The 285,921-nt window shown below is 41.3% G+C and overlaps 1 protein-coding gene across 5 annotated transcripts; it reads left to right on the forward strand.

The window, feature by feature from the left end:
- The first annotated feature begins 75,848 nt into the window (after window positions 1-75,848).
- Window positions 75,849-243,306, forward strand: USP6NL (USP6 N-terminal like). 5 transcript variants are annotated; one of them, XM_058282410.2, is made up of 15 exons: window positions 75,849-75,968; window positions 91,736-91,822; window positions 165,384-165,451; window positions 167,615-167,697; window positions 170,974-171,013; window positions 185,294-185,374; window positions 193,224-193,331; window positions 199,282-199,391; window positions 201,717-201,765; window positions 203,362-203,482; window positions 207,567-207,661; window positions 208,345-208,410; window positions 208,507-208,606; window positions 211,070-211,222; window positions 236,453-243,306. In XM_058282410.2, exons 2-15 carry the CDS (start codon window positions 91,819-91,821, stop codon window positions 237,874-237,876), a joined length of 2,502 nt encoding a protein of 833 aa, XP_058138393.1. In that variant the 5' UTR covers window positions 75,849-75,968; window positions 91,736-91,818; the 3' UTR covers window positions 237,877-243,306. The 5 variants fall into 5 exon arrangements, with proteins under 5 accessions (XP_058138393.1, XP_058138391.1, XP_058138394.1 ...); XM_058282408.2 differs by lacking the exon at window positions 75,849-75,968 and adding an exon at window positions 75,999-76,236; XM_058282409.2 differs by lacking the exon at window positions 75,849-75,968 and adding an exon at window positions 76,557-76,828.
- The last annotated feature ends 42,615 nt before the right edge of the window (window positions 243,307-285,921 follow it).

The raw sequence follows: 285,921 nt of genomic DNA on the forward strand, positions 1-285,921 counted from the left end.
AGTCTGCGCTCTGCGCCGGCCCCCGAGGCCGCACGGCCCCGACCTCCAGCCCGCCAGCCCGGTCGCGTACCCCTCGCCCCCGGTGCGCGCTCAAGGGGCCCCCAGGGCGCCGTTTCCCTTTCCGTGCCTCTTCCGCCGCTGCCCTTGTGAATCACACCCCCACCACACCCCCCCATCCAGCTCCTTGACCTGATGCAGCTTTTCCACGAAGCCTCCGCTGAAGGCTCAGCTCCTCCAGGAAGCCTTCCTTGCTCGGCCCCTCTGATGAACGAACGAGGGACTGGCATTCCCAGCATCCTCTCGCAAGCAAGCGCACCATCTAAATACGTTTTAGGGGGAGGTTCTCCCTGGGAAGGGTTTAAGTTCAGGTACGTCACCCGGGTACCCAGTCCTTCCTCCGCTGGGTAGTTAACGCAAAGTCGAAGAAGGTTAACCTAAACCCCAGGGCCCGTTTGAATGGAAGGAGGTGGCATACCTGCAGGAAGTTGTATGTGGAGCTTAGTAGGCGCTGGTCTTCTTTAAGGATTTATGGCTCTAATTTACAGACACCGTTCTGTGTGGACATCTATGTATCTAGACCCGGCTCTGAGTCTTCGGGCTCTCTCAGGAGCAACGACTGGCACGGCCTCTCCGATTTGCTCCCTGGAAGCCCAGGGTCCCCTAAATTGGGGGGCTAAGATGGGCTCTGTCCAAGGAACAGCGCTTGCTGATCTAGGTTGGGATTTACACGTTAATAACTCTGTTTCCTGCTGTCCTCAATCCTGTCGGTTAGATTTCCCCTGTGGGCTTCTTGTCCTACATGGGAGCACGTTTGTCCTTCTTTGCAGTTGTTGCAGGCGTTCCCACTCAGATGTTACCCTTTGCAGAAAATGTAAACAGTAGAGTGAGGAAGCAGAGTAGGACAGATTGTAGCTCGTACTGGTGCTTATACCCCTCAGGACTGCCACACAACGATTAGTGCCCCATGTATACTATATGCGGGATGCAGCAGTATCCTAGGCAGAGGGTGCTTCAAATGCAGCTACCCTGGTTTCCCAACAAGACCAATGCCATGTATGAGGGCCCACCCTGTGGCCAGGAAGCCAAGCTTATTGCGACATGGACAGGATCATTTACCCTTGGAGCCACGGGCAGTCTGTGTCTGTTGGAAACTCCTGTCTTTAGATTGTTTAGAAAATAAGTCGCGCAAAGCCCAGTGTGTGTGTGGACGGCAGAACTGCCATTCATTTTATGCCCTCCTGCTGAGGCCAGAGAAAGATGGCGCCCGCCCTGCCGTGGTTCTCTGCTGCGCCCTCGTTTTGTTTTCGGTCCCATCCTGGCTGGGATTCTCTTCCCAATGCATGCTGTCCCTTGACCGGTGGTATAAAGCCATGAAAGTACCTGAAAGTCATCCCCAGCCATTGTTGCCATGCCATTTCTTCCTCCACTCTTTATTCCACCCAGTCTGTGCCTTTAGGAAGTCCCCAGGCTTGTGGGAAGCCAGGCACATTGAGAGACAGTCCCAGGGCTTGAATGCAGGCCTCTGATGAAGTCGGGGGCCTAGGGAGGCAAATCCCAGGCAGCACTGAAGAGGAGGTGACTTAGAGGGGGCAGCAGGGAAAATTCTCCTTCTCGCCCCCTGTGTTTCCTTCCATGGGGAGGGAGCAGAGCTAACGTCCCACTTCCCCGAGGAAGAGGAATTACTTGTGTTGGAAAGAGAACCTGGGCTGGTCCAGGCCTGACAAGTCCTCTGCTCTTTTTTGAGAGCTGGGTCTGCCTGTCCCCTCCTTGCTGTACATATGCTAGCAGAGACCCCCAGATGGGCAGCGGCCCTGATAGCCCACAGCCTGTGACTGTGGAGGCAGGCTATTTGAACCCAGGGTAGTAGTAGCAAGCCACTCACCTGCATGTAGGATAAGCCACTTTCTCCAAGGCCGATGTTATCAGTAATAAAGGTGACACTGTTGTCTCATCTGTCTAGCTTCTTTGCCTTATTTCTCTGTTAGTTTGGAACTTAGACAAGGAAGAAGGGAGTTGTTTGGGGACTGTATCAGTCGGGGGTCTGCAGGGAAACAGAACTAGCACACCATGTGTACATAGGTATATAAATATTAAGAGACTGATTCTGGGAATTGGCTCACATGACTGTGGGGTTGGGTAAGTCCAAATTCTGTAGGGCAGGCTGCAAGCAGGGAACTCCAATGAAGGCTTCAGTGGATTCCCCAGGAGAAACTGGTTGGCTGAAGTAGAGATGGAAACTCTCCCTTTTGACTGCTGAAATCACCACTTCTTTTAAGGCCTTCAGTTGATTGGATGAGACTTGTTGATTGTAGATGCAATCAGACATAGATGCAATTAACGTACTGATGATTTAAGTCCACAAAATACTCTCACAGTAACAGGCAGGCCAGTACTTGCTTGACTGAGCAACTGGACACCATCTCCTGGCCAAGTTGACATGTGAACTTCACTATCACTTGGTCCCACTCAACTCCAATAGTGACATTTAGTTCAGCCCCAAACCATGGAAGTTAAAAGAAAAGGGGTGTTGGGCATATGCTCAGTATCCAAAGTGGCAGTCTGTGAAGTGTAGGGGAATGAAGTTTCAGCAAACACAGGGGTCAGAAGTGGGAAAGAACAAGACTGTTAAAAGGCACAAACACCAATGTTGCTGGAACATTGTGAGTGGAGAAGGGGGAAGAGGATGGGGAGGAGCTAGAAGAACAGCAAATCATGCATGTTGTGTAAGCTATGGGGAAGTTTAAATTTTATTCTAAGTGTAATAGGAAGTTGCTTGAGAAATTTCAGCAGGGGAGTGATAGGTTCTTTCTTTTCAAGAACTCATTCCTTTTACCTCCAGGGAGAATGATCTGGGAGTGGGCAATAAGAAGGAAGGAAGGAAGACTACTTAGGAGGCACTTGCAGCAGACCAGAAAGACCAGGACGAGACTAAGGTGGTTGCAATGAATATGGAAGGGAATCGTGGGCTGTGAGATGGGATTGGGCGATGGATTCCTAGAAAGTGCTGCTGGGTTGGGGTTGAGTGTGGAAGGGAGGGAAGAACTGGGGATGAATCCTAGTCCTGAGTCCTGAGTTCTGGACCTGGGTGCCATTTACAGAGAATTCTCCGTGGCCATGTCAAGTGAGCAGTTGGATACAGGTACTCAAGGATATTTGAGTACCCTAATACTCAGGGGTTAGTTAGAGAGGAACCCTAATCTTTAGGGGTTAGAGAGGACACCCACACAAAGGAGGCAAGTGAGGAAGTGAACGAACCCAGCTCTAGTCCATACCGCACTGCTGGACAGTCATATGACTAGAAAACATCCTGAACATCTTTTAACTTATTCAACAGGGTGAGGGGCCGAATGATACAAACAACTTCCTTTAGGAAATTCGATACAGAGAGCCTAGCGTTCCAGACAGTTATTACATGATTTTATTTGGGGGAGACTTTCATAACTTCCGGGATATTTTCTCTCCTCTCTGCAATGACTGGTTGTCAATTATTTTCCTGCTGAGGGCGAAGAACACAGAAGACTTTCTCTTCACTACAATTAATATCTTTTGAAAAGAAGGTTTCTGTCAAGTGAATAGCTTATTAAAGACACCCTTCCCTTCCTAACACATGCAGCTGTGTTTTAGAGCCTGCATTTTCACCCGGCCAAAAGACCCCACAGGGACCCACTATTCAGGCCAGTCCTGCTCCTCCACTCCTTTCAGAATGGAGCCACTTCCTCGCAGTGCTCCTGCCTGTTGAATCCCATTCATCCCCACCAAAGGGGTTGCTGGGATTTAAAGTTCATTTCAGGAAGGGCTCATAATAAGAATTGGAGAAAATAACATAATCTCATTTTAAAACATTTCCTTCCTCTGTTCTGCCGACAGAATCAAACAATTCCGAGTTCCATTTGTCCTGTAACAGATCCAGCTTGCAAAAAAGTGGTTTTGAAGTTGCTTCCTTTGTTTCAGGACACCTCTGTGGGATTCCCTTCCTTCGCTAATGTATTCAGACCATGCCATTTGATCCTTGGATTTGCAATTCCAGAGGCAAAATACAGAGCCAGCATTGCAGGGAAATGTCACTCTGCCCCAAAGATCAGTACCCGGGTCTGGGAAGGGAAACCAAGCTCTAATGGGCAGAGTGGATTTTTGCTTAAAGGAACTGTATTAGTCAACCAAAGGGGTGCAGATGCAAAATACCAGAAGTCTGCTGGGTGTTATAAAGGGTATTTTTTTGGGGTAGGAGCTTACAGATACCAGGCCATAAAGCATAAGTTAGCTCCCTCACAAAAGTCTATTTGGAGCAGGATGGCTGCTGAAGTCTGTGAGGGTCCAGGCTTCCTGGGTTCCTACGTTCCTGGGGCTTGCTTTTCTCTGGGTTCAAAGTTCCTTCCTTCCTGGCGCTGGCTTCTCTTTCCTCTGCAAGCTTACTTCCTGGAGCTCCAGCTTAAGTCTGCAGCATCAAACTCTAACATCAAAACTTCAACATCAGAAACCCTCAACTCTTCTTTGCCATGCCTTGTTTCTAGGTGGGGACTCAATGCCCTAATCATAACTCAATCATGCCCAGGTACAGATCAGATTACAAGCATAATCCAATATTTCTTTTTGGAATTCATCAATTATATCAAACTGCTACAGAAACAATTCAAAGTTAAAAATAACTACACTATCACAAATAAGAAAATACCCCAAACGTGAACCTAGATATAACATGCTGATGTGCTCCACAGTCTCTTATTCGTCTTTTATCCCCTTGGGTCTCTGAACAACACATGCCATTAAGATCCTCCATGCAACATGAAGAAACTGTTTCCCTTAAGCGAGCTCAGTCTCGGGTGCAAGTGGAAGGGGATTGCCTTCTCCAGGTCTCCCCAACTTTTCCTTTCTTGGGTTTCCCAGCCATCCCCTTCCCTCTAGCTTCTAGTTCAGAGGTCATCATGCAATGCTTTTTGTAAAGGACCAGATAGTAGCCATTGCAGCCTCCAGGACAAGAATCCTACTGCGTGGAGGACAGTGAAGAGATGCCAGCCCCTCCCACTCAGGTGTCGGGGTCACCAGCTAAAGCACGACTCACACAGGCGCTGACCAGAACGAGGTTTACTCACATGGAGAAGAGACAGAGCAAGGTCGGTTGCACCAGGGGGTATCAGTCCCCCAAAGCCTCAAACTGTGGCTGATGCAGGGATCTGGCTACCCACACCCCACTTGTGCTGTATGTGAAGGACCCTGCTCTCTCCCACCAGGAACAGACAGAGCAGCGTGAGTGAGCCAAGAGCCATAAAACACACACACCCAGCCAGGCTGCCTCCAGCGAAGGTTTATATAAGGTTGGGAAAAGAGGGGAAGGAATGTGCCAGCAGACCACTATCTGCTAAGGGATGAGTTTTCCCTCAAGGCACTCCCAAGAAGGACGCCAGCCTACATTTGTCATCTTTTCCTAGGAGCCAGGATAGCTGTGGCATATATGATTTTGCATTTTCTTCCCCAACCCTTCCAGTTCTTTCTCCTTCCAGTTGCAGCAACATTCCATTCCTAAATAGATAAAAGGCAAGCCTCAGGAACTGGTTGTGAACTCATGACTGATCAGTAAATCTTGTATCACTGAATTCTGTAAAAGTCACACTCCCTGATGCACCATCTCCATCTGCATGTAGATACATACTATAAAAGACCCCTCTAGTTTTGCAATGAGCGTAGATGATTGAGCTCAGAACTGTTTTCACTCCTCCTGCCACTGAGGACAAGAACCTCAGGATAGCCCCCTAATAAATATCCATTTACTTGCCAAGCTGGACTTGTCCAAGTCGTTCTTTGGTTTGACATATCCCTCAGTTTTTTCGTTCTGTACAGCTCCTCACTATACTCAGAGCAATTGGCATTTTGGCAGGATTCATCAGACCAAAGCATTAGCCAGGGTGGGGAAGCCACAGGAGAAACCCAGGGTGGCCTGCCACCTCCATGTGGAGTGGGGTCGCTGCTTGCTTGACTGTTGTGGACTTAACATGTGAGTACAGGGACACTCTGAAAAATGCTGGAGGGAATGGAGTAGGTATTACAGGAACAGAAAATTATGAAATTCAATAAAGATGGTAGGCACACTGCCACAGCAGTCAGCTGGTCATTACCATGGGCAGTGTGATGGGCAGCGTGGGTAGCTACAGCAAATTGTCTCGAGAAAGACAAAGAACTCTGCCAGCTAAGGGAGGAGTTACAACCAGAACAGGATTTTCAGACTTCCACCTCTGTTTCAGTGACAGATCTTTCTGGGTAGCTGGATGAAAAGAATGAGGCTGTGGGAACTTTAGCCTGTCACTTCTTATGCCTAGGGGGGATGCAAGAAAACCCAACCCTGGTACGAGCAGGGTGCTGAATGGTGGATCAATGAATGAAACCACAACTGTCTGTGAATATTCAGTTGGGAAATTAACTGAGATAGGGAAGACATTCTAGCAGCAATCTGTGAGCCCCTTGCCACCTAGATGGTGTGCTTTTGGGATAGTGGGGCTGATGGGATTTGTCTAACTGCTGGGGAAGCAGAAAAGTTGAGTAATACCATCACCAGTGCCCTCTTAAGGCAAAAATTACATAATTTACAGCAGGTACCTGGCACCTATTCTCTTATGAATGGCTTATCCTTGTGTGTTGAGATACATGGATGTCACCAGGGGAAATTCCCAAACTACCCATGACTGAGGGGCACCAAGCCATGTAAAGAGAATTGGACATGAGAGATTCTAGTTATGACCAAACTTTTACAGGACCAACTGTACAGTTCTTACCAGAGAAATGAGAAAGGAACTCGTAAATTTCAAACCCACAGAATGGTAAGGTGCCCTAGTGTCTCTCCAAAACCCCTTGGTTACACATGTGATATATGCTGTAGGGAGGTTATGGCTGAGCTCAGTGACCTTGATAGAAACAGAGAGTACGGAAAATATTAAAGTTGCAAAAAAGCAGGAGCAATGAAAGCAGAGCATCCTCCTGGAACCCCAGGGCCAACGGCCAAAAGCCCAACAGCTAAAGGCGCCATACATGTGACCTCCAAATAAATGTGGACCAACCTGGTGAGAGCAGGCATTGCCCAAGGGAGCATTAATACAAAAAACCAAATGTGGTATTAGTTGGCCTGTGGAAACCATTAAAATCTGAACAACAATTTGCCAAAATCCCTATGTTTGATGTTGAGATTAGCAGAGCACCAATGACTTTCCAAGAAAAGGATCTGGCTGGGTGGACTTCCCTGAGCCCCTCCTCTGATGGGAAGACCATGGTTGCCTACATGTCAGAGCTCTGCAGGGTGACCGGAGGCCACTTGTGGAACTAACAATTTATTGGACTTCCTGTAACAAAATCCATGAGCATTAGTAGATAGGGGAGCTGAATGTACCTTACTTTATGGCAATTCTGAAAAACATTAAGAGCAATTGGTCATGATAGACTGCTATGGCAACTCTGCCATAAGAATAAGAATCACATCTAATTTCGGGGTAGGCAACCCCCTCCCCCCGCCCCCCAGGGAACATGTAGTGCATATAGCTCCCCCACAAAAAAAATCCTTGGGGTGGCTATTTTGATGGGCCACACTTTGCATACCACTGTCAGCAAATTCTACCTAGGGGTGTGAGTGGTCAAAGCAGCCTTACCAGGTTGGGCTAAATGGAAACCAGTCATTTTACTTCCGCCATGGAGCATTGTGCATGTAAAGCAATACCACTTCCCAGGCAGACATCTGAAAATAACTGACACAGTTAAATGGTTAGAGCACAAACTATACAACCGGCCGAAAGTCTTTTCAATAGCCCTGCAGAACCAGTGAAAAAGCCAGATGGCTTTGGAGAAAGACAGTGAACTACTGAGAATTAAATAAAGGTGTCCCATCAATACATGCAGCAGTTCCCAATAGAGCCGACTTACTTGATCAGGTAATTTGCTAAATTGGGAACTGCTCATGTGATATTAGATCTTGCAAATGCTTTCCTTTAGACTTGCAGTCCCAAAATCAATTTGCTTTCATATGGGGAGGCCAACAATGAATCTTCACCGTTTTACCCCAAGGATGTTTGTATAATACCACTGTCTGCCATGGGGCAGTGGCCCGGGATCTTTCAACAACTGTGACTGTCAAATAGCCTATCCCATAAAAGGTTGGATAGAAGGGCTGTTGATATCTAGAGCCCAATCAGGAGTAGCTCAACTACAATCCTTACAAAAATTGCATGTTTACTTATAGCAAAGGGATGAATATTATCTGCTAGTGACTTCATCAAGCCTTGTAACAAATTCTGGGCCCTGCGTTATTTGAAGAACCAGAATGTTCACTGCAATTAGAAGCACCTATAGTCACCATGCCTATGGTGCAAGAAGGAGGTTGCCTTTATTCCTGATAATGCATGGTTCTAGCAAAGGAAGTACTCGGGACTGGGTGACCCTGGCTATACACCTACAAACTGACATTTATCTAGACTCTGGACTAGGACGAAGCAGTCAATAGGCTGAATTAAGAGCAGCCTGGATGGTAATTGTAAAGGAAGCCTGGCCTATAATTCTTTGTACAGATAGTCGGGCTGTCTATTGGGGCCTCACCTGGCGGGTAAATCAATGGCTGAAGGATAATTGGCAAATTATAGGTTGCCCATTATTGGGGTGCCATTATGTGGCAGGAGATATACAACTGTTTCCAAGCCCTAGAGGCATCCTTTACGGTCTACCATGTCCCTGGACTTCAAAAAACCTCTCCACCTTGGAACTAAGGCAGATGCTCTATAGCCTGTATCTGCATGGTCCGCTCCACCCCCATTAAAGAAGCAGCTTTATAGTTACACAAAAAGAGTGGCCAAAGAGGAGCTTCCGCGGGGTGGCACCTGGCTAAGGCTCTAGACATTTCCTTCAAATATCCTGACCTGGCTCATATCATATGAGATTGTGGGGCTGTACTTGGCTTTGGCCACAAATGATGCTTTTTAGCATTGGACATGTATACAGAGCCAACATACTCTTATGGGACTGGCAAATATACTGTAGAGGACCCTTGTCCATTAGCACTGGTAAACACTATGTGCTAACCTGTATGGATATGAACATGGCCTTCTATAAGCCTTTCCAGTAAAACAGTCTACCCAACAAAACACCATCAAAGGGTTAAAATGGCCTGGTAATCTATACTGAATACCCTGTTGCATAAATAGTGACCAAGAAATGCATTTTACTGGGCATGATGTACTGTAGTGGGCTAAAGAACAAAATATTGATTGGTGTTTTCACTTATCCCACAGGGGCAGGATTAATAGAGAGGGTAAATGACCTGCTAAAACAATAAGGCAACTCACAACAACTATATATTGTGGGTTTGGACCTCTGTGTTAACTGACTTGTGCATTTAACCCAGGCCCCAAATACCGCACATGGTGTCTCTCCATTTGAGGTATTGGCATGGCCAGTTAGTCTGGCCCCTAAAACAATACAGGTAGCTGCTATATCACCAGGCCGTGCCCTAGATGTGGATGGAAACACACTGCTGCGGCTCTACCAGCTGGTGATGGATCCGTCCCTTTAGCCCTGCAGTGGCTACAACTTCCAGACTGGCTTCCTGTTTTCATGAGGACTGATAGTACTACAATACATTAGCTGGAAGAAAGGCATACCAACAGGGGCAATAATTGACAGAGTGATGTGGGTAGAACCTGAAAAAACAACAACACATGGTTGGCATAATGGCGTGTTCCTATAGGGTCAACATGTGTGGCATTGTAAGCCTGGATCTCTCACAGTCTCCACAAATGCCCAAGGGCCTATAGGAGAAAGTTTCACTGTTATTTTACTCATGGATGAAGACCTACCCCTCTGGCTATCTACTAACCATTTGTGCTTGCACCCTTAGTCTTTGTTTGGTGGGAAGCTGTCATTCTATACAGATCCTCACTATACTCAGAACACTAACACATCTAGTCCTGTGCACAGGGTTCATTTGTGTGTCCCTGGGAAAGGCGGCGGAGGCATTCAGACCACCCCCTACCACAGTAGATATTTTAGATTTTATGGTCACATAGTCCTTTGGCAGTGACTCAACTCAGTCACTGTAGTATGAAAGCAGCTACTGAAATTACATAAATGACTAAGAGGTATGTGATCCATTAAATCTACTGATGGACACTGAAATTTGAATTTCATTAATTCCTACATCATAAAGTAGTATTCTTTTTTTAATCTTTTTTTAAAAGCCTTTTACAATTATCCAAAACATTCTTAACCTGAGGTCATACAAAAAAACAAAAACAAAACCAAAACAGACGGCAGGCAGCAGATTTGGCCCATAGGCTATAGTTTGCCCAGCGCTATTTGTGGCTTTCTTATAAACCATCCATCTGGCCACTAGGACAGCTTATTTCCTCTTTGCACCCTGATCAATATCTCCTCTCTACTAGAGCATGGATGAGAGTAAGACTTTCTATCAGACTGAAATTGAAAGTGGAGAAATCCTCCCTATTTCTACTTTTTGGCTTTCATTTTTTATTGATCTTTCCATGGCTGTTTCAGTCTCTCTGTCTACCTCCTCCCGTAAATGTTGAGTCCTAAGGTTCCATTTTCTTCCGTATTCTTTTCTTCCTTATAAGTGCTCGGTAGTCTTCCAAGACTTCTCATCAGATCTCACTGTTTTGGTTACCCCCACATCTTAAACCTGTGCTGACCACTGTGAACCAGATGGATCAGACACAGTTTTCACAGGTTCACAGCAATAGAGAGAGCTTTTCTTAAGGCTAAATTTACCTGATTTAAAGGATTCTCCTTTATTCTGAAATGATGGCCCTTATCCTTTTTTGGAGTCACAATATATAGAATGTGAAATGCTGGTGACCGTAGATGGTAATCTCTAACGAAAAGTTAGCCCTGCTAACTGCCTTTTTTTTTCAGAGAAATTTTTACCAAATTTCAAATCCAAAAGTTTGGGAACAATTACCCTTTATAATTATGATTCCAAAGTCTAAATTTCCAAGCCCAACTTCTTTCCTGGACCCATAAATCTTAATGTTTCCTTGGTCATCTTACCTAGATATGTTATAAGTATATCCCATTTGACATGCTTAATATAAAGTTGGTTTTTTTTCTTTCCTCTCCTCTTCTTTCCCATCCCTCCTTCCCAGCCCTAATGGAAACAAACCTAGATTTTCCCTCTTCTTCTGGAATTTCCCTATCATGGTCTAGGACATCATTCTTTTTTTTTTCTTTTTTTTTATTCATTTTAAAAAAATATTACATTTAAAAAATATAAGGTCCCATTCAACCCCACTGCCCCCACCCCACTACTCCCCCCACAGCAACACTGTCTCCCATCATCACAACACATCCATTGCATTTGGTAAGTATATCTCTGGGCATTGCTGCACCTCATGGTCAATGGTCCACATCATAGCCCATACTCTCCTACGTTCCATCCAGTGGGCCCTGGGAGGATCTACAATGTCCGGTAATTGTCCCTGAAGCACCAGGACAACTCCAAGTCCCAAAAACGCCTCCACATCTCATCTCTTCCTCCCATTCCCCGCACCCAGCAGCCACCATGGCCACTTTTCCCACACCAATGCCACATTTTCTCTGTGGACCTTGGATTGGTTGTGTCCATTGTAGGACATCATTTTTGACCTAATTATTCAACCTTAAGATTTTGAGTTCTATTTCACTCCTCCCCCTTCCTTATGCTCCACGTCTGATCAGTTGCTAGCTTTGGTTGATGTGACCTCTGACAAGCCTCCTGAATTTGATCCCTTCTCTCTGTCTCCACTGCCTCTTCCCCTGTACAGTTCTTGGGGATTTCTTGATTCCCTCCCACTTGCTCTCAGCTCGTTAGTCTTCTCTCCTGCTGCCAACCCACCCTTCTCTGTTGTCATAGGCCATCTTTCTAGAACAGGTTGGATGGTCTCACTCACCTACTCGAAGAGTCCAACAAGTTCTCTTCACCTGATCAAAATACAAACTAAAACTGGGGATTCCTTTCCCTGCTAATCAAGACTATATGAGCTGTGCCCCCAGCCACCTGCTAACCTTATTTAATATTATTTTTCCCCTTTACATTTCCTATTTTCTAGTCAATATTCCTTTCATCTGGAATGCCCTTTATTCTGCTCCAAGAAACAAAAACCAACTCAATTATCAAGACCTAATGTAATGTCACTTCTCCTACAAAGCTTCCTTGAATTTGCTCTCCCTTTTGTCTCTCCCACAAAGCAATCGAAGCATCTTTCCCCAATACTAGCCAGGGTATTTCTTTCCTCATCTTAAACCCCTTCGGTGGCTCCCCAGTGCTCTTAGAACAATATCAAGCTCTCAGCATTGCTCTCAAGGCTCCTACGCATTGGCTCATATGGAACTTTTTGGCCCTATCCCTCACCATCCCTCACCTCCCTGATTTACCTCCAGCAAGTCTGGCCTTCTAGTCCTTGTAAGTGCTAAGTGCCTTCCCTTCCTCCTAGTCCTGGCTAAAGCCAACTCTGCCCTCCAGTCTCAATTTAAGGGCAGCTTTCTTAAGAAAGCCAAGCCCCACTGCTAGGCCAGGCACCTCTGATTTTTCCAACACTTACCCAATAGCAATTTATTTGTTTATTATTCTTATTTTTTGACGTACTGGGGCCCGGTCTTGAACCCAGAACCTCGAATGTGGGAACCCACCTCTCAACCACAGAGCCACATCAGCACCCTATCTAATTGCAATATATTTTATTTTATTTTTTAAAGACTTATTTATTTATTTACCACCCCCCCGCCCCGCCCAGTTGTCTGCTCTCTGTGTCCATTCGCTGTGTGTTCTTCTGTGACTGCTTCTATCCTTATCAGTGGCACCGGGAATCTGTGTTTCTTTTTGTTGCCTCATCTTGTTGTGTCAGCTCTCCGTGTGTGCGGCGCCATTCCTGGGCAGACTGTATTTTCTTTTGTGCAGGGCAGCTGTCCTTACGGGGTGCACTCTTGCGCATGGGGCTCCCTGGCAGGGCACTCCTTGCGCACATCAGCACTGTGCATGGGCCAGCTCCACACGGGTCAAGGAGGCCCCTGGTTTGAACCGTGGACCTCCCATGTGGTAGGCAGACACCCTATCCATTGGGCCAAGTCTGTTTCCCTAATTGCAATTTAAATGTTCCTTTGTAAACTTTCATTATTTAATGTCTTTGTCCCTCCCTGGATTGTAAGCTTCCTGAGGGCAGGGACCAAGACTGTCTTGTGGTCCCAGTACAGAGCCAGGCCTGTGCCTGTGGTAGTATCACAGCCAAGGTGATGATGGTATGCAGAAGGTAGAAGGGGCAGAAATAAATAAGCTGTCTGCCTTAATCTGTGTCCAGAAACGTGGGTTCTGAAAAGAAAGGTGCTTTTTTCCTTCTAGTGAGAAAAATCACAATTTTCTCTACCACAGCTAAGATAAAATCCAAGGCAATTAAGGTGCCAAGGTGCTTTCCAGTGGGTAATCTTGCTTGTAGTTTTCAAAATGGGTTTATAGCTGGAAGATAATGAATGACTAAGCACCAGGGCAGACAAAATCCTAATTTTTGTTTCTTCACTTCCTTCTACCTCTCACTTTCCTTAATGACTTCCATATGGTGATAAACATGATTTAGAGTGTGTGTTTTTAAGTTAAAATGTATAAACTGCAGCTCCCTGGCATGCCTCATTGTTCTCGTTTTTCAGAGACTCCTTACTGGAAGTACGAAGCTGGCCTGCAGCTCTGAAGGCTCCCTGAAGAGCAGGCAGAGGGAAGCTGAGCGCTCAGAGGCCCCCCGAAGCTGGGTTCCCACCGGGGGGCCGCTCCGTTGCTTCTGAAAGGCCTCGCCGGCCCCTCCTTCTGGCTCTTGTGCCTTTTACCTCCCTTCTTTTTCCTTACTGTCTTGGCCTGTTTTCAAGTTCAGAGCTTTGAAACAGGGTATTTCTTTCATTCCCCTGTAGTGTTCTGAATGCCATTTGCAGTTTTCCAGAGATCAGTTTGAAATCAACTGATGGAAAGGGTTCCAGATTGACGCTGAATCCATCAGTCACTTGACCCATGTGTTTCGAGAGTCTTCCCTGATCTCCATGCTGGAGCAGGTCTTCAAGTGCTACCAAACCTTTGCATTCTCCATTTATTCCACACTTAGCTACTTAATGACTCTTTATTGAATCCTTGTCCTATGCAATGGAGGTAATAGTCCTGTTGGTGAAAAGTCAGAGCCGCAGAAGTTGGGGGGTATCAGGAACAAAGGAAGGAAGGAAGCCATTTAGGAAATGTGTTCTTAGGGTCTACGTACCCCACCAAAAGGCAGAGAGAGCCTGAGGATGCACGGCCAGCTGCTGCTCTGGTCCCCAGCACGAGGCTGTCTGGAAAGCCGTTGCCCCAGGTGTCTTCACAGCCACCTCCTTCACCCTCGTCCAGTCTTTCTTCAAGCATCACCTTCTCACAGAGGCCTCCCCCAACCACCCTATTGAAAATCACACCCCACACCCCACAGCCGTCCCCCTCTGCACTCTCAAATCCCCCTTAAACTTTCCACCTTTTTCTTCTTTTTATAACAGTTACCATCTCCTCCTTTACCTCTACAATATACTTATTTGTTTTGTATATTCATTATGGTCCCCTTCCCTCCACTAGAATTCCCTGACGGGTTATCTGGTTTCCTCGTTGGTGAACCTTATGTGTCTAGAATGCTGTGCACGTGGTAGATGCTCTCTCACTAAGTGTTGAATAAAGACATAGCACAGTCATGTGGTTTTTTTAGAAAAATCACTTTAGAAGCATCATTACTTTGAAACTGATAAATAATGCATTTGTCAGCATCTGTAAGTTGCTGCTTATTCCACTCGTTCCCTGGTTTTTACACAGCTAAGGGGGAATCACTGCAGTGGTATTTTTTGCTAACGGAGATGCTAAATTTACATCCAAGGGGCAGGATGTTTATGGCTCAGAATGAAGGTGCAAAACACTGGGAGGGAATGGGAAGAAGCCAGGCTTAGGGTGGGACTTGAGTAGGTCACGTTAAATAAGAGAAGGTCACAGGGAGGCATATCCCCAAGGAGGGCTCTGTGTGGGCAAAGACACAGAGAAAACAGCGCTGGCGAGAAGACCAGAGGAGCATCGGGGAAACAGGCAGAGTGGAGGCGAGGCTGGGCTGCCAGCCCATGAAGCTGGGCAAAGGAGGGTGGCCTTTCTTTTTTTGAAGATTTATTTTATTTATTTCTTCCCACCCACTCATTGTTTGTACTTGCTGTGTCTGTTCATCTTCCTTGTTTTTTAAGGAGGCACAGGGAGCCGAACCCAGGACCTCTGATGTGGGAGGGTGGCACCTAATCTCTTGAGCCACCTCCGTTTCCCGCTTTGTTGTGCTCTCGTTACATTTTTCTCCTTGTGTCTTTTGTTGCATCATCTTGTTGCGTCAGTTTGCCGTGCCTGCCCATCGAGTCAGCTTGCTGTCTTGCTCATCTTCTTTAGGAGGCACCAGGGACCTCCACTCCCTGCTTTGTTGTATCTTTCATTGTGTTTTTCTTCTTGTGTCTCTTCTTGCATCTGCTTGCCATCCCTGATCGTTGCACCAGCTTGCTGCCTTCTTTAGGAGACACCGGGAACCAAATCAGGGACCGCCCGTGTGTTAGACAGGAGCTCAATCACTTGAGCCACACCTGCTTCCCAGGAGGACTTTCATGAGGAGCCAAGAACCACCCTGGCTGGCAAGGGCCTGGTGCATGCTTTGCACGTGTCTCCTCTGTGGGGACAGCAACATGGGGCCACAGAGAGCAGCAGACCTTCCAGGTAGTGGTCACCCACAGGCAAGGGAAGGCCCGGTCAAGGTGACGGCAAAGGATAATCAGAAAGAGACTTAACAGAGACAACAGAATTCTTTCCAACTCTTTATTATGAAAATTTTCAAACATGCAGAAATAGGAAAAGAATATTATACACATACACACACACATATTCCACCTAGATTCAACAACTGGAACCATGGGATTTTAATTGGGTTTTATTTCATTTACCAAGAACCAAGAAATGGTGGATACATTATATATCTATATATTTACATGTAGAGGTATCTATACATATAAATCTTTTTCCAACTGCTACAATAATACCTTGGATTCAACATACGATCATATTTTCTCATTATAATTTGGACAGAGTCCAGGCTATAATAGCTATCTGTCTACTTGTTATTCTCCCTACCCCCCAAAAAAAGACTATAATAGCATTTTAAGTATATTTAGTCCTTGAACATGAGCCTCCATTTGAAGTCACTGTTCATTAAATTAATGAGGAAGGGACTGTTAGGCTATTTGGCTCAGTGCATCTGTGATTGTAATCTTTGCCAGCAAAATATTTTTAAAATGTTCATGCTTAAGACTGAGATGAAAAATATTGTTTTGTTCCTCTCTAAAGAAAATAAAAGCCTGCATGGTTAATATTTCATGCCAAGCATTCCCCGAGGAGGAAGAACTCATTCGTGCATCGCCACTTGAAACTTTTTTCTGAAAAGAAAAAGGGAAAAGGCTGAAGTATGAAGTGAAAATACTGAGGAAAATGATCCTTAGCAGCCGGCCGCGTGGAGGTTTTTGGTTCACCGGCTGCTTCTCTTCCCTGGCTCTCTCTCTGACGGCTTTCTAACTTTCCAGCCTGAGCCAGTGTTACTTCCTACGTCTGCCCATTTGTAGGTCTGGAGATGCCCACGTCTATCACCCTTGACACTCACAAATTTTCTCCTGGGCTACTAGTTAAAATGCCACGGCGTTAATTCAACCGGTCCCAGCGTCTCTGTTTTAAAACTGTAGGTAACACGGAGTCACCAAGGCTGAGCTGTATAATAATCAGATCGTCCGTATTTTTTTGTGTAATAAAACTCCCATGGAGGGGGCCAAGATGAAGAGCCTGACACTGAGCGTTTTCAAACTATAGATTGTGTTGCCGCCAGGTTCCCGGACTTTCCTTCCCGGAGTCGCCTTGGGGTTCTCATTGTGGGAGCTGAGGACAGTGCAAGGGGGATGGCACCCTGCTTTAGAATAGAGGGCTGGAGCCCCCCAGCTAACGAGGGGGTGGGGGGCCCTCTGGATGTAGAAGGGCATGAAGGAGAGGATGGGGCAAGTGCTGTGCCTCACGCCGGCTCTCTATTCATTTGTCTGGCTTGTGAAGACAGATGCTCTTGTTCCTTTTCCCAATCCTTTAAAATTCATTTTTAATTGCACAAGTAACACATGAATACATTCTCGCTGTAAAAAAAGTCCTGTGCAAAGGGGAAAAAAAACCCTTAATTTCCCCAACCCTGACTTACTCCTTTCCTCTGAGGTCATTGCTATTATCAGTCTGGTATAAATCTGTCCTTGTGGCATTTGCATGAGCATATTTACAGAGAGGAATAGATAGTTTTGTGTATAGTTTGCATGAATTGTGTCATGCTTTTTGTTCTGTTGGCCCCTTGCAGCTTTCAATGAGCAATGTCTCCGAGTTCTTTCCATAAGACCATGCATATGGTCTTTTCCATATAAATCTCTTCGTTCTTTTTTTTTAAACACAACATTGTATTCCATAGATGAGCATAGGTTAACCATGCGCCCTCTTGAGGGCTTTTAAAGTTGTTTCCATTTTCCCTCTCTTCTAAACAATACTGTAATCAACATTCTTTGCTTCTTTGTGCACACACTTAAGAGTTAATTCCTAGGACAAATGGAAACCAGGATGAACTCCTGGAAGTGGATGGCTGGTTGAAAGTTGTTTAAAAAAACACACACAACAAAAACCAGATACTGCCATATCACCATCCAAAAAAGCAGTATCAATATACCAGCAGTGACTAGGAGAGAACCTATTTCTCCACACCCTTGGATATGGACAATCTTGATTTTTTACCACTTTGTTTTGCAAAAACACAGTCTCTCACTGTCTATAACGACTTGTATTTCTTTGAGAATTTGCGGGGTTGAGCAACTTTGTAGCCATCTGTGGTTCCTCTTCTGTGTCTTGCCTGTTGATATTTTTAAAGTCTCTGTTGACTCTCAAAAACACATCCTCTCCATCTTTTGTTCCCACTAAGTTTGCCCTAGATGTTTATTTTTGTAGCTTTGGGCATGACCGGTTAGAGGAGTCGTGTGTGCTATTTGAGGGGTTTGAAGTGGAAGTGCTTTGCTCTGGGAGCTGGCGGCTCTCAGGTGGGCCCTGGGCCTTAAGGATGCTTCTTCCTTGGCGCCTCTTCCTGAGAGCAGCATCCACTGAGGCCGAGGATCACTGACCCCGGGGCCCACCTCCTGTGCTGAAGGCAGGTCTGGCTTAGGTCGGACGCCCCAGTGTTTGGGGCCTAAACAGTGGCATCCGGGGTCCTGATCTTTCTTTAAACCCCTCCCCTCGTTGTTTGTGCTCCCTGCTTTGCCCTCTGTGTCTGTTCATTGTGTGCTCTCTGACTTGCTCGTCTTCTTTTTAGGAAGCACCAGAACCAAACCCGGGACCTCCCATGTGGTAGGTGGGTGCCCAACGGCTTAAGCCACATCTGCTTCCCGTGATCTTTTTAAAAGGGTTTCGAAAGTTGCCAGTTATTCACTAGCCTATGATTTTTTTTTAAATGACAGAATTCTCTCTTCCCTTTGATGCCAAGGCGGTGTTTACTACTCCTTTTCCAGGGCCTGGTTCTGAAGCCTGCTGCTCCACAGAAACTTTATAGGCCCTGCCACCCCCCGTTTCCACGAGTCGGCGGGCACACCGAGAGCTTCGCCTTGGCCTTCCTGTCCCCACCGAGAGAGGGCCTCGGGATGTCCTTTTCCTGCCCTTTGCCAGCCCTGCCCTGGCCAGGACTGCCACCTCCGCCCTCGGCCTTCCAACCTGTGCGCTTAGGCCTCACCTGTCCGCCCCCCATCCCCATCTCTTCTAGAACGGGAGCATAGCCAGCACAGGAGAAAGCCCCAGGGCCTGGAGGCGTGGTGGGGCTGCCAGCGCAGCTGCTCTCCGCTTCGTTCCGCTCCCGCTCCCCGCTGTTTTCTGCCGTCCACACCCTGGCTGCCTGCCCCACGCCTCCTCCCTGCCCAGCGCGCCTGCTGAGCCCCGAGCTCCCTCCCTGCTGTCGGTGATCTGACCCCCTGCAGGCCCTCTCCACTGGCCAGGTGGGCTTGGCCCCTCCTGAGAGGCAGGGGGACCACCTGCCACCAACCTGGGAACGCCTGGGCCCCCGCCCCGGAAGCGCGCTGACGCGGCCAGGTGAATGCTTCGGGTGTCTAGTCACTGGGCCGATCTCCAGTTTCCATCTGCCGTCGCTGTGTCCTAAACCTGTTTGTCCAGGTGAGCGGTGTCTCCCTGACGTGACAAGGAGGTCATGGAAACCAGTGAGACAGAGAGAAGCTCTGCGCTCAGCCGGAACCCGGAGCCCCTGGGCGCCGAGAGCGCGTCCTGGGCCCCTCACACAACAGGGGGTTAGTTCTTTTTTTTTCTTTATTTTTTTTTAAATGCTACATTCAAAAAATGTGAGGTCCCCATATATCCCCCACCCCCCTCACCCCACTCCTCCCACATCAACAACCTCTTTCATCATCGTGGCACAGTCACTGCATTTGGTGGATACACCTTGGAGCACTGCTGCACCCCATGGCTAGGGTTTACACTGTAGTTCACGCTCTCCCCCAGGCCACCCATGGCAGGGCCATGGCAGGACATGCAAGGTCCAGCATCTGTCCCTGCAGCACCACCCAGGGCAACTCCAAGTCCCGAAAATGCCCCCACATCACATCTCTCCTTCCCTCTCCCTGCCCTCAGCAGCTAGGCTGGAGGAAGAGAGTATGGACTAGAGTGGACTTGCTGATATTCTACTATGGAACTATTGTGATTCTAATGGAAGAAATCGTAGCCTTGATGAGGAGGTTAGTTCTCTGTACACAGCTACGCATATGCTTGTCTCCTGGTCTTGGAGGAAGGAGGGTGGAGTAGGGGTGACCTGGTGGTGAGTATTTTGTAAAACTTTTTTCCAGAGGTAGAATTTCTCGTTTTCATACACGTGATTCCTCGGAGGGGTCCGATTGGACGCCTCGGTTTATGGTTCCTGAGAGGTAGGTCGTGTTCACCAAGTCCCCGCATGAGTCACCTTGGTACAGCGGGTGGAGCGAGCGAGGTTGTCCTGTTTTAGGCCCCGAGGATCGCAGCTCTGCTTCGGAGCCGTCCTCCCACACCTGCCAGGCTAGGGCGGAGCTTCCCGCCGCCCCCGGGCGCTCCCAGGCCTGCTCAGGTCTCCCTGGGGCCTGGGCACCTTGCTTGGCGCCAAGGTTTCCTTTCTCAACATCAGTGTATACAGTTTCGAGGTCTTTAACCAAAGGAGACCAGTGCGTTCCTTCTTGGGCCGCTCTAAGCCGCGGCGCCCGTTCCAGGCCTGGCGCGGCCCTCTGGCTCCTCTCGGGCCATGGCGGCTGGTTTCCTTGCTTCTGTTTCGGCGTTGTCTATTGGGAAGATGCTGGCAAGGCTCATCTGGGCCCCTGAGCTGACCAGAAGAAAGGGTTGGTGCACTGGGAAGGGGTAGAAAGGAGGCCCTGCTACGGCTTTGCCCCAGGCCACTTGTCAGAGCCAGAGAGAGAGACACAGAGAGAGACACAGAGACAGAGAAAGAGAGAGAGACAGAGAGAGAGAGAAAGAGAGAGACAGAAAGAGACAGAGAGGTGGATAGAGACAGAGAGAGACAGAGACAGAGAGGCAGAGAGAGACAGAGACAGAAACAGGGACAGGGAGAGACAGAGACAGGCACAGAGACAGAGACACAGAGAGTTGGGGAGAGACAGAGACAGAGAGGCGGAGAGAGAGACAGAGAGAGAGAAAGGCTGACGGTGGCCAGGGCGGAGCAGAGGAGGGCCGCGCCAACACCGGCGGCCCTGACCAGCGGCCGAGGGGCCTGGCGCCCGGGGCATGTCACGGCCACTTTGGGAGGGGGCTTCCCCTCGGCCACATCCAGGACGCCCTCGCCACGGCGCCCTGGCATCTCCCAGCCCATGGAGGAGCTCCCCGCGCCCAGGCCGCTGCCCCCGCTGTGCGGGTCCCTGGCTTGGCCTTTGGCGGGACTTCCTCAGGCCAGGCGGGGAGTGACCAGGAGGGACCCCAGGGGGGATGGGGGGTCAGGGCCAGCAGGAGCCGGCCGGCAGTGGACAGAGCAGGAGGAGGGACGACAATGGGGCTACAGGCAGACATAGGCAGACAGACTGACAGAAACCGACAGACAGACGAACACAGACAACAGAAACAGGCAGACAGAGACAGAGGCAGAGAGACATAAGAAACAGGCAGACAGATAGAAACAGGCAGACAGGGAGACAGACAGACAGAGACTGACAGAGACAGCTGTGTGGAGGGGCAAGCCAGAGCCAGAAGGATGAGCGGGGCTGCGGGCGGCGGGGTCCGTCCCGAGCTGCTGGGCCGCCTGCCGCGGCTGTCCTCGCCACCCCCCTGCCCCCAGCGCTGCCCCCTGAGTCCCTGGTCCTGCGCTCCACAGGGCCTGTCGCCAGCCGCCCGCCTGCGCAGCACCGATCCGGGCGTCTTCTGCCCTCCTGCTGGTTCCTGCATCTCAGGAGCGGTCTTAGGAGCCCCAGTCCCCTCAGGATGGGCAAAGGGCCCCATGTCTACAGGAACGTCCTGTTCCTTTCCTGTAAAGAAGCCCCTGATGTTTCTCTCTCACTGCTCCTGTCCTCCCAGCCCCCGGCGTCCTGACCAGCTCCTGTCCCCACTCTAGCCTCACCAGGTGGTGGGTTTTTTTTTCCCATCAGCTTTGCTAAGATATAATTCACATACCACACAATTCCCGTTTGAAGTGCACCTCTAGTAGTTTCTAGCACACTCACAGTGGTGCAGCCATTGCCGCTCCCTAGTTCCAGAATATTTTCATCACTCCAAAATGAAACCCTGTATTTTGCAGCAGTCATGTCCCACTGCCCTTCACCCCCAGCCCCCAATAATCACTAATCTACTTTCTATTTCTATGTGTTTGCCTGTTCTGGTTAGTGCATATAATGGAAACATATAACGGAGTCAGATAATATGTGGTGGCTTGTGACTGGTCTCTTTCGCTCAGTGTGATGTTCTCAAGGACCCCCCATGAAGTACAGGCAGCAGCACTTCATTCTGTTTTATTGCCAGTACCCAGTGTTTTTGTTATTCACGAGGCACAGGTAAGAGTAAGGGTAAGAATCGGATGTGATTATTAGAAGCACTTATTATGTGGAAAAGAATGCAAAGCAATAGATTATCAAAACACAATATGGGAAAGTGGACTTGGCTCAATGGATGGGGCGTCCGCCTACCACATGGGAGGTCCAGGGTTCAAACCCAGGGACTCCTGATGGATGCGCGCAAGGAGTGCTGCGCCACGCAGGGGTGTCCCCCGCGTAGGGGAGCCCCAAGTGCAAGGAGTGTGCCCTGTAAGGAGAGCCGCCCCGTGTGAAAAAGAGTGCAGCCTGCCCAGGAATGGCACTACACACATGGAGAGCTGATGCAGCAAGATGACACAACAAAAAGAAACAGATTCCCTGTGCTGCTGATAAGAATCCAAGCGGACACAGAAGAACACACAGTGAATGGACACAAGGGAGCAGACAACTGGGGGAGTGGGGGAAGGGAAGAGAAATAAATAAAACATAAATCTTAAAAAAATCTACTCTGAATGAGGTGGGGGAAGGAAAACACACACTATGGAGGGTTGAGTTCCTGTTCCCATGTTTGAGGTCCCAGGTTCAATCCCTGGTATCTCCTAAAAACAACACAAAAACACACTATGGAGTCTTTCCCGAAAGTAGTGTGGAAATCATATGGAGGAACCTTAACTATATCCTGGCAGCAGATTTCTCAAAATCTCCAGAATTCAGGAAGAGTTCAGTCCAGAAAACCCATTTTGTGCAAACCTCAGTGCCCCCAAATGGCATTATGATAGTTTGAAACTGTATATACACCAGAAAAGTGTGCTCTTCAGGTTACGCCATTCCTGTGGGCGTAGACCCATCTTAGGCTGGGTCTTTTGGTGAGTAGGAGATTAAGCTAAGATGTGACCCACTTCATTCGAGGTGGGTCTTAATCTTCCTACTGGAGTCCTTGATAAGAGAATGAAATTCAGACAGAGCGAGCGAGCCAGGAAGTAAGAAGCAGGAGGCAAGGACATCTGGAAGAAAAGAGAAAGAGCAGCAGACGCTGCCATGTGCCTTGCCATGTGACAGAGGAGTCCAGGATCAGCGGGACACCAGGATACCATCTTCAGGAAGAAGGTATTGTCTGGATGATGTCTTTTTTTTTTTTTAGGAAGTCCTGGGGAATGAATCCGGGACCTCGTGCATGGGGGGGCAGCAGGCGCTCAACCACCAAGCTACATCCACACCCTTGATGATGTCTTGATTTGGACGTTCACAGCCTCTGCACTGTAAGCTTGCAAGCTAATAAATCCCCATTGTAAAAGCCAACGCATTCATGTTATCTGCTTGAGCAGCTCAGCAAACTAGGACAGCCCTCCCCTTGTCCCTCTCTCCTTCCTCCCCTCTGGACTTCCCGTGGGGAGGCACAGCGTCACCCTGCTGGTAGTGTAGTCTTTAGATGGCACCCATCCCTGTGTATCACAGTTCCGGTCTTTGTCAAGGAGGAAAGCTATTTATTTCATTACTGGGAATTCAAAAGGGCCAAAATGAGAAAGCAAGAGGCAATAGCTAGAACCATTTGGCATTAAAAAAATAAAAGGTTTATTGAGTCAGTAAATGACAAGAGCCCTTGACATAGATTGGAGGTGGCTTCAAGTCTAGTCATCACTGAAGCCTGATGTGGTATCAGGACAGAATGAGAACAGTGTGCCTGGGGCTGGACTTACGTTTTGGTAGGGCATATGTGGGGAGGAAATTAAGGAAATGACCTCTTAGCTGTCCTTCCTTCTCCTCCCAGCTGTCAGAAATGTCCCCGAGAGTGAGCCTACAGCACAACACTCATTTTATAAACAGGTTAGGATATTACAACAGAGGCAGCTGACCACGTTTAAAGCAAGACCTACAAACCATTGGTGCACATATGAGCCCAAAGCAAAGAAAGGAATAGATGAGCAGAAGGGGAAAGTTCCCCTCTTGCATAAATACCCAAAGAATTATATTAATAGTTAGAAAATACATGGACATTAAATCTAATAAACTTGCTGAATGTGGCCCTGGAAAGTTTATACAGGAAAAGAAAGAATGGCCATTTTAAGCACCTGGTTGGCTGACGTTAGGGTATTTGAGGTGGTTGGAAAGACAGAGCGAAAGACAGGGCGTTGCTTACTGTGCTCCCCTGTCAGTTAGATGCAGCTGTGAATTCTGAAATTCATAAGAAACTCAAAGTTCTCCCGGAACAGGTCTCCTCTCTGGATTATCTTCTCTAAATGTCCTCAAGCGGTGTTGCTTATTCCCCTAGAGTTTTGCAGAGATCACAGTGACAGTTATTTTATTTCTAATCCTCTGCCACCCTAGGTGCCAGATGTGCATCCACGGAGCTGGGCAGGGACAGATGCTGCTGACAACCAACATGCAGGACTCAGAATTCGAATATTCATTCATTCACATATTTGATGAGCAGCTAAGGTGATCAAGCTGGGTGCTGGAACAAAGCAAGAGTGACATGGGCAAGGATTTGCCCGCGTAGTTTTCAGTGTTGGGGGTAAATTGACATAACTCAGGCATGTAGGTGCAGTTGACGGAAGTGCTTATGAGAACTTGCAAGGCGCTTTGAGGGTGTATTCCGGGGACCCTTCCTGAACTGGGAAGTTGCTCTTACCCTCCAGGGTCAGGCTCGCCATGCCTGGGGTTCTCTTCCTTTGAGATGAGTTCTCAGCCCTCTTCCAATTAACTACTCAGGCCACCCCACTGGTTTTCCAGACCTGCCGAGATAGGTCCAGTTGCCAGACAGGGTTGCAGACTGAACTCAAGATGAGATTCCTACTGTATCTGTGACAGGGATTAAAACTTTTTTTTTTTTTTTTTTAACAAAGTTTAAGCATTTTCCAGGTCCCTTCCCCACTGTACTGTGGGATTCCTACAGGAAACAGATGGTGCGCTCAACAGGAATACCGAGATCATGGAGGGACTATTTATCAAGGTGTGGCAGGGTTTAAGGAGCCACACAAGGGGCGGAGAAGCACCTCCAGGGCTTCAGTAGTGGGCGCTGTGACCACCCCCCTGAAGGGCAAGGGGATCAGGAGGGATTGCCAGAAGCTGGGAAGAACCAGAGCTGCCGATGGGGACTCCAGACAAGAGCTGGAGACTTTAGAAGAGGGACTCTGCTGCCACCAACCCATGGCCAGCAGTGGGGAGACAGACACCCCACCACCCGCTTCCCCAGCCCGCGGCTTCTGCTCTGCACTACCCAGCCCAGCTGGGACCCAGAGGACAAGGGCTGGCCTGCAGGGGCCCAGAGCAGGCCACCAAGGATGGAGAGTGGGTCTGGATACCCAGCACACCCACCCTCTAGAAAGAGCGAAGGGTGGTGTGAACAGGGATGCGAAATGGGGACACTGAGAAGAGGGGCAGGATGGATTACTCTAAATGAAAAAGGGTGTGGGAGAGACTTAGGAAGAAAAATCAGTCTGGAAGAAGATGGAGGGTGAGAGAGAGAGAGAGAGAGAGAGAGAGAGAGAGAGAGAGAGAGAGAGAGAGAGGAGATTTGACCAGCTCCTCTGAGGAATGCTGGCGAGAAAACTCAGGAAAAGGAGGTGTCTAAAGAGGATTTATTGCATGAAGAGCTGAAACTCCTTTTTCAATGTCCTCAAGGGACTGTAACAAGGATACACTTTATGTTCAAGGCTTTTGTAGAATCTTGACTATGACACTATGTTGAGAACAAGAAAGTCCTAGACTTATTTGGAATTACCTGGAATTACCTAGAATTACAATTCTTCCGTGTGGTTGGCAGAATAATTCCCTGCCCCCTCCCCCATCCCCGTGTGTCCACGTTGTAATCCTAATCCTGTGAATCTGCGAATATGTAGCAAAGTGTGGTTAATGTTGTGGATGGAATTAAGGTTGCTAATCAATTATCTGGGTGGGCCCAATGGGCCCTTAAACAGAGATGGTGGAGAAAAGAGTCAGGGTCAGAATGAAGTGATGTGAGAAAGACTCTGGTCATTGCTGCCTTTGAAGATGGAAGGGGGCACTAGCTAGCATATGTGGGAAACCTCTGGAAGCCAGTAAAGACAAGAAAATGGATCTTCCCTTGGAGTCTCCAGAAGGAACACAGCCCTGGTGACCCCTTGGCTGCAGCTCAGTAAGGCCCATTTTGGACTTCTAACCTCCAGAACTGTAAAATAATACATTTGTATTGTTTTAAGTCACTAAATTTGTGGCAATTTGTTATAGCAGCAATAGGAGACTAATACACTGAGCTTTATGAGTTATGGGCAAAATTAGCTAAGCTTGGGCCTATAACTATGTAGCTTTTTATAATCACCTTAAATGTTTTAATTTCTGAGACTGCTCTAGCAAATACCATGAACTGGATTGGCTTAAACACTGGGAAATTTATTAGCTTACAGTGTTGAGGTTGAGGTAATGTCCAAATCAAGGTGCCATTCAGGTGATGCTTTCTCCCTCCCTGAAGACCGGCTGCTGGCGATCCTGGGCTCCTCTGTCACATGGCAAGGCACATGGTGGCGTCTGCTGGTCTCTGCCTTCTCATCCAAGTTTCCTTGGTTTCAGCTCCTTGCTTCCGTGACTTTCTTCTCTCTCTTTCTTTCTCTCTCCCTCCCTCCTTCCCTCCCTCTATTCATCCATTTATAAAGGACTCCAGTAAGAATTTAAGATCCATCCTGAATGAGGTGGGTCACACCTCAACTGAAATAGCCTCTTCAAAAAGTCCTACTTACAATGGGTCTACACCCACAGGAATGGGTTAAGTTTAAGAGCATGTCTTTCTGGGGTACATACAGTTTCAAACCACCATGAATACTGTATTTGAAGTTAAACCTATCAACTTTACAGCTGAGGGCTTTGATTAAATTACCCAATTTCCTCACACTAGCCAAAAAGAGCACTAGCTAAGTTAGGAGGCTAGCCCCTTGCACCTGCTTTTAGTCTGTGGACTTTGTCATTGTCTTTTTTTTTCTTCTTTTTTTAATGACGTGAAATTCATGTAACATAAAAGTGATTGTCCTCTTCTTTTTGACTTAGTTCTCATCAGGAGGCCCTACCCCTGCTTCTGTGATGGGTGGTTTTTCTGTTGCCTGGTGTCTTCACTGGTCTCCTTTGAGACGGGGCTGGCAATCCATTCCTTTCCCTTCACAGGGTGTTTGTGGGGCTCTCCATTCAGGTAGTTTAATGTCCACTGTGCAGTGTTGTTGTTGTTTTGTCTTTGTCGCTTCTTTTTTGACCTGTGCGGACTCTGGTTCAGTCTTGTTGGACATACATCCACAGCAAACTCACGGTGGGAAGGGTTAAAAGACCGGCTTTCCACAATAGCAATAACCACAGGAAGTAAACCCTCTAATCTCGGTACTAGTCACAGGGAGAATTCTCCACTTCAAAGCGCCCACAACTGAAGGATGCATTTGCTCACCTGCTTCGGTGAGAGTACAAAGCAGGACAACTCCTACGGAGGAGAATTTGGCAATATTATAAAAACAACTCAGCATGGGTCTTCCTGGGCAAAATCAGGGTGTCAGCAGGTTTTTGTTCTCTTTGATCCAGCTGTCCAATTCCTATGGGTTTACTCTGAAGAAACACCTCCAAAATGCAAAACAGCATGCACAAAATGTTATTGATTGTGGCATTATTTGTAATAGCAAAATATTGGAAACACGACCAAAATTCCCATCTATATTAGACTAGCTGAATCAGCTATGCAACAACCAAACATTGGAGTATTATGCAGTCATAAAAAAGAATGAGGACAATCTCTGTGATCTGATACAGAGAGATTTCCAGGCTGTATTGTTAAGTGAAAAAAACAAGGTGGAAGAGAATATACAAAGTATGCTACTATTATGTAATGGGAAGGAGGAAATAAGACTATATAGGTATTTGCAAGAGTCACAGGAAGGATGAACCAGAAACAATATGCTGCCCACCTAGAGGGGTAGGTGTGAAAAGAGGAAGGAAGAGGGGTGAGTTTTATGATGACACTTCTGTGAGTAGATCTTTTTATGCAGCTTTGACTTTTGAACCATGTAAATGTTTTACATATTCCAAAAATTAAATCAAATGCAAGTGGATTAAAAAACAAGCAAATCTTAAAGTTGAATGCAAACAGAAACAAGGGAATATAAGTGGTTAGAGAATTGATAGCATCACAACACAGAAGACAGAATTACATTAAATAACTTTGAACACAGTACTCCGGTTAATAGGGTATATGCTAAGGAAATAAAGGACTGCCAAGGAGGCTTATGGGATAGGCTTGTATTTGGTAGTCATATTGGAGTCATAATGCTGAAATTATTTTGTGTGTATTGTAGGACACAGGCAATTAGTAAATATACCGATTTTGTGGGGGAATAAGAGTTCTCACTGTGGGAGGCAGGAGATAGTGTGGAGTAGAGAAACACTCTGCTTCTGGATTAGACTTGTAGATAGCATGAATCATGATTTCCCAGCTCTGTCCACTGAAAGAACCTTTCACAATGTCACATCAGAAGCAACGCACGCATCAAGTACTCAGATCTTGGTTTCTGTATTAGTCGGCCAAAGGGGTGCTGATGTGAAATACCAGAAATCTGTTGGTTTTTATAAAGGGTATTTATTTGGGGTAGAAGCTTACAGTTACCAGGGCCGTAAAGCGTAAGTTACTTCCCTTACAAAAGTCTGTTGCCATGCGTTGGGGCAAGATGGCTGCCAGGGTTCAGGCTTCCTGGGCTCCTCTCTCCCTGGGACTCCATTTCTCTCCAGGCTCAGGTGCTGCACTCTCTCCACAAGGCCAGCTGTAGACTCTCAGGCGACTGGCTGTGTCTCTCTCCCCCTGGGCTTCTGCTGTGTCTAAGGAGCCATCTCTATTCCTCTGTGTTCTCCTGTGTGTTCACTTCCTGGACTCCAGCTCAGAACTCCCAACTCTGTCCTTCGCCATGTCTTTTCTCTGTGAGTTGGTGGGTGGGGACTCAACGCTTTACTGATGTGGCCCAATCAAAGTCTTTTTTTTTAATTAAAAAAAAAATTCTCTCCCCTTCCCCCCTCCCTGCCCCCGTTGTCTGCTGTGTGTTCTTCTGTGTCCACTTGTATTCTTGTCAGTAGCACCAGGAATCTATGTCTCTTTTTGTTGCATCATCTTGCTGTGTCAGCTCTCTGTGTGTGTGGTGCCACTCTGGGCGGGCTGCGCTTTTTTCACGCTGGGTGGCTCTCCTTACGGGGTGCACTCCTTGTGCGTGGGGCTCCCCTACACGGGGGACACCCCTGCATGGCACGGCACTCCTTGCGCGCATCAGCACTGCACATGGGCCAGCTCCACACGGGTCAAGGAGGCCCTGGGTCTGAACCCTGGACCTCCCATGTGGTAGGCGGACGCTCTATCTGTAGAGCCAAATCTGCTTCCCCCAATCAAAGTCTTAATCATAATTTAATCCATTAAAAGTGATACCTCTGACAGACCAGTTTACAAACATAATCCAATAAGTACTTTTGGAATTCATAAACAATGCCAAACTGCTACAGATCATAAATGCTATTTCTCTCTAAAAGGAACATGATGCCTTGTATAAATTGGCTTAATTCCAGATTGGGGCAGGGAAAGTACGATGTGTTTGGAACATCTTGCTGTGCCAGAAAGCAAGAGAGTGCTCAAAGACCACAGGGTGGGACTGCCAAATAGTTTGTGGGACCAAGTGCAAGATGGAAGTGTAGGGCCCTTGGTTTAAAAAAGTATTAAGGACGTCCATTAAACCAGGCATCAAACAGCAGAGAATTAGCCCAAGGGACTCCCACTGACTAAGCGTGCCATAACTGGAGCACACAGAATAGTGATGATGATGGAGGATGACATGTTGGAAAAGAAAGGGTTCGTGAACTGATGGTGATACTAAATGCAGAATGATAGAAAGGGAAAATCACTATTTTGCAGCTACCAGTGTATTAATGATCCAATTAATAAACCATTTGAGCTAGTAAACCATTGGGTTAAGGGTGTTTGGGGAACAGGGTATTCTGAGAATTTAGAAAGTCTCACTGTAACACTCCATAGATTATTTCTTGATTACAAATGGGAAAAGGTATCCGGCTTACAATAGAGAGATTTGGAAGAAATCATCTTAACCAAGTGATCAAGCTTACCATTGCCAATACGGCAGAAACCTGCCCTCAATAGTGGGCCTCCATGAGATGCAATGGGAGGTACAGAGTATCACCCATGGAGTATTTTGCCCAAAATCTTCAACTGGAATTTAATCATGAGAAAACAATCAGACAATCTAGATTGTGGAACATTCCACAAGGCAATGGGCCTAAACTCTTAAAAAATGTCATGAAAGAGAGAGAGAGGGAGGTAAGGAGGAAGGCAGGGAGGGAGGGAAAGACTGCAGGCCTCTTCTAGAGAAAAGGCTAATAAAGCATGACAGCAAAATGCAACATGTGACCTTTGATTGGTCCTGGATTGAAAGAGAGCTGTGGAAGACGTTTAGAGGAAAACCAGGGACACTAGAATTTAGACCGTGCACTAGATAACGTTAGTGTATCAATGTTAGATTTCTTGAGTGTGATGATGGTATTGCGGTTATGTTGAAAATGTTTTTCTTCTTAGAAGAGACACGCAGGAGTTTTAATGGTGAAATGTCCTGGTGCTTTCCTCTTGGTTTCATATGAAAGAGAGGGAGCTAGAGAGAGAGGCAGACAGTTCAAAAGTTAACAGTTGGTTGAATCTGGATGAAAGGCATACAGCTGTTCTTGTACCGTTCACTCAACTTTTCTGTAGGAGAGAAATCTTTAAAAATAGAAAAGTTGAGGGAAACGGACTTTGGCCCAGTGGTTAGGGCGTCCGTCTACCACATGGGAGGTCCGCGGTTCAAACCCCGGGCCTCCTTGACCCGTGTGGAGCTGACCATGCGCAGTGCTGATGCGCGCAAGGAGTACCGTGCCACGCAGGGTGTCCCCCGCGTGGGGGAGCCCCACGCGCAAGGAGTGCGCCCGTGAGGAGAGCCGCCCAGCGTGAAAAGAAAGTGCAGCCTGCCCAGGAATGGCGACGCCCACACTTCCCAGTGCCGCTGACGACAACAGAAGCGGACAAAGAAACAAGACGCAGCAAATAGACACCAAGAACAGACAACCAGGGGAGGGGGGGGATATTAAATAAATAAATTAAAAAAAAAAAAAATAGAAAAGTTGAAGAAAAAGAGTTTTTCCTGCTAAAGTCACCAGGTAAGGAGGAACACCCCAGCACATCTATGGCCATTTGAGATTATTTGTGAATTCCAAAAAGAGATAATGATTATATCTGTTCCTTTGGGCATGATACCCTTTGATTGACTTAAATTCAAAGGCTGTGATTGAGACTAGGGCTTTGATTTGACCACATCACTGGAGCATGTAGGGTTGAGTCCCTGCCTCCTTGGTGGACTATGTAAATGGACACTTAATCAGGAACACAGAAGTGGATACACAGAGAAAGAGAGACAGCTCCATAGACACAGCAGAGAGAGAAGCCACTTGCCTGATAGTTTGCAGCATTGAGAAAGTTCCGGGAAGAGAGATGAGCTCTCCAGCCTAGAGCTGAGATTGGAAAGAGCTGGGACCACAGACTCAATGCTCCCATTATCTTTACTTCATTCAACTGCTTACAGAACACTGCCATACTGTGATTTCATATGACCTATAAATACGGAAGGGTATTATACAGAAAAGAACTAAAGAATATTAAATACAAAGATACAATATATACAATCAACTATATGTATATATATATACACAATCAACTGCAATAGGGTAGTGGAGGGAGGAGGTAGAGGAGATTGAAAGAAGAGATAGACTGTTTAAAATGAGTCCTAAGAACTATCTGAAGACTCTACTTACCAACCTTTTTCACATCAAAACCTTTCTTGGCCAGGGGGATGTGCTGTGTTTTGGAGTCAGATAACTCTGAATTTGATTGGCGCACTCACTAGCTTTGACACTGGAAAGCTATTTAATCAGAGCCTTGGTTTTCTCATCTGTAGAGAAATCTTACCATGACTAAATGAGATCATGTGGCTCAAGTGCCTAAAACGCGGCCTGGGACACAGTTGGGGTCCATGAACAGTAGGGATTATCAGTTCTAGACAGGCAGTAGGACCATAATAAAGGTGGAACTCAGAAACCTGGTGGACTCGGACAGTAAGGGCGGAGGCCGATGGTTTGTAAACAGAGGTGGGGCCATCCAACTGCGCCAACCAAGCATGGCGGCGGCTGGCAGTCTGGCCTGTTTTGTTTTTTAAAGATTTATTTTATTTATTTCTCCCTCTCCCCCCCCCAGTTGTCTGCTCTCTGTGTCCATTCACTGTGAGTTCTTCTGTGTCCACTTGCATTCTTATCAGTAGCACCGGGAATCTGTGTTTCTTTTTGTTGCATCATCTTGTTGTGTCAGCTCTCCGTGTGTGTGGCACCATTCCTGGGCTGCACTTTCTTTCGTGCTGGGCGGCTCTCCTTACGGGGCGCACTCCTTGCGCATGGGGCTCCCCTACACGGGGGACACCCCTGCGTGGCAGGGCACTCCTTGTGCGCATCAGCACTGCGCATGGGCCAGCTCCACACGGGTCAAGGAGGCCCGGGGTTTGAACCGCGGACCTCCCATATGGTAGACGGACGCCCTAACCACTGGGCCAAAGTCCGCTTCCCTGGCCTGTTATTTTATGGCTTCAGCAAACTGCTGGTTCTGACTGTTTGACACACAACATGCTGTTTCACCATGTTTGTGTTGAGATAATGCATCTGTCCCCAAACTGTCCACAAAAAGCCCAGTGTTGTTCATAATCTCATCTTGTAAGTTTCATTGTTGATTTGGAGAAAGGATAAATTTTTGGTCCACAGTCAATTTGGGGGGATTAAAACAATTATTCTTTCCATTTTTTAGGATTAGAAACCGTTTGGTCTCCTTTGGAGGGTCACCTTTCAGCCTTCCCTAAAGAACTACTTCCTATTCTTTCTGTTACTGTCGTTAGTGTGCAGATTTTATTCCTTAACCAGGAAGGGTTGCGGGAAGAAACATGTCCAGACAGGCCTGTTCTGCCACTTAGCTATTACTGGGCCTTTTGAACACTGGTTCCCTTGCCTGGTGTTATGGTTTAGATTGGGATGTTGAAGTCCTGCCCCAGTTCTTCAGAAAGCCACCTTACTTGGAAACAAGGTGATTGCAGGTGGATTTAGGCAAGATCAGACGAGGTCCTAGGGTGGTCGCTTGATCCAATAAGACAGGTGTCCTTGTGAGAAAGTGAAATTCAGGCACAGACAGACAGACGGAGAATAGCATGGACGACTGAGGCAGAGAACACCAGGAATTGCCAACAAGCCACTCCCAGACGCCAGGAGAGAAGCAAAGACCAAAGCCTTCCCTACCGAGCTTGGAGGACACACCTCCCGCGGACACCTTGAGTTCCAACATTTAGCCTCCAGAACAATGAGAGAACCATTTTCTGTTGTTTTAAGACACCCGGCTTGGGGACTTGGTTACAGCAGCCCTAGCTAAGACAGCTAGCAAATCACGCCCACCCCGCTGGCTGGCCATGAGAATGAAATGAGGTAGTGGTTTTAAAGTACTGATGGTGATGTCCACCATCCCAGGGATGGAGGAATAAAATGTGGATTAGAGTGGACTTACTGATATTCTTCTATAGAATTATTGTGACGAGTAATAGAAGAAACCGTAGCATTGATGTGGAAAAAGTGGCCACGGGAGTTGCTGAGGGCAGGGAGAGGGAAGAAGAGATGAGATGTGGGGGCATTTCTGGGACTTGGAATTGTCCTAAATGATATTACAGGGACAGAAGCTGGACAGTATATATCCTGCCATATCCCACTGAATGGACTGGGGGAGAGTGTAAACTATAATGTAAATTAGAATCCATGCAGTGCAGCAGTGCTCCAAAATTTATTCACCAAGTACAATGAAAGTGCCACAATGATGAGGGAGGTTGTTAATGTGGGAGGAGTGGGGCGTGGGGGTGTGGGGTTATATGGGAACCTCTTATATTTTTTAATGTAACAATTTTTTGTGATCTATGTATCTTCAAAAAAATACAATAAAGAAAATGATGGGGTGGGGGGTAGGGAGTGGTGTTTATGGGAACCTCTTATGTTTTTTAATGTAACGTTTTGTGTGATCTATTAACTTTAAAAAAAGATAATTAAAAAAATAAAATAAAAAAGTACCGAGCCCGTCATCACCATCCACAGCAGCAACATTGTCATCATTAGTATGAGTAACCTCGTTATCCTTATTCACATCCTCTCAACCCCTCCCACCCCAACATCCAAGAGCTTTTTGCAAGATTAACAGTTCTTTGGAAAAAAAAAAAAAAAATCACTTAATTAATGTTTGCAGAGTATTAAAAACTACAGTACCAGACTGAATCTTAGCCATATCCGAGAAACTTGGAGAGGCATTTTTAAATTACTTTAAATATTCTTTCCAATATGAAGAGATACTGAAATTCTCAGGCATGGAGAAAAAAAAATCTGCACTTAAGTATCTGATTATTGAGATTATTTTGAATTGGTCTAGTTTTATTCACTACCACTTCCTTGAACTCACACAATTTATGATGTTATTTTAGGGCTCCCGGATGAAAAGATGAACGGTACAGTCTGTACTGTTTAGAGGTTCACAAGCAATTTCATGATACACACCCACCAAGGACAACAGCAGTGGAAGAAACGGTAGTTAGTGCGGTTTTCTGAATTTGTGTCTTGGTGGGGTTGATAAGAAAGGCTGCTAAGACAATGATGATTGAAAAGGACTGGCCATGGAGTGTGACCTAAAAAAGAGGCATGGGAGATGAGAAAGCAATGGTTTACTACGAGACTAGAGAAGAGGTACTGAGCAGGTTAAATAAAAGTAAGAAGATGCCATGGGGCATGAAGGCTGAAGAGGGGAATTTTAAAAGAAACCTTTAAGGTATTAGGGTTCAGGTTTAAATCTGGTTAAGAAAATACAGTGGTTGCAAACACTGCAGGATCTCCACTGTACTATCTCAATCGGGAAACCAGCATGGCCTAAGAAATGCCTTTGAGGACAGCTTTTGGGCAATCACATTATGTGTGACAATAGTAGAAACAAAATAGAACATAGTCACAGATTTCTGCTATGATGTGACATGACAAGTGCAGATGGACCCAAAAATAGCTGCTTTGCTGCTTTGAATCTGAATTTGTTTTGTTGTTTTGAAATGTTAACTTCAAGTATATTATTTTTAAAAATCTACTGAGCAGTGACAGGATGTATTATAGAGCCAGAAAATGTTTTCAGAAACGATCAAGATATTACTGACAAAGCCAAAAGAGTTTTGAATCGGTTTTTGAAAAAGTTGACTTTCATTATGGTTCCTATATGAAGTATATATACAATTTTTGTTAAGTGGTTGAAGGAACGATATGACCAATCTGTGGTATCAAATTTTCATTGACGATAAAGAAGGTAAATTGCTGAGTAGCCATTTAGCTTGTGGACATGTATAGAGTTGAGAGTTGAGATATTTAATTATAGAATGTTAATACAAAAATGTATATAGCAGACAGGCACATGGATGGCTCAACTGTCAGTGCTCCTGGACATGTCTTGTACTTGTCACTTTCAGTACAGTTAGCATGATGGCACTGAAGGCATTTTGAACATGAATTTAATGTTGTAAACTGTGGTTTAGGGGTCACTTGGAGTTTCAAAACTCTTTTTTAAAAAATTATCTTTTTTATTTTAAAATAAATTTCAAACTTACAGGACAGTTGCAAAAATAACACAAACCCCATACATAGAAATCCGGCATAATACTCTCCCCTTCTATCCAGATCAACCATTTTAACATTTTGCTACCTTTGTCCTATCATTCTACATTCTATCTATCATCTCTCTCTCTACTCTGTCTAACCTATCTACCTATCTACCTATCTATATCTCTATAACTCAAATCTATCTATCTATCTATCTATCTATCTATCTATCTATCTATCTATCTATCTATCTATCTATCTATCTATCTATCTATCTTCCGAACATTTGAGAGCAGGTTGCACACGTCATACTCCTTGAACACATAATACTTCCAAACCAGGACATTTACTAATGGAATCACTGTAAAAATGCAGTTATCAAGTTCAAGAAATATAACATCTTTATAAAGCTTACATTCTACATTCCAATTTTTTTCTTATGTCCCAATAATGTTTTTTTCCTAAGTATATGATTATTGTTATCATTTCTTTTTTCCTTGAGGAGTACAACTAAAACACAAACCACTTCTCCCAATTCACCCTCAAATGCATGTCCAGGGACTGGACCCTCTGTGTTTCCGTTTCCTCACCATAAAATGAAGTGATTATTCGGAAATGGGTTGGGGAGAGAGCCTGGCTGGAACTGTGTGTGGCATATTTTTGCTGCCCTGATGATTTCGGGATAGGCAGCCAGCTTCCAGAATGGCCCCCATGGTCCTGCCTCCTGGCCTTCACTGGCGTGGGCCGTCTCCCCCTACGTTGTACCAGGATTGGTCTGTGCCATCCAGAGGCGGCAGCAGAAGTGAAGGCACGCCCTTCTGAGAGGTTCTAAAAGACACTGTCCCTCTCTGGATCTGGGGGGAGACTTGGTGTGAGCAGCCCTGTGGAGCAGCCCAAGTGGTGAGGAACTGAAGCCTCCTGCAAGCCGGCCACGTGAGTGAGCCTGGAGGCAGATCCTCCAGACCCAGGAAAGTCTCAAACAACTGCAGCCTCAGCTGCCTCGAGAGTGGGTTGGGGAGGAGCCCTGAGCCGGAACCACCAGCTAAGCTGTTCCCAGATTCCTGAGTCATAGAGACTGCAAGATAATAAATGCTTGCTGTTTTACTATGTTAAGTGGCGGGTGATTTGTTATGCAGCAAGAATAACTAATACAGGGTGCTACTGGCTTTTAATAAACAGGGATCTGGGAGGCTGTGAGCAGCAGTGCTACACGAGAACTTGACCCACCCCAAATGCCAAAGACCCCGTCCCAGCTCGAAATGTTTACGATTGTGTTTTGTGAGTCGAAAGCAAAAAAAAAAAAAAAGAAAAGGCAATCATACATTGCTATGTGAGAGTCTATCCAAATTAAAATGCACATATCCGATAACCTAATGATTCTTCTTTGAATATATCCAAGAGAAATCCTGGCAGGCATGTGCAAATTGTGTATAAGCATGTCCCTTGCTCCTTTCTTTGCTGTGTCAATGTACTGTAAATAACCTGTGTCTACCAATAGAGAAAAAGTAAAAAAAAACCTATGATACATTTGGAATATTATGCAGCTCTGCAAAGAATGAAGTTGAGCTATGTGTAATGACACAAAATGAGTTCTGAACTATATTGTCAATGAAAGTCTAAATCACAAAATGGTATAAATGGCATACCATTTAGGTTTTTAAAAAACAGTATACTGGTGAGTGGATGTGGCTTAAGCAGTTGAGCGCCCACCTCCCAAATGGAGGTTTGGTTCCTGGTGCCTCCTAAAGAAAATGAGGAAACAATGAGGGAATCAACACAGGGAAGCGGATGTGGCTCGGTGGTTGAGTGCCAGCCTCCTGCATATGAGGTCTTGGGTTCAATCCCCGGTGGAAAAAAATCCCAATACACTGTGTAGGTGTGTGTGTCTGTAAGTGCGTAGAAATAGATACAGAATGATTCACCACAAACTGTTAATAGTGGATTCCTAATGGGGAAGGCGCTATGCGAAGTGGACCTTTAACTGCTCATTCCCAATGCCATTGTATTGTTTGCATTTTTTTACATGAAGCATGACTTTTGTTATTACAAAATGTTCTGGATTATTGCAGTGGTATAGGTAAAGGCTCTGTGCTTTTTGTGCCACTCAGTTTGCTGCCATCTTACTTAACACTAAAAGGTGGGAATAAGTGGTGCACGGCTTATGTACTTGGCTTGAGTAAGATGAAGTTGGGAAGTTAAGCCAGGAAGTAGTGGTGGCAGAGAACAGGTGGGAAAACTGGGGAAATCAGTGGGGAGCCTGTTTCACACTTGATCTCAGCCCCCTCAGCCATTTGAGCTCTGCCTGCCTCCAGGACCCACCACTCACTGATCTGAGAACTTCAGAAGAGCTCTCAGCCTAGAGACGACTTGGGGGTAATTGAATCTCAAGGAGCCTGGAGATCAATTTTCCTTTCGTTCCCTTAAAATTGAAGCTGTACTTGTGCACCCTGCCAACCACGAAGTTCCAATTTAAAAGAGGTGTCAGAGATTTCCAATATGGAATGTGACTTTCACTTGGCTTGACTGGAATGCACTCAGACCCTGACTTAAAGCACCCGCCCCTGTTTACCAACTGGCTGCATTTTTCCAGATAAAACACGTGGAAATCAAGTAGGCTTTATTCATTAGCCACCAACAAAAACTTGGAGTTATATATCCAACATAAAAAAAATATACAAACAATGGAGACGGAATGTGAGAGTCAAAAATATGTCTAGGGAAGTGGACTTGGCCCAATGGATAGGGCATCCGCCTCCCACATGGGAGGTCCAAGGTTCAAACCCCGGGCCTCCTTGACCCGTGTGGAGCTGGCCCATGCGCAGTGCTGATGCGTGCAAGGAGTGCCCTGCCACGCAGGGGTGTCCCCCGCGTAGGGGAGCCCCACGTGCAAGGAGTGCGCCCCATAAGGAGAGCCACCCAGCGCGAAAGAAAGTGCAGCCTGCCCAGGAATGGTGCTGCACACATGGAGAGCTGACACAACAAGATGACGCAGCAAAAAGAAACACGGATTCCCATGCCGCTGACAACAACAGAAGCGGACAAAGAAGACGCAGCAAATAGACACAGAGAACAGACAACCAGGGTGTGGGGAAAGGGGAGAGAAATAAATAAATCTTAAAAAAAAAAAGTTACATAGCTTTAAAAAATATGTCTAAGTAAAATGAAAGTTTCGATTTACTTGTGAAAATAAAGGAAAATAGTACAGGCATGTCAGCAAGTGGCAAAAGTCAAAGACTAGAAGCAAAAAAAAAAAAAGAGGAAGGAAGGAAGTACATTTTTAAAGACTTGGTTGATCAGTGGCCCATCGTAGTTGGAAAAAAAACTTTTTATTTTTTGGGTTGTGTGGCAACTCAAATAATCCCAAGATGCCCTTTTGCCTTGTTCAAGATTTGTAGAGTCTACGAGATTGCTTTCCCACAATCCACTGACACCTCACTTAGGACAGGAAGTATACATTCATTGAATGACTATGCCAAAAACACAATTCATAAAGGAGTGGAAAAACTTTACTTTTATTCTTTTGAATAGAATTAAATCACTGGGAGGAAGCCAAGGAAGTTACACATCTAACCTCCTGTTTCTGCCTGAACAACCCTCTTAAATCATAGAAAGTTATTAATCAAATTGTTCTAATTTTAGACATTAAGATTTATTTCCCAGTCAACCAATTTCTTTTTCTTTTTCACATTTTCACATAGTCTTTGAATGAGATGCAAGACCTTTACCTCCTTCCTTGTCGGTCTATTCTACTTTTTATTAAAATCAGTGAGAAAATATCCTTTGCATTGTCTGCTTGAACATGAACTTGGCTCCTGTTATGCACAAGCTCATATGGATGTTTAAAAATCTTTATTTAAGTAATTTCTTGCCAACCAAGCCAAGACAGAGAATGCATCTTCTGCTTCCTTCATGCTTTTTGGAATGCTCTTGAATTTTCACTTTCCTTCTCTGAGACTGAGTTTCCTTATTTGTGAACTCTACACACTTCCTATAAGAGTGACGTGAAATAGTAGGTGAAAGTGCTTTGTGGTAGAAAAATGTTAGCTACTTTGTTCCCAGTTCAATTTATAGGCTTGAATATTTTCTCACAAATCTAGAATCGGTCAAGTTTGTATGTACAAGAAAGTATATCCAATCTAAATCAGAGTGGCAGAAAGTGGAGCTGTTGAGTGCCAAGTGAATGTACGGTGCTTAGACTCAGGGGAGAGATCTGAGCTGGAGAGAGGAGATTTGGGAGTTATAGGCTACCGTGGTGGAAGCCAAAGGTGAGGACTAGTTCACATCAGGTGAGTATGTCGACCTAGAAGAGGTGAACAAGGTGACCAGGGCTGAACCCAAAGTAGCACCAGCTACTTAAGGCAAAGGTCTTTAAACTGGGGTAAAGTTCTCCTAGGGCCATGTGAAGTCTCTCCAAGGGGTTGTATGAGATTGGATAGTTTAAGGGAATCCATTTCTAGATCCTCAGCTTCAGTTTATATTCTTTCCTTCCACGCCTCTGCCTGAGAACACGCCTGTGTGGAGGGAGGGACAAGGGCAGTGTCTCCTTTCTTACCCTTTTCCAATTGCCTTTCTTCCGGTTTCCAAAAGCAAGGCATAGCCTTTGCCACACCATGTTGCATTATCCTGGAGCTTCAAACCAAGGGCAGTTGGAAATCCTGGCATCGGTTCTGAGGAAGCGAATTACTCCAGTGACTCTGGAGCACACCTTCTACCAGCCAAGTGGTTTCCAGTGCTTTGCTGTCAACAACATTGCAGTAGGGCCTTGTGAGTTGTCAGCTTTTCAATCATTAAAAGTAGTTTGGGAGAGTCACTGTGGCTCAGGGTTTTGAGTGCTTGCTTCCTACCTATAAGGTCCTGGGTTTGATCTCCAGTACCTCCAAAAAGCAAACAAATAAACAAATGAAAAAATCCAACTCTCATTGAGGAGCACATATAGCTCAGTGGTTGAGCACCTGCTTCCCATGTATGAGGTCCTGGGTTCATTCCCTGCTAAAATAAACGAACAAACAACAAAACTAGCTATATATGACCTTGAGCAACTTTGCTTGTTATTAAAAAGTAGTTTGTGAGCATCATCATGTGATTTTTGGCATAACTCAAAAAGAGTTGAAGAATCAAAGGGCATTACTATATTAAAAAAAAAACAACAACCTTCTTTTCCCACCCACTTTATGTGAATAACATTCTCAGAGTTTATATCCACAAAAGTGAAAAATAGGGAGTGAACTGATGCTGAACCCTGCTTCGTTCTAGCCACACACAATATTTATTGACAAATGACTAAATTAGAGAAAAAATATATTCCTAGTCCCATCAATTAAGAGGTGCATTTCCAGTACAAAAATTATTTTTAAGGCAAAACTATATGATAGATCAGCAGTTGCCTGAGGCTGGGAATCAGGATTAGAGGTTGCCTGCAACGAGGCAAGAGGGAACTTTTGGGGTTGAAGAAATGTTTCATATCTTGATCTCAAATGTGGAGTAGTATTGACTTCAAAACTAAACCCAATTGCCCAAACCCATCAAACTGTAAACTTGAAATGGATGCCTGGGAAGCAGACGTGGCTCAACTGATAGAGCATCCGCCTACCATATGGGACATCCAGGGTTCAGTACCCAGGCCCATGTGGTGAGTTGGCCCAAGCACAGTGCTGCTGCGTGCAAGGAATGCCGTGCCACGCAGGGGTGCCTGCCGCGTACGGGTGCCCACATGCACAAGGAGTGTGCCCCACAAGGAAAGCCACCCCCACGCAAAAAATGCAGCCCGCCCAGGAGTGGCACCACACACATGGAGCTGATGCAACATGACATAACAAAAAAGAGACACAGAGTTCCAGTGCTGCCTGACAAGAATATAAGTGGACACAGAAGAACACACAATGAATGGACACAGAGAGCAGACAATGGGGGGTGGGGCAGGGAGGGAAGAGAAATAAATAAAATAGATCTTAAAAAAAAATGAAAATAAAAAATAAAACAGATGAAATTTTGGGGTATAAATTATACCTTAATAAAGCGAAGGGGGAGGTGAACTTTTATGTTTAGTAATTATTTCTCAAATTCATAATATTTATGTTGTTTTGATCAATTATGTACCAATAATCATTATAATGACTAACCCAATCCAGAGGAAATCTTTAACACTTCAGGGCTTATGAACATGGGAAACACAGCAAATTTTAAATTTATACTTTTTTTTTGGTGCAGAGAGGGGAGATAGTGATCAATAAAAGACTTTTAAATTATAAACTATATTACATTAGGATTAAGTTCTGTGAAAGGAAATATTATATCAGAGAAAAAGAAACCGTGTAAAAAGCTCTGTTAAAAGAGCTTTTCAAGTATTTTAAAATTTGGGTGATAGGGGTTGAACAAATTTCCATGTTTTTTAGATTCCTTTGGGTATATTTAAAAGAGTGATAAACAGTTTTATTTTTAAATGTCAGTATTTACAATATGCTGGAAAAGTCATTCTTTGCAATTATTTAAACTTAAGATTAAGCAAATTTTTAATGTCAGCTTAAAGATATAGAGTAAGAAAGCAAAAAAAGAAAAGGAAGGACCACTAATTTTGGAATAGGCAGAGGAAAGAAGACCAAGAAAGAATAACCAGAGGAAAAAACTAGAAAACTCAGACAGATTGTCTACAAAATCCAAGGGAGGAGAGACTTTAGAGAAGGGGAATTTGTTACACACCTCAGAGAGATCAAGAAAGGTAAATGCTGCAGGGTAATTTCTTGAGGCATTAAGTTATGCGTGGATGTGTTGCTGAGAGATAGTTTCACATTTCCCCTGCCCTAGCAGGGATTTTGGGTTTAGAGATCTCAAAAAGAACTGAATTGTTTGAATGCAAAGCAGGGCCTCCAAGAAGATTGTGGAATTGGGGGTGCCATAGTTAGAGAAGGGAGTCTCCTGAGGGAGAGGGAAGGAACAGAGGCCTGTGGATTCTCCCCGCAGTGGGAGCCCAAGACGTTTTCCCTCACAAGATCCTGGGTAGGTAGGGGTCCAGTGTCTATCCAGGAGGTCCTTGATTCCTACCCTGGACAGAGCCCCTTGGCCTGTGTCCTTGTTGACCACATGGCTACCGACGCAAAGTACCAGAAATGGGGTGGCTTTTATAACGGAGATTTTATTTAGGGTAAAAGCTTACAGTTCTAAGGTCATGAAATGTCTAAATTGATGCATCAGCAGAGATGCTTTCTCACCAAGGTCAGCTACTGGTGATCCTGGGGTTCTGCCATGTGGCAGATATAGAGATCACACAAGATGGCGGCCGGTCTCTGCTGAGGCCTCTGCCTTTCTCTCCATAATCTACTTGTCTCCCAGACTCAGCTGTGATAACCAGGCATAGGGATTTTCTCTTTCCAGGCCTCCTCTCTCAGCCCTGGCTGCTCCACTTTCTTCCCGAGTCCAGCTGTGAGTTATCAGGCATATGGTTCATCTCTTCAGTCTTGAGCTGGTCCATGGGCCCAGCCTCTTGGGGGCTTCGTGCTTCAGTTTCGCCATCCTTGAATCCTCTCTCATAAGGCAGCCTCAAAAATGGCAGCTTCCTTTTCCTCTGTCTCTCTCTCTGTGTCTCTGTTTATATAAGACACAGCAAGAGGGCAGAGACCTGACCCGAATCACATATCACTGATGTGTCCAATCAAAAGGGCCCCATGCCCACAGGAATGGATTAGTTCAAAAACACAATCTTTCTCTTTTTTGGGATTTGTAAAAGAACTTCAAACTGCCATAGGCAGCCTTGGAACAGAAGTAGTGGAGCCCACCTGCCCCAAAGGGAAGGCTATAGGCTGGACAAGGAGCATGGACATGGGCCTTTATGGACCAAAAACCCACCTGCAATGTTCTATGCTCTGTGAAACACTCTTGAACCTAGCATGGCCCAGGGCCTGGGCTGGGAGCCCTAATAATGGCTCAGGTTGAACTTCCTAACTGCCCTGTGGGAAAGAGAGCTCAGAAACAGATTAATTTTTTTATTTTAAATAAATATAACATTTCTTAAAGCCTATGTGTGACTGCACATTAAAACCAACTCCAGGGAAACAGATGTGGCTCAAGTGATTGGGCTCCTGTCTACCATATGGAAAGTCCTGGGTTTGATTCGTGGGGCCTCCTGGTGAAGGCGAGCTGGCCTGTGTGGAGAGCTGGTGCAACAAGAACAAAAAAAAGAGACATAGAGGAAAGACAGTGAGAGAGACAACAAACCAGGGAGCTGAGGTGGCTCAAGCGATTGAGTGCCTCTCTCCCACGTTGGAAGGTCCTGGAATCGGTTCCTGGTGAAGACAAGAAGAGAAGACAAGCAGACACAGAAGAACACACAGTGAATGGACACAGAGCAGACAGCAAGTGCAAGCTGCAAGGGGGGAGGGGTAAATAAAAAAAAAATAATAAAATAAAATAAAATGAAATTAACTCCATAAGGGCAGAAGAGTGTTTTGTGGGATTTAACAGCTAGGAGGTCATTGGGATGCAGATTTTATGGAATGAGGAATGAGTGGGAGGTGAGGAAACATGATTTCAAGACACTTGGGGCGGCCGACTTCACCCAGTGGTTAGGGCGTCCATCTACCACATGGGAGGTCCACGGTTCAAACCCTGGGCCTCCTTGTCCCGTGTGGAGCTGGCCCATGCGCAGTGCTGATGAGCGCAAGGAGTACCGTGCCACGCAGGGGTGTCCCCGCGTAGGGGAGCCCCACGCGCAAGGAGTGAGTCCCATAAGGAGAGCCGCCCAGCGCGAAAGAAAGTGCAGCCTGCCCAGGAATGGCACCGCACACACGGAGAGCTGACACAACGAGATGACGCAACAAAAGAGACACAGATTCCCGTGCCGCTGGCAACAACAGAAGCAGACAAAGAAGACACAGCAAATAGACACAGAACAGACAACTGGGGTGAGGCGCGGAGGGGAGAGAAATAAATAAATAAATCTTTAAAAAAAAAAAAAGACACTTGGGGTATGAAGGGAGAGAAAGGGTGGAGGCTAGAGAAGAACTTCCTAGAATGCCCTACTGCTGTCTGGGAGGTCCCTGGCAAAAACATGCCTTCTTGGGGACCGATGTTTTCTGTCCAGTTCTCTGGGTGCCTTTTTGTTGTTTCCTTGGTATTTATAAAGGTCATCATAAGGTAATGCTTGTTAGGTGAACTCCCAAATCTCAGCGACTTAATGCAATAAGGGTTTATTTCTCATGAAGGCAAAATGCAAATGGATATTCCTATTGCATGGGCAAATCCTCAGCAGAGATGCAGGAACTGGAGCTCCAGCCATCTGGTTCCACCATCTTCCACACGTGGCATTAAAATATGTTTTGTCTGATATATTTGGGTTTGTTAACATAGCTAGTCGCTGCCACATGATTCTACCCACAGGTGATCGTGACCCAATTAGCCTAGCGTTAGCCTCTAGGGACCCACCCTTAGTTTAGACTGATACCTTGGCTGTGTTGTCGTCAGTTATTTCCTGCCTGAGACAGTCACGTCTCAGACTTTCTTGTTGAGACTGTGTATGATTTTACTAGGGCTGCTGTAACAAATTATCACCAACTGAGTGGCTTGAGACAACAGAAATTCATTCTCTCTCCCATGTCTGGAGGCCAGAAGTCCAAAATCAAGGTGTCAGGAGGGCTGTCCTCTCTATGAAGCCTCTAGAAAAAGAATCCTTCTTTGCTTCTTTCCAGGTTCCTGGTGGTGGCGGGCAATCCTTGGCGCTCCTTGACTCGTAGCTGCCCAGTTCCAGTCTCTGCCTCACTCAGCCTTCTCCCTGTGGCTTCACATGGCCTTCTTATAAGGACACCAGCCATACTGGATTGGGTCCCACCCTAATGGAGACCTCAACCTTCAGACGGGATTAATCTCTGAAGTAATTCCGGGTGTGGAGTTCTTAACTTTATACAACATACAAAATTGTGTTCACTCTGAGAATTTAGCAAGTCCACCAGAGACCCAGAAACATGCAAAGAAGGCTATCTTTTTTTTTTAGCAAAAATTTTTTTATTGTCTTTTTTTAAAAGACAAAGAAAACTATCTTACTGGAAGGGATAGCTTGGTGCCTTGGTGTGGCAGTTGGAAGCTTTTCGTGGATCCCAGAAAAGGTCATCTTTTCAGAGCTAATCCATGTAAACCTATCGTAGGTGGGACCTCTTGGTTAAATTGCTTCTGTTAAGGGCCTTTGATTGAACTGCATGACTCAGGGTGGGTCTTAATCCTCTTAAAAGAGTTCTTTTATAAATGGAGGAATAAAGGGCTGAGACACCCAGATAACGACCTGCAGAGATGGAGAAACCCTGGAAGGCTGAGCGAGAGGTCCCGGAGGCTGGAGGCTAGAATCAATGGAGCTCAGAGCCACAGAAAGAGGCTCCCGGGAGCTGAAAGAGAGGAGGCCGGAGGAGAGGGGAGAGACGAGCCTATGCCTGATCACCCACAGCCGAGCTTGGGGAGAAAGTGAGCCTGCAGGGGAAGGCGGAGGTGGGCAGTGCTGCCGCCATTCTCCCCTGCCGTGTGACTGATCTCCCACAGCTGCAACTTGGTGAGATAGCACCACCTGATGTGGACACTTCCAGGGCCTCAGAACTGTAAGCTTTTAGCCTAATAAATTACAATTATAAAAGCCAAGCCGTTTCTGGTCTATGGCTCCCAGCAGCTTTTAGCCGACAGAAATGCTTGGTTCAAGGACAAGGGGCCAGCGGAGAGGTGATTCTGACTGTTGTCAAACTGCCTCTGACTCAGCTCCCTTGGGCCCTAGGGACAAGAGACTCTAATAAAAAGAGCAATTATAAAAGAAGAGTTGCTGTTGGACACATTTGAAGTGTGCAGTATCGCCTCCGCTGTTGGTTGATTTCAAAGTTGACCTTGTCAAACAAAACAAAACAAAAATGATCATAAGAGGAGCATTTTACTGTATGGGCTCTGCTAGGCCAGGGGACGTTCTAGAAGCAGGCATGGCCTGAGGGTGCAGGAGGAAGGCAGTGGGCCCCAGCGTGTAGTGGAAAGAAGGCGAGAAGACACGGAGGTTGTTTAAGCCAATCCATTGCATGGTATTTGCTTGTGCAGCCCAGGAAACTACAACAGCAACTGAGTTTGTGGTTTCTGTAACTCTCGCACATTTTAAATACTTCTGTCAAGTGTTAAGTGTAAAAATCAGAGACGACTCAATATTTTGGTCCTCTTGGTGACAAGGAAAACATTGCAAAATAAATTGATGTATTGCCTGTTGTATGCATATTTAAAAAAAGATGAAGATATGGAGGTGAGAAGATACGGAGGGGTAAAACTAGGGGTGGGGGCTAGTGTTTCCATAATTCTGAGTGATGTGGTTTGTGGAAACACAGGGTGCCCGTATATTGGTACTCTCTTGCTCACACGCATTTATACATGCAGAAGTGTTTTTTCAGAACTCGGCATTAGGATGCTATTCTAGAAGCTTTTCCTTTGCATGACCCAAGCCAGAACAGTGTTCTGAAATGCCACCAAGAAGATTTCATATTAGTTTCAGTAAGCTGATGATCTTAACAGTAAACAGACAACCAGGGCTTGAATTTGGTAAGAACGTGATCACGGTGTGAGGTTTTCTTGCAGAAATACTTTTTTATTTTATGAAAAATTTCAATAAGTAATCTAAATGTGCATAGCTCTTAATCGGTGAATACAAAAAAAAGTAATATTTCCATTTAAAAGTCCTCCAGCTACATTTAAAAAATTAACATAATGCTTGCATGGGTTTTAAAATAAATCAATTGCCCATAAAAGCATATAGCGACAAGAAACATCCTCTCTCTTCTTTAGTATTGCTCCCTGAAGGCAACTATCTTTGACTATTTCTGGTGCTTTTTCCCCCATAGCTCTAAATAATACAGCCATTTCTTGGTTTATAAACTTTAGTCTGTCTGTTGGCTTCCTTATGTAAAAGCCAAGGATTTAACTTAAAAATTGCACCCTCTCCCATTGCTTTCTCTAGTACAGTCATAGAAAAATTCTCAGTTCCTCCCTTGATTTCATTACCAACCTTTTAAAATGAAAAGGTGCTCAGACCTCCCTATTTTATTCCATAGACAGTATTTTTTAATTCTTCACGCTGGCAGATGAAAATATCATGTCTCTTATTCTTTTCTTTATAACTCATCACCCCTTTCTTCTTCCAGCCTCTGTCAGTTGCATCTTTATTTTTAGATGGTAAAGGCTAATATGGAAATTCTGGTGATGTCAGCCATTATATACATTTTCTATGATTTGTCTATAAATTAATTGTAAAATCAGTCAGCAGTATGCAGTGAATATTTCATTTTTGCTGCCCCACCTTTGAATCTCTTTCCTACATTTGAGGTATTTCTCACCTAATAAGTCTCAGGAAAGGTAGAACCCTTCCACTACTACAGAAAATGGAACAGAGTGGATGTGGCTCAAGCAGTTGAGCACCTGCTTCTCAAAGTTCAGTCCCAGGTTCATTCTCTGGGCCTTCCTAAAAACAAAACAAAAACAACAAGCAAACAAATGAACAAACCAACTCAGGGAAGCTGATGCGGCTCAGTGGTTGAGTGAGCACCAGCTTCCTGCAGACAAGGTCCCAGGTTCAATCCCCAGCCCCGGTAACTAAAAAAAAAAAAAAAATCCTTAGCTCCTTAGTTTGCCTTGCTGATATTGGGAAGGCATTTAACCTAGGGAGAGCCAATCTTATGTATTCACTTGTTGTTTTCATTTGGGAGCCACTAATGCAAAGAAGCGGGATTGTGTGAATTTCTTTGGCAGCCGTGATGGTGGTAGCACCATCTAGTTTCTGGGGGCCTGGAGGGGCACAGTGGCAGCAGTAGCAGCATCCCCTGTCCAGTGCCATGGTGCAGAAAGCATGGACTGTGTTATCCAATGCTTAGCAGAAGTGGCAGCAGTGCCCTCAAAGCGCCAGGTCTATGGGATGACCAAGAAATTACTTTTCTGCTCAAACCAGCTAAGGTTGATTTTTGTTGCTTCTAGTTAAGAGACTTGCTTAACATGCAATTGAAAAGTCATAATATGACTTCAAATAATGTTCATCACCAGGTCATGTCATGTCTTTATGGATTTAATGTCACACATTTAAGTTCCAACCAAGTTCAAATATATTTCCTTTCTTTATACTATTCTAATTACCTCTAAGATATCTTCGAGTGTTCAAACTCTTAATCTACTATTGTTTTTATCATGTCTTTTCTATTTTCTAGGACTTCCCTCTGGGAGCCCACCCTCTTACTGCTCCGATATGGGCTATTTGCTCTCTAGGGATGCTGAACAGCTGTTAGCCTAGGATTCCCTTTCATTGGTCTCCTGATTTGGAGGAGTCACTACTTCTAAATCCTGTGTTTTTCTCTCTCTCTCTCTATTTTTTTTTTTGTTTCCTTTTCCATTTTTATTGTTTTTCATCTTCTACTCATTTCCTTAAAGAAAGTTCATGAAAAAAAAAGTCTTTATTCTGAACCTACATTTGATTGCTAGTTTGGCGGGGTATAGAATTCTAGAATGTGGCTGCTAGTCACCAGATTCATTTACTTTCCCTCCTGGGCTTATAGCTAAAATACATTTCCTGAGCTCTAGATTATATGACTGAATTTCTGCGAAAGAAATGTGGGGAGAATCACTTTCTGGCCTGTGCCACAAACACCTCCCATCCACCACGCTTGATACATAATAGCACAGTGACCTTGAAAGTCTCATGAAGGAGATGGAAGAGCCACAAGCTGGAATGAGCCTGGATATTCTTCCTTCTGTCCCTTCTTTCCATAGTTCTTCGGGTTTAAAGACGCACAGGTTGAAAGTGGAAAAATGAGGGGAAATGTTCCATCTAAACTGTAACCAAAGAGAGCTAGGGTGGCTATGCTATTATCACATAAAATAGACTTTAAGTCAAAAGCTATTACAAGGGACACAAAAGGACATTGTGTATTGATCGAATGGTCAATTCAACAAAAAGATATCACAGTTATAAACATATATGCACTAAAAACAGAGTCCAAAATAAATAAGGCAAACTGAAAAAATGCAAGGGATATATAGATGGCTGTAGCTTAATAGAGAAGTTTCAGAAGTCTTTACTCTGCCATTTGCTCTGAGGTCACCCTGGATTTTTGGGTACTACCAGTAACGTGTCAGCCCCTCGGGGTTAGAGCTCAGACTTTGAAAGAGAGGGAGTGGAATAAGATCTGTGAGTCCTGGGTATAGTTAACTATGACAGAGATCAGAGCATTGTATTTTGAAAACATCCATATTTGGTAACATAATCTTTAAAAAATATTCGTATAATTTGAATCTAATCATGAGAAAGCATCAAGCAAATCTAAATTGAGGGACCTTCTAGAAAATTACAAGCCTGTCTTTTTTAAAAAAGAGACTAAAGAGACATAACTAAATACAATGTATGTATGAATTGAATCTTGACCTAGGCAAAATTTGCTCTAGTAGACATTATTGGGACAAGTGACAAAATCTGATATGAACTGTATATTCTACTGCAAATTAAGTTTCTTCATTTTGATAATTGTTCTGTAGTTATATTAGAGGATGTCCTTGGTTTTTGGAAAGAACACATGTAAGTATTTGAGGGTAAAGGAACATGATATTTATATATTACTCTCAAGTAGTTCAGAAAAATAGATTCTCTCTGTGCCTGCTACAGCATGGATGAACTTTGAAGACATCATATTGAGTGAAATAAACCAGTCACAAAGGACAAATATGTTATGATCTCATTTATATGAAATATTTACAAATGGAGGGCCCTAAGAGGCATTTTAAAAGGCTTTCAATTGGTTCTGTGGGACTGAGTAGTCAGTGGGCCAACCTCATGATGCTAGCTTGCACCTTACATTGCTCTCCCTTCTTCCTTGCTTTGCTCCCCTCCTCTCTCTCCTGCTGCCTGAGATTGCAATCCCCAATCACATACTCACACTGGGAACCTAAGCTAAGATGGGTGAGTAGGGAAGGCCTCCCCAAGAAAGTGACTTCGATGGAAATTTAATGAGCTTTTGCAATTCACGAGAGATATGATATTATCATACCTCATTTCATGGTTGAGGAAACTGAGGCTTGAGGGATGACATGACTTGTCTGAGATCATACAGTGTAGAAGGGGCAGGACCCAGTTAGTCTGACTCCTGGGCTCCCTCTCTGAGCCTTTGCACCCTCCTGGCTCTTTTCTCCCCTTGTATATATAAATAATATTTTGAAAGTTCCAGCATCTATCAGCTATGTCAACAGGAATCTAAGAGAGTTTTAGTCAATGTTGGGTCTCAGTGTTCAGGGCAGATTAATAATGAGGGTCAGAGGATGAGTGATAGTAATAGTCTTAAGGTATCAGTCAGAACAGGGAAAGTTTGCTGCGCTAACAAATAACCCCCAAAGTTCAGTGGCTAATATCAAGATTTAGTTCTTGCTCATGCTGCATTTCCACTTCAGGGCAGTTGGGGTCCTCTGCTCAGCAATCATCTTTTAATCCACTCTGATGGAAGAGCTACCATCTGGAGCATTGCTGGATGTTGTAGCAGAGTAAAAGAACATTCTGGATGGTCTCACTCCAGCAATGAACGTTCCACGCAGAAGTTACATATATCACACTGTTTACAAAGCATTGGCAAGGTAACCCCACCCACTGCAAGGGTCCAGGAAGTGATCCCACCTTGTGTCCAGAAGAAAGAGCCATAAATGTTTCTCGAACAGAACTAAAGACTATCAAACCTCTGAGAAAACCCTAGGAGGAAATGAAACTCAGGGGCAGGTTTTCCACTGTCAGCTGCCTTTCCTCATTTACATAATTTTCTCGCAGAGATGAGGGTTACAGTATTTTCTTTAGATTTGTTTTTTTTTTAAGTTTTAAAACTTAAACCTTTTTAAACCTTCTTATTTTAAAACTAGTTTTACAAATTTTTTTCTTAAAATGCCTCTTCAGATTACATTATATTTTAGGAAGAATAGCAATGGCATTGAAGATTAAATACACAGCTTCCAATACTGCCAAAATAAATGACGACACTCCTTTTAGCCTCAAAATAGCTATCTGTTAATAATAGGTTTATTTGTATACCCTCTTTACCCAAAGTCACGCACAATTTATACATAACTCAAATGTATTTAACACAATGTAAAAGAGCTATCACTAGCCACTGTGAAGTCACCTGTCATCTTAAATCTGTCTGCCAGTGCAAATTTTGTTATCTTTCAGGCCATTGTTATAATGAAAATGAAGAGTGTTCCCATAGTGATTTGCGTCTTTGTCCTAGAGTTTGCAAAATTGAAAAAGGTGGGATTTAAAAGTTTCCTTGTGGAAAGGAGTATATTTGCTATTCTTTGAAAAATGTCTTGATGCTGGTGATGCATACCTCTGAAATAAGCCATTTGTTAATCGAGCTGCATCTACCCAGCTTATTGATGATGATGTCACATCAGAGCCTTTACTGAAGAGAGAGGATTATAGCTATTGAATCTTCCTTATCAGCATAGCCTGTCACTTCATCATAGAGGAAATTAAATTGCCTTGGCACAGTTTGCTCTTTTCAAAGCCCCATTAGGTGCCCTTCAGCCTTTTTTTTTCTCCTGTAGTTATTTGGAAATGAACTATTTGATGGTTTATCTTGGTATCTTCCAGGTAGCAAAGCTAAATACATGCTATGTAATCACCAGAGCTGTCTTTTATTTTCCTTTTAAAATGCCCTTTTTTCCAGTCTTAGTCACTATAGGTTCTCCATTAGTTCCAAAAAAAATAATAATAGTGGGAATAGATGTGGCTCAAGCAGTTGAGCATCTGTTTCCTACATGGGAGATCCCAGGTTTGGTTCCTGGTGCCTCTCAAAGAAGACAAACAGCAAGCAGACAACAACCAGACATCAAGAGGAAAAAAGAAAACAATAAAAAGATAATGAGCAAAAACTAACGAGCAGGGAAGCGGATTTGGCCCAGTGGTTAGGGCGTCCATCTACCACTTGGGAGATCTGCGGTTCAAACCCTGGGCCTCCTTGACCCGTGTGGAGCTGGCCCATGCACAGTGCTGATGAGCGCAAGGAGTGCCGTGCCATGCAAGAGTGTCCCCTGTGTAGGGAAGCCCCATGCACAAGGAGGGCACCCCGTAAGGAGAGCCGCCCAGCGCGAAAGAAAGTGCAGCCTGCCCAGGAATGGCGCCGCACACACGGAGAGCTGACACAACAAGATGATGCAACAAAAAGAAACAGATTCCTGTGCTGACAACAACAGAAGCGGACAAAGAAGAACACGCAGCAAATAGACACAGCGAACAGACAACTGTGGCCAGGCAGGGTGGGGCGGGCAGGGAAGGGGAGAGAAATAAAATAAATAAATGAAACTTTAAAAAAATAAAATAAAATAAAAAGAGAAAAAAAGAAAAAAATTAGGACCGCGGTGGGCTGAGAAGAGTGCCCCCTCCCGGGAACCTTCAACCTCTCTGCCTCCCCCAGATGCTGCCAAATAGCAGTTGAACCTGCTCGTGTATTTCCCACCTTTCAAACCCTCGCTGCCCGCTCACCTCTCCTCATACCCCCTGCCTTCTGCCCACACCCCCTCCCCTCTGACCGCTCTGGTCCAGGCATCAATCATGTCTCCGTCGTCACTTCTAGTGACGCTTCTGTTTCCCACCCTGGCAGTGCCAGGGTAGGGGTGTATCCCCTCAGGGCCGCCAGCGGGGCCCCCCCGGCTCTGAAGTGGGGAGAACGCCTCTTCGCCCCCTCTCTGTCCCATGCTGTGTGCTCCGTCTGGACACTGAAGACAGCCCGCTCACGCCTCGGTGTGAAATTGTCTCGTCAGTTCTTGCTTGCAGCTCTCTCCCCAGGAACTTCAGACCAGGGGTTCTTAACAAGGGGTCTGTGGGCTTGAATTGAAATTCAAAAAGACATTATTCCTGTGGGGACAGACTGGTGCGGGTGTGGTCTATTTATTAAGTAATACACAGTACAGTGTGGACTTAGTCAGGGGTCTGTGTTTTTCACCTGACTGGCAAAGGGTCCATGGAACAAAAAAGGTTAAGAGCCCCCGGTGAGACCCAGTTTGCAGCCTGGGCTGTCGGTTACACCCTAATTATTCCTTTCCACCTCCCCTCTCACTCCACCCCTCCCGGCCCCAGGGAGTGGTGCACAAATGGCTTTATTTTTTAATTTTTTCCTTTTTTTTTTTTAAATTGATTTTGTAAACACAAATGGCTTTAGAGAAGGTTTCGTTTGCAAAATAAAAAGGCTTTTGAGAGGGGAGAGGGATTTAAAAAAACAAGTGTGTACCATAGAAATCTTACAGAAAAAAGGTAAAAATAGATAAAGAAAAAAATTTGCCAGTAAGATTTACTCAGAGGTAATCACTGTTAACATTTTCAATAACTCTATCCCCACTTTGGTTTATGAATCACACATACTTTATTAAAAAATAAAATTATAATATATATGGAGGCTTTTTAAAAAAAAGCCAGTTAACAATTAAAAAAGAAAAAAAACAAACAAAAAGCCAGTTAAAGGTATTTCACCATTGTTATGTGGACATAATTTTTAGTGGTGTATAGTATCCCACTGGATGGGTTATTCTACTGTAATCAATTCTTTGATAGGTGATTAGGTGGTTTACAATTTTTTATATTGTAAATGATGCTGTGGGTAAACAGCTTTATACATAGATGTTTGTCATTTATCCTATTAGTTCCTTAAGGACATACTCCTAGAAATTAAATTACTGAATCAAAGTGTATGTACGTTATAAAATTTAATACATATTGCAAAAATGCCCTTTGGTTTGATTTTATTTATACCCCTAACTACAAGGTATGGGAGTGCTGATATATTACCATATTCTTGATGTATTCTGGGTGTCAACAGACTTTTAAAATCTTTGTCTATATGATTGGTGAAAAATTATATTCTATGGGCCTCAATTTATGTTTATTTGATTACTTACAAAGCTGAACAGATGTTTATTAATCATTCATATCTATTTTTTCACAAATTGTCTTGGTCTCTTGTGATTGCCCGGGTTTTTACTGGAGTGTTCATATTAAAACTCAGTATACTAAGACAGGACAAGAACGATGCCTACTGTTACTATTGTAGAGTGAAACTGGGTTTTGAACTACTGGTGATCAAAACTCCGGTGTCAGGGCCATCGGGGGCATTTCACAAAAAGTGGCATCTGGGCACCTCCCTAGACCTAGTCTCTCCTGGGCAGGCCTCAGAAAGAGCATTTCACAAAAGCTCCTTCAGGTGAGAACTCTTGGCTCCCATGAGGTTCCCTTTTAAGGGCTAGTGGAAGGCTCTGGGTTCTGGGGTTCTAGGCTCTTGGCTTAGGTTGTATGAAAGAATTTTAGGGACATGCCACAGGGTAGGCAAGGAAGTAAAGAGCTTATTAAGGTACAAGAAAAGAGTACACAGTCCTGGACATGGATGTGGGTGGGCTGCAGGGTGAGTAGCCCACACGGGGCCCCAGGTTAGGTCTGCTGAAAACCTTTCCTCCTCTGCCTTCCTAATGTTGGGCAGGGCCCGGCTGTTTGCTGTTCTGATTAGTTGCCTTACAATCCCTACCTGCTAGCTCTCGAGGCCCAATGAGGAGGCCTGTTTGGGGTTTTCTGGGGCTTCTCCTTGACCCCAGAAAGAGCTCCAAATGGGACCTTGTGGGATCCCTTGGGAGGCTTCTGGGTGGGGTCTTGCCGCCATGTTTTCTGCTGAGTCTGCCAGGTCTTCCCTCTTTTCCCTAAACTAACCTGCCTCAACGCACTCCTCAGAAAGTTTACAGCCTGTTCGTAGGGGGAGCTGAAGGGCAATGGTCATTCTTCTACAGCTGCTTCCTGCTGGTTAGGGGGAGTAGATCCTGCCTGACAGAGCGTAAAGCCCTTTGGCTATTCTATTGAGGTTGAGGGAAGACAGACTGCAGCCAGATGAAATCCCCACCTGATTAATGCCTTCATCTGGAAGGCGTTGATTCTGGAAGTAATAAACTTAGTTAGAATTTAAGATACATGACCCTACTAAAAGGATAAGGAAGATGTTGGTAAGCAGCCCCCAAAAGGAGGCCAGTCGTGACATACTGCACCATGAGAGTGAGAAAGGTCAGGTGCCTTCAGAGGCTGAATCTTCCTAAAGGTGATAGGAAACAGCGTTCTTCCTTGAGTTCTTTTGTGCTGTTGGTTACCTCTAGGGAGAGATTGCGGTAGATCTGCTGGATTTGGTATAAACTGCCAACCCCAGTTTTTCCACGTTGGTGGTTATGCTTAGGACAGCTAGGAGAGGTATGAAGAGATACACTTCCCTAGACATAATCTCACAAAGACAGTATAGGCAACAAGACGACAAGCATATGGCAAGCAAAATGCAGTCTTAAGAGAGCCATTCCTTTATTTTAAAGGCACATCCATTAACTTTTTTTTACAAAAAGATTTATTTATTTATTTCCTCCTTTCCCCTCCCCTTTCCCCACCCTGCTGTTTTTGCTGTCTGTATCCATGCACTGTGTGATCTTTCATATCTTTTTCTCTTATGGTCTTCTCTTCTTATTTTTTCTCCTCTAGGATTCACTGGGATTCATTACTGGGGACCTCTGATGTGGAGAGAGGTTCCCTGTTAGCTGTGCCACCTAGTTCCTGGTTTCTGCTGCACTTCACCTTGACTCTCCCCTTCATCTCTCTTTTGTTGTGTTATCATCTTGTTGCATGGCTCACTTGTGCAGGCACTGGCTCACTGTGCGGGCACTCGGCTTACCATATGGGCCCTGGCTCCCCATATGGGCACACTTTCTCTTCTTCTTTTTCACCAGGAGGCCCCAGGGATCGAACCTGGGTCCTCCCATATGGAAGGCAGAAGCCCTATCACTTGAGCCACATCAGTTTCCCTCCATTAACTTCTTAGAAAAGATTTACGTTTACCAAGACTTTTAGCATGTTCAATATCCCTCTGCATATGATCTAGAATAGAAAAGATATTATTATATTCATCAAGAATATAGGTATAGTACTTAATACTAATTAATGCACTAATCAATGTGTAAGTTCCTCTTTGAACTGCAGTTACTAGATCTAACCACCAGACTTGCTATACCATAAATGTTGTCTCTCCATGGGAGCAGGCCATAATGCCAATTGTGTTTAAGTTCTGCTTACATCATTCTGGTAACTGTTGCTCCACTTGGTATGTCCTTCCCACAGTCAGTATGCTGCAGCACTATTGGCCCTAAAGAAAAGCTAGGAAGGTAGGCTCCAGTATTTCACTGGCCTGGTGCATAGTGCCTTTTGGTACTATGAAACTGAGCCAGTCTGGAGGCAATGACCTTTGTACATCTGACCACACTGAGCCATTGCCAGCTGCCACAAGAGTCTGAAACTGAAATGTACTCTCCATCCATTTCAGAAGCATAACCAGAGATATGGTAGACACATTTTTTTTGTTTTAGAGGTCAGTGACCAAACTAGTCAATAACTCAAATGGAGAGGCATCATGCGGGATACAAAAGGTCTGTTTTGGACACACGAGAGGTTGACAATATTGAAATCTATCTTTTACTTTTTATACACTTTCTGAACAATTGCAATACAGTATATAACATATCAGATGAACTGAACTATTTTAGTACTTTACATTTACCATGATTAAATTAATTAACAGGTATTTTACTTTAGTTGTACAGGAGAAACTACTTCTCCATTATTTTATGAAAATCTAAGATTCCCAATGGAATCAAGATTATCTTTCCTTACCAGCATTTTAATATGCAGATTGAGGTTTCTCTGTTATGAAGTTATTTTTTGTTATTAACATCCAGTTTAGGTTTATAATTAATAATGGCTTCCTGGAATTAGCTATTTAAATACTTTAGTTCAGAAGATGCTTTTACGAACTCCTTATAATTAACCATAACCAAAGCTACTTTACCTTTCAATAAGCTTATAAAATTACAATTAGCAACCTATGAAATTTATTGGATCCATTTAAGAGAGGACAGATTTACATTTCCTTCTTTAACTTAATTTCATTAGAAATGAACTTACAATTTTCATCATCTTAATTATTTAAAAAGGGTTAAATTGGGGAATTACAGGACAAACTGATTCCTAATTCCCCAGCCTAGTAGATAAGTACTTACTTAATTTTTAATAATTTGAATAAAGTTCTTTTAAGAATTTTCAGACCCAAAGAGAGTTAGACACAAACAACTCACTAATATTATTTATAATTTTCATTTTCTTATAAAATATAAGTTTAACTGTAAAATAACATTTTATTCTAAAGATCTCTTTGAAGGCAATTTTCTGATTAATCTGCACTCTGACCATGCAGTTTTGCACAAGATTTTTGTTCTTTTTAATTAGTGGCTTATAACCAAAATTTCCCCAATGCTTTAATACAACTTACAACATTTTCCTTTACTTCAGAGCGCTGCTTATTTCCCATTTTGATTTTGACAGACCTTGGATGAGCAACACTAATTCCAGTACATACTCACTGAGGTCATTGAAATCTCAAGGAAAACTGGTTTCTTCTCTTGACCTGCTGCTTTCAGAATTCTTGACACTTGAGGTGGAGGTCCCCCATTCCCCAGTCCTCAGAGATAACAGGACTCTGGCAACTGCTGGACTGGAAGAGTGGACATCCAACCCTGAGGGCCAAGGATTCCCACCACAGTTATTTCCTCAAAGGTTGCGGGGTCCCTCTGGGCCTTTGCCCAGAATAAGTGAATTAGAGTCCATACCTGGAGTAATGAGAGAGAGCAGGGTTATTAACACCAGTGGAAGGAGAGGAGACAGGGTGTCTCAAATTTGCCTTTCCTTGAGCCGCAGGGGGCAGAAGTTGCCCTGTAACAAATGGGAGACTAGAGTGGTTACCATTGCAATGGTGAGAAAGCACAAACCAAAGGTGAGGTCAGCCCTGAAATAACCGGAAGCAAAGGCCAATTCAGTTTAGAATTACCACCATAACAGCTCAAGTCTACAGGGAGAAGCTAAACTCACAATAACCATATGCAAAGAAAAATTCAGTTTGGGATTACCGTTACTACAGCAAACATATACAAGGGTGAAGTAAGCCTTGAAGTAATTTTAAACAAAGGTAAATCAGTCTAAGATTACCGTCACAATAGTAGGTCTAGGGGAGAAGTTAGTCTCAAAATAACTGTATCAAAGGTAGATTTAGTTTATAGTTACCATTACTATAGCAAGCACAAGCTAGACCTGAACTAACCATAAACAAAGGTAAAATAGTCTAAGATTACCATCAAATCCACTCCATTACAACAATTTCAGTCTTTGCTGCTTTATAATATAAAGGCATCTATCTAGTGATCTTAACTCTTAGTTACGGTTCTAGTAAGTTTTTACTTTAGAACAAATTCGGCACTTTTGTTTATTAACTAAGCAACTGAAACTATTTTATTAGTAACAAGTTTTTTCACTTTCCCAGCAGCTGAACCAATTCCACTTGTGATTTCTTTTATACATCAAATTCAATTGGTAGATAGTATTGACATTTAAAGACTCAGTTTTAGGTTACCTTTTACCATTATCCAATTTGTAACAAGCAAACCCCAAATCTGATATACGAGTTTCTAGGAACAAGCAAACTGGCAAAGTTAAAGCAAGCACAGATTAGAACAGAAGAGAGAATTTTACATTTAGCTTACGGAAACACCTGACTTTAGAATCACCGTAATGCAAAGCTCCCATTGTCTGCTCACTGCAGACACCTTGCGCGGGACCCTCCAGCTTCATTCCTCCAGGAAAATTCCTGGGCAGCTGCAAAGAACAGAGCTAAAGGGATCCAGAGAAGCCCTGGCCCCACAAGACACTAATCGGGGCTGCTCTGGGGGCTGCATCCCATTAGGTACCTCCTGCGAGGAGTAACTCTGTGAGGCCTTTTCGCTGGAAGGATTAGAGTGTTGCACAGGAATAGGCAGGGAGCTATGTACAGCCGGGAAACTTTTTTTTTTTCATTATGTTTTCTTCTGCTCAGAGGTTCATTCTTTTTTTAAAGATTTTATTTATTTATTATTTATTTCTCTCCCTTTCCCCGCCCACTCGCCCCCCCCTTCCCCCCGCCCCCCCCCTCCCCCCCCGCCCAAGTTGTCTGCTCTCTGTGTCCATTCCCTGTGTGTTCTTCTGTGACCGCTTTTATCCTTATCAGTGGCACCGGGAACCTGTGTTTCTTTTTGTTGCGTCAGCTCTCCATGTGTGCGGCGCCATTCCTGGGCAGGCTGCACTTTCTTTCGCGCTGGGCGGCTCTCCTTACGAGGCGCACTCCTTGCGTGTGGGGCTCCCCTACGTGGGGACACCCCTGCGTCACAGGGCACTCCTTGCACGCATCTGCACTGCGCATGGGCCAGCTCCACACGGGTCAAGGAGGCCCGGGGGTTTGAACCGTGGCCCTCCCACATGGTAGACGGACGCCCTAACCATGGGCCAAGTCTGCTTCCCAAGGAAACTTTTAATCATGGGCCGGAGGCGGTGGAGGGTTAGTAAATGGCCTAGATCTTGATTCCCCATTACTCCCCTCATCAGGCACAACCAAGGTTAGAGAAGTCTGGAGTGCGCTACGACCAGTAATTGGCTCCCATGTTAATTAAGAAGCGAAGAATCTCACCTGCCACATCAAGGGTCACCTGAGGCTCCTCTGGTTGTTCGTCCCCACGTGGCTCCAGGCCCCTTCCCTCCTCCCCTGGGACAAGGCCCCCAGTGGTCCACGTAGGGGGGCAGCTTGGCGCCAGTCCTGCTGATGTGGAGTCTGGATTCAGGCTACCTGGGGGATGGAGCCTTGAATGGCACAGTTAGAGGTGAGCCTAGCCTGGACCTGTGCCCGCCGCGCCTTCCCTTCCCCAGCCTGGCGGCCTGGACCCGTGCCTGCCGCGTCTTCCCTTCCCCGGCTTGGCGGCGTGGTCTCAGCTGTGGGAAACTGAGGAGACTCTTTCTAAAGGGAGTTAATGGAAGTCTGGGGGCCCAGGAAAAGTCTCTGCAGCTTCCTGCGGATACCCGAGGCAGGCTGGCTGGGTTTCTAGGGTCTGGCTCTGACTAATTTCCCTAAACTTATCATTGACCTGTTTGGTGGTGCATCTCTTCCTCCCTTTAATGAGACACAACCACCGGGTCTCTGGCCCTCGGGTCTGCCTGTCCTCATTTCTCCTTCGCAGGTTTACCTGGAATTCAGGGTCCCACACAGAGCCCACTGTCGGCCATCCGGCAGCCATGTGGTGTGGCAGGAAAAGAGTAATGTCTTCTCTTTAGACCATCAGTTGGCAGTTTGTCCCAAATACAGAGAAGACACCCCAATGGGAGTCTTCTGGAACGTTAGAGAAGCCACCCATTATTTTAGGGAGAGATGGAAAAAACTCTGTCTGCCGATTTGGTGTCTCAGATCCCGGCCTGACTGAATTTTGCCCTCCAAACCAAAGAGGCCAAGCTACTTATTTCTTGGGGGACGTTCGGAGTTGCCTCTTTGGTCCTGGAAATCGCAGAGGCCACATGCTTGTGCGTCCCTGGGGCGCAGTAGGTCTTGGGAGATGTCTGGCCTCAGGTTCTGGACCAAAGCTACCAAATGGCATGATTCTTCCTAGCAAAGGGGCTGGCTCGAAAACATTCTCTGGCCTACTCTTCCAGAGGTCTTAGAAAGGTTGGCTGTGAGAGAGACCATTGCCAGGGCCCCAGTTTGCAGTTAAACCCTGGCGCTAAGAGGCTTGTTAAAAAGCCAAAGACTGATTGTTCTGCGGTTTACAGGCAGATAGCCTCAGGGGCCCCGGAGGTAACGGATTAAGAGAGAGTCTCAGGGACCAGGGACTCACTGATAAAAACAAAAGAGGGGCACTGGCAGGCCTTAATTAGGAGTTTAGACTCATGGGTCTTGAGAAGCGTTCCTTGCCTCTGTCTCCAGGCTGGGGCTCACCAAATCACTAGCCGAGGGTTCTGGGTTCTGGGCTTCTAGGTTCTTGGCTTACGTTGCATAAAAGAACTTAAGGACACACCATAGCGTAGGCAAGGGAGTAAAGAGTTTATTTAGGTACAGGCAAGAGTACACAGGCCTAGACGGGGACAGTGAGCGTGCTGCAGGGGGACATGCACGCGCGGGGGCCCCAGATGGGGCCTTTTAAAACCTCTCCTCCTCCCCCTCCGCGGGCTGGGGAGGGCCCAGCTGTTTGCTGCTCTGGCTGGCGGCCTTACAATCCCTGCCTGTCAGCTCTCAGGGCCCGACGAGGAGGCCTGTCTGGGGGTGTCTGGGCTCCTCCCTGACCCCAGAAGGAATTCCAAATGGGACCCCCAGGGTCTCACGGGAGCCTTCAGGAGGTTTCGGGGAGGGGTCTCACGGCCATGGTTCTGCCGGGTCTGCCAGGTCTACCCTCATCTCCCTAGACTAACCTGCCTCGGTAGGACTGAAGAGGCCCCCTGAGCCACTGGGAATACCCATTAGCACCATCTGGAGCAGCCTGGAGCTCTTAATTGGGACCGAGAATTGTGCCCTCTGGAAGGGCAACTCCTGAATCTCAGATGACTTTCTCTGATTAATACACTAATGTTCACAGCAAGTGCCAACAACGAAGGGATGGGGAGAGAGAAATCTTTAAAAAAATACATTAATGTTAAGCTCTGTAGGGTCAGGAACCATTTGTCTTTTTTTTTTTTAGATTTATTTTTTATTTCTTCCTCCCCCGCCCTGGTTGTCTGCTCTCTGTGTCCATTCACTGTGTGTTCTTCTGTGACAGCTTCAATCCTTATCAGCGGCACCAGGAATCTGTGTCTCTTTTTGTTGTGTTATCTTGCTGCGTCAGCTCTCCATGTGTGCAGCACCACTCCTGGGCAGGCTGCGCTTTCTTTCGCACTGGGCGGCTCTCCTTACAGGGCACACTCCTTGTGCATGGGGCTCCCCTATGCAGGGGACACCCCTGCGTGGCACGGCACTCCTAGTGCATGTGGGCCAGCTCACCACACCGGTCAGGAGGCCCCGGGTTTGAACCTCGGACCTCCCATGTGGTAGGTGTACACTCTATCGGTTGAGCCAAATCCACTTCCCAGGAACCGTATGTCTTGTTCGTCATTGTAAATGTACAAATGTGTTGGCATGCATAAGGGAGTAAGAAATATTGGCTGAATTAACGAACTCTCCCCTTTGTTGCTTTTTAGAAGTCCTGCTCTCAAGTGCAAACCTGCCTTCTTACTGCCAGCTTGAGGGAGGCAGTTTAACTTCTCAGACGAACGCAAAACTCTTAGTGGGCTGGGGAGAGAATAGTTTTCATTTAAAATGTGTCCTTCTGAGCTCAGGTTACAAAAGGAAGAAGAAAGAAGGAGCCGCACATAATGAGAGACACTGAGTCCTGCAGCCAAAGGACTCCAGTAGCATTTCCAGTCGCTCTCTCAGCAGGAACTCAGGGGTGGGGTGGGGGGGGGGGGGGGGGGGGGAAAGGTAGAGAGGAAGGTGGGAAACTTGTAAGTACCTTGTGGGTCATTTAACATAACTGTTTAACCTCTGCTGTGGTTTTAAGAAGACAATATTTAGGTCTGGAATAGAGGCAAAGCAAAAGTGGTAAATAAAACCTTTAGGTATAGTTCATTATAAGCCTTTATCCAATTAGGACCCCCCCCAAAACAAAACAAAACAAAAAACCTTCTTTGTGCTGAAGTAACAATTGGACTCAGAAAGACTTGCTTTCCATTAAGCGAGCCATTCGGTAGATAGACGTCTCTTATGGGTCAGAATTTAATAAGGTTTGGTCAAGGCATCAAAATCTGATACAGTATAAACTCTCCATTGGTCTATAACCTCCACCAGGCCAGGACCCTTGTCCATTCTGTTCACCGTTGAATCTCCAGCTGCTGCCACTGCAGAGCATGGCACACATTCATTCCTCAATCAATGTTTGTTGACTGAATGAGTGAACAAATGAGTATCCATAAATGAATACAGCTTATCAATGATCAAGACCCAGCATTAAAACGAAGGTTTTTGAAATTCCTCCATTACTATACACTTGTAGTGAGAGGAATCATTTTTCGGGGGGAGTAAAATAATTTTCTTTTTCCTTTTGTTGCCTAGTGAATTAAATCTAAACTCCTAAGGCAGGCATTAGAAGTCCTCTGTGATATGCTCTCCAGTTACCTTTCTTGGATTAACAGCTCTCACCTGGCACCAGTGGTCATGCTATAATGGATGTTCACTCTCCACGCTTTTCTGCTGTTGGATTCCCTTTGACCAGGTCAACCCCTTTCTCATCTTCTCTGAGATTACTTGGGGTGAACATTGTGGTGGCCTCCCCAATATCCATTCTTCTTTTCTTTGTCACCTCCCTAATTTTCCACTTGAGAACCACACCTTCCCCACATGGGAAGAAGCCCAACTCCCTCACTGGTGCTATAGGTGGGGTGAGAGCAGTCAGCATAACGCCACATCCTGGCCAGGCTGTTGATCCAGGGATGGATATGCCAGTCAACTCAAACCAGAGTTCTGGGAAAAGATGCATTATGGGTTGAATCGTGGAATTCCCCAAAAAGATAGTTCAAGTCCTAAGCCCGGGTCCCATGAATGTGATCTTATTTGGAAATAGGATCTTTGAAGATGTGATTTGTTCAGAGGCCATATTGGATGAGAGTGGGCCCTAGTCCAATTGGACTGATGTCCTTATAAGAACAGTGGAGGAGACCCAGCCAGCGAGACACAGTGGCCAAGGGATGAAGGAGGCGGAGCCTGGACCGATGGAGCTGCAAGCCAAGGTCTGCCAAGGATGGTGGGCCACACCACCGTCTAGGAAGAAGCAAGGAAGGGTTCTCCCCTCAGGTTTCAGAGGCAGCCTAGTCAGGCTTCCAGCCTCCTGAATTGTGAGAGAGTCAGTTTCTTCTGTTTTAAGCACCCGGTTTGTGGTGCTTTGTTCCAGCAGTGCTAGGAAATGGAGACGGAAGCTACCTGTCTCTTGTGAGAGAACTTCCGGAAGTGGCCGTTGCTCCTTCTCCCTGAGTGAGATCAGGAGGCGGGCAGCCCTGGATGGCGTTGGCAGCCATCTTGGATGCACGGGGCTGACAGGATGATGGCGGGCAGGGGAGGAGTGCAGAGGGAAGGGAAGAGGCTGGTCCTTAACGATATCGAGTCCCACAAAGCCAGTCTTCTGCTAGTGCGGCAAGACATCAGCCTGCTGACTCTACAGGCAAGTGAGGAAGGGGCAACTTGCCTCAAGAAGACCCTGCAGCTTATGGCACACACCACACACCCAGCGGCTGTGTATCAGAAGGCAGCCAAGCAACATCATTACATGGCAGGAAAGAGGGAAGGGGCGAGAGGGGCACCCACGTTCAGGTAAGCTCAAGTATCGAGGACGGTGACTAGAGGCCAATCACCTCCAGTCGACACACCCTGCGGAGCTGGTGGAGAGCAGCCAGAAGCCAGTCACCACTGGACAGCAGTCCCTGACCCCAAAGAGATTCAAATCATCCAACAGAGTTCCCTGCTTTGTCTTAAATATGCCAATCAGCCCAGGCCCTGGGGTCCTGTACCCCATCAAACAGGGGACCCCAGGGCAGAATTTGGATTCTCTCCCTGGAGAATGCCTGCCTTCAGCTCTCTGAAGGTATACTTTCTCTTCCTTACTTTACCCCCTGTAGCAGTCTGATATGGTTATGAATTCCAAAAATAGATATTGGATAATGTTTGTAATCTGGTCTGTACCTGGGCTTAATTAAATTATGATTAGGGCTTTGATTGGGCCATGTATTAGACCAGACCACTGGTACAAGGTGAGCATTGGTAATCCAAGAAAGGTAACTTGAGAACAAGGGGTGGGGACTCACAGATAAAAGGCATGGCAAAAGACAGAGTGGGAGGGTTTTTGATGTTGGAGTTTTGATGTTGGAGTTTGATGCTGAAGTCTTAAGCTGGAGTCCTGGGAAGAAAGCTCACAGAGGAAAGAGAAGCCAGCCCCAGAAAGAGAGGAACCCTGAGCCCAGGAAGAAGCAAGCCCTGGGAAGGAAGGAACCTTGAACCCAGAGAGAAGCAAGACCCTGGAAGGGAGGAACCCAGGAAGCCTGAGCCCTCGCAGCCGTCAGCAGGCATCTTGCTCCAAGTAGACTTTGGTGAGGGAAGTAACTTATGCTTTATGGCCGGGTATCTGTCAGCTCCTACCCCAAATAAATACCCTTCACAAAAAACCTGCCGCTTTCTGGTATTTTGCATCAGCATCCCTTTGGCTGACTAATACACCCTCCAATAAATTCTCTGCTTGTTTAATTAATTTGTGGCTTGTCCTTGAATTTTTCTTGCAACAAAGCCAAGAACCTACACGTCATTTCTGATAACACCAGGTTTTCAGTGGTGTCAGCCAGTGAATCTTTATTATTATGCCAGTTTGAGCTGGGTTTTCTGTTTGTTTCAACGTTACTAACCCTCATCTCATAAACTGGCAGCTCCATCTCTCCTTAGCACAGACTCATGGTCCTTTTCACACACTTTCTGTTCGTGCATAGTAATAATATAGTATACAATAAATGTGCTATCAATGTACTAATCAACATACTATTTACTACATTTCCTTGCATTATAGTTATTTGTTTACATGACATAAGTGTGTAAGACTGTGGATGGTATGTATATAAATGACATGTATGTATACGCATACATATTGCATAGAAACTAGTATTGGGATTTGTCCACAGCCACCACGACTAAACATTATTAAATAAACAGATGAGTCTTTTGATATATTTCAGTGGTTACAGAGTTATCTGGATCAATGGATTTATTTATTTATTTCTATGAAAAATGTTACATGCATGATTCAGTGGGAGCAAAACATGCTGACATGCATTAAACACCCAGCTTCTATGTAGTTTTCATAATTAAATTAACGAGCACTCTGATTCTCAGCTAAACGTTCACAACTGATGGGGCAGAGAGCAGCACTTCCCAAAGCGTAGGGTGCGTTCTCCTGGCTGTGGGTGAGATAGGCAAGGCTTTAAATAACATTGACTCACAAAGCGTGAAATTTAATCTCCTTTCGGATCCCTTTTTATATATCGAGAGAATCAAATCAGGGTGCTGTTAGGAAGTTTGCCATTAGCATGTCTGAAACCCCCAAGGCATGTTGATCTTCCATTTCAACAGAGAGAGAGAGCAGCCTTCAGGGAGAGCAGTTCTCTGTCCGCCACACTACCGACCTAATGTTAATATCATCACTTTTATCTTCAGTGTGTTCATTTTTATTCTCATTTTCCGTTTATGTTAAGCGACACCTGTTTTCCACTTTAGGTGGTGATGCAAAATTTCCTCTTTAAATTTGTTTAAGCAGCATTGTGAGGCAACTTAACAAGAAACAAGAAGTGAGTAAATGATAACACAAATGGCATAAAGATTTGAGGGAAAAAGTGGAACTCCAGTGATTAATGTTTAGGACCCAGGTCAGGCATAAAGAGACACACTTAGGATGTGGGATCTGAGCGTCTGCTAACGGGTCAGCTCTGGACAAACCACTTAGCTCCATTCAAGTTACAGTCTCTGTCTAGCTCACAGAGCTTTTATGGGAAGTGCTATGCAGATGTAAAACATTACGATGAAATTACTATTTGTGCCAGGTGTGGTCTGTGTTGCAGAAGTTGGGAGCCCTGGAGATGCACCCCCAGCGTCCTTTGCCGGCCCTTGTAAGGGTTCTTGTAAGGTTTGGGTTCTGCCAGGGAGATGTGCTGGTGAGATTCCAGAAGGCACGGGAGGCTGGGGCGGGGAGGGCATTTTCCCTCCGGCGGCAGCAGCAGCGCTGACATGAAGATTTTAACAGACACTTTAGCAGTGAGGCTAGATTCTTAAGACTCCCCCTGCCAGCCACGGCTTCTGCACGGCAGAGCAGCTGTGACATTGGCAGTGAACTCAGGACATTTACTGCAATTTCGGATCCCTGGGTGCAGCAGCTTCCTGACATAGGGTGGAATCACCTAAAAGTTCATGGTGGCCCCCCCTCAACCTTCCTTCTGGAGACTTGACATCCCTTCTGGAGACTTTGTAAGCATCTGATTCCCTGCGTTCCGTATCTTTCTGCTGGTAATAACTTAGGTACTTTCTCTTTCCCTGACTGAACTCTAGTCAAGATACTATTAGTGTCATTGAATTTATTTTTAAAAAAACCACACCATATGTAATAATAACACAATAATAGTTAACATTGCTGAACGTTTACTGCATACCAGTCATTGTGATAGTTGGAAAATGTGCTTACTAAAAATTTCTTCCCTTAAGCTGCTCTGAAAATTCTAATACACGAATTGAGTTAATTTTCTATTAATCTAATTTTAGAAGTTTACTCTTTGCACTTAGTTCCCTGAAGGATATTACCCAGTTTTGCTTACAGGAATAAGACAATGTCTCAGAGCACAACCAGACAGAATGGGGTCCGGAGCACCTTGTGACCCAGTAAATCTAACTTTTCTCAAAAACACAAAGCTTGGTATCCTTGAGCAGTGGGCACAACAATATCTAAACTGTGGTTTATTTAACTGCTGAAATCAAGGACAAGTTGAATGTGCTTGCGACAAGTTGTGTACACCCTCCTCACAAGACCCCAAGCATCATTTTTTTTTACTTGCTTTTCTTGTCACCAACCCCTTTTCTTCCTTCCCTCCCTCCCTCCCTCCCTCCCCCCCGTCCCTCCCTCTCTCTCTCTTTCTCTCTTTCTTTCTTTCTTTCTATAAATATCCTAGGTCCCATTTTCACTTTGAATTGGTTTTGGGGAGATTCCCCCAGTTCATTGCTTGTGCACTTGCAATAAATCACCCCACCGAGAGACATGTTTCTCCTCTGCGGTGCTGCAGTGGGAGACTCTTCTACCCAAAATAGACCTGCTTATGGTGACACCTGGGCTAAGCATTTTACATGTATAATCCCATTTTGTCCTCCTAAGAACCCTATGAGGGAAATGGATTTGACCCAATGGACAGGGCGTCCATCTACCACATGGGAGGTCCAAGGTTCAAACCCAGGACCTCCTGACCTATGTGGAGCTGGCCCATGTGCAATGCTAATGTGTGCAAGGACTGCCGTGCCATGCAGGGTGTCCCCCGAGTAGGGGACCCCCATGTGCAAAGAGTGTGCACCATAAGGAGAGCCGCCCAGTGCGAAAAAAGTGCAGCCTGCCCAGGAATGGTGCTGCATGTACGGAGTGCTGACATAGCAAGATGATGCAACAAAACAAGACACAGATTCCGGGTGCTACTGACAAGAATACAAGTAGACACAGAAGAACATATAGCAAATGGACACAGAGAGCAGATAACTGGCGGGGGGGGTGGGGGGGGGGTGGGGTGGGAAGGGGAGAGAAATAAATAAAATCTTTAAAAAAAAAAAAAAAGAACCCTATGAAGGAAGCAGATGCGGCTCAAGTGATAGAGATTCTACCTACCATATGGGAGGACCTGGGTTTTATCCCTGGGGCCCCCTGGTGAAAAAGAAGAGAAACTGGGCCTGCGTGGCAAGCCAGCGCCTGCACAAATGCCTGCATGGTGAGCCAGTGCCCATGCAAGTGAATCACGCAACAAGATAATGATGCATCAAAAGAGAGACAAGGGGAACGTCAAGGTGAAGTGCAGCAGAAACCAGAAACTGAGGTGGTACAATTGACAGGGAACCTCTCTCCACATCAGAGGTCTCCAGGATCAAATCCCAGTGAATCCTAGAAGAGAGAAAATGAGAAGAGAAGACAACACAGACAGCAAAAACAGTAGGGCAGGAGGAGCGGAAGGGGGAAGATAAGGAAAAAAAAATCTTAAAAAAAAGGACCCTATGAGGTGGTTCCTCGTTTTGTCAAGGAGGAATCAGAGGTAGAAGGTCCCCCAACTAGCCCACATCCTCTATGCTGGCAAACAGTAAATTCAGGATCAAAATTCTGTTGTCTGACACCAGAGTGCTCAATTAATCCATACTAGGCTGCCCCAGAACAATAAAGTTTCCTTGGGTCTGCTATGCCTTATCCCAAACTCCTGGCACAAGAAGTGTTTTTGGATTTCAGAAGTTATGATTTTTAGATGGGCAACATAGCACATAAACTGCATATTACTTCACACCCTCAGTGGGATCTGTGGTAGCACCTTGTAATCAAACACAATGGTTTGTGCAGCAAAATGGATGTTCATATTAAATCAGATAAAGACCATCAATAGCCAAAGTCAAGGTCACTTACCACCAAAAGAGCTCAGGTGCCAAACTTACGGTTTTTAGCACTTTGTGAGTTTCCAAGTTGCAGATTTTCATGGAGTCTTAGCATGTAGAAAAGAGAAGCTGAGAAAATTTTAAAAAAATGTTTTTTCATCTCATCTAATTTTAATTGAGTCTTTCTTTAGTCTGATTATCTGTGGCTGTCCCTTCTTCCCCTTTTTAGCCAATATATGTGAGTAAGGGTTTAATAAATATATTTGCTTCAGAGACTCCAAAAGCTGATAGCCATTTTGTTGTTTCACAAAGCCAGAAGTATCACCCTACCTCAAAGGAAAGAACCAGGGAAACGGACTTTGGCCCAGTGGTTAGGGCGTCCGTCTACCATATGGGAGGTCCGCGGTTCAAACCCCGGGCCTCCTTGACCCGTGTGGAGCTGGCCATGCGCAGTGCTGATGCGCGCAAGGAGTGCCGTGCCACGCAAGGGTGTCCCCGCGTGGGGGAGCCCCACGCGCAGGGAGTGCGCCCGTGAGGAAAGCCGCCCAGCGTGAAAAGAAAGAGCAGCCTGCCCAGGAATGGCGCCGCCCACACTTCCCGTGCCGCTGACGACAACAGAAGCGGACAAAGAAACAAGACACAGCAAATAGACACCAAGAACAGACAACCAGGGGAGGGGGGGAAGTTAAATAAATAAATAAATCTTTAAAAAAAAAAAAAAAAAAGGAAAGAACCAGACAAAGTTAGCCACTTAGTAGAGAAAAAAAAAGCTCTTTAAAACCTTAGTATCTGTTATAGTTCACCGTGGTCTTTTTATAACTTGACCTTTTTATATACAATTTGTTAATTTTGATTTAATTGTTTATTATTTAAAGATACAGCTTCAGCACTTTGTCTTTAATCAACTTGTTCCAGGTACCCATAGGTGTAGAAGATAGAGAAGTCCAAAATCAAGTCTTCATTAAAGTGATGCTTTCTTCCAAAAGTCTGTGGTGTTCTAGGGCTGGCTGCCAATGATCTTTGTCCTTGAGCTCAAAGCCTTAAAATAACCACCTATGATTGTCTTCCATGGGTTGATGGGGTTCCCTGGGGAGGTTCCCACTTGGGGTTTCTCATGGATTTGCCTAACCAAAGCTCCAAGCAACTGAAGGCTTGGCTGTGCTGGACCTCCAAGATGGCGCATTCATGGGGGTCTGGCTACTGGCTGGGCTCCTCTGTGTGGCCAAGAGGAAGATGACATAAAAGAGTGTGAATATGGAGAGGCATGGCTTATTGGGGAGAGAGGCATCTTTTAAAATTAGTGTTTTAGTTTCCTAGCTGCTAAAACAAATACCATCCAATGGGTTGACTTAATGATGGGAATTTATGGGCTCATGGTTATGACACTGGAAAGCTTGCCTCCTCCTAGAATGGGTATTTTATGGCTGGCCAGCAAGCTTTGGGGTTCTTTGGCGTTTCCGTCATGTGGCAACACACATGGTGTCGTGTTTTCCCTTCTCTTTGGGTTCAGTTGACTTTGAGCTTCTGTGGACTTGGATCCAGCTTCTGGTTGCTTCCCCTGGTTTCTCTTTTTTTCAGTCTCCTTTGGTTGTTAAGTACTTCAGCCATCTTGGATTAAGGTCCACTCACATTCAATTTGGGCACACCTTAACTAATGACATCTTCAAAGGTCCTATTTACAAATCGGTTCACACCCACAGGATGAGGGGCTGGGACCTGAACATGCCTTTTGTGGGAGGCATGATTCAATCTCCAACAATTAGGTACCACTCAACTTAGAGAGATTTGCCCAAGAGTTTAAAAATGAATCCAAATATCATATAAACAGAGGAAGAGTTTTCTCAACCTAAAATGGAGGTAAAAATGTGATAACACTGTGCTTTGAACAAGTTTTCAATATCTTACAAGTTTTTTTAAATAAAACTCTGTGTGATGAGTCTTATACAAAGAATCAATAAATGCAATGACATCTAAGAGATGGCCAAAGGGTAAGTTCGAGTAGGGCAACTCTAAGCTGAACAGACAGAAGAATTCTAAAACCAGAAAAACATAATGAGATACTTTCTAATGATATGGCATCATTATAGATTTCTGGCAAACCATGATGAACATTATGTTATGTAAGCAGGATAGGGTGGCTTTTGAACAAAAACTTGCAGAAGAGATGAGAAGTACCCTTTATAATTGAAAACCAGTCATCCTTACTCTTTTGTTGAGTCACAGACCTCTTTGAGCATATGAGAAAAGTTGGGAACTTTCTGCTGGATATTTCGATCTGGACAGAGGGATAGAGAAGGCACAAGTTCCTTAATTTTATGGCATGCACATTCTTAAGGAGACAAGAAAAACACACACACACACACACACACACACACAGAATCGTGCATATAGACAAATAAACAAGACAGTCTCAGATGATGATGCACAGGAAACTGCACACACAGAGTTTTGCATTTAATTGCATGGCATTCAGGATCCACCCGAGGACTCTTTTTCTCTGCTCTACATTCAATAACTTCTCTTTTAAACCAAAGGATTACTTTTTCACATGAGCAGTATAGATATGGCTGTTAATTACCCATTACTTTTTCACTTATATTGGGTACACAGATGTTGACAGACCTGCATTTTTCAACCACGAACAAGTATATTCAATGTCACTGGAACTGACTTTCCTAATCAATAGAATAACACTGGTTTCTTATGAAATTTCAGTAAGTCCTATTGCTGGTAAGTATGAATATGTGCTCTGTAAGGCCTCCCAGACATTTATGAGAAAAAAAAATTCTTCCTAAGCTATCTGCTTACCCCTCCAAAAAAAAATTAAATGACTCAAGTTGTCATGGATTTGAATTTCAAAGTCTCACTTTACAGAGAACTCTAAGGACCCACCCTTTCATCCATATTTTGCAAATGATAGTGAGGGTGGATGATTTGCTTTGGAGAATTGTTTTCTCTATGATTTTCTGTTCTCACCGCAAAATTGTACTTCTGGCCTTAGTTATTATGGTATCCTGTGAGGGATTTAAACATGTACTATTGTTACCTTTGGCAACATTTAAAATACTTTCATTAGCCTAACATGTAACCTTTACAAAACCGAAATGCAGTTATCTGTCTATTCTTACTCCATTGGAATATAGGAGACATAGTTCTAATTTTTTGGGGTATTTGTGAAATGTCATTTTAATTGGTCAAATTGTTAACTCCCTCTTTTCATTTTAAAAAAATTTATTGTATCAGGCTTTTACTCTTTCTTCAGTTTAAAGGGCATTTTAACAGCTGGCATTTCACGTTGGAGCGGGTATCATCATGGAGTAAATATAATCTAGTTATTGAGGGGAGTGGATGTGGTTCAAGGGGTGAGTGTCTGCCACATGGGAGGTCCTGGGTTTGGTTCCCTGTATCTCCTAAAAACAAACCAAAAAACAAATAAACAAACAACAAACAAATGAAAAAACCAACTCAGGGGAGCCAATGTGGCTCAGTGGTTGAGTGCTGGTTTCCCACATATGAGGTCCTGGGTTCAATTTCCAGCCCTGGTACTTCAAAAAAACAAAGTATACACATACACACACACACACACACACAAGCACACATACACACATACACACAGTTACTGAGTGCAGGGGTTGATAAACCACCGCCCATGGGTCAAATCCACCAGTTCCCATAAAAGAAGTTTTTAGCGAAACACAGCTGCGTGTACCACTTACATATTGTGTATGACTGCTTTCATGTTTACTATCGTCTCCTTTAAGGGAAAGTTTACCCATCCCTGACTTAAAGGAAACATGATTCTATCTTTATTTCCTTGATACGTTTTGACATACATTCCATAATGTGTTCCACGGATAAGTGACTTCGCCTTCCTACCTTGTGTCAAGCACTGCACTGAAGAGGTAGTAGTAAACAAAAAAGATAAGTTAGACAACAAGCTCTGCCTATAGGTTAAAAATACCTCCAAGATGCCTAGTCATAAAAATTATGGAGAGTCCCTAAAGTAGTGCCTAAGAACTGTACAGGTTTTATAACGAAGTGACTTGCTGTTGATACTTTGATCTGGGGAAAAACTTGGGGATTTCTGACTTTAATAATACCATAGATTCAGAATGCTATTATCAAAGTCTAAAATTTAGCCAATGATACTCACACTTAAATCCAAAATGAAGTTTGTTCAATTACCCGTATCATTTCTGGAAAAAGTTGTATCTGAAATTTCACTTCATTTTCTCAAGTATGCCCATGACCAGTGGTGTCTACCCCAAATCTCATTAACTCGTAACTTGTGGCTTGGGATTCTTGTTTATGATGTTTGCAGCAGTGTCCCCTGTATAAATGGCTCTTGAACATCCGTGGTTCCTCAGGTCTCTTTAAGTGATGGGAGACATGGTGATTTAATTCAGCAATCATTTACTGTGGATGTACTTGGTGCAAAGTAAGCTGCTGTATCTGAGGGGGGCTACAAAGCTGCCTTTTAGAAATTCAGAATATCCCGATCCAGGTGACTGCTGCTTTACTTTCCTGGCTGCTAAAACGAAAGGGTAGGCTAGAACAATGGGATTTACGGGCTCGCCGTTTTGAAGCTAGCAGAAGTCCAAAATCAAGACGTCATCCAGGTGATGCTTTCTCCCAAAACTCTGCCGAGGGACCTTTGGTACTCGGCTTTTCTGTTACAAGGCAGTGCCTCTGGTGGCCTCTCCTTTCTCTTCTGAGATCCGCTGACTCCCAGCTTTTGGTGGCTCCCTGTGGCTTTCTCTGTGCCTGAATCTCATTCTGCTCATAAAGGCCTCCAGTAACAGGACTGAGCCACTCCTTACCTGAAGCAACCTTATCAAGGGACCTATTTACAACGGGTTCACAACCCCACCACTAGCTTAAGAACGTGGTTTACAGGGGGACATTGCTCCAAGCCACCACAATTGCTAACCTGAGTTCTGTAATTCTGGGAGAGGTGTTCAGGGGGTTGAAAAAGCTTCCCATGTCCTGCCACCCCCTGATCTGTTTCTACCCCCAATTCATCTACCAAGCCACTCACGCTATTGCTGTATCAGGGTCATGAAAATACCAGTCTTCACAAGCCTGGTTTAATTGAGTGAAAGGGAAGTGGGAATTTGTGTTCCCTTGTAAAGTGTACATGTAATAGATGATAACACTTGAAGCTAGGAGCCTTAGACACCATTTAAGACCGCTTATGCACACGTCTTAAAATTTGGGCACTAGGGAAAGGCCTTCCGGCCTAGCTCCTCCATCTCCCTCCTCTTCTACGCTGCACACAGCACCCACTTTCTTGGTATCAGTTTTCACCGGCTTGAAAAGAGAGATAACCACCGCGCAGAATTGCCAGCTTCAGTAATTCTAGTTCCTGGAATCAAGGAGGGGGGAGGCTTTTAGTTACTTACACGCCCAAATAACTAAATTAGAGCGCTGGCAAATTTACATCATTCATCTTTTTATGGCACCTCTTAGTCAGAAACTCTGGAGATTAAAACTCTTGACGAATTTCCATGATATAAAAAAGGAAAGCTGACCCAGAGAGAGATGGGACAAAGCTTAACACTGGAGAAGTTTTAGGCAGCAATAGGCACTATTTAGACTAGTGCGGATTTGGACACATTTTCTTGAAAATTACTTTCGTCAGAAGCAATGCTATTTTATGAGCAAACGATTATCCTGCCCCCACAAACCAGCACGTACTCGCCCGTTGCAGGTGTCAACCCTATGAGGCAGGTAGTTATTATCCCATCTTACAGATGGAGAAACTGAGGCAAAGAGGAATTCAAGCGGGCAATCTGGTTCCAGACACCTCCCCTTGGTCCCCTCGACCTCTCATCTAGACACCTGAATAAACGCCTCGCAGCCCGGCCCTGGGTGCTGGGTCCCCGGCGTACCCAGGTTAGGGAACCCCCCACCCGGACCGTCCCGCACCCCAGGCGGGTCGCGGCTCGCATGGTCCCGGGCCAGACCTCGCGGGAAAGCGGCGGGAGCGCGTCCCCGGGCGCGACCTCGCGGGAAGACGGCGGGCACGCGGCGGGCGCGGCGCGCACGTGCCGCCGGGAAGGGCCGCGCCAAGATGGCGGCGACTGGCGGCGGCCGGTGAGGCGGGCGGGGCCGCGGCGCGGAGGCGGGGTCCCGGCGAGCCGCCCTGGGAGGCGGGGGCCGTTTCCATAGCGGCGGCGGGAGGTGTCGCGCCGGGGGAACTTCCTGGTTCCCGGGCTCGGCTGCGCCGGGCTCCTCTCGCCAAGAAAACAATGGGGCGGAGGGCACTGCGGTAGCCGCCGCCGCGCAGCGCCGCCGCGCCGGGACCTGCTGGGCGGCGCGGGACCCCCGCTCGCAGGGCCTCCGCCGACGGGCCGGGCCGGAGGTAACTTCCTTTCCTCCCCTTCCCCCGGGAGCGGGGCGGCGGCGCGGGCTCCGCGCGGTCCGCGGGACTCGGGGCGGCCCCGGGGGCCGGGCGCCGCCATTCCCGGCCGGGAGGAGGGGAGGCGGCCCCCTCAGGCCTGAGGGGCTCCTGGCCGGCCCGGGCGGCCGCGCGGTGGGCTTCTGCGGGCGTGACTGGCAGCTCGGCGTGCGGGGGGCGCGGCGCGGGGGGCGCGCGGGGCGGGGAGCCGCCTCGGGGAGCTGGCCCGCGGACGCGACGCCCGGCGAGGTGGGACCCGCCTTCTCCCCCGCCCCCCGCGCCAGAGTCGCTGCCCTGGGAGACGTGTCTCCCCTGCAAGTTTCGCTGGCGTCCTCCCGAGACCAAGGGGGCAGGACCGAGGCAAACTTCTGTCGTTTAAATGATTGCCTTGCCGCCGCGGCGCTCCGTTTCGTCTAGGCGAGGGGAGGCCGGGGCGAATCAGGGAACTGGAAGGCTCGGCAATCTGTGCGCCTTTTGCAAAGTTTCCAAAAGAGTTGGGAGGCTGACGACCGTGCAAGAGGCGGCGTTTCTAATGCGAGAGAACGGATATTCGCAGGTATTTCAATGCCAGAAAAGAAGTCTCCCTCTCGGTGGGTGGGCTTGTCTGTAATTTGAAGATCGAACTCCCCGCCCCCTCCAGTACCCTTCCCCCATTTTCGCTTTTAATCCGCAGGTGGATTTTAGACAGTAGACTTTAACCTGTTCTGTCCCTTGTTGGACTGGGAAGGGTTGTTGAACTGGGGCACGACCCGATCCCTGGAAATCAAGCAACACAAATGGAAAAAAAAAAAAGTGAAGATATTGTTTTAAATATTTTGCTTGCTAGAAGAAAGTGATTTCACTCCTTTATGAGCTTTTTAATAACTCTTGGAGATAGATACCTACTATTTCACAGCTCAGAAGTGTTGGACAGCACTTTGGAGATCACCCTGGCCAACTCCCTCCAGTATTGAATCTCTGGGAAGTTCTGTCCTGGGAAGTCAGGCTGCTTTTTTCTTTTTTTTTCTTTTGTTCAGTCATATGAATGAGAATTAACAAACTAGCCAGAACCAAATGAACAGTGATTTATTCGCTTTTGCCTCTCACTGTCTGACCCCAAAATGAACAAAAATGTTTTCCAAGTTTGCTCCTCTTTTATAATAAAATTTGTAAACATGGTCTAGTTCATTACTTAAAATGAATGTTCATCTGGTCCATTTTGTATTCTACGTAGGCAATTAAAGCATGTCAATATAAGTGAACCTTTAAAGGGAAAACATAGTCTTAATTTCAAATAACAGGTATCCTGGGTTAACAGAAATTCCTTTGCTGATTATATGTTTACAGAGGCATTCAAAGAAGCATCATTTGCCGGACATTAGGGATTTGGACCCTGAGTCTTAGTGGTGGCTGCTTACTGTTTTTAGCTAGACTGGCAGGCCCTCTGTTGCCCATTATCAATTTTAACAAATAGCTCATAGTGAGGAATACAGCGACTGGTTCAGCAAGCCAGCAGAAGTGTCAGCTTTGGTGCCATCTGTTAATTGACATCATCCTCAAGCATTATTGGGGAGCCTGCCCCAGGGGACCCAATAAAAGCCTCTGATGCCAAGCACAGATTGCACTGGTCAGTCGTTGCCGCTATGTGCACTTCTATATCAAGTTACACTTACTTTTTGTGGCCAGTGAAACAGGTAAAAAAGAGGCCAGTCGCTTCAAGCTAGAGGCAAACTGAAAATAAACAGAATTGTTTGTTTAAAAAGTGCTAGGAGAGTTAAGGCAGTTTGAAGTTGGCAGAAAGAAGACTTAGCCAAAATACTAAAACTTTGGGAATTGTTACTTTTAAGGGTAGAAAGAGACGAGTGATCACATTTTCTGGTTTATGCTTACAATTTCACTGTAATCATTCTTGTTTTGTAACTAGAACAAAGGCATTGTTATCACTCAGACTATTAATTACCAGAAAGTTAGAGTTTGTCCCTGCAGTGTGATTTTTGAAAGGCATATTGCACTCTCAGATGGGATTTAATTGTATTTGGAGACTCAGCTTTTTTCCTTTAGAATGTGTCTCCTGTTTTTACAGTGGCAGTCAATGCAAAAATAATGCTGATTTTTATTATTTGTAATTGCTATTAATTACTAATAATTTATTTCTAGCACGCTTGGATATAATATAGGAATAAAAAGCATGGGAATTAGAGTTGCAAAGACTTGGATTCTTAGTTCCTCTATGACATTTCCAGGCTCTGTCACCTGAGGCAAATTACTTAACTTTTTTTTTTTAAGATTTACTTTATTTGTTTATTCCCCTCTTACTTAACTTTTAAAGCCCATTTCTTTGTAAAATTGGAGAAAGTTGTACATTCTTTAATTTGTTTATTCAACAAATTTGAAGTCCCTTCTTTGCACCCCAGGGCCTTGTCACAGGCACATTGTTTTCAACTTGGTGGGATAAGTTCTTTGAACTAAAGTACAGGGAGCTATAAAACCCATAACTCGGGTTTGGGGGAGTCAAGGCGAACTTCCCTGAGGAAGTGACTTGTAAGCAGAGATCTGAAGAAGGGGGAGATAGAGGTAAAAAGACGAGTTTGGGAAACTTTGAGGAAGAGAAAGAGCATGTCCACAGGCGCTGAAGAGATTGTTGTGAAGGTTAAATAAGAAAGCTTGTGTATTGCTTAGTCCCTGTACTGCACTTAAGCAGTCAGTCTTAGTTATATGGAAAAGGGTCTTGGCACCCTACTTTAATCATCAGAATGAAGTGACTCAGTTTTCCATAGCTATTTCAAAAAGGGAGTCTGTCTAGTTAGCTACAACTGACCACACTGGACCTAGAAAAGTTTCTCTGTTCATGTTGCTGTCTACTTTTAGAACTCTGGGTTGACTTTCTTGTTAGTTTTGGTATCTGTAAAATTATTGTTAGATGTAAATAAAAGGTTATTTGATTTGTTTAGAGATACTTTGTGATATCAGGATAGTATTTTGATTTAATTTCAATTACATTTTCCCTTGAAGAGTTTAGCCGACCTTATTTATAATGTACAATCCTCACAAAACTGTAGTAGTGATCCACCCTAAAATAAAAATATTTAGTAAATGGCAGGTATTAATAGTATCCTTTGCTTATAGAAAGCTCAAGAGTAATTCTGGAGTTGCGCCTCTCGTTTGCTTATGTGTTTTTGGCTCTGAGGAAATTCTTTAATTAGTCTGTGATAGATGTACATGTTGCACCTGTGCTTTGCTGGTATTGAGACAAGTATAGAAAAAGTTGTGATTTTATCCTGGAACTTTCCTATTGCTGAAGTAGCACATGAAATAACAAAATATTAGAGTAAGAGTTCCCATGAAATAAGTGAAGGATTTTCAGCTTTTTAATATATGAATTTCACTGTAAATCAGTGATGGCAAAGTATATTTTATTAAGGAATTAATGTACTACTTATAAGGCCAGTTGGCTTTCTTGGCTTTTTGTTCCTGTTTCTTTTTCTTGTGTTTTTGAACATTTTAATGTTTATCAGCATATTTGTGGTAAGACAAGAAAAGATTGATTGATCTTAAAGTTACCCATTGAATTAAAATTAGTTCTTAGGTTATAAGTCATACAGTACTAGAAAAAGAACTTTAAAATTGTGTTTCCATGACCTTATTTTATGAGGTAAAAAACAGATCAATAATAATACATGTCAAACATATAAGGTGTTTAGTTTACCAAAGCATATTTTCTTGCATAATCCCATAACAATCTTGACCTGTGGGCAGGTTGGAAATTTTAATTCTCATTTTGCAGATGAAGAAACTGAGGCTCAGAGACTTGAAGTGACCATCTAAGTTGCTAAAGCTGGCGAATGGCAGAGCAGCACATTTGCACGTGAACTTCTTATGGTCCTTGTCCAGTCTCCCATCAGCTTGCTGCCTTTCAATTTTGTTGACTTCTTGAATTTTCCCTTCTCTCCAACATTCTCTGGCCCATAAACTTACTCATTTTCATTGACTATGGGACCTGTGCATGACTCCCAGTTCCCTCCAGTTTGCCTTAGTACTTTTGCCTGAATATGTTCTGTGTTAGCTGCAGGATGACTGGGACCAGGTTTGTCTTGATTTGTTGTATTGCTAAGCCAGTCTAGCAGTTCTTGCATATTGGCTGGTTGGACACATTCTTGTGCTTAGACTACAAGTAGATATACATTCCTTGAAGATAGGACCTGGGATTATGTTCCCTTCACTTTATGTTCCTCATCGTATCTGCTGTAGTACCTGTTATCCAGTTGGCAATGTAGAGTTTTAAACTGACTTTTAAAATAATGCCAGGGTCCTGAAAATCAGAGATGTTGCATCCTTCATTTTAGCTTTTATCTGGAGAGCTCAGCCATTATGTATGGTTCTGATAGGATATATGATGTGCATTAGGCAAATAAAACATGTAAATTAAAAGCTACTTTTGAAAGACTTCCTCTCCATTACTAAGTAAGGAAAAATTGAAAAAGGCATTGGTTTTCTAAATGCCTAGAAGTTAACATGTTGACCAGTGTAAAGTCCTTAGAATTTGATAAGTCCTTCTGGAAACCTAACTTAAATTCTATCTGCAGAGGGGAACTCGACCTCATTCTTATCTCATGCTATGTTAACATACACGTGTAAACATTCTTATTTTGCTTTTAGGCCCATCTCATTCTTTGATCTTTTTAGAAGGAAGTACTTCCTTCTTTAGTAACTAGGATAAACAAACCTCCTTTCTCTGTAGAAATGACAGAAACTTTGCTTTATTTCTCTTGAGCTGGGAGAATACTTATAGCTGTGGAATTTAGCATTGTGTTTCGGGGTATAAATTGCAGAAAGAGCACTTTTTAAAGAAAGCCCAAGAAATGTGAAAGTACAGGGGTGAGACCTGTGAGAATAAATAATGACTTTAATATTAAATGAAGTTATTTTTTCATCTGGAATAAGGAAGTTGCCTGGGAATCTGCCCTAAACAGGGTCCTAGTCATCCTGTAGCTAACACAGAACATATTCAGGACAAAAATACTAAGGCAAGGTGGAGTGAAATGGGAACTGATGGACTGCGAATCTGCATTGAGAAAGGAGGATGCTAGAATTACGATAATGTAAAAGTCTCATGAGGGTGGAGTCTTTGTTTTGTTCATTGCCCTGTCTACGGTGTCTAGAACACTGCCTGGCTTATAGTAGCTGCTCAGTAAATATTTATCCAGGGAATGAATGAATAGTAACTTTGTATATTATCTGTTTTAAATATTAAAACTGAACATTAGTCATTAAAGCATTGGTTTTCCGTATTTAGAAAAAAGTTAATTGTTTGAGGCATCATTTCTTATATGCTTGCTGATATTTTCTTTGAGGAAATTGTGTTAAGCATGTTGCAGAGCTTTCTTTCACTGTCATTAAATTTCTTTGAAATATTTTTACCATTTAAAATATTTACTCATGGATGCATGAGAGTCTGTTCCATGTAAATTAACTGTTCATTTAGTCATTCACTTATTGGACATTTAACCCTTTTTTTTTAGGTACTTGTCGTTGCATGCTTCAGAGCTTCTTTACTTTTTATGGCTGAATATTATTTTATTGTATATATATATATACCACATTTTGTTTCCCCATTAATCAGTTGGTGGACACTTGGATTGAATCTACCTCTTGACAATTGTGAATAATGCTGCTGTGCACATATCTGTTCCAGAGCCTACTTTCATATACCTAGAAGTGGGATTGCTGGGTCATAATTCAACGAAGGAATTTTTTCTTTTTTTTCTTTTTTTTAGTGGATGGTAGCATAACAAATAGCAATTTAGAAAGGTTCTAATGATTTCTACTAGAAAATGAGAACGGATTGCACAACTATGAAGGTGAAATCAGAAGCTTCATTCATCAGACAGCTGAGTTCAGAGTCCACAGATGATACAACTCTAGGTGGCCAGCTGCTTTGTACATAGGGCTAAAGGATAATCATCCTTTTCACATAATTGCTCTCGCAGTTTGTAGTGGAACTGCAAAATGTTGTGAAATAGTAAAACAAACATTATTTCTGCCTCATAGGTCTGCAGTCTCTGCTGGGTCTGGTAGGCTGGGATTGGCTGGGTTTGGCTACAGTCTGTGGGTTGGGTTCAGTTGTATACCAGGTATCTCCATGTTCTAAGACCAGCACCACCAACACGGCCCCACAAGAATAATGTCTTTTTGAATTTCAATTCAAGGTCATGGACTCCTTGTTAAGACACTCTGTTTTAGAAGCACTCTGAGGGTCCACTTATAGTAAATTCCCTCAGTTTGTGCCTGAAATTGTTTTGTAATTTTTTTCTTAAATTATTTAGCTGAGTTGCCTATATAGTTATAGCTTAACAGTTATTGTCTCTTAGTGCTTGAAGATGATTATTCCACTATCCCCTGTCTTCTGTTGTTGCAGTTGATAAATCAGCTGACCATCTGTTGTTTTGGTTTTAAAAAGTCTTTGTCGTTGGTATTTTGCAGTTTCATTGTGATGTGTCTAGGTGCAATTTTATTTCTATTTCTTGGCATTTGTTGAACTTGAATATTATATTAGTGTCACATAGCAGTTCAGGAAAACTCTCAGCTTTTCTCTCTTTGCATATTGCCTCTCTCCCATTCTTTATGTTCTCTTTCTAAAACTCCACTTGTTTATATGTATATGTATTAGACATTTTTATATCTCTTAATCTTTCTTTGTAATTTTCATCTCTTTTTTTCCTTTGTTGCATTTTTGATAATTTCAGCTCTGTCTCATTTGGTTCATTAATCCTGTCTTTGTAGTATTGAATCTGCTGAACCTGTTCATTGAGTAGCAGTGAATCTGCTGAACCTGCCCATTGTCCACTGAAGTTTAATATAGCATTGTATTTTTAACTTGATTTCTTTTTTCAATTATGTTGCCTTGTGTTTTGCTCATGTTTTCCATTTCATATTTTTAAAGCATAATCAATGCCGTTACTATGCTTCTTTTCTTTATTTTTCAGTTGTGACTCTGCTACTTATTTCCAGTGAATTTGGCTTATTGTGAATAGTTTTTGTTTTTTATCTCATTTTAATTGTTACTTTGTCTGTGGAAATTCCTATGAGACCAGAGTGAAGGGTGCTTTCCTATCACCCTAGGGCCACTTACTTTCTAGGTTTGGAGATTTTCATATCATACATGTAGTAGGGATATGAACTTGAAACCCTTGTAAGCCTTGGTTTGGTTACAAATTTTGGGTGAATACTCCTCTCCCCTTCCCAACACTTAAATACTCCAAATTCAAGGGAGAATTTTCCTTACACTCTCCCTTTGATGAGTAGTTTCTTCTTTTTTCCCTAGTTTATCTTTTCTTTGAATGTTTAGTCTTTTGTGGGGAGATGGGTCCAAACTTTATGTGATTATTACAGTCTAACTTCCCATATTACATAGCTCAAGGTTTTGCCTTTTGTCTTATGCATGACTGTTAAAACGGAGAGGTCTTCAGAATTGTGCAGTATAATTTTCTGTGATGATGGAAATGTGCTTCATCTATACCATCCTGTATGACAGCTACCACCACCGTGTTGCTATTGAAATGTGGCTAGTGTGACCAGGGAACTGAGTTGAAAATTTTACATAGCTTCAATTAATTTAGGTTTAAATAGCCACATGTGTCTAGTGGCTGCTATAGTGGACAGTGCAACTTGGTTATGGAAGATGGTCAAATGCCTCTAACACATTTGCTGGCTTTGTTGTCCACTTACCACTGGTATTTGTGCTCCTGCTGTAGGTCTCTGAGGGTTTCTCTTAGGTTCTTGTGAACTTAGTTATGCATTTAAAAGGATGTTTCTTAGTTTTTATCAAGCATTTTTAGGTGTCACGTAGCAAGAGGCTTCACAATTCATTTGGACACAAAATGAATTGATAACTTAAGCTAGGCAAGAGAAATCCCTGATAACGTTATGTCTGGCTGTAGAGCTTCTTGTTATCTTGAAAAAAGTTGAAAATTTCACAGAACAGTAGTGGAAGTTCTTCAAAAGGAAACTGCCACCATATAGTTAAAGATCATGAGAGAGAATTAATTACTTTGCCTTCTTTATTCTAAAAAACATTTCAGGATGCTAAAAAACAGTAATGTGGCAAAAGATTTTAAAGCCTTACTTACTGTCTTCAGCTTTTTGGAGCCATTAAGTATACAAATATTTATACAAGAACAGATAACTGAAAAAGTATATATGTATTTAGTGAAAAATATTTTGAAACAGATGAATGTAAAGAAGGGATAATAGGAAATGGAGGTATTGGAGGAATAGAAAAGGGCTTTGACATTCGGTATTCAAAGTATTTGTTTTGCTTCTGGATTTAAAAGAGCCTGTGTTAGTAGTTTAGTAGTAGGGATCAAGAAAATTTAAGTAATGAATGCTCACTATTTCTCAGACACTTTTCTTTCCGTTATAGCCACATATATTAGAATTTGCTCATCAAAGTAAAAATGTCTAAATTTCTTGTCATACATTTTTGTTACATCAGAATTCACTTACTGTTTTGGAATCATAGGTACATTTTATTCTTAAATTATAATTTATGGTAATTGTAAAAAAGTGAGATAACAGCTTTTGGTGGAGATTGGGCTTCATGGTATATTTCTTTCATAGGAGAAAATATTGTACAGTGAAAGAAGTTAGTGTTAATTTGGTCTCCTAAGAGGACCTTATTACTAGGAACAATAGAAATGTGAAACAAAATATTGTAATTTATAATTCTATTAAATATTAATGTAAAAACAAAATTTCGGCTGCTGAGCTAGTTCTAGAAAATATTATATGGTATTATAATGAAAATCGTAATTGCCCTAGGCCTGCAGTAAAGAAAGGGATAAGGTGGAGCTTGCTTTCCATTTAACTAGATCCTATGGGTTCTCTGCTTTTGGTTGCCTACTGTTGCCTTATGATTCATGCACATCAAATTTACTGCTAAAGTTGGAGGTATCACTTAGAAGAAGACATTTTGGATCAACACAAATACAGATTTTCACACTAAACAACAGTGGCTTGAGTTCTGGGAAGATGGCATTGGAATAGGTTGGCAGGCTCAACTCTCTTACAAAAACAATGGAGAAAGGGCCAAAAGCTGTCTGAAGGATCTGCTTTGGGGCTCAGCCAACCAGAACAGTGCTGTGCAAGGGAAGGAGAGATGAAGAGCCTGAAACAACAAACATGAGTTACTAAACACCATCCCCACCCTCAAGACATTGAGCCTGGATAAAACCCCTGGCTCTCTGCAGCTGACTGAGAGGGAAACAGTTGTCTTCCTCCCTGTCAGCTGTTGGAAGAGGGACAGTGAGTCAGAGGGCTTCTCTTCAGTGAACTCCATCAGCAGAATCTGCTTTGAATCTCAGCTCGGGCTAGACCGGAAACACCTCCAAGGAAAGTTTCACCAGTGCATGCCATCTGCTGGCCAGCCAGGAAATTGCAAGGAGAAAAACTCCTTTTAGGTCTCCCTTTACCCTCCTGGGAGAAAATCAATACCCCATTAGTGAGTCCCTGTCCTGATTTTGATAACTTAAGCTCTACAATGTTAAAGACTTAGAATAAGTTGAACCAAAAATTAAAGAAGAGCTGTGGAAAAGAAAAGAAAGGAAACAAAACACTAGGCAAGAGAGAAAAATTGACCATCAGAGTGAATTTGCAAACATATTCAGATGGCTAGACAGCAGCAAAAAATTACAAGCCATATTAATAAACAGGGAGAGATGGCCCAGCCAAGGGAACAAACCAAATATCCTGACGAGATACAGGACTTAAGACAACTAATCAGTGATAATCATGCAGATTACCTAAATCAGTTCAAAGTTTTGAAGGATAATATGACCAAAGAGATAAAGATATAAAGAAGACCCTGGGTGAACATATAGAACAATTTGAAAGCCTGCAAAGAAAAGTAATAGAGCTTATGGGAATTAAAAACACAATGGATGAAGTTAAAATTACATTAGAGGGGAGTGGATGTAGGTCAAGTGGTTGAGCGCCTCCTTCCCATGTATGAGGTCATGGATTTGATCCCCAGTACCTCCTAACAACAACAACAACATTATAGGCACATAGGAACAGATTTGAATTGCTTGAAGAAAGAATGAGTGATTTTGAGAAAAGAACATCTGAACTCCAAAAGACAGGAGCACAGAAAGAGAAAAGAATGGAAAAAATGTAACAATCTCAGGGAATTGAATGAAAACATGAAACATACAGACGTATGTGTTATTGGTGTCCTAGTGGGAGAAGACAGTGGAAAAGGGGCGGAAAGAATATTTAAGGAAATAATGACTGAAATCTTCCCAACCCTTATGAAAGACATAAGTATCAATATCCAAGAAGGACAACATACCCCAAACAGAATAAATCCAAATAGACCTAATCTTTAGACACCTGCTATTCAGAATGACAGATATCAGAGATAAAGAGAGGATTCTGAAAGCAGCAAGAGAAAAGCAGAGCATCACACGCAAGGGAACCTTGATAAGATTAAGTACCAACCTCTCATCAAAAACCACGGAGGTGAGAAAAAAGTAGTCTGATGTATTTAAGGTACTGAAAGAGAAAAACTACCAGTCAAGAATTCTGTATCAGGCAAAACTGTCCTTCAAAGATGAGGGTGAGTTTAAAGTCTTCACTGACAAAAAAAAAACCGAGAGAGTATGTTACCAAAAACCAGAATTACAATGCCTACTAAAGGGAGTGCTGCAGCCTGAAAGGAAAAAACCAGGGTGGACTCAGAGTAGAAATGAAGATTATTAGGAAGGGTAAATTAAAGAGTACAAAGACAGACAATAGTAACATATGACAGTGGAAGGCCAAAGGACAAAATGGATGAAGTAATACCTTTACAGTGATAACATTGAATGTTAATGGCTTGAACTCCCCAAACAGGCATAGACTGATTGAATGGGTAAAAAATATGAGCCATCTATATGCTATCTACAAGACGCTCACCTCAGATATAAGTACACAATCAGGTTGAAAGTGAAAGGTTGGAAAAAGATATTCCACACAAATAGTAATCAGAAAAGGAGCTAGAGTAGTGATACTACTATTGAACAAAATCGATTTAAATGTAAAGTTGTTATAAGGAATGAGGAAGATCATTATATGTTAATGAAAGGTACAATTCACCAAGAAAAAATAACTATAATAAATATTTATGCACCTAACCTGGATGCCCCAAGATACATGAGACACACACTAGCAAAACTGAAGGGAGAAATACAGTTATAGTTGGAGACTTCAATATACCACTCAGTTTTGGATAGAACATCTGGACAGAGGATAAATACAGAAACAGAGTTTCAATAATATGTTAAATAAACTAAACCTAACAGACATCTATAGAGCATTATACCCCCAAACAGCAGGATAAACCTTCTTTTCAAGTACTTATTTATCTTTCTCCAGGGTAGACCATATGTTGGATTACCAGGCAGGCCTGAAATAAATTTAAAAAGACCGAAATTATACAAAACACAACTGATGAATGGGTAAACAAATTGTGGTATATACACACAATGGAATATTATGCAGCTGTAAGAAGAAATGAAGTCATGAAACATATGACAACATGGATGAACCTGGAGGACATGTTGAGTGAAGCAAGCCAGGCACAAAAGGACAAATACTGTATGATTGTGCTATTATGAACTAAATATATAGTGTAAACTCATGCAGCTAATAATTAGAATATAGATCACCACAAAATAGAATGAGGGTAAAGAATTTAAAGCTGAGGGTTGTTAATCTGTGCAGAGTTGGTAAAAAGGTTGTTTGTAAATCTTTGGAAATGAGTAGAAATGGTGAAAAGCACATCATAGTGTTTGTAACTAGCAGAGCTATTATATGGATATGACAGTGGTTGAAAGGGAAATCTAAAGTCATGTATATTACTAAAAGGAAAGCTAAAAACTGTAACAATGAACTGTATAACAGTGAAATCTCATCTGAAATATGAATATGGGTAAGATTGCAAATATGACTGTCTTTACAAAATATAAATACAAATAAACTTGAGACGGAAACAGAATAGCAGTTATGTATGGCAGTGGAAGTACAGAGGGATTGAGAGGTGATGAGTTTTTTTCTTTTTTTTCTTCTTATTGGAATAATGAAAATGCTTTAATAATGATTGAAGTGATGAATGCACAACTATGTGATTATACCAAATACCATTAATTGTACACTTTGGATGGATTTGCACTTTAATAATATGTGTCAATAAAATTGATTGGTTAGAAAAACCCAGCAATGGCTCAGGTTCCTGGAGAATGAGATTAAAGGCAAGATTTTGCAGAAATACCGGCAAATGTCCCTGAATACCTTGCATGTGAAGTTGTACATTTGGGGTAGATTACTTTTCCTCTGTGAAATACCTTATGTGTGAAACTATGGATTCAAGTTGAATTATTTTTCCCCCTCTTTGCTGGCATGGAAAACAGAAAGTAAGGTTTTCTTTTTTCTTCTTTGTGGATCCAGTGGGAGGGGTTAGAATTAGAGGAGGAGAAAGGGAATTTCACATTTTTATTTTGTGCTGCTGAACTGCTTCATTGCTTAAAAGAGAATGTAAGGATCTATGTTTTAAAGCTGTGGTTAGCATAGCAAAGAATCTGGAATAGTTTCAAGCAATTTAAGTGTTTCCAAGAACTACTCTATGACATTTCTCATGAATTCCAACACTTTCAGTATTGCATATTTGTGAGTTGTAAAACTTGAGTACATTTAGCATCCCAGAGGGTATGGTTATAAATCCACTATTTATAAATTTTATTATATTGGTGTTTTTGAGGTTACTGTTTTTAGTGCTGAGAAAACTTTTGATATCTTAAGAACTTAAATCCTTAATAAGTATTTTTAGTCTCCTTATGGTTATGGGCAGGAGAGGGCACTACAAAGCACAGGATGCTTTCGCATAAGCACTTAAAAAATTAGAATTTAAGAAAAAATACTTTGATATAAACATGAACACTGAGAAAAGTCATTGGACATAGAGACTAGATTCTACAAGAAAGTGAACTGTTGTATCTTCTCAAATATTTAATCTACTTTGTGTATTTTAAACAAGGGATTGCCTTCCCATGTCAGAATTCAGCCTGTTCCAGTAATCTTGTTCTGCTTATACTTTCCTAGGAGGGAAAACAAATGTATTATAATAGACTAAATGAAGCACCACCAAGGAATTATAGTTATTGTGAGAAACTTTCATTATTTATTCTAAGTGTAATATGTGGATTATATGTTGTAGTTTTTCCATACAATTTCTCATTTCCACTGGGATAATTGGGTTCTCTGGATATAAAAATCACTAAATAGTTTACTGCACAGTTAAAGAAGAAAGCATGTATGGTAGTAGTCAGGTGATTAGTTTGGTAACCCTATAGTTATAGCCACCACTAATTACAGTATGTGATCTATGCTGTGCAGACGAATGCTCATGTAACCTCTTTTCATTTAGTAAATACATGCTTCCTTTGTCTCTTACACTACGTGAGGAAAGTATATAGATGGGACAAACATTATTTCTTCAAAAAGTGTTACCCTGACATTAATCTGATTCAGAAGCAGAGGACCTTAGTATTTATCCTGTTTGCTTAAATTGATCCAGAAAATAAAGTAACCATCACTTCTTGTTATTGCAAAGAGTAGTTTAATAGTTTGAGGGGAACTATGTATGACATAGCACAAATGCATCAAATATGATCTTTTTGCATCAAATATGATCTTAACTTATCGGAGCAATTTTATGTATAAGATTTGAGTAGACAGGCATGTGTTTTTGCTTACATTTAAGTGTAGCGTTAGTATTAATTTGTGCCTCATTTCTTTAATATATTAATCAAGAGAGGGAAGATTTATAATGCAAATCTTACCAAGGGATTAAGTTGGTGGATCTGATAATACAAGATGATGCTTTATGTTCTATTCTTAAGTGAAAGAACCTCATACAAAATTCTTTATGTAGTATTTATCAAGTGTATTTTAAAAATACTTAGAAAACCACCCCAAAAGCAAACATGTCCCAAATGATTGAGTAGTTTGAGAGGTGTTGGGTTACAGGAGAACACTTCTTTCTACTTTGTTGTAGTTTCTCTCTTTTTATTTTTTTATAAGAACCTTTATGCCTTTTTCTTTTGGCTCCCTTGTCTGTTTGCTCATTGTTTACTCATTGTCTGCTCGTTGTCTGAGCCACATCCTTTCCCTGCTCATTTGATTTTGCTTGTTCTCTTGTTTTGTTCATTGTTTGCTTGTTGTCTGCTTGGGTTTTTTTTTTCCCCTTTAGGAGGCACTGGGAGCTGAACCTGGGGCCTCACATGTGGGAGGCACCCAACCGCCTGAGCCATATCTGCTCTACCCCATATTACTTTAAAAAAAAGAGAGATTTATTTATTTATTTATTTATTTCTCTCCCCTTCCCCCCCCACCCCGGTTGTCTGTTCTCTGTGTCTATTTGCTGCGTCGTCTTCTTTGTCCACTTCTGTAGTCAGCAGCATGGGAATCTGCGTTTCTTTTTGTTGCATCATCTTGTGTCAGCTCTGTGTGTGTGCGGCACCATTCTTGTGCAGGCTGCACTTACTTTCGCGCTGGGCGGCTCTCCTTACGGGGCGCACTCCTTGTGCGTGGGGCTCCCCTATGCAGGGGATACCCCTGCATGGCAGGGCACTCCTTGCGTGCATCAGCACTGCGCATGGGCCAGCTGCACATGGATCAAGGAGGCCCGGGGTTTGAACTGTGGACCTCCCATGTGGTAGATGGACGCCCTAACCATTGGACCAACTCTGCTTCCCCATATTACTTTTTTAATGAGAGAAACTGTCCATTATTAGAGAAAGTGTATAGCAGTAATTTTGGTGATTTTTATTTGATGACTTATAAATAATTTATAATGAAGATGGATTTAGCAGGTGTGATGTGCTATATTTACTCTAAATTAGGGTTCTTAACAACTTTTTTGTTTCATTGACCCCTTGGCCAGTCAGGTGAAAAATATGGACCCCTTACTAAGTCCACACTATACTGCATCTCATTTAATAACTGTGTCATACCCACACCAACATGTCCCCACAAGAATAATGTTATTTTTGAATTCCGGTTAAAGCTTATGGACCCCTGGTTAAGAACCCCTACTCAGGTGGAGTGTCTTTCTTTGAGTAACTTATTTGGGAAAGTGGAGGGAATATGTTTTTCATAATTGAAGAGCAAAGACACCTGTTAGTAAGATTCTGAATGTTTATTACTTTGTACATATTACTGACTTTGAGAAAAACTTGTTTCTGAAAAAAGGTAATTGTGAATTGAATCTTGATGCTCTAAGGGAAGATTAGAAATTGGTCTTTTATCTTTAGCAGATGACAGCAAGGGGTTCTTTTGGAAATGGTAGAAAAATTTTAAAACTAAATTATTTCCCTCATTTCCTTCTAGACAACTTTATTTTAAATACTGGCCTTTGGAAAATACCGTTTCTTTCTCTTTGTTTCCTGACTAGGTCATGTATTCCTCTGAGAAACCTTGGACATCACATTTTGGTTTACTATCTGATTTGGACAACATACAGAGACATTACCAGTCATGAGTAAGTGTACTTCTTTGTTTCATTTCAAGGGTCTCAGGAGCATCTGTAACGCTGTACTTAAAAAATGAAAAAAATTTGCTGCTGGGCAAATTGGAATATGTCACTTCATCAGAGATTGAGTAGTCCACGGTTTAGCCCAGTACTGTGCATTTGTCTATTAAAATAAAATGAGATAATTTTTTGATGTTTGATTTATTTAAGAAGGAAAATGGGTGTCATTGGCTTCTTTGCTGATTTAGTTCTGTTAAAAATTATTGACTAGCTATTGGAAAAACGGCTGTTTAGAAAAGTGGCTAGGGAAAATCACAAAATGACCATGATTAGCAGAGGTTTTAGTGTGTGAAACTCAGTCATTGAGTAACATGGGTTAATATGATATTTAAGGGGAAAAAAAATCTCTTTGTCAGTATCTTTGATGGGCAAAGAAACAAGGGTATGTTACAGACTTACCAAATTTAATGTATATTTTTATCTTCTCTAAGAGGGTGAAATATGTACCATATTCTGTCATTCCTATCTACTTTTGTTAAACGAAGAGGAGATCTGGAGTTTACTATTCTGTGTGAACTGTTTCCTTTTAGGGGCTGAGATGAGAACTGAAAATTTTACCCTAACTAGAATCCTTTGGTAATTTTGATGCACTTTAAAAAAAAAAAAACAAAGATTTTCTCATTATGGAAACTTTATGTTGGAGCAAACATTTCCTTATTGGACTCTAATGTTAGAGAGTTTAAAAATTTTCACATATTATTCAGATTGATTAAATTAATTTAGTATGAATAGAGTAGCTTTTCTCATCAATATAAGTCATTAGAGTGGTGATAAATGAAAATGAAGGTGTTATTGTAAAGTCTGATTGCTTTCTACTAAGAATAATATTGTAAGAAGTAATCTTTGAATTTCACGAGTTTTCAGTGGTATACTTTTAATAAACAAGGATAGTTGTCAGATGGGTTCAAATACAGATAAGAGTCAATTCTTATTATTTCAGCACCATTCAAATGAAATTTCATTAGAATGCTTATCTGATACAAGTGCTAACTCTAGGGAGAGTGCTTTTTCCAGTCTAGTTTGAGATTGCAGGAAGGGTGCTGCTCCGGTCTCTGGTTTTAAGCGAAGAGCATGGCTACTGACCCTGCTTTATATGAAACAATTTATTTACAGTTACCCGTAAGGTCAAACTTCCTGCCGCCTTTTCCTGCTTTGGGACCCAGGGCCCAGTAAATCCTATGACTTCAGCTTGGCTCATGTTTTGTGTTCCTGTTAGGTTTCTGAGCTATAGAGATGTTTAACAGGTATGGAGGCATGGCTATTATTATTACTGTTATTATTAATTTATTTTTGGTGCTGGGGGTGGGGATTCAGGTCCGGACCTTGTATGTGGGAAACCAGAGCTCAACTACTGAGTCGCATTGACTGCCCTGAGTTGGTTTTTTCATTTGTTTGCTTTTTGTTTGTTTTTAGGAGGCACCGGGACTGTACCCATGTGGGAAGCAGGTGCTCAACCACTTGAGCCACAGCTGCTCCTTCTCTTTATATTTTATCTATTATTGCTATGTGTTTGTTATGAAGGAAAGGAGCTGCAAAGAATGAACAATGCCATTCTTGACAAATGGAGAGTAGTTTTTTAAAAACGTAGAAATAGAAATATGCTAAGCTATTCAGGAGTTTAACCATTGGTATTAGATAAAAGTCCAAATTCCTTAGCATTCCCCCCCCCTTTTTTTTTTTTAAATTGGGTTCTGCTTGCTTCCCTCCTGGTGTTATTTCCTGGATTAGCTCTTTTAATTGCTTGCTCCCCCTTCTGTCCAAAACACAAACACTGTGAATGCAGGGCAATTCTTCCTAGAACTCCTCTCTGTCCTTGGTGCACCACTTGCTAGGGGATCTCCCACTGCACTTCTCCAAAGCAGTCGCTGCTACATTCTAGAACGAATCCTACTGTAATAACATCACCTGCGTATTTATTTTCTTTTTCCAATCTCCAAGCTCCTTGAGGGCAAATAGGGCAGATACTTTTATTCCTAGTGCTAGACACTCTGCCTGACACTTATTAGATGCTTGGTAATGTTGCATAGATTTAGATGTTCCTAAGTAATGTTCTTAGTATGTCATAGCTATTCTGTGTGCTGTTATTTTTAGGCAAAATTTGAACTGTTCCTACGAGAAGTTAGTGTCAGTGTGTACTTCAGGGAAGGGGGATACCAGGTAAGTCATTCTAGGTGGAGGGAGCTGTGCAAGCAAAGCTCCACCTAGGTGTTGCCAAGTGGTTCAGCATGCTGCAGTGTAGAGTTGGCAAGGGGATTGTGAGAGCAAGAGCTGGAGGAGGCACCATCAGGGTCCAGGTCAAGCACATTCTAGGAAGTCTGGACTGTATCCTGTAGGGATTAAGGAGGTTTTAAAGGATTTTAAATATTGGGGCCAATTTAATAAGATTTCATTCTGGAAAAATAACTGACAGATGTTTTTTGTTAGATGTGAATAAAAAAGATGAGTTACAGATAGTATTTACACTTTCTGGCTTTATTCTTTGTTTTCAACTCTTTTTAGGTACCCTTTGAAATACACTTTGAGTTACATTTCTTTTTCTTGCCAATTTGTTGATTAGTGATACAAATCATTCTTGTGTAGATCACTTTAATGATAGGTTCTGCAGTACTACAGTGCTCAGAGACCTTATGTTGCAGTTTCTAGGGGATTGTATCTATTCAAAAAGGTGGAAACTGAGTATATCAGAGTTCCTGTTTTAGGGAAAGCTAGGAAAGCATGATACAGTTTCAAAGTAGGAATAGCTAGCTAGTTAGCACGTGTATATATATAAATACAAAATAATCTTTCTGTTATTGGTGTACCTATTTAGCGATCAGGTGCTATAGCCAATGGCACCTCTAGAATTTCTGAACTTAAGGATTCAAAGGTGATTGGTTATATGGGAGAGACTGGGTAGCAGCTAGGAGACTTATTTTGAACAAGCATGGAACCTTTCTTAGATTATATCTTATAGGTAAATAGTTTGAGGATGTTACTTGAATACTCTTCTCATTATTTCTTTAATTTGTTTCTTCCCCCCATTGGAGGTGACTTTGAGATGCAATGTTGATACTTATTTCAGAGTTTCTGAAGTCCCCCAGCTATCTTGGGGTGTGCTGTTAGCTTTAGCTCTTTTTAAATGTCTCCAACTTGGCACACTTGAAATATTTTTAGGAGAGCCCGCATGAGATCAAAATGTTGGGAAACAATATTTCAGAAAGTAGACTGAAGTATCTAGATATACCACATGGGAAAGATTATAGAGGGAATTTGAGGGGTATAAGCAGGAAAGGAATAGCATGAGCTCCAAAAGTTCATTGGTGTTGGGAAGTGGTCACCTTAATCACATTAGGTAATTATCTGGGATCCCCAAGAAATATTTTACTCTTAAGTGAGCTTTTCCTATTTTTATGGCTTAGTCACTAATTTCTAGGTAGAATTCTTAAACCTAAAATTGGGCAAGAATTATAGATAACTAAAAGTTTTTTTCAGTATTCCCTCCCTAGATTTAAAAGAAAGGTTGGATACTTGTGTGTGTAGGTGAGTTATCTGTGCAGGATTTCCCAATCCCTTCCATGTCATGAACCCCACAGAACTTGGTAGGAACAGTCCAGCACCTGGGATAGACGACGCCGTGGGGCTTCTGGCTGCTGGCCTGCTGGCTCCAGTGCCTCTGGGGGCTGCTCAGCGTGCGCACCTGCCTCGAGAGCAGAAGGCATCGACTTCCAGGACACCCCTAACACACATGTGGCACATGAGTTGGGGTGCCCCACCTATAAGGCCTAGAGAATCTCTTAAATGCTCTTAAGATGTTTTCTAACTTTTTCTCTAGGTCTTTATGTTCTGTTAAATTTTAAGGCTCAATATTTATTTTGTGGAAAATGTATTATATGATGTTGTTACGATATTGTGAATGTTTTTGCAGATTATTAATTTTATTACAGTCCACAAAAAGCCTTTTGAGTTTTAGTACTTAAAATATTCTTTTTTCTGTAAGTGCATATTGTGAAATGTTTAACATTTTTCAGATTTGAAATATTTCAGAGATCAAATAAAGTTGTTACACTCAAACTATAGCTATAATTTGAAATGCATATCTTAGATATTTAATGGAGATTATAATAATATGAGAAGTTTGTATAAAAGGCAGTGCCATACAATTTCTGATTTTAGTCGATTATGTTACAAGCAAAAAAAAAAAGTACCAAAAAACAAAAGTGATTATTTAGAGTACTACTTAATTTCCTTTTCCCTAGCTTTAAGTAAAAAAAAAAAAAAAAAGTTTATTTGCTCTATTTAAATCTTTTAATCTTTACTTCTATATTTTATTTCACTTTCTTCAGGGAAGTTTTGCTCTGCAATGAATTACATGACGTGCTTCCTAAACTAGTCTTTGGATGTCAGTTTTCCTTTCTTCCACTGGGCAATCCGGAAGTACCTGCCTACTAGGCTGGAGTGTTTGATCTTGCCTCTTTGGCCTAAATCATGGAGTGAACTTTTGAGCTCACTCTGGATATGAAATATTTCTCAATTAATCAAGGGAAAAGTAATGGCAGTGAGTGATTGGGGATGTGGTTTTCTAAAAGGAATGAAGATCTTTGGTCACTTTAGTGATATGATTTGTAGCCATTTTGATGTTAGGTTACTATTGGAGAGAGATATTCTTGTGGAAAGATATTCTTGAGACTAAGAGTTCATACTGAATTGAAGAGCAATTTGTTTTAACATTTGTTTGAGCAGTATTGTGATAACTAATGGAATAGATTACTAAACCCCTCAGGAGTGGCATAAGGTTCTTCCGAGTCTTAGTCAATAGAAAAATCATACAGCAAGTGATATAAGTCTTTCCCTAAGTTGGCTGAATCTTCTCTTTAGGATCCTGTTTTATGTGAAAGTGATATCCTGGAGAAGTTGCATAGAAGTAAAAATTTAAAAATTAGGTTTTTCTTTCTTGAAGTACTGGGACCAGAGATTGAACCCAGGATCTTGTATGTGGGAGGCTGGTGCCCAACCACTGAGCCACATCGTCCTCCTGAATTGGCTCTTTCATTTGTTTGCTTGTTGCTTGCTTTTGTGTTTTTTTTTAAAGTAAGCCTCCCATGTGGGAGGCAGATGCTCAACTGCTCGAGCCACTTCCACTCCCTGATTTGTATTTTAAAGACTGTTGTGCCTGTCATTTAAAGGAATCTTGAAAGAAATTTCCTTGTGAAGTATAACAGGTACCTTTTTGCTATACTTAAGACTTGTTTGATAAATCTAAGGCTTGGAATACAAAGTTTTCCATATGAAGCATTCTTAAATGAATAGATAAATCAGTGAACCAGTGATTCTTAACGGGGGGAGATGAATTTGGAAATATATCTGGGGAGGTGGGCGGCACCTGGGGCAGGGGCCAGAGAGAATGCATGGCAATCCCTGTCCAGAGCTGTTGCCTCTCAGGACTGTGGCAGCAGTAACTGTAGGAAAGGGGAGTCGGGACTAGTGAAGATTGCTGCCTGGAAAGTTTATGAGATCAGTTTGAGTAGCTCCACATAGTTTTCTTAGTTGGAGGCAGTTCTTTGTGTTGCTACTGATTGCTTAAAATGGAATATAATATGCTTTTAGCTAATTTATCTTCCTTTTGACCACTTGCTGAAGAAAAGTAATTTTTAATTTGATACTATGGGAAATTAATATGAATTTAATGTAGTATTTCTTGTTTATAGAGTATATTCAGTTATAGTGTTTTAAATCATTTCTGGGAGATGGTTTGCATTATTTATCTTCTTTTGAAACAATTTCAAACTTCCAGAAGTTGTAAAAACCAGAAATCCCCATATACCTCTTATCCAGATTTACCAATTATTTACATTTTGTCAATTCTCACTCTTTGACTTTCTCTTTATCTCTTTCTCTATAAATATGTCTATACACACATACATCTATGTATAAAAGAAGTTGATTTATAATTAAAACATTTTCTATCAGATTCTAGTTTTACTTGCTTTTACTTAAGTCATTTAAATTTTCAGCATACATGTAAATGACTATAGCATTCTGTAATCTTAGTAAAGTTTCTAAATTACTTTTACTAGTTTATTAAAAATTCAAACAATTTACCTACTATGATCATATTATTCAAAAGCTGCATTATTTATATAACCTCTGTAGGTTGTCATTAAAGTTTTTCTTTCAGGTCTGTAGTATATTGTATAATATACATAAACTTGCAGTGTAAATTAACTTTTAGTAAAACACAAACCCAGGTGTCTTCTTTATAACAGTTTTAGGAAACTTTTTCTTAAGGAGTACTCTTTAAAATTCCATCTGAGAGCATTAACTTTTCCAGTGGCAATCCTCTTCATAGTTCCAAAGTCTAGAGACCTGGGTTGGAATACTGGCTTTGCTGCTAACCAGCCAGGTTATGTATGGCAAGTAACTTGACTTCTCTCAGCCTTGGTTTCTTGTAAATGTGGGGATTGGACTAGAAAATCTGTAAGCCTTTTTCTAGCTTTGATATTTATGATTAAGTCAGTGAGAAAATGATCATTTCCAATTTTGCCTTATTTAATTTGTATTTATTTCTATTGATAAAATGAGGTATGCCCCTGTTCAGCTAAACTAAGAAAACTCAACACACAGTTTTCAAGGTTTTTTTGGACCTACTTGTGTTGAGTTGGAATTTGAGTGCAGGTGTTTGTACTGTTGTTCCAAATGTAGGTACATGTTCTCTGGTTCATTTTATTTTTTTAAAGATTTAGTTACTTATTCCCTCCTCCCCCCCCCCCCCCCCCCCGCCCCATTGGCTGCTCTCTCTGTCCATTCGCTGTGTATTCTTCTTTGTCTGCTTATATTCTCATTAGGCAGCACTGGGGATCTGTATCTCTTTTGTTGTGTCATCTGTGTGTATGTGTGGCACCACTCCTGGGCAGGCTGCAGTTTCACACGGGGTGGCTCTCCTTGCACAGGGGACACTCCTTGCACTGGGGGTACCCTTATGCAGGGGCACCCCTGCATGGGCTGGCACTCCTTGCATGTAGCAGCGCTGCACATGGGCCAGCTTACCACAGGAGCCAGGAGGCCCTGGTATCGAACCCTTGGACCTCCTATATGGTAGGTGATGCTCTGTCTGTTGAGCCACATCGCTTCCCGTCTCTAGTTCATTTTAGCATTTTCTTTTCTTTTTCTTTCTTAAAATCAATTTTATTGAAATAGTATTCATAAATTATACAATCCATCTAAAATGTACAATCATCGACATTTGGTATAATCACAGAGTTGTGCATTTGTCACTTCAATCAATATTAGAGCATTTTCATTGCTTCAGAAGAGAAAAGAAAAAGAAGAAAAAAGAACACGAAAAATGAAAACAAACAAAAAATCCCTTCCTCTTAGTAGTTACCTCTCAATCTCTCCGTTCTCCTCCTGTACATAACTCAAGTGTTTTCTTTTTTTTTTTAAAGATTTATTTATTTATTTAATTTCCCCCCCTCCCCTGGTTGTCTGTTCTTGGTGTCTATTTGCTGCGTCTTGTTTCTTTGTCCGCTTCTGTTGTCGTCAGCGGCACGGGAAGTGTGGGCGGTGCCATTCCTCGGCAGGCTGCTCTTTCTTTTCACGCTGGGCGGCTTTCCTCACGGGCGCACTCCTTGCGCGTGGGGCTCCCCCACGCAGGGGACACCCTTGCGTCGTGCGGCACTCCTTGCGCGCATCAGCGCTGCGCATGGCCAGCTCCACACGGGTCAAGGAGGCCCGGGGTTTGAACCGCGGACCTCCCATATGGTAGACGGACGCCCTAACCACTGGGCCAAAGTCCGTTTCCCTCAAGTGTTTTCTTGACAGCCAAAATTGGAGGGGAAAGGAAAGACCCTTACTATTTTGAATTAATACTCTTCAATATTTATTTTATCTTTCATTAATTTCAGAAAACATAGTTTAATTGTTTTATCATAGTAACTTATAAGCAACTTAAAGTTTCTCATTCTAACCACTTTCAAGTATACAATTCAGTGGCAGTAATTACATTCACAATGTTGTGTTACCCTTACCACCATCCAGTGCCAAAACCTTTCCATCACCCCAAATGAAAGCTCTGACCTACTTTGCTTTTAACTTCCCTTTCCTTCCTCCTTCCCTTGGCAGCTGATAACCCGTAATCTACTTTTTGTTGCTATTAATTTGCATATTCTAGTTATGTCATGCAAGTGAAATCTTACAATATGTGTCTTCTTCTGTCTTATTTTACTCAACATTGTATGTTCAAGGTTCATCGGTGGGTGCCCAACTGCTTGAGTCATATCTCCTTCCCTCTCATTGTGGTTTTGATCTGCATTTCCCCAGTGACCAATGATGGTTAGTATCTTTTCTTGTGCGATAGTTTGATTTTTACAGTTTTTTCTTGAATTCATGTTTTCAAACTCATGAATTACTTGGGAAAAAAATGCCTATATCTTTTACATGTGCTTTTCTGAAAGTGGATTTCCATATGAAAATAAATATATTTATGGCTTTTCATTTTTTGAAAAAAAATAGTGTCTTGGTAGCTGTAAATTATCACTTTTTGATTTGAAAACAAATAGATATTTTCTATTAAGGAAATTTGACCCTATCAGTGTATATGATAGATATTATGTAGCTTTTGTAGCAGTTTGATATTATTTATGAATTCCAAAAAGACAGATTGTTTGTAAACTGGTCTGTTCCTCTGGGTGTGATCCCCTTTGATTGTATTAGATTCAGCTGAGATGTCTTTGATTCAATTAAGACTAGGGTTTTGTTTCAACCACGTCAGTAGGGTGTAACTCAGGTTAAGTCCCTGCCCCCTTGGTGAGCTAATAGAAACAGGAACTCACTCAAGAAGACACAGAAGGTGGCACAGGAAGAAATAGAGCTCCGTAGACATGGCAGAGGACAGAACTTTGATCCTGCGGCCCAGGGAAGGGAGAGGAGCCATTTGCCTGAAGTGTGCAGCTGAAGAGAACAGAGCAGCTGAGCTGAGGAAGCCCAGAAAGAAACCTTTGTCGAACCTTTCATGGACCTCGCTTGGGGAACTTTGCACCTGTAGTCCCACCTGACCAAGCACAGGACTGGAGAAGAATGCCAACTCTACTTCCTGTGTACCCAGATGGGCTTTGTTAAACTCTGTTCCCAAAGGATTCCTTAATAGAAGTATCTCTGTGTTTAAAAACAAAAACCAAAAACAATCACCAAAAAAAGTGCTGCTATTGGTAGCTGGGAGAAGTTTTAGTCTAACTGAAAGGTGTGCTTTTATTTATTTATTTCTGGCTTATCTAGGGCTGAGCTGCATTTTGATGGGAAATAACAATGTCTATTTGTTTAACTTAAGTTTGTTTTCTTTGATTAGTGTGTATCTGTTCCCAGCAGGTGAAATTCTACATCTTCCTTTGCTTGCCAGCCAGTCCAACCTCATTTTTTTTTCAATAGGATCAGTTCTTTTATTTCTACAAACACATTTTAAAAAGTGCTATATATAAAAAGTGCATGCTATTTATTTAGTTTTGAACCATTTGAGAACAGGTTGCATGTGGCATGCTCCTTTACTGTATAGTTCTGAAGAACAAGGATATTCTCTTATATAACCACTGTAAAATTACAAGGATATTCTCTTATATAACCACTGTAAAATTACCAAATACAGGAAATCTTACATAGATAAGTGTATGATTTATCATAAGATAAGGTCTTATTCCAATTTTTGCCATTACCCCAAGAATGTTCTCTATAGCATTTCCCCTCTACTATAGGATCCAGCATGTGTTATTCAGATATGTGTTTGCTTGCCATATCTCTTTAGTCCCCTCTAATCTGAAACAGTTCCTATGCCTTTCTTTATTTTTCATGATATCGATGTCTTTGAAGAATACAGACCTACACTTTTGTAGACTACCCTCAATCTAGGGCTCTTGGGTTTCTCTAACCGAATCTTTGCTGACACATGGGAGTTGGTTGGTTGGGGGCAGCCTGTCAGGAAGCCTGCCTTGAGGAGAAAAGAAGTCTGCCTGGGGGTCTCTGGGATTCCTTCCCACTCAGCTCTTTAGTTGACAGAATTCCCTTTTTTTTTTTTAGTTAAAATAGGATTTAAATCTCTTGCATAAGAACAAGATTTATTGTTCTGCCATACTGGTTTTATTTTATTTTTTTTGCTTTCATTTCAAAGTCTTGAGAAAAATGGCACCGAAAGCTGTTCTAGACTAGGAGTCGACCTTGAAAGGAGACATTTTGTCTTTATCAAGACATTCCTTTTTGCAGAGTTCCTACTTTGAATTATGTTGACAAAAACTCAAGATGCTGTTGAATGAATGAGTACTATGAAGGTATAGGAAATAGCAGTATTAAATTAATTGTTTTATAGCAATAAACCAGCTGCAGCTGTTCATATATAAGTTGAGATTGCTTCACTGAAGATTGAGTCTATCTCATAACTTGGTACCTCTCTATCTTTGCCCTGATAAATTTTCTTTAGCCAAAAATAGAATAATTGACCATATCAAGACTGATTCTCATTAGATTTTGGAGATTTATGGGTCATATTAAATTTTAATGTAAAATGCCAGGATTCTTATCATCTATAGTTATGACTATTAAAAGTTTAATAGTTGAAGGCATAGTGAAAGCCAGAGTATTAACTTGGAATATATTACAAAGGAAGAGGAAATTCAAAACCTGCTTTTTAGACAATTTTGAGAAGATATGATACTATAAATTAATTGCTTAAAATATTGTACTTAGAGAAAATGAAACATAGAATGGAGACAAAAGTGAGTATCATGGTATATTGAATCTGTGGTTTTGAAAGAAATTTTAGGGAAAAGAATGTGATTTTGAATAAATAATAATGTTTTTACTTTAGTGTAAGTAGATAATTGATGAGTGCCTTGTTATATGCTGCTCTTGGGTAGGTCCTTGAGGATACAGCAATGAACAAGATAGACATGGCCTTTGGCCTCATAGAGCAAAGAGCTAGTGAGGAAGAGATAAACAAGTAATATGGTATTATTACTACAGAACGGGAGAAACAGGGTTCTGCAGGAGCAGGAGAAACTATCCTTAGGGAGGTCAGGGAGACCACTTTACGGAAATAATATTCCAGCTGAGACTGGAAGGAAAGAGAAATTGGCTGAATGAAGGAGTGTTTTAAACAGAGGGAAAAACATGTAGGAAGACCTGGAATGAAAAGATTAAGATTATGATTGAGAAATGAAAGAAAATTCAGCGTTGTTGGAAGTGCACAGATTGGGAGAGATTGTAAATTTAAACACCCACTTTTGCCTCCGTTTTATACTTTATTTCCTCTAATTTCATCTGAACTAATCTGTTTTCTTCATCTTCTCCAACTTCCTTTTGGTGTTGTAGTTTATTTTTAAGTATAACCATAACATTAAAATAAATGGAGGGAGAAAAAGTCATTGATAACCCTACTGCATTAAAGGTGTTTTTTTTTGCATATGGCCTTCTAGTTTTGTCCACATAGTAAATATTTTTACATAATCATTTCTAGAATGTATATACAATTTTATATTTTCATTTTAACAGACATATGTATTAAATATTTATCATATTTCTGTAATTTTTTTATAATTAGGATTGAAGTAGAATGACAGGAAGTGAAGTAGATTAACTGATTTATTAACCCAAGAGCTGGTCAGAAAGGGGTTTGTAATTTAATTAATATTGAGTAGTTTTTTCTATTTGCAGACCCGTTGGCATCTTGAATGTGTACAGATTATTCTTGTCATAAGAACTATGGCCTTCCACATTTTTTCCTCCTCATTTATCTACATGTTCTGAAAAAAAATATGACAGTAGTTTAATTTTAAAATGTATTTCCTGGAAAACCAAAAAAGTTTTCTGAATCATTGCCAAGAATCAAAAGATAGGCTGAGTTGTTATTCACAAGATCAAAAAATTTGACAAAGCACAGTGCAGATATCCTTGTCTATGTTTATTGCGTAAAAAAGATGGTAAATATTTTAATATATAAAAACGTGTTCCAGAAGATTATCTATAATATTATTTCAGTTTTATAACAACAACAAAGCACATGAATAAATCTAAAAGATTGTTAGTTGTGTCTATATCTGTGTGGTGGGTTTAAGAGAGATTTTTATTTTCTTTTTGCTTATTTTTGGTTTCTTACTTTCTACAGTGAAAATATATTGTTTTTTAATAAGAAAAAACTATTAAAGATGTATATTTACCAGGAGCCCTATTCTGTTAGTTTGTTGGGGAGTTGGTTTGAATTATTTATAAAATTATTTAAGAATAGTAATATAATTTTACATTAGAATTATATTGACTCTCTGTACTTCTTTACATTTAGGGCCAAACAAGATGTTCTGAGCATTGTTCAAGGTTTTATAAAATGGTAACTTTATTAGAAAAAATACAAATGAGATCAAATTCAATCTTGCTCTTTCCCTTTCCTTGTTGTTTCCTGTCTGTCTTTTGTGTGTGGATGTGTGGGTAAGGAGAATTGTGGAACATTTATTTCTTCTGCTTAGTTCTTTTTCTTTATATCATTTGACATACAGTTTCAGTTATTAATCCCTTTTCATATAAAAGAAATTGATTTTTGTCTTGTATTTTCATTGGGTAAAACGTACCTAGAATAAGCTGGAATATCCAACTAGGTAGACAATGGTTATATTTCCAGCCTCTTTCATTTCTCTCTCATTGTGATTGCCTCATTATTGTTCTTATACACTTATTCTCACTGTGTCCCATTCTGAGAATGCTGGATGTGGAAGTGATGGAGAGTGTGATGGTTAGGCTAATGTGTCAACTTGGCCAGAAGGAACCCATTTCACTGCAAATGATGTGTGGGAATGGGCACATGCCCATGGAATTCACTGGTCTTACTATGTTCCCCATCATGCTGAAGCAGCTGGATTGATAGAACAGTGGAGCCTTTTGAAGACTCAGTTACCAACTAGGTGGCAGTATCTTGCAGGGCTGGGCCAGTGTTCTCCAGGAGGCTGTGCGTGCTCTAAATCAATGTCCACTCTATGGTGCTGTTTTTCCCATAGCCAGGATTCATGGGTCTAGGAATCAAGGGGTGGAAATGGGAGTGGCCCCACTCACTATTACCCCTAGTGATGCACTGGGAATATTTTTGCTTCCTGTCCCCACAACCTTAAGCTCTGCTGGTCTACAGGTCTTAGTTCCAAAAAGAGGAGGGCTTCCACCAGGAAACACAACAATGATTCCCTTGAACTGGAGCTTACGACTGCCACCTGGCCACTTTGGTCTCCCCTTACCTCTAATCAACAGGCAAAGAGGATAATTACTGTACTGACTGGGCTGATTGTTTCTATCAAGGGGAAATAGGACTACATCTACATAACGGGGGTAAAGAAGAGTTTGCCTGGAATATAGGAGATCCTCTAGGGCATCTCTTGGTACTGCCATGTCCTGGGATGACAGTCAATGGAAAATTGCAACAACCCAATCCAAGTAGGACTAACAGTGGCCCAGAATCTTAAGGAATCAAAATTTGATAACCAGGCAAAGACCCACAGCCAGCTTAGGTGCTTGCTGAGGGTAATGGGAACATGGAATGGGTAGTGGAAGAAGGTGGTGATAAATCCGAACTACAACCATATGACCAATTACAGAAACAAGGAGTGTAATGATTATGAATATTTCTTCCTTGTTTCATTATGAATATGATTGTGTATGTACAGAAAATGAATATCTTTGTTTTCTTCCCTAACCTTTTCCCTTATCATATGACAAGTCGTATCATATCATTCTATTTTTTGAACATTTGAGAGCAGATTGCACACATCATAGTCCTTGAACACATAATACTTCCATGTACGTTTCCTATGAGCAGGATATTCAGTTATGTGATCACCTTAAATACAGTTGTTAAGTTCAAGAAATTATTGCTTTAAAGCTTACATTCTGTTTTCCAGTTTTTTCTTATGTCCCGATAATGCCCTATATTGAACCTTGTCTCTATTCTTAGATCCCATCCAGTCTCTTATATTGCATTTGATTTTCATTATCCCTTTAGTTTATCTCATTTTTTAAACTGAGGTAACATATATACAACATAAATCTTCCCATCTGAACCCCTCCCAAGCATGCCATTCAATGGGATTAATCACATTCACGATGTTGTATTGCCCTCACCACCTCCATAACTAGAACTTTCACCTCAAACAGAAACCCTACACTCATTTTGCATTAACTTTGCATTGCCCCTGACCCCACTCCTGGTAACCTGTACTCTTTCTCCCCATGAGTTTGCATATTCTCTGATATTGTCTTTGTGGTTACCATTGGGCTTAAATTTAACGTCCTAAACCTGTAACAATCTCATTTCTTTGATACCAACTTTACTTCGGTAGCATACATAAACTATGTTACTGTACCTTTCTGTCTCCCCACCTTTATGTAATTCCAGTTACAAATTACATATTTATACATATATGTCCCAAGCCATGGATTTATCATTACACTTTCTGCATTTGCCTTTTAGATCCTGCAGGAAGTGAAAAGTAGAGTTCCAAATCAAAATACCATACTGTTTATACTTACCCATGTCATTCTCTTTACGGAAGATCTTTATTTCTTGCCTTTCAACCTGCGTAACTCTCTTTAGCAAATCTCTCATAAGGCCCTTCTAGTGGTGACAGATTCCCTCAGCTTTTGCTTATTTGGGAATTTTTAAAATCCTACTCCCTCATTTTTGAAAGACAGTTTTGCTGGATACAGAATTCTCAGTTGGCAGTTTTTGGCTTTCAGCACTTTAAATGTCTTTCACACTGCTTTCTTCTGAAGAGGAGTTGGTGCTTAGTCTTACTGAGGCTTCCTTGTATATGACACATTGCTTCTGTCTTGTGGCTTTCAAGAATTCTTTCTTTTATCTTTTTAAAAGATTTGTTTATTTTTCCCCCTTCCCCTCCTGCCCTGCTGTTTCTGCTGTCTGTATTGTCTTCTCATTTTCTCTCCTCTAGGATTCACTGGGATTCGATCCTGGAGACTCCTGATGTGAAAAGAGGTTCCCTGTCAATCGCACCACCTCAGTTCCTGGTTTCTGCTGCTTTTCACCTCCACTCTTCCCTTCATCTCTCTTTTGTTGCGTCATCATCTTGCTCTGTGACTCACTTGCACGGGCACCGGCTCACCACGTGGGCACTCAGCTTGCCACGCAGGCTCTGGCTCATGCAGGCAATGACTTGCCGCGCAGGCATGCTTTCTCGTCTTCTTTTTCACCAGCAGGCCCCAGGGATTGAACTCTGGTTCTCCCATATGGTAGGTGGAAGCCCTATCACTTAAGCCACATCTGCTTCCCTTTGTCTTTTATCTTTAGCATTCAACAATTGGATTGTAACATGGTGTGATGTGGGTCTATTTGTATTTGTACTGTTTGGAGTTTGTTAAACATAACATAATTTATCTGTAAATTCTTTTGCTTTTTTCTATATAAATAATCAGATCATCTTTAAATGATAAACACTTTATTTTCTCCTTTCCAGTTCTTAACTCTGTGAGCATATTTAGGACTATTTTAAAAGTCTTTAACTGATACGTTCCAGGTCTGGTCCTTCTCTTTGATGGTATCTACTGCTTTACTTTTCTCCTTTGCCTGGGCCATGCTTTCTGTTTCTTTGTATTTTTTGTAATCTTTTGTTGAAACTTGGATATTTTGATATTTTAATGTGTTATTGCTAGGATTTAGATTTCTGAAGGGGATCTTTTCTCAAGCTTGTATCCAGCTAGTGTTATGATAAGAGCTTTCCTTGAATGTCAGGAGCTAATAAAAAAATTAGAAAAGGAAGGGGAAAATTAAACTCCTTTCCCAGTCTTTGCATATTGTCCTGTGCAGGGCTTATCTATATAAGTAATTTAGAGAATAGCTCCAGGTCAGGGCATAGGAGCCTCGCAGGTCCTTTCTGCAAATGTGTCTTGTGTTAGCTTGTGTGTTTGGCTCTAGGTATGCCCCTGTTTACATGCACTCAAATGCGCTTTCTTCCCTAGGAAGCAGTTTTCCTCACAGTACCAGGCACTGCACTGTGTCCTACAGTAAGCAATCCCTTGCCCCAGGCAGCATGACTTGACTACTTCGTGCTGTAGGAGACTCCGTGCCTTCTACGTGCAGGGCAAATTCTGGGACAGCGAATCCATCAGGCTACCCACCACCAGACAGATTGGACCAGACATAGATGCTCTCTGATGTGCATGATGGTTACCCTCCTACTTCTGAAACTTGCATTAGGGATCCATACTGAGAGCAAGACTGGCTCTTTGCCAAGCTGGTGACTGGATAGGGGAGGGACTGGCCAGGGTACCAGGCGATCCTGCCACATTAGTGGCCTTTTTCTTGATTTAGCGCTTCCCCTTTTACTGCAGTTCTTTAACTGTTTTCTGGAGCTTTGAGAAAGATGTTTTCATCAGTTCTTGCTGTTTGCTCAAAGTTTTCTTGGGGAGACAGAGTCCTGCAACTTCTCACTTTGCTGTCTTGATGAGGATGGGGCTTTTCTTATCTTTTTAAGGTGACATGTAAGTTTTTTCATTGTAAGTTTAAATTCTGTAGTTACAAAGTATTGCAAGTATTGGCATTTTAAAATAAAACTCTTATTACCCTTCCAAATCAGTACTAGAAGGGAATTTCTAACCTGAAAAAGAGTATCTATAAAAGACTTAGAGCTAGCATCTTCAGAAATTGGGAAGTGTTGAAAGTACTCTTTTAAAATAAAAACTGAGAAAATTATGTTTACTAGAGCTACTTTTTTTAAATATATGTATTTTATTGAAGTATATCATTCATACATGAACATCCATAAGCAATAAATGTATAGTAAAGACTGTGAACTTACAAAATAAACATACATAACATCATGCAGGAGTCTCATACATCACCCCTCCACCAGCACTTTGCATTGTGTTGAAACATTTGTTACAAACTATACAAGAGCATTGTCAAAATATTACTATCAACTATAGTCCTTATATTTGGTATATTTTTCCCCCACCCCACACTTAAGAAATATATTTTTTTGTTACAGATGTTGTAAACTTGCAAAACAATCATAGAACGTGTAGATTTCCCATACAACACCACACCATGGTAGAACATTGTTGCAGATTATGAGATAATATCAGAGTATTACCACCAGTCATGGTTCATAGCATACATTTGGCACATTTTTTTCTGTACACCTCCATTATCACACAGTACAGCTTTGGCATTGGTTCGAGAATATTATAGTATAATGGAAAGTGGATTTGGCTCAACTGATAGAGCGTCCACCTACCACATGGGAGGTCCAGGGTTCGATCCCCAGGGCCTCCTGACCCATGTGGTGAGCTGGCCCATGTGCAGTGCTGATGTGTGCAAGGAGTGCCGTGCCATGCAGGGGTGTCCCTCACGTAGGGGAGCCCCATGTGCAAGGAGTGCACCCCACAAGGAGAACCGCCCCACGTGAAAAAAGCGCAGCCTCTCCAGGAATGGTGCCGCACACATGGAGAGCTGATGCAGCAAATTGACGCAACAAAAAGAGACACAGATTCCCGGTGCTGCTGACAAGAATACAAGCAGACACAGAAGAACACACAGCGAATGGACACAGAGAGCAGACAACTGGTGGGACTGGGAGAAATAAATAAATAAATAATTAAACTTAAAAAAAATATAGTATTGCTATTAACCACAGTCTATAAGTCACACCAGTTATAGTTTTCCCATGTTTCTCCATATTCCCATCATCCTGCAGTCGTGGTGTATATCTGCTCTAGCTCACAGAAGGACTCTCTTGCATTTGTACCCTTAACCAATATCCTCATCCAGATCTGCGTTCACTGTGTTATTCAGTCCCTAGATTATTCTTTGGCTTTCTTTCTATTAACATTTACTTCCCCAGACTACTATTTTCAGCCACAATCTCATTTATAAACCTGTTGCTACTCACTATAATGTGTTACCATCAACTCTATCCATTTCCACACTTTCACAGTCAAGTTAATTAAAACTTCTACATTACGTAAGTAGCAGTAGTTCTTCCCAACCCTCCTCTTATGTCCTAATAACCTACACTCTAGGTTTTAATTCCATGTGTTTATTATTCATATTTAGTTCATATTAATGAGACCATGGAATATTTGTCCTTCTGTGTCTGGCTTGCTTCATTTAGTATAATGTCTTCAAGACTCATCCATGTTATATGTGTCCCAATTTCATTTCTTCTTACTGCAGCATAGTATTCCATCATATGTATATACCACATTTTATTTATCCATTCATTGGTGGATGGATACTTGGGTCATTTCTATCTTTTGGCAATTGTGAATAATGATGCTATGAACATCGGTGTGCAGATGTCTGTTCATGTCATAGTTTTTAGTTCCTAGTAGAGGAATTGCTGGATCAAATGGCAGTTCTATATTTAGCTTCCTGAGGAACCACCAAACTGTCTTCCACAGAGTCTGCACCATTTTACTGTCCCACCAGCAGTGAAGGAGTGTTCCTATTTCTCCACGTCCTCTCCAACATTTATTGTTGTCTGTTTTTTAAATAATGGCCATTCTGTGTGGTGTTAGATGATACATCATTGTTGTTTTAATTTGCATTTCCCTAATAACTAGTGATATGAAACATTTTTTTTCATGTGTTTTTTGGCCATTTATATTTCCTCTTTGGAGAAATGTCTATTTAAAATCTTTTGCCCATTTTTAAATTGGTTTGCTTGCTCTTTTATTGTTGAGTTGTATGATCTCTTTATATAGAATGGAAATCAAACCCTTCTTGGATAAGTGGTTTCCAAATATTTTTTCCCATTGACTGGGCTGCGTTTTCACCTTCTTTATGAAGTCCTTTGAATTACAGAAGTGTTTAAGTTTGAGGAGGTCCCATTTATCCATGTTTTCTTTCATTGTTCATGCTTTTGTTGTAAGGTTTAAGAATCCACCACCTACCACCAGGTCTTGAAGATGTTTCCCTACATTTTCTTCTAGGAGCTTTATTGTACTTCCTTTTATGTTTAGGTTTTTGATCCATTTTGAGTTAATTTTTGTATAAGGTGTGAGATAGGGTCTTCTTTTGGCTATGGATATCTAGTTCTCCCAACACCATATGTTGAATAAACTGTGCTGCCTTATCTGGGTGGGCTTGACAGGTTTGTCAAAAATCACTTGACCATAGATGTAAGGATCTGTTTCTGAATCATCAGTTTGGTTCCATTGGTCTGTGTGTCTATCTTTATGCCAATACCATTCTGTTTTTACCACTGTAGCTAGGTAATAATATTTAAAGTCTGGAAGTGGGAGTCCTCCAAGTTGACTTTGCTTTTTAAGAAGTTTCTGGCTATTTGGAACCTCTTACCCTTCCAGATAAATTTGATAATTGTGTTTTCCATTTGCTTAAAAAATGCTGGTGGAATTTTTGTTAGGATTGCATTGGATCTGCATATCAGTTTGGGTAGAATGATATTTAGTCTTCAATCCATGAGCATGGAATATTCTTCCAATTATTTAGGTCTTTTTGGATTTCTTTTAACAATGCATTATAGCTTTCTGAATACAAGTGCTTTGCATCCTTGGTTAAGTTTATTCCTAAATATTTGAGTCTTTTAGTTGCTATCATAAATGGAATTTTTTTCTTGACTTCCTCCTCAAATTATGCATTATTAGTATATAGAAACACCACTGATTTTTGCATATTGATCTTGTATGCTGACACTCCTGAAATCATTTATTAGCTCTAGCAGCTTTGTTGTAAATTTTTCAGGACTTTCTAGATATACCATCATATCTTTTGCAAATAGTGAAAGTTTTAATTCTTCCTTTCCAATTTGGATGCCTTTTATTTCTTTTTCTTGCCTGATTGCTCTAGCTAGAACCTCTAGCACTATATTGAACAACAGAGGTGACAGTGGGCATCCTTGTTTTGTCCCTGATCTCAAAAGGAAAGCTTTCAGTCTTTCACCATTGAGTACAATATTAGCTATGGGTTTTTCATATATGGCCTTAATCATGTTGAGAAAGTCTCCTTCAATTCCTATTTTTAGTAGTATTTTTATCAAGACAGGATGATGTATTTTAAATGCCTTTTCTGTGTCAATTGATAAGATCATGTGATTTTTCTTCTCTGACCTGTTAATGTGGTGTATTATGCTAATTGATTTTCTTGTGTTGAACCAGTCTTGCATGCCTGGTATAAAACCCACTTGATCATAATGAGAATTCTTCTAATGTGTTGTTGGATTCGATTAGCAGGTATTTTATTGTATTTTATTGAGGATTTTTGCATCTGTATTCATTAGAGAAATGGGTCTGTAATTTTCTTTTTTTGTAATATCTTTATCTGGCTTTGGTATTAGGGTGATATTGGCTTCATAGAATGAGTTTGGTAGCATTCCTTCTTGTTCAAGTTTTTGGAAAAGCTTGAGTAAGATTGGTATTAAATCTTTGAATGCTTGGTGGAACTCATCTGTGAAACTGTCTGGTCCTGAGCTTTTCATTTTGGGGAGTTGTTTGATGATTGTTTCAATCTCTTTACTTGTGATTGGTTTGTTGAGGATTTCTGTTTCTTCTAGCATCAGTGTAGGTTGTTTGTACATTCCTAGGAATTTTTGCATTTCATCTACGTGGTCTAGTTTTTTAGCATAAAGTTCTTCATAGTATCCTCTTTTAGTCTGTCTTATTTCTGTGGGGTCAGTAGCAATGTTCCCCTTTTCATTTTTTATTTCATTTATTTGTATCTTTTCTTTTTTTTTTCTTAGTCTAGCTAAGGGTTTGTTGATTTTGTTAATCTCCTTGGAGAATCAACTTTTGGTTTCATTAATTCTATTTTTTTTGTTTTTTTTTTGTTCTCAATTGCATTTATTTCTCTCTGATCTTTGTTATTTCATTCCTTCTACTTGCTTTGGGATTAGTTCACTGTCTTTTTCTAGTTCCTGCAGCTGTGTAGTTAGGTCATTGATTTTAGCTCTTTCTTCTTTTTTAATTTAAACATTGAGGGCTATAAATTTTCCTCTCATCACTGCCTTCGCGGCATCCCATAGGTTCTTTTTTTTTTTTTTTTAAAGATTTATTTATTTATTTAATCCCCCCCCCCCCCCCCCCCCCCCCGTTGTCTGTTCTTGGTGTCTGTTTGCTGCGTCTTGTTTCTTTGTCCGCTTCTGTTGTCGTCAGCGGCACGGGAAGTGTGGGCGGCGCCATTCCTGGGCAGGCTGCTCTTTCTTTTCACGCTGGGCGGCTTTTCTCACGGGCGCACTCCTTGCGCGTGGGGCTCTCACACGGGGGACACCCTTGCGTGGCACGGCACTCCTTGCGCGCATCAGCACTGCGCATGGCCAGCTCCACACGGGTCAAGGAGGCCCGGGGTTTGAACCGCGGACCTCCCATATGGTAGACGGACGCCCTAACCACTGGGCCAAAGTCCGTTTCCCCCCATAGGTTCTTATACATTGTATTCTCATTGGCATTCGTCTCGAGATATTTATTGATTTCTCTTGAAACTTCTTCTTTTGACACACTATTTAAGAGTGTGTTGTTTAATCTCCATATATGTGAATTTTCCCTTTTTTTGCCATTTTTTGATTTCCAACTTTATTTCATTATGATCAGAGAAAGTGCTTTGTATAATTTCAATTTTGTTGAATTTGAGATCCTCTTTGTGACCCAACATATGGTCTATCCTGGAGAAAGATCCATAAGCGCTTGAAAAGAATGTATATCCTGCTGTTTTGGGGTGCAGTGTTCTGTATATGTCTATTAGGTTTAGTTTATTTATCGTATTATTCAAGCTCTCTGTTTCTTTATTGATCTTCTGCCCTGATATTCTATCCAGTGCTGCAAGAGGTGTATTGAAGTCTACAACTATTATTGTAGAGATGTCTGTTTCTCCCTTCAGTTTTGCCAGTGTTTGCCTCATGTATCTTGGGGCATCCTGGCTAGGTGCATATATATTTATGATTGTTATTTCTTCCTGGTGCATCATTCCTTTTATTCATATATAATGTTCTTCCTTTTCTCTACTAACAGTTTTGCTTTTAAAGTCTATATCATCTGATATAAGTATAGGTATCCAGCTTTGTTTTGGTTACTGCATGCATGGAATATCTTTTTCCAACCTGTCACTTTCAATTTATTGGTATCCTTGGGTCTAAGGTGAGTCTCTTGCAGACAGCATGTAGATGGTTTATATTTTCTTCTCCATTCTGCCAGTCTTTCTTTTGATTGGGGATTTTAATCTGTTAACATTCAAAGTTATTACTGTAAAGGCAGTTCTTATTTCATCCATTTTGATTTTTGCATTTTATCTGTCATTTTATTTTTGATACTTTTAGTTACTGATACAGTTGTCATTTCTACACTCTCTTCCAGGCCTCTCTCTCCTGTCTTTTCTTTTCAGACTGTAATACTCCCTTTAGTATTTTCTGCAAAGCTGGTCTTTTTGTTATAAACTTTCTCAGTTTCTGTTTGTCTGTAAATATACTATTCTCACCCTCACTTTTAAAAGATAATCTTGCTGGGCATAAAGTTCTTTGCTGGCAGTTTTCTCCTACAGTATCTTAAATGTATTCTGCCACTGCCTTCTTGCCTCCATGGTTTCTGATGAGAAATCAGCACTTAATCTTAGTAGGTACCCCTTATATGTTATACATTGCTTTTCTCTTGCTGCACTCAGAATTCTCTCTTTGTCTTTGGCATTTGACATTCTGATTAGTATGTGTCTCGTGTTGGTCTGTTTGGGTTTATTCAGATGGGAGTACGTTGTGCTTCTTGAACATGGATATCTATGTCCTTCAATAGGGTTGGGAAATTTTCCACCATTATTTCTTCAAATATTCCTTCTGTCCCTTTTCTCTTCTCTTCTCCATCTGGGACACCCATTACACGTATGTCTGCATGTTTCTTGCTGTCATTTATTTCCCTGAGACCCTGTTTAATTTTTTCCATTCTTTTCTTCATCTGTTCTTTTGTTTGTTTGCTTTCAGAGGCCATGTCTTTGAGCTCGCCAATCCTTTCTTCTGCTTCATCAAATCTGCTGTTATATGCCTCCAGTGTACTTCTAATTTCATTTATTGTACCTTTCATTCCCGTGAGATCTGATGTTTTTCTGTGTATGCTTTCAAATTCTTCTTTGTGCTCATCCAAAGTCGTCTTAATATCCTTAATCTCTTTAGCCATCTCATTTAATTTATTAAGGAGATTTGTTTGAACATCTACGATTAGTTGTCTCATTTCCTTTATGTCATCTGCAGGCTTATTTTGTTCCTTTAACTGGGCCGTGTCTTTCCTTTTCTTGGTATGGATTGTAAATTTTGTTGGTGTTTTCTGCATCTGGCTTGTATTTGTTCTGGGTGTAGTTTCTCCCTTTAGTTTAGGGATTTCTTGTCTTTTTTTCCCCTTGCTGGTTGTGTAGAAGGAGTTGAGGATGTAGTTGGTGCTTTAAGCTATGGATGCTGAAGCTGCCCATGTTGCCCCAGGAATTGATGTAGCTTCTCCCACCTTTCTCCTCTTTCAGGGGTAGGGACAGAGCTGCAGCCATGTATAATAATCCAAGTTAGACACAACAAGACTCTCTGTAGTCACCTGGAGACACTGATGAAGCTTCACACCCCTTCCTCCCCTACCTTAGGTAGGGATGGAGCTACCTAACTAATTGAAGAGTTCATTTGCAGTTGTATTGGAGTAAATAAAACAGCTAGAAATAAATCTGACAAAAAATGTTCAGTATTTCTAAGGGAAAATTATAAAACTTTAAAAAGATTAAGAAAACCTCAAAAAATGGAGACATATGTCATGTTTTTGGACAGGAATACTTTGTGTCATAAAAATATCATTTCTCCCTGTTGACATATAGATCTAGTGAAATTGAAGTCAAAATCCCAACAGGGTTTTCATGGTGGTTCTAAAATTTATATATAAAGGATCAAAAATAGCTAGAAATCTTCTGACATATATCAAAGAGGAAAAATTTTCTCTCTCAGACATTAATACTTAATATGAAGTTATAGCAATTAGATAATGTGGCATTGACACAGGCCTGGACAAACTGATGGGATGATGACCTGTCTTTGTATGGATTTTGTATATGACAGAAGAGGCATGACTGATAACAGGGCTTGAATAAATGGTTGACTATGTAGACATAGGTGAAATTGGTGTAGCAAAATTTTCTTAAATGAGACACAGAAACATCAATTGTTAAAAAATGATTGATAACTGTAAAGAAGTTGAAAAAATAAATTAGAAGCCAGGATAAGTTATTTGGAAAGCACACAGCTGACAAAGGATTAAAATCAAGAGTATATTAAGAATCGCTACAAGTAAGAAGAACACAACCCAATAGAAAATGGGCAGGAGACATGAACAGACATTTTCAAAGAAGAAAAATCATGCCTACACACATATGATGAAATGTTGAATTAGCAGTCCCAGAAATACAATCCAACACTATCATGAGGGGCTATTCTACATGCATTTGATTGGCAAAAATTAAAGTGTGAGCCAATAACAAGTGTTGGAGAGAGTGTGGATAACCAAGATCTCTTATTAATTGCTAGTGTGAGTTTAGTAAATTGGTGCAACTATTTTGGAAACAGCTTGGTGTATTACTCCCTAAAGCCAAACATTCATATACCATAATAACAGCCAGTTCCAAACCTAGATATATACCCAAGAGAAACACTTATATGTGTATAAAACATGAACAAGCATGTTTCAGAGCAGCACTGGTCACAGTAGCAAAACCTGGAAATAATCCAAATGAGCATCAACAGGGGAGTATATAAATAATTCATGTGATGCAGTCACACAGTGAAATATAATAGTGAAAACAAATGAGCTACGGCAATATGAATCAATATCAGCACTATAATATAAAGAAAAAACATAATTCTCTCAAGATAACATAAAACATGAGACCATTTTTTATAAAGTTATAAACAACCGAGGCAAAAAACTTTATTTTTAAAAGAATATATATGCATGTATGTAATAAAAATATATATAAAGGAAATCCAGAAATAATATATACTGGATTCAGCTTGATGGTTACTTTGGGTGGGGAGGAGCAGTGGGATGAGTTGGTGGTTGGGGGGAGCATACATTAGATATAGATTATCCTAATTTTTTCTTTTTTTTGTGGTACTGGGGTAGGGGATTAAACCTGGGACCTTGTATATGGGAAGCTGGTGTTCAGCCACTGAGCCACATTGGATGCCCTGGTATTTATTATTAAAAGTAAATAGTTGAGTGAATAAAGAAACTGGATCATGTATAGACCAATGAAAAGAGAGTGCCAAAAACTAAGGATTATAATTAAACCAATTCTCTGTACAGGAGGCCACTATAGAAAAATATTAAGTAAAGACTTATATTCTTTATCTGGGAGTTTAAATACCACTGGGTTTGATACCCACTGTCATCCATTTAAATAATGGATAGTCTATTCTTTAGCAGTTAGAGATTTTACATACTTATTTAATGCAGTTGCTCAAAACAACAGATTTATGATAAAGTTTGAGGAATATTAACTATAAATTAAATATTTTATTAGAAACTTATGTATTAATGCGTGGAATGGGCTGATGCTATGTATGGTGCCTTAATGAAAGGAATTGTTGAACTGTCTATATTTGTCCTCTCTCCACTACCCCTTCCCCCACGTTTCCATGTGTTTACCCTTTGGAGCCCCGGTACCAAGTGAAAGGGGAGGGTTGACCTTTCTCTTGTGCAGTGGGAGAGAGGAGATTGTGAAAGGGGATGTGGGGGGGTGGAGGACCTCCATGGCAGGAGGAGGCATCTTCTCTAGGAGACTAGCTTGAGGGAAGAGTGCAAATGGATTTTGTAGATTTGGGAATTGATTATTTTAAGACTATGCATGTCAGAGCAACTCCAGAATATGGGTACCCTGATTTGATGGCCACTGGCCTATAAAATTTGCATCCCAGGAGGGTTCAGGATGTTGTGTGGGGTGAAGGAAGCAACTAAAAGAATACCTCTGTGTGTGTGTATGTACATACAGAGTTAACTAAAACATAACATTAGTCACATATATGTACACGAATGTGTTATTTTTACTCTCATCTTTAAAAACCTCGTCCTTTAAAACGATCATTTTTGTATGATTTAAAGGTATATAAATATTAATATTTAACTTTTTATTGTGAAATAATTTCAGAATTAGGCTAGTGTTGCAAGAATAGCACAAATAATTCTCACATTTCACCAATTGTCCCCAAATGTTACATATTCCCCTTTACCCTTTTCTGGTCCAATATCTAATCTGAATCATGGGTTTTATTATATTTATTTATCCTGACTTGTTACTCTCCTCTAATCTGGAACAGTTCCTCAGTTTTTGTTTTTCATGATCTTAACATTTTAGTTTAAAGAGTACGGCTTAGTTACAAGTAAAGTAGTTAAGTATTTTTACTGGTGCAATGTGTAATAAAACATGACTACAACTGGTTTTTAACTAGGATATGCATTGGAATCACCTGGGGACTTTAAAATACATATATGCATTGGCCTTATGCTGGGGTAGTCTTGTTAAATCAGTCTGATTGAGCACTACTGGACTGTATGGAGTTTCTATTCAAAAAGAACAGAACAGTTAACTAGACTGATATTCATGAGGTAGAAACACTTTTTCCTTTTCCCTTTCTGTCACTACTCCTTGTTCACCTTAGAAAACTCCTTAAAGGCATAATAAGGAAGAGTCCTCTGTTCTTCAGGAAAAAAGTTGATACCAGAAAGTCTCTTATTAAAAGATATTATCATATTTTGTGTGTATAAATGACACACTTCATTTTGTATTTTGTCAAGTTTGTGTTTTATATTTCATTTTGTATTTTCTCACCTTTCTACCAAAGTTGACCTTGAACCAAATTCATTCTAACAAAACAGAAAAGCGGGGAGGGGTGGTGAAGAAAAAATTATTTTTTAAGGACTGACAATAGTGAACCAGGGCATTCACAATGATTGCTGTGTGATTTCTGTTTTCAAAATCAGTCCTATTACCAATGAAATAAAGGTGATGATAATTGAAATTTATGGAAACATGAATTTAGATTTGCAGATTTTGCAGAATGATTTTAAATGGTGTCAAGATTAGTTCCTTATTCCTCTCTTCACTGATCCGTGCAGGATAGAGCTGATTGGGAGGATAATGTTTATCTCCTTCATTGCAAGGAAAGAGAAAAGTACTGAGAGAGAACAAAGCCAACAGAAAGTACCTTTCAAATACATAATCTTTTCCAGAAGAGTGGGGTTAATTTCTCAGGAGCTGGAAAGACACAGAACTGGAAAATAAAGACAATAAATACCTAACACCTATTTTATGTTCAGAACTGCCTGGGAAATGGGTGAGCGATGGAACTAGTTGGAGGAACTGGATTTGAGGAACTGAATTTGAGGAGCTGAATTTGAATGTTGATTTGTCTATATCCAGTCCTCAAAGTGATTGTTTAAAGAATGCAGTTTTGATTTGAAGTTTAGAACTTAGTCTATTAACCTAAAGAATGGGAAAAAGTATTTGGAATCCACATACCTGACAAGAGTTTAATTATCCAGAGTAGATAATGAAATCCTACAGCTCAACAACAAAAAGACAAAAAACCCAATTAAAACATGGGCAAAAGACCTGAACAGACATTTCTCTAAAGAAGATGCCAAAAAAAACACTTGAAAAGATGCTCAACATCATTAGCCATTAGGGAAATCCAAATAAAAACCACAATGAGATACCCTTTCATACCCACTAGAATGGCTACTATTAAAAAAATAATAAAAACAAGTATTGGAGAGGATATGGATAAACAGGAATACTCATTCATTTCGGGTGGGGTTGTAGTGGGCAGCCGCTGTGGAAGACAGTTTGGCAGTTCCTTAGAAAGTTAACTGTGAATTACCATATGACCCAGCAATCCCACTTCTAATTATATACTCAAAAGCAGGAACTCAAATGAATACACACTGATGATCATAGTGTCTTTATTCACAATTGCTAAAAGTGCTAAAACTCAAGTGTCTATCAACAGATGAATAGATAAATGTGGAATTTATATACCATGGAATATTATTCAGTAAAAAGGAATGAAGTTCTAATATATGTGACAACATGGGTGAACCTTGAAGATACGATGTTGAGTGAAATAAGCCAGACATAAAAGAAACGTTATTGATCTCACTGATATGAAATAAATAGAATAAGCCATCCGTAGAGTCAGAAACTAGAATACAGGTGACCAGGGGATGGGGTGGGGTTGGGGAATGGGGAGTTAATGTTTAATTGTTGCAGAATTTATGTTTCAGGTGATGGTAAAGTTTTAGTAATGGGTGGTAGTGACAAAAGCACAACACTATGAATGTGATTGGACACCACTGAATTGCATATTTGAATGTTGTTTAAAGGGGAAATTTTAGGTTGCATATATGATACTAGAATAAAAACTTAAAAAATAAATCATAGGACTGTACAACATGGGCAGTAAACCCTAATGTAAACTATGGATCATAGTTAATAGTGTAACTATAATAGTATTCGTTCATCAGTTGTAACAAAAGTACCACACTAATGCAAATAGTTAATAATAGGGAGTTATGAGGGAATTCTGTATTTTCTGTGTGTGTTTTCTGTAAACGTACAACTTTCAAGAAAAAATTATCAGAAAATAAACAGAAAACTTGGTTTTTGACCCATCTGAACTCTTAATTTACTGTGCAAATACAAACATGCTCTTTAAACATATGATGTAGTTAGGATAATTGCCCTGTTTCACCCTCCATTTGCCAGCATTTTCACACTATCATGAGTTTGTGGCACTGATCTCTTAATTAACACCTGTATGGAGAATACATTATGGGTGGGTATATATATGCACATGTTGTAGCACCTCTTCTTTGAGGAACTGAAACTTTACCCTAAATTTTAAAACTACATTTTTACAGAGGAGGGAGACTTGATGGTGAAGAAAGGAGAGGACTGAGTTCTGAGTTCTGTGTTCTAACCTTGGTTGATTCACTGTGTACCTCAGTTGCTTAATTGAAAACAGAGAAAATAACAGATAAGCTCTTAACTGTCTGAAGGCAAAGAAACTGCCATTGATTTTCTCTGGGATATGTTATTTTATGACATATTAAAAATATCAAAGTAGTAAATGGAAAGGAAAGAAAAATAGGAGAGGGAAGTTGGCAGTACCATAAGGGGAAGAAGTTCCTGATTCATTTTTGTAAACATCACATTTAACCATATTAATTTGAGTGTCATTTTCCTCTTTTAGTTAATTGTAGATTTGCTTTGAAAAGTGCTGCTAAGTGATACATAAAGCATTAACAAAGTTATTAGATATCAATTGAGCATTTGTTCCAAGTTGGCTGTTCAAAATCTCATGGCAAACAATGTTTATACTTCATTTAAAGTTCTCTGATCCATGCTTCTGGTGATGAGACCAAAGAATTTGCAAACTACTCTTGGGATTTCTTGGAGTGCAGTGTAAATTTAGAAATCTATTCATGTACTAGCATGTTTGAGGTGCGTGTGTGAGGAGTGGACCATGGAATTTAGAGAACATATTTTGAGGCACTCTGTATTCTTTATGCAAAGTTTGGAGTTAGGAAGATAGCTTTTTTTTTAAAAAATTTAACTCACATTGTATTTTCTGTGTTTCACATAAGAGGTTTTTGAGAAATTAAAAAAAAGTATTAAGGTTTGAGACAGTGCAGGGTATTCCAGGTGACTACTTTTGAGTGTTTTTAAAAACTTGTGTGTGGTATCTGTGATCCTTATTATATGAAATTTATAGCATTTTATTTTTTCTGTTATGACTTGCGAGAAAATGTTTTCACGGAGCTTAGTGATTTACAGGAGATTACCTGTGTTTTGTTTTGTTTATAACTAGTTAATGCTTTGCAAAGTAATATATTTTGGATTTTAAGGGTGATGTTTTTCACGTGCTGAAATCACTTTGAATCCATCACTTCAAGAAGATACAGCCTATCCTTTGTTGTTTCTTATTAACTGCTTCACAGCCTTCTTGGGTAGCTAGGCAAAGCGTTTGTTTCTGCGAAGTTGAACTGGGTTGGTGCTTGAGCTTTCTCAAAGCAGAAATGCCTTGAGCTCTTGGTGATGAAACCTGTTGGATTTCTGGAGGAAGCAGCTGGAGTCTTTGGCTTAACTAGCAATGATTCAAGTCCTGCAGATTGTAAAGGAGCTGGTGACACCCTCAAGGCAAAAAGCAGCCACAGTGAAGGAAGGTAGGAGCATCACAGATTGAACAGCCAGAACACTTCAGGCACGTAGAGATTTTATAAGTATCCACCTAAAGAACAGCTACAGAAAAGGAGTTTTGAGTTCTCATGTATGCTTTTGCTTTTCTGTATATTATGGCATCTGAAAAGGATCAGGTAACGGCATCATTGCTCACAAGGCTCATTACTACTGTTTTTAAACCAAAAATTAGAAGCATGTTATTTTACTTAAAGATATGAAGAGTAGGGGGAGGTTATCCTTTATCCACTGCAACAGCATTTTTGACATTGTAAAGATCCTCTGCATTATGTATTTTGGAGGTAGAAGAATAATTTATATGATGTTTTTTTCTTTTAAATTTAAAATATAAATACTCATGGCAAAAATCAGAAAGGAACAAGCTAGGATTCTGCCTATAGCAGGGCAGAAAAACAGTAGATGGTTCTTATTTGTGTGACCAGCTAAACAAATATAAGTGTACCAATTATGAATTTAGCCAATGAGTGGTAGATATAATTTTTAAAAAAAGATTTTTAAAAAAATAATTATTACTTTTTTTCCTGCTTATGATTATATGCTTAATCAATGCTGTTCTTATTTAAAGTCATCTTATATTTATAGCCTGTATCTGGGATATGCTGTTTTCAAAAGAATTTTTAATTGCATACTTTTAATTGCATATTGACTTATAAGTCTTAAAATGAGCTAATGTGGATATATGTTTTTGAAGAAATACTTTCATATTTTACTTTTAAACATTTGAAATAGCAAATCTCCAAATTGGTAACTAGGAATTGATTTTCAAAAAACAGAGGCCATGAACTAAGTTTTTTAATACTGGCAATTTCACTAATTTAATCTATGTTTTAAAACCAGTCTGTTGATAAATTTATATATCAGCTTTTTCACCTGTAAGATGTATTGTAGCATTCTCTTTTTATATGATTTGAGATACATCTCAGATGATAAAAATATAGATTACTTTGGATTTCCCCTTTAACCTGATATGATCTGTGTTTTAAAGTAAAGCTTATTAGGTTCTTAAGTCCTATGCAAAGTGATTAGGTTATGATATGAAATAATATGGTGATATACAGGATGGTCTACCATATGTAATAGTAGAGTTGAAAGAAACCTTAGAAATCTTCTTGTCTCATCTCCTTATTTTATTGAAGAACATGGTATTTAAATGATTGAACAAAAATATCATACATACATCTCAAAAAACAGAGAAACTAATGTCATTTACCTTTGAAAATGTGATAATATTATTTAAGATACTTTACAATTATTTACCCATTTTTAATTTTTGCTTTATTTTTCCTCCTTTTTTTTCTGAAATAGACTATATTCCCATCTCTAAATAGCAGGATTTTTAAACAGTTGGGCATGAACAAAAGCTTACTGTTTTTACTATTTCAGGAGAATATAAATTAGTTAATTTAATCCTAGTCTGTTTGGAAATGTCAGATTCATGCAGTTTGACCTTTACAGACAGAATTTTTTATTGCAATGTTCCTTCTAGTTCATATGTTTTCAATCACAATCATAGTTACTTGGAATATACCCAAGGAAAATACTAATATTATTCTTGCCTTTCAAAATGCACACACACATACACATGTATATAATGTAATCATATTTGCCTGGAAGCACCACTTGAATATAGAAAAATACTGTACATAAAAGGCTTTTGTTCTCAGGTCTTTTTTTTTTTCAGGCAGAATTTTCTGTGACCAGGGAAAACAGAGGCAGCTTATATATAGATTTTTTTTTCCTCAGAAGCTTGTTTGAAGATCCTCTTCTAATATAGTGCTCTTAGTCATTTAGTTAATATATTGACTATTAATTTTATCCATTTGGGAAAATATTGAACCACTAACCCATTAAAAGAAATTTAAATTCAATTCTTAAAAAATACGGTATAATTTGGATGAATGGATAGAGGGAGAGCAAGTGCTACATTTCATTGTATGTATTCATACTAGTATTAGTAAATAATGAGGAAAAATCTATTTGTGAAGGAAAGATTGTTCTAGAAGTAACAAAGTTAGATAAGAAATGATTATGATAAATGGTTTGAGAAGTTTTGTATAAGATAGTGTATAGGTATTGTGTTCACTCATTTCTCCATTCTTAAAACCCTTATCAGGTGAGATATGATTCCTGCCCATGTCTAGGATAAAGTACATACTCAGCTATTTATTAAATGAATAAAAAAAGGAATGAATGTCCTGTCTCAGGTGTTTCTTTAATTAGGGCAGAGTTGCCTAATGGTGTTGTATATTTTGACATGAGGCCCTCATGGACAGAGTTAAGCAATTTAATCTTGTGGACAAGGAAGAGGGATAGGATTAGTGAGGCTATGCTAAGAGAAAAAAAATAAACTTCAGCCCCACCAAAATGTGTTCCTGATTTTTTTCTCCCCTCTCCTCTTATGTCAGAATTACTCCTTTCTCTGCAATCTCTTAGCGTTTTGCTTTTGACTCTATTATTGCACCTTTTAAATTCTGTTGTACGTTATGATTGTACTTATTAGATTGACCATTAAATGTTAATTAAAAGACATGTTTTGGCTTACTGAACATTTTTGTTTCCATTCTGTTTTTTTCAGCTGTGTTTTAGTTAAGATTTCATGAGATGTCCTTTAGATAAGAGAAATACTGTAAATAATTTGAAAAACTGACAGAAATATGTTTGTGACCCCTTTGAAATATTTTGTAATCATGAAATAAGTCTTCAGCTTATATTTAAAATGTGCCCGTTTTGTCACATATGTTGACTATTTAAGCTTGAGAAACTGAGGTCATAACATCTAATGTACTCTCAGTTGTGGATTTGTAATCCTTTATGAAAATCTATGAAATTTCGTACTTTTCACCAAAAAGATATCATAATAAGAATTTAATGAGAATTTGAAAAATGACTGGCAAACACTGTTAGTTGTCTACCCAATATCCACTCTCTCTTACATTTTTACTAATATCAGAACCTTGGTGGTTTGCAGAAATACTGTGCTGAGTTAAGAAACAAACTCCATTTCTACATCCTGCTGGAGATTTCTGGGAAATTTTTGGTTTTTTAGACAGTTGTTGCTTCTGATTATTGTTATATCTTTCCTCCCTCACGGAATGTGGACATAGTTCCTCGAGTTGCAGCAGCCATGATGTGGGCATGAAGACAAAAGCAAGTGGAGGAGGAGAACACAGATGACGTCTGGTTCTTTGTGGTGCCAATGAACATTTGCATCAACCCTGATTTAACTCTGTAAACTTACTGGGGTGTTTGCATTTGAAGCAATCCACACTAGTATGGCATCTAATGTGATGATAAGACTAGAAGTAAAAGTGTGTCATTTAAATAGCAAAGCCACTAGTATACAGTTGAAAACTGTTAGAAAGTATTGTCCTGTCCTGTATTGGGTTGACGCAGTCTTCATGAGTAGCGGGAATATCCTAAGTGATAAGCAGATACTGGCATTTATGGTGTGGTACGAGAGATATTGATAAGCTGGGAATCAGAAGATCTCCCTTTTGCCGATGTGACTTTAGGCCAGTCAGTAACATCTCTGTGTCACGCTGCTTCCATCTATTGTATGATTGGGATTTCCCTGAGACCTCACAGAGCACTAAAGTTCATAGTCTGTTACTTTTCTTAGAGTCACCTTTGCTTTTTTATGATAACACTTTAGATTGTAATATCAAGTTCATAATGTCAATTTGACTATGTTGACTCCACACACACATATACACAAAATGGTAAATTGGAAAGTTGTGTAATTGACTCAGTTATAAATAGCTCTTAAGAGTTTTTTTCCCCACAAATAAGTAAATAAATCCATTTATAGCACATAATGTTGATTTATTATGCTTTATAAATTATTGATGCATATTGTCTTTTTGCCCTTTCTGTATCCTTTATTGACCTTTTGGAAAAATTTATGTATACCATCCTGCTTGAATTCATTTTTCATTTTTATGTCTTTTCACAATTTAGAAGCATGTTTCTGTCCCACTCTTTAGCTTAGGAATTTGTTATTATAGTGCTCACTGTTTTCAGGGCAAAGCAGTCTCATTCATCAGGTAATTGGGGAGTTCCAACCTTATCTGTCCAACTCATTTCTCACTACCATCCAATTCTAGCCCTTTATTACATTTTCCAGTTAATCAGTGCCTTAATTGTTAAAATATTTGATGATGATGATTTCAGTGCTTCACCTGGTATATAAACTCTTCCAGAATGTGTAGCATTATTATCTATGCATATAGTAAATGCTTCACATATGCTTGTTGAATAAAATAATCTTCATTTTTTTGAGATGCAATCAGTATTTCTATTAATATCAAAACTACATTTGTTCAAGTAATCTCTGAAGTAAAGGGAATCCAAATCCATTCTGCCATCTGTGATCAGAAATGTGCTCCTTCTTTCAAGACTCTCTTCCTCTGTCTATATTTGTCTCAGTGGTGAGGAGTCTGGTTGATATTTCTGATTCTTGTCACTGCCCTACTACATGGTGACATGTAAATCACTGTTGCAAACACTTTCTGGATGACAGTCTTAGAGGATGCTGGCCTGATCTTGGTTTTCTCGCTTCTTTAAATTATCTCCCATGTTCTTTGGTCTGCTGTATATAGCTTCATTTCATGCTCTTCCTGCTTCTGTTCAAATGCTTATCACATGAAAGTAACAAAGGAAAAAACATCTATCAAAAGGAAAGAATACAACCTAATATATCATGCAAAACTTAGTTTTTATGTTTCTGTAATATTGATACCTAGGAGTGATTTAGATTATTTTTCATGTTAAATAGGTTATACCTCATATGAAAAAAAACCATATTTCTGCTGTAGAATGATGTATGTTTAGGGGGTATAAGATCATCCCCATTTATTGCTGTGAGCTGCTTAATATATGCCGATGTCAGTAGCAAATCCATTCATTATGGATAGTTGAAAATTTTTGCATATACTGTGACAAATACACATGCAAGTTACCTTGTGTTATGTTGATGGAGAAAAGAGTGGCTATTATACACAGTAATATGAGGCTAATTTATGTATGGTCTTGCAGTGTAATCAGACACTGGGACATCTTATCTGAGACATTGGTTCAGCATCTTGTGTTGCTTCTTAGGTGGCCTAGAGGTGGCATGTGGCATGGCTTGGTAGTGGTAGAAGAGAGGTACCTAGTTCCACCTGGAAATGATTAAGGTAGCCCTTTGACTATCTCTCCTCACTCCTTATAACATGAATTTATGATTTTTTTTTTTTAAGATTTTTTACTTTATTTTTATTCCCCACCCCCACCCCGAGATGGCTCCCTCATCTGTCTGCTTGTCTTCTTTAGGAGGCACGAGGAACTGAACCTGGGACCTCCCATGTGGGAGGCGAGTGCCCAACTGCTTGACCACTTTCACTCCCTGCTGGTTGCAGCATTTGCTGTTGAGGTGTCTTGCTGGTTGTGGAGTCTGCATGTTGTGGTGTCTGCTTGTGGTCTTTAGGAGGCACTGGAAACTGAACTGAGGACTTCCCATGTGGGAGGTGGGTGGCCAACTGCTTGAGCCAGGTGTGCTCCCTGTGATTACTTTTTTTTTTTTAATCCTTCCATGCTTGTTTGTGCTTGCTGTCCGCTCTCTGCTTTCTGTGCCCATTCACTGTGTGTTCTTCTGAGTCTGCTTGTCTTATCTTTCTCTTTAAGAGGCACCAGCTACCGATCTCAGGACTTCCGGTGTGGGAGAAAAGCACTCATTTGCTTGAGCCTTGTTTCCCTGGTCTGCTGCATCTCTCACTGTCTCTCCTTTGCATCTCCCTCTGTTGTGTCATCTTCCTGCACCAGCTCTCTGCAGCACAGACCGTCTGCTCTCTGTAGTGTGGGCCAGCTTGCCTTCACCAGAGGAACTGAACCCAGGGCCTCCCATGTAGTAAACAGGAGCCCAATTGCTTGAGCCACGTTCGTTTCCCCTGTGATTATTTTTTAAGGTGCTTGTGCCTTTTATTCACCTGTGAGCATCTTGAGGGCAAGGACTACAAATTGTGTTCATCTTTTTGGAAAAAAGAATGCAGTGGTTCATGAGCTTTCTCTATAGCTCATTATCAAAGTGATGAATGTGCATAATAGATCATTGATATAGTTAATTAGTTGCCTAATTACTGAGAGAATTCAATTCTTACTTTATGTGATTTTGTTACTGAGACAGACTGCGGGATGATAGACATTATGAACCTTCCCAAGAGAACAATTAGATTTGCAAGGAGTTATCTTAGAATGCTACTTGGAATTAAATGTTTGTTTGTAGTTGGTGTCCCTATCTTGATGTAATTTAAATATGCTAAAGTGTCCTCATTCATTTACTTGTTACCCTTTAAAACTGGGCTGCTTCAGCATTGCTTCTCTCCTGTTTGGCAGATACCAGATGCAGTGATTAATAAAGGCCATCACACCCCTTAGTCAGGGGGGGGGGGGGAATTTTAATGACTATCACCTGAACATCTGCTAGCTCATCACCAGTTACCAGAGAGACATCTAACAAGATATACATGCTGTGGTTTGAAAATCTGGTTTATGCTAATCCAAATTACTATTTAAGAATATTTTAACATTCCCTTAAATTTTAAATAATTGTCAGAAACCCCTTATCTTTCTGTCAGGTGAACAATCCAAAATGCCAGTGGAATACTGTTTCCAGATGGCTGTACTTGATATCCTGGCTGCCTGCGGGCAGAATTCCCACTTAGTGTCTGGTTGTCTGTGTTCAGATTGGGGGTGGGGAGGGGTGCGCAGAGGGCAGCAGGGACCTTCTCAGGTGTTCTGATTTTCAGGTGTGGATTTGGAGTTGAACTGAATGCAGGGAAAGCTTGACCTGGACTGCCCTGGGAGAGAGTTGAAAAGTAGAAAAAAAGGACATATCAGTAATGGGGTTTTTGAACACAGGACCAAGTAATTTTTAGAAAACCTTTTTATTTATTTCTCTTCCCTTCTCCCCGCCCCCCCCCCCCGGGTTGTCTGCTCTCTGTGTCCATTTGCTGTGTGTACTTCTGTGTCTGCTTGTGTCAGCGGCACTGGGAATCTGTGTCTCTTTTTGTTACATCATCTTGCTGCGTCAGCTCTCCGTGTGTGCGGGGCCATTCCTGGGCAGGCTGCACTTTGTTTTGTGCTGGGCGGCTCTCCTTACGGGGCGCACTCCTTGCGCATGGGCCTCCCTATGCGGAGGACACCCATACATGTCACGGCACTTCTTGCACACATCAGCACTGCACATGGGCCAGCTCATCACACGGGTCAGGAGGCCCAGGGTTTGAACCGCGGACCTCCCATGTGGTAGGTGGATGCCCTGTCCGTTGGGCAAAAATCCATTTCCCAAAAACCTTTTTATTTTGAAATAGAATTACTCAAAGTTGAAAAAAAAAAAAAGATAGTACATAGAGGTCCTGTGTCGCCTTCACCAGTTGCCCCCACTGGTAACAAATTATTAATCTCTAGCACACTCTCCAAACCAGGAGATTGACTCTGGTGCAAATCACAGACCGTGTTCACATTTCACAGTTTTATATGCACTGGTGTGCGTGTATGCATGCAAAATTCTGTGTAATTTTTATCATGTGTAGATTTATGTAGTCACCACTGCTGTCAAGATACAGAACTGTTCCATCACCACAAAGGTCTCCGTGGTGCTACCCCTTTAGAGTCACACCTGCTCCCCTTCTCCCTGCCCCCTCACCCTTCTCTAACTGCCTTCCCTAACTACAGGTGGCTAAACCACTAGTCTGTTCTCCAACACTATAAGCTTGTCATTTTGAGAATGCTTTATAAATGGAATCATATAATATGATACTTGTTTTAAAATTTTGTTGTAATATATAACATAAAATTTGTTATTAACAATTTTTAAGTGGACAACTCAGTGGCATTAATTACATTCATAATGCCACTAATGCTGTGCAGCCATCAGCACTATGTCACTTTCATCACCCCACACAGAAACTTGGTACCCCATTCCCCTCCACCCCCTACCCCCTGGTAATCACAATTCTGCTTTCTGTCTCTATGAATTTGCCTCTTCTAGCTATTTCATGTAAGTGGAATCATACAATATATGTCCTTTTGTGTCTGACTTATTTCACTTAACATTTTCAAGATTCGTCCATGTTGTGGCAGGTATTAGAACTTCATTCCTTTTTATGACTGAATACTGTTTCATTGTGTGGATATACCATTCATCTCTTTATCCAATTGTTGATGGACACTTGGGTTGTTTCTGTCTTTTGGCTGTTGTGAATAATGTTGCTGTGATACTGGTGTACAAGTACCTGTTCAAGTTCCTCCTTTCATTTCTTTTAGGTATACAGTATACCTAGGAGGGGAGTTGCTGGGTCATATGGTAATTCTATATTTAACTTCTTGAAGAACTGCCAAACTGTTTTCTACAGCAGCTATACAGTGTTACATACCTACCAACATTGTAGGAGGGTTTCATTTTCCCTCACACTTGTTCTTTTCTTTCTTTTTTTTTAATAGTGATCTTTTTGGGTGTAAAGCTGGATCTTGTAATTTTGATTTGCATTATCCTAATAGCTAATGATGTTGACCATCTTTTCATGTGCTTATTGGCTGTTTGTATATCTTCTTTGGAGAAATGTCTATTCAAAGTTCTTTGCCTGTTTTTAAATTGGGTTGTCTTTTTTGTTGTTCAGTTATAGTAGTTCTTTATTCTGGATTTTAAATTCTTATTTGATATATGGTTTGCTACTCTTTTCTACCATTCTGTAGCTTGTCTTTTCACGTGTCATTTGATATTCATAAATTTTAAATATTGATGAAAGCCAATTTATTTTTTTCTTCTGTTGCTCATGCTTTTGGTGTCATATATAAGAAACCAATGCCAAATCACAAGGTCTTGAAGATTTCCTCTTATGTTTTCTTCTAAGTTTTATTGTTTTATCACCTATATTTTGGTCATTGACCCATTTTGAGTTAACGTTTGTATAATATAAAATGTAGGGGTCCGATTTCGTTCTTTTGCATATGGAAATCCAGTTTTCCTGGCACCATGAGTTTTAAAGACACCTGACATCCTTATTGAAAATCAGTTGGCAGTAGGTATGTGTTTATTTGCAGACTCTCAATTCTATTTTTTGACCTATGTCTATCCTCCTATGATACCACACTCTTTGAAACCTGAAAGTGTGTCTTCCTGCTTTATTGTTCTTTTTCAAGATTGTTTTGGTTCTTTGGGAGTCCCTTGCCCTTCCATATGAATTTAAAGATTGACTTTTCCATTTCTGCAAAGAAGGCTGCTGGAATTTTGATAAAGATAGTGATGAATCTGTTATGTTTCTTTTTTTTTTTTGAACAGGGACCTTGTGCATATGAAGCAGGGGCTCAACCACAGAGCTACACCTACTGCGCTGTTATATTACCTTTTGAGATTGTCTTTTTTTCACTTAGATCCATGCATATTGTTTCATATATCAGTCGTTTGTTCCTTTTTATTGCAGATTAGTATTCCATTGTATGGATGTCCCAGACTGTGTTTAACCACCCATTGAAGGACTTTTGGGTTGTTTCCAGTTGGGGCTATTATTTTAATTAAAACTGTTATGAACATTTGTGTACAGGTTTTTGTGTGGACACGAATTTTCATTTCTCTGAGATAAATACCCAGGTGTGTGATTGCTGGGTTGTCTGATAAGTGTATGTCTGTTTTTTAAAGAAACGACCAAAAGCCCAAATATTGTTATTTTTTCAAAATGTTAGTACCTAATAAAATTGGAATACTCAGAAATCAAGCCAATTCACATGTGATTGTGTTCTACAAAATCCGAGGTCTACAGATCATGAGACAATCAAGTGAAAATTTGGCAGATAGAAATGAAAGAACAGAACAAGAACAGATGGCTTAATATTATATGAAAATATGTTGAATGGCACTGATAATTTGAGGACTGTTTCTTGTGAAGATTACATTTAGATGCAAGTCATCTAAAATCTGACTGAGTGACTGCCATAGCCCAGGCAGGTGGACTTAGGCTGTTACAGTGGCTGAGTAACTGGGCTCTTTTGTGTTTCTCCTCATGCACACTTAACCTTTGTCCTCAAGATTGCAAGATAGCTGCTGTACCTCCATCCTTAGGTCCAAGATTTAAAAATATTAATAAAGTTCAGTGTGACAAAATAAGATTTAAAAATACTAATAAAGTTCAGTGTGAGTACTTTCTCATATGGTTGCCACTTTTTTGGTGGGCGTTTGACACTCTATCAAAGTTAAAAATTGTTTCACCTGGCTCATCAATTCTAAATCTGTGACTCTGTTTTGTAGAAATATTATACCTGCATATGTGCACAAAGATAAACATATTTACAAACATCTTCATTGTAGCATTGTCTACATAATACCAAACCATTAGAAACTATCTAAATATGACAGTAGGAAAAAGGCTAATAGGTTACTCATACATTACCATTATTCCATATAGTGGAGTGTGGTACTTAGTACAGCCAGCCATTAAAAAGAAAGTTGATAATATGACTCTACCTGGAAAATATTCATGAAATATATTTTGGATAGGAAAAAGTGGTTCTCCTTACTGCCTTCCCATACATACATATGTATGTATGTGTGTGCGTGTTTATGTGTGCATGAATATATCTGTTTTGGAATGCAAAAAGGAAAAACATTTTATAGAAAAACACCAAAAACAGGTAACATTGGAGTGTGGAATTGAGAAGGGGTTGTGAAGGAAGAGAATTCCACTTTTCTTTATATGCTTATGTATTGCTTCAATCTTTTATGAGCATGTACTAACTGTTGAATTAGGAAATGAAGTGTTTTACAGTGTGAATTTTTTTGAGTGCTTGAAGCATAATCTTTTATATTTTAATTATTCTGGATGGAACTCTCTGAAATTTTATTTTACCATTTTATGCCATCTTAACTAGAGTATAAACTTTTTTTCTCTCTCAGTACTCAGGCCTAATGTGATCTATTTATCTCAGGGATCCTTGAATACACTCAGAATAGATTTAGATTAAGTGCTTTTTAGATCTAACTTATAAATTATTAACTTTCTGGCTCGTTAGTCAGGTGGTTATCATTTCTTGCATGTTAGCCTATCTGCCTCAAATATTTCTTTCCTATTTCTGATTTGCTGCTTCTAATCTTTGACTTGGAAGGAGGCAGTTATCAATCTGGTTTTAACCTTATCTAAAAAAAGTTTTGAATAAAATCAGAATGGATTACTTCTGATTGAGGGTTTGAGAGATTTGCTTGTGGGTAAAGTGTAGCAACTTTACTGTTAAACACCTAATAATTTTGCTATTGAGAAGCCTTTTTTCAAACTCTTCTTCCTTGGTTACCTTTGAGTCTCAGCTTTGTTTTAGTTAATTGAAATGACTGGATAAGTGAAGTGTTGCTAAGCCTAAGAATCTTTGAAAACACATAACCCAACAGTGTCGCTTCTTCTTTTAAGAGAAATTGGTTACAGTAATAAGGAAAGGAATTGAATGTTTTAGGGCAGGTTTATAAGAAAATAGCCCCCTGGGAAATGGACGTGGCTCAACTGATAGAGTGTCTGCCTACCACTATGGAGGGTCCAGGGTTCGATCCCCAGGGCCTCCTGATCTGTGTGGTAAGCTGGCCCACGCGCAGTGCTGCCGAGCGCAAGGAGTGCCATGCCATGCAGGGTACCCCTGCATAGCGGTGCCCCATGCACAAGGAGGACACCCTGCAAGGAGAGCTGTGGTGCGTGAAAAAAGTGCATCCCGCCCAGGAGTGGCACTGCACACACGGAGAGCTGATGCAGCAAGATGACACAATGAAAAATAGACACAATTACCTGGTGCCGCCTGACAATGCAAACAGACGCAGAAGAACACACAGCAAATGGACACAGAGAGCAGACAAGGGGAGGGGCGGGGAAGAGGAGAGAAAGAAAATAGCCCCTGAGCCTTAAAATATTTGCATTTTCTTTGGTTTCCCTGATACTAAGATGATTCTTGTTTCTGTTAAGAATTTAATATTTAACCCTGTGTAATGTAGTGTTGAGAGCATACACAAGTCAGATGGATTTGAATACTGGTTCTGTCATGTACTAACTGAGCAACTTTTCTGAGCCTTAGTTTTCTTGCATTTAAAAAGAGAAATAATACCTCCTAAGATTGCTGTGAGCACTAAGTGAGATAGTTTATATACCATATCTGGTACACAGCTGGTATTCAATATTACTGTTACATAGAAGGTAATGTGAAATTTGAGACTTATGCTTGCTTTCTTTGAACAAAAGAAGACTTTTTATTTTATTTTTTACTTTTTCACTTATTTTTACAGAAGTATTATTCTCAGTGTTGAAAATGTGGACAGCACAGAACATACAAGGGGAAGATTTAAAAAATCCTCTCTAATCCTGTTATTTGTAGAAGATGGATGTTAATATTTTATTTTCTGCCATTATTGTCTATCATTTCAGTCTTTTTTCCAAATGCAAATTCTGCTTGCTTTATAGACTTGATCCTAAATCCTCACAACAACCTGGCATTGGTATCCCAATTTTTCAAATAGGGGAAGTGAGGCTGAGAGAAGTTAAAAATCAAACAGCTAATAAGTACTAGAGCTAGTATTCCTTATCAGGACTGATGCATCATTGGAGCAAGATAGGAGTCTCTTCCCTACCTAACTGAAGGCAGTCATATCTCTCTGTAATCAACTAATTGATAACAGTTTGTGTTTATATGATGTTTGGTCAGGTTTAGGTTATATTTTGTGGTTGTTTAAGGAAGTCTAATGGGTTTGGGCTTAATACATTGTTTTGTCATATGCTACTGTAGTTTAGTGTTACTTAGGTGATAGGCATATGTTTGAGCTCCATAAATGTTAAATTGTAACTACTGGGTCCCCCAAATCACAAAGTGGTTACAACTCCAAGCCATAGTAAGTTTTATTACTTGTGCTTGGGATGAACTATGTGTACACTTTGGAAGTTGAATAACAATGATTTGGAAAATGATCTTAGAGGTGCTGTATACTTAGACTTCAAAAATGACTATGTAGGTTATATTCTTAATTTTATGATATTTTTGAAATTCTAATTTTTCTGTTTTTGTTTCTTCAAGGTGACAAATAGAAATTATTTGGGTCAATAAATATTGTATTTAATTTCAACATATTGAGGCATTTAAACATATAATCTTCAGAAACCCCTGAGAAACTAGTTTGTGTATTCCACTAGAATATATTAGACACACAACAGTACTTAACAGTTAACATACATATCTGCATACCCACACACTCTTTTCTTACTTGTTCTGTTATTCTTGAACTTTTACTTCAGAGAATTTGCCATTTTCTTATTGCCATTTTATTTTGAAAATCTGTTTGAGTTCTTTATTTATAGATAACTTAAGTATATAACTTAATATGACTAGGATTAAATTATTACAGTCTATGTAAATGTGGTGAAATAGATGTGATCATTTATAGAGGCATGATGTTGTTGAACATCGTGGTGTGTTTGGGAAAGAAGCACAGGATGGGTTGATTATGGGAGCTGTGGACGGGCAATGATAGATGTGTTTGGAATTCTACACCCTCAGACTAGGACCACACTGCCAAAGGTTGTTTTTGACACATTGGGACGTATTCCCTAGGCATTAAGGTGTAGACATTTAGAAAGCAGCAGGATATGAGTTTAGCATTCAGTATAGAGTCTAGAGTGTGGAGAAAAATAGATAGGGGATTCATCATTTTGGGAGTGGAGAATTCTCATGGGATAACTTGTTGAGGACAGGTAGAGAAGAAGACAAGAATACTTGGGGGAATACTGTTAGTAAAGAAGATAGGTCTTCCCGTGCCGCTGACGACAACAGAAGCGGACAAAGAAACAAGACGCAGCAAATAGACACAGAACAGACAACTGGGGGGGGGGGAGGGGATAAAGAAATAAACAAATCTTTAATTAAAAAAAAAAAAAAGGGGGGAAACGGACTTTGGCCCAGTGGTTAGGGCGTCCGTCTACCACATGGGAGGCCCGCGGTTCAAACCCCGGGCCTCCTTGACCCGTGTGGAGCTGGCCCATGCGCAGTGCTGATGTGCGCAAGGAGTGCCGTGCCACACAGGGGTGTCCCCCGCATAGGGGAGCCCCACGCGCAAGGAGTGCACCCATAAGGAGAGCCGCCCAGCGCGAAGGAGGGAGCAGCCTGCCGAGGAAGCCGCCCACACTTCCTGTGCCGCTGACGACAACAGAAGCGGACAAAGAAACAAGACGCAGCAAAAAGATACAGAAAACAGACAACCGGGGGAGGGGAGGGGAATTAAGTAAATAAAAATAAATCTTTAAAAAAAAAAAAAAGAAGATAGATCGTCTGAATATTGCCCTTGAGTGATGACTCTGAGATGATGGTGTTGTGTGCAGCTACTTGTGGAATGGAGTTGGTGGGCAAAGGAAGAGGAGAAGAAGAGGCCAGGGCTTTTTGGTAAACTCACCTATTACTTCCCAGTAGGCTCTTTCCAACTTTACACCCACTGTTCATACCTGTGTAGCTGAATGTGGCTGGGGTATATTCTTCCAGCTTTTGACGTGTTATACTTTAAATCGTGATTATGAACTTATGGTGGGTTTTTAGTATTTTCCTGGCAGCCATACTATATTATCCTTCTTCATTCATAGATGATTGTTTCACAGTGTCTCCCTTTTTCTTAAACCTTTACTATCTCTTCCCCATATCTCCTTCTCAGTTGATTATCTTGCTTCCTTCTTTACTGAGAAACTTGAAGCAATTAGAATGGCGCTTTACAGATGAACTCTGTCAGGACTCCCAGGATCACTCCACCTGAACCCACGGACTCTGCCTGTTTCTGCTATAGATGGACTGTCCCTGCTCCTCTGGGATACCTGTGCCTCCGCTTGGGCACTAAATTCTCTGCCCTCTGTTCTACTCAAGGACATTGTTCACTCAGCCCTCTGCTCTTCTCTTGTGTCATCAGTTTTCCACTAATGGGTCATTACCGTTATTAGAGAAATATGCTGTTATTTCTCCCATCAAATGAAAAAATATCTCTTGGTAAAAGAGTTGTGTATTCTCATTATCATCAATTCCTTTTCTCCTATTTTCTTATTTATAGTCCCCCCCAGTTGTCTGCTTTCTTGTGTCCATTCGCTGTGTGTTCTTCTTTGTCCTCTTGTATTCTCATCAGGCAGCACTGGGGATCTGTGTCTCTCTTTGTTGCGTCATCTTGCTGTGTCATTTCTGTCTTGTGTGGCACCACTCCTGGGTGGGATGCGGTTTCACGTAGGGCAGCTCTTCTTGCATGGGGACCACTCCTTATGCAAGGGGCAGCCTTCCGCGGGGGTATTCCTGTGTGGGCTGGTACTGCTGGCACGCAGCAGCACTACATATGGGCCAGCTCACCACACAAGCCAGGAGGCCCTGGGAATCAAACCCTTGGATCTCCTGTATGGTAGGAGGATGCTCTATCTGTTGAGCTACGTCTGCTTCCCTCTCCCATTTTCTTTTAAATCCACTGTGTCAGACTTCAGTCCTGTGACTCTTTTAACATTGGAAATAATCAATTAAAAATTTGCTTAAGTCATGTTTTATTTGAATTAGAATATGCTGTTCACATTGTTTTACATTCCTGTGCTCAGTGTAAGTAATATGATAATGGGAGAAATATATAGACTTTACCACCCATCTACACTTGTTATGGTTGTATCATGAAGAGTTACTAAGATTGGTACCAAATTTTAATTGCCAAATATCGGGTATTGTACTTGCTGGCTTTATAGTAGTAAACTAAAATATGTCTCTCTTTGTGATTATCGCTTAATCCTTTCTACTACTAAGATGTCTAGTTTTGATTAGGCAGATGGTTTCAAGTTTTCTCTCTAATACATTGAACGTAGTTGTTAATGAGTAGCTGAACCAACAGAGCGAGAGAGGTGGGAGATCAGTTTAGTCTAGTCATGTTTGAACTGTTGTCTGATTTTCAATATTTTTAAGACCTTGTTTATTTCTAGTTTTCCATTAATAATATTCAGGGATATCAGCTTAAAGTCTGGGGTGTTTACCAGGGTCCTGCCTCCTTGTTGAATCCTCAACTTCAGTTTTTTCTTCTCTGCATTGTGAGATTTCCAAAGGCTCCTTTTTTTGTGTGTGAAGTACCAAGGCCATGGAAAGCCGGTGCTCAACCACTGAGCCACATCAACTTCACCTTCTGTTTAGCTTTTTAACCTCTTGTTGCTGCTCTCTGTTTGGCTTCTCTCAGCCTGTGCAGCTTTGAATAGGCAGATGCATTGGTGAGTTAAGCAGCTTAGATTTGGGGCTGAGTTCTCTCTGCTTTATTTTTTCTATGGGATCCTGGTCCCTCTGGCTGTGGATATCTTAGGTGCTCTGAGCGCCAGTGTTGGAATTCCCAGCCCTGTGAGACTGTGAAAATGGTTGAATTTTCTCCCATTTAGGAATTTTTATTTGGGGCATCATTGTTACTCCTTTTTTTCTTATGTCCCTCCCTCTCTTATGACCTAGCTTCCTTCTTTCTTGTTGTCTGCAATACAGTTGAGATGTCTGGAAATTCAACAACTGTCTTTGGACCAGGAAGTGACTTTGAGGATGAAATTCAGCTGTAGGATAGTGGAGAAGAAAGGTTGAAGGAGCCTGGATTCTTGTTGACTCTAGAGTGCCAAATCAAACCTGAATGACTTATATCTAGATTTCTTAGACATCAGAAAAGAAATCAACATCTGTCTTGTTTTAGCCTCTGCTATTTTAAGATTTTTATTATGCATAGGCAAATCTGATACTAATTATCAGAGCGAGGATCATTGTGAATATAAATTCACATAATGTATTGTTTTCATTTCCTGGCTGCTAAAACAAACACCCTGTCTTAAACAGTGGAAATTTATTGGCTGATGGTGCTGAGGCTAGGAGAAGTCCACAGTAAAGGCCTCATCCAGAGGTTGCTTTCTGCCCCGGAGACTGAGGTGTTCCGGGGCTGGCTGCTAGTGAGCCTTGGTGCTTGGTTTTTCCCTCACAAGAATGTGCACATGGTGACCTCCCTTGGCTTCTCCCTTCTCTGCTGGGTTCCTCTGACTTCCAGTTCCTTGCTGCTCCCTGTGTCTTTCCTCTGAGGCCTTCTCCTTAAGGTCCCCAGTAATAGGATTAAGACCCATCTTGATTCAGTTGGGGCACACCTTAACTGAAGGAAGCACATCAAAAGACCCTATTTATAAGGGTTTGCGCTCACAGGAAAAGGTGAAGTTTAGCCATATATTTTTCTGGGTTACATAGCTCCAAGCCAGGGTCATCGGTTTTTAGCCTTTTATTTAGTTGTGACATACAGAAAAGATGGCATTCACTCTAGTGAATGGTCTCATATGGGGGTAGTCTGTTATTTCTGACATACCTGCTCAAATGCCATCCCTTTGACTCCCACACAAGGAAGCTTATGAAAATGCAAGTTTGTGAGAGGAATGGTATCATGAGAAAGACTCAAATTTATTCTATTTTACATAAAAAGTGTTGTTAGTTATTATTAGTGGCAAGTTACTTATACCATCCAGACAATCCCAATAGAGCACTCTTGAGATTTATCATTCACTGTCCTGAAGCAAGTTATTCCCTGTGTTCAATAAATAGTCCAATACCATGGCCAAAATGTGGTGGTAGGCAAAATGTAGTAGTGGGGGAAATGGGAAAAGTAAGGGGCGACTGAAAAGAAGATTAAAAAATAATGATGAATTTCATGTGGAATGGTGAAGGAAAAAGAAAATATTAAAAATTACTCTAAGCTTTTGAACCTGAGGTCCAGGATGTTGATGTTATTTGTAGAAATAGGCAAATTAGGAATGCCTTCCTTGCCTAAAAAGAAATGTTTCATTATGAAAAGTTAAGAATATGTTAAATTGGCATGTTCCCTATTGGTATGTATGTATTCTTCTCATACTTCAAATTGTGTTGCATCAATATAAAATAAATTTCTTTTATTCTCACCATAAAAGATATTAAAGAGTATCACCAGACCTTTGATTGCAGTTAATATACTCATGTAGTCCATAACCGCCTCTATCCTAAGACTGTATTTCAAGGACTAGTTTTAAAGTCCCTTACAACTTGTATGCATGTGGCAAAACTATTATCTCATTGATAACAGGCATTCATATAAAGCAACATTATATCCTTATTCTGAAAAGGGCTATAATTAACATCTTATGACTTTTAGTAGTTTCTGTTCACATTTTTGAGATACACCCTTAAGATTGAATCACTGTCATGGCTCACTTGTTTTAAGTTCTCTGTTACTCAAAAGCTCTTTCATTCTGCTCTTCTTCTCCTGGTTTTAATTTTTTCCCAGTGAATGTAATTTTTGTAGTAGGCCTCACATTGCTGAATATAACCTTTGTTTTTTCTTAATTGATGTGTATGTGCCACGCCTCTAGGCAATTCCAAGCTTTTCCTAATGATGGCCAGCGTTTTGCTGTTTAGTGTTGGCAGGAACTATAGTATAGTGGGAGTAATGTGTAAGAGTAGTGAGCAACAGACTCTTGTTAATAGGATGAATGTGTGAATACTCTATTTTAATGAAAATATGTGTCTCATTTAGGCATGCATTTTAAATTTAATAGTAACCAATTAAAGTCTACTCCAGGAAGTATCTCTTTAACAAAGAAAATGATCTGGCTCAATTATTTCCAGCAGTATTTGATCAAACAAAATTCTAGAGGGGAAAAATGATTTGAATAGTCCTAGAACTCTTATGACAAGATGTGGCCAATAACTTATAACTTAAAACTAGGTGGATAAGCCTAAACAATACATTCTAGAAACTCACTGGGTTTTGCTACACTCTGTATAACACATATAGTTAAGTGCACAGGCTTTGGAGTCAGAAAGGCTTGGGTTGGATTCATAGCACCACCGTTTACTAGTAACCGTGGCCAGCACACCTTTTTCTCTCTATCTCAGTTTTCCATCTTTGCAGTGGTACCTGTACCACAAGGTTTATGGTTGGGATTACATTAGAGAATTTTCCCTTCATTTGGTCTAGCAGTAAATTTATTGAGCACTGCACTAGGCACTTGTTTACAGTGGTAATTTAGATAGACATGGACTGATCTGTGAGTCCAGTGGTGAAGACAGAAAATAAATAATTACAAATCATGATACAGAGTAGCAGAGTACTATGAAAGAAAATACCTGAGGGACTATCTCCCTGAGGATGTGGCTCTTAGGTCGAAAGGCTGAAATGGGAGGAGTGGTAGGAGCCAGCCAAGGTGAATTTAGGAACTAAAACAAGGCTCCTGTGTTTGGAGTATGCAAATAGTGAAGAGTGACATAAATGTTCCTGATTTGTGTGGGGCCTGGTACATGGTACGTGAATAGTATTAGTTGCTATCATTGTTATTGTTATAGTGATCCCTTATTTTACTTAGAGGTCACTTTATGGCAGGGGTTCTTACCTTTTTTTGTTCCACAGGCCCCTTTGCCAGTCAGGTAAAAACCACAGATCCCTTTCTAAGTCCACATGACACTGTGTATTATTTAATACATGTATGACACCTTCATCGACACGGCCCCACAAGAATAATGTTAGTTCGAATTTTAATTCAAGCTCACGGACCCCTGGTTAAGAACTCCTGCTTTATGGGGTAAACTTGAAACCTTTGAAGGAAGCAAATAGCTTAATACACTCTATGGCACAAAGTCAATGCACTGTAACTTCTATGTGCTGTGTAGAGAGGCCCTTAGGCTTTCCCTTAGAGCTTGCTGATTCTTATTTTTCATACTGTTCACATAAGCTTAGTTATCTGAATTTTGTAATGGCCTAAAATTAGGGTATAAATTTGCAGGTTCTCTGAAAACAGCAAGAAATTTCAGTGTAATAAAAATACAATTAAAAGCGATTAGTGATCATTAGAAATGTGAGATCTTTTTCAGATATAATTTATGTACCATAACATTCATCCATTTAAGCATTCAGTTCAATGAATTTGGTATTTATAGTCATGAAACCACCTCTGATATAAAAAGTTCCATCACTTCTAAAACTGTTTTCCTGTGTCCCTTTGTCTTGGCCACCAATCTCAGGCAACCACTGATCTGCTTTCTGTGATATCATATAAGTAGGATCAAATAGTGTGAGGTTTTTTGTGTTTGACTTCTTCTTTCATGTTGTTGCATGTATCAGAAGTTCGTTCGTTCCTTTTTATTGTTGATTAGTATCCCACAGTATGGACGTACCAACAGGTTCCTTATCTTTTTACCAGTTTATGGATATTAGGGTTGTTTCTAGTTTTTGGCTATTATGAATAATGCTTTTATGAATACTCCCAAGTCTTTTTTTTTTTTTTTTAGGATCTATTTTATTTATTTATCCCCCCACCCTCCTTGTTTGCGCTCTGTCTGTTACCTGTGTCCATTTGCTGTGTGCTCTCTGTGCCGGCTCATCTTCTCTTTAGGAGGTACAGGGAACCGAATCTGGGACCTCCCATGTGGGAGAGAGGCATTCAGTCACTTGAACCACCTCAGCTCCCTACTTTATCATGTCTTTCATTGTCCTTCCTCTTTTTGTCTCCTTGTTGTGTGATCTTGTAGCATCAGTTCTCTGTGCCTGCCTGTCACACCAGCTTGCTGTCTTGTCTTCTCCAGGAGGTACCAGGAATCAAACCTGAGACCTTCCATGTGGAAGGTAGGACCTCAATTCCTTGAGCCACATCTGCTTCCCCACAACTCTTTTTATAGATATGCTTTTTCTTATTCTCACTAGCAATATAATGAGAGTTTAAGTTGCTCTATATTCTCATCAACATTTTTATAGTTTGTTCTTATTTTAGTTAAGAAATCTTTACCTAATAAAATGTCCCATAGATTTTCTTCTCAAAGTTTATTAGTTTTAGCTCTTCATATAGGTCTATGATTAATTATGAGTTAATTTTAGTATATTTTACAAAGATACAGCCAAGGTTTATTTTTCCCCATTTATCTATCTAGTTATTCCATCATCATTTGTTGAAAATGCTATCTTTTCCCCGTTGGAATACCATGACACCTTTGAGATAAGATCTTGCAGTAGTTTGTAACCATCTGCTTTCAGTAAGAATTTAAGCCTGACAACAGAGCTGATTCAGATATAAATAAATCCATCTTGTAGTCTTGCTGGTAAGTATATGTTTTAGAAGGTTGTGGGAACAATGAGGGAACTGCTTTTAGTGCTAATTCTAAGTAGTTGTTGGCATGGTAGGGATGTTAGTAATGTCTTAGAATTTGTACTTAAAGAGGAAAAAGCTTCTGTACCCAGTCAATGATACATGATTATCTTTTGGGAAGTGAATGTAAAAACTATTAAAGATGGGCTTGATAACATTCCAGATTTTAAAAGGAAAACAGGATCAGTAAAATAAAAATACATAGTGACTACTGATTCTGATGGAAAGAAAAGATAAAGTAATTTACACAAAATAAAGCAGCTACATAGTGTACTCTTCGAATTCATTTTTAAAAAGGACCTGAATAAATGATTAAAGAAAGTGCTACTAACCAATCATGAATGACAAAGAGTAGTACTTTAAAAACACTGTAGGGAAGGCTCAAGCACAAAATGAGACCAACTCTTAGAACAGTGTAGAGTACAATAAAGATACATAAAAATCACATTTTGGATCATGAAGAACAGTGATGGCCAGAGAGGCCTGCTATACACAGTAGATCATGAAATACAAACAAATAATGGAGAAAGCATGTAAGTCCCATACTTTTTGCTTCCATCTGTGTGTGGTTTTTTTTAAGGAAGGATTATCTTCAAACAGAAAAGAGGACAGGCAGAAATGAGAGACAGTTGAATCCCAGGTAGGTTAAGAGATAAAGTCCTTTTAGTCCAAGTGAGTTACAGTCTTAGATGGTTTTGGAATAATTGTGAAGTCTGTTAAGGTTGATAAACCATGGAGAAGGTATCTGAAGCCTTGATTAAAAAAAGGAGCAAGGATAGATTCTGGTAACTAGAAACTGTTGAACTTCATGCTAATTCTAATCAGAATTCTAGTATGGTTTTAATAAATGATGGTTTTTGAATGGTTTAAAAGGAAATAAATATATTTAGGAACTTGGGTATGAGAATAAACTTAATGCAACTTCCTTTTTTTTTTGTAGTTGCTGGAAAGGCAATTCAAGGAGGTTCTGGAGAGAGAGTTTTACTTGGATTGTATGTAGAAAGGCATTTAATAAAGTCTTCTTTAATACCACCATAGACTAGAAGAAGTGAGGACTGTGATAAGCCATGTAAGAGATTGTACATTTGATTGGTAGATGATATTTAAATTAGTTTATCCATGTCATTTGGAATGAAAGTCTTGCCAGTGTGTCCTAAGGTCTTAGCTGATTTAAGTTTTTTAGTGGCTGGGATGAAGATGTAGTTATAATTATTGGATTTATGAAAAGAATGGGAGAGGATACAAAAGATATAGCTAAAATAAGGTTATGAAATTAAGATTTACAAAGATCTTTACAGGCTAGAGTAATGGGATAAAGTGACAAAAACAATTTAAATGTAAGTGATAAAATGTCAGATTCTACACTGAGATCTCTCTTAAGAGAGCTGAGTTTTAATTAAGTATGTGGTAAATAGGAGCTGGTTAGACTGACTTGCCAGCCTGTGGGGGTGGAGGAAAGAATGTTTGGTTACAGTTGAGGTTAACAGTGCTGTTGTTCTCACTAGGTGCATCAGACCTTTTCTGCTGTATGGTATGTTGACTTTTGGGTGTCATATGTCAGAGGGGACTTTAGTAAAGTGTCATGTGTTGAACAGTATGAATATAACTAACATTTGTATTTATAGACCCATCATGTGGGAAAGCTTAATTTTGTTTAGAACTGAAAGGAAGACATTTCTAATAATAATTAGAGTATTTTAAGATGGAATGTGCTGACTTGTGAGTTGGTGAGATTTTCATCTCTGGAAGCATTAAAAGGGGAAACTTGAGTGACCGCTTAGTAAGAAATGCTATGGAGTAGATATCATCATTTGTGGGAGGTTGACCTAAATAAGTAAACTTAAGATTCCTTCCAATTTTTAAAATTAAAAAACAATAACAACAACAACAAAAAGATTAATTTTGCTTAGTTAGATATTTCCACAGTTTTATCAGTCAATATTGTCCTTAATACTTGGTTAATAATATACCTTATTTTAAATGGCACTTACTTCTTTCTATAAAGAGCATGATTAAATTTGATTGTCATGAGAATTCTAGGAGTTGGATAAGAAATATTTAAAATTTTTAGGTAGCTGTGGCTTAGTGATTTGGAGTATGGAGTCTAGATTCAATCTTTGGTTTCAAATCCCCCTTTGGAAACTTCCAGTGTCTCCCTTTCCTCATCTTTTATTTGGAGGTAATAATAGTGCCTACACCATGGGGTTGTTTTGAGTTTGCATATGATACTGTGCTTAGAATATATGCTTAGAACAGTATTTGATACAGAGGAGCTACTCAGAAATGTTAGCTGATGCTTTTTGTTATCATTATTCCTATTTTACAGATGAGGAGACTGTAGTTTATACAGATTATGACTTGCCCAAGTTTACATCAATAAGTGGTAGAGCATTTTGTTATTAAGAATTTTATTGAATTGGGCAAAAATAGAATAAAAAATGGAGTAAAATTACTGATATATAGTCTAATTTTGTGAAACACTGATTTGTTAAATGAATCAGTCTGAATCTTGTGAAACTATTGACTGTGGATTTTGGGAACGCCAGGGCTTGCATGTGTTTACATATAACCACACACATTCCAGACATTTTATAGGTAAAGATAACCTTATTTCCCAAAAGAAATGGTGTTTGGTAACATTTTAAAGGAGTAGGCAATTAATTTTAGTTTCTGTTGGCATTCCATTATACTTGCCAAGCACCTTGAGTTTCTGATTTCTACATGCTTGGATTCCTAGAGAAACATAAGACACAAACTGAAGGGATCTCCTAGAAGAAAAATCCAAATTGGCTGTCATTGATAATATGGATATAAACAAAGAATGACCTCCCTGAATGGAATTCTGTTTTAATTCTGTCTTGAGATAATCGCCTCCTAAAAATTTGTAGGAGTTTTCTAGTCAGGCTAGAATCAATTTGCATTATGCAGCAATAACATGCTTGTTGCCTTTGGTTCGTGTGATGTGCTTTTAGAAGGATTGGTACTTTCTCCTTGCTGGTAAGGTTCTGTATTGAACACACATCTTCTGATTGAATTATTTTATTCCTTTACAGATTATAAGCATCTTGAGAGCAGGGATCTTGTCTTAATGAGCTTTATCTTTCTTTGTACTTGCAAAGAGTCTCACACATAGTGAGTTTGTGAAGTTGTCAAGCATTAATGGTCCCATTGGAAATCAAAGGACTCGCCCACCAGTAGTCAACTAAAGTAATTTACCATTAATAATAATGTAAATTTGTCAGCAAGTTTTATTAATTAATCCCTTTCCAACCTTGAAATTTATGTACTTGAAAAGAACTGTGGTTGACAAAATTGGTTGGCAAGAGAAGTGTCATATGGAAAATATGAGCTTAAAGGGAAAAAAAAATGCTTTAAAAGGCATTTTTAAAAAGCCAAATAAGTGAAAATCCTAGAAGGCATCCATTTCAAATCTACTCAGATTGTTCAGCATTAAAAAATCTCATCTGGTAAAAGTTTGACCAGGAAAGTTACAGAGAATCTGCTGAGACAGATACTCCTAAAGTTTTGTTATTTGGTTTGTACTTATTTTTGAAGTATTTGACCTAATCCTTAAAGAGCATAAAATGTAATTCACATTTGTATTCTCCTTTATTTAATTTCTACAGTTCTCAGGAAAATGTTGACCCTTTCATAGATCATTGTGGTGCTTAGGGAAGTGTTTATCTGCTCTTCTACTTACATGTCAAGAAGGTGGAATGTAGATGTCTGGTCTTTTTTATTTTATTTTTTTCCCCTTGTTTTTCTTTTTTTAAATTATTTATTTGATCTTTTCCTGCAACATTGTATCCCCCTGCCTGCATGGTCTGCTGGAGGGGAGAGCAGAAATTGGTTTTCCTTTGGTCACAGCAGAGAGAAGCAGTGAAGCACTTAGCCATAGTTTTTGTCTCTTTCAATTTCTGTTCTTCCTTTCCCTCTCTTAGAGCTGTGAGGACAGCTGGAAGGTGGAGGCATTCTATCTGAACAGGATGCAGAGGGCCTCCCACATAACCCTTCTGATGTTTGTGATCACTGAAGGTGAAAATTTAGGGGCATGGCGGAGAAGAGCATGTTTGCTTGTGTAGAAGAAGCCCCAAATTGAAGAGTATTAAATCCTTAATCTTTCCTGAGGTGGGGTTTTTCTGCTAACTTTAATTATTTCTAAATTTATTTTTATAATTTGATAAGGTGGTACATGCATGTGCAAAACAATTCAAGATGTACTAAAGGTTATACTGTGAAAAATAAGTGTCCCTTGCATTCAGCCAGCCAGGTTTAATCTCCCCCAGGATCACCCGTTAGCTTTCTTGAGAATCTCTGTGCATCCTGATCTCCAGAAGTATACTGGACACACTGGTCTGAGCCTTGCCCTTTTTTCCCTAAATATGAGTTGACAGCTTTATTTTCACATTTCACAGTACAAAAGAAAAAAAAAAATTTTTTTGTCCCTCTACTCCCCTCCAAAATTATGCTCTTTGATAGGAAGGGGAGCAAGTCTTCCTTGTCATGCTATTAGAAAACACTCATCAGAGTTCACAGCACCATATCTCCTGGTGAAGTAGAACAAATAATATGAAACTGATTCCAAGAGGCTCCGCTCTAACCTTAACCTGGTCAGGTCATTCCTGGCTGAGTGGGCACCATCGTGGGACAGGCATCATTGACATGTGACCTCCCATGGGTGGCCTCATTCCAGGAGCAGGTCCCACTGGCATCATACCAGGGTGAGGAGGTCCTGGGGGGCTGGGGGGAGGTGGGATCATCACCCCCAGTAGGAGGTATTTTCCTTGTTGAAATGCAGCTGCTGTTTTGTCAGTCAGGCTCTGAGCCTACTCTGCCATCCATTTCTGATAGTAAGTAGTCTTGCACATTCTTTTTGTGTTTCCTGCCACTGCAGTGTGTCTTTCTCACCGGTGGAGAATCATGGGTGAGGTATGTATTGTAGTAGCGACAATAAAACTTGGGCATATTGCTCTGTGGGCCATTGATTGTTCCACTCCCACTGCCCGGAAATGTGCTGTGTTTTGGAGTTGGTCATGCTTATTTACAAAGAAGAATTTAGGTTACTGTTATAAATGCATTCTATAATTTCAGATAGCTTAATGAGTTGGCAACAGTGCTTTCTAAGATAAGTTTTCCACAATGAGAAGGAAGGCAGGTCTTTTATTTAAAATGTTTTTTATGGTTAATCTCTTTAGAATATGGTGATATTTCATGTGGAAATGAGTATAACTCATCAAGTACAACATTCTGGAAGAGACTCCCTCCCCGCCCCCCACCTCCCTCCCATTTAATGTTTCCTTAAGAGTTTTACTCTTTGCTGTGTAAAAGATTACTTCAGAATCCAAGGAAACCTTATATATAAGGTTTACAGCCAGGCAACTGAGAGTGGGGCATGGGGTGAGAATGGAATGAATAAGTTTAAAGAAATCTGAATGTGAAATTTCAGGATTCCCAGGCACTATGTCACTTGGAGTCCCCTGGCAGCCCTTCTTCTCCCCCATAGGTCATTCATTCATTCATTCATTCATTTATTTATTTCTCTCCCCACCCCCCCCACCCCGGTTGTCTGTTCTCTGTGTCTATTTGCTGCATCTTCTTTGCTTGTTGTTGTCAGTGGCACGGGAATCTGTGTCTCTTTTTGTTGCGTCATCTTGTTTTGTCAGCTCTCCGTGTGTACGGCACTATTCCTGGGCAGGCTGCACTTTGTTTCGCACTGGGCGGCTCTCCTTGCGGGGCGCATTCCTTGTGCGTGGGGCTCCCCTTCCCGGGGGACACCCCTATGTGGCAGGGCACTCCTTGCGCGCATCAGCACCGTGCATGGGCCAGCTCTACACGGGTCAAGGAGGCCCGGGGTTTGAACCGGGGACCTCCCATGTGGTAGGCGGACACCCCAACCACTGGGCCAAGTCCGCCGCCTTATTTTTTTTTAAGAGATTTTATTTTATTTTTTCTTCCCCTTCCCCGCCCTGCTGTTTTTGCTGTCTGTGTACATTTGCTGTGTGCTCTTTTGTATCTGTTTCTCTTTTTGTCTTCTCTTCTCCTCTATCTCCTCCAGGATTCACCAGGGTTCGATCCTGAGAACCTCTGATTTGGAGAGAGGTTCCCTGTCAATTGCACCACCTCACTTCCTGGTCTCTGCTGCGCTACACCTGGACTCTCCCCTTTGTCTCTCTTTTGTTGCATCATCATCTTGCTGCACTTGTGCGGGCACTGGCTCACCACGTGGGCACTCATGCGGGCACTCGGCTCACTGTGCGGGCACTTGGCTCACCGTGTGGGCACTCGGCTTGCCACATGGGCACTGGCTCGCCGGCAGGCATGCTTTCTTTTCTTTTTCACCAGGAGGCCCCAGGGATTGAAGCGGGGTCCTCCCCTATGGTAGGCGGAGGCCTTACTACTTGAGCCACATCCATTACCCAGTAAAACCTTATTTTGACTTTGCTTCTTTCCTGTCAATTTCCCTGTAGGCATTTTATAGAGAAAATCTATTAAAGGGCATTTATCACATTATTTACAGTTGATACCTTATGTATTTGATTCCCTCAGGAGACTGTGATCTTTTTTGAGGAACTGTGTTTTATCCATATCTGTATTCATGGTAGCTAGGTAGTTAGGCATACTGGCAGGAAATGATGTTCCTAATTTTTGGATTAGTGCATATTGGAAAGCTGGGTAATCCATCTCATTTCTCCTGGGGAAAGGTGGTGTTTATATTCTTAATTTAATCTTTATTCATTTACATGACTGGCTACTACATATCCCAAGTGGAATCCCAAGGGGATTTATAGCAAGTAGTGCAGAATTGTATTTTTATGATTGTAGATGCCTTTCTTCAAAAATTGTTTTATAGTTTTCTGTCTCAAATCTTTTAAGAAATTGGGGAACAAATTTTGTCTTCTAATCACACTATTTTATTAAAAAGATTCTATTTTATTGAAAAGCCTAACATGCATTTGGAAAAACATTAAAAAAATTTTCTAACTATTTTTTGTAATGATAATCTAAGTCTTTCTTTATAGTTTAAAATTTTTAATAATGAAAGTAATATATGCTTATTAGTAATTTGGAAAAAGCTGTGGAAGTGTAAAGAAGGAAAAAAATTGTTTTTCTTCCTTTCAGCAGTATCCATTTATTAACATTTTAGTACATTTTATTCCAGTTTTTTTTTTAAAAAAATTGTTTTATATTTCACAGTGGGTTAATGATTTGTTGTTTGGTATTAAGAATAACTTCAGACTTCATTTGGCACAGTTCTGGTGAAATCTATAATTTAAGACCTCTGAAGATCTCCTCTAAAGGGGTTATGTGTATTTACCTTAGCAAATTCCTCAGTTCAGAAATGCCTCCCAAATATTACTAGAGTGTTTTCTTTTTGAGGCTACTGAATTTTTTGTTCTGCTTTGATTTTTTTTTTTTTTTTTTTTTACTCCTTCTATGAGATTTAGTGAGTTTGTGTTAATGAATAGAGAAAAACAAAGCTGCTTTGGTAAGAGCTAGCTGGGCACCTCACTACACACACAGTCCATGATTCAAACTCATGCTTCAGTAAAATTGCCATGGCCATTGGGCATTGCTCCCAAGTTGAAACTGATGAAATGTTTAATTTTCAAATACCAGGATTGAGATAAGAGCCAAGGACAAATTGTGGGGAGCCTCTTATATTCAAAGGGTAAGCAGAAGGAAAGGAATAAATTCAGACGATTGAGAAGAAATAGTGAGGGAGTCAGGGAAAGAACAGAGGGGAAGCTCTTCAGTGTTAGCAGCGCATTTCAACACTGAGGAAATATGTTTCCTTGACAAATAGAGCTGAGATGTCAAATAGAAGATCACCTTTTTGAGTTCTTTACCAATTCCCCCAGCCAGAGTCAGTTTCCCCGTTTATGGTGTTCCGTACAAATTGCACCTTTCTCCTTAAAGTGTTTCTCACCCTGTGTGGTGATTTATTTCTCCTGCCCCTCAGGTGGTCCAGGCTCCCTCCCTCATCACCTCCCTCCCTCCACTGCAGGTCCTCAGCATAAACACTGTTGAGTCAACACATTGCTAAATACACTGTGGCTAGTTTTAGAATTGTTTTTAAAATTTTGTTTAAGTATAAGGCTAAGGAAATTTTATTACCTACCCTGGGTGGTAACCAACAAAATGCTCAAAATGAAAGGGATTTATTTTTTGAGCCTAGACATTTATTGGAGATGTAGCTATATTAATATACTGCAGTGCGTTTTTTCTCTAACTCAGCTTGAAAATACTTTTACTTATATTTTGGTGTTTGTCAGTCAAGAGTGAGAAATTTGTGAAGATATCTGCCCTTACCATAATTTACCCATATTTATGATTTGACAGTATATTCAAATTAAACTGATGTAATAATTTTAGTGAGTAGATGCTCTCTTGAACACCTGTGCCTCTGTTGAGGCAACAATCTAATAAATTCATTTCCCCATCTTGTTACCTTTTGTGAATAGTATCTATTAACTTGTCTTTGTCAAGGTAATTCTGAAGTATTTGTAGAATACTTATAAATTGCCAACAGTAGGTAATATGGTGGAAATATTGTTTTTTGAATAAATTTTATTGAAGCATATTCACAAACCATACAGTCCATCTAAAGTGTACAATAATGGCATTTGGTGTAATCACAGATTGGTATATTCATGAAAATATTATTTTTTAAAGTTGACATACTTTAGAGGCAATACGTTTTTGTTCTGAATAACATATGGTATATCTATAACAAAAAGAAGTTGCTGAAAAGAAGTTGTGGAAAAAAATGTACTGGATATAGTGAGTAGAGAATATCAATCAAAGACAAAAAAAGACAGTGTGAAAGAGCTGCTTGTGGGAGTTCATGCTTCCCTGTGTCCTACCCAGTGTCTGAGAGTTGATAAATAATAAAACATAAAAAATAAGTGTAATTGTATATAGTTGTATATGAGAACAATATTTAGCTACTCCAGTTTTAACATTTGCAAATAATGAGATACTCTGAAAACATGTTTTGTATCCTTAAAAATCTGTGACAGGGAAGCGGGCTTGGCCCAGTGGTTAGGGCATCTGCCTACACATGGGAGGTCCTCTGTTCAAACCCCGGGCCTCCTTGACCGGTGTGGAGCTGGCCCATGCGCATTGCTGATGGGCGCAAGGAGTGCCGTGCCACGCAGGGGTGTCCCCTGTGTAGGGGAGCCCCACGCGCAAGGAGTGTGCCCTGTAAGGAGAGCCGCCCATCGTGAAGGAAAGTGCAGCCTGCCCAAGAATGGCGCCGCACACACGGAGAGCTGATGCAGCAAGATGATGCAACAAAAAGAGACACAGATTCCTGGTGCCGCTGATGAGGATAGAAGCGGTCACAGAAGAACACACAGCAAATGGACACAGAGAGCAGACAATTGGAGGGGGCGAAGGAGGGAAGAAAATAAAAAATTAAATCTTTAAAAAAAAACTATGTCAGCTTTATGCTATTACTGTAGTAAAATCTCGGAATCCTGGATATCTGAAAGTGTAGAGAATAAGTTATTTGGGAAGCCGTAATTTCAGATTTATGAAGATTCTTCTTTTTATTGGAATAGGATATTCATTTGCAGAAATACGACCACAGCCTATTGGTTTGAAAACACTGAAATCAAATAACCAACTTCCTGGTTAGTATGCATGAGATGGTTTCTTGTTAGTTTACAACTTATTTAATTTAGACAGCCTACACACATACATACTCTTTAAACTTGTGTAGAAAGATGGATAAGAGCACAGACTTTGGAACCTTCCAGATGTGGGCTTGAATTCAGGCTCTGAAACTAATGTACCCTCGGACAGGTTCTTGACTTTTAAGCATCGTTTTTCTCATTATAAGATGTATATTTACTGGAGCTATTTGAATATTAAATGACATCACATGTGGACTTGGCACAGTGCCTGATAGATAGTAAAAGGTCAACAAATGTGAGCTGTTAGTAAGCAAACTCTTCCTCTTGAGTAGCTTTCATTTTCTCTACAATTTTTCTGGCCTCTTGTCTATTCAGAAACACCTCCTTGGTGCCCTGTTGAGTCGAGGGCAGTTCCTTGGCCTCTTGCCCTTATTTAATGCTGCTTAGAGAATCTCTTTTGACGGATTCTTTCAATAAACCTTTGTTCATTTGCTTGCCATTTTAATTATTCAAAGCCCATGTAGAGTGATGAAGTGTACTCTAGAGCCTTATTGCCTCAGTCTGAATGCCACTTCTACAATTAAAAGCTGTGTGATCTTTGCAAGTTAATTAATCTAATAATTTTCTTATCTGAACAATAATGATACTTCATTGGTTTTGTGTGGTGATTAAATGAGATAATATACATAAAGCATTTAGATTGTACAGAGTAAATTTTAGGTATTACTTTTGAACCAGGCTCTTAGTTACTACTTAAATCATCTAGTTTCCTGATAAGAGACTACTCTGTGTGTATGAGTATAAAATCACTTTTGATGTTATGTGACTCAACTTTTATTTTTAGATGTTGCCCTAACACAACTTTATATGCACAGTAACATTAACAGGATATAAAAAATACATATCATACTAAACACACATAAACATGAGACCTTTTATGCATCATATTGCTCTTAGGATTTGTTAGGTAAGCTATGTTGAAAGCAGCTACATGTTGGGAGAATTCTGCAGTACTGTTTGGAACTTAGGCTACCTTTTTTTTTTGATGATTGGATAAATGACAACTTTAGTGTGATATGAGCACTTTTATAATGTCCTATTCATTATTACCATGCTATTGACTTTTGAAGGCTTTATGGTCTGGTTTGAACCTAAGGGCTATTTAGGGGTCAAATAATACTTGTATATCCTATACTTCTGCTTTTGTATTAATATAGTTTTTCCTTTATGCTCCTCAGGCTGTATGGTTCGAGCCTAAGTCCTACTTCTCAGTTGTTCTAGGTATTAGTTCGTTTCTGTTTTTTGCACGTCATTTTTGGCACAATTAGTTTTTTGGTGTATCATATTTTTTAGTTAAAGAGTAGAAAAGTTACCATTACATTGAGAGTAGAGTATGCCAAACACTGTGGAATTTTTTATTGTCAGTATGGGCACTCTATGAGTTCTTTTCTAACCTCCTTGTCTTATATGTGGTCTATACAAATATGTTATAATTGCATACTTTCTTATTAATGCTCAATAGACTGAAATAAGCATAAACTTTCATAGAAATTAGTATAATTGTATATCCTTACAATTCTGAATAAGCTGGGAAAAGAGTCATGAAACTTAAGTGAATTAAGTAGATGTAATAGATGTTTTCCATAATCATGGAAATTAATCATGAAGGCATTTGATTTAGTTATTAACTAAAAGCATGAAGTATTTTGGTAAAGTTAGTTTTAGTATCCATTTGGTGATTATTGTATCAAACTTTCTGTGTGTTTCTCAATCACTTCCTGTTATCATCTTAAAACACAATTTATAACAGTTTGAAAACAGGGACTCAGAAGAGATATTTGTATATCAGTGCTCATAGGAGCACTATTTCTAATAGCCAAAAGGGGATGGACACAACCCAAGCATCCATCAACAAATGAATGGATACACAGAATGTGTTATTTGCATACAATGGGATGTTTCTCAGCAGTAAAAAGAAATGGCCTTCTGATACATGCTACGATATGAGTGAACCTTCAAAACATTATGCTGAGTGAAATAAGCCAGGCACAAAGGACAAATATTGTGTGATTCCATTTATATATGAACTATCTAGAATAGGCAAATTTATAGAGACAAAGTAGATTAGAGACGTGGGGGAGGGGTAAGTGGGGCAGGCTTGTTTAATGAGAACACAGTTTCTGTTCAGGGTGATGAAAAAGTTTTGGTAATGGAGTGGTGATGGTTGTACAACATTGTGAATGTAATTAATGCTTCTGAATTGTACACTAAAAGATGGTTAAAATAGCAAATTTTGTTATATTTATGTTATTGTAATAAAAGAAAAAAACATAATAGAGAGGTACAGTTGTTTATCATCACAAACAGTATTTCATATAGATTGTTCTTGGATTCTTCACGGCACTATTTCTCTCCAATTTGCTCAAATAATTGACAATTCAATGTGATGAGATTGGAAGACACTACTGGAAGCCAGAAAACACAACGGTTAAGAATTCACAGGAATCACAGATAGATTTGTTTATAAGGAAAGAAATGAAAGGACCAACAGTAGTGAGAAGAAATATAATTGAGGTCATCTATTTATGTTTCAACAACATAGTTTTGTGGTTAAAAACATGGCTTTGAAGTTGGATAGCCTGGCTCTAAGTCCTGCTCTGCCACTTCCCATATGACCTGAGTTTCTTAACCTTTCCACACCTCAATCTCTATAAAGAGAGTAATAAAACTAATATAGTAGATTCTTGGAAGGATTAAGTGAGATTATGTGTATTAAATGCCCTGCTTTGTGTCTGGCACATGGTAAACTTAATAATAAGCTTTAAAATATCCACAGACAAGTTGTTACAAATAGTTCTTGTGTCATCTGCTAAAACATTCAGACTGTTGGAAAGGCAGCTGAGGTATAATCTTGAATTTGTCCCTGTCAGTAGGTGGGTATAGTGAGTAAAATGATTCATATGTTTATCTTTGTTATAAGTATCTGTAGTTGGCAGTTTTGTCATTTAACCCCACCCCCAAATGTGGGAGTTAACACTCATATTTAACAGCTGGCAATTATCTCTCTCATCAGTAGTCATGGCATTTAAATCTTTCATCACTTCATATCCAATTTCTTTGTAAATCATTTTACACATAAGTGTGGGAATTGCTAGTATGATTTTGGGGTTCTAGGGAGTCAGTAGTGATACTGTTTCTTCTTCAAAAGTAAGACACAGGAGACTGATAGGGATGAGAATGTCTCCTCTGTTGGCTGATTGGAGGACATGGCATTCGATCTGAAGGGGAAAGGGCTTATTAATGCATCCTGACTTAAGATAATTACCCTCTTGGTCACTTGCACAGTCCAGCAAATCTTTTCTGAATTTGAGAGTCTTAAGAATTTAAATACCATTATGAAATAGAATGAAAAAAATAGAATAAAAATATGTTAAGAGGGAAGCAGTCGTAGGTTAGTGATTGAGCACCTGTTGCACATGTACAAGATCCTGGGTTCAATCCCTGGTACTTCCTGAAGTAAACACATCATATGTTAAAAAAAATACCTATGTAAGAGAAAGCTAAGATTCTTCAGCAAAGGAATACTTTTTTTCAATGAGAGTTTATCTGGAAAATAGCTTATAAGTCTAATTTTAAAAATAAATGGGTATATTCAATATTAGGGGAATTCTCTTAAGTAATTACTTTTTAGGAAGTTTTCATTCTTTTAGGAAATGTTTATTGAGCACCTGCCATGTGCTAGGCACTGTGATAGGCACTAGGGATACCAAGATGAATGAGGTATGTATGTTCCTTTGTTCATGGCACTTACGGTTTACTAGAGCAGACATGTAAATCAATGCATTCAATGAAGCACCGCAGGTCCTAGAATGGAAGTACAGTAGAGTAAACGAAGTGGTCAGTACTACTTTTCTTGGTGTAGTGGTAAGGCAGAGTGTATAAAAGCAGCCTTCAACTCAATTTATGATTAAATTTGAGAGAAAAAATCTCTCTATTACTATGAATGCTGTCAGCAATTATTTCTAGGGCTTTAAAAATTATTGTTGTTAAAACTGTAACTTTAAATATTTTATTAGGTTCTAGAGATAATTAACTATCCACATGGTCTGGGGACTCTGTATTTAGAATTTTGGAGATATATCCTGTTTTTAATGATCATAAAAATAAATGCTTACGGATAAACCAAACCCCGTAAAACAGCTAACCTATCAATTACAAAGTGCTATCTTTTTATTTGCAAAAGAAAGAGAAAGACGTGGTCACTTGTGGGAACTCTCTAAAAGGGAGACTGAGTTGGGATCTGGGAAGTTACTGGAAGGGAGATCATTCAAGCAGAGCATTACACATATACTAACAAAAGGAGGCAGGTAGATGGAACTGACTTCCTCTGTTTCCATTACCCTAGAAGTACTGTGTAGATTTTTGGGTCACTGGAGGTGGGGGTGGGGGTGTGCGTAAGGGGGGAGACCAAGCTAGGAGAATTTAGGCACATCTCTCCCCAACCCCACTCACTGCCCTTTCTTGCCAATTGGGCTTCTCAGTAAGAATTTGTTTGAAGTAATATGTTAGGCAAATTTAATTTAAAAAAAAATTAAAGCAATAGAAATGCTAATATGATTATATAGTGATATAATAGAAATGTTCAGAATGAAAGGGTATAAATCATATTTACACTGATAAGCATTTGGGCTTATTTATTTTGAATTCTATCAGAAATGCCTATTAAACTAGAGAAATCTGAAGATGTATGTGGCTGGCTTGAAGAGGAAATCTGGGCATTGCTGAGGACTTTTGGAATTTATGGCATTAGTTCTTTCATATATCTGGCTTTCGGCCCTTGGCTGTTTTTTTCCTTGCAATTTTTATAATTTCGGCTGTGATCAGTATCTTTCATTATTGTTGTTCCCAAGTGAACATGAGAAAAAAGGAAGCCAAATGATTTTTCTAAGATTATTAAAATAGTGGGGGAAGGAAGAGAAAGAAGATAAATGGGTTTCTGAGTTTTTACATTTTTTGTTTGGTGTGGGATCAACTGAGTAATGAGAGATGGGAGTAAGACTGGGCCAGGAGTGCAAAGAAGTATGGAATTGGTGTACGGGTAAACCACCCAGTGCTTGGGTTTAGGGTCTTTTAGGATGGGATGCTATTTCAGAATAAGGGATCTGGGTGGGGAGGACAGATATATGTAACTTCTAGGTGCTCATGTTTAGTTGTCTCACATAGAATGACTATCAAAATAAGTGCTAGTTCAGGTTCTCTTGTTGGAAGTGTATCTTGCTTCCTTTACTTTGTTCCTTCCTTTACTTCGTTTGATGGTTTAAGTTGGGTTTGTGATGACATTGGTTCATCCCGGTAATCCAGGATCTTTTTCCCTTCTCAAGATCGTTAATGTCATTACATTTGGAAAGACCTTTTTGCCATGTTTGGTAGCTAGCATTCACAGGTTCTGGGGATTAGAGTGTGGATATCTTTGGGTTTTTTTTGGGTGGGGTGGGTTGGTGGGCATTATTCAACCCGCCACAGCTTGTAATATCTAAACAAAATTAAAAAAAAAATTTCTTACGCTTATTTGATAATTTGGCTTGGTATATATAGAATTCTAAATTCATGAGAACTTTTTTCTTAAAACTTTGACCATAGTGCATCATTATCTTCTAGCTAATAAGTCAGCCAGCCTAGTTCTCATTCCTTGGTATATGACCTAACTTTTCCTTCTAAGTTTCTGAGATTTTTTGCTGATGTTGTGTTTCAACTGACTTAAATTGAGCATAGATTTAATTCATTAGTGTCCAATTAAGTGTAATCAGTTTTCATAGGTATGCCTCCAACAATTTTCTTACTTTTGCCAAGTGGTTTCCAAATTGCCAATCCCTACCCATTTAAAAGAAAGAAAAGGAAAGAAATGAAGGGAAGAAGGAAAGAATCAATAGAATAGAATAGAAAATTTCAGAATGCCATCCTGCAATAGTTATATATAAATAAATACATATATAGTGTTATAAAACATGTTTCAGTTTCGTGTGTCAAAAATTTCCAAAGCCATGACTTTAGCATGCATTTGCTTACAGTGTCTGAAATGGGCTGAAGTTTTCATATTAAAAATTATAATTAAACATTATGTTAAGATATGATATTTATTTGAGGCGAAGAACATTCCTACTTAGCATTAGTTTACTGCTTTAAATAAAATTTTTCTTTGTTGCTCCATGACAAGCTTTATTAAAAGTGCCAAGAACATGGCTACATTTTGAAGAAATTTAGGCCTACTACGGAGGAGCTTGTTTAAAGGCCCTATTGTGAGATAGAATGTGGGGTGTAGGCTGGTGTGGGTCATACTTGGGACCTAGCCTAAAAGCCATGTTTTACCCTCAACAAAGAGCATCTTTGTTTGAATATCTAAAATCTGTGTAACCACAGCGAGGTCTTTTTTTCCACTTATAAAAAGATGGAATGCATCTCAAACTTTTTCTTTCTTGTACTAGATTCACAGATGGTTTAAAGTAGGCCTCCCTTCTGCTTTTCTTTGTTTCAGTTAGTTGCAGAATGTGTGAGCTACCATGTAACACTCTTGATGTGTTCATTGTTTTGGTTTTCTGGCAGCTAAAACAAATACAATGAGTTGACTTAACAATGGAAACTTACTGATTCAGGGTTTTGAGGTGCAGAGAAGTACAAAAGGCATCAGCAAGGCTCTGCTTTCTCTGGAAAGACTGGCATTTTGGGGCTGGCTTCTGGAAATCCATGGTCCTTGGCTTTTCCGTCTCATGACAACACACGTGGTGGTGGTGTCTCCTTTCTCTTCCAGTTCCTTTGACTTCCAGCTTCTGGCTGCCCACCCTGGCTTCCTCCTTCCATGTCCACTTTCCTTTGCTTATCAGGACTTCAGCCATATTGGATTAAGGTGCACCCTCATTAGCTAATAACGTCTTCAAAGATCCTATTTACAAATGGTTTCACACCCATAGGGCCATGAGTGGGGACTTGGACATGCCATTTGTGGGGGGCATGGTTCCATTCCCAATACTCAGGACCTATAATAATGAAATATTGGAATAAGTAAGTTTATTCTGTGAGGACTGAAGATACTGTTAATTCTCCAAGGCCAAACTGATTTTCAAACAAGGGGTAAAGTACTTTTAAAATTGAAATTGTTTAACACTCATCTCTCAAAATATATGCTAGAAAAAAATGGTCTGTCATCAGTTTTGTTTTATTGGATTGAACTTAAAATTAAATAATTTTGTATGAATTGTTCATTACAACTAATATAACAGGGTTTCAAAATATATAAGAGGCATATTTTAAACAGCTAAGGATTAGAATACATTTGCATCAAATACACAAGAATATAGGAAAACATCTCTAAACACCTATTTATGGAAAAAAATGACAACAGCATTTTAAAAAGCATTTTAAAAATTGACAATTATAATTTAATAAGATCTTTAATTCAATTTACAACAAGAACTTTAAAGAATCAAGTATATTTTAAAAGTAGGCATTGTATAGTATGGTCACGAAGTTAACAGTGCCATGATTAGATTTTTGTTTGATATTGACATGTGATAACAAGTACCAACTAACCTGGCTGTTACCCTTCAGTAGGTGCCTGGAACTCTGTGCACACTTCCACCTAGATACGGACAGCCGTTGTCATTCATTGCTCAGTGTGGCCAGTGTTTTTTTTTTTTTTTTTAAGATTTATTTTTTATTTATTTCTCTCCCCTTTCCCCCACCTCCCCCCCAGTTGTCTGCTCCCTGTGTCCATTCGGTTTGTGTTCCTCTGTGACTGCTTCTATCCTTATCAGCAGCACTGAGAATCTGTGTTTCTTTTTGTTGCATCATCTTGTTGTGTCAGCTCTCCGTGTGTGCGGTGCCATTCCTGGGCAGGCTGCACTTTCTTTCGTGCTGGGCGGCTCTCCTTACGGGGCACACTCCTTGCGCGTGGGGCTCCCCTACACGGGGACACCCCCGCGTGGCACGGCACTCCTTGTGCACATCAGCACTGCGCATGTGGCCAGTGTTTTAGGGCACTCTTTGTTCTTGTAGTGGAGTTTCTAAATAAGCAGTAAGAATGAAACCAAAGCAGATATTCTAGTGTAATTCTTAAACTTCTCACCTACTCTGTAGGCGGTATGAAACCTGATTTAACTCTAGTGAGTCCTGCATAAGAATACTGTGTCTTACTTAATAGATGATTGCCTCACAATGCAGATTATTAGATAATGTCTCTGAAGTCACTGTTGAGAAAGATTGGACATTTTCCGTTTAGTGTCTTTAAAGAAACAGGTGGGGGGGGCATATAGTTTATTGAATTAATTTGATTTTAAATCTTTAACACTCTTTTTAGAATATAATCATTAATATAAAATTTTCTTACTGTGGGGAAATACAAAGACAATAGATAATTCTAAGAGAATTTAGATTTGGAATTCATTTATTTGATTTAAAATCAACTTCAGATCATTTCATTTTTTATTTTTTCAAAAAGATTTTTTTAATTTATTCCCCGCCCCCCAAGTTGTCTGTTCTCTGTGTCTATTTGCTGAGTCGTCTTCTTTGCCTGCTTCTGTTGTTGTCAACTGCATGGGAATCTGTGTTTCTTCTTGTTGCGTCATCTTGTGTGTCAGTTTTCTGTGTGTGCGGCACCATTCCTGGGCAGGCTGCACTTTCTTTCGCGCTGGGCGGCTCTCCTTACGGGGCGCACTCCTTGCACGTGGGGCTCCCCTACGCGGGGACACCCCTGTGTCGCCGGGCACTCCTTGCTCGCATCAGCACTGCGCATGGGCCAGCTCCACACGGGTCAAGGAGGCCCGGGGTTTGAACCGTGGACCTCCCATTTGGTAAGCGGATGCCCTAACCACTGGGCCCAGTCTGCTTCCCAACTTCAGATCATTTTAAAGTGCATCATATTTTATCCTTAAAATTAGGATACAATTTCTTCCAATTTCTGTAAAACCATTATATTCTTTGGGTTTGTCTTTTCTGAAATCTCTAGAATGAAGGTGATGTGTATAAAACTTTGTCTTAAAAGTTTGCCACAATGAAGTTTTTCTGGGATACTTTCCATCTTCACTTCCCAGTTCCATACCCTTTCCAGTTCTTGCCTTTACGCTTTTGAACTTTTCTTTGTTATCTTGTAAGTTGGAAATAGAGTTGAGACTCACATTGTTGAGAAGTTGAGAGAGGTTCAATTATTTGCATATAGAAAGGCCAGGACTCAAGAATGATCTTGAGAAGAAAAATCATTTATTGATGGCCGGCCGGACTCGGTAGCTTTCTGTTTCAAATCCAAGCCCTGAACAAGAATTTTGAGTTCCTTTTATACAGAGAGGAAGGGTTAAATTGTTTTTTGTTTCAGTGCTCAATACGCTTGAATTAGCATATATTTTCCACATTTTAGGTAAGCTTTTAGCATGGACCTTATACATTCTAGATAAGCTTTTAGCACATTTGGTTTGCATTTTCCCTGAATAATTAAAGTTTATAGAGTTTGCATTGCTAAACTGTTTCCTGGGACTGGAGTCTTTGCTATGGTCACCAAGGGCAGGACTGCAGCGTCTTACTATCCCACACCCACAAGTCAGGACAGACAGCTTAGGGTATTTCTGAAGAGACAAAGAGCCTCCCACCGGTAGCCCACATTAACAGGACCAGTAGCCAGGAATAAAGGACTGGTTTAAAATACACTAGAAGAAAGCACTCATCCATGGAATTTGACCTAATTACCATAGAAATTCATACTTAGCAACTCTGATAATTAAATGGACTTTAATAAGTAGTCAGGTGCCCTAGTTTGAATTTCATTTTTATTAATATGCTCTCCTTATCCCTTTGGTAGATGTGCCAGTGTAATGTTATAAAGTTGGGCAACAGAAGAGGAGAAAAAAGGAATTGACGAAGGCTCATAAGTCAAAAGAGGATTATGAATATGCATGCAACTGAGTTGATTATTTCAGACTATTTCAGACTTCTGTTTCCACTAGTTCACTATGAAGATCTGAACTAGTCCGTATTTTTGTTATTATAGTGAATTATTCTACTTATTTATTCACACTTCTGCCAGAGGGTAGTACATTGACATCTTGTAGTCTAAATGAGAAAAGCAGTGACACAAAACATTTTTTCTCCAAATAACCTTTAAAATATTAAAAAATTTCCAGTTAGCTATTTTACTGTTATAAACAACTCTGCACTTAATTGATTATTTCACTGGCATAAATCCCTAGAGGTGAAATGATTGGGTAGCGCATATGCACATTTTAAAGATTTTTGATATGTATTATCAGATGGCTTTCTAGAAAGATCTTATAAATTTATGTGTTTACCTGTTGTGTAAGAAACTGCAAATTTACTTGCACTGTTGCCAACATGAATAATATCAATGCCTTTTTTTTTTGGTTAGTCTGAAAGGTACAGAATATTTTAAAACTTACATCTTTTTAGTTACTAATGAGGTTATTTTTTTTCCACGACTTTGTTTTTAAATTTGGGTCTTAATTTTATCAGAGCTCTATTTGGTTTAAAAATTCAACAGTCTGTAAGACTGCCCACTCCATAAAAGTAATCTCTCTCCATTATGTTAGCTCATCCTTTTTCTGTTTATTGCCACAGTGCCATCTAAAGCGCCTTACACACTGCTTCTCGGTTTCAGGCATTATCTCTTGGTTCCTGCTTTGGAGGACAAGGATTTGGTTCTCTTCCCTGTGCCCACCTCTGCTGCACTCCTGCAGCACGTCCCTTCAGCTTTGAAGGGGTCGAGTTTTAAGGACTCTGTTGTTTTTAACGCCACCCTTCTCCCCAGGAACTGGCATTTGCTGGGCCTTGGGAGTGTGTGTGGGGGGGAGGGATTGTTTGAAATGTAAATTTGGTTGTTTTTCACCTTTCAGCTGTTGACTTAGTGTTCAGCTTTCTCTGGTCTATATCTTTCCAACTTGACAGGTTTTTTTTTTTTACTTGTCTGTCTCTGTCTCTCTCCCTTTGTTCTTGTGGATTTCTGCCTTTTAAAGTAATTCCTATATTGTCATTTTAGTGGGGTTTTAGAAGGAAAGAATGGGAAAGTTTGTTCCATCTGCCATCTTCGACTGGAAGACCTTTTTCATCTTTAGGAACCATTTGTATAAAGTAGTGGTTAATATTATGGGCAATGGAGGGGTTGTGGAGGTGGCTCAAGTGACTGGTGCCTCCCTTCCACATGGGAGGTCCTGGGTTGGGTTCCCTGTGCCTCCTAAGAAAGAAAACAAACAGGACAGACAGCATAAAAAAAGCGGATGGGGGGGGGGAATAGAAATTAATTAATTAATTAATTAAATCTTTTTTAAAAAACAACTTTCTATTAAAAAAAAATCCAAGCTCTGCTATTTGCCAGCTTTGTAATCTTGGACACGTTGTTTAAAATCCTGGCACTTCCTTGCTGCCTGCCAGGCACTTAGTAAGAACACAGATATAGTTGCTGCTGCTGTTACTCTTGTGAATTTCTTGCTCATGATCTTTGCCCAATTTTCTGGGCTGGAATTGGCTTATTTTTTTATTGGTCAGAAGTGCCTTTTATACAGTCTATCATTAGCCCTTTTTTTTTTTTTAAAAGGAGGTACCAGGGAATTGAACCCAGGATCTTGTCCATGGGAAGCAGGCACTCAACCACTGAGCTGCACCCTCTCCCCAGTGAGAGTTGTTTTTTTCGTTTGTTTAGTTTTTAGGAAGTACCAGGCATCAAACAAGGGATCTTGTACATGGGAAGCAGGCACTTAACTACCTGAGCTACATTCACTCCCCTATCATTGGTCTTTAACGTTTATTTATGGTTCCTGGGATATGTAGTCATACCCATACTGTTTCATGTTAGGATCACTACTTTTGTTGTCAGATTTGTGTTTTCAAAAGATCCTGGTGGTAATAAGGAAGATGGGGAGGAAGGGGCGGGGAGTAAAACTGGAGGTCCAGAGACCAGTCAGTAGACGATTATAGTAGTTGAGGTATTAGATAAAGGCCATGTGAAAGGCTAAATTAAGACATTATTTTCACCATGTAAGATATTTTAACTCGTGAAATACATCTTGTGCTAGTTTGTTTTGTGGACAAGTTACCTTAATTTATAAAAGCCTTCTTGAATGCCCTTCTCATCTTTTATCCAGATAGATGAGTTTCATCTGAAAATTTAGATTGAGCTTTCCATTCCATTTCAGTACCCATTTTAGTGAAATGAGATCCAAAATGGATTTATCATATGGCCTAAGTTAGTGCTGTGTTTATAATTTTGCTTTCTTTTGAATATTTTATAGAAAATTGAAATGACAAATGTGTCAATATTCCAAGTTGTAGTTGTAGAGACTTAACTCACCTCTAAGTTTTTTTTATTTGAATTTGCTGGTTTGTTATTTTAGGGAGTATTGATTTATTTTATATTTATTTGTTTTGACTTAGTTTTATAATAAACCAACTTTATAATTTTTTGAATAACAACAGTTAATTTAAATTTGATTTCTCCACAGATTCAGACCAAGATGTAGCAGTCAAACTTGCCCAAGAACGAGCTGAAATAGTTGCTAAATATGACAGAGTAAGTATCCAAATTTACTATTTGAGTAAGTTTTATTGGAAAAAGCATAAATAGAAATGGATTTGCTTTTTGAACAGCTTAAATTGCAGAAGCGGTTTGTTAACTTCACGTCAATGTTGAGGTCATCTTTTTTTCTCTGACTTCATCTTCCAATTCTCTCTCCCTCCTCCGCTGCTCTGCTCCAGCTATGTGGTCTCTTGCTGTTTCCCCAACATACTAGGCTGGCCCCTGCCAAAGGGCCTTTGCACTGGCTGTTTCTTCTGCCTACACCACTTGTATCTTCCATTCTCATTGCCTCAGCCCTTTCTGATCTTACCCAGATGCTGTCTTAGTGAGAACGTCTCCAGCCTTGCTGTTTGGTAGCCCCTGACACTCTGTATCTCATTCCCTACTTGATTTTTTTTCCTCTTGTACTTATCTGCATCTAACATACTGTCTAATGTATCTGTGTTGTTTATTGTCTGCTCTCCTTCCTAGAATGTAAACTACTTGAGAGTAGGAATTTCTTTGGTTGGTATACTCTTGTATCCTAAATACCTAGAACATATCCTGTTTCATACTGGGTACTCAATGTTATATTTGAATAAGTGTGTGAAAGAATTAAATAACCATTTTATTCATAATTTATGATTAAGGTTATAAATTTAACATGAATCTGAAATCTTGAATTTACACATTTAGGTGAAATTTCCATTAGTGTTTTATCCTTATATTAGTTATGGAATCTGGTTTTTGATGCTCTGAAAAATTGCAGTTGTTGACAATTTGCATGTCTCCCAGGAGCAGTAATTTAGAAATGTCTTGTTATATATTTGTATCTCTTGCATGTAATTTTATATCTGTTATTTTTTATTATTTATGAGAATAACAGCATGAAATTATAGAAAGCAATCTGGACTGTGCCCTGTTCCAGGGGAGATATACAGGCAACGTGACAGTATGTTCCCAGAGTTTGTTTCTAAGTTAGTTGTTCGGATTATCAGACAGTTTCCCATTATTGTGATTAGGTTTCAGCGTAATGAAACTTAATTAACTTATTCAACTGCTTGCCTAATTTAAAACCAATGTAACTATCATTCCTTTGTATACTTTTTTGTTTATTTTTTCCATGCAGTTAACCCTTAATGACCATACTAGGCATTGTATTAGGCCCTGGAAAAGAGTTACAGCAATTCTTGCCCACAGCCCACTCACAGGATAGCATATGAGCAACTGTGAAATATACTTAGATGGGGATGCCCATACGACTGTTGATATGGAAGGAGTTGGTATAGATGGTTACATTTGGGGTTTGCACCTAAATCGTTAGTTAAAAGCCTCAAGAGTAAATGAGGTACCTTGAGTGAGAAGAGCAGTGGGCTGAGGGCAACACACTGGCAGTTAGAGGAGCCCAAGAGGAAAATTACAGAAGGGCAGGTGGAGCTGTTTGAGGAGCCCTGAGAGATGACATCTTAGGAGTTGGGGAATATGGAGTGAGCAACACTTACAAGTGCCCTGGAAAGGTCCACTAGGTAAGACTGAGGAGTGCCCACTGGATTTGAACACTGAGGTCGTTTTTGACCTTGGCCCATATAGTTTCAGTTTGATGTGGCTATGAAGTAAAGATGGAAAAAGTCAAGTTGTTTCACATACTCTTCTGAGAAGCTTGAATGAAAAGGCAAGGTAGATTTTTTTCTAAGACAAGGTCACTTTAAATATTGAGTTTGGTGGTTCATTCTTGGGTGGCTTTATTTGCATATAAACTTTAAAACTAATTAGAAGGTGAGCTTTTTAAATATTTCTGAGGTTTTATTTATTTAAAATGTATTTTATTTGTCATAGCTCTGTTTTCTTAGCCTCCAGTTGCTCCCTCTTTCTCAGTCTGCTTCTTACAGGAACCCTAGTCTGTTCAAGGCTTAATTCCATGTCAGCTATTGCTTATGTACAATATCCTCCATAGTTCATAACTTGGAAAGCAGTGATTATGTTACCAGAAATGGTTGCCACAAATAGTTCAGAAAGAAGAAAATAAGCATTTGTTAAGTGAAATTGATAATGTCTCCTTTCTAGCTCCTATTGTTAGTAATATATAACATTGCTCTTGTGTTTTGGTCTTTTTGTTTTAAAAGATAATTCAGTTTCATAAATTCACAATAATACCTTTTTTTTGCTCCACTTTTTTAGGGACGAGAAGGCGCAGAGATTGAACCTTGGGAAGATGCTAATTACCTTGTTTACAAAGTCACAGATAGATTTGGCTTTTTACAGTAAGTTGCTTAGATTGGAAACTTTTTTTTGATTATTTTGGTTTCCTTGGTCACCTATTTCATTTTCCTTATTTATAATATGGTTAGTATGACTAAGATTCCAGGAATGGTACTGCAGCTTGCTTTTTTGTTATTAAATTTCTGGCAACTTTAACCTCTGTGACTGAAATGGGACTATAGTTCAGAATACAAACTTCAATAGTCTTTGTATTTTGGTAAGACTATTAAGTGCAATAAATGAGTTGTATTAATAATTTAGCAGAATTAAATGCAAATGAATAACAATTTGTATTTTTAAAATAATTATAAAACATATCGTTGTGGATAAGCAATTAGAACTTTAGTGTGTTGTAGCCTAAAAATGAGCAGGGAAAAGAAATGCCATTGATCTTCCTTAGTTGTAAGTGTGTTCATGTTATTGTTCTCAAAATTAATAACATTTATCCTGAGTATGTAATATAAAGAGTTGATAGAGGCCTAAACATATACAGTGGTTAAAGTGACTTTGATTCTGTAAATGATGTGAATCAGTCTGTTTTGGTTCTGGCATTGCTGACTGAGGTTTCCACTTCTGTTCATGTCTATACTTTGATTCTGTATACTTACAGTGAGTAACTGACTTCTCGTTCAAATATATTTTGTTCCAATTTTATTTTCAATAGGAAAAGGCAAGGGATTTTTATTTGTATAAAATATGATTAAATTTTAAAGGAAAAACAATTTCTTGTGTTGTTCATAGCAGTAACTTATACCACTCATCCCTTGTTTTTTCCTTCTGTTACATTTTCTTACATTTAGAAACTATTTTGTTTCACATTTTTTTGAGGGTAAAAAACAAACAGTTCTGGAAGGAGAATTTGTGCTCTTGTGGTTTTGTAGGCATCTAGTCATTTAACTATTTCATGCCTCATTTGTACAACAGGATTCAATAACTGCTTTCTAAGATACTTTAAGGAGTATTTGAGACTTTGCAGAAATAAAATGTAAGAATACTTTATAAAATTCTGGATAGATATAAAGTGGTGTTATCATACCTAATGCTATTAGCATATCTGAAAAGTTCTCTTGTGCGTTTATCATTGGAAGACTTTGATCTTCAGTTGACTTCAATAACCTAACAGAAGAATCTTCACCTATGACTGTTTAAATTTATACTGTACTGTTTTAAATTTATACTTCCCTCCCCACTTTTGAAATTTAAAGTAAGTCAGTCTTGGCTACAACTGTGACTGGAGATGATTGCATATTTGTGTGGGTTAATGTTCAGATCTGGGTGTGTGAATGAACTTTCTAAGGACAAATAGAGCATTTAGAACTGTCAAGGCCAGTAGCTGCCTAAGTTGCCTACACATTAGAATCAGCTGGGAAGTGATTTTTTTAAAACCAGATTTCTAGGTCTTATCCTAGATTTGATTGAGAAGACAGGACAGAACTCTGCTGATTTTTTAAAACTTTATTTAGAAAGAGAGGTGGTGAACCAGATTTGACACATGGGCTGTAGTTGCTGACCTAAAGGAACACTCTGCACTCCCCCAGATTTGCTCCTTTCTTTCTTATTTAGGGCACAAGGTAAAGATGTGTATGCACCTGTAGGCATGCATCCATCTTTTCATTCATACATTGACTCAGCAATATTTATTGAACTCCTTCAAAGTGCCAGACATTGTGCCCGATGCTGGTGCAATGCTTTACCTTGACATTTTGAACATTGCATGTAGCTGTTGATAAGGTGGCATTCTCCTGCCTTTCTTCTTGAATGGTTGTGAAAATTAGGCTTTGAGGAGGAAAGGTTCTCTGGAGATAGGTGTGTGCACACAGTAGATTCTGTAGAAAAGGCTTTCAGGTATGAAGAAATAATGTAAGAAAATCCATATAGGAACCAACCTCTTTCTAGCTCTGCCATCCATCTATGAGGCCTGAAAACTTTCTGTATTTAATCCTCAAAGCATCTTTTCTCCTTGAAAATTGGTTTCTCAGTCTTTGACTCTTTTCTTTGTAAGTTCCTGCATGATCTAAAGATCTTGTCTATCTTAATTTAAAGCCTGTGAGTTGGATAATGCTGAATATCTCTATATTAGACATCACTTTCTGTGGCTAAGTGAAAATGTTAGTTTTCTTATCTGGGAAATGAGGGGTTTGGAATATTCTCAAAGATCTGGCTATTACATTCTGTCAGTTCCATCTCTGTAGCTTAGTGGTTCATCTGAGGGCTCTTCAGAGTAGCAAGAATGTCCTTAAAACCCTGGAATCTTGAATACTAATCTATCATGTTCTTAAAAGTGTTATTCTTTGGTCTTAAAATAAACTCAGGCAGGAATATGTACATAACATTGCCAAAACATTAGTGCTGCTGAGATAGCAACTCAAAGCAGATAAGTTTGTTTATAGGTAACACATTATTGTTATATCACTGACAGATAATACACGAGGGTCAGAATATTTCATATCAGAAATGATTTCACAAAACATGACTTTGATCTTTTATCCTGAAACTTTCCTTATTGTACAGAATGAACGTTTGAAGTTCTCTTTTTCATTCATAGATTTGTTGGAGGCCGTTTGATTTCTTTATGCCGAGTTTTTAGGCGGTCACTTATTATAGGTTGTAGTTTGAATCATGAAGTAGAGGTGATGGTGTAGAGTAGAGGTTGGCAGATTGTGTTCTGCAGGTCACATTGTCCTTCAGCCTGTTTTTATAAATTTTTATGGGAACACAGCCATACTCAGGTTACATATTGTCTGTGTCGGCTTTGTGCTACAACAGGGTTAAGTAGTTGCAATAGAGACCATAAGGTCAACAAAGTCTAAAGTAGTTACTGTCTGACCCTTTACAGAAAAAGTTTTCTGAAGCCTGGTTTGGGGCAGCACTGTCCAATAGAATTTTCTTTAATGATGGAAATGTTCTACATCTGCACTGTTCAGTATGGTAGCTACTAGCTACGTGGCTATTGTGCATCTGAAATGTGGCTAGTAAGACTGAAGAACTGGATTTTTAATTTTATTTAGTTTTAATTTACATCTGAACTTAGATAGTCATCTGTGGTTGGTGGGGGTTATGGTATTGGACAGTGCAGGTCTAGAGATTTGAAGATTGGGCGACATTATGGTTACAGAGAGCTAAATTGTTTTATGGTGAACTCAGTGGAGTGGAAGCTTATGTAACTTACGATTGCATAAATATATATTACATGTACCTGTAGGTATATAATTGTAAAAAAAAAGTTTTTTATGATTTCAGCTTAAAACTATCTCACATGTACTATTTTTCCTCTGCAGTGAGGAGGAGCTCCCATATCATAATGCAGTTGTGGAACGGGTAAGTTCAACTCTTCATTTATTTATGGTTATAGGTGAATTACTTTTATTAGGAATAACGTCTACCATCTTTGTGATTAGAGTGCCATATTATCTGTAAATGACAGAGTTATTGTTAGAATTTTATCTTGATTATATCCTTCTAAGAAAGCAATTCAGTTTATGGTAAAATCATTGGGGGAGACTTCTGGTAGATAACTTGAAAATAAGGAAAGGAAGCAGGTATCAGGAGAAGACTTGAATTCTATTAGACTGGTAGTTCTCATCTAGAAGTGCTTCAGAATGTGATACCTTTTCAAAGCATGGTTGTTTGGGACCCAGGTCTGTCTGTTAAATCAGAATCTTGGGAAGGGGCCCAGGCATATATGCATTTTTAAAAAGCTGCACAGGTAATTCTCATGCACCCTTCTGGCGATTAAAGCCTATTCCAGACCCTAGATCCTTGGAACAAAGCTGTTCCATAATATTTTAATAAATTTTCCATAAACAACCGTAAAGTTGCCTACAGTCAAGATAACGTATATTAGCTTTTTTTTTTTTTTAAGATTTATTTATTTAATTCCTCCCCCTCCCCCTCCCCCGGTTGTCTGTTCTCTGTGTCTTTTTGCTGCATCTTGTTTCTTTGTCCGCTTCTGCTGTCGTCAGCGGCACGGGAAGTGTGGGCAGCGCCATTCCTGGGCAGGCTGCACTTTCTGTCGCCCTGGGCCGCTCTCCTTACGGGGCACACTCCTTGTGCGGGGGGCTCCCCTATGCGGGGGACACCTCTGCGTGGCAGGGCACTCCTTGAGCGCATCAGCACTGCGCATGAGCCAGCTCCACACGGGTCAAGGAGGCCCAGGGTTTGAACCGCGGACCTCCCATGTGGTAGACGGACGCCCTAACCACTTATATTAGCATTTTAAGGACTTCAAGAAGTCTTTTGTGTAGTAAACCTTTCAACATTTGTTTTTAATCCAGTGTTTCTCCTTTTGTCATTATACTTAGCTAGGGAACTGGTTCCATATCCGGTGTGCATGAGAACTAGGAATTGAATGTCTTAAAGTTGGTCAGAATCTCCCTTCCCCTTTTTTATGAACCAAATAATGAATTATAGAATGAAAGTGAGTCTTTCTATAGCAACTATCCTCAGTATTTTCAGTAGTTTGTGTATGTTTGTATGTGTTGGAGGGGGGTGCCTTTTAGATAACGGAAACGAAATTGAAATTTGCTTTTGAAAAACATTTTAGAAAATCTTCCTAAACTCACTTTACGTTGTTTTGAAAAGCAAAACTATAGCATGACCTTAAGATAGAACCAAAACTGCCATTTTACATATATAAAAATCACTGTATGTACTTTCTGCAGTTGAATTCTGTGACTACCTGGTTCTCAATATCTTAACCTTGATGTTTATGCAAAGGAATTTCTTTCTTTTAATAGCTACTTCATTGAGTAGCAACTGTATGTCAAGCACTGGAATAGGTACTGCATAGAATAGTAGGATAAATAAGAATTACACCTTTGAGAAGCTCACTATCCAGTGACTAGAGGAAGATCAAGTAAGACTATAGGTGGGAGAATATTGGTGGCTTTAGGGAACATAATGTCAGTGAAACAGAAATGGTAGTGGTCATGGTGGGGAAAGTTGATTCCATGTGGCTATGAAAAGAATGAGAAGGAAATAAGAGAGCCCTTCCTTAAGTTCTGCCTCTGGTGAAACTTCTGTCAGTCCACATTGAAATAGGAAAATAAGGACTTGTTCCCACTCTCGGCTGTCAAGTCTTGTCTTGTCTCATGGCCCGACTTCCTTAATCCTTGGACCCCCACAGTTGCCTTAGCCCCACTGCACTTCTGCTGTCTCACCGTCTCACCACCCTCGTGTCTCCATTTCCCTCTTTGCTTTCCAGCTCAAGTTCTGTTGTAGGTCGTTGAACTGCTCACTTGCATATACCGTCATCTCCCTCTCTTGCTTTTTTCTAAACTTCCACCCTGATTAGAACCAATTGTCTGCCTCTTGTAAGAAAGAAATCTTCTGGAAGAAAATAAAGCTCACCTGATGGTGGAGAAGAAGATAATTTATTCTCAATCTTGCAAGAAGGGGTGCACAACCAGAAAATGTGGCTGGTTCCCCGAACAAAGGAAAATGACACAATTTATACCCCAAAGCCTAGCATGCAAGCCCCTCCTCAGTTTCTCCATAGATTGGATATTTCAGCAGTTACAGCCTATCTGAGAAGATCTAACTTTCCCGTGCAAAGGTTTGTGATTAACTGCTTCCCCTATCACATTCCAGCATTTTAGCTTTTACTTGCTCCCCTTTGCCAAATAAGGAATGTAATTTAGTGCTGAATTGGTATTGACTTAGCTCTTTCTTGGGCATCTTTTTTTACTGCCTATAGGACTGGCTTAAGCTGGTTTCCTTTGTTCCTGCTTAACCCAGGAGTGGGAGACTGAGGCAGTAGGCTGCCAGGTTACATTAATTTTTTCTTCCTTTATGTGAAAGCTAAACTAACCTTCAGTGCCTACACCTGCCTGACTGCACAGTGTGACTGGAAAAGACACCCCATTTTGACTGGTGTCATTGTAAATTCGTGATCGCAGACCTCACCTGAACCTTTAATGCTCTTTAGCAACCTGGCTCTACCTAGTGAATGCACTCTCTGTTTTCCACCATCTAAACCTTCTCTTCTCTCCTGAAGTCTCCACCACCCCCTTCTCCATCCTTTCTCAGGTGATATTCTTGCTTCCTACTTTGTGAAGAAAATAGAAGCAAGCAGAAGGGGACTTCTGCAAGCTTCTACAAACACATCTACCCCCTATCTTCTCCACAGGCTTCCACAATCACATCTTCATTTGTGCCTACGTCGTCTCATGACGAGTGTATATGTCGCTCATTCAGGTGCACCCCACTAACCGCTTTTCCCTATGTCCTCTGAATTCTTTTCCTTTCTCCTTGATTGTTCCCATCAGAGTACAGTCTATTATTATTACATGAAGAAAAACCACAAAAAAACTTTTAGTCCCATTGCTTCCTCAGATATTGCTTTGACTGTTTTCCCTTACAGCAAAACTCATTGGAAAAGGTGTCTCTGTTCTCTTTTCCATTTCTCTCTTGCATCTATTCCAAATAGATTTTAAACTCCCCACTATTGTCATTATCAAGGTCTCTACCTCTATGGTGTTATATCAGGTGGTCGTTCTCAGTCTTCCTCTTGACCTCCCAAGCATTTGACATGCTCTGTCACTGTCTCTTTTTTAATACATTCTCTTTTCTTGACCTTTTAACACCACACTCCCTCGGATTCTTCTTTCCTCACTGATTGCTCTTTCTCAGTTTCCTCACTTTCTTCCTTCTCATCTCCTTGACAGCTCCAATGCTCAGGCCTTGAATTCTTTCTCTGTGTTCTTTCTTCCTTGGTTATCTCATTTAGTCTTTTGGCTTTAAATACCAACTCTGTTTTCCTTGCTTCTCTGAGCCTCAGACTTGTATATCCTTGTTCATACACTTAGTTTCTGTACGTAGATGCTTGACTTGTCTGTATGTTTAGATGTCTAGGAAATGTCCAAACCAGAGCTTCTGTTACTCTGCACATCCATTCCCTTAACAAACATCCACAGCGCAGTAAATGGCCACTCCTCTCCTCTGGTTGTTCAGTCCAGCGTTACCTTTGATTTTCTTTCTCATACCCCACATCACACCTGGCAGCCAATCCTGTGAGCTCTGCCTTCAAAATGTATTCTGAATCTGATGACTTTTGCCACTCAGGTAACTGTCCCCCTTTTGGAGCCTCCTGTCTTCCTGCTCCTGCCATTTCCTTCCTTCCTCCGTGCCGTCTGTCAGTTCTCACCAAAAGAGCCAGAATGGTCGATTTTGATCTCAAGTTGGATGGTGTCACTCTTATGAGAGCACTATGGTGGCTCCCATTTTACCCCTAGTGAAGGGGAAGGCCCTGAGGGTGAGCCGCAAGGCCCGGCACCTCCTCTTGCGCAAGTGGGTTCCCACTGGGCCTCCGTATTTCTTAAGCATGCAGGCCAGATTCCCTCTTTCAGGTCCTGGCTGGTCTTCTCCTGGGATGCTCTTCCCCCTGAGTGCAGCGAGGGCCTCTCCCTGATCTCCTTTAGGAGTTTACTCCATTGTCACCTTCAAAACAGACCCTCCCAGGCCATCATATCTAAAATTGCAAACCCCTTCCCCTCATTATCCCCCTTCTTTATTTTTCTCTTTAGCACTTAACACTATTTCATATACTATATATTTTCCTTATTTCTTTATTTTGTCTGCTTCCCCCAGTAGACTGCAGCATCTGTAGAGGTGGGGTTTTTACCAGCTCTCTTCGCTGCAGTAGCCCCAGCTCCTGGAGCAGTGCTCAGCACAATGTCTATTCAGTGGTGTATGGACGGCTGAGTACTATCATGAGCTCTTTATAACATGGATATTGAATTTAAATAGCTGGCCGAGATTGTCCTTTTGAGTGTGACAGTGCTCTTTATTTGAGAAATTAGGAAGAGAAGAGTTGGACCTGATCTTTTAATGAAAGATGTCCATATTTGGCAAAATAAAAAGTAGCAACCCAATATTGATTTTTTTTTTTCAGATTTATTTTTTTATTCATTTCTCTCCCCTTCCCCTCCCCTCATCGTCTGCTCTCTGTATGTTCTATGTCCGCTTGCATTCTTGCCAGCGGCACCCAGCATTGAGTTTTGCTCTCTAATTCCCCATCCTCAGCCCAAACCTTTTGGAATTTCCTAGGGCAGAAAGTCTGAAAGTTGTAGGAATCAGTGATATAGATAATTCAAGAGATGTGATACTGGAGACAAGAAGAAAGAGAAGTGGAAGATGCACAATGGAGGGAAGCTTTTCATTTATTTTTTTTTGAGACTTGCCTGTACAATAGAAGACTTCTTACCTAATGCTATTAGACTTAGGCCTTGGGTGTTCATAAAGAGTTAAATATAATGGGGATTGCTACAAGTGTTCTATGAATACCGTAATATTTTAACAAAGACAATTATATATTCCTCTGATAGTCTTTTATTGGAGGAGGGGCAGAGTTCTAAGGCAGTTTATTTGGGTGCCATAAAGCCTTTTGTACATAAACTGCACTAATATTACACGACCTGCCTCTTACAGTTTTGGTTTCTTTAAAATGGAATGAGAACTTAAACCATATGCAAAGCAGTCTAAGGCTGGAAACTTTTTTGTTTATCAGTATTTCCCCCAGTTTTTCTGGTTTGAGTACAGTTCATGTGTTCTAGGGTATCTGCCTAGTCTCAGTGGTCAAGCTCTGCTGTTTCTAAAAAACTACTAAAAAAAAAGTCCACGTCTGTTTATTAATTGAATAAAATCAATGGAAATAATAGCCCAGCTGAAGTGTGCAGATATTTATTAATTTTTATAGAGCACACACTTTCTGCCATTTTTTTTTTTTTAAAGATTTATTTATTTATTTATTTAATTTCCCCCCCTCCCCTGGTTGTCTGTTCTTGGTGTCTATTTGCTGCGTCTTGTTTCTTTGTCCGCTTCTGTTGTCGTCAGCGGCACGGGAAGTGTGGGCGGCGCCATTCCTGGGCAGGCTGCTTCTTTCTTTTCACGCTGGGCGGCTTTCCTCACGGGCGCACTCCTTGCACGTGGGGCTCCCCTACGCGGGGGACACCCTTGCGTGGCACGGCACTCCTTGCGCGCATCAGCACTGCGCATGGGCCAGCTCCACACGGGTCAAGGAGGCCCGGGGTTTGAACCGCGGACCTCCCATATGGTAGACGGACGCCCTAACCACTGGGCCAAAGTCCGTTTCCCACTTTCTGCCATTTTGGGAACACGAGAACATTCATGTATAGTTAAGAAATCATGGCTTTAATTCCATCTTTGCCAATGTATTATTTTACGTGAGGCATTTCTGTAACTGAAATCCCTGTTTAAAATAGCAGTAGTAGTATACAGTCCTTCACAAGAGGATTAATGTTGGTGTTTCCAAAATGCTGTGGGCTCCCTACAACAGGCACTTAAATAAACATGCTCTGCAGAGAATGGTATTAATAATGGATTATGTTGTTTCTTTGAGCTTATTGGTGTTTTTAATAAGGAGGAGTTGGATATGTGTAAAACTGAATTGTCATAGATCCAGCTATTCCTTTATGTAGTGCAATATTTTGCATGATGTATAGAGTACTGGCACCTATTTATACCTTTAAAAACTATAACTTAATTTTATAAAGGTTTAAATCTTACTCCAAATGCACAACCAGTAGACTTTTCAATGTCAAGGTATATTATTTTGTAAAACAAAACAGAACAAAATCAATTCATTCCTTCTTATACTTTTTATCCTCTCCTGACCTCTGCTGGTGAGGGTTAGGAATGCATGGCACTGTTCATCTTCATCCTCAATTGTGTATTTTAATAATCCCATGGTTCCGAGACATAAAATCTTAGGACTTGAATTTGAGTAAAATTTTAAGATTTTTAATTCTAGAAGAAAAGGCTTTTTAACTGTCCCTGCATGGGTTGTGTGTCTGTTTAGCCTTTTCTATCAGCATTACTAACCATGTCAGTAGTGGAGGAGCAGGAGTCTTGAACCCAGAAAGAAGAGACGCTAATATTCTGTGGGTGATTCAACAAGCAGATGTTGAGTACTTACTGTTCAACTCGGCCTGCTTAGCATTAAAAAATACAGTCTTAGTTCGCTGGACTAGGTTGAGAGGTAACAGAGAAGATACTGGTTCCAGTTTTAATCCTTACACACTCCTTGTCCCAGTAGGAGCATTCCTGACTTGGAGATGACATAAACTTAAGAAAATAGGGTGTCATGTCACAAACTTTTAAAGAAATTAGTCCTTCCCTGCAAGCAGCTCATGGGAAGAAAAGTGCACAACACTGTAGCATTTTCTTAGTCAGTGGAGGTAAGAGAGAGAGAACAAAGGGAATATAGGATGAATATTTAAACCTCTGCATTATTTTCTTCTTGAAATATGTTCTGACATTCTCAGGGAAGTAAAATTTTCTTATACCAGGGTTCCCCATGTTTAATTAAAATTAAATTTAAAAAACTGTACTGGTAAGCAAGCACATTGAATAGCCAGATCTTAGTTTTTAGATATCATTCCTCATTAAAAAGATCCATGGTTTCTTAAAGAAATGGCTGATTCCAGGCCTGGAGTAGGGCTAATATAAGGTGAACCTGAATAACCTTGTGCTAGAAAACAAGGAAGGGAGTTGTTTTAGTCAGCCAAAAGAGGTGCTGATGCAATGTACCAGAAATCTGTGGTTTTTTATAAAGGCTATTTATTTGGGGTAAAAGCTTACAGTTATAAGGTCCTAAAGAGTCTAACTTAAGGTACCTTAAGGGGTACTTTCTCACCAAACGCCCTTTGCCACGTGTTGAAGCAAGATGGCTGCTGATACCTGTGAGGGCTCAGCCTTCCCCTCTCCTCTACGGCGCCGTGGTCCCGGCTCTTCCACCTTAGTGGTAGGCCGGCATAGGGCTGGTCTCTTCCTCTGGGACTTATTTCTTTCTGGGCTTGCTCAGCTGCTCAGGACTCTGGTTTCTTCAGCTGCAAACCATCAGGTGAACGGCTCATCTCTCTTCCCAGGACCACAGGATCAAAGTGGACAAGTTCTCTTCTCTGTGTTCTTCTCCGTGTGTCTACTTCAGTGTTCTTAACTGAGCTTCTGTTTACATAGGACATCAAGGGAGCGAGGTCTCAACCCTGCACTCCTAATGATGTGGTCAAATCAAGCCCCAATCTTGATTTAATAAAGCAAAAGTGAAATCTCTGAATTTAATGCAATCAAGGGAGCATTAAGCCAAAGGAGCACACCAGTTTACAAATATAATTAATATCTCATTTTGGAATTTATAAATAATATCAGACTGTCAGAGGAGTGGTCAAAGACTAGTAGTGCATGTCCAAAGGACCCACTCAAAGGGCAAAAATATCTGACCAGAGAGGAGGCAGTCTGGCCAAATTTGGGATAACTGGAAAGAGCTTCAAAAAGAATAATGATGATAATGGATTATAACATATTTAATAAAATAATCCCTAAGACCATGGTAATATTTAAAAAGATGGAAGATTTATTTATTTATTCCTCCCCCCATCATTGTTTGCATTTGCGATCTGCTCTCTATGTCTGTTCGTTCTGTGTGCATCTTCTATTTAGGAGGCATGGGGAACTGACCCCCGGACCTCCATGTGAGAGGGAGGACACCCTTTGGCTTTTGCTTCCGGCTTGTTGTGGCTCTCATTATGCTTCCTTGTTGTATCTATCTCTTCAGTGTGTAATCTTTTTTTTTTTTAAAGATTTATTTATTTTTATTTCTCTCCCCTTCCCCACACCCCAGTTGTCTGTTCTCTGTGTCTATTTGCTGCGTGTTCTTCTTTGTCTGCTTCTGTTGTTGTCAGCAGCATGGGAATCTGTGTTTCTTTTTTGTTGTTGTTGTTGTGTCATCTTGTTGTGTCAGCTCTCCGTGTGTGCTGCGCCATTCCTGGGCAGGCTGCACTTTCCTTTGCGCTGGGTAGCTCTCCCCACAGGGCGCACTCCCTGCCAAATCTGACCTGAATCTCTTCATGAGGAAACTGTCAGACAGAGGAAGATAGTGTGACCTGGACTTTCAAACATGTCAGTGTCATGCAAGGCAGAAATAGGTGAGGGAACTGTTAGAGATTAAAAATGCTGTGCATGATCCTGCACGGGTTCTGAATCTTTCCCCCAACCTCCAAACAAAAATAGCTACCAAGAACATTTTGGGGACAAGTGGAGAATTTGGTGTTTGGACTGTTAGGTAGTAATGAATTAATTTCGAATTTCTTGGCTATCATAATGGTAGTGTGATTATGTAGGAGAATGTAGTTTGTTCTCAGGTTGTACATGCTCAAAATATTTAGGGAGGAAGTAGTCATGGTGTCTGGCTTTTTAATGGATCTGTAAAAAAAAGTGTACTAAATAAATAGAATCCAGCAAAATGATCAAATTGCAAAACCTATGTGTGCATGGTGCACAGTTCTTCCAATTTTTCTTGTAGGTTTGAAATAATTCAAAATAAAAATTCAGAGAAATAAGATGCAGGGATAGGTCTGTGTATGAAATCAACAGAATTATTTAATACCAATTTTGCGTAGACTTACATTAATAGTTCTGTCTTTTGGCGGCACTTTGAAAAGTGTTGTAGCATAATGGAATGATACCATTTCTACCATTAGGCTACCTAAGAGATAGTATTAAAATTCACTTTGGTTACTGACTGAACTCCTTTTAAAAGTATTGATGTGGTTTTTGTCAATCCACATTCTTTCTCCTTCCCACCCTGCCACCCCCAGGATCAAGAAGGCTGCTGTGGTCATTTGAAGCTGGGGGAAGCTCCTAGCAGCTTTTAGCAAACTGAAACAGCCATTAACCGCTTCATTAGCACAGCTCAGGTGTCTTTTCTTATGCAAATTCTGTTTAATTTTTACATATTTAGCTTTTTACCACTGTTTGGGATAATGAAATTAACAGATTAATATAATGTGGTACAGTCCTTGTCTTCAAGGAGTTTATAGTTCAATAATAATAAGATTTAGGCATTTGGGTTAACTGAAATACAGGTGTTAGGTGTTGTAACAATAATCACAACAATTTTCATATTATAGATGAGGTAGCTAAGGTACAGGAGTATTAAGTCACTTGTCCCAAATGAAACAGGTTAGTAAGGAGCAGAACTTGGATTTGAATCCAGGCCATTGGGAAGCTTAGTGAATGTCATGGGATGTTGAGGGGGCTGTTCATTTTGCTTGGAGTGTGGGATCCTTTGTGAAAGGTTCAGACCTTTGACCTTTGGCCTGAGTCTTGAGAGGATGTGTGGGACTCTGCTAGATCATGGTGAGGAAGAGCTTCACAGGCAGACAAATAGCAAACATTGGTCCACAGGGCATGAACATACGCTGCATGTTGTGAAAGGCGAAGGCGGTCCATGTGCTCCATGTTAAGAAGTTTGAACTTTATTTGTGGGTAATGGATTGCCATTGAAAGATTTTAAAGTAGCAGTGCAGAGGCTGGATTGAAGACTGTCAGGGAGACCAGGAAGGAGCTATTGCTGTCATCCTGGAACTGTGATTGCCTGGACTAGGGCAGGTGGCTTGTTGGAACCGAGAGATATGATGGGACCAGCAGAGTGTAGTGTGGGTGTGGAAAGATAAGAGGGAAGACTGCAAACAACTTTAAGGTTCTAGTTGATTGGCTTAGGGTAGCGATGTTGTTAGTTCATTATAGGGAACAAAAGGGTAATGGCAACATTTTTGGGAAGTAGTTTTGGTTATGTTGAATTTGAAGTATCTGTTGAACCTTCAGGGGAAGTTTCTAATATGCTGTTAAAGCCAGCTTTGCCTTGGTGTTATTGAGTCAATGGCAAGATGCTGGTCCTGAGCCTATTTTTCTAGGGCATTTTAATTCACATTTGTCACATATATTTTTAGTTACTTCTTACTTCAAAATAATTGTTTCAGTAGTCAGCTGCAGCATGTTTGGTGACAACGTATATTTTATCAATGAATTGTAGCTCTATGAGTAGGGGAAGAAGACTTTTGCACTCATTCTACTCTGGTATAGTTGATCTGACAAAATTATGGAGTTAAACTTGATTGATCTACTAATGTACAATTTCAAAAACCTATAGTGTGGGAGCTTTTTCCAAGGTGCATTATTTTTTTCTTCTTCCTACTGTAGGGGAAAGAAAAGCATACCTAATGTTTCTTTTTTTTTTTTTTTTTTTAAGATTTATTTAACACCCCAACCCTCAACCCCCATTATTTGTGCTCGCTCTCTGCTCTTTGTGTACATTTGCTGTGTGTTCTTCTGTGTCTGCTTTTCTTCTCTTTAGGCAGCACCGGGAACTGATCCTGGGGCTTTCCAGAGTGGGAGAGAGGTGCTCGATCTCTTGTGCCACCTCAGCTCCCTTGTCTGCTGTGTCTCTTATTGTTTCTCCTGTGTGTCTCTTTTTGTTGTGTCATCTTGGTGTGCCAGCTCTCTGTGCGGCCCAGCACTCTTATGTGGCCAGCTCTCTGCTCGGGCCAGCTCGCCATGCAGGCCAGCTTGCCTTCATCAGGAGGCCCCGTAAATTGAACCCTGGACCTCATATATGGTAGACGGGAGCCCAACCACTTGAGCCACATCTGCTTCCCTCTAATGTTTCTTAAAATTGTGTTTGTGTGTGTATATGTTTTGCCCTTGCAGTATGAGAATGTATAACATTTAAAATTGTGATGAGCATAAGAATACAAAAGTGAGTCTTTAAAGTAAAAAACAAACAACAACAAAAAAACTTTATCCTAAAGTGAGTCCTTGATAAGTCATAGTCATAAAAACGAAAGGCAAGAAAGTTGCTATTCTCAGTAGGCAAAGTATATTTTATTATACTCTTGGGTTGTTTTGAATTATTTGGTAGAGAAAGGAATTATGCTTTGCAGAAGTTAGGAGAGGAAGTACAGAAGAATTACAACAACAAAAAACCAAATGGCAACTTAGATCAATCTTAATTTTTCACAGCTTGGCCTTCTCTAAAGTCACATTTAACTGAAATATTAATTAGATTTCAGTGCCCCACTGAGTTTTAAAATTAAACATATTTCTGGAACCATCTGCAACATTTTATCACTAATCGTATAATGAAGAATTTGCTTAGTGTTTTAAAAAATGGGAATTATAACTATATTTGCTCATACCTAATCACCTTTTATTATGAAAAACCTGTCAAATTTTAAAAAGTAAGAGTTAAGAAAGTATTTGAGTTCTAAGAATATGCCTAAAAGTAAAATTAAATAAAAATATTTCGTTGGTAGCTAAGAGTATAGGCCCTCGATGTGTTTGAATCCCACTTACTAGGTATGTGAATTTGGGGCAAGTCGCTTAACTCCATTTGTGCCTCTCTCTTCTTCTTTGTGAAATGGAGATCATTATACTTACCTCCTCGGCTTGTAGTGAGGATTAGTGAGTTAATACATATGAAACATTTAGACTCATGCTCAGTTCTTAGTAAGCCTTATAAAAGTATTTTCCTTTGAAGGAGACATCTGGCTTCCTCTCCATATGTTTTCTATTCAGAGTTGGTTAGATGTAGTCCTATTTGAAGATGGGGGAAAAAGAAGGAAATTGTAGATATGGACCCTTGATAGATTTGTTAATATGATAAGATCCTTTGCTGAAGTCTGTGTACAGCTCTCCTTTTAGCTAAGATACAAAGATTAAATTATAAACCTGGAATAAAGATTCGCTACTACTCTTTGGTGATTTGTTTGGGTACTTCTCATGAAAACTAACCAAGTCATTCTGCTTGGTGGCCCTTTTCTATGTAAAATTTCATTACTTAATGTTAAGATTATGTACTAATGAATATTTGGCAGTGTTTTAATAATTGAGGAAGAGAACTGTTAAGTTTTCATATATTTACATGTATGAAATAAATTTTATAAATCTATGAATTGGTACATATGATACAAGCATGATGTGTTCATGAACATTTTGACCATTTCCCTTGTATACTCTATCTTAAGTTTCTTCTAGTCTTCACCTTATTTATTTTTTGAGCATAAAATGTAGCCTCAGAACTATTTTATTTCCATTCCTGTTTGTTCATGCTTTTATTTTACTTACAAAGGTCTCTAGAAGAGAAAATGCAGGCGCTGAGGAGAGTTAACGAAATAGCAGAATCTCAGCTCACTCATAGGAAAGAATTACATTGGGTTTTGTTTTTGTGAAAATGAAGTCAATAATTAGGTACCTCCTCCATGCCAGGCACTGTTCTAGGCAGTGGGGAAACAGCAAACATTTTCATCCTTCGTGGAGCTTAGAATGGCTGTGGGGAAAAGTAGCTGGGTATGTAGCAGCAATGGCCTTCCTGAAACCAGACCCCAGAAGTGGACAGACTCCCTGATCTTGGGCAAAGAAGTCACCACAGACTTGTTTGTTGAAGAGGATTTTTTTCTTCCCGGAGAATGGAATACAAATGTGCTTTCTGGGGGTTGTCAGGCTCCCAAAGGAAAGGGAGAGGAGGGAAGGCAGAGTGTATGTTTGGTGGCTACAGAGTGTGTGTTAACAAAATAAATAGGTATCTAATTAGTGTTTTAGTTTCCTAGCTGCTAAAACAAATACCGTACAATGGGTTGACTCAAACAATGGGACTTTATTGGCTATGGTTTTGCAGCTAGGAGATGTCCACGTCAGTCAAGGTATCATCAAGTGATGCTTTCTCCCTGAGGACTGGTGTGTTGGGCCGGCTGCTTTTCCATCACATGGCAATGCACATGGCAGCACCTTCTCCTTTCTCTTCCGGGTTCTACTGGACTTGCAGCTACTAGCTGCTCCCTGTGGCTTCCCTTCTCTGTCCAATTTCCTTTGCTTTATAAAGATGTCAGGCATATTGGTTTAAGGCCCCCCCTCATTGATTTTGGACATATCTTATCTAATAATGTCTTTAAAAGTCCTATTTACAAATGGGTTCACACACACAGGACTGGAGGTTGGGGCCAGAGCATGCCTTCTGTGGGGGCTGTGATTCAATCCTAGATGAGAGAGAGAGAGAGAGAGGGAGATGGAAGAAAAATAGATAGGGGAAAGTAAGGGGATGGGGAGAAAAGTGAGAGTTGTAGGTGCCATTATTTTTCTAAATTTACTAATCAGATAGGTCACCCCACCACCCTAGGAGTGAGTAAGGGAGTGGATTGTCACAGTACTGTATCCTTCCATGTCACTTGTCCTTAGCAGAAAGTGAATGTCTTGAGAGCAGTAACTCTTAACTCATTTTTGTATTGTTTTTCTGTAGCATTATGCTTGTTACATATTAATCACTCCATCAATAAATAAAAAACAAATAATGAACGAAAACCCAAGTCTCCTTTCAAAATACACCTCTGTCACTGAAAAATCATTGATATGCTAGAATTCAGTAAAATGTAAAAGAAGGGAATTGAATTTTGAAATTGTTTTGTTGCTTCATAAAATATATTTTAAAATTTGCTTTTGGTTTAAATTTGTAGAATACACAAGATTTTCAGTGATCAGTTAAACAGTGTTGGAGAATTTGAACAACTTGTTCCCTATCTTTTTTATTACCCTAGCGGAGGATTTCCTATGAATCGTAACTTTAGCTATGGTATTGATCCAATTGTTATTTTATCCAGTTTAAAGTTAGATAGGATATTTACTGTTGAATATAGTGTAACTTTTTTGTAGTCCTGTTTTAAAAAGCAGCATTTCTTTTGATAATAGAAGTAATTTGTTAATAAGTAAGTCTTGAACAAATGGTAACAATGAATTCCAATTTTATTTTAGCAAAAACATCTAGAAATTGAAAGAACTACAAAATGGCTGAAAATGCTAAAAGGATGGGAAAAATACAAGAACACCGAAAAGGTAATTAAATGTGTTGTTTCCATATGAAACTATATCAATTCAATGTAGATTTTCTCCATTAAAAGCTTTTTTTAGTTGTGAAAGTATTATATTTTATTTTATTAAATTTAGTGGAATGTTTCAAATTAGGAGTAGTCTTTTTGTTGTAAGAGAACACCCAATTCAAATTGGTTTCAATAATTAAGAAGATGTGTTGGATAGTCCAGAGATGGATGGGCTTCAGGAGTGGATTAATTCAGCTGCTTAATTATGTTGCCTACAACTTAGTTTCTTTCCATCTCTCTATTCTGCCTTCTGCCATGTCAGCTTTCTCTCCAGGTTGTTTTCTCTTTGGGGTCAAAATGGTTAGTCTGTTCCAAGTTTCTGTACGTATGTCACATTGCTCAGAAAGAGCAGGGCTGACCTTCTCTTTAGAGCTTTCTCTCCCAAAAGCTTCTAACTCATCTCCCCTTAAATCTTTTTGTCTTGCATTGTTTGTGGTAAATTTTAAACCAATTAAAAGCAAACACATACCCATTAATATTGCCACCAGTCTCATCTTTAAAGTCTTTAAATATCGGGAAGCTGTTATCAGAGGCAACAAATAGTGGCAATTATTTTTGCTTGAAAGGTCAAATGTTACAGGTGGCAACAAATAGTGCCTATTGTTTTCCTTTAAGATTCACTTCATTTTTGCGAAAATGTCTGAGAAATAGCCATGTCTGAATAACTGTAGTTAGTCATTCATTTGTTCTTTTAAGTAATTATGGTGTTCTGTGAGGAAAAAAGCAGTTGGTTCAGATTTTGATTCAAGCAGTTTCACAAATGCTTGTTCTCTAGGCAGCCATCGAATTTCAGTCTGCAGAAGAGCTCTATGCTAACATCCCATTTCATTACTCAGAATATTAGTAGACTTGTAACTCAAGGATTAAGATTTAATAGCTAGTAATTTTTACTGCTTCATTGAGGACATTCCCAAGTGAAACTAGCCTTTCTTTTCACAGTAAGACTGCAATGACTGGGGCACAGTACTCTTGCTGCCTTGGTTTGTGCTAAGTTTTACCACCATGGCTTTGGTGCAAAAGTCAACACAGTGAGAAAGGCAAATAACTTTGTAGTATTGTTACAAAAATAGTTTTGACCTCATGGACCGTGCTTTGAGAACTGCTAACATCTAAGCCTCAGTTTCCTCATTTGTAAAATAGAGAGTTTAATGCCCATTTCTGGTATTGTACCTGGCCTAGCATAAGCATTCAGTAAATGTCAACTACTGCTACTAATTTTTTGAAAGAAGGTTGGACAGTAAAAAAATTGTAAAGAATGTAAAGAAATCTTACATAGTCTACCAGCAAAGCACAACTGACCTAACTGTTGACATTTTTGTCTGTTTCCTTTCAACTACATATCTTGTTCTGTGTATCCTTTTTTCTGTTTTGCATAGATATAAGTTATTGTATGTAAGCATTTACCAACAAGAATTCCAGAGAGCAGCAGTTCTTTGGGTTTTAATACGTATTCAATAAAATTAGTGTAGCCCCATGGTTAAGAGATAGATGCTGAAGCTAGACTAATTCTGGGCCCAAACTCTAACTGTGCCACTTACTAGTTGAGTGACCTTGGGTAGGTATTTAACCTTTTTCTGCCTTAGTTTGCTGATCTGTAAAATGGAAACAATAATAGTACTCCCTCATTGTGTTGTTTTGAGGATTAAATAAGTTAATTTATGTATGTTACATTAAGAATGGTAACTGACAGTATGCAGTCAGTGTTACTCATTATTGTATAAGATAAAGAGTTCTCTGGTTAAATTAACTTTGGAAAATCAGAGTTAGAGTTAAGCAGGGTTTCTCTACTATAGGATTTTCCACCGTCTTTGATATTATAACATGTGCTGTAAATTTTTACGAAGTTAGACTTATTTAACCATGGAAATCTTTTTGTCATGGCTGTCTCACAGGACTGTCACATATCTTTCTGGAAATCCTAAATATTCTTATTTTAAAGTCTGTCAGTTTCTATTATTTTATCTTCATCAGGAGTATTTAATTTTGGGGTGTTGATTTTTATTGGCTGTTTTACCATTAGGTTTAGGACTTGAGATAATCTTTAAGAAGAACGTTCAAAGTAGAATACGTGTTGCAGCACTTGTGCTCTTGTTTAATACTATGCTGTTTCTCAGATTGGCCCAAAGTTGACAGCTCCTTTACCTTATATCTTTGTGTAAAGATTGCTCAAGGGGTAATTGCGGGATAAATTTCATTGTGTTACACCTACACTCTAATCTCACATTCAGTCCTATAAAATATTTGTAAAATATATGGCTTTATGCTCTTCTCCGGTATACACGTATCTGTGAAGGTATGCAAGCCTCTGTAAAAATGAGCAATTCTGCTAGGCTGTAATTCTGACAGCAACTCTGACTAATGCAGTTTCCATTAAGAGAGATTTTAACGGAACTATTTTCTTTGAGGTATAATTTTAAAGCACTATCATGAAACTGTAATCATTTGATGACATATATGGTCCAATTTGGTGTGAAACAGAATGTGCCTTCTAAAAGAAATACTGCTTTCAATTCATACCTACGTTTAAATTGCATTGAAGTAAAAAGTAGCATTCTTCTCTTCCAAGGAGGTATGTTTTTTTCTCCAAAGATTCCTTACTTATACAGTAGATATACAGAGAAATTTATAAAACTATCTTGAAATAAAAATATAGCTTTAATAGGGAAGATTTGGACTTCTAGAATACAAGTTTTAATGAAGAAAGTTTCTGTTAAGGTTGTTTGTGTTGTCTTTGTGTTCTCACAGTGACTACCCACCTATGTACAATTGTGTTGTAATCTTTAAATATAGTCTCCTAAATAATGTTATCTCTAAGCGATGATCATTACGATCTAAGGAGTCCTGTTGTGATTGTGTCTAAGATATGTCACAGCAGAATACCTCTGCAGATACACATGTTTTGGTTGATCAAATAACTGAATGGACATTTGAGGTCATATTAGCCAACGTTTTATTTTACTGGTGGGAAAACTAAGTCACATTGTTTAGAAATAACTCTCCCAAGGTCACACATAGTGGCAAGAGATCCTGTGTCTAGACTGTTGAGCTCATTTAGTTGTACTATTCTATCTTTTATGCTACCTTCCCCCTTGGTGTTTGTCAATAAACAGTACAAAGGAAATAGACTGTAGGTATAAAAGGCAGTCGGGCCCTGTGAATGGTTAAAAAATTTTTTTAGACCTAGATTAGGGAGACTTATGCCAATTTGCAGGCAAAGAGGAAAGAACCAGTGGAGCAGGAATGATTAAAGAAACAGGAGAGGCAATAAAGGGCATAAGCAACTCAAAGAGTGAGCTTTACCAGTATGCTCTGGGTTGTACACTTGTAGATTTAAAAGTCTCACAAAATGGAGCCAAACTTGTTGAGCCGAACATTTTACTCATTGGCTGCTGTAGTGTTATTTTCGAGGTGGATGGACATATTTAACACTGTTTTGAAGTCACTAAGGTTAAGAAAGAAATGTTGAAAACATTAGGTCATTAGATGGAAATTTTTTTAAGTTGATGGATTTTTAAATATATCTGCAGGGTGGAAATAAATTACTTGGTTTTATTGGCAAATGATCAAAGACACTTGGGGGAAAAGGTAGATTTCATGCAACCTTATGTTTTGTTTATTTTTTTAAGATTTTACATATCCATAAAATAAATTTGTAAAAGAATTTTAACGGTCCTTTCAAATTTTAAAAATGATGTTAAAACCCAACAAATAGAAGAATGCTATCATATATGTTAAGACTATGGGCTCTGGGTTAGACTGCCTGAATTTGAATCCTTATTTCACAACTTATTAGCTGTAAGACTTAAAGCTAGTTAATTTCTGCATCTTAATTTTCTCTTCTGTAAAATGGGAATGGTAATAATAGCGCCTCTTTCTTTAAGGATATTACAAGGAATAAATTGTTCTAGAAACATAGCCTAATGTTGACCTACAGTGAAGAATCAGCACACGTCAGTGTTGCTGTGGTTATTAATAGTATTACTCTTTGGTTCATCCTTGTCCTCATCCTCCCCCCATCCTCCTTTCTTTTTCCTGTCAAATTCCTCTCTATCTTTTAGTAATGAGTTTATTATCATTTCCTCTAAAGAAAATCTTTTCTGACTTTCTCAGGGAGAATTCTTCTCTTCTTCCATGATAGTTTCTCTAAGGTAGTCTCAGGATGAGAGCCCCTGCATCGTGCGCGACCAGTTAAAAATGATCATGACAGCAGCTAGTCTAGTGCCCTCCCCCCAACACCTCTACCCCTAACCTTTTTCTCATTCTCCATTACATTCTTACGTGCCCTTTTAGAGAAAGGCTAATAACCCCCGATGTGGCTTCCTGTGGACCAGACTGTTTGCCTACCATTCTCTTATACCACTCTGCCCACCTCTGGAGTGGGGTGGGGGGCTCTTTCTCTACCACAGCTTCTCCATTTGGTGTGATGCCTCTATGTTATTTTGCAGTATTTATGTGATAATTACCTGCTTATGTATTGATCTTCCCACTACACTCTGAGCCCCACAGAAATTTCCCATGTTTGTAACCATAGTACCTAGAATGTGCTTACCACAAAGCAGGTATTGATTACAAAGTTTTTTTTTTTAATGAATGAATGAATAAATTGTATGGATTTATAAATTGGGTGACAGCTAGCTATCTTCTCCTGACAAATTCTGCTACTTTAATAAAGCTGTCATCTCTAGGAGGCAATGTAGCTTGGCAGAAAGAACCCAGAATTAGGGTGAGAAGATGGAATTCTTTGGCCTAGATGGACTACTTTTCTGTCCCTTGATTTGCTTTCTTTTAAAGTGGAATAGCACCTGCCCTGCCTACATTTGTAGAAAATATGAGACACTACTTTGTCAATTGAAAGACTTGCTACAAATGTAAACTGGACTATTGTGGAGAATAAGCACATTTTATCCTAAGCACAAGCAAAACTGTTGTGCTTCAATTTAATTCCCACTTAGTTTTACAAAAATTTTAGGATAATTGAAAATTTGTAAGGAAAGATACTTAACCATAATAGGTCTGTCTCTTGTTTACACAAATATTTAAATATCAATAAGCATAATTTAAAGTTCTCATTTTAAGTTCTCATAATTTCCTTCATATATCTTTAGTTTCTTTAACTTCTTCAGCTTGGGTTCCAGATACATCCTTTTAAGTTTTAGGTATATTATATTATTGCTTTCATGCTTTTCTACTCTTAGGATTTTCTTAATATTTTCCTGTTGTCTGTTCCATGAGTTAGAAGTCCAGCTGAGCACAACAGTGTACCCTACTCATGGGACAATGGCCTTTGTGTTTTATAAAATGTAAAATCAAAATCTTTCACTAGCTGGTAACATCTTGTTATTTAACCTCTTTGGGCAAGTTATTTGGCCTCTGTGATTCATTTTCTCTATATCTATAAAATTGGGATAACATCTCACAGAGTTGTTGGGATGATTCAATGAATGTCTGTAGATAGTTTAAAATCTTTGCCTACAACATAGTAAGTGCTCAGTAAAAGTTAGGGATTTTTTTCTTATTTAATCTTTTTATTTTTATTTTTTATATACTTAAAAAATTTTTTTTAAAGATTCTTACATTACATTTTACTGTAGATGTAGATAATGTATTTGTATCAGCATTTCTTTCCCAAACTTTTCCGTATGTGTCTAACTATATATATATAGGAGGTACTAGGGATTGAACCTAAGACCTTGTTCATGGGAAGCAGGCATTTAACCACTGAGTCACACTGGCTCCCCATTTGTCAAACTTTTAATTTTAGTCCTGGAATGATGCTAGACCAGTCATTTTTAAAATTTCTCCTTGACATTTTTCTGGTATTTCTTCTTAATTTAATCATAGCAATTTGACAGTTTTTTCTAAATCTAAATTTAACTTTGAATAAGTAATAAGCAGTACAATTATGGAGTACAGTATTGAATCAAAGCAATAAAATAATGTCAAATAATAATACAGTTTTAAGAGATACATGTTAGAGACCTTATTTTACTCATTGGAAAGCATCAACTAGTGGAGATTCACTTCCATTGAAGTCAGGTTTATTTACTATCATAGTCTACTATTTAGAATTTCACTTTTGACATTTACAATGTTTTCCATACTTTCTGATAATCATATCAGATGCTTGTAGTACACTGTTGTCATTCTAGAAGTTTAGGAGATCATTTGAAATTATTCTTATTGTACAACATTCATTTTAAGAGCATTATTTACTAAAATATATAGTAATATCTAATTTTTGAAGCGTATATAGATAGCATGTTTTGGGAAAATAAATCTTCATTTGTTTTTACTACACAGTTTGCAGTTAATAGTGGTGTATGTTTAATTAGTACATAGGAAATTTGCAAGTAGCAGAGTCTAGTTTACAGTTAACACACAGCCTTTCTGTGGAGCACAGAAAGCTCCAGTTAGAGCTGCTGCATGAGTTAGGGATATCTACTATTCTGGTCACTACCTACTGTACTGCAATTTCAAGTCTGAGGCATTCTATTTTATACAAAACTGAACTGTGAATGTGATTATATAATCGAACCAATTCCACAATATTCAGTGAATATTGGAGCAAATAAAAATTGCTCTAAAACATCACTGACTTTAAATCACATAATCACAGTAAAGCTACATCATGATTTAGCTACCAAAGCATTAGTTTTGAAAAATTTAAGCACAGTGATAGTAGAGACTGAAGCTCTGCTTCTTCATTGTCATAGCTCAACATTTCAGTTATTAGTATTTGCATCTTATTTTCTTAGCCACAGTATTTAAATATATTCTTTGGATCACAAAGGTAATTATGAATATGCTCTTACTTCACTCCTGAAGGGTTTTGCCATAATTTTTAGTCATTTCCTTTTTTGTACAATTAACTTTCAAAGTTTTATTATGTATGACATTGTAATAACCATAATTTTGTATGTTATTTTGAATAATTTGACAAGGAAAATATAATTACAAGAAATGGATAAGAATATGGAGTCTTAAAATTCTTAAGATGATAGCAGTGCACTGCTTCAAAGGCCCCAGGAGTTGATAAGGCTGATGTTTTATGTCCAGTTTCATTCAGAAGTATTATATTTCCTTGTTCCTGGAGATTTATCTCTATTTTTATCTGATTACATAGGACCAATTTTTTTTTTTTTTTAAAGGATAAAGGTTTGCCTGAAGAAACTTAAGAATTGAAAAGACGGGAGACAAAGGCTAGAATGAGGGGGTTGTGAGGAGATTGAAAATTGCTTGAGGTAGAACAAACTGAATTATGAGATAAAAGGGAAGGAGTTTGATATGTTTGGGACAGCCCCAGAGAGAAGGTGGTGGGAAAGAGGTTTAGGGCTGAACAACATTCTTTGTAATCCATGACGACACTTTCGGCATAAGGCAATATTTTTCCTATTTGGAGCATTCTTTTAAGTATTTGGTGAAAAAGGAAGAAAGTATAGAGCAAGCTAATTATGTCAACAGGGAAAAGTATAAATCAGATGTTCCCAGCTTGGGGAGTGACTGTATTAAAAAAGAACACTGGCTGGTTGCTTTCATGCTACTTTAGGATACCCTCTTCCTGGAATGAAAACACTAATGTATGAGGCATATTTTCTTATTTGCTTATTCTGTCCTATTGGTTTATTTGCTTTCCTGTTATGATCTGAAAACTGGGTCAGAATGTGCAAGGTTAAAATGTATCACTTAATTATCATGGGTACTTTGGGGGGGGGAAACCCAAATCTAACAAATATGAATTAGTTTGACTTGGGCTAATCTAAGCTTTTGTCAGTTTATGACCTTCAACTTATCTTTTATTTAATAAGTTTCATAGGAGAATTTACAAAGGAATCCCACTCCAGCTCAGAGGGGAAGTCTGGGCTTTACTTCTTGAGATCCCTAAAATGAAAGAAGAAACACGAGACCTTTATAGTGTGAGTATCTAAAACTAACCTGCTATTTTGAAATTAAAAGTAAAATCCATTTCATTTTGGTTTCAAGGTGATATTAGATATTCATGTCATCTTTTAAAATTATATTAAAATTAAACACTGGCTTTTATAGACCTATTTCTCTGTTTCTTAATTTGTTTTGTTTATTGTAATCTGTATCCTAAATTTCAAACAAATGTTCAGTGAACATATTATTTTCTGTATCATTCGATCAGTAAGTATCAAGTGCTTTTCAAATAAAGGTAAAATGATCAATCCACATTAGGGCATGACTGAATGGAAAATTGACTGATATCTGGTTGAAACTGCTCATTACCAGTGTAGAATTGATAAACAGATTTATGGTGTCACTTTTAGAGCTTGTAGGAAAATAAGAGTAGATTTCAATTTACCCAACAGCTGCCTGTATATGAGTGACTGTTTTCTTCACAGTAACCAAAAAGCACATTTGCTCCCAAGGTTATTAGGGTCTCTCATAGATTTTGAAATATGTTCATTAGAAAACTTATATAGACTAGAATAAAATAGGATAAATTTTAAAAAGAAAACTTGTAATTTAAACCCAAGGTCTTTGGAATGCTCTTTGGTATTTTTTTCCTACATTTGTTGATGTAGATATATAGTCAGGTAAGAATTCATCAGGATGTGAAAGGTAATAAATAGACTCTAAATTATAGAGTATAGTCATTTTGCCCTGACTAAAGGATATTTAAAGTGCTCTTTTTGAGTTTTATGTCTTAGCATTTTAGAGTTTAAAATTATTTTAAACTCTGATTAGATATTTGTTATTACTGCCATAGTTTTAGAGTCATTGTTGAAAATGAAGTATGAGAAAATTCATACACAGCGTGTGGGCATATGGTACATTTCATTAATTAATGAAAGAAAAGAATTGCTTTTATTTAGCATAGTAAATAAAATAATATAGTAAATCTGTACCTTTCAGTTATATTTTAGGCTTTTATATGTAAATTAAAATTATCCAAAGACTGGTTAATATGAGAGAACCCATTTAGTAAAAAGCAACCAGACCACCACAACAAAAGAAATGACCCTCCCACCAGTGGTTCCAAGCTCACCGTTTTCAGCACTATCACAAACCTTCCTTCCTCTACTGGCGTTCCCCCCAGCATCGTATTTTTTTTTTTTAAACCAGTTCTTCCTTTCCCAGCTTCTCTCTCATGCTCTCCTCTCCATAAGTGATGTACATTGCTCTCCACACATCCTCCCAACTGGAACTTCAGTAAGAATAAAACTACCCTTCTTGGTCTGTTAAGAATTTTCTCGGATGGATGAATTATTTGGATCCTGGTGTATTGTGAGCATTTGTGCCCTTCAGATTTCCTTGATCACCTCTTTGCTCTTTCTTGGGATAAAGTTCTGTGCTGGTTGCTGAAGAGCACGCAAAGATGATGATGAAGGGCAGGCGAGGAAGGCATAACCTTGCCTAAAAATATTTATGAATAGTTAGTATGTAGCAAACACTTGAAAAGTAGTCAAATTAAAAAGTTGACAATTCAAAAGAGAAAAAGAAAAGAAAACAGTATTGAGCCACGTGGTTTAGGAAGACTCCATGAAAGTCTGAGGCGGACTTTGTTTCTGGAAGGGAGGAAAAGTAGGAGGAAGAGAGCAGATCGGTGAATTTTCAAGGCCTGTCCCAAAGACCTTTCCTGATGCCAAAGTCCCATTCCCTATTTGGATATGATGAATTTTTAATATGAAGCTTATTACTATATTCTTAAAATATGTGTATATTTTACCTTGAGAACTAACATTATTTGAGTACCTTTATGTGTGGCTGCTGCTCTAAGTGCTGTAAGTGAATTAACTCACGTGATTCTTGCAACAATGTGAAGAGGCAGGTTTTTTCACCATCATTATAATTTTCATTTTACAGAGCTCCGTGAGGCTAAGTGACTTCCTCAAAGTTAGAAAGTGATTGTCAGGATTTAAAACCTAGGCTGTCCTGGTTCCTGCACTGGCAAGCTTACCTCCTGTATTCTCCTCTCATTCTCGCTGCATTGGCACTTGTCGGTCTTGTACCTAGTCATGTATCTTACCAGTGCTCCAGGCTCAGTCAGTGGGTAGCACCTGAGCCACGTTCTTAGCGTCGTGTGGTGACCTTGTAGGCTCAGTTCACAGTGATATTTTCATCTCCCACTTTCATCTACGTGTGTCCACTGCATTTCTGCCCTCAGGTTTATGGACTCGTTAAAATTTATTTCTTTTAAAGAAGCTCGTATATAAGTGTCACTAGTGGATCTCACCCCACCCAATCTCAGCATTGAACTGAGATACAGTATTTGATCTCTGATATTCTAGTGTATTATCTTGTAAACTTTTTAGACCATAAATAATATTTCTGACCTATTTTAGTTTTTATGTACTTTTAACAGGGTTCTGCTTCTGTCAGGAGGCTTTTTTTTTTTAAGGCAGTACTGGAGATTGAACCCGGGACCTCATATATGGGAAGAAGGTACTCAAACCACAGAGCTACACCCCACACAGGAGGCTTTTTTAATGTTGGGTTTTCCACTACTCTGGAGTAATAGATATTATAGACATGTTTGGGTGTTTCTCTCCCTTCCAGTTACTTATTTTGAAGCATTTTTATCATGCATTGTCAAACATGTTATTTCTATATGTCTATATCCCATCTTTTACAAGGAGGCTTGTAGAGTAATAATAGAAACCTCTTGTCTCAGTTTGCCAGGGCTGATGTACCAAAGTACCACAGTCCTGGCAGCTTAAACAATAAACTTTTTTTGTCCCACTGATCTAGAGGCTAGAAGTCTGAAATCAGTCGGGCCATGCTTCCTCTTAAAGGAGAGACTCTGCAGTGCTTCACCTTGGCTTCCCATTGGCCTCTGCGGGGTGCCTGGGAATCATGGGGTTCCTTGGCTTCTGGTGGTATCACTCAGCCTCTGCTCCTGTCTCATGGTGCCTCTCTCTCACCCGTTCTCTGCCTCTCCCTTACTGACTGTCCAAATTCCTACAGCTTCTAAGTCAGACTGGATTAGGGACCCACTCTCACCTAGGCTGGCCTCGTATGAGCAGCACCTTCAGAGATCCTTTTTTCAGATAGGGTCATATTCATGGGATTGGGGGTTAGGACTTGAACATATCTTTTTCGGGCACACAATTCAATCCATAACACATCTTTACTTTCCCGTTACCTTTTTTTTTTTTTTTTTTAATATTAAAAGAAGGAATATGTAGAGATTATTATTTTTGAAGATAGATCTTTGTAATGTCCTCCAGACCAACTTTTATCAGAAATAACATACGATAATATGTTAGTGATCTTATGATTCTTATACAATAATTCAACTATCTTCTTCTGTCTTCAGACTCTGAACTATACTGTCAGGGTTGAAAAAGCTACAGAAGGTGCCCTTCTCTGAGTACCAACCTCAGAACACAAAAATATACATACTCACAAAACAATATACACGCACATAGTTCAGACATATGCAGATACTCTTCTTTCCACTTCAGCATAAGTTAGGAGTTAACATTTACTTTATATTTAATGGAGTTGATTTTAGTATAAATGTATAGTACCAATACATGGTAAGTGGGTCAATATAACATGTATCTAGATGCTTATTTATACTTAAAACATGGTTAAGTTAATCTAAATTTTAATCTTCCATCTGGCTAAATATGGAAGACTAAATATACTCATTTAGCTCCCCTTCCTCCTGAAATGCCATTTCAGGAATTAACAGCAGAGGGCATTTAAAAAGGCTAACCCACAAGGGATAAGAAAATGGGAAAAGAGATAACACCTACCAGGTTTTGGAAATCGATGTTTAGTAAACTTACCAAACCTGAGAAAGCAAAATCCTAGACTGACAGTAGGAAATCAGTGAAGCAAATTGATTTCTATCTTAGAATCTCCAGAAGATGTGGTAATTGCCAATACTACTTACTGCTGGAAATGAATGTAAAGCTGAAAATGGGGGAAGTGGTTGAAAATCTTGAAGCAGCTAGAGCCCTAAGTCCCCTCTCACATCCTGGCACAAGACTGGAGGTTTATTATTTGGAGAGGATAAAACAAAGGGCTTCTGGACTGAAGAGAACACAAGATATGGGTGCAATGAAAACAGAGGAACTGCAGCGTATCCTGAATTGTGGACATTTCAGCCTCTTTCTTCCATTGGCTCCCAGAGCATTGGCCTCCAGGTGCTTGTCTGCTAGTCAGGAGATTGGAAGACTCTTCTTTAGGGAATCTGGGGAACCTATGAGAAGAAAACCAAACATACTGGCATTAGGGGGACCCCACTGAAACTGCCCAGCCAGCTCACTCTGCAGTGAAGACCAGTTGGGAAGTCCACCCTTGCACACAGAGCTTTTAATCAGCTTTTTATTGTCCCACTTTTAAATATAAACATCATTATTCACTTGCGGAAAGGAGCTAACATGAACAACAAGCCAAATCAAACCAATGGGGGAAAAAAGCTACTTGTAGGAAAGAGTTTATAGGGCGAGAAGAAAACTTAACCAGAACTCTCTCAGAGAGAGAGATGAATTGATACTGGATCCATAAGCAAGTAGAGGATGCTATGAAAAAGAAACATTGAAGAACAGAGAAAGCACTTATGAATATCAAAATTGATAATGGAAATGTAAACCTTCAGAGGAAGGTTTGAAAGTAAAAACTGGAAATTTCCCAGAATGTAGATTAAAAAGACAAAAAGATGGAAACTTAACAGAGAAAATATAAGAAAATTAGATTAAAATCCAGGAGATCCCACACTTGTATTATACTTATTATATATATATATAATTATTATTATTATAAGAGTTCCAGAAAGAGAAAATGGGAAATGGGAGGGAGGGAACATGAAGAAATCAATGAAGGAATTATAGAAGAAAGTTTCTCAGAACTGAGAGAGGTGAACACATGATTTTAAGACTGAAAGGATCCATCAAGTGCTCAACCCTGTGGATAGATAGATCTATACCAAGTACAGAAATGTAAAGTTTCAGAACATGGAGAAAGAGAAACTCCTACATCCTTACTAGAGTGGAAAAAAAAATATGTCATTATAAAGAAACAAGAATGAGAATAGCAACATTGGAAGCTAGAAGATAGCCTTTAGAGCAAAAATATTTTCCACCTTAGGATTCTACAACAGCCAGACAGTCAAATAAGCAGGTAAAAGCGTAAGACATTATCAGACATTGAAAAAATTTTATCTTCCATACACCCTTTCACAGGAGCTACTGGAGGATGATCCCCTCCAGATGGAGGGGATAAACCAAGCAAGAAGATATGAGACTTAGAACCAGGGGACTCACTGCAAGAGAAAAGCAAAGGACAGCCCTAGAGGATGGTGAAGGGCCCTTGATATCAACTGTGTATCCGGCCTACACACCAATCAGCCCAGACTGGAGCAGATCAGAAAGTCCTGGGGGGCATGTCGCCAAGAAGATGGAATTGGTAGAATACGCATTCTATGTGAACATCTCCAGAGGAGATTTTTGTACCTTAGAGTGAGGTTGGGATTGAATTAGTGGCAGTTATATAGAAAATGAAGCAAATCAAGAAAGAAGACAACAATTAGCTCCAAGGAAAACAAAATCATTTGCTGGAAAGAAAAAGAAATCATAGCAGACTCATGGCTCAGCTGCAAAGAGCTTTTACACAGTCACTAATAGTAATGCAATTTCTGAAAAATTATCTATCCAGAATGGAAATCTAACTATATAGACAGGGTGGGAAGGCAAAGAGGTGATGGGGGTGGGAGGAGGATGGGAGGAGGATAATTAGGGGCATGGGTGGGAGGAGAACTTTTCATTCTATGTCTTATTTGTTTTTTTCCCCTAAACTTTATTTAAAAAAGGAATTATTTTACTATTTTTCATAGACATTTCAAGAACTGATTTCCATAAAAATGTGCTTTTTTCTTTTTTTCCTCTTCAGAAATTAAAACACAGAGCACGGGGTTGTTCACCTGATATCAGACAAATTGACCTTGATGTCAACCGCACATTTAGGGACCATATTATGTTTAGAGACAGATATGGAGTTAAGTAAGTAAAGTTTAATATTACGAAAAATAAGAAAAAATAAAATTTTTTATACATAGTCTTTATCAAAGTCTTTATTAACCTAAAATGAGTGTCCAGAATGTCTTGTACGGATTAACATTTTAATTCAGGTCCTAATGGTTCAAGTTTTTGCAGTTCATTTGAGTCTATGTTTTGTGAAACTTAGTATCTAATCTAAGTTAAATTTTTTAATGTTTTGGCATAGTAGATACTATAAAATTAGTAAGAATCTAATAAAATTAGTAAGAATCGTTTTATGATCTGGAACTTTAAAAAAATATATATGGTAGATAATATTATTAAAGTGTTTAGAAAGTAAATGAGAGATGGTTTTACTTCTTGAGAACTGATAGTAATAAATTTAACCATATAACCATTACCCTATGCATAAATAAAACTAAAATCCAGAAAGTTAATGAATATATTCAAACTGAGTATAACAGGGCATCAGTACTATATACATTGATTGACATTGAATATATCATTACTTTGACAGTTTATTAATGGAAGGTATAGTTTTGCTGACCTGTTTATCAGTCAAGGCTCACCCAGAGAAACAGAACCAATAGAAGATATATGTTAAGAGATTTACTGCTAGGAGTTGGCTTATGCAGTTGTGGGGGCTGACTAGAAAAGTCCAAGATCATAGTACAGGCCGTGAGGAGGGGTGGGCTGTGAGGAAGGCTGCAGTTGGAACTGATATCCACAGGTGGAATTTATTCTATGGGAACTCTCAGCTCTTAAGGCCTTTTAACTGATTGAACCAGGCCCACCCAGGTTGTCTGAGGTGATCTCCCCTACTTAGCAGTCAGCTGGTGATGGACCTGAATCACATCTACAAAAATGCCTTCACAGTAAAACCTAGATTAGTGTTTGATTGAGTACCTCAGGATTGTGTAACCTAGCCAAATCACCTTCTATCCCTTGTCAGCTTGGCACTCATACAAATCTCATTAATTTCCAAGTAAAGACAGTTACAAACTTACACCTCTGCCTAACATGATACAACTATCCTACTTACAACAGAAATCATGCTGTTTCCCATAAGAAGATGCAAAGTCCTTCTGTGATGTTCATTCTTCTCCTTGATATCTTATAACTTAAATTCTGTGATAGAAAGTTATCTGTTATTAATACATCTTCTATTAGATGACAAAGGGATAAGAGAGAAGAAAACAAATACATGGCTAATATATATATACAAACTCATTAAAAAATAAGGAATACTCAAAACCGTTACAGTCCTTATTTCTGCATTCTGCAACTGGTCATGTGGTTGTAGTTTATATTTATCACTACCTTCTTCCACTACCCATTCTGTGTTCCCCTCAGCAAACTCTTCACCTGGCCTTGGTTCTTTGCCTGGTGGGGTGACCCAAACCTTCCTTATTGAAGTTTCTGGGCCATTGGTGGTCCTACCTGGATTGGGTTGTTGCAGCTTTCCATTGACTTTAATGACAGAGCATGGTAGTACTAAGAGATGCCCCAGGGGATCTTATGTATTCCAGTCAAACTCTTCTTTACCTCCATCATATAGTTGCACAATCAAGTTTCCCCTTGATAATCAGGCTCAGTCACTCCAGCCAGTATAGTAATTCCCTTCTTTGCCTGTTGATTCAGAGGCATGAGGAGCCCAAAGTGGCCAGGTGACAGTCTTAATTTCCAGTTCAGTGGAATCTTGTTCACTGGTGGAAGCACTCCTCCTTTTGGACCAAAGATCTGTAGACCAGCAGAGCTTAAGGTTGCTGGGACAGGAAGCAAAATTTTTCCTAGTGGATCACTAGGGATAATAGTGTGTGGTGCCACTCCTATTTCTACCTCCTGATTCCTGGATCCCTGAATCCCGGCTATGGGAGAAACAGCACCGTAGAGTGGACACTGATGTAGAACATATACAATCTCCTGAAGAACATTGCCCCAATCCTGCAAGGTTATTACCACCTAGCGGACATTGCAGCTGAGTCTTCAAAAGGAAATTCCGCTGTTCTATTAAGACACCTGCTTCTGTAATGATGATTTTAGCATGAGATAGTTCAACCAAAGAGGGCAACAAATTTGATAAATTGTGAAGCCTTTTGTGTTTTCTGGTATATATTCTTTCACTCAGAATGAATGTTATCTAGTCTCAAAATTAGGCTATATAGAATATTGTTTAAATTAGGGCTTGGCATCCTTTCTTTATTACAGTTACAGTTTTATCTGAATTCATCTATTGCTCTTCAGTCACACTTTATTTCTGAAATGTTTATAATTTTTATAAATGTCCAATAACTGAATTGTGCTTAATGTAAACTTTTTTTTCTCTAGGCAACAATCCTTATTCCATGTTCTTGCTGCATATTCTATTTATAATACGGTAAGCTGGAGCATGCCTGCTCAGTTCTTGGAGCTGTAGGTGGAGCTGGAGGTGCTCTTCTGACACTCCTGAAAGGCTCTCCTGGGCTCATTTCTTCACTCAGGACTGGACAGTGTCTGTAGTCTCATTTAGACTCTGTGGATCCCATTCAGGCTCCTCTGGGAATTAGAGCAGACCTGAGTTGGAAGTGGCATACTGCAGTGTGCCAGTGAATCTCACTTTTTCATTGTCTTTCTAGATTGTTTTCTTTTGTTATGTTTTTTAATTTTTAAGAAAATAGGACTGAGAACGAGCAGGGCTAGAATAAAAGGACAGGAAATTAGAGATGATTCTCATGCAATATTGGAAGTATGGATCATCTCAGTTTCTTCTCCCCATCTCTCACCCTCTCTTTCCTTTCTCATTCAGGCTTGGATCAGGAAACCCTTAAATATTTACATTTCCATCTTATTCCCCACCTTACTTGGTTCTCCCTCTATGTGAGGACAGTGCCCCATGTCAAGAATACACCTGCCCAAAGTGCTATTGGGCTCTACTCCTAGGGGGTATTTGACTTAAAGATTAACTCCCTGTATAAGTAAAACTGGACAAACCCACCTGCCTCTCATTTGTGTGGTGGCATTGCTAGGGACTAGATTGATTTTTGCTTGACTCTTTTGATTGCCTTTCAGTATCATGTACTTAACTTGCTATCCCCAGGAATAGGCTAAAACTAAATTTTGGGGTAATACAACATACTGTTCTTAAAACATTTACCACTTTGGGGAGAGATAATTTGGGGAAAGATTAATTAATATTAAAACAATATGGGTGTTAAATGAATGCTTATTGACTTGAAGGACCTTTCAACCTTGGAAAATATAATTCCTATTGTAATTAAGACCTTTAAGTTACAAAGACCGGAAATTCACTTAAGCGAGGGCAAGTTGAAGAGAGGTTTATTAAAGCTTCTCTCACAGAAGTAATGCAGTAGTTGGGCCTCATGGGATCTGGAGCTGGAAAGTTGGAAGCTCTTAGTGAGAAAGATAGCTACCGCTTGCTTCTGCTCTCCCACCCTGGGGCCACTTGGTTTCTTTGATTATCTCCGAGAACTGTTTATGCCGCAGCTGCTCCCTCCAGGTTGTGTTTCTTTGCCTCCTTATCAGTTCTTATGTAGCTAAAATTACACCCACAGATTCATCATGACCATTCTGTTTAAGTACATATCATCTGGTTATAATCTTTGTGGCTTTTTTCAAATTTCCTAGAGAAGAAATCTGATTAGTTACTGTTCAGCCAATTAATTGTTTCTCTGGGGCCAGGTGTCCTCCTCTGGACCATCAGCTGCGGTGCATACGGCACAAAAGAATTCCTAAGGCAACTTCCTAAGTGGGGACTATGGGGAAGATGTGGGGGCAGTTCTCAGAAAAGTGGCAAAGACTCCATGGACATCCCAAAATGTGTCTACTCAAGAGTCCAGAAATTTATGAGAGAGAATACTTCAATTGGGAATGGTGTAGGAGAAAAATTTGCCAGTATCTGAATTTTCATATGTGCAAATACATGTAATTTGATTTTTAAAAAACCCTAGTTTCTTTGTTCTCATTTACTTTTTAGGAAGTTGGATATTGTCAGGGGATGAGCCAGATCACAGCTCTACTCCTTATGTATATGAATGAAGAAGATGCCTTCTGGGCCCTGGTCAAACTGTTCTCAGGCCCCAAACATGCCATGCATGGTAAGAAAATCCCATATTTTATCATAAACAATGAAGAAGGAAGAGGGATGAAAGATAAATTAAAGCAAACTTTGGAATATGCTTGAAGTATAACAAACTTAATGCCCAGGCGTTTGTTCAGTTCATTAGTATTTGTTGCTAATTTCCTGATTTTTCTTTATTTGATGTCACTATTTTTTATTCTTATTTTTTCTTTTGTCTAAATATTGTTTCAAACAAACTAATTTAGGTTTTGAAGGAATTTTGGAAAAGCTGTATTGGGAGAAGGAAAAGATGCCCTTTGATCAAAATCTAGACAGTTATGAAATTATCATTTCAGTAAAATATTTACCACTCATTGGTTATTGTGATATATAATTCTTTGCCAAAGAATAATAGTCAAGAAATGTTTCTTAGGTGTTTACAGAACAGTACCTAATAATTCGGTAGTTTTGTATATTGAGTGTGGTTTTTTTAAACTTCTTTCAGCAATAAATTGATGCCATTTGAAATAAAAGGCTGATCTTGAGTACTTGATATTTTAAAACTTGGAGAATTGCTTGGTTTTCAAGTTAGGTTATTTTATTTTATTTTTTAAAGGTTATTTATCCCCACCCCCACCCCACCCCCCCTGCGGCTTGCTTGCTGTCTGCTCTCTGTGTCCATTTGCTGCGTCTTCTTCTGTATCTGCTTATCTTCCTTTGTTGCATCATCCTGCTGTGCAGGCTCTCCGTGTGTGCAGGCTGCCAGCTCTCTGCAGGCGTGGGCCAGCTTGCTTTCACAAGGAGGCCCTGGGACATGAACCCAGGGCCTCCCTTATGGTAGACTGGAGCCCAATCTATTGAGCCACAGCCGCTTCCCCAAGTTAGGTTATTTTTAATACCTTTTCTTACATTTGCTAAGCCTATGCAATAAACATTATTTTAGAGAGCTTGGTTTTCTTGGAAATAAAAGTAGCATTGGTCCTTTTGCAGAAATTATTTTCCCAGTGCCATCCATTTGGTAATACCACATTAAAAACATTTTCAGTGCTCATTACCCCATGAATAGATCACTTAAGTTCTAAAAACCCCTTCTCAATTTCAAGATTTTTTTCAGAATCTCCCAACCCTTTTAAAAAAGGTGAACTGAAATATACAATTATTTAAGTAGTAATGTATTATATTTTGTGGTAAAACAAAATAAATTTGTCCTTAAGAGTAAAAATCACTTGAGAAAGAAGAAATACTGAGGAATGATCAAAAGTTGACCTTTTTCAAGCCAATCACTACTGTTTTAGTTGGGGTTTTCCAGAGACACAGAGTAACAGGTTGTATGTGGATGCGTGCGCTTGCCCATGCATTTAAACATTAAGAGATTTATTTTTGGAATTGGTTCACACGATCCTGGGGATTTGCAAGTCCGAATTCTGTAGGGCAGGCCACAAGTTGGAAACTGATGAAAGTGTATTCCCCAGGAGATACTGGCTGGCTGAGGTAGAGATGGGGACTCTTCTTTCTGAAGAAAGTTTCATTTCTGGTTTTAGACCTTCATTTGATTGAGTGAAGAGACTTAACCTCATTGCCAAGGGCAGTCTTTTCTGTTGATTATAGATATAATCAGCTGTACATGAAATCAGCTGGCTATAGTTAGAAATTCATCTACAAAATAGCTTCCTATTAACAGTCAGACCAGGGCTTGCTTGACCAACCAAATGATCACCATAACCTAGCCGAGTTGACACATGAAATTAACTGTCACAACCACCAACTGTAGGACTATAATGTGTGTGGTGTGGAGCCTGCTATATATTTGAGGTAAGATTCTAATGCTTTCAAAATTATGACCTTCCATAGTTTGCTAAATCTTAAATTCTGACCATGTAATTTTTGTGGGGGTAGGGTATGTTTATGTTTGGGCATGTATGTGCATTTGCATTTGACTGTGTCCTTCAGTGTTCCTTGCTGATTTTTTTTTGTTTTTATTTTTCTAAATGTTACATTAAAAAAATATGAGGTCCCCATATACCCCCACCCTCCTCAGCCCACTCCTCCTCCCATAACAACAACCTCCTCCATCATCATGAGACATTCACTGCATTTGGTGAATACATCTCTGAGCACCGCTGCACCTCATGGTCAGTGGTCCACACCATAGCCCACACTCTCCCCCAGTCGACCCAGCGGGCCATGGGAAGACATGTAATGTCCGGTAACTGTCCCTACAGCACCAACCAGGACAACTTCAACCCCTGAAAATTCCCCCACATCACCTCTTCCTCCCACTCCCTACCCCCAGCAACAAGTACTATCTGTGATCATAACAACTTCTGGATACTTTGCATCTTATTAATATACTTTGAAAGTAAGCCACTTACAATATTGAGCTGCCCTGCCATAGGCATCATCATTTAAAAAGGCCTCTTGATGGAGAGAAATACCTCTTCCTTATCAGTCTTGATTTTGCATTACTGTGGGCTGGTGTTACTGATATGTTTTGAAGTACAGTGGAATGGTACAATTTAAGTAGTATTTAATTATGTGGAAGACTGTCCAATTTTAGAAAAGTTGTTTCTTTTAAACGTATGTGATAGCTTACCTTCAGCAGTTACCATCACCAGTCTAATGTAAAGCAGTGCTGATCTACCATCCTAACATTGACATTTACAATGCAGTTTACTTAGAGATGTTTTCTTCTAGGTTAGCCTGTGGAAATTTATAAGTAAAAGTTTATTTTTGCATTTCCTATTTGAAAGTAGTATCACTTACAATGTGTAGCATCAAAGTTGAAGGCTGAGGAAAACAAGATTTAAAAAATCAAGTCTGGTGTATTACTGAAAAGTGAAGAAATGTTGGGTGTCTTAGCATCCTTGAGCTAGTGGTTATTACTCAAGGGCCAGACTTTTTCAAAATAGACTTTTTAAAAAAAATTCTTTCAACTCCTGTCCTATCAAATTGACCAGGAAAGCAGCATGGATAGCTATACAGATTTTTTTAAAAATGAAATCATTTAATGGCAAATATTCTAAGGAAGGAATAGAATCTCTATGTCTGAAAATTTTTCACTTAGAATTAGTTAAGAAATAGTCCTGCCCACAAGATTATAAAGAAGTGTTTCCTAATACTGCAAAGAATATTAGTTCCTCAGCTTCTTGGAGGAACATAGTTTCATTTTTTGGAAAGATGTTCTACGGGGATAACAATGGACTCCAAGATCAAGTAAGTCTGGGAGACTGAGTTATACAAATGAAAGTAAGTTTTCTTAAATTTATAAGACAACTTAAAAACATTAATAAGCTTATTACATCATGAATATCCAAAAAGAGCATATATAACATGGAATGTTTCCTTTGGATTATTTTTTAAAAACTTGTAGAACATCTAGTAATACCTTCCAAAGTTACGTAGATCCTGGGTTGTAAAATATTAATGTGGAGAAATCATAAAGGTTTTGTCCTTTTTAATGGATTTCTGAAGAATATTTTAGAGGAGGCTTATGAATAAAAATAGAAAGTAAAGTTCAATGTGTTTACATAAACTAGTCTTTTAACGTAATTACTACCTAGAAATTTTATTTATTATAGTGTATAATCAGTTGGGTTTAAATACAATTTTATTTTTTCACATAACATTGATCATACTATATCTGTATGTTTTAACTGGTGTTAGATAGGGATTACAGAAAGGATTAAAAAAAAACTTTGGAAACATGCTGATGTAACAGTAAACTTGAAAAAAGTAATGTCTTTGCAGTACAACAAAGTAAGTGTTCAAGATTAGAATAATCTGAAAAGCATCTAGGCATTTAAGATATGGCCCAGTACCTTAAGAGAACAGATAATCCTGATAAATGGCTACAGTTAAACTCTTAACCTGGAAAATTGTGTCATTGTTTATATTTTTACAAGGTTATTGGAGATCTTTAGCAAACAAATACTAGGCTGCAAGTGTCATTACCCAAAGCTTACATACAGTTATTTCCCTGGTGGGAGGAAAAATATTTTAGTAACTACTATTAGGTGCTGTTTTATATTTATGGTTACAAATAAAAGAAATATTTTGCATTTTAAATTGGGAGTTGTGCTGTTGTTATTGTTTATAAAGTTTTGTTTTTGTTTGTATTCTAGGCTTTTTTGTCCAGGGTTTTCCTAAACTCTTGAGGTTTCAAGAACACCATGAAAAAATACTGAATAAATTTCTGTCCAAGCTTAAGCAACACTTGGTAGGTAGAAGTGACACTGAGAATATAGTTAGAATGGTTAAGTTCTATCTTTGGTCCCAAACACCTTGTTAATTTATAGTGTCATCTATTTCATTTACTTTCCAGTTTTATACTTCTTGTTGTTTTGAAGAACATTAGTTTTGGAAAATTTAATGTTGATGTATTGTCACAGCCCTGATTCATAGAAGCAAACTTCTTAAAGCTGATAAATAAAAACAATAGAGTTTTTAAAAACATGGTTTCTCAGTAATTTTTGAGATTGTTTTATTGCACAATAAGTATTTTAAGGGTCATACAAACTTGTTCTTAGTGACTGTATGTATACTTTACTATAAAATGTATTAAGTTGGTAAAGTGAAGTTACTTACATGTAAAAATATATTAGAGAAAGTCAAGATACTGGTTTTCAGTCCTATCATTAAGAAAAGGTCTGTTCCTAAGGTGATTATGAGTGGTAAAATTGAGGAAAGAGTAAAAAGAGGAAAAATAGAAATAATCCAGCATGTAAAAATTCCTAATGAGATGATAGAAAAATAGAAATAATCCAGTATGCAAAAATTCCTAATGAGATGATTTTATGTGTAGCTGTGGCAGCTGCCTCTAGCAGCTTTCTGAACTTTTAGTATTACAATGTCATATTTTGTTTCCTGCAATCCAGGAATCATGAGCTCTGTTTTTTTCAGGATTGTCAAGAAGTCTATACAAGTTTTTACACAATGAAATGGTTTTTTCAATGTTTCCTTGATCGTGTGAGTATTTATTTACAAACCAATAATGAAATTATAAATAAAACAAGAGGGCAAACTATTAATTTTATTTCTATTTTGCTTTGTTTTTAATTACAGACTCCATTTACACTAAACCTAAGAATATGGGATATCTACATCTTTGAAGGAGAACGAATTCTTACTGCTATGTCTTATACAATCTTAAAATTGCACAAAAGTAAGAAAATGTTTCCAAAATTGAGGTTTATTTTAATTCTAACTTCCCATCCCCCATCCCACCTCAAACTCATATTCTTTCAGTAGTGATTTTTTAAAAATTCTTGAAAATTGGTGAGGAAATTACCTTTAGTTGGTAATTTATTCTCATTAATTCTTCCATATGAATAGAAGCTTAGCACATCACAGAGGTCTTTGAATTTTTTGTCCTTATGTGAGTTTTATTTTCACACTTAAGCAGTATAATATGACTTGATGATTTCATTAACCATATTGCCATTAAATATTTGCTTCCACTGGGTCCCATGACTCCTTTTCCTCAGTCTGAATCTCATGTTTATAATAGGCCAAAGACACAGGCCCCATTAGTTGAAAGGGAAGAGAGGACATTTTGTATTACTGTTTCCTTCATCCAGGAAAAAGGCTTCCAGCTCCAGGCTGTAGACCAGAGATGGGGAGCCTCCAGATCCATCTCTCTGCCTGACTGCATTGTGGCCTCTGGGGCAAGTACAATCAATGTCTGTCACTGCATAAATGCAGCAAGGCTTTAGGTTGCAGTATTTCAAAGGCTCTTTATGATTCGATGTGATATGCCTTACTCTAAGAAGGAAAAAATGAGTTTTTCTTCATGAAAATGAAGAACCTTATTTATCTTAAAATCTCAATTCAGCCTTAAAAATTCTGTGACTCCTCTTCTAACTATGCAGAAAAGAAAGTCATCAAAGGCTTTAGAACTTGATATAGTCCTCCTAATCTAGGTCATACAACATAGTTTTACATTTCACCCGATACTCTCGTATATTCTTAAATGATTCATCAGCTTCCCAACTAAATGATAAGCTAATTGAGAGCAGGGGTCATGTTGCTATTTTTTCTCCCACCCATGCTTGGCCTTGTTCTAAGTACATGTCAGGTACTTTAATATTAGATTGTTTGCTTACTTGAAAAGAATGAAAATAATGCCAGATTATGCATACTTTACATAAGAATAAAAACCCCTTTTAAATACATTTCTGCATTGCTTATTGTTTTAAAGAAAAGGATTCACAAGTGTTGGTGGTTTATTTCCCTCACACCCAATCCTTGTTCCCCCAACACACTAACCAAAGCACCAGAACAGAACAGTTGGCAATGAATTGTCTTCCAGGACTAATGGGTCTGTTACACATCAAGGTGAACTTCTCCTTAATCACGTAGTCAATAAGTCTCTCTCTCCCACCCCTTCCCTCTCTTCTCTCCCTCCTCCCATCCCTCCTCCCCTTCCTTTTTCTCCTTCTGGATTAGAACTGACCAAAATATAGAATAAAAGTATAATTTTTCTTAAGAGAAATGCTTAGCAGTTTTATATTGCTAAACAGTGAGAAAATAGAAGTAGTGTTACATTTTTCTGTAGTTCTCTTTTCCTTAAATTATGTTTACTTATATGACCATTGTTTAATTTTTTGACCATCAAAACGCTGGCTCACCCCTTTTGTAAATGAACATTTAAGCATGGCAATTACTTTATATGCCACCATATCATTAGACTGAATAAGCTGGGTGCAGGGAGGGTTGTCTGTTGCTGTATATTTTTTCTAGGTTAGGGAGACAAAGCTTGAGGACTTAAATGAAGTTCTTTCACAACTATATAAAGTTTCAAAAACTGTCTATTCATAAGAGCTCCTGCCTGCCTGCCTTTTTTTTCCTCTCTTTCCTTCCTTTCCTCTTTTTCCTTCCTTCCTTGAAAATACTTAGAGACCTTGTTTAAGGTTCATGAGAGAGGTTTTAAATAACAAAAAATTAGAAATAGCCTAAATGCCCATTATTAGAAGACTGATTAAGTAAATTATAGCGCATACATACAATGGGCTCTTACAGCTATTAAAAGTAAAGGTGTAAAATCCTATTTGTTGTGAGAAATGTCAGTGCTTGAATGTGATTGAATAGGAACAAGAGCATGTAGCAGAATAACATGAAAAATAATCCTTTCTGTCAGTTGACATGTGTACACACATGAATGTACACATTACTTACTTATAGTATACTGGCTAGTGGGACCTTCGCTGATGTTTACTTCCTACCTTGTGTGTAGTAAGTGTATTTAGCCATGGCAGTTGGGTCTCTATCAATCGAGCAGAAACTCCTTAGGTTATCCTGGAATGGTCTCTCTATTTCCAAGAAGTTCTTTTCCTGAAGTTACTATTAATGCCTAGGATATAGTTATTCTTAGACTAGTGAGAAGGTATTTGGCAGTGTTCTCCTTTTTTTCCCCAGTGAGAGTACCTGCTTTTTTCTGTGCCTGCTTTAACATCAGAAAGTCTTTTTGTCTTACTGTATTTTAATGATATTCACAAAGCCTGTGTAAGTTGTGTGCTACATACGATCTTCTTTAAAATACTGCATCAGAATAGAATAAAATATATACTCTATTGAACTAAAGTAGCTGTTGACTTTTCATTTTTAATTCTTTCACCCTAATTTTTAGAACATCTAATGAGACTGTCTATGGAAGAACTTGTAGAATTTCTTCAGGAGACTCTGGCAAAGAATTTTTTCTTTGAAGATGATTTTGTGATAGAGCAACTTCAACTTTCTATGGCAGAACTAAAGCGAGCAAAGTTAGATCTTCCAGAACCTGGTAAGAAATATCTAAATACTTTCTGTCTAGATTATTATTAAGATATATCTAAATTACAGTTAAGATCAGAAGACATGGGTATGATCAACATGGGACATTTCTTTTTCACACCTTAAGCATTATCCTGTAATGACATAGTTTAAACCAAAGACTTACCAGCTGCTTACAGCTTTTTTCCCCTTATTTTAAGAAAAAGCAAATAAATGTATTAATTAAATTTTCCTCTTCTAATAAAATAAGTCTATTCCTACCTAAATTTAGAAAGCTTGTTTGACGATATTGTTCGACAATTGTAAACCAACCCCATAGTGCTTTAAATTAGAATAGTAATAAGCACTTTTTACATTACATGTGAAACCAAATGCAATAACAGTAGCAATCCTGCTTTATAGATGACCACACTGGTGACTTAAATATGAAGCTGGAGAATCACTAAATAGCATTATTGTGACTGGAGCTCGAGTTTTCCAACTTCTAATCCAGTATTCTGTGCAGTATGCTGCAGTATGGACAGTATATTTTATTCACTTATTTCAGAACATTTATTTAGCATCTGTTAGGTGCTCTGTGTTAGGTGATGTGCTTGAGATTTAAAAATGGAAAAGACCTGTCTTGCCCTCAGGATGCACACAGGAGAGAGAAGTTAAACAAATGATAACAGATTGTGAGTGGGCTGTAATAGAGTTGGATGCAGGTTAAATGGGAGAGAGTCAGAGGAAGGATAGTGGAGGACAAGAGATGAGGAAGACTAAAGAAAATGTAGAAAGAGCTTTGTAGGAATAACTTTTAAAGGATTTTAACCAGATATTACCTGATAACATTCAATTTCCAGAGAAAAAGTTGTGATTTGTTTTGTTTTGTTTTTGCCTTTTCCTTTCCTTGTCTTCTTTTGCGGTGTTTGGTATGGTAAGGGGTATGGTAAGGGTGTGGGAAGTGGAAGATCGTGAGTGATAGGTGAAAATCAATTAAGGTCAGTTAATGATACCCTCAGGTTGTGTTGGATTTAGCATTTCCTAATCAGTGTGGCATATACTTGGATTTCTTCTTGGATATATTTGTACAGAAGGGCAATCAGAAATATATTAATGGAAAATACATCATTTCCTCTTTGGCAAAAACCGAAAAGCTCTGCTTTTAATTATTTAATTATGAAGGGACGTCATCAGTGCTTCTCTGAGACCTGTTCAGAGTCTTCAAGATTCACTCGAAAACAAATCCATACAGCAGTAATTGAGTGTGGGCCCACGCCTTGTTAAAGGCATCTTCTTTGCAAAGTAAGGTCAGCCCTCTGTTGTTCAATGTAATAATGTACATTTTCTACTAATAAATTCTCTCCTGTAGCAGGAAATGCATTTGGAACAGCATTTATAATACTCTTGCTATTTTAATCTTCTCGTGTTAATATCTTGCCTACTTTTTAAAAAGAATTTAAGGGAAATTTTAGGAAAAGACAAGAGAAAATAAATGTTTAGTAGACTTATTTAAACATGAGAATAAATATTAAAACCTGTCAATTGGAATGGGGTGGTGATGATGGCGAGATGATAGCAGCAGCTAATAATTATTGAATGCTATGTGCCACACACAACATGCATTATCTCATTTAATCTCTAAAAATAACTTTAAGAAAAAGTATTCATCCTTATTTTATAAATGAGGAAACTTAGAAGAAGTTTTCAAGATTTCTCTTCTAGGAAATTCAGAATGGGGGTGGAAAGTGGGGCGAGTGGGTAAGGGAGAGCGCTAGATAAATAATAGCAGAAACCCAGGGTAACTGTGGCTCTCACCTGAGGGCCAATTATGAGAAAGGAACTGGCAAGGGGGGAGTCTCATCTCTGCATTTCGAAAACCAATCATCTGAATTTCATTTTTATTTCTATCACTAAAACATTTTCTTTCTGAACTTTCTGCCCCTTGGCCTGCCAATTGTTTACCCGCTTTTTAAATTAATTGTGAGTTGTATATGTGAAACCTTAATATGATTAAATGAACATTGTATCAAGAAATTCCAGTATCACATTGCTATCCTTATAAAAATTTATCGTAAGTAGTTTGGTTCCTTATATACCACATCGGTTTGTACTCAAGAAGGTAAGACAGGGCCTGTTTTCCTAGCCCTGTACAAACACATGGTATCAATTTTTAATTTTATTGCCTGTTGATCAGAGTATCCTATTGTTATTTTGATTTGAATTCCTTTAATTTTGAGAGACATATTTGTTGGACATTTTTATTTCTTTGACTTTCCATGTTCATACTCTGCCATTTCTCTATTGAGTTCTTCTCATGCAAGTTCTCTGTAAGTTAAGGAAATGGATCAATTTATTATATATCTTATAGATAAATTCTTTTTTTTCTTTGTACCTTCTTATTTTTGTGTCTTATGTTTAGAACCTCCCTTTGGTGGCTGAAATATTTTTTAATTACTTGTATTTTCTTTTATAACTTCTATCTATCTATCTGTTTATTATTTGCTTAAATCTTTAGCTCATATAGAATTACTTTACTTTAAGGGATGATGTAGAAACTCAGTTTTGCTTATATTCAGACAGCCATATGTGGCTTTAGCAGCATTTATTGAATTGACTTATTCATCTGTATTAGTCAGCCAAAGGGGTGCTGAGGCAAAATACCAGAAATCTGGTGGCTTTTATAAAGGGTATGTATTGGGGGTAGAAGCTTACAGATGGCAGGCCATCAAGAGTAAGTTACTTCCATCACCAAAGTCTGTTGCTACATTTTGGAGCAAGATGGCTGCCGGCTCTGTGAGGGCTGCCTCTGCCTCCTAAGGCTCTGTGGTCCCTGCTTCTTCCTAACTCACCTGTAGGCTGGCATAAGGTTAATCTCTCTCCCCAGGGCTAGTTTCTTTCCGAGCCTTCTCAACGGTTCAGGACTCTGGTCTCTTCAGCTGCAAACTATCAGGCTTTGCTCAGCTCTTTACCTGGGGCTCCAGAATCCTAAACTAAACTCTTTTCTCCTTCTCCATGTATTTACTTCCATCTCTTTGAGCATCCGTTCATATAGCCCACAAGGGGTGGGTGGGGAGCAGGGACTCAAACTGAGTCGCCCTAATGATGTCAAATAAAAGCCCTAATCTTGATTTAATAAAGTGAAAGTGAAACCTCTGAATCTAATATGATCTAATATGCCCAGAGGAACAGACCAGTTTACAAACACAATCCAGTATCTATTTTTGGAAATTATAAACAATACCAAACTGCCACATCCCCTTCCCTCTCATAATTGGAAAGGCCATCTTTATTTTGTAATAAAGTTTCTGAAATGCTTGTTTTTGTATGTGTGTGTATTTATATTTGTATGAGTATGTATATGCATATAAAATCTTTGCTTTTTATTTTGTTTCTGTGACCTCCATTTTTCAATTCATAGACAGCTTTTAAAAGGATCCATTAGTGTTTTGAGATTGCACTGAATTTAAAGCAAGGTCAAAACTTTTACTTTTCAATTTTTTAGGTTTATTTTTATGTCCCTCAGAAGAACTTTCCTTTGTATGATTGTCCACATCATACAAAGTATGTTTGAAGTATGCTGAGTGAAGTATTTTCCCAGTCTGACCCCTGTTCCTTTAGGTGATTTTATCTTTTTTATTGCTCTTGTAAATTGTTCCTTTTCTTCTAGTTTTTCCAACTGGTTAGAAGTTCTTTGTATATATTTTTATGTTATTTTTATAGCCAGTGTATTTGATTCTCTTGTGTTTTCTAAGATTCTAGATATATAATTGTAACATTGCTCATGCTTCTTATTCCTTTTTCCAGAAAGATGTTAAATAATAGTAAGTATAGTGGGCATCTTAGTTATGGTCTTGATATGAATGGGAATATTTCTCATGCTTTATCATTAAGAATATATATTTTTATCCTCTCAAAAAAGTATCCAGCTATTACTATTTTTCTAAAAATTGTTTTTAAAAGAAAGTGGATGTTTAACTTTTTTGAATGTCATTTGGGCCTAAATGAGATAATTATTTCTTTTTTCTTTAGAAACCTCTTAATATTATGAATTTCATTAATGGATTTCCTAATAGTGAATCATCATTGCATTTCTTGAATAATTACTTGGTTGTGATTTATGCTTGCTAATATTTCATTTGTTGTTATTCCTAAGATTGCTTTATATTTAGTTAACAAAGACTTTGTGTATTGTTAGGTTATGCTGGCTTCATAATTTAGAAGTTTTCTTTCTGTCTCTCTGTTCTGGGATATTTTTTATAGTGTTAAAAATTGTTCCTTAAAGATTCAAAAATACATATTTGTGAAACTTTTATTCTTATATAATTGTGTTTTGGGGGAATCACTCTTTGTACCTTTATTCTTTCTTGGTCATTTACTGGTTTGGTTTTGTCTTCTGCGGTGAATGTTGATCATTTAGATTTAAATTGATCATTTCCAGTTTCTAAATGTATTAAAGGTTTTGCAACGTAATCTTTTATTCATCTGTGTATCTATAGGTATCTTCCATTTTCATTTCCAACTTTATTTATGCTTTGTCTATCTCTGATTAAACTATCCAGAGTTTAGTCTTCATTAATTGATTTGTATCAAGAATCTTCTCTTGAATTTGGTAATTTTTCTTTTCTCAATTTTTAAAATATTTTTTTTCTTTATTCCTTTTTATTTCAATTAATTTTTTATTGAGTCAAATAATTTATTTCATATTTTGGTGGGTTTTGTAATATGTGTTTAAAGACATGAATTTTTCTTTATGGCTTTAGCTGTATCCAGTAAGCTTTTATTTATTTATTTATTTTTATTTTTCTTCTTTATTTTCTTTTAAATGTTACATTAAAAAAAATATGAGGTCCTGGGCGGCAGACTTGGCCCAGTGGTTAGGGCATCCGTCTACCACATGGGAGATCCGTGGTTCAAACCCTGGGCCTCCTTGACCCGTGTGGAGCTGGCCCATGCGCAGTGCTGATGCGCACAAGGAGTGCCGTGCCATGCAGGGGTGTCCTTGCATAGGGGAGCCCCATGCACAAGGAGTGCACCCCTTAAGGAGAGCCGCCCAGCGTGAAAGAAAGTGCAGCCTGCCCAGGAATGGTGCCGCACACACGGAGAGCTGACACAACAAGATGACGCAAGAAAAAGAAACACAAATTCCCCTGCTGCTGACAACAACAGAAGCGGACAAAGAAGACGCAGCAAATAGCACAGAGAACAGACAACCGGGGCGGGGGGGTGGGGGGAGGAGAGGGGAGAGAAATAAATCTTTAAAAAAAAAATGAGGTCCCATATACCCCCCATCCCACCCATCCCAACCCCTCCCACATCAACAACCTCTTCCATCACTGCGGCGCATCCACTGCACCTGGCGAATACATTCTGGAGCACCGCTGTACCACATGGGCAGTGGTCCCAGTAAGCTTTTTTCTTTTTTTTTTTTTAAAGATTTATTTGTTTATTTCTCTCCCCTTCTCCCCACCCCCACCCTGGTTGTCAGTTCTCTGTGTCTGTTTGCTGTGTCTTTCTTCTTTGTCCACTTCTGTTGTTGTCAGCGGCACAGGAATCTATGTTTCTTTTGGTTGCATCATCATGTTGTTTTCAGTTTCATTGGTCCGAACTTATTATTTTTGTCTTTCTGCTTGCTTCAGGTTTATTTTATTTGCTTCAGGTTTATTTTATTCTCTTTTTCTGGTTTCCTAAAGTGGAGGCTTAGATAACTGAGTTGAGACCTACTTTCTTTTCTAATGTAAGCATTTAATGCTGTAAAATCCCCATTATCCACTGCTTTATATGTTTCCCACAATTTTGATATGTTGTGTTTTAATTTTTGTTCATTTCTTTTTAATCATTGCAGAAGGTATAGTAGTATGGATATTCCATATTCACTATTGATGGACATTTAAGCTTCCTAGTTATTTTTACATTTTCATTCTTAGATGCAAATCTTTGTGTATGTTCTACATATAATGATAGTGCTGGAGCAAATAATATAAGCATTTAAAAGTTTGAAAAATTATCTCTGATTTTTCTATGAAAAAATCTTTACCAATTCTTGTTCCCTTTTGTAGTATATGAGAGGACCTATTTTTCCTCATTCTTACAAGTACTGGACATACTGAACGTAATTTAAAAAAAATTTTTCCAATTCTAATGAGCAAAAATAGTTGTTTTATTATGCATTCCTTTGATTATTAGTAAAATTGAGGAGCTTTTCATTTTTATTTACCATTAAGTGTTATGAATTATATCTTCATATCCTTGGCTGGTTTTTCTATAGAGCTTTTAATCTCTTCCTTATTGATTTCTTTATATATATCTGGGTGTTTATCCTTTTTTTGTTGTTGTTAAATATTTACATATTGGACCTGGTTTATGTTTTTTCCATCATATAGAAAATGTTAATATTTATATACTCATATCTTTCAGCCTTTTTATTTTATAGCTGATTTGTTTTCACTTAGGAAGGATTTTTCTTACTTTGAATATTATTGAAATATTGTGTTTTCTTCTGATACGTTTATAGTGTAACTTTTCACTTAATTTTTCATTGATCTGGTATTTGGGGGGAGCTATGCTGAGGTAGGGGTCTAAACATTTATTTCTTCATAAATTGTTAGCCAGTTGTCCCAACACCTGTTTTTTTAGTATACTTTCCTTTCCTCACCAATTCAAAATGCCATTTTTATTGTAAACTAAGTTCTCATATGTTTATCTAGTTCTGCCATGTACTTTTTGTTCTATTGATTAGTTTATCTGTCTGGTCTTTTCCCCTACAAATACCACCAGTATTTTAGTTACCAAGAATTTGTTTTAGTATGCTTTGAAATTTAATAGGAATTCAGTTGAGATATCATAGAACTTTTAGATCAGTTGAAGGAGAATTAAATCTTTACTGTTTTCTTATCCACAAACCTTTACATTTTTATTTAGACTTACTCTGATATATTTATCACCTTTTTGGTCTTTTTATTGGCATCCTATACATTTCTTACTGGGCTTGGCTGTTAAGGATTTCTGGTTTTGATTGCTTTTATGAATGGAGTCTTGTTTTTTTCTTTTCTCTGTTCTTCTAATCTTTTTCTGATATATATAAAAACCGTGATATTTATGCCTCCTCCTTTCCAAAATTATGCTCCTTATTTCTTTTTATCTAATTTCTTTGGGTGGTAACTCGTTGATAGTATTGGAAGTCAGTGCTGCTAATTTCTACTTTTATTGCATTTTGCTTAGAGAATATAATCTAACCTATTCAGAATTTATCTGTAAAATTCATTGTTACATTTCATCCACCTATACTTGTGTTAAAACTCAGAACTGTGTAAAAACTCAGAACTGTGTACACACACATACACATGCCAATTTTACTGTATGTTAGTTAGAAAAACTATAATTTTAGGATTTTGGGTGGTGTCGTAGTTAGCCAGAGGGGTGCTGATGTAAAATACCAGAACTCTGTTGGCTTTTGTAAAGGGTATTTATTTGGGATAGAAGCTTGCAGTTACCAGACCATAAAGAGTAGTTACTTCCCTCACCGAAGTCTGTTGCCAAGTGTTGAAGCAAGATGGCTGCCAACATCTGCCGGGGCTCAGGCTTCCTCTTCCCCTCCATGCTCCGTGGTCCCAGCTTCTTCCAATCTCAGCTATAGGCTGGGATAAGTCTCCTCTTTTCCAGGGCTCATCCCTCTCTGGGCTCGGCTGCTCTGTCTCTCTTCCTGGGTTTCTGTCATGTCTACAGAGCCATCTCTATTCCTCTGTGTTTTTCTCCTGTGTGTTTACTTCCCGGAATGCAAAAAAAAATCTCCCACTCCCTGCTCTGCCTTGTAGTTTTCTTTATCAGTCCCCACCGCCTTGGTCCTACTGATGTAGCCCTGATCATAATTTAAGTTTTCAAGTAAAAGTGAAACCTCTGAATTTAATACAATCTAATACATCCAGAGGAACAGACTAGTTTACAAACATAATCCAGTATCTATCTTTGGAATTCATAAATAATACCACACCGCTGCAGTGGGTTTTCACCTTTTGTTTTATTTGTTTATACGATAGAAATGGTTGTTACTCACACAGAGCAATTTTTGTGTGAACTGAGACTCTTAGAAATGCAGTATCTGTTTTTAAAATTAAATTATTTCATTAAGATCTATTGAATTTATACAGCATTGGATAGATTTGTAGTGAGAAATGTTTAGTTGTCTTCTTTCTGCTTCCTTTATCTTTCAAGTTTAGCCTGCTGTAAAAAGGTCAAGCCTAAGTCTAACCACAATAACTTTTTAAAAAAAATATCTTTACTCTCATAACTGTAATTTAGAAAATAAACTTCCTTTTCTTTTAACCACCTTATTCAGGTTATTATATTATTCAAATTGTATATTCTCTAGCTAACAGTACATTATATATAATCAACCATGTAATATTTTAGATACAATTTTGAAATTGGTAATTTTGTGACAGTATTTTAAAACTCGCTTGGACTTAATATTTGATCCAGAAGGGAAGAAGATGCTCCTACCAAGATGCCTCTTTCCCAGAATAATTTTCCTGACATTAGTCCCCACCATTTCTCACTGAAAACTGTTAGAACAACCACAGTACATGCGTTCTGCTGTTGAAATATAAAAGTAGACTGTTGCTTGCTTGCCAGAGAGTGCACTTAGAGCACTTTCCTGTAATTATACGTCTCTTGTTGGGTACAAAAAGCCGTTCATGCCTCCAAGGTGATTAACTGTAAGTCTTGTAGTTGAATATGGTACCCACTGGGTGGGGACAGAGACCAGAGTCGGATTAAAGGTGGACCAGCCTGTAGGGACTTTACAGGGACACTTTGCTTATCTGGATGGGTAGAGTATTCTTTTTGTTCATCATTTTTTCTTTTTTAAAGGGAAAAAAATGCTATTTAAGAAAAAACAAGTAATACAAAATTTTCCCCTTTACTCTGAAATGTATATTTCCTTTTATCAACAAGATGATTCTAATTGTTGGCACAGGAACTAAAAATATTCACCAATTCTATGATAAAACATTGGTGAATATATCATTAATGTAATATTCTCTGTTATACCTAATAGAAATTGCTATGTTTTTCTATTCTTTAAGAATTAAGGCAGTAATTCTTCATTTAAACACCTGTATTTTCTGGGGGAAGAATGGAATAAAATTTTAGGCATGGAGCTGTTAGCGGGGTGAGCAAAAACTTTATGATGTCTCTTAAAAAGAGGCACAGGGAAACGGCCTTGGCCCAGTGGTTAGGGCGTCCGTCTACCACATGGGAGGTCCGCAGTTCAAACCCCGGGCCTCCTTGACCCGTGTGGAGCTGGCCCATGCACAGTGCTGATGGGCGCAAGGAGTGCCCTGCCATGCAGGGGTGTCCCCCGCGTAGGGGAGCTCCACGGGCAAGGAGTGCGCCCCGTAAGGAGAGCCGCCCAGCGCAAAAGAAAGTGCAACCTGCCCAGGAATGGCGCCGCCCACATTTCCCGTGCCGCTGACGACAACAGAAGCTGACAAACAAGACGCAGCAAATAGACACAGAGAACAGACAACTGGGGTAGGGGGTGGGGGGAATTAAATAAATAAATAAATCTTAAAAAAAAAAAAGGCACAGAATGAAAATATAGATAATAAATATCTTTATTAGCTGTTGGTTGTGACATCATTTATGCTTGAATCTTTTAGTACACTTAATTGCTTATGGGTAAAAGAAGGTATTTAAACCTAACAAAGGCCAGGTATAGCAATATTTCTAAGTATGTGTGCACACACATGTACGTAGTAGTTCCACTGGCTATAGTCGATTTAAGAAGAAATTGTACAAAGCTGATTATAATGTTTTATTTGAATCTCTTTTTGTGGGGAAAAAAAATTTTTGTGGAAGAATGTAGAGAATATTTACTAGCTTATGAAATTGTTACTGGTGATGGCATTTGTCCTTGTTACAGGGTCAACACAGTATATCTCCAGTCTAGTAATAGTTAAATAATCTTCAAAAAAAGAATGTTTTCTAATGAAGGCAAGTAGATTTTTCTTCTTAATTTCATAATGCCAGAGGGCAGATAGCCTGGGCACGGAGTCCGTGAGTTTTGGTACTGCCACTGGTGTTGAGGGGCCTCTGCTCTGTCCAGGTTTTGTGAAGCGTGAGTAAGTCCCCCTTAGCCTTGAGAGTCACAACCTGCCTCCGGTCCCAGTGACAAGCTCCATTTTCTGCTCTCCCAATTCCCAGTCCCCTCTGCTCTCCTTCCTTCTTTCTGGCCCTTTCCAGTATTCTTTCCTCTCCACCCCTCGGTCCACCCCCACTCTGAAGGATTTTTCCCCTCTCTTCCACTGCATTGGTCCCTTATGAAGCCCTCTGGTTGCCCATCTGCCTCCTTGCTCCCATCTTTGACCTTTCCCCTTCCCTCTCTCCCCATCCTTCCTTACTCACCTCTCACCCTCTCTTTTCCCTTCTTTCGACCTCTTTTCATCCCTGCTCTCCTCTCTCCAGAGGCAGCCCTTCTGGGATGTTCAGTGGTGAAATGCACTCAACATCTGTATGTTTGAACCTTGTTGAGTTTCTGAGAGTTTTCTATTCAGAGGTGATAGGCCTGTTGTGGTAGTTAATTGCACCTGGAATAATCTAGTGGTATTGTCAGTCTACACCTGTTTACTAAGATAATTATCAATGGGGCTTCCTGAGCCAGGTATTAGATCCACTTGTTCGTACTGAGCATGCGACCCTGGGGAGAATCTCTAGAAAAGGGAAGTGTGCACTGACCTCGTTTTGAATGGAGCATGCCCTGGCACTGTAGTCTGGTCCTGGCACCCTGACTGCCCTCCTGCACCACAAGTGCCTCAGGCTAAGCTGCTTTACTTTTCTTTAAAATTGGGAGGAATTGATTTTTTTACAAAATGATTTTCATTTTAGGAGGTTCTTTCTTATATCCTTGTCTATAGCCTCTTACCTTCTTCTACCCTTATTAAAAATCTTTTTTGGGGGCAAAGAGACCTTATCCTATAAATGTTTTTATACTTTTGAGGTATTTGCCTTGTACATCCCCCAGAGTCTTACTTCCTAATTTTGTCATTTAGGAACGAATTAGATACAATATTATTTTATCTATGCTTGATTTTTCCCTCCAGTTTCATACTGTGTGGATCTTGAGTATTTATAAACATTAAGTTTCTTAATTGCTTATATGGACAGTGTGTCATTACTCTAATGTATATGAATTCATTCAATGAACATTTTGTCAGCACCCTCCTTATAACTCTTTTCTGTCCTTTGTATACTATAGGAATGAATGCAAAAGAAGTCACAGTTCCCTCTCTAAATAGGTCATAGTCTGTAAGGGGTAAGGGAAATATATTACAGACATCCATGAAAGGACTTTATGATGCTACTTTTTGGCTATTTTAGAACAGTCACAGCTTTTTTTCCCCAGTGTGCATTTTGGCCTTTTGCCCATTAAGTAAATGGAACATGCTAAATTTTTCTTTTAGTTCTAATATGATATGTAAGTGTAGAGAATATTAATGACTCTTCCTTAGGGAGAGAAATTTCTATATTGACTTGAATATAAAATAAGTTAAGGTGAGTCATTTTCTTACCCTTTATATTAAAATATTAAATCTCCCATGTAGTTTGACACATACTTTTCTACTTGTTTCTTACATAAAATTACCACTTCCATCTCTCCATTACTTCCTTTTGCAGTTTTTTTATTCCCGCTTCTGAAAAATCTGTACCTTAGCTCTCTAACCCACATTTTACTGTGTGTCCTGTTAGTCTTTACTGTTTTGTGCCTCTGTGTATCTCAGTGATTTCAGAATGAAAATCTGTGCCTGTCACACCTAGGGACAGTCTGTGCCATGGCCATGTTTTCCCTAAGGACAGTCTGCTTTCTCTCTTAGTCCTCTCTCCTCTCCACCCCATTCTGTTTTTTTTTTCTCCCTTCCACTCCACTGGCCCCTTATGAAGGTTGTCTGTCTGTCTCCTTGCACCCATCCTTGACTATTTTCTACTCTTACAATGTAACAAAAACCAGCTAAGGGGCTCTGTCTGTGAATGAGAAAAACCAGGAAATACAGGACCCACTTCTATCTGACATGGGGAGGTGGGTGTTTTTTCATTTATGTTTTGCTTCCGTGTTTTCAGTGAAAAAAAAAAAAAAAAGGCAGGGGGGAGGGCATTAGAATGGAAGATTTGAATAAATGTTGATAAGAAGAACTTGAAACCAAATGAGGCCCAGGTGTGACCAAGAGACCAACCCCTTGCTCTGAGTGTGTGTCCTGGAAGAACGCAACCCATTTGACTAGGTGCCTGGGCAGATGAGGTTGTGTTAACCTCAAAAAATAGTAGAACCAGACATGTCTGAAGGCTGGAGAAAGGAAAGAATAGATTTTGAGCACTTAGAAAGCTAAGAAAGTTATCACCAATCATGACTTCATTAAGAATGCCATACCTGATTAATCTAATTTTGTTTTTTGTTAAAATTGCTCATTTAGTTACTGTCAACCAGTGTTTTTACTTGGGGGTAAAAGTAAAGTGTTTGACAAAGTCTTATGATTTGCTTGGGCATAAGCTGAAAATATTAGTTAAAAGTCATACACCAAAACTTCTGATGAATATCATCTATCATCTTAGAGGGAGTCCTATACATGAATATTCCATGTTTTAAAACTTTATTTTCTTAGTATGCAAGTAATACATGTTTGTTGTTTAAAAAAAAAAAAAAGTTATATAGTAGTTAAGCAAAAGTAAAAACCACTCAGTCTAAACCCACTTTTTTTGGTTATGTAGTAACCACTATGTAAACATTTTATTATTTGTTCCTTATAGTCATTTTCTAGACATGTAAGACTTATACCTAGTGATTTTCTAGTGATTAATGTCATAAGTATATTTTCATGGCATTAGACACTACAGCTGTATTTTATATTCCATAGTTTATTTCACCATATGTTTGTTCTGTAAGTATAACTTCATTTCACAAATCCTCTATATCGAACATACAATTTTTCATCATTTAATTCTTCTAAAGCAGTACAATTATGAACATTGTTCTAGCCAAATTTTTGCGTGTTTTGTTATCTTAGGGTAAATTTCCATACATGTTGTCAAATTGCCCTTAATTTTAGGGCTCCTATAAATGGCTGATAAGATTTTGTTTCTCCAAACTCACAGTAGTGAAATATGCCAAGTTTAGAAGTATTTTAATTTGCGTTTTCTCTGATAACTTGTGATATATTTACTGGCTCTCTTCTTCTGTGAGTTTCCTTTTCACATCCTTTATTTAATTTTCTATGGGGTGTCCATCTTCTTATGATTTTTAAGGATTCTTTTTATTTTCAAGAAGTTAGTGCACTTCACTTTCTATATACATCATTTTTAAAAATTGTGGTAAAAATATACATAACATAAAAATTGTTTTAACCCTTTTAAGTGGACAGTTCTTTGGCATTAAGTACATTGACAGTACTGTGTAACTTTCACTGCTATTTATTTGCAGACTGTTTTCATCATCTCAAACTAAAACTCATACTCATTGAGCAATAACTCCCCATTTATCCCTCCCTACACTCCTAGTAACCACTATTCTGCTTTCTATATCAATGAACTTACTTACCATTTTGATTCTCTTCTTTCCTCTTCATTATATATTTTTAGTTATTTTCTTAATGGTTACCTTTGTAATTACAGTTAACTTCTTAAACTACTAACCATCTAATTCAAGTAGTAGCAACGTAGTTTCAGTAGTAGACAAACTATCTTCCTGTAAATCTCCATCTCTTCTCATGTTATGGTTCAGATGACTTTTTTTTAAACATTGTATGCTTGTTAACATAGATTTAAAATTTTGCATAAATTTTTTATATTTTTATGCGTTTATAAATATATATATTTATAAATATATATGCATAAATGAATAAAAATATAAAATATATAAAATATTTTGTATGCATTTGCCTGTTAAAGTCATATGGGGGAGGGGCATAGAGAGCAATTACAAACCAAAAATAAAATAATGCAGAATTTTATATTTACTTATGTAGTTGCCTTTATGAGTGTTCTTTACTTTTCTTAGGGCTTTGAGGTTACTGTCTAGTGTCCCTTAATTTTATCCTGAAGAACACCTGTTAGTATTTCTTTTTTTTTTTTTTTAATTTTTTAATTTAATTCATTTTTTAAAAAATATTACATTAAAAAACATGAGGTCCCATTCAACCCCACCGCCCCCACCCCCTACTCCCCCCACAGCAACACTCTCCCGTCATCATGACACATCCATTGCACCTGGTAAGTACATCTCTGGGCATCGCTGCACCCCATAGTCAATGGTCGACATCATCCGTTAATATTTCTTGTAGGACTTTGGTTTATTTATAAATGTCTTGATTTCGCCTTTGTTTTTGTTTTTTTTCCCTTGTTTAAATTTTTTTTTTAAGATAAATATATCACACAAAATGTTACATAAAAAACATGAGGTTCTCATATACTCCACTCCCCACTCCCTCTCCTTCATTTTTAAAAGATAATTTTGCTAGCTGTAGAATTTTCAGTTGATAGCTTTTTTCTTTAAGGACTTAAATATGGCATCCCACTGTCTTCTGCCCTCTATGGTTTCTGATAAGAAATCCACTGTTCATATGTGGGAATCCCTTGTATGTGACAAGTCACTTCTCTCTCTCCACTTTCAAAATGCTCTCTTTGTCTTTAGATTGTGAAAATTTACCTATAATATGTCTTGGTGTAGATCTCTCAGATACTATTATGCTTAGTGTTCATTGAGCTTCTTGGATGTATATAGGCATATATGTCATCAGATTAGGGGAATTTTCAGCCATTGTTTCTTAAATACTTTTTTCTACCCCTTTCTGTCTTGTCCTTTTGGGACTTCAGTGATGTATATGTTGGTATGCTTGATGGTGTCCCATAGGTCCCTCAGGTTCTGTCCTTTTTTTTTTTCATTGTATATTCTTTCTGCTCCTCACACTGGATAATTTCTATTGTCTTATTAACATTTGCTGATCCTTTCTTCTACCTGTTCAAACCTGCAGTTGAATCCATCTCATGAGTTTTTTCATTTCAGAGAGGTTACACACCTTGCCCAAGTTCACACAATTTATTAGTGGCAGAGCCATGATTCAAATTTGGGTCATTTGATCCTGAAGACCATGCTGCCGCCTCGCCATGCCGCGGACATACACAGCTTTACAGCCTTTGTGAGTCAATGTCTGTACAAAGGGCCAGGAGTGGCCTTACAATGTTCCGCTAAAGGAGTAATCACCCATTCTACTCTGTTTTGTTTAGTCCAAACCTAGAAGATTGTTTAAGTTATGGGTGCCACATCTTGAAAGGGTAGTCTGTCATCTTCATCATCATCAAGAAGTAACTATAGCTGAATCTTTATGGAAAAACCCTATGGAAGCCAAACCTAGACTAACCATGACCAGCAGCAAGTTGGTGACCATAAGTCATAGAAATCCTCACATGGGACTCTGCAGAGTAATGGGACTTGAGTTGTCCCTGAATCTGTTACTGTACATCTCTACATTCTACATTGGCTTTGTTCCGTTGTGTTTTACATGTGGCTATGTAAAGTAAATTTTAGTTACTAGTTGGTTTCTTTACTTTGTTGACATTGAAAATGTGCTAGGACCATAAAAACAGATCATCCTAAATAATGAAATACATGGCTTTTTGCAGACATTAACAGGCAGTCTATAAAACTTGGTTTTAGTAGAGCAAACCAGTTTTGAGATTTAGGATGTAGAACTAAGGCTAGCTAACCTTTGAAACACCTAACTTCAAGTAAATTTAGCTCTAATGAATTGTGAATTGATAGCAGATTGAAACATCGAAAACAAATCTGAGCATATGCAGTGTGAGCCAAGAGAAACATCTGACACTTTCTCTTAGAGATTGATGTTCCAGTGAGTACACATGCAAGGGGCAACAGCAATTCATTTTGAAGTCTGCTCTTTCTAAAAATAATGCTACAGAGAATTTTTAAAACATTTAAAATTATGTCACGTGAATTAAAAAGTTGGTGACTCTCTCTGCAGGTTGCCAAAAGCCATTGAGTGGTGAAAAACTGGGGCAGCTTAAAGGACTCAGCATGAGAAGCTCTACAGCTAATTCCATTTTGTCCCTGTAACAGCACATCTTGCAGGCATGCATTAGCCACTCTCTGGGTGCCGCTGTTTTCCTTTTTCTTTTTAATGGTTATGTTTTCCATCAGATTCCTACCAGTCAACCTGAAAGGTTGTTTTGATGATTGGCTGATATTATTGTCGGACTGGAATATCAACCAGTTATTAAATCAATCATTCAAATTACTGTGTTCTGCCCTTACCAGAAAATTGCCAGAGTGGGGACTAAAGGAAAGTTCATCAATTCAGTTTTTCTGTTACATAGGTCTTTATGTCTTCTTGATTACTTGAGTTTATTGGGGTTATTTGCCCATGGGGCAGAAGGAATTCATATGCTTATCTGGGACTAATATGGATAATTATTTGTAGGGCTGATAAATACTTCTTGGGTCATTAGGTAGATTTTCATTTTAGTTTTGTTTGCTTCTAACCTAATAGACTGAATAACTACCTGCGAATGTTCTGGACTCGGGCTACATTTAAGTCACCTTAATTCCCTGTGTTCCATGTGCTGACTAATCAGAAGATAACTGGGGCTCCTTGGGTCATTTCACCTGCAGCATTCATAAAGGAAAGGCAGTTTTTCTCAGTGACAAACACTTCAGAATTTGGGTTATCACTTAAAATAATCCATGCACATATCTCTTTATTATAAAAAGATGTAAGAATGATGGTGGTTAGGCCATCTGTTCTAGTCCTGCTACTGTTGCTGTCTCTAAACCAGGAGGAGTCTTCCTTTCTTCTGCTTGTTCCCTTGCAGTTCACACTAATCCACTCGATCAGTGGGTGGACTCCACCTTCAGAACCTTTCCAAGCCCAGCCTCTTCTCACCACCCCCACCATGGTAGAGTGCAGCAGAGCTCTGGGGTCACCTCTGGGTTTGAATCCTGGACCTGCCGTGACTTAGCTGTGAGACTTAGCTGTGAGAATAATAGGAGTGCCCTACATTGTATACCTATTGCTAGCATTATATGCACAACTTTTTGAGTGACTGACACATGGCATGTGCTTAAAGAGTATTAGCCATTCTTGTATCATTAATTATCACCAGTCTGTAAGTCCAACCCACAATTCACAGTGAACTTTTCAAGGTATTTGCCACAGCATGTCCTTTCCTGCTGAGGACCCTCCAGGAGCTTGCAGTTTACATGGAATGGCATCCAGAGTCTCGGCTGTGGTCCTCGGGCCCCTGGGGGATCTGCCTCTGCGCAGCTTGTCGATCTCATTGGCACAGAGGGTCGCAGGAACTCCTCCCTGCTCTCACGGCCCCACCCCCAATCATTTTAATTGCCTTGACTGGCTTTGATTTTCTTTGTAGCACTCTATCCCACCAGAATATTAGCTCCATAAGGCAAGGACATCACCTGTCCAATTGCATCCTTTTATAGCCAGCACCTATAATGCTTCCTCATATGTAGTGTTTGCTTGATACATAGTTGTTGAATGAATGAAGGAAGGACACTGTACTTGCTACTTCTAATGAGCTTCTGTGTTTTCAAAAGAGCTTATATTAATATTGTCCAAGTAAAATTAAATTTGGTAAAAGCCATGTGGAGTTTTATAATAATGGCCTAGTAGAGAGAGCTGTGTACTGGGGGTCAGTATCCTGGCTTCTGGCTCTCATTCAGTTTTTGCTCCTTCAAGATTGCTCGGCCTTTCTGTGCCTGTTTCTCTCTGGAAGCCACAGGCTTTGAGAAGGTACCCATTTGAGGAAAGAGGAAAAAGGTAGTGGTTTTCCACTTTATCTCCAGCACCTTTTTTATACCTTCTGTATTTATTGGGGTTTCATATGAAATTTGGTTTGAAGAAGAATCTGCTTTGAAAAAGTTTAAAAGCCGCGCATGAGAATAACACAAATATTTTTTCAGCTCAGTGCTTCCACTTCCCGCAGTTTAACTGGTTAAAAGATACTTTTCCTCCTTATTCTGTCCCCCAAACACACACGCATGAAGAAAAAAATCATTGAATGCTTCTTTTTCAAAATACCTTAAAGAAAATTATGACATGTAGATAAATAAAATTAGCACCAGGGTGTGAAATACGTGAGAACAAAGACCGTCTGTTCAACACCAATGCACCCCATTGCCTAGCATAATATCTGACACACAGTTTACTCAGTAAATATGTTAGATGGACGAGTGGGTAGACAGGTAGCTATTTGAAGAGAGCAAAAACTTATTTTTAAGGGAGAATTTAGTATTTTATGATTAACACATGAAAGACATAGCTTTAAACTATGATATTATTTGCAAGTGAAGTCTTTTTTTTCTTTCAAGATAATATGCATTGGATAAGCATATTTTAATCGGTAATTTTTAAACATTGTTTTCTAACTGGCCAATTTATTGGACCTTCCTGTAATTCTTCATGAATTTTCTGTTTGCAATTATTTAAAATATAAAAAGTATCCAATATGGTTTTCATTGTCATTCTTACTTTTTCTTTCATTGGCATTTAAAGTAGGGATCCTTTTAGAATGTTAATTTTAAAATAGAAAGCACTGTTTTTTTTTTTTTTCTTTCTCCAGGTTAGTATATTTTTTAATTACTACTTTGCCAAGGAGGAAAACATCTCTTTTAAGAAATCCTTCACAGGGCTGTCCTTTTGAATTGTTACTTCTGTCTTTTTTTTTTTTTAAGTATTTTTAAATAGTTTTTTTAAAAAAGATAAATAGATCATAGAAAACATTACATTAAAAAACATAAGTTCCCATGTACCCCACTCTCTAACCCATCCTCGCTCCTCCCACATCCACATTCCCTTTCATCAGTAAGGCACATTCATTGCATTTGGTGAATGCACCCTGGAGCACTGTCATATCACATGGACCATAGTTTACATTGTAGTTCATACTCTTCCCCCAGTCCATTCAGGGGTTATGGCAGGATATACCATGTCCTGGCATGTGTCCCTGCAGTATCATTTAGGACAACTCCTGTCCCAAAAATGCCCCATATCACACCTCTTCCTCCCTCTCCCTGCCTTCAGCAACTCCCATGGCCACCGTCTCCATATCAATGATACATTTCTTCCTTTGCTAGAGTCACAACAGTTCTATAGTAGAATACCAGCAAGTCCACTCCAATCCATATTATATTCCTCCATCCTGTGGACCCTGGCATGGTGATGTCCACTCCATCTCTAAATCGAGAAGGGGCTTAGATCCCACATGGCTGGGGATCTCCTGCTTGCAGTTGTAGACTCATTTCCCTGGTGTGGTGATTGACCATTCTCATCTCCCCATCAGCTGACCTGGGTAAGTCCAATGAACTGGAGAGTAGGTGTTGCAACTCTGCTGAGGCTCAGGACCCAGCCGGCCCATGGACAGTCCAGAGATTCAAGTCTCCTGAGTATACACAAACCTCAGCGCCAATCACAAGTTCAGTAAAAGTGACAGAAGAGGCATGTATAGAGAGGACATATCTGAGTCCAACTCCTTCACAGTCAGGAGCACAAATTCCAAGGTAGGGCCCACTGGCAAGGCAGTGAGCTCCAGAGCCATCTGTCATGACCATAGAACCTGTGTGTCTCTGTAGCCCTCAGGAGCACAAGTACCTGGGGTTGTATCTACTTTGGCTATCTCTGGGATCCTGCTGAGACATGTGTAGGCGTGATCCTCTGATGACCTCCTGACTCATTTTGAAGTCTCTTAGCCAAATAAACTCATTTGTCTTTATCATTTTCCCCTTTTATTCAAGGTCTTTAATCCCTTGGTGCCAGGGAGGCTCATCCCTGGAAGTCATGTCCCACACTGGGGGAAAGTAATGCATTTACATGCTGAGTTTGGCTTAGAGAGTGGCCACATTTGAGCAATCTTAGGCACCCTGCAGCTCTAAGCCTAGTTGACATTTCAAGCACGCAGGCTTATAAGCATAGTCAATCAGTATCAAGGGCCCATCATTAGACCATCCTTCTTCACTGGTCTTTGCCCTTGCACTTGGGGGATTGTTGCTGTTGCACTGGGGAATGTGACAGAGCTCCCCCAGATGGGAACTCAGCACTCCCTCAGTTGTCATGTGTAACTCTACCCAGTATGACAATACCAACGAACATCTGAACATATCTGTATGCCCTTTATGCATGCCCTGGAGAACTCCCTCCCACCCATGCATCCCCAATCAATGACACCCCACACCAGTGCTCCTCCTCTACCATAGTTGAACCCCTCAGTAATCCAAAACTTCTTCAAAAATGAAGCCTAATTATTGCCAAAGTCAATTAGTAGGAAAATGAAATAGTATCGACAGGTTTAAAGATTAGAAATAGAATGCATAATAATTTAGAAAAACTAAAAGTAAAAAATAATTGGAGTGTTAAAAAATGAAAAATATCCTAAAACTTTGTTTTTGACATTTTGCCTTTCATCACAGTAATAGGTGTTGCCCTGCATGTACAATGGCAAGGCATTCTCTTCCATTCCTTCCTCAATGTCTGCATCCCTTTTTTCTTTAATTTTTAATTTTGTCTTCCAAAAAGTTTTAGATCACAGTAAAGTCACATATACAGTATAGGGGACTCCTGTATATTCAACATTAAACCCTCTTTCCCCTTCCCCAACAATGAAGTTTTTGCATGTGGATGTTATATTTCCTATAGCTGATGTACAGATACTGAAACATAGCTCCTAACCATGGTTCCATAATGGCTTACATTATGGCTTACATTATGGCTTACATTATGGTTTATATTTTAGACTATACACTTTTATAAATTTTTGGTGAAATTTAGCATGGCTTATACCCATCATTGCACAATCTTGTGGCACACTTCCATTGCCCCCCAGTTACCCCTTCTTCCATCTATTCTATTCCTCCCTCCCCTTTCCCTCAGGACCCACAGTGACAACCACGCATGCTTCAGTGCTTGATGGACAAGATTCATAAATATGTGCACCAGTGCTGAGGGCTTGACACTCTAGTCTGTCCTCTCCCATTGAGAGCCACCCATGCTCTCAATTGACACCCACTCCTCTATTTGAGAATATCAGGCCTCCCCAGGGTGGGGGTACAACACTTTCCTGCACATTGTGTCTCCACCCACTGATATAACCCAGTATGATTAGATGAGCTCTCACGCATTCCCTTGAAGCCTGCCCCAGGTGCACCCTGTGCCAGATGCCTCCCATCAAATACCTTAAACAAGTAAAGAGTGTTCTCAATATTATAGTTTCCACCATGTACCTGACAATCTCCCATTTTCACCTGTTCCCCCAAACCCTCCCCCCACTTCCATGGACCATCTGATCCATCCTTCCAACCCTAGGCCCCCTCAACCCTGCAAAGCCCTACCCAGTAGTATCCCTATGTCCCCATCTTACCCCTTCACTACACAACTCCTTACCTCCAATGTATCATAGATTTCGCCCATATAGGCATTAGCTCACAACCTTCCTCTCCCTGCCTATTTCCTGTAAGCCTATCTTTCAGTCTCTTGCGCTCTGAGACAGCTTGATTTGCTTAATTCATATCAGAGAGGTCATGTAGTATTTGTCCTTCAATGCCTGGCTTGTTTCACTCAACATAAGGTCCTCAAGATTCACCCCATATTATCCTATATGTTAGTACTGTATTCCTTCTTACAGCTGAATGGTATTCCATTGTATGTATATCATAAATGTTACTGTTCTTTCTTCCTGAAAGATTATCCCTTTTACTAATATGTAGTGTCCATCTTTGTCTCTCACAATAGCTTTGCATTTAAAGTCTATTTTATCCGATACTGGTATAGCTACTCCTGCCCTTTTTTGGTTATTGTTTGTTTGTAAGATTGTTTCCAGCCGTTCACTTTCAACTTCCCTTGATCCCTGGGTGTAAGGTGGGTTTCTTGTAGACAGCATATAGGTGGGTCGTATTTCCATATCCATTCTACCAGTCTGTATTTCTTGACAGATGAGTTTAATCCATTGACATTCAGTGTTATTACTCTCAAGGAATTACTTACATTAGCCATATTTTCTTTGGATTTGTGTATGTCATATGTTGTTGGGTTTTTTCCTTTCTCTTTTTAGTTGTTCTTATACTCTCTTCTAACTCTGTCTCTCCTGTTTTTGTCTTTCCTCCTACAGAACTCCCTTTAGTATTTCTTGAAGGGCAGGTTTCTTACTGGCATTCTATCTTAGTTTCTGTTTATCTGTGAATATATTGAATTCTCCATAATTTTTGAATGCTAGCTTTTCTAGATAGAGTATTCTTGGTTAGAAATTTTTTCTTTTAGTATCTTGACTATGTCATACCACTGTCTTCTTGCCTCCATGGTTTCAGCTGAGAAATCAGCACTTATTGAGCTTCCCTTGTATGTGATGGCTCTCTTTTCTCTTGCTGCCTTCAGTGTTTTCTCTGTCTTGAGCATTGGATAATTCGACAAGTATATGTCTTGAGGTAGGCCTGTTGGGATTTATGCTGTTTGGGGTGCGCTGCGCTTCTTGGACATGGATATCCATCTCCGTTACTAGGTTTGGGAAGTTTTCAGCCATTATTTCCTCCAACACCCCTTCTGTCCCCTTTCCCTTCTCTTTTCCTCCTGGGATGCCTATAATGTATATGTTTATGCATTTTTTGTTGTCATTCAAATCCCTAAGTCCCTGTTAGATTTTTTATATCTTTTTATCTATCAATTCTGTAATCTGTTTGATTTCAGATACACTGTCTTCCACATCACTAATTCTTTCCTCGGCTTCTTTAAATCTGCTGTTATTTGTTGAGAGTGTAATTTGATTTCTTGAATGGTGCCATTCATCACCGCCATATCCATTATCTTTTTGTATATGTTTACAATTTCTTCAGTATGCGCTCCAAGTGTTTTCTTAATATCCTTAATCTCTTCCTTCACTTCATTAAGTTGATAAATAATATTTGATTGGAGAGCTTTGATTAGTTGTTCCATGTTCTGCTCCTCTTCATGGTTTTTAATTTGTTTGTTGTACTTGGCCATGTGTTCCTAATTATTGGTTTGGTTTGTACATTTTTGTTGCTGTCTGGTCATCATTTTATCTTGGTGGGTTCAGTCGATTAGCTTCTCCCTCTAGTTTTGGGTTTTTTAGGTGCTATTTTTGTGTGTGTGTTCATTTTTCTCTTTGACATTTTATTCTTATTCTTTTACCTTGTTGTTGTCTAAGTTACCTTGAAGGAAAAAGATTAGGGTCAGGGAAATCAAAAGAGGTAAGAAAAGAAAAAGTATAATAGTAGTGTATTGGTATTAAATGTTAGCAGAAGAACTGTATAAGACCTAGGAGAATAAATATTAAACTCACGTTTAACTGTACACAAGCAATGTGTAGTTATAGGAATAAGAAAATGGAGTACCTACAGTGAAATGGGAAACTGATTAATATAGTTTGAATTAAAAGGCTAGCGAGATCAGGAGAGAGTGAAAGAGAAAAGAAAGGACAACAAGAGAAAGAGTTAATAAAAGATGGAAAACAGAATAGAGGTGTTGATGTAAAAAGCCGGAAAAATTGGGGGCTAAACCAAAGAGAGGGTATGTAAGAGCACAACAGACAGGGGAAGATAGAGAGATGTAGGAAGGAAAAGAGATAGTGTTGGTAGCCAAAATCAGTACACACAGAAAAGAGGAGGTTGAGAATGAGGAAGCATGGGAAACAATGGACAAGCTGGCAGCACCTAATTGGGAAAAGGAAAAATAAAAATAAAAAGGAAAGAGAAAGTAAAAAAAAAGGGTGGGGTGATAAAGAAGAAGGAAAGACAAGATGACAAGGGAAAAAAAAAACACAAGCCCTCAAGCAAGGAGTCAAACAAACGATTGAAAAAAAAAAAACAAGACTTCCCTCTTAAGCTCTTATTAAGGGAAAATAAGAGACCCAAGGGAAGCCAGTACTAGGATATTGTGTAGGATTTCCCTGTCTCAAAAAAGTCCCCTTCAGGGGCAGGATGGACTCTTCATGATTGAATAAACTGATTAGGAATCTGCCCTTCCCGGTTCTCCCTCACTTCCCTCTCTCTCAGGGCAGCGGGAAGCCGGTGTGAGAGCTCCCCTCTGAAACTCAAGTGGGGCCCTGGTAAGCCAAACCACCACGGAGAATAATGCTCAGTCTCTTTGAGGGAGAGCACCCGCACCTTCCCGGGGACCCTAAATGTGCTCTTAGAAGCTTCGTAAGCACTTCCTACTGCCCCCTCCCTTAGGGGTGTTGCACAGGATGAGTTAATTGCTTGGCTGCACCTTCTCTAAGACCTTACCACAGAGTTTAGGTAGATCCAGCTGCCTTCCTGGTTTCTCCTCAAGCCAGCTGGTATGCTTCTCAAAGCTCAAAAAGGGGTGTCAGGACAATTGAACCCACTCTCGTAGGAACCCTCTCCACCCTTCACTAGAACCCTCCTACTCTCGGAGGAGGTCTCTGGCTGTGTGACCTGAGAGGTTTGGGGAAAACCGGGGCTTCTTGCCCTGGGGGAGTGGCGGAAACCCGCTGTTTACCTTGAGCTGTCATTCCTCTAGTCCTGCTCTCTCCAGATGGATGTCCAGCAGCCACCTGCTTTGTGGGTTCCCAAAACAGCTCACTCAGGCAGGACTTTGCCACCACTTAGCCATTTTTTTTGTAGGAGCGATGATACGGGTGCTCTTACTACTCTGATGCCATCCTGCCCCCTCAGCACTGTTGCCTTTTGTCATTAACATCTACTGTGGAAGGCACGTAAGATAACAGTAAGCTGTTTGAGGGCAACTTTGAGACCACAGTTGGTCATCAGTTGATTTTTAACTTTGGCAGACCTGCTTGAAGCTGATAGGAAAATTTTTACTTAACTTTCAAAACCATTTTAGTTGAGGTAGGTTAAACTGAAAATAATGTAAAAGTAAGACACTGAACTACTGATCTGTGGGAATAGAAATGAGAATGTCAGCCTTGTATTCCTGAAGAAGGCTGTAGTAATAATATGCTTTTACAAAATATATGAATCATATTACAAGATTACAAAATAGTCTCACCTGTAATTGCCTAATAATATTTTTATTTTTGGTATGTTGTAAATATTATTCTCTCTCAAAATCTTTCCCTTCAGTCACTAAAATATATGTATGTGTATGTGACTTAGGGTACCCATGTAAATAAAATATGTGGTTTTTAATATTGCATTTCTTATATTGGATACTATTTATGCATGCATTTATTTTACTTGTGAATTTATCTTTCCCCTCAGGTAAAGACGATGAATATCCAAAGAAACCTCTGGGGCAACTTCCACCTGAGACGCAGTCTGCTGGCATTCAGCATCTGAGCAATGGACAGAGAAGTGTAGGCAGGTCAAGTCCCCATACAAGCGGCAGAAGAGAAAGTGGCCCCTCGCCTCACCGAAAGCATGAGCATTCCTCTCACCACCAGAGTCGAATTGGCACCCCAGAAAGAGCGAGGCAGCTGAGACGAAAGTCAGTGGGTGAAGATAGTAAAAAGCTTAAGGGTGAGGTCGATTTTCAAAGAAAACTTCCATCAGCTCCACAAGACAATTCCAAGCAATATAATAATGCAGCTGCTAACCAAAATAGCAATGCTACTTCAAATATCAGAAAGGAATTTGTGCCCAAATGGAATAAACCTTCAGATAGTTCAGCTGATGAAAAAACTGCCCAATATGCCGTTGAAAACAAAAGCAGACCAGCAAACCCCACAGTTACAGTCACCCTCCCAAGTCCGGCTGATCCTCAGCTATCGAATGTAGAACAGAAGATGAAGGTTCTGGACACAGACGATGGGAAGCGGGGCTCCAGTGCCTCACAGTACGATAATGTCCTTGGAGCTGAGGGCGAAAATGGTGCGGCTGTTGAGGAGGCACTGGAAAGGGCTTACTCCCAAAGTCCAAGGAGCGTGGTTCACTCTGCTAGTCCAAGAAAGCATGCTGAGCCAAGCGCTAGTCCGTCACAAGTCTCAAACCACTTTATTTTGAAAGCACAGACTCCAGGTTACATGAGATGCCCGCCTCAGGTGGAGGGAGCAGATCCTGAGATGGCACACCCACCTTCCTACAGCAACCCCCCCACTTACCACGGAAACTCTCCAAAGCACGTCCCAGCTCCTCAAAGCAGCTTCGTGTCTCCACACGTCAGCCACGGGGCACACCTGAGTCCTTCCGGAAGGCTGTACGGTTCAAATCTTTCAATAGACTTTTCTCCAAAGAAGTCTTACAGCCGCCCCGCTCCTCTCGTCCTCCCTTCGAGTCGAATAGAAGTTCTTCCTGTTGACATTGGTGTTGGGGGATATTTGGGCAATTCAGGGTCACCAAAGAATAGAAAATTTGTCATTCCTCCAGTGGATTATTTGCCAGATAACAGAAAATGGTCGGAAGTTAGTTATACGTGCAGACCTGAGGTTCATGGCCAGTCATGGTATCGAGATGGAAACCACAGCCACTTCAGCAATTTACCAAAATACCCAGCCTTTCAGCACCTGGCCTATCAGGACCGTCACCTCCCAGCAGTCTCGGTGGATAGCCCAGTGCGGTGTAGAACGTCGCCAGATTTAGAAGATGCCAGCTCATCACCTCGGTATCAGTATCCAGGGCCCTCGCCTCCAGCATATCACTACAGAAATCGGGAGGGGCTTTCCATTCAAGAATCAGTATTGCTGTGAGAATTTATCTACACTTGCTAAAGACAAGAGAATAGAAATCATATAACATCCACATTGCTATGTTTATAATTGCCAAAGCAGTATTTTATACGATTGTAAACAACCCACAATTCTAATGTATGTAAGTAATAAGAATATATGGAAATATTTTTACCCCATGTAGATGCTGCTTAAGGTGAGCATTTAAAAATGCATCATCCCTGAACCTGTCAATTTAATATGGAAACATAGCGATAGCATTTCAGGATGCACGCACAATAAGAATTCATTACTCAGTTTATATCATTACTCAGTATATATCATTACTCATATATAGCTTCCTCCAAAACCTGAAAATTTTAATTCTTTTGACCCATTCGATTTTGAGTAATGTTACAAAGCACTGAAAAACCTGTCAATGTAAAAATGGATAGTTTTAAGGCTGTATGCAGTGTATGTGTCTTTAATAGATAAACATAGGCATTTGTGCATACATATTTGAACAGAGAACTGAGGAAACATTTTAAAAACCAACTACTTTTAGTCTAGATATGCAATAACTTGTTATTCTTCTTTTCCTTAACTTGTCTCTTAGTCTTATCCTCCCCTCCCTTTTTTTTAAAATCCCAATCCCTAAAATGACTAAAGGGTTTACCCTGGCCTTGTTAATTCCACATCTCGCAGGCTGCTCATCATGCTCCTTCATTTGCCTCCATTTTCTTTCAACCTGAAAATGAAAGACACAGGAGGGAAAGGCTACCCACTTAATGGTGCTTAAAATCAGGGCAGTTAAAAGTAAGTTTATGGCCAAAGGTGCAGGGCTTTTTGTATCTCTTTGCCCTGAGATCAGTGTAGCACTTTCGTGCCCTGTGTTCTCGTCTTGACTTGTCAAGCTCAGAGCAGAACATTCCTTGCCAAATGCAAAGGCAGTGCTGCCATCCAGCTGTCCAGCCAAGGCCGGCAGGAGAGGTGCAAGCACTTACCTGGGGCGGAGAATACATTATTTGAAGTTCATTTGAAAGCAGGGTTCACATTATGGTTTCTTCTTCCTGTGCCCTTTACATTCTTATAAGGGCCCCCGAGGGGTCATTTACACTTTCCTTCCCTTAAAGAATGTAGTCAATGGATATTGCTGCACTTACCGGGCCATTAAATTATCATCGTGAAATTGCAAAAATTATTTACCTAATTATTAATAGGAATCTAAGATTTTAGTTGTGAAAACATAGTTATGTCTTTCATACTTTCTGAAACTCTTTTTCAATGGAAAAAAATTCAGGCTCAAGGTGAACAATTACTAATGTCTTTTAAAATACTCTATTACAGTTACCGAAACATTGACAAAAAGTCTTGAGCACTCCAAAAAATGTGAGTTTGTATTCAGTTGGAGAACTTGTTTCCAACATTGCTTTGCTCATATTTGACTACTAGAGAGTAGAAATGTTGAGGGGTCTTACTGCAAGTTGGGCTTTAGACTTACAAGGTACAGAAGTATGTCTTTTCAAATGGAAGCAGCATTTGTTTAGCTAGTGAATGTGACAATATTTTTTATGTATATAATGAGTCTAATGTAATTTTAATCAACTTGGTAATGATGTTATTAAAAGGCAAAACAAGTGCAGTGTATTAGCAGCTAAGCACTACACTGAAACTCAAACAAAATTGACGATTAAGATAACAACCCTTGGTTTTGATCATGTGGAAGCTTAGAAATACATGTATATAAAATGTAGTGAGGATATTAATTCCAGTTTTTAAGCCATGATTCTGTGATTTGTAATAAAGCTGTACAATTTAGTTTATGATAGCACCTGAGCTGTTCTAAAATGCATATATATATCAACAGTAGTAAATACTGTAGATTTATATATATATCTGCAAAATATATATATACACACACACTATTTTCTTATGTCATCTGACATTTTTTAAATCTGTATACTTTTTTTGATGTGATTGTTTTTAACATGCTAAAAGTAATAAGTATATTTTGTGTCTTTTATGTGCATTTTTTTTTCTTAACTGCAAAAGTGCTTCTCTTATGCTTCTCAGGCTAATTCTCTTCTAATTCAGTAGATAGTGCCAGTTTTCATCTACATTATTTTAGAGTACATCACAGTGCTATATGTCATGTGCTTTATTAATTTCTAGTAATACTGTATTTAGAACTTTGTCCTCTTTCCTTGCTTTTATTTAGTATGCCATTATTAATAGCAATAAGGTATTATTATCCGTCTTCCCCATGATAAAATGTAGCTTTTTTTTTTAAGAAAGAAAACTTAAATCAAAATTATTTTCCCACTGTATGATTTTACTTTTCAAACTTATCATTTAATAATTGACAGATGAAATAATACCGATAAAGTGGGTCCACATATGTTCATGAAACCTTTGGTAAGGATTTTCATGGTGTGAATGTTGATTTACTCTGTAACTGCATATACAAGGTGTGAATATTTTTGCCATTATTAAGTCTTTTTTTTCTGACAGTTTTGTTTAACAAAAAGCACGTTGGAACATAGTTTTAGTTTTTTTAAAAAACTTGCTTTGAAAAGTTAAACTAGACTGTCTCACAAAGGTATTAAAACTTGGACTTTTTCAGGTGCTTATTTATAGAATTTTTTTCTAATTTCCAACTTTTAAAGCTGGAAGATATTAAAATCAGAGATCAAAGTATCAATGATAGACTATTTCTTGAAGGACTGAAGAGAGATTCAATAGGACATTTATGGAGAAGGAAAATTGATGTTTCTAGAATTTGGTTGTTTTAACTTTTTCCGTTGTAAGAAGATCCTAATACTAAATTTCATGTCATGGGCAATGTGACTTTACACTGGGCTTTCAAGGCTATATGTAGTCTTTTCTCATTACCATGCAAGTGCAAAAACAGTTACCTACTCAGTACTTTGCTGAGATCCCTTTTCTTTTCACTTTCATGATTAAAGAAAAACATACCATGCTACACAAATAAGGATTTATTCACAAAGGACCTACAACATTGTCTTCTAGAAATGTTGTTACCCTTTATTATCTTTTTGAACCACACCTGAATTTTAGTATGCTCATAGTTGTGGTTATTAAGACTATGGTTTTGGGGGGTGGGGTTGTGGACTTTAATGTTTATTGACCAGGTGACTTCAATAAGTCAGACTCAAGGTATTGAAAAGAGGAGAAAATATTCCATTTAACATTTATTTATGAATTTTATTTTTAGAAGAATTTTCAGTTATCCTTAAATCTAAGCCTAATTGCCATGTTTTATAGATGTGAAAGCTGAGAAACAACAGAACTAATTTAAGATGTCATGAGTATGCATGTTAATCCTTGATGTTCTTTAGAAAAAAATTCTCTCTGCCCAGGTTCCAACCCAGGCCACTTAAACGATAATCTCTGGGGGGTGGAGCCCAGATATCAGATCCACTGTAATTTTCCCCTTAATTCAGAGTTCAATTGGGCTCTTTAAAATAAAACAAAAACCCTGAAGTGATGATCTTATTACATCTCCACTATGGGCTGTCTCAAAAATTGTTAGCGCATCATAATTTGAGAGTTTAAAAACTTTGATATCAGGAAAGTTAGGAAAAATTTACTGAAAAGATTAACTTTGCTAGTAATCTCTCTAAAATTTGATGAACTACTGACCCTGTACTTTTATCTCATTGCTGCTTACAATAGTCCTTTAAAATAGGTAGAACCATACTAAGATTTCCATGTTCCTAGACAATCTATCTCATTTTCTTTAAGTGAAATGCTTAAGAAGGCCTAAGCTATTTGGAAGCCTGACCTGGTTTTCAGTATGTGAGGAGCTGAGAAACTGCTGAATGGTCTAGTCATTTGTTTGCCCTTTCAATATTTTATTGAGCGTCTACACTGTACTAGGTGTGCTGGGAGCTATGCTAGGTTCACAGTTCAAGGTAGGAAGCATGTTTCATAATCTGTGTTGCAATGCAATGTTTAACATATGCACAGGCTGTTATTACAGGAACAGAGGGGCCAAAAAACAAACCCAGCCCAAAAGAGCCAGGGAATTCTTGTGGGGAAGCTGATGCCTCAGCTGAGCCTGAAAGAATTAGTAGACAGACAAAAGGAAGGGAAAAAGAGACATTTCTCCAGAGGGGATGGGCGTGAACAATTGAATGGTGTGGAGGGAAGGGAGGAATTGCCACTTGTATGTGTCTGTGGGGTGGGGGATAGGCCAGGCCATGAAGGGCCTGATGCCGTTGAACTTGACCCTGTAGGCGGGTTTTGTCATGGTCATATTTATGTTTCATGTGTGGCCCCTTGGGACTGTGGAGGCGGGATGAGAGGCCAAAGGCTGGAAGTAGTTGGGAAGACGGGACACTATTGGAAATGTTCTCTGTAAAGGGTGATGCAGCGCTTAGTTAAGGCAGGGAAAAAGTTCTGAAGAAGAGGTGATGCATTTGGAAGCTTTTAAGTAAAACTGGCAAGACTTGATAATTGGTTGAATGTAGTCATGGTAAAAATAACAAATACTTAGTATGTATCTGGTACCATGATAAGCATTTTACCTGTATTAAGTCATTTAGTCCTCATAATAACACAATGAAATAAGTATGTACTATTTTGATTCCCATTTACAGATATAACAAAGGCACGGAGAGTTCAAGTAATTTGCCCCAAGTGGCACAGCTACTTAAGTAATAGAGCCAGGACTTGAATCCAGACATTCTGAATCCAGAATCTGTGCTTTATCCATTTTAATTGTACATTCAATAATTTTTTAAGTAAATTTACGTAGTTGTGCAACTATCACAAAAATCCAATATTAGAACATTTCTGTCACCTTAAAAAAATTTTCTTGTGTCCCTTTGCAATCAACCTCATCCCTACCCTCGCCTCAGGCAACCACTAATCCACTCTGCCTTTTTTTTTTTCTGGACTTTTCATATAAATGGACTCATTCAGTATGTGATCTTTTGTGTCTGTCATCTTTCACTTAACAATGTTCTGATATTCATCCATGTAGTAGCATGTATTAGTAGTTACTTTTCTTTTTTATTGCTGAATAGTATTCCATTGAATGCCTGTTTCACATTTTGCTTATTCATTCACTTTTGATAGTCCTCTGGATTGTTTTCACTTTGTGGCTATTAGGAATCATGCTTCTATGAACAGTCCATATAAATCTTTGTGTGGACATAAGTTTTTATTTCCCTTGGGTATATCTAGGAGTGGTATTGCTGGGTGGTATGGTAAATTTATTTAAGAAATGGTCAAATCGTTTTCCACAATAGCTACACCGTTTTACATTTCCACCAGTGCTGTGTGTTCTGCACAGCATAACCAACACTTGTTTTTCTGTCTTCTTTGGTGAAATGTCTATACTAATCTATTACCTGTTTTTTAATTGGAATTTTTCATCTTATTAAATAGTAAGTTCTTTTTATATTCTGGATACAAGTCCTTTATGAAATATATGATTTGCAAATATTTTCTCCTAGTCTGTGGCCTGTCTTCTCACTTTCTTCTTGGTGTCTTTGAAGTGAAAAAACGTTTAAATTTAGTGAAGTTCAATTTACCAGGCTATTTTTCTCCTGCCAGTCATGCTTTTAGTATATCTCTTTGCCTAACCCGGGTCACCAAGATTTTCTCCTATGTTTTATTCTAAAAGTTTGAGTTACATTTGGATTTATGAACCATTTTGAACTAATTTTTATAGATGGTATGAGGTAAGAATCTACACTTATGAGGATATTCAGTGGTCCTGATACTGTAAGACGCCCTCTTCCCCACTGATTGCTTGCCACCTCTGTCAGAGCTCAGCTGGCCGTACCATGAAGGGCTCATTTCTGGCCTCTTAGGTTCTGGCCTCTCAGTTCTGTCCATTAATCTGTCTGTCCTTATGCCAGTACCAGACTGTCTTCATTACTGTAGCTTTATGGTAAGTTTTGAAATCGAGGAGTTGAGTTCTCCAACTTTGTTCTTCTTTTTCAAACTTTTCCCTGTTCTAGGTTCTTTGCATGAATTTTAGGATCAGCTTGTCAATTTCTGCAAAAAAGCCTGCGGGAGTTTTGATAGGGATTGTATTGCATCTAGAGATCAATTTGGAAAGAATTGCCATAACAATATCGAATCTTCCCATCCACGAACGTTGAATGTCTCCATTTTTTTGGATCTTTTCAAATTCTTTAAAAGAAATTAGAAAAGACCCAAATAACTGTGGTCTTCTGGTACAAGTCTTGCCTGTCTTTTGTTAATGCGATTCCTAAGTATTTTATTCTTGATGCTCTTGTGAATGGAACTGTTTTCTTCAGAGTCTGTGCTCTTCAACATCGTGCTGTACTGTTGAGGGGAGAAAAAGAATCAAGGTGAATTTTTCCAGTTCCCAAGTTGGATGGTAGCATGCATAGTGGGACTGCCATTTATCTGATACAAAGAAGGCAGGAGCAAGAGCGGGTTTGGGTTTAGTGAGAAAACTATTTTGATTTTGATAGGTAGAATTAGGAGACTGACGGGAGGGATTCTGACGAATAGTTGACTATTCCAGAGAGAGGTTTGGGACTGTCAGCATTTCGAAGGTGGTTAAAGTCCTGAGAGTGGCCGAACTTCGCCAGGGCAGAGATGAGCAAGCTAAGGAGGGGCAGAACGTGGGGGCCACCGATATTGAAGAGGTGGCAGAGGAAAAAGAGCCCATGCAGGACTCGGAACAAATGACTGATGCCACAAATGTGTGAGCGCCAGCGATTGCAGACGGCTCTGGAGGCGCCCTGGCTTGGGCTTGAGCTCGAGCTCAGCCTGCTTGCACCCAGCACCGTGGGAGAGAGGTGTAACGACTGCGGGATCCCTGTGCCGGGTCCTCATCTGTAAGATGGCATCTGTAGTATTTCAGAGCCTTGAGGATTAGAAGAGCTAATTCCTGGAAGTGTCATGGCACTGTAGTAATAGGGGGACACTGCCTGTGATCACCACGGGCCACCACTGGTAGGTTTTAGTGACCAGGATGGACGTGGACCTTGTCTTCATGGAGCTCACTGTGGAGAACAGATAACACGCAGGAAGCGCAGGGCTGACACCTCTAGGGAGGGGAGCCGGTGCCTGCCTGGAACAGGAAGAGGAGGAGCCGAGGGGTGGTGGGAAGTGCAGCAGAAAGGCCCGGAACAGAACTGAAGGTTCAGGCTTGGCAGTTAGGAGGTGGTTGCTGTCATCTGCTGTCAGCCCTAGAGCCACGATCAGATGGCAGTGTCTGGGCACAGGTGGGAGGGGTGCATTTGGGTGGGAAGGGATAGTGACTGAAGAGCGGCTAGAGGGAAAGATGAGTTATTTAGGGAAGGGGTTGGGAGGGATGTGTTCACATGGAAAAATAATCCCAGTTAGAATTCACTCTGCACTCTCAACCACTTCTGCAAGTCAGCCCTTGGTTTTATTCCAGTTTGTTACTTTATGTAATCATGACTATTAAAACACCAATTATTAAATTTCTCTAATTCAGACTTTTTGCTTTCTTTGGAGGAAGATCAGCATAATCAGAATATAAAGCAGGCTGCATCTGAGAAAACATCACATTCTGCCCAAGAACATTGACTTTGTAGAGCAGTTATTTAAATTTTGCTGCCATGTGTAGTACCTGCCTGGAGATGTGATTTAGAAGTAGCATATGTGAAAATGACAGGTTTGCTTCTCTGTAAACTAAATCCAAAGTAGCTACAAACTGGCTGCCAAAAATGCTAAATCATTCTCAAGTAGGGTTAAGCTCTGCAGCAAACTCGAGGTGTGGCTTTGGGCGACTCATTGAACCTCTCTGGAACTCAGTTTCTCCATAAACTCTGAAGGTAGGAAAGAGAAGTTTGCAAAGGGTTCTGCTCCAAACCATTGGTCTGCACTGCCCAGCGCTAGGAGTAGAGAAGTGAGTCAACCAGGCGGCTGCGGCTCGCATGAGCAGTGTTCATGGGGAAGGTGGGTGGAATTAGAGGTTCGCCAACCAGTGGAACCCCATCCAGAGCAAAGACGAGGAAGGAAGAGGACTGGTTGCTAAGGGGGCAAACGCAAAAACAGCTTTTCAGCAGAGCCTGACGGGCCTGCAGCGCTCGGGAGGGGCGGCATCGCTAAAGGGCGGCCTGGCACTGGGAGTGCACATGGCAAATGGACATAAGCAGCTGAAGGTGCAGACAGTTTGAAGTCGGTACATTTTTTAAGAGAGATCCATAGCTTGGGGAACTCCAAAATGGCTGGTGCCCAGGCCAATTCAGAATCTCGGGGTGGGGCCCAGGGATCTTTACTTGTTGTGTAGTTTATTCCTTATAACCTAAATGGTTGCCTGTCGTGCAGTTGTGTAGGAACACACGACAAGATGTCAGAGCCTCAGGTTAAAACCCTTCGTGAGAAACCATGAATGACTACCATGGTTAACAAGCAAAAAAGTATTTTGGTCCATAGAGAAAGAAAGGAGATGTCATTCTCTTTCCACCCTTCCTTCCCTGTCCTAGCTCCTGTACTCCACTGCAGCTATAACATTCTATTACGTCTATGTTAGAAGTATTCTGCTATTCTAAAGTAATAATTATTATCAGGAAGCCACTTCAAAATCATATTGGGGGAAGCGAATTTGGCTCAACTGATAGGGTGTCCACCTACTGTGTGGTGAGCTGGCCCACGCGCAGTGCTGATGCGCGCAAGGAGTGCCCTGCCACACAGGAGTGTCCCCCGCGTAGGGGAGCCCCACGCGCAAGGAGCGCGCTCCTTAATGAGAGCCGCCCAGTGTGAAGGAAAGCGCAGCCTGCCCAGGAATGGCACCGCACACACAGCTGCCGCAGCAAGAAGACACAACAAAAAGACAGATTCCCCGTGCTGCTGATAAGGATAGAAGCGGGCACAGAAGAACACACAGCGAATGGACACAGAGAGCAGACAACGGGGGCGGGGGGGGGAGAAATTAAAAATCTTAAAAAAAATTTTTTTTTAAATCATGTTAGGGAATGTTTCTTTAAATGGTTTGATGGAAAGAACACAGGCTTGAAGACAACCCGGGCCTGACGCTCAGCCTGGCACTGTAGTGCCGGGAGCACAGAAGCTCAGTAAACGTTAGATGGCGACTATAAATGCTTATGTAGGGAAAGGGCCAATGCTCATATTTAAGGAACTTACACCGCCCCCCCCCCCTTTTCATTTATAAAGCACCTCAAAACATGGGTAAAGAACATTAAAATGACAAGAAGTAAAAAAAATTGTTAGACATGTTCTACATTCCCATTAAGAGTAACTGAAATAGAAACTGTTTGGCAAAGACAATTGTCAAAAGGAATGTTGTTCATGCCTTTTTTTTTTTTTAGGAGGCACTGGGTAATGAGCCCAGTACATGGGAAGCGGGCGCTCAACCACTGAGCTGTATCTACTCCCAGTGAGGATTGGTTTTTCCCATTTGTTCGTTTTTGTTTTTAGGTGGTACTGGGGATTGCACCTGGGACCTCATATATGGGAAGCAGGCACACAACTTGAGCTAATCTGCTCCCCACACGTCGTCTTGAGAGGAACATTACATTCCAAAAATGTATCACTTTTCCAGTATAAAAATTCAAATGTTTTGTTCCAGTAATACTACTTCTAGGAATCTACCTCACAAGAAAGACAAATGCAAAAGGATACAAGTAAAAGGATATTTTTGCACCATTCTTATAATAGAGGGGGGACAAATGGAAATAACCTAAAGCCTAGCATTAGAAGACAGGTTAAATTATGGAAACGAGTATTGTTCAACAGTGTTTGAAAATACGTAGGTAGCTTGTAAACACTGCTGGGGAAGGGTGCCCCTGGTGCCTGCTGAGTGGAAAGGGCAGCGTTCTCAGCTCCGAGTGGCCCTCCACCAGCCTCAGAGCAGGACTTGCGTCATGGGCTGAAGGTCATGGGCAGGTCTGGATGTGTTTCTAACCAGGGTTTGAGGGCCTTTCGTTAGGAACAGTGGAGATTTTAGAACAGACGGCGAGCCCCTGGGATGTGCGAACTAGCCACGTTGAACTGAGCCGGGTAGGTGAGGGGAGGCCTGATGGCGTCCTGGTTAGAGGGGCATTGGAGAGCAGAGGGGAGCAGGACGCGGCCCCCCAGCGCTCGGGTCTCCCATTCAGCTTTTCACCTGAATGAACGTGGCCTAGGTTTCAGGGGAACTCAGCAAATGCCAGTCCTCCGTGGAGGGCTTTAGAACTCCCATTCCCGCCCCCGGTCTGGCTCGTCCCAGTACTGTTCTTTTAGTCCTGGGGGAGCGGGGAGAGGTGGTCAGCAGGAGGAGAGGCAAGAAAAATCAGGTTCCTGGGGGCAGCACTGACAGGTAGCAGCAACCAGAGCTCCACATAAGGTCGGGGTCAGGGCCCAGGGCCCTGGAGGCCGGGGACCCAGAGGGGAGCCTCCCTGAGGCCCCAGCACTACGTCGTATTTTTACCTATGGAGCTGGGGGTCAAGGTGATGCCCACTGAGAGAAAGTGAGAGAAGCAATAATAATGCTACTTTATTTAAAAAGGCAGATATCTCAGAAATACAAAGGCCTTGAACGGCGGGAGTCTCGGACCAGATGCCTCGTAATCTCTTCCCGCTCACTAAAGCCATCACTAACTTGGCCTTTAAGAGCATGTCTGGAAAGCTGGTCTTTTCACCCCTGGCAGACCCTGATTAGAAACTGGGAGGGAAGGAGTCGACTGATCCAGAAAGGAGATGCAGAGGGCTTTAAGCCTAGCTTTGTCCATCTTTCCTAAGCCACTGGGTGGGCCCCCTGGCCCAGGATACCCTATTTTGGATTTCATGGGCCATTAAAGTGTCATAGAGCTGTCCAGACAGGGGTGTGGGTTTACCAGAGTCCTGAGACAGGAACGGAACAGTGCATCGAGCATCCCCTGAGTTAAGTCTGAGAGAAGAGTAGGAAACTACCAACTTGTCAGGTGACTGCCCAAGGTCGCCCAACTAGACAGGGCCTAGCGCTCACCTTTCCCAACTCTCACTCCATCCCAAACCAACGGCAAAGCAAAAGGTGGGGAGTGGACAGTCTATTCATGCCCTCTGCCTGCAGCCACACGGCCCACAGCCTGTGACTAAAGGGTGAAAAGCTAGTCAAATTTAAAACCAATCGTTCAAAATCCCAATCATAAATGTCCAAGAAATGGTATTTGGGCACAGTTAACACAGGTGAAAATAGCATGATAAAGCTTAAGACTTAACTGCATTACTATACACTGATTGGTGCGTGAAGTGAAGTCCTCAAAGCATTCATACATGCATCCAGCCACACAGTTTTATCAACTATGTACCAGTAAGTTCCATCAAAATAAAGTTCAATTTTGTCACTAATAACAAGCAAAAACCCAGTTGCAGCCCTGGGTAACACTTGCCTGGATCATCACAACTTTCTCCTCAAGCTCACGATCTCTACTCTTACTTCTAAAGCCCAATTTGATTACATCATTTTCGTGCTTAAAAGCCTCCCCATGGCCATGAGCTTCAACAGCCCTCTCAGCCCCTCGTGTGTGCTGTGGACCACCTTTGCGGCAAGGATTTACCGACTGGGTTTGCTGGGGCCCTGGGTTCCTCCTTGGAAATGGTTCAGTCGTGGATTTGAGCGAAGCGAAGTTGGTGGTGTGGAAATGAGACGGGCTTTGCTGGCAGAGGAGATCTGTGAAAAGGGACCACGGGTTGCTGAACTTTGTGGCGTGCAGGTTTCGCTGGATGTATTTTCAACAGCTTGGCCAATGTCTCAAACTCCAGAGTGCCCTCCAGCAGGAAACCGGTCCTCCGAGGAGCAAATGAACTACATCCCCTGTCCGCCCATTGGAAAATCACGAAGTAGGGGTTGTCTTCACGCTCCCCCACACCCTACCTGTCTCTGTTCTCCATTGCTTTGTATCCCCTCCCATATCTAAGACCCCCTGGTATCACTTGGCTTATGAATGCAGGCATCTCATTTATATTTAAAGAAGGGTGTCCAATATCAGTTCTGGCTCCCTATCCAGGGGCCTTGATTTTCCATAGGCCTCACTCTTCTTGCAGTTTCAAGTTACACAGAAACTTTTGGGAAAGGATTCATTTTACCTGGAAGTTCAACTCTACTCTCACACAGGTCACTGGATCTTAAGCTTTTTTTTTTTTTTTAAAGATTCATTTATTTCTATCCCCTTCCCCCCCAGTTGTCTGTTCTCTGTGTCTATTTGCTGCGTGTTCTTTGTCCGCTTCTGTTGTTGTCAGCGGCACGGGAATCCGTGTTTCTTTTTGTTGCGTCATCTTGTGTGTCAGCTCTCCATGTGTGCAGCGCCATTCCTGGGCAGGCTGCACTTTCTTTCACACTGGGTGGCTCTCCTTACGGGGTGCACTCCTTGCGCGTGGGGCTCCCCTACGCGGGGTCACCCCTGTGTGGCAGGACACTTCTTGCGCACATCAGCACTGTGCATGGGCCAGCTCCACACGGGTCAAGGAGGCCCGGGGTTTGAACCGCGGACCTCCCATGTGGTAGACAGACGCCCTAACCACTGCACCAAGTCCGCTTTCCGATCTTAAGCTTTAACATACGTACTGATCACCCAGGCATCTTGTTTAAAAATGTAGATTCTGCTTCAGTAGCTCAGCACTTAGCCCTGAGATTTATTTGGTGCTTCTTTAAGCTCCCAGGTTAGGATGACTGGTCGACCTAATTCCTTAATAAGGTGAATAATGAGACCTCAAACAGACTTCCCTGAAGCAGGGTCAGGACAAAGCTCAGGTTCAACCCCAGGCCCCAGCCACCCACCCTCAACAGAGGACTTGCTGGGTGCAGAGGCGGCTGCCCACCTGGAGCAGGCACCTGCACGGCACACCCGGAGCGCGGGGTGGTCTGCCTGTGCAGAGCGGACAAGGTGAATGCGGGCTGGGCGCCTCCTCACGTCTACACGCTGCACCTCGTTCACAGGCACAGCCTCGGCGGGTCCAGCCTGGCTGTTGGAGGCGGTGATGTCTTTGCAGCAGGCCGCTCACCCAGCTCTCGAGGGACAGGGCACACTGACTCCTTCCGGGGCTCCTGGGAGCAATTTCCAGCACACGGAGGAAGTGCCCTTGACACCTTCTCTGTCACACATCAGTTTTCTTCCTGTCGCATCAGCAGAAGGGCCAGGCGGTTGTAACAATTCTTGGGCAGGGTGACAGCCACTCCTCATTTCCTTCCGGGTGTGTTTTTCCACAGAAAGGGAGATGATGAAGCTTAGCTCGCCTGCACTGGGGGTGGGAAGTTCGAACCTCCCTAATTCCTTAATTAAGCCGTCAATTAGGGCTGTGTCCACACCACCTGCTGTACCTGGGCCTGGTGCCAGGTGGCAAGTGCCAACTCTGACGAGCTTGTCCCTACGGAACCCAGAGCTCCCCACGTGTTCTGTTTCCAGTAAATTTCTAGCCATTGCTCTTTGGCCTGACCCCCTGGCTTTCTCATAACAGTATTTTTTAAAGTCACATTGAGGTGGGTGGCCCGGCTCCTTTGTCACGCTGGGGGATGACGGAGTGTGCCTGTCTGCCAGCCGGCTTCAGCTCGGGCTCTCAGCTCCCCTGGGGTGCCCCCGCGGCCCAGGAGCCAGCCGCCTGCCTGCCGCGGAGGTCCCGAGCTGCACCCGAGGGAGAGGTACAAGGTCAGGGAGAAGGGGAAGGGGGAAGGGAGCCAGGAACAGAACGGAGAAAGGAGGGGCCTCGGGGTGAGCTCCGTAGGGAACGTCTCCTCGCAGCCCAGGTGGGTGCTCGGCAAGCATTTGTGGAAGGAGCAGATGCACAAAGGTGAGAAGAGCGGGAAGGAGAGAACTGGAGCGCACGTGGCCTGGGCCTCGCCCTGCAACGCGCCAGCACCACCGCGGCCCCGAGGGGACTGCTGTGAGGCGATCCCCCGGGAAGGGGACGGGTTGTGGGGTGTCACAGGGTCACGGGGTCGGAGCAGGCCCCTGCATGGGCCTCGGGCGCCTCTGCTGGGGAGCGGCCTCCTGAGGATCACGGAGCTGATGGGTTTGGTGGCAGCAGAGCCTGGAGTAAAACCCACGACCTCCAACGCAGCACGCTTGCAGATCTGTCAAGCTGTCCACATGCCCAGGGCATGCGTGTGGCGCATGCTCATCTTCCCAGGAGCACGAGGGGATGGCGAGTTAACCAGGGACCACTGCTGACCTGCCAAAGAGCTTCCTGCGGAACCAGGACCCCAGAGGGAAGACTGGGCCTCTCACCTGTGCTCTACCCTCCCTTGGAGCAAATGTCTTCCTCCAGAAGCTAACCGCGTCCCCACGTACAGACGAGGATGGCGCCTGCGTCAGCAGAAGGGTGAGCCTAAGTGACAGACGCATGCGGTCAACAAGCTTCCCTCCCTGCAGAGGAAGCGCCAAAGGTTTGTTTCAGTTTAGAAACCCAACAAGGATCTCTAGGTGATCAGCTTGGATTTTTTTTTTTTGGGGGGGGGGTCATTTGAGGCAAAGAGAAGCAGGACACTATTTCTTGCCCTCTTCCTTCTCGCCCTCCCTCCCTTCCTTCAACCAGCATCTACCTAACGTCTGCTGTGGATTAGGAACCGGGGAACAGCAGTGGACACGACACAAGAGGCCCTGCTCCCTCTGGACATTGCATTCAGTGGGGAACATACAAACAAAGCTAGTAAAGGGTGCAGGATGGGAGGGATGAGAGACGCTGAGGCCTGGAAGGAGAGAGCGAACGTTGGGGAGGTGTTACCATTTTGATTAGGTGCGCCCTGAAGACTTCCCTGAGAAGGTGACCTTTGAGAAGAGGCTGGAAGGAGATGAGGGCACAAGCCATTTAGATATTTGGAATAGAGTGCTGAGACCAGCTCAGCAATAGGTTTGCACGAAGGGAAGGTGACACAGAACTGAAGAAATAAAAGGACAGAAAGACACAAGAGAGGAAATAAAGATGGGACCAGGGCACTCAAAGCTTCTGGAACTGAGAGCCAAGTTTCCACATCATATTTATTTAGGAACTAACAAGGAGCTGTTGGTTATTTATTATACTAAGGGACAGGTGCAACATTTACAATAATAAGGTACAGGTCACACAACGTTCAAATGCCTCCTCACGCATTTTTTCGTGCTGACCAGATGGGGTTCCATCTAGTCAAGGCCTGGGGTTCCTAAGCCCACACTTTTTGTCTGCATTATGGAATCATTTCAACTTCAAACTATGTTCCTTACTGTTTTCCCACAATAGAATGTTCCAGGAAGAGGGAATAGCAAGTGCGAATGCCGAGAGGCGAGCCTGGTGTGCTCGAGGAGCCAGAAGCAGTGGGGTTGAGCGACGGAGAAGAGCAGAGGGCTCTGAAGCTGGGGCCAGGCCATTAGAAGGACTTGGCTTTAATCTGAGACAGATGGGAAACTATGGGACGATGTTGAATAAAAAGATATGGTTTTCAACAGAACTCCCTGGCTGCTACTGAAAGGACAGTCAGGGTGGTGGCGATGGCATGGAAGGAAGAAGGCAGGGGACTTGGCAAGTCATGAAGTAAACTGAGCAAGAGTCGATGACACCTGGGGCAGAGCCCTGGCCGTGCAGGGGTGAGGAGCGAGCAATTCTGAATATGTTTTGAAGACAGCACCCTACAGACCTGCCATCGGGCTGGATGTGGCTGTGAGGAGGAAGAGATAGGGACCAGCCAGGGGCAACGGGGAGGACGATGTGCTGACAGCTGGGTTGGGGGAGATGGATGAAGAGTGGAGGGAAGTTAGCTCAGCGCTGGACCTGTTCAACCTGAAATGTACGGAGAGTAAGACAAGCCTACGCTTACCTAACACCACCTGTGTCAGGTGCCGTGAAACACTTTACAGACGTGGTCCCATTCCAGTCTTACAAGAGCACTATTATCTTTATTTTAGAGATAAGAAAATGGAAGCTTCTGGAATAGAGAGGCAGAAGTCGGCAGAGAGGAGGTGGGCAGCGGGAGGCTGGGTGTGAGAAGGAAGCGAGCAGTGCGAGGTCCAGAGCAGGGGGGCTCTAGGGTTGCTTCGTGGGGTCTGAGCAGCTGGTAAAGTCTTAGAGAGGCCAACGCTACTTGCCGAGAAAGCAGCGGGAAGGAGCTCCAGTTCTACTCCCTAAAGTAAGGACGTTAGTTAAGTATAGAGTAACGAATCACCTTAGTGGCTTAAAACCACAATTACCATTTATTGTCTCTACATTCAGGAGCAGCTTGGCGGAGTGTCCTAGGCCTGGGGACTTCCCAAGGGCTTCACCCACCGGACGGGCCCTGGGCTGGGCGGGGGCGCAGCAGGGGCTGTCCTTTGGGTGAACATTGGTTCTACGTGGTCTCTCCAGCATGAGGCCTTCAGGCCAGCGACCCTTCCTGCGTGGTGGCTCAGGTTCCAAAGCCGTGTGTCCCCAGAGCAGGAGACAAGCTGGAACAGCCGCATCCCCTTTCCCAGGCGCCTTGAGGGCAGGCGGAGGCCGTCTCTTCCTTAGAAGCAAGTGCCCAAGGCTGGCCCTTAGCCAAGGGGAAGGGAATTCGACTCCGCCCAAGAGCGTCAAAGAAGGTGCTGGTGCTTTGCAACCACACAGAGTCACGGGAGTTTCTCTGGGGACCACCTAACTCCGCCTCGTGTCTGGGGAAACTCTCTTGTCATCTCACGCCCGCGCTGGCTGGCGGACTTTGTTGGCTGCGTGGATGCAAGATGTGAGGGCAGACAAGGACATTTTCTGAGACTAACGCTATCTATTGGGTCATTGGAAAACCTCCAGGCCTGGAAAACATTTTTCTGCCCCTCAGTGTGGCACCTGTCAGAGTCGACTGCGAGATCGTAATCCCACCAGGATGCAAAATGGTGCCAGAAAGGCAGGAGAGAGTCCAGAGTTTGAGCAGGGGACGAGAAAACGGCCTTGACCTCGGCCTGCCTTTGGAGGGAATGCCCTGGCTGTGCCAACAAAGGACACGGAGAAGTCGCCGCAGCTCTCCGAGGAGCCCGCGTTGCCTCCAAAAGGCTTTGGAAATTTTTAACCGAATGTAAGAAAAGTCCAGAAGAGACGAGAGTATGGGGGTGGCGGGCACCGTTAGTGCCAAAGCATCAACAAAGAAGACACCCCGATTTAGTGGAGGGAAGTCGTCCTGGTTTTGTTTCCCACGGACCTAATGTTTTGTGCAGGTGATTGGCCAACACGTCGGCAAACGCTGGCATTGTCTCATCCCTGTGAGTTGGCCTAGAAGTTCAGAGTTCCGGGCCCCCCTCCAGATAAGTGTGACGGCGTTGACGCTGCAGGTGCAGCAGAGTGCCGGTCTGTTGCACGTTGGGATTCGTCCCAGGCGTGTCCCCATCGCGGTGGTGTCACAGGCCTTTTCCCTCTCCAAGTTGGCAGGCAAAGCCAGAGCAAGGCTTGAGGATGGAAAGAAGCGGCTGCTGCCCTCCTGCCGTCTGCAAAAGAGGAGCAGAAGGAGGAAGACGAGGAAGGACGGGAGGCACGTGGAAAAAACATTTATTTGGGGGCAGTCGTTTCATCCAGAAAGCAGAACTGTCTCCCCAGGGCCTGGGTTACTAACCGTCCCCACGGGGGGGCCGCTCCACCTCCACTGACCTTGAGTCCAAAATGAGCAGCCGCCAAGTGCATGCCGTGGACAGCAGGTAGTGGGAACAGCCTGGTGACGTCACCTCCTAATCTCAGCCCGTGTGCCACCTCGGGGCGGGGTGTGCTGGTGGAAGGGTGCTGGGTGGGGATTCTACGCAGCTGCGTGATTGCTTTGTCGGTTCACAACCTTTGCAGTCAAAATATATTTTTTAAAAAACTAGTGGCCGCTTCTATTTTCGGTCTTATCACAATAGCTCTACTTAGAACACAAGCAAGGATTTCGATTGACTTCCAAAGTCATTTTATCCTCCGCGAATCACAAAAGTGGAGGGCCTTTATCTCCATCTCCCTCCAGTAGGATGCTCTAAACTATTGAATGGCTTAAAATAATTGCAAATATATCAAATATGTTTTTAATTACTCTGACTTTATTTGAAGGACTCGAGCACATCATGTTACAGACAGCAAGGCTGCTTCTGAGAGACACCTGGGAAACTATCTGAAGACATTCTTTTTCTCTCTATGCCTATCCCACGAAAGACTTTAATTACAAGGTTTATTATTTTGTCGTCTTTTTCTAGTTCGCTTTGATGGTAGAGGTCATGTGTCCTTCAAAGTTAAAGGTCTGGAAGAGCAAACTTACAACCAAGAAATAAAAATTGCATTTATTTCTTGGCTACAGGCATCAATGTTGCTATGTAAATTATACCTTCCCCTCCAGCACCATCAACAGTTGCCATGGTGTTTCTACAGTAAGAATTTTACAGCTGATGCGTGGAGGTTAAAAAAAGCATCAGGCACGCAGGGATCTTGCTTTTCCTCGGGTCTTACCGAAGATGTAGGACATGTTTGTTCCATCTGCTGAGCGACAAAAAGACGCGGCCCAGACACCAAGCATGTGGGTCTTTGCTTTTGTTTTGTTTTAATAAAAAGCCACTAGAAATCGGGCAATCTCTCTCTTTGATCTAAGAGTTCTAAAGGCGGGCAGGCAGGCATTTGTTTACCTAGTAGGTTCACCTGCCTTTACCATGAACTCTTTATGTTAACAAGGGGGAAAAGCAATTTCATTTTTTCCTTCCACGCTCCTTTGCCTGGCTGATTGTAATGAAGTGCCCAGACTGGGATTACGATGCTGTGTCTTTCCCATGGAGATGATTTCCTCCTTTATACTCCACACCAAGTATGGAAAATCCTTGACTTCTGTGTCTATTTTGCATTAGTTGCTGAGATTTTTAAAGTTTTTATTTATTATTAAAACTACCAAAAAAAGTCCCCTCAGCACAACTATTTACATTTCTTTGTAGCGTCTTCTGATCTCTGACATAAACATGCAGTTTTAAGTATTATCTTTTGTCTTAGGATTTTTATCTGAGAGCACAATGCATTACGAAGAGTCTCTTGAAAATCAATTTCAGGTCTTTACAGAATTAACTTACGCACTGTTACTACAGTATTTTCAAGGACTACATGTAAACACAGAATGCATGCCAGGGGTTGTTTTTTTGTAGAAAACAGAACTTTGCTTCTAAAAAGGTTTTATGTATACTCTTTCATGGAAAATCCTCATTGTTTAACCATGTGAAAAGCATAAATCATTAAATGGATCATGTCCGTGTGTTCTGTCATGACTGAAACACACATAAATTTTGAATTTTGTAAAAAAAAATGGAGAAAAATCTTACCTCTTTGAAATAGTCTTATCTATACTGAATCCAGTTGCCTCATGACTTATAACTCCCGTGCGTGGTGCTCTGACCACCAGCTCTTCTTCCATCCCCAGCCTCCGAGGAGTGGCACCATGGGTCTGTTTCAGTCTGCTGGGCTGCCAAAAGCAAGATGCCAGAAAGGGGGTGGCTTTTAACAACAGGAATCTATTCATTTACAGGCTCACAGTTTTGAAGGTGAGAAAAATGTCCAAATCAAGGTGTCACCAGGCACTGCTTTCTCCCAAAGACCAGCTGCTGGTGATCCTGGCTCTTCTGCTGTACCACGAGGCAGGCGCTGGTGGCGGGTGGGTTCTCCCCTCTCTTGTGGGTTTCGTTGCTTCCAGCTTCTGGCTTCCGTGGCTTCTCTCCCTCCACTTCTGAATTTCATTTGCTTATAAAGACTCCAGTAAGAGGATTACGACCCACCCTGGGCCATGCCTTACCTGAAGTAAGCGGACAGAGAGGTCCTACTTACATTGTCAGCTTTAACAACATACTTTTCAGAGGCTCCGCCTTTTGTTAGAGAGCAAGAGGGAGGTTCAGGGATTTCAGACGTACTTCCATGCAGTCTTCTGCAGGCTTCTGTAAGGAAATTGATTGCTCTGTGGGACATCTGCCGGATGCCAGCTCATTAGGAAAGCGCATCCCGGACCCAGCTTGAGCGAGCCCAGGGAAGGACAAACAGCGCGGCTGCCGCTGGAGGGCTGGCGCTCCCTGCAGCAACGCAGTCTCCTTGCACTGGAGTGAGTTCAGTCCAGCACAGACTTTTCTCGGAAGGCCACCGCGTCCTAGCGTGCCAGGCAACTGCCAAAACGCAGCAGCATCCACATTTGCAATTCTGCGCCATGGCAGCTAAAGGGTAAGAGAGGACCGTGAGCGGCGCTGGAAGCAAATCCCCTGGCTCTTGAGTGCAAGCCCCTGCCTCGGTGCTCCCCCAGCTCTCAAAAACACACACACACACAAACACCTGCTTAAAAAATAAATAAATGTGCAAGAATAGCCAGAAAGACAGGTGTGTACGGCAGGCGAAACAGATTGAGAGGTGAAGAATTTTCTTGTTTGCTTGTCTGGTTTTTTGTTCATTATTATTATTATTACTGAAATAATGAAAATGCTCTAATGATTGATGAGTGCACAACTATATGATTATACCAAAATACCATTGATTGTACACTTTGGATGAATTGTATGTTTGTTAATACGTATCAATAAAATTGATTTGTTTTAAAAATATCTCTGCAACAAACTAGAAATTTAATCTTTCACCACGGATAATTTGAGAGCGTCCCTACCAATAGCAATCCCACATCAGATTTTTCTGGCACCAGGCAAAGAAGAAATAGGGTACCCCAGATGAACCCCTGACTGCCCCCCAGCATTCCCTCACTCTCCCTGGCCAGACTGCTGCCTCTGACAGTTTTCTTGTCCACCTGTGATTTCGAAGTCTGAATGCTGGATTCCTTGTGATGGGCCAGTCTTTTTTTTTGCTTAAACTTTTTTGGAAAGATTTATTTTATTTATTTATTTCTCCCACCTACTCATTGCTTGCATCTGCTGTGTGCTGGTCTTCTCTTTTTAGGAGGAACTGGGAACCAAATTTGGGTCCTTCTATGTGGGAGGGAGGTACTTAATTGTTTGAGCCACATCCGCTCCCTGCTTTGTTGTGTCTTTCATTATGTTTTCCTCGGTGTGTCTCTTGTTGCGTCATCTTGTTGCATCAGCTTGCCGTGCCAGCCTGTCGTGTCAGCTCGCCGTCTTGCTCATCTTCTTTAGGAGGCACTGGAAACCGAACCCAGACCTCCCAGTGGTAGGTAGGAGCTCAATCACTTGAGTCACATCCACGTCCCTTTACCTTTTTACTGTTGTAAAATATATGCAACTCAAAATTTCTTACTTTGACGACTTTCAAATGTATGATTCAGTGATGTTAATTACAGTCACGGTATTATGCTACTACCACCAACATCCATTATCCCAACTTTGCCATCACCTCCAACAAAAACTCTGCACCCCATTAAGCCATAGCCACCACCACCTGCAGCCCCCATTAACCTCTAATCTACTCTCTTCGTGAATTTGCTTCTTCTAGGTATTTCACGTAAGTGAGATCATATAAAATGTGTCTTTTTGTGTCTGCTTATTTTGCCCCGCATGGTATTTCCAAAGGTCATCCATGTTGTCACAGGCACCCGAACTCTTTTCCTTTTTATGGCTGACTGATATCTCATTGGATGGATATACCACATTTTGTTTATCCATTCTTCAGTTGATGGACACTTGGGTTGCTTCCGTCTTTTGGCAATTATGAATAAGACTGCTATGAACGTTGGTGGGCAAATATCTGTTTAAGTCCCCACTGTCAATTCTTTTGGGTACCTAGAAGTGGGATTGCAGGTTATGTATGATAATTCTATACTTAACTCATTTCCACGGCAGCTGCACCCTTTTACAGGGCCAGTTGCTCTTTTTAAAAAATGAATCATAAATTTGATTTCCGAACATAAACATCACCAATCAGAGATATACGTTTGTAGCAGTTTGATATAATTATGAATTCTAAAAATAGATATTGATTATGTTTGTAATCTGGTCTGTACCTGCATGTGATTAATTTAGGATTAGGGCTTTGATTGGGCCTCATCATTAGGGTGTTGAGACCCCGCCCCTTGGTGGGCGGGGACTCACAGATAAAAGACATGGCAGAGGACAGAGGTGAGGGTTCTTAATGTTGGAGTTTTGACGTTGGAGTTTGATGCTGAAGCCTTAAGCTGGAGCCCCAGGAAGTAAGCTCACAGAGGAAAGAGAAGCCAGCCCCAGGAAGAGAAGACCCTGAGCTTAGGAAGAAGCAAGCTCTGGGAAGAGAGGAACACTGAGCTCAGAGAGAAGCAAGACCCTGGAAAGGAAGAACCCAGGGAGCCTGAGCCCTTGCAGACGTCGGCAGCCATCTTGCTCCATCACGTGAAAATAGACTTTGGTGAGGGAAGTAACTTATGCTTTATGGCCTGGTATCTGTAAGCTCCTACCCCAAATAAATACACTTTATAACAGCCAGCAGATTTCTGGTATTTTGCATCAGCACCCCTTTGACTGACTAATACAATGTGAAAACAATACAATTTACAATTTTGTTACACTTTTTCTTTTTTCATAAGCCATCATTACAATATAGAATCTATGCCATGCAAAATACACACACATTTTCATCTGAGCAAGCCAAGGCCAGAGTGGGAGCCGAACTCAGTGTGATACTGCAGTGTAATGATCCAGGAAAGATGAAATGGTACTGGGTAAAACACCAACGAAAAGTTCCTACAGAAAAGGAAAATGTGTGCTTGATGGAAATGGTCTTGAACGCTTGGGTTTTAAAACACATTGTATTAGTCAATCCATATGTTGACTATGTGCCATCTTCACCTAGTACAGCAGAATCCGACTTGAAGTGGAGAGAGCAATGTACTCTTATTTATAATTCTTCTTATGGGAAAGAATCTCAAGGACATCAGACAGTGGTTCTCTCCAGATTGTGGAATTTTTAGATTGCTGGGCTTTTTTTTTTTTAACTTTATTTTTAAAGAAGTTTTAGATTACAGAAAAGTTACATCGAAAATGTAGGGGATTCCCATACACCTTGCCCCTCACATTTTCCCATGTTGATAATACCAGTCGCTCTCGCTCCATCGGGGATGCCCCTGGCAGGTGTCCTGGGGTAGAGAGACGAGCGCGGGCGGGGAAGAGCGTGGCACCCTACCTCCCCTGGCCGCCGCGTGCACCTCCGCTCACGTGTCCCTTCCTGGGATGCTGCTGACAGCTCTTCGAAAACTTAAGAAAGTGTGACATGCTCTTTCCGGAATGGGGACAGCACACAAAAGAAGGGTGGCCCGGGAGGACTTCAGCAGAGCAGTTTCAACCTGCCTGGCTTTTGTTCTCCCTGATTCCGCCGGTCACGTGGCGTGTTCTTTTCCTCCCCCCTCTCTGAAGTGTTCTCCAATAGAGGACCTCAGTCTGTTAAAAACAGTAATTTTTATAACAATGGTAATTACTTTAATTGGAGTTCTTTAAAAGTGGAGCCTTCTCGCCCACCTTCTCTTAGGGAGTGAATCACGTTCTGATCTCTTGCGTGCCTCTTAAATCAGCCTGGTATTATTTCCTTTTTATAGCTATTAATGGGCATTGTAGGAGGGGAGTCAAAAACTTCCAAAACTTGCTATTTTTCAGTCTGGCATAATTACAAGTAATTTCTCTTTGTTTCCAGGTAAATGGGAGATAGTCGACTTTATGGATAGAAAGAAAGGCCCTTCGTAGACGTCTTGGCCCCCTAACTAGCCCTTCACGGGGGGTTAGACCCGGTGAAGTCCAGGGGTCACGGCTCCTGGGCCCCAGCAGAACCTATGGGACACTCGGGGTATCTGGGGGAGCACCCCGTTATTAAAGGGCAGTAGTTATCCCCGTACAGGCTCCTTTGGAATGGTCATCGTGTGAACTCGACACACCCCAGGGAGGGAGGCCAAACAACCCGAGCTCCGCTTCCCCTTGAGGTCAGCGAGCCACAGGTGAGTCCCATGGGAAGGCAGCACGGCCGGGGCTGGGAGCCCTCGTGGGTGCACCGGGGCCGGCCTCCCCTCTCGTCCTGCTGCGCCGTCGCCTCTCCCCCTCGGGTTCTGTGTGCGACACGGGGGCCAGAGAAGGGCAAATGTTTCGGCCTCCGACCTCCTTAATGTACATAAGGGTCGCCCTCCCAGGTGCTGCGGCCTGAAGTTGCAGGGAACGTGTCCACCGCGGACATCTAGCAAGGCAGGGACCCGGGAGGCGTGGAGAGTGGGCGTGAGCCGTCTGTATTCTCTAGTTCTCACCCTTTGACGTTTGTCTCTCCAATCTCTGCTCCTTGCCCCCACTTTAGGAAGGTAATGAAAAATGTTTCCTCCACAATTTTTGATCTATCTATCTATCATCCACCAATCCTCATCATCTATCATCTGTCCATCCATGTATCTGCCAATCTATCCATCCTAGCTCTCCATCCACATTTGCATCTGTCTGTACACACACCTACCATCTGTCGCCTCTACCACTTGCTCTGCCTATATCCTTATCTCTTTATCTATAAATAGATCTAAACTTATATCTACATTGATACTTTTATCCATATCCATATCCACACCCATATTTACATCCATATCTGTATCCTTATTATCTGTTTTATCTTGCCAAAGGGCTGCCAATGCAAAGTACCAGAACTGTGTTGATCTTTATTAAGGGGATCTATCTGGGGTGGAAGCTCCCAGATCCAAGGCTGTGAGAAGTCCAGCTCGAGGCACCCTGGGAGGCCTTTCCCACCCAGTGGGTTCCACCTGCTGAAACAAGATGGCGGGCCGCCTGGCCTGCTCTGCCCCCTCCAGGGCCCGCCCGAGGCCGCCAGGCACAGGACTCGTCTCTGACTGGGCCTCTCCTCTCAGGCTCAGCGGCTCCACCAGCTTCCCAGGTTCAGCCGCCAGCCATCAGGCGAACGACTGGTCTCTCCCCGGGCCTCAGCTCCTCGAGCCTCTCCTCCCGTCACAGGGCAGCGTCCGATACGGCAAAGCTCTCTTTTCCCGTGTGTCTCCGTTTTCTATGGGACCCAAGGGTGGAGACTCACCCTGGGCCACGCCTCGCTGAGGTAGCCCAACCGAAAAGAGGTCTCACTCACACCCACAGGAGTGGAGCGGCCCACAAACGCTAGCTTTCTCTTTTTGGGGTTCATAAAATAATTTCCAGCTGCCATAGTCTCTCTCTCTCTCATCTACACCTGTATCGATCTATAGCTACCTGTCTCTACGTCTATCTGCTCTATCTCTATCTATTAATATCTGTATTTATAGCTGCATCTCTATCTCCATCTCTGTATATCTATATCTAGCTGTATCATCTCTCTCTCTGTATCTGTTTATATCTCTGTATCGATATCAATAATGATTATCTATATCTAATCATCATCCCTTTCTCCTGCTCTAACTCTCTAACACATCATCTGTCATCATTCTAACCTGGGTGTGCAGCCCTCACCCCGCTGTGACCCCCAGTTGGGCCACGTGTCCCATGTCCACGAGCTCCCAAACAGCTCCCACGCCGAGGCGACATGCCTCGCCCAGTCCCATTTCAGGACCTCCTTCAGGGTGAGAAGACGACGGCGCCCTCCCTTCCTTCTGGGGACTCTGTCCCCCCCCCGGCCTCCTGCAGAGGGTCCCCAGGAGGGCGCACTCCACACCCCAAAACTACGGAGTAAAGGTCCAGGCTTGGCAAATCCGTGCCGAGAAAAGAAACCTTTCTTCGCTTCTTGCCATCAATTTTTTCTGTCAGACCCATTTCTGATTCGGTCACTTATTCTGCACAGACTATGCCACTTCTCAGCCCGAAATATCTGCATTCAACCCGAACGACGGTGAGCCTTCTACTTAGTAACCCAGGGTTCATTTAATGGTTCTTCCCAAAATAAAATAGCAATCTGCCCCCACAGGTGAACTGAAATGTCTTCTTTTTTGTTCGATAAGTAGTGCTTGCAGCTTTTAAGTGAGTTTTAAAAGGTCACAAAACCAAAGCAAAGTAAAACCCCCTAAGGCTTGAGATTCTCTTTGGTTGTCTCCTGGTTGTCTCCTGGCCTTTCTATGTCTTTCTTCTCACCGACCCTTCTACATCTCCCCACTCCTGGTCCTGCAGATGCTGCTTTGAGAAGAGTGTCATTTGTTCTTGCTGCCCCAGAGAAGGGGTTTAAAATGGAAACGCCCTCTGTCTCCCCGCGGGAGCTGTCTGGCCCTCTTCTCTCCCCGACCGTATTTTCTTCCCACCCGATTCATCTTGGTCTCCCGTGGGCTGGAGGGGCAAGCCCAGCTTGGGGCCTTCTTTCTCAGAAGTGCCGCCTCCTTTAGAGCGTTTTTCTTTCTCAGGTCCTGGCTCACATTTACTTGTTGGGAAAAAAGGGTTTAAAACTTAGAAACGAGGACAAAAGGCGATGACCTGTCATTCCAGGGTCCAAAGGATCACCGTCCGGTAGGTCTGACCAAGGATGCCCAGTTACCTCAGGCTGTGCTTCTCACCCGGGCGATTTCGTCCTCCTCCACGCAAGGCACCCTGGCAAAGCCTGGAGAGAATCTGTGGTTGGGGGCGGGGGGGGGGGCTCTAGTGGGCAGAGCCCAGGGTGCCGCTGACCACCCCACGCGCCCAGGACACCCCACAGCACCAGTCACTCTAGTCCCTTCTTCCTCTTGGTCCCAGACTTCAAAGTTAAAAAGTTACAATTCATCTTACGGATTTTGGGCTGGGAGAGATGAATTTCTGCCTAGTAGAAAAGATAACTCTAAGGGTTGCAGTTTATGACCCTAGGGCATCACCTGTGTTCTTTTATATTAACCTAACACCCAAATTCTTGGTTATGACTAAATTGCCAAAAAAATACTCAGCTCCTCAAATGCCCTTGGAACAATCTCATGGATTCCATCATCAATAAGTTGAATAAAATATTTGACAAGGTGCTCATTTTATATGTGCAGGAGTCACGTTCTTCACTTTTTGAAAATTATACTTTGTTACACTGAAGTAGCCTGTGAAAGCATATCAGTCTTTGACTATGGAGAGATTATCTAAGGAAAGAAGAAGCATTAGAACACAGATTCTAATTAACACTGTCCTTTATGGATATGTCATTCTGGGCAAATTCTGTTTACCTGTCTCTCCATGCTCCTGGTCATCCAACCACCTATGGATTTATCTATCCAGTGATATGCCTTGATCATTTCCTAAAATGGTCGGAATTACTATTATTTAGTAAATGGGTGTGATAATCCCAAACATTAATACAATAATAATTATTATTATAATAGACAGATGGGTGAATTTTTCAGACCGCAGTACGTAAAAGTAATGTTCTTAGTTTTTAGACTCAACTCAGTCTGTATTTTAAGCCCACATTCCTTCTGGCAGCAGAAAACTTTATCTAGCCAGATATACAGTCATTTCTGTTAAGCCCAGACAGTTTAGAGGGGCTCCCTCCACCCTTCTCCCAGGGGGGCAGCCCTGTGGCATCGCTGGGGAGAATGTGTCAAGTTCTCAGCCATAATCTGATTTATGCTTATGCCTGCTAGGAGCCAATATTTAGATGAGGTTTCCATTCCCTCAGCCTCAGCTGAAGTGTCTCAACCCCATCTGGTCTCTGGCTACTTTGTTGCAGAATCCTGCCTTTCTCTAAGCCGAATGGGAAAATTGGGTTGCTTTTTATGCCTCTCTGGGGTCCCAGAAACCTGGTGTGGCTGTCTCCTGCCTGACCCTGACATCCACTTACCTATCTCTATTTTACTGTTTCAATCCTGTAATAGTCATCCATTGCTGTGTAACAAATTACCCCCCAGTGCTGTGGCTTAAAATGATAATAAAGCTTTACTGTCTTACACAGTTTCGGTGGGTCAGGAGTCTAGGAGCAATAAGGTAGACGGCATCTAGCTTGGGCTCCCTCTTGGGCCTGCAGTCATCTGACGGAGGCTGAAGAGTGTTCTTCCCCGGGCGGCTCACTTACGGGGCTGCCATGTGTGCGCTCGCTTTGGGAGGAGGCCTCGGTTCCTCTCCATACACCTGCTTGAGTGTCCTCACCACGCCACAGCTGGCTTCTCCCACAGCGAATGAGCCAAGAGACAATAAGGGGGAGCCACAGTGTCTTCTCTGATGTAACCTTGGAGGTCACAGACCTTCAGTCCCTTGATGACCTACTGGGTACATAGGTCGGTCCTACTCAGTGTGGGAAGGTACTGCTCAAGGGTGAGAACACCAGAAGGAGGGATGTCCTTCCCCAATGGCTGGCTGCCAAAATCTGCCCTCTGTTCCCCAGTCATTCACATCCTCGCCTCTCCTGTGCCTTCCAAAGCCTAACTCGGCAGTATCAGCGTGGAGCCCAGAACCTTGTTACGTAAATCAGGGCTGCTGTGGATAAGCCTCCTTGGGTGTGGCTTTTGAGGAGTGGCTCGCAATACAGTTCTTCTTTATCTGAAAATCTGCCAACTAGAGAGACAATTTATCTGTGCCTGCCCTTATACTCAACTACATATGATGGCAGGGCAAGCATAACATAACGGGAGTATTGACTCTCCTGTTCTGAAAAGCAGAGATGGGAGAGACACATAAATCCCTGGCCCATAGCAGTTCTGAAATCCAGTAGGGTACGAATCGACTGTCCTTGGGCCTGATTGTCCACAGCCGTTGGCTCCCCCCTCCAAGCCATCAGATCCATTCCTGGGTTGGGGTAGTTTTCTCTTCCTGTTCCTGCCTGTAGAAGTTTCAGGGTCCAAAGTCCTTTTTCCTGTGTGGGCTGTCTCTGCCCATCTTTTGTCCAAGTGGTATTGTTCCTTCCAATACAAGTCTCTTAAAGGCTTTCCGGGGGTCCTGTGGATCCTATTAGGATCTACTCCATTAGACAAAAGCCACATCCAGAAATATCTTCAATAGAAGCCCTTCTCTACTTTGTCTCTCCTGAGAAGGCTGAGGGGCAATACTCTTAAGCTTCTTAAGCCCTACTGTTTCAACAGTTCTCTGAGACATCACTTTAGATCTTTCTGAGATCTTAGCAAAGGATTTTACAGTGCACTCATTCTTGGATTTCATTGTTAGGCCAGGTTTTCCTGACAGTGCTCTAGACTTGATCTTTGTTGGAACCCTTTCTTAATTTGAGGATCATTTGCCCTCTGAAATGTTAAGAAGTTTCAAAACCAGGAAGTTCTGGCTTCTTTTTTTTTTTTTTAAGATTTATTTAATTTATTTCTCTTCCTTGCCCCCGTTGTCTGCTCTCTGTGTCCATTCACTGTGTGTTCCTCTGTGTCCACTTGCTTTCTTGTCAAGCGGCACCAGGAAACTGTGTCTCTTTTTTGTTGCATCATCTTGCTGCATCAGCTGTGTGTGTGTGCGGGAACACTCCTGGGCGGGCTGCACTTTTTTCGTGTGGGGCAGCTTTCCTGACGGGGCGCACTCCTTGCGTGTGGGGCTCCCCTATGCAGGGGACACCCCTGCATGGCACAGCACTCCTTGCGTGCATCAGCACTGTGCGTGGGCCAGCTCATCACATGGGTCAGGAGGCTCTGGGAACCGAACCCTGGACCTCCCATGTGGTAAGGAGACACTCTGTCAGTTGAGCCACAACTGCTTCCCTCTGGCTTCTTTTTGTTTATCAGTCCTTCTTTTAACTTATCTCTCTCTTCTTGCATTTTACTAAAAGCAGCAAGAATAAACTAGATGGCAGCTTCAACACTACCTGGACATTTCCTTAGCTAGAACCCCCAGTGCAAAATATATATTTTCTACTTTCTGTATAACTTCAGCTGGCAGTGTTGGTAAACTCTCTGCCACTACATAACTCTCTTCAATCAGATTTTCCTCGCCCTTTTCAGCTCTCATTGGGGCTCCTCAAAGGCAGTCATGCTTCTAGGCTCTTCACCAACACTTCCCTCAGGGTCCTTGCAGCTTCTGCTCACTACCAGGTTCCAAAGCCATGCCCATGTTTTTAGGGTTTCATTATAGCCTGGTGTTTGGTACTTGATACCATTTCCTGGGACCAAAACCTGCATGTTATCCGCTGTTGCGTTACTGTGTAATAAATTACCCAAAACTTAGCTTCTTTTTCTTTTTTTATAAGATTTATTTATTGTCTTCCCATCCTCTTGTTGTTTTTCATTTGCTGTGTCTGTTCAACTTCCTTGTTTCTTTAGAAGGCACCTGGAGCCAAACCCAGAACCTCCGATGTTGGAGGGAGGTGCCTAATTGCTTGAGCCACCTCTTCTCTCTGCTTTGTTGTGTCTCTCATTACGTTTTTCCTCCCCACATCTCTTCTTGCATCATCTTGTTGTGCCAGCTTGCCATGCCTGCCAGTCGTGTCAGCTTGCTGTTTTCTTTAGGAGGCACCAGGAAGCACTGCTGCTTGCTCTGTTGTGTCTCTCATTATGTTTTTTCTTCTTGTGTCTCTTATTGTGTCAGCTTGCCACACCTGCCTGTCACACCAGCTCACTGTCTTCTTTAGGAGACACCAGGATCCAAACGAGTGGCCCCCCATGTGGTAGGTGGGAACCCAGTCACCTAAGTCACATCTGCTTCCCAATTGAGCTTCTTAAAACAATAGTAAATATTATATTGTATAGTTTTGGGTAATTAGGAATCAGGAGCTGCTTAGCTGGATAGTTCTAATTTAGGGTTGCCTCCTGTTTGCTGAGGCTTGAACAGATGACACCTGACAATGGGCAGACGAGACTGATGGCATTTATTAGTCTCCTATACTCACAGCCCATGGGAGGCAGACTTTGTAGTAAAAAGAGGGTGGGGTGACCCTCGGTTCCTGGGTCTTGCTTGAGTAGTTTGGCAGCAAAGTGAAATCTGTTAGGTGGAGGATGGGATGAAGGAGAGCTGGTCTGGCTGACAGCTTGGTGGGGAGACTCTCCCACTGGGTGGGGTGCATGTCTGATGAGAGCAGGGTTAGGCCTGTGGGGCCCTGGGGACTCAAAGATATTTCATGCAACTTCAGGCCTTACAGCGCATGGATCCAGTTCTAACGTGGCTGACTCACATGGCGGGCCAGTCAGTGCTCGCTGCTGGCAGGAGCCTCAGTTCCTCACCACACGGACCCCTGCTTGTGTGACTTCACAGCGTGGCAGGTGGCTGCTCCCAGAGCGCGTGTTTCGAGACAGAACCAGGGCGAGCCATGCTATATTCTGTGACTAGCTTTGTTTGTTTTCCTTTCAAGATTTATTTTTTATTTATTCTCCCCCCGCCCCCAGTTGTCTGCTCTCTGTGTCCACTTGCTGTGTGTTCTTCTGTGACCGCTTCTATCCTTATCAGCAGCACGGGAATCTGTGTTTCTTTTTGCTGCGTCCTCTTGCTGTGTCAGCTCTCCGTGTGGGCGGTGCCACTCCTGGGCAGGCTGTGTGACTAGCTTTGGAAGCCACAATGTAATTTCTGGAATATGCACTTGGTCTCATAGGTCCTCCCTGTTCACGTGGGAGGCGCTACGCAAGAACAGGAACGCAAGGAGTTGGGGAGCACTGGGGCCATCTTGATACCACAAACCCCACGAGAGCCCGGAACTTCTGCAGATCTGCATCCCCAGAATTCCACCGGAAGTGTGGCGCGAGGAAACGTTACCCTAATATATCCAAAGTTATCTGGGAACTTTCACATCACCAGACCAAGCAGACCAAGCCACTTTTTCTCTTCTTTTTATTTCTCTCCTCACTTTCTTTCTCTCTCTCTCGGAGTAGAAGTAGGGAAAGGGAGTGATTAGTTTACTGGGCATATGTTAATCTTTTCCTACACAGAGACCAGGACTTTTAAAATTTTGACCAAAAAGCAAAGCCACTGGAGGCCCTGCACCTAATGCAGAAGAGGTGTGCGTTAGGTGGGAGTGCAGGAGTGAAAACTTTGCACTATGACTTAGAGTCCAGACATGCCATGGATGGCTCTAGGTGCTATTCCATGTACGTCCTTCAGAAACTTAGAAAGCAGATTTGGGAGATTGAATCACGTACCCCACAAAAGACATGTTCAGAAGGTGTTCTGGTGCTTAATATCTGCAGGAGTTTTAATTAACTTGACATAAAAGTGTGGAATTGGATGGAGTTGATGGTAACACATTATAGTGAGTAGAACTAATGCAGCTGATTTATAAAAGGGACTGTGGCTGAAAACGGTAGTCTAGGGATGTAAATGTCAATGGAAAGAAAACTAGAGAAAAATCTAGGGACTGAATAACAGAGTGAACCAGAGGTGGAAGAGAATTGTGGTTAATAGCACAAATACAAAAATGTCCTTCTATGAACTAGAGCAAGTGTACATCACTAATGCAGATGGTAAGAATGTGAAGAAGCATGGGAAAAATTCAATTAATGTAACCTATGGGCTACAGTTAATAGCAACACTGTAATAATCTTGCATCAATGGCAAAGACATACTGTGTTAGCAGTAGGGTGGTATGGGAAAAAATAAACCAAACGTATGCTATAGACCAAAGTTAGTGGTAATAGTCTGATGATATTATCTCATAATCTGTAACAAATGGCCTGTATGGGAATCCCACACATGCACATAGTTGTTTTGTAAATTTACCACCCTTCTAATAAAAATATATTTTAAAAAAAAAGACATTTTCAAGTGCTAATCTGCATCCCGTGGGTGTGAACCCATTTGTGAACAGGACCTTTGAAGATGCTCTTAGTTGGCCTGTGGGTTCATTTGTGAACAGGGTCTTTGAAGATCCTACTTAGACGAGGCCAAAGTGAATCAGGGTGAGTCTCGATCCATAGGCCTGGAGGCCTTATAAGCTGAGGAAACGCGGATGGAGTCGGTCAGCAGAGACTGGAAGTCAGAAGAAACCAGAAGGAGAAGCCAGAGAAAGAGAAATCACGTGGGACACAGGATTGCCATCACCAGAGCGCGACCGGCTTCAGAGAAAGCACAGCCCCGCGGAGACCTTGGTTTTGGATTTCTAACCTCCAAAGTCATGAGACAGTAAATCCCAGCTGTGTAGGCCCACCAGGCTCGTGTATTTGTTATAGCAGCCCTGGCAAACTAAGACAGACTTACCGATGAGAAAATGGAAAGATAATGCCATTCTCTCAAGCTCGTTGCAGAAGCAAGATTTGAAAACAAGTCACTCTAAAGCGCACGACGTTTCCAGCACATGACACAGCAAGTTGTCCACAGGCTGGTTCCTTGATGTTTGATGACTGGGTGATGATATCCCCTAACCCAGCCCTTCCTGCGCCCAGATTTTATGGTGATGATACTAGGGGTATTCTAAAGCTCAGCAGAACCCACAGCAGGTGCCTGCGACTGAAGAGGTTTAACCAGGGTCCAGCTAACGCCCTTGGCTCCGGGGGAGGCTCGGGGGATCGACGTAGGTTTCCCACCTCCGGTCTCACCTGGGTGCAAGTTCTGGCGCTCGTGTGCACCTGCGACTCCGAAGCCCCAGCTGCCGCTGTCACCATCCCCCGTCACTGTGGCCCCGTGGAGTCCAGCAATCCCGACCGCTGCCTGCCCGGGTTGTCAAAGGGGCCGGCTCAGGCCGCCGCGGGCTCTGCTGGGGAGACAGCGTCACCCTGCTCCCGTATCCCAGGGGCAGCCCTGGCCAGGGAAGGGGCCGCGGGGGAGCCTGTGCATCTGCTCAGCCTGCTCCCCCCACCCCTGAAAGAACTATGGCTGCTGTTTATGTTTGGCAAATACGTCTACGAGAACTTTTACAATTTATAATATTGTAAGGAGCGTACCTGGGCTTTGGGGGTGACTGGATCACAGAGAGCTGTGTTGCTTTTGGCAAGTGATCTAACCTCTCTGAGCTTCAATGTCCTTATCCGTAAAAGGGGTGTGATGATGCCAAGCTTTCAGCCTGGCACTGGACACACAAGAAGAGTTAAAAAATGTCAGTCTTGGGAAGCAGATTTGGCTTAATGGATAGAGCGTCCGCCTACCACATGGGAGGTCCAAGGTTCAAAACCAGGGCCTCCTGACCGGTGTGGTGAGCTGGCCCACGCGCAGTGCTGATGTGCGCAAGGAGTGCTGTGCCATACAAGGGTGTCCCCCGCGTAGGGGAGCCCCACGCCAAGGAGTGCACCCCGTAAGGAGAGCCGCCCTGCATGAGAAAAGCACAGCCTGCCCAGGAATGGTGCCGCACACACGGAGAGCTGATGCAACAAGATGATGCAACAGAAAGAAACACAGATTCCCGGTGCTGCTGATAAGGATAGAAGCGGTCACAGAAGAATATACAGCAAATGGACAGAGAGAGCAGACAACTGTGTGTGGGGGGGGTGGAGAAATAAATAAAAATAAATCTTAAAAAAAAAGTCTTGGGGTATGTGGGAACCTCTTATTTTTTTAATGTAACTTTTTAAAAATCTATGTATCTTTTAAAAAAAGACAATTTATTAAAATTAAATTATTTTTTAAAAAGCACTTATGAACTCAGAAAAAAAATGTCAGTCTCCTTAAATAAGGGGAAGGAAGTTTTTATTTGGTAGAAAAAGTGGGGTTTACGGGTGTGAAGCACAATTAGTCTCTCTTATGGAGAGAAAGATCGTGAAGGAGCCCCAGACTTCCGCCTCCCGCCCCCCAGACCACCACGGCGCCCCCAGCACCCGGCACATGCGGCAGGGTCGCAGCCCGCGGCGGGAGGGGTCTCCTGGCGCGGGGGGGCCTCTGATTTCCAAGGAGGCACAGATTTCGTTATTGCTTTTTGAAAAGCTGCATTTCATTTATTGTCTCTGGATCTCAGTTTCTTCACCTAGAAAATGAAGGCTCTGGCCCTCGGGGCCTTCCGACTGGAACACCCCGTAATTCCACAGGCACGACTCCCTGGAAACGCGCCCCCTGCCTTCGCCCCAGCAAGCCCGGCAGGTGGTGCGCGCCCGGGAAGGCGGAGTCCCCCGCGGGGGCGGTTCCCGCCGCGCCCCGCCGTTCCCGTCACCCTGCCCTGAAGGCGGCGCAGGCACCCGCGGGGGCCCCCTGCCTGCTCCGGGCTCCCGCCTCTGTCCAGCGGCCTCGCGAGGCGCTTCAGCCCCGATCAAACGCGCGGGGGACCTCGACTGGAAAGGGAGGCTTCAAGATTAAAGGAGAAAAGAGGAGAGAAAAAGGAACCTCCGCCCCTGCCCCCAACCAAACACAAGGCCTTGCGGCTCGCGCGCGTGCGCCCGGGGCGTCCCTGCCGGCCTCCACCCAGGGCGGCGCGGGGGGAGGGGCGCGGGGGGAGGGGCGCGGGGGGAGGGGCGCGGGGGGAGGGGCGCGGGGGGAGGGGCGCGGGGGGAGGGGCGCGGGGGGAGGGGCGCGGGGGGAGGGGCGCCGCCCGCCCGGGGCCCTGGTCGTTCCTTCTGCTCTCATGCACTTGTTGCAATTCTTCCCAGTCCCGCTCCGGGGACCGCAGGGAAAAGGTTTCTAATCCGAGGCACAGCCCCGGCGCAGAGCCGGCTGCAGGGACGGAGGGTCTTTGTCAGCAGCTCTCGGTGGAGAAGCGCAGCTTGGATGCGGGCACTGCGGAAGTGCTAGCCGCGCCGCCCCCCAGGGCGCCCCCGCCCGCCTCTCCCTGTGCCCCGAGGCCCTTTGTCGGGGCTGGACGGGAGCTGGTATCTCAGGCTCCGGAGGGCTGCCGGGGAGGTGGGCGCCCACCCCCTCCTTAGGGGACAGTGACGCGGAGGCCGAGTCGTTCATTGAGGCGGTTACCTGGCCGACCCGAAACCGGCATCGATCCTGTATTGCCACCTGTAAGAGCCAGCCGAAGGGCTGCTGATGCAAAACACCAGGACTCTGCTGGCCTCTATAAAGGTACTTATTTGGGGTGGAAGCTTGCTGTTACCAGGCCATGAAGTGTGAGTTACTTCCCTCACCAAAGTCGCTTGCCACATGTTAGAGCAGGATGGCTGCCGGCGTCTGCCAGGGCTCAGGCTTCCTCCTCCTCTCTGGGCTCCGAGGTCCCAGCTTCTTCCAGTCTCAGCTGGAGCCTGGGATAAGTCTCTCTCCCCATCGGGCTCATCCCTCTCTGGGCTCAGCTGCTCTGTTCTCTCCACAAGGCCAGCTGTAGACTCGCAGGCGCTCTCTTCCCGGGGCCTCTGCCGTGTCTAAGGACACGTCTCTCTTCCTCTGTGTTCTTCTCCTGTGTGCTTACTTCCCAGGGCTCCAGCAAACAGTCTCCCTCTCTGCTCTGCCTTGTCGTTTTCTCTGTGAGTCCACACCCTCTTGATGGGCGGCGACTCGACGTCCTACTGATGTGGCCCAATCAAAGCCCTAATCATAGTTTAATCAAGTAAAATGAAACCTCTGTGGTTAATACAATCGAATACACCCGGAGGAACGGGCCAGTCTACAGACACAATCCCATATCTCTTTTTGGAATTCATAAACACCACCACACTGCTACTCCACGCGTCCTTGTTCAGCCAGCACGGGGCTGTCGGCCTCACCTGCTGCCCCGGGGAGGTGGACGCCTGGCCCGTGGGAATCCCACCGGCCCATGTGGGCTGTTTCTTTCCTCTAAGAGCCTGTGATCTTTGTACGTCTGGAAGGAGCCGAGCCAGTGGCAGCTTTCGGTGTTTACTTATTCGCGCGTGTTTTCTCAGAGCCAGGCATCGTTGCCAAGTGGTTTACGGCCCCTTAAAAGCTTCTGAGTGTCTGTTTTATGGCCACCGTGGGTTGAGGACAAGTGCTGTTTGGGGAAACTATTGGTTCGTCTTAGGACTGGATGATGGATGAAGGAATAGAGATTCAGCTCATTTGGAGCTGGAACCCGGTGTCTGCTTCCCACCTCGCAGCTCTCCGGAGCATCTGTCCACCCTGGCGTCGGTGCGTGTTTTCCACAGGACACACCCTGGGCCGTTCTCCGGACTGGGCCTGTCGGTCCCGGTGGGTCCAGGGTTTCCCCGAGAAGTCCCGCAGCAGGTTGCAAATGCATCCCGGGGTTGAGCTCCAGGCTGCGTGTGTTGGCAGCAGGCCTCCTGCACCTTGGGGCGGGGAACCAGGGTGACGATGACGTCATTGGGGGATGGGAGCCGTCCCGCCGTGGTCCAGCCATTCCCGTCAAGGTTCCAGGCAGACCTGAGGAGCGGAGCAGATGGGGAGCGGGGACTGCTCTAATACCTGCTGGACTGGTAGGTGATACCACATGCGGGTATTAGAGGCTGGGTTGGATCCCGCAGGAGCCTCTCTCCCCTGCAGTACTGGGCAACCGCCATCTCTACTTCCAAGATTTAAAAAAAAAATTAATTTATTGAAGTGTATCACTCATACATAAACAATAAGTGTATAATCATAGTTGTGAACTTACAAAACAAACATATATAACATCACACAGGCCTCTCATACCTGACCCTACCACCAATAACTTGCATTGTTGTTAAACCTTTTTAACTAGTGATTAAAGAACATTGTCAAAATATTACTACTAACCGAAGTATTTTTCCCCCAACCCACCCTATTATTATTATCTTTATATCATTTATATATGAACATACATAAACAAGTATATAGTAAAAGTTGTGCGCTTACAAAGCAAACAAGCATAATATCATACAGGGGTCCCATACATCAACCCTCTCCCAACACCTTGCATTGTTGTGAGATGTTTGTTACAAATTATGAAAAATATTGACAAAAATTTACTACTAATTATAGTCCTTATCTTACATTTGGTGGGCTTTCCCCCAACCCAACCTATTATTATTTTTTAAATATATTTTTTATGACAAAAGTTGTAAATTTATTAAACAATCATGCATATGTACAGAATTCCCAAACAACACCCCTCCATCAACACACCACGCTGTGGTGTGTCATTTGCTACAGATAAGATATCCTCCGATTGTTACCATGTCCATAGTGTACACTTGGCTCACATTTTCCATACTGCCTCATTATCAACACAGTACATCTTTTGCATAGATGCAAGAATATTATATTATTACTACTAACCTCAGTCCATAGGTCACTCCAGCTGTATTTTTCCCACGCTTCTCCACATTCCCACCACCCTGCAGTAGTGATGTACATTTGCTCTAGATCACAAAGGACACTCTTGCGTCTGTACCATCAACCACAATTCTCATCCACCTCTTGGTTTACTGTGATATTCAGTTCCTAGATTATTCTCTAGCATTCTGTCAATTGGCATTTACATCCCTAGACTACCATTTTCAGTCACGTCCCCATTTATAAATTAGCTGTTACTCACTGTGTGTTACCATCCATTCTGTATATTTCCACACTTTCACAGTAAAGCTAATCAAAACTTCTACATACATTAAACATCAGTAGTCCACTCAGTCCTCCTCTAATCTCCTTTAAGAATCCACCACCTACCACCAGGTCTGTTCCAAGACATTTTCGTCAGCCCATTAGCAGTCATCCTGTCCCTCCCCTAGCCACTGGCAACCTCCAATCTGCTTTGTCCCTGTGGATTTACCTATTTGGATCGCTCCTGTGAGAAAGAGCATACAATAGTTGTCCTTCTGTGTGCCTGGCTCATTTAATTCAACACGATGTCTTCGGGTTCATCCATGGGGTCACAGGTATCAGAACTCCACTCCTTTTCATGGCTGAATACTACTCCATTGTGTGTCTACACCATCACCACCTTCCATTTACTGGAATTTTTTTAGGAGGTACCGGGAATTGAACCTGGGACCTTGGACATGGGAAGCGGGTGCTGAACCACTGAGCCATACCTGTGCCCTTGGAATTTTTCATCACCCCAAATAGAAACTCTGCGCCCACCAAGCAATAACTTCCCGTTCTCCTCTCCCACCCCAGCTCCTGGTACACCTCGGGTCTGCTCTCTGTCTCTATGAATCTGCCTATTTATGTATATTATATAGTAGGAATCACACACTACCTGTCCTTGTGTGTGTCTGTCTTAGCTCACTCGACATGACGTCTTCAGGCTTTATCCACGTTGTAGCACGTGCCGCAGTTCATTCCCTTATTGGGCTGAGCAATAGCTACTGGCACGGCGACTGTATTATATTTTGTTCATCCACGCGTCTGTCAATGAGCTCTTGGTTTGCTCCCGCCTTTTGACTATTCTGAATACTGTTGCTATGAATACCGGTGTACAAGTTTCCGTCTGAGTCCCTGTGTCAGTCCTTTCGGGTACACACCTAGGAGTGGAATTGCCACATCATATGGTATCGTTTTGAGGACCTGCCACCCCGCTTTCCCCAATGGAGTTGGCTTTTATAACTTTAAACCACAAGAGCCCTGACAAAACCCCCATTGATGGGCTTGGGTCTTTTTATCTGAGGGTCACGGGAGGCCACCGGAGGAGTGACAGGGCCCTGTGTGTGCTTTAAGGCCATCGCCGTCACCGCGATGAGCAGGTCGGAGGGGACAAGAGCAGATGGCAGGAGCCGGGAGAGGCCACTGCCCACTTACCCGCCGCCTCCCCCGGGGACGAAGGCGTTGCAGGGCCGGCGTGCGCTGCCCTCCTCGCTGGTGAAGGCAGCAGGGGTGGCGTGAAGAAGGGGCCCTGCAGCTCGGCCACCCGCAGGGTATGCGGAGTTGGGGTCATTCCTCTCTGCTTGGAGTTTCAGTGTCTGCAGAGCCTCCCTACGTGCAAACGAGATCAAACACGCCAAGTGCTTAGCGCCACTCGCAAGCAAAGGGGCCGCGCCCCGACCCCAGCACCTGGAACCAGCATTCTTACATAGCAAAAGGGCCTCTGCAGAGGCGATGACGCTGCCCGACTTTAAGTAGGGAGCTTTCTGCAGCTGGAGTTGAGAGAGATGCGGCAGAAAGGGAAGTTGGAGACACTTGATGCACGAAGACGTCATGCCACTTCGCTGTTCAGAGATAGAGGGGACAACGGCCAAGGAACGCAGGGGGGCCTTCGGTTGCAGAGCGGGGCTCCCCGCCAGCGGCCGGCGAGGAAAGGGGACCTCAGCCTGCAGCAGCCACAGGGACCTCCCATGTAATAGCCCGGAACGAGCCCAGAGAACGGATTCCTTCCCACGGCGCCCAGAAAGCAACGGGGTCCGGCTGAGCCTCTGAGTCCACCCTGTGAGCCCCGACAGGAGCCTCCGCTCAGCCTTGTGACCTGGTCGGGTCCCCTGACGGCAGGGTCGCGCCGGAGCACGCCGGGCTTGTTTGAAGGGGCTGCGTTTGGGCAACGCGTGAGCGCGGAAAGAAAATGAACACACGCACGTCTGACCCGGGCTGAGGACTCGGGAAGGTGGCTGTTGTTACTGCCAGGACCTTCTCGCTGTTTCCAAAACCTGTGCGTCCAGGGCCTCAGGGTGGGAGAGGGTCAAGGTCAGCTTTCACAAAGGGGAGGCAGACCAGCTCTGCCCGTAGGGGAGGGAGGGAAAGGGCTTCTAGCGGCTTTGGCGCACCAGGAATTTAAAAAGTGGCGCCAAAACGAGGGGGGCCAATGGTGAGAAGTGGGGGTGGGGCCAATAGTGAAAGTGGCCCCAAATCTGAAAAGCCACCGGGCGTGGAAGTGGCACCCAGCCCGCCCAGCCCGCCGGGGTGTAGGGAACGTGGGAGAAGCGACTGAGCGGGGACCCCAGAACTTAGTTCGGATAGGCTGTAACCCCCGAGGTACCCAATCAGCGGGGAACAGGGGAGGGACCTGCGTGTTAGGTTTGGGGTATAAAGTCAGGGTTTCTTGCTGTTTGGCCATTTCAGCGCCCGTTCTTGCAAGATGGTTAATAAAGTTCTTTTCTCCTCCACAAGCAGGTGAGCCTTTGTTTCCTTACAGGTGCAGCTTTCTTTCTAGCATCAGTGAGGTCAGCTCTGAGCTTCTCCCACCGACCCGTCGTCGTCCCTTCCAACTGCCCAGGCTCTGCGCAGCTTCTGCTGCTTCAACAGCCGCAGAACTAGTTCTTTCTACCTCTTTTTTGCCTCAGTCATGGGATGATTATTCCCCTACGTTGTTGTATCAGTCAACCAAAGAGGTGCTGATGCAAAGTACCAGAAACCTGCTGGTTTTTGTAAAGAGTAGAAACTCACAGTTACCAGGCCCTAAAGAGTCCAACTTGAGGTACCATCAGGGGTACTTCCTCACCCCAGTCTGTTGCCACGTGTTGAAGCAAGATGGCAGGCGGCCTCTGCCTGGCCTCGCCTTCCTTCCCCCTCTTTTTTTTTTTTTCCCCAAAGTTTTACTTTTTTTTTTTTTTTAAGATTTATATATTTATTTCTCTCCCCTCCCCCCCACCCCCGTTGTCTCTTTTCTGTGTCTATTTGTTGCATCTTCTTTGTCCGCTTCTGTTGGCACAGGAATCTGTGTTTCTTTTCCTTGCGTCATCCTGCTGTGTCAGCTCTCCGTGTGTGCGGCGCCATTCCTGGGCAGGCTGCACTTTCTTTCGCGCTGGGCGGCTCTCCTTACGGGGCGCACTCCTTGCGCATGGGGCTCCCCTACGCGGGGGACACCCCTGCGTGGCAGGGCACTCCTTGCGCGCATCAGCACTGCGCATGGGCCAGCTCCACACGGGTCAAGGAGGCCCGGGGCTTGAACCGCGGACCTCCCATGTGGTAGGCGGACGCCCTAACCACTGGGCCAAGTCCGCCGCCCCTTCCCCCTCTTAAGGCTCGGTGGGCCCAGCTTCTCTGACCCCAGCTGTGCGCTGGCACAGGGTTTGTTTCTTTCCGGGCTTCCTCAGCTCAGCTGCTCTGGTCTCTTCAACTGCAGACTACCAGGCAAGTGGCTCAGCCCTCTTCCCAGGGCCTCAGGTTCAAGTTCCCCCCTCTGCTGTGGCCGCGGAGCTCTCTTCCTTCCTATGACCCCTTCTGGGGTCTCCTTGAGGGCATGTCCCTTTCTATCAGCCCACCAAGGGGGCGGGGACTCAGCCCTGAGTCACGCCCTACAATGTGGCTGAATAAAGCCCTAACCTGAACATAACTTATCAGACAGCTCAGCTGAATCTAACAATCAAAGGGACTCACACCCAGAGGAAAAGACCAGCTTACAAACAAAGTCCTTATCCTTTTTTTTTTGAATTCATAAATAATATCAGACTGCTGCACTCGTTTTCTTAAACCAGTCAAGGCAGCGTGGCCAAGCATTTAAAAGCTCGAGCTCTTTTTCGGTGCTTGTGGTGGTAGTACTGCCCCACCGCCCCTTCCTTCTTTCTCTTCCGCACTAAACCTGTTTCGGCTGCAAGAGCAAAACCTGTTTCTAGAGCTGCTGCTTGTTTCTGTGTGTTTGTCTTTAGGAGGCACCAGGGATCGAACCCAGGACCTCATATGCGGGAAGCAGGTGCTCAACCACTTGAGCTACAGCCGTTCCCCTATTGTTTTCGGATTTTCCCTTTCAGAGCCCAAACCATACTTTCCTGTTAATGTATGAAAACTGGGATCTGCCACTGGGTTTGCTCCACCTCTAAGTAAACCCAAGCCCTCGAGTCTGAATATCCCAGCAGAGAGAGGCTGATTGGAATCTCTCTTTCGCCCTTGAAATTGTTCCTCGGCTTTGCCCCTGCCCCTTAATTTGAGAAGATGGTGCAAACCTTTTTCTTCTTCGGTTGTTCCTGTATAAAATCCACCTTCCGACTGACATTGATCCCAGTGGTTCACTCTTCCACCTTGGTTTCAACTATAAAAGCAAACATGCCTGCTCTCCAGCTGGCTGGACTTATTACCCAGGTCAGCTGGCAGGGAAGTGGAGATGGTCGACCACTGCACCGGAGGCCGAGGGAGGCTACAGCTGCAAGCAGGAGAATCACATGCATCGTTCATGTGGGACCTAAGCCCCCTCTTGATCTAGAGGTGGAGGGGACATCACTGTCCCAGGGTCCACAGGATGGAGGAATAAAATATGGACTAGAGTGGACTCGCTGGCATTCTACTACAGAACTATTGTGACTCTAGCAATGAAGAAACGGTATCATTGATGTGGAGACAGTGGCCACGGGAGTTGCTGAGGGCAGGGAGAGGGAAGAAGAGGTGTGATGTGGGGGCATTTTCTGGACTTGGAGTTGTCCTGAATGATACTGCAGGGACAGATGTAGGGCATTGTACACCCACTGGATGTACTGGGGAAGAGTGTGAACTACAGTGTGAACTATAATCTATGCAGTGCAGCAGTGCTCCAGGGTATGTTCACCAAATGCAGTGAATGTGCACCCAAGCTCGCTCTTTGCGTCATGGTTGCAAGAGCGATGCTATGGATCCAGCTATCACATCTGATTTCAGGGCAGAAAGAAGGGAGGTGTAGCAGTTTGATATGGTTATGAATTCCAAAAATAGATATTGGATTATGTTTGTCATCTGGTCTGTACCTGGGTGTGATTGAGTTATGATTAGGGCTTTGACTGGGCCACATCAGTAGGGCATTGAGTCCCCACCTCTTGGTGGGTGGGGACTCACAGATAAAAGGCATGGCAGAGGACAGAGTTGAGGGTTTTGATGTTGGAGTTTGATGCTGAAGACTTAAGCTGGAAGTCTTAAGCTGGAAGTTCCCCAGGAAGAGGGGAACCCTGAATTCAGAGAGAAGCAAGACCCTGGAAGGGAGGAACCCAGGAAGGCTGAACCCTCACAGACGTCGGCAGCCACCTTGCTCCAAGTAGACTTTGGTGAGGGAAGTAACTTATGCCTTATGCCCTGGTATCTGTAAACTCCTCCCCCAAATAAATACCCCTTATAAAACTCACCCGCTTCTGGTGTTTTGCCTCAGTGCCCGCTGGCTGACTGCTACAGGAGGTGAGCAGCACCAGCCACGTCTGACCCTTTAATAAGAAAAGCAAAAGTTCCCCACACATACTTCCACGTTGGTTTCATTGGCCAGAAGTGGGTTCTGTGGTTGCCCTTAGCTGTAAAAGAAGTTGGGAAAATGAGGAACAGAATCGTCATGATTGTTTTTGGACAAAAAGGAAGAGAGGGAGAACGGATGGTGTGCAGGCCGCTCACACACAGCTCGCCCGAACTTACTTTTGGGAATCACATTTCTGTGCAGAACATGTTAGATCAAGGTTGGCTTACGATGCTGTCTTTAGAGCAAATGTGTCTCTTACCAGCGTCGCTTCTGCAAGTGACATCATTAACATCCTGGCTGAGAGACCCTGTGGTTTGACCTTGACTTGCCAGTTTAGAGGAAACTGCTGAGCACTGTGCATTTCCCAGCTGTTCTCTTCCAAACATTGGAGTTTTTGGAAAGAAAAGAAAGCAGCTTGGTCTGAGGTTTCAGGATGAAGTTGGAGGTTTGAAGGAGGAAGGGTTGTTCCTGAACAAAGAAGATCCTTCCCATCTCACTGCAGCGTTTGCTTTTTTTTTTTTTTTTTTAAGATTTATTTATTTTTTATTTAATTTCCCCCCCCGCCCCCGGTTGTCTGTTCTTAGTGTCTATCTATTTGCTGCGTCTTGTTTCTTTGTCCGCTTCTGTTGTCGTCAGCGGCACGGGAAGTGTGGGCGGCGCCATTCCTGGGCAGGCTGCTCTTTCTTTTTCACGCTGGGCGGCTCTCCTCACGGGCGCACTCCTTGCGCGTGGGGCTCCCCCACGCGGGGGACACCCTTGCGTGGCACGGCACTCCTTGCACGCATCAGCGCTGCGCATGGCCAGCTCCACACGGGTCAAGGAGGCCTGGGGTTTGAACCGCGGACCTCCCATATGGTAGACGGACGCCCTAACCACTGGGCCAAAGTCCGTTTTCCCACCGCAGCGTTTGCTTGAAGGTCACTGAGAGCAGAGGGACAGGGGCGGTTGCTCGTAGCAACAGAGGTGCCGTTGGAGGCGCAGCCCCGCAGGGGTCAGAGGCAGCATGCCCAGGTGTCCAGCAGGTCCTCTGCTCAGGATGCAACTGAAGAGGAAACAAGGGTGGAGAGAGGAGCCCATGGTGGGGGCTTTCGGATTTCCCCCACGGAGGAGCCCCAGGAGCCCCAGGTGGGGCGTGCTGGTTACTAGTTAGGGAGGTGGCTGGAGACCCCTTCACGCAGGCCGCTGGAGAGGGGGTCCCAGAGCGAGCACTGCCCCCGAGGTCCTCAACTACACAACTCAGAAGGATTTTCAACCCAAGAAAGTCAGGCGGCCATTGGTGGGACGTTGGGTGTTTAGTGAGTTGGTGCCATATTGTTTTTGTTTTGTTTTTAATTTCCCTCCCCCCTTGCTGCTTGCTTGCTGTCTGCTCTCTGTGTCCATTCACTGTGTGCTCTTCTGTGTCGTTTTTTTACTTGTCTCCCTTCTTTGTTGCGTCACCTTGCTGAGTCGGCTGTCCGTGGCGTGAGGGCGAGCCTGCCTTCACAAGGAGGCCCCAGGACCTGAACCCAGGGCCTCCCATATGGTAGACGGGAGCCCCGCTGATGGAACCACAGCCGCTTCTGCACCATATTGTTTTTATAAAACTGGTAAGTTTAAAATAAAGTATATGTTCATCCATTTATACTAAAGGAAGAGGACGCTGGCCTGGCGCATAGGTTCTCAAATTCTCTCTGCTTTATGGCTGCGTGAGTTTTTCCTCAGACACCACCGTGCATACTGGTGGCCACGACAGAATGTCCAGAGGGAACTTTCTTGTCCTGTGGTGGAGTCCCCGACGAACTTGGTGCTTTTTTGTGATGGAAGAGACACGGAAGCTGATGTGTGAGCAGGCTGGCGCCCCCAGGGCTCTGAGGCTTGTGTTTCTGGTCTCCTCTTCCTCTCCTGGTGAGGCTTCATGACCCTCGAGGGCTTTCAGCGGGAGAGTTTAAAAGTGCCTTCCCCTACTGCCAAGTTCAGAAGAGACCTGGCCGGAAACGGGGCTGAAGGAGGCACAGTCAGTTCCAAGGATGAAGGCCATCGGACCAGGTCACCAGGAAGAGCCAAGGAGCTGGAGGTGGCAGTGGTAGGAATGCCATGGATCAATGAATCACGTTTCCCCGGAGTGTCCTTCCTTCTACCAAATCATACTTAGGGCTTTGCAGATAAAATAGAAGTTGGCCAGGTAAGCATGCCAGCGTAAAGTCCTGGGGAGGTAATTTCAGGAACCTGAATTGGGCCTATTTCTCTTGCATCTGCTTTGCCTTATTCTGGCACATCAAGAAGACTGCAGATACTAATTATATAACTGGAGTGTTATGTTTGAGAATGATGTTCATTGAATCAATGTGCCCAGATACTTTTAAGGAACTAAGGATGACTTTATGAGCCAAAGCTTATAAAATACTCTTGAAAAATCCGGTCTAGTACCTCGCTCCAGGGTTCCCAGGTTTATAGGTCAGTAAAGAAAGTTACTTTCTGGACTACAGGTAAAATCTGGTGTCAAGTTCTTGAGTTGGTTTCCTAGCCTCAAGAGACTTTTAAAAGTCCACTCTCAGGTTCCTTATAAAAATGACCAGTAAAGCAATTTAAAAAAAAAAAAAAAGAAGAAGAATATAGGGAAGCGGATGTGGTTCCAGCGATTGAGCCCCTGCCTACCACATGGGAAGTATTGGGTTTGGTTCCCGGTGCCTCCTGGAGAAGATGAACAAGACAGCAAGCTGGAGCACTGGGCTGGCACAGTGAGTTGATGCAAGATGACACAACAAGGAGACACAAAGAGGAAACATAATGAGAGAGATGACAAAGAAGGGAGAGAAGGTGGCTCAACCGATTGAGTGCCTCATTCCCACATGGGAGGTCCCAGGTTCGGTTCCTGGGGCCTCCTAAACAGAAGATGAGCAGACACAGAGAGCAGACAGCGAGCACAAACAATGAAGGGGGGAATAAATAAATGAAATAAATCTTTAAAAAAAACCCACTGTTTTCCTACTGATTAAGATGAATTAAATCATATTTTCTTCCTTTGACAGAATCACCTCACGGTGAAAGGAAGCTGTTTCCCCTGCCCACTCTGCCCACTGGGTTCACTGCTGTCACTGCTGGATTCGACATGTCTCAGCCCTCCGAGGCTGGGCACCCATCGTGCCCCCCGACCCCCCTCCCACCCCCAGCAGCAGCCCCCGGCAGGCATTCCCCGTCGAATTTCAAGTCCTGGACTGGGCTCATTTGCTCCCTGAAAGGCCCTCGCGGTCTGTGGTCTGTAGAGTATAAGCTCTGCGCTTCTGGGAACAAGCCACAACATAAAGTGGTCGAGGAATCAATAAAAAAATGGGGCATTGAGGAGAATCTACACCAGCTCCAGGTTCCTGAGAGGGATAACAAGAGGAGGTGCCGTACTTCCCTAACCACCCTCAGCACAGGTTTCCATGAGGCCCCGTTTGATCACAATTGAGAAAACGCAGACCCTTTGGGCCAAGCAGCACGTGCTTTCACAGCCTGGGGTCTGAGCCGAGTCTTAAGTTCCCATCCTCTGTCCCTGGGCTCCTTCCTCCTGCTGGCCTCTTTTCCTTGCTGCAGGCCTTAGCAAGCCCTACTGCCTTCCTTTACATCCCACCATTCATGCTGGCACTTCTGGGTCATGAACAGAGTTCAATTAGATCCTTTCTTCTTGGGCGGCAGACTTGGCCCAGTGGTTAGGGCGTCCGTCTACCACATGGGAGGTCCGCGGTTCAAACCCCGGTCCTCCTTGACCCGTGTGGAGCTGGCCCATGCGCAGTGCTGGTGTGCGCAAGGAGGGCCCTGCCACGCAGGGTGACCCCATGTAGGGTAGCCCCACGCGCAAGGAGTGTGCCCCGTAAGGAGAGCCGCCCAGCGCGAAAGAAAGTGCAGCCTGCCCAGGAATGGTGCCGCCCACATGGAGAGCTGACACAACAAGATGACGCAACAAAAGGAGACACAGATTCCCGTGCCGCTGACAACAACAGAAGCGGACAAAGAAGGCGCAGCAAATGGACACAGAGAACAGACAATGACTGGGGGGAGGAAGGGGAGAGAAATAAAAATAAATAAATCTTTTTTTAAAAAAAAGAATCCTTTTTTCTCCTATCTCCTTATGTCTTCAGCTGTCTTTAGTTGATAAAGTCAAAACAGAGCCTCTTTAAAGGCAAATCAAAGCTGAGATCAAAGACGAGAATGCGGAGAGCAGCTGTAGCTCAAGTGGTTGAGCGCCTGCTTCCCATGTTTGAGGTCCCGAGTTCGATCCCTGCTACCTCCTAAAAACGACAAACAAACAAAAAAACCCAGCTCTCACTGGGGAACGGATATAGCTCAGTGGTTGGGCACCTGCTTCTCAAGTGTGAGGTGCTGGCTTCATTCACCGGTTCCTCCTAGGAAAAATAAAGATGAGCATGTTCCCCGGGGCCTTACTGATAGTTCATCACAATTGCAAAAAACAAAACAAAACAAACTGGAAACTACCTGTATGTCCAGGGGGGTAGACTGAGTCACACACCAGGGAAAACATGTTCCTAAGCATATTCTCAGACTTAATGGGCTCCTGGGGTGGGAACCCAGTGTAAACAGGACCTCTTGAAGGTTGTTTTTCATGAAGGGCGGCCAGATGAATTCATCCAAATTATTGGAAGTCTTATCCAGAGGACGTGGAAGTGACAGAAGCGAGAG

This window comes from Dasypus novemcinctus, chromosome 20, assembly GCF_030445035.2.
Source record: "Dasypus novemcinctus isolate mDasNov1 chromosome 20, mDasNov1.1.hap2, whole genome shotgun sequence".
Lineage (NCBI taxonomy): Eukaryota > Metazoa > Chordata > Mammalia > Cingulata > Dasypodidae > Dasypus > Dasypus novemcinctus.

Excerpts from the sequence above, each read along its gene's own strand:
- USP6NL (XM_058282410.2), top strand. Across the intron at positions 171,014-185,293 it reads ATAATGCAGTTGTGGAACGG|CAAAAACATCTAGAAATTGA; the intron begins GTAAGTTCAACT and ends ATTTTATTTTAG. Across the intron at positions 211,223-236,452 it reads GTTAGATCTTCCAGAACCTG|GTAAAGACGATGAATATCCA; the intron begins GTAAGAAATATC and ends CTTTCCCCTCAG.